This window comes from Eucyclogobius newberryi, unplaced genomic scaffold, assembly GCF_026437365.1.
Source record: "Eucyclogobius newberryi isolate DKJ021-1_F unplaced genomic scaffold, fEucNew1.0.hap1 SCAF_20, whole genome shotgun sequence".
Classification (NCBI taxonomy): domain Eukaryota; kingdom Metazoa; phylum Chordata; class Actinopteri; order Gobiiformes; family Gobiidae; genus Eucyclogobius; species Eucyclogobius newberryi.
This window is the reverse complement of record NW_027315835.1, coordinates 24761578-25049935: the sequence shown is the minus strand read 5'-3', so window position 1 is coordinate 25049935 and position 288358 is coordinate 24761578. Positions and strand designations below refer to the sequence as shown.

Here is a 288358-nt window from a genome sequence, read left to right as displayed (position 1 = left end):
TAACCCATCATGGACATAAAACGGTGTGAGACAAGGAGCATCCCCAGTTAGTGTAAACACATGGTGGGATGTAGTAATCAGATTCTGGAAAAAGTCTAGGAGTCTTGTCACTATCAGAGTTAGATTCGTGTTTGGCAGAGTAATAGCGTGTGTAATCAGGGTCAAAAGATAAGCGGGTTGTCTAGTAAGAGCAGATGCAATCAAGCGTTCTATAAGTGATCTAAGACAGCATAGCATCCAATCATAATCAATACACAGGCAATAACAATAATGGTGAAAAACAGAAACAGTGCCACCCCAAGGCCCAAAGATGTGGTATAACCAGGGAGACCACAAGGGGCAAGGGTGGTGGTAGATAATTCTGGCTGGACATGGGTGGGCTCATATTCATCATTTGGCCAGGTTGGTTTGGGGCCATTTGGTGTTGACCTCTTTGTGTTTGCCCTATGGGGCAGTCTCGAACCCAATGTCCAGTTCCAAAGCAGTTTAAGCACTGATCAGGAGTCACGCTGAACCTGTTTTGTCCTCTTCCTGCTCTTACCCCACGGCCTCTTCCACGAGAGAATGTGTTACGTTCACGTCCTTGATTGTAGATGATTTCTGAAGCAGATGTGTTGTTCTTTGGTCCTGTGGCGGATGGGACTGCCTGTGGTTGTGCCATAATGGGTTGCACTTGTCCTATGACCATTTTAACCGCCATAGCAATCTGTTGGGCACTGTCTGACACTGGATTATCTTCTGTTGCCGCAGTCATTACCTTGGCAGACTTATTTTCCTTCTTTTTATCATTCACCTCTTCTTGAAGCTTCTTGAGTTGTAATTTGATCTTTGCCATTTTCATTTTTTCCATATCCTCATTCCGTCCTTTTTTTCCCTTCAGGTACTTAGCAACGTGATGTTGGCAGTTGGCATCAAACTCTTTTTCTGTCTTTGAGGAAAGACCAACAACATCAGCCAACTGATCCTGGACACATTTAGGTAGTCCTTTCACCAGAGTAGAAAAGAACATGAGAGTGTTGCCAGTACCAGGTTGTATGGGCTCTCCAGTTGCATCATGGAACTGTGCTTTAGCTCTTTGCTTATATGTAAAGTAGTCTTCATCATTTTTCATTTCCAGAGCCAACAGTGCGTCAGGAAGGCAGGTGGGATACATTCCTTTAAGTACCTGAGTTAACTGAGGCTTTATGGTGGCAAATGATGTGGATGCTCTAACTGGAGCATGAATCTGTTTGGATACTTCAGAACGGATCCTGGCCGCCGTATTCTCATCTGTTGCTCTTATAAGAATTGCAGACACATCTCCCCAGCAAAGTGTTTCTCCTGCTGTATTCGTGGTCAATGCTCTGAGGAAGGCCGGTGCACCTTGTGTCAGTTCGGGCAGTTTTAACATCAGTCCTTCTAGATCTTTCAATGCGAATGGTTGGTACACTTCTTGGTTACTTGCAGTCATTCGGAGAGGTGCAATAAGAGGAGGAGCCTCTTCATTGCTAGAAAATTCATCCTCTTCCTCCTTGGGACCCTTGTGGACGGGGAGCGGGTGAAGTTCTCCACTCAAGATAGCGTTGTCGTATCCATGCTCATCCACCATTCCTGTGAATGCTCCCACCACATATTGATGTGGTGTTGACACAAATGGGTCTGAACCTGTTTTCTTCTGTTGTTCCACTCCTCTTTGAATGTGGAGTTTCTGCTGTACTTGCTTCTTACTTTCAGCTTCTATTAGCCCAGTTCCTAGGACTGTTTCCCCCTTTTGTCCAAGTTTTTTTCCTTTTTGTTTCCTGCGTAGATCAGCCGCCACTTCCCGTTCCTTTTCTTCCAGTAGTCGTTGTAATCTTCTTTCTTCATCTGTGTCCGAAGCCAACCCAGGTGGTGACCATGCATTGGTGGCAAGTTGTTCTTTTTGAGCCACTGTTTGCTCGAGCATGAATTTGGAGATGTGATTTTGGCTGGAAACCAATGTTGTCAGAGCTAACACCTGTTCCTTCAAATCCTGCATCTGTCTTTGTTCTTGAGTGGGTTCTGACGGGACCATAGTTAGAGTACCCGAGACTACAGCATGTTTCGTTGGCAGCAGTGGTATGGTTCTGGTTGTACCTTTTATCATAGATAAATCCATGGATGAGCCCTGCAGGGGAGGAGCCGCTGGAGTAGAAGTGTGGGGAGCTGTTTTTTCTTGTTCCGTTTCTGTCATAATTTTCTTCAGTTCTTTTGCTAGTTGTGCATATGCGCTATGATGTTCGTTTCCAGAGGAGGGGCACTGCAGTTCTCCTTTGGCCAGAGGTGGGGGGGGCGCTATAGCTGTGACGTCGACCTTGTACCCCAGTCTGCTCGCTCTCTTCCTCTGTTCTAGAGTCTTCATCTTTGTTTTTCACGCCAAAAGGGATGCGCTTATTGGCTCTGTTTTTTTGTTTCATTTTGTTTTTTCTGATTGTTTGATGCTCTTCTGGTTTCACCTGAATATTGGCCAAAAATAGTCTCTCTCTTCTGATTAAAATGTCTTTTGCCATTTTATGTAGTTTCACTGAAAATGATAATTTTTCTTCATGTTCTTTCAGTTTCTTTTTGTCAACAGTTTTTCCTTTCACTGTCCAAATTTGATGTGTTTTGTAATGCAGGACCTTAGATTGATGATATTCATGAATACAATTCCATTGTTGTTCTGTGGGAGGAGCCACAGCTTCATCACTGTGATTAATCAATTTTTTCTCAGCATATTTTTGGAAGAGGTTCTTCATTCGTGTAGTTTGCTTTTTTGCTTCCTTTGGGTTTTGTTCATTTGCACGGATTGTGTTTTCAAGATCCTTCAAAAATGTATTCATTTTGACTGGAATAAGGTTCATTTTATTTAATTTATCTGTATCTTAATTTAAAATGTTTGATTATTATTATTATTTGATAATAAAAAAGTGTGGCAGTCAGTGGTATTTCAAAAAGAAACAAAACAATACAACTAATAATAATAACTATTATTATTATAATTTGAACAATAATTATAAGAATAATAATGAAATGAAATATGTTTAGGGAAAAAATGATATTGAAATTAAAATTTAAAATTAAAGATTTAAAGTAAAAATAAAAAATCGAACAAAAAAATAATTAAATTTAAAAAATGTAAAATTTAAAATGTAAATAGAATGCAAACTTGAAAAAATAAAATTAACTAAATAAATAAAAATTCCACCTAGCCACAAAGGGTAGTTAATCTTGTCAGTAGAATGCTTTAAGCCAAGTAATAGCTTTCTTAGTTCCCTTTAGTTACCTACACGTCCCACGTTTTATTTTTATTTTTATTTATTTTTTCCGGAGTCCAACTCCCTTTTAAATCAGTCCAACTGATTGTCTAAACTAATGAGCTAACATTCACTAAATTCATACTTCACAAAATTTAGGTCTAGTTTTGGCAAATTTAGCATTTTCAATGTGCAGATTTTTGTAATAAATACAAGAGGTTTCTGCCTTACTTTTGTTGAATGTCCCAGTCACAATTGTGAGTCAAAATAAACTGGCAATCCACTCCTCTTGTCTCTCTTTCGGCTCGGTCCTTGTTCTCCCATCATTCCCAGCTGAACCGTTCCTGGACGCTCTGCGTCGTCAGCCGACATCCAGAAGGGAATCATTTAGAGCAAAATTCTGATGTTTCCTTTCCAAGCACGATGAGATGCCCGCATCCTCCACCAATTCTGTCGAAGTTTAGTGCCTATATATTATGTATGTTTCTATATTTACACATGTTTTTCCCGTTTTGTCAGTCTGGAGGATTTAGTTGGTCAGCTCAGGCCCAAGCGGCAGCCGAGTGGACGATGATGAAAGAGGCAGTGATTGAAACATAGAAAGCTGTTTTATTTGTCAAACTAATGAGAAAAAAAGAGCCTCATACGCTATAATTAATACTCTATACTAAGGCCATATAAAATAAATTGTATGTTTCCGGTAACATTGAAAAAAAATCCAGGTAGGTAGGTCGGATTTTTTAATATTTTAAAATCCATGCACAAGTTTTGCAGACAGTTTTCTTTTCTCAGAAGTGAGCGCTTCATGACAGCGTGAGAGTTGTTGTTGTAGTCCGGGGCGCACTGTGCAGTCTGATCTGATACCTCACCATGATGTTCGTTGAAAACGTTGAAAAATGTCTTACAGACTTCTACGTTCACTATTTTTCTTATTGTCACTAGATGATGTGAGCACTTTTCGACAGTCACGCCAAATACCTTCACCTCTGAAACACCGGGCGTGCATATCGCCACGGCCATCAGAAGAACGGCGATTTTCATTTCTTACACAGATCACCACAGATGATTTTTTCCTGCAGCTTTTGGATTCGCTCTCACAATTTGACATTCTCGAAACATACGGCCGGTAAATATGCGATAAAATGTTTAAGGTCGGGTTTTCTTTATTTTGAAATTCAGGTCGGTCGGCTTACACACAATTTTTTCTTTTGGCCTAATATAGCTATTGGCCTATAAAAGTGTTTTGATCTTACTGAGCCATTTGAATATTTATAACCTCTCTCCCCTGTGTGGGAGAAAGGTTATAAAGAGCAGACAGAGCAGCGCTTACTTGATGACGTCCTTGTGTCCATTTCGTGCTGCCAGGTGGAGGGGCGTGGTGGAGGCCGGCTCCGAACCGTCATGGCCGCTCTCTCCTTCCAGCAGGGTCGTCACCATGTTACTGCTGAGCAACAATTGGGCCACCTACAACACACAAAAAGGAGGAGAATTTAGAATAACTTAATCCTGTTTGTTCAACTTTCTCTCCCTCGTCCAGTTATTACTAACAGCTCATTATGACGTTCTACAATTACTTTCCATAATCAGATAGATTCACAGTCCTTTCAACTGACTCTTTGGGTTGAGTAATGCGAGATTTTAGAACCAAGACAACAAATCTACAATCCGACAGTTAAATAGCAAATCGAAGCTGAGGATTCAGACCAGTCTCAGCTCTGTTTAAACTATGGTCAGTTTAGACATGAACGTACACTAGGCCAGACCAACATCCGACTCTTCCAGCCAAAGGAACGTGTGAGAGCTCAGGATACGCTGCAGTGCTAAACAGATTCCCCGTTGCAGCTTGTTTGACTGGGCCATGTGCGGATAAACCCTGCTGTCTCATGCTGCGTAATGCTAACTGTCATCTCCTCTGTCTGGGCGTTTACACTGTCAAATGATACGCCACTTGGGTGAGGCACATATAAATATTTTTTAATGTATCAGCATTTTGTCAGAGTTTGTGGACTTAACGCTGTGGTACCTGATGTTCAAACCACAAAAGGAGGAAGTATGTATTTAAATCCATCTAACTCATTCCTATTCACTAGAGTTCACAGGCAGATATTTCTTACAAGTTTGTAATAGATTAAGGTTCCGTTCACACTTCTTGTTTGGTTCTGGTCTGAGCCAAGTTAAATTTTGATGTAGTTCTTGATTTTATCCTGTTTTGGTCCTGTTTGGCCCTGGCCTTGTCCATTTTAATATTTGAGTTAAGTCATAGTTTAGTCCTAATTTTAATGTGGTATTTGTGCAAGTGTGAACGCACCCTAAATGATGGGTTGGTACTTCAACTTTGAAGGCACTACAACAGCAGCGCATTGTAGCTAAGGCTCTGTTTCCAATGATTAGACTAGAGATGGTTAGTTAGACATACAGGTCATTTAACAACAAACCTCCAATTTTTTGTAATTAATTGGTCAATGAAGTCATCTTATTTAATCCAACCAGATAGGATCAGTAGGATAGGTCCTTGCTCTTCACAGGGGAGGCTGGGGTTCAAAGCCCCCACTTTGTCTTTAAGTTTTTTTTTCTCACTTTTGTGTTATCCACCAAACATTGAACATCCCAAGTCTGCTTGCTCATCAATAAAAGTCACCCACGTCACACAACTTTCAGAGAGAGCGAACAGTTTTGCTGTCTATTCAATGGAGCAGCTCCTCTTCCTGCGCCGCGCCGGAGCTGTGTCTCTTTTTCCCAGGAGAAAGCAACCATTCCGGGAGAGATTTTGAGAAAGACACGGAGGGGCAGGCGCACGGGTGCCAAAGTACGGGAGAACAAGAGCCGCTTCAGACCCGCGGTACCGAGGGGCGTCATGGGAAACGTGCGGTCCCTTCAAAATAAGACAGCGGAGCTGGTGACTCTCGCATGGTACGAACGGGAATACAGAGACTGTAGCATCATTTTGCTCACAGAGACCTGGCTAACCCCAGAAATCCCGATCATACTGTTGCTTTGGACCATTTTCATCTCCTGCGCGCAGACAGGACAAGGGAGAGCGGTAGGAGAAGAGGAGGAGGCCTCGCGATGTTTGTTCATGAGAGGTGGTGTCGATCAAACCACGTCACAGTCAGAACAACTGTGTAACAGAGATATTGAACTGTTAGCCGTTAGCATGAGGCCATATTATCTGCCCCGGGAGTTCTCACATGTTATTGTAATAGCAGTGTACGTAGCCCCGTCTGCTAACGCTGACAATGCCTGTGAAGCATTGTTCTCCATCACAAGCAGACTGCAAAACAAACACCCGCAGGCTCTCTTCCTCATCTCTGGTGACTTTAACGACGCTTCTCCCTCTTCTGTCCTGCCAACATACACCCAGTATGTTACCTGTCCCACCAGAGACAATAAAACATCGGATTTATTCTTTGCCAACACCAAGGAGGCTTATTCCTCCTTCCCCCTCCCTCCCCTGGGCAGCTCGGACCACAATCTTGTACATCTGCGGCCTGTGTATGAATCTATTGTGCGCAGGCAGCCTGTGGTGCCCCGTGTGGTGAGGATGTGGTCTGTTGAGAGCGAGGAGAATCTGAGGGACTGCTTCAGCACCACTGTCTGGACCGAGCTTTACAACCATGGGGAGGACATCAACACCATCACAGAGTGCATCACGGACTTAAAACATAAACTTTTGTTTTGAGAACATTGTTCCCTCCCGGACGGTGCAGTGTTTTCCAAACAACAAGCCATGGATTAACCGTGAACTGAAGGCTCTGCTGAAGGAGAAGAAGAGAGCCTTCAGGTCAGGGAACAAGGAGGAGCTGAGGACTGTGCAGAAGGAGCTGAGGAGGAAGATCAGGCAGGCGGAAGCCGGCTACAAGAAGAGGATGGAGGAGCAGCTGCAGCAAAAGAACATTCAAGGAGTGTGGAGAAGCCTGAAAACCATTTCAGGCTTCAAAATCCCCCCTGCCCAGACAGAGGGAGATCTACAGTGGGTGAATGATTTAAATACTCACTTCTTGAGATTTGATCACCCACCCCTCCCCCTGCACAGCTGCATGCTCCCTCTTCCACAGCCGGACAATGGCCCACCCCCGTTCCCCCTTCACACCTCTGCTCCGGACCATCAGCTCCCCACTTCACCTGGACTCACCCATCCCCCCAGCACACAGTCCCCCTGCCAACCACTGACTGTCTCAGCAGCACAGGTGAGGAGAGAGCTGAAGAGGATTAAAGTGAGGAAGGCAGCAGGACCTGACGGCATCAGCCCCAGGCTCCTTAAGTCCTGCGCAGATGAACTGTGTGGAGTTATGGAGCATGTCTTCAACATGAGCCTGAAGCTGAGGGTGGTACCATAGGTCTGAAGACCTCCTGTCTGGTACCTGTGCCCAAGACACCACGCGCCAAAGACCTCAACAGCTTCAGGCTGGTGGCTCTCACGTCCCATCTGATGAAGACACTGGCGCGGCTGGTCCTGGACCACCTCCGCTCCACCGTGAGCCCAGCCATGGACCCGTTGCAGTTCGCATACCGGCCTGGCATCGGACTGGAGGACGCCGTCATCTCCCTGCTGCACCGCTCTCTCTCTCACCTATAAAAGCCTGGCAGCTCTGTGAGGATCCTGTTCTTTGATCTCTCCAGCGTCTTCAACACCATCCAGCCGCTGCTTCTGAGGGACAAACTGGAGACGGCTGGTGTGGAGTATGACCTGGCAGAGTGGATCCTGGACTACCTCATAGACCGACCCCAGTTTGTGAGAGCACGGGACTGTGTGTCTGACACTCAGACCTGTAGTGTGGGGGCGCCCCAGGGCACTGTCCTCGCGCCCTTTCTCTTCACCCTTTACACTGCAGACCTCAGACACGACACGGGCAGCTGTGTCCTGCAGAAGTTCTCTGATGACTCTGCCATCATCGGACTCATCACGGACGACGATGATGCAGAGTACAGAGGACTGGCACAGGACTTTGTGGACTGCTGTCAGCGGAACCACCTCCTCATCAACGCGGGAAAGACCAAGGAGATGATGGTGGACTTCCGTAGACGCTACTCTGCTGCCCCCTCACCAGTGAACATCCAGGGATGGGACATTGAGAGAGTGGACTCATACAAGTACCTGGGTGTTCATCTGAACCACAAACTGAACTGGACTCATAACACAGACGCACTGTACAGGAAGAGCCAGTCGGCTCTACCTTCTGAGGAGACTCAGGTCTTTTGGAGTGACAGGGCCACTCCTGAAGACCTTCTACGACTGTGTGGTGGCATCAGCCCTCCTGTATGGTGTGGCCTGCTGGAGCAGCAGCATCACAGAGAGGGAGAGGAAGAGGCTGGAAAAAGTCATCAAGAAGTTTAGTTCCGTTCTGGGCTGCGCTCTGGACTCGGTGCAGGAGGTGGGGGACAGAAGGGTCCTGGCTAAATTCACATCTATGCTGGACCATGAGTGTCACCCCCTGCAGGACACTCTGTCCGCTCTGGAGAGCAGCTTCAGTGACAGACTGATCCACACTCGCTGTGTGAAGGAAAGGTTTCGCAGGTCTTTCCTTCCTGCTGCTGTCAGACTTTATAACAAACACTGCTAGCCCTGAACATGTGCAATACTGTAAATAAGAGTGTTCGATTTAGTTTTTATTCTGTTTACTAATAGTATTTACCTAGTCTTGTGCTAGCTATTTTTACATTATTTTATTCTATTATCATTATTTTATTATTATTATCTTATTCTTATCTTTATCTTTTTATTTTTTTATTTATCTATTTTATTTTATTTCCCCCCCTTCCATTCCCTATTAAGACAGGAGAGGAGCTTTTGTTAACAAACGTTTTTTGTTTTGTTGATAAGAGTTCTATTAAGTGTTTTAGAAACTTCCTATAATCTGTCCTTTCCTCCTGTTTCTACTGCGTTGTAACAACGAAATTTCCCCTTGAGTGGATATTAAAGGATTATCTTATCTTATCTTATAATCAAATTCAATTCAATTAAATGTATTTTTGTAACGCCCAAAATCACAACAGCAGTTGTCTCGGAGGGCGACAACCTCAGCTGCAAAGCAGGACAGGGCCCGGTTAGTATTAGGGAGAATTTTGGAACACCAGGTGCCACAGTGAGGCGCTAGAGGAAATTACCTTGTGTCCTTAACCCCAACACTTCACCCACATTGCCTAGTATGGATCAGGTGTGAGTCAGAAGCTGAGGGCGCAGATTGACAACTACACTTTCATCAGTGTGCCCCAGGGCTGCTGTGGCTACTATAGTAGCTAATCACTATCGAGTGTGGAGTGAATGAATAATGCTGAAGCGTCTTTGAGTAACCAAAAAAGCTATATAATTATGATTTTTTATAATTAGATCAAATCAGAATCAGAAAAGTTTTATTGCCATTGTTACTGAACACAGTCCTCAAACATTGGAACTTGTTTCGTCATGAAGGTGCAACATAAAATAAATTTAAAATAAAATAACAATCAAGCAACATCTATAGAGTCAAGTATGACATGCATAATTTAAGAATTTACTATTAAAATAAAGTAAAAAATAACTTGGTTTCAGTATGTACACAGATAGTTACACAAACATTCACATAATAATATTATGGTCAGAAATAGATCACAAAGGACCCTGTGTGAAGCAATAAACTATAAGACACGCTCACTAAAGTATATAAGATTGTGTGTTCCTTGGGTGAACTAGGTTGGCAATTTGCTGCATGTCCTTCCTTCTCTCTCAGCTCCATTTCATGCAAAGCTATTCTGTCTAAAGCCTATGGGCCAAAAAATCCTATTAAAAAAGAGGCTTCAAGACACGCTCAGATTGGAGCCACACAAACATTTAGATATATAATGGAAGAAACATTTTGTTTAAATTATACATGATTTGCTTACTTTCTGTATTGTGTCTACAGGGTGCTCTTGCAAATAATAGCTTGCTCTCAACTGTATAATTAGATTAAATAATAATCATTTTGACTCCAAGAGCTGTTTCACCAATCCAGCTTTTTTCAATTCCGGACCAATAGTGACTTGACTTTTCTCTAATCCTGTTCGCAAGCTCATCTCCTCTGCTTCTTCTCTGAGCCTCACCAAAAAACACTTGCTTAACAATTTTCCATTTTTGATGTCAAAGGTAGAGATCCGGAGGCCTCCTACGCTATTTTTAAGTCCATAAATCATCACTGGACTCATTCTGAGCATTTCTGCCTCAAATCACGTTCATTACAACAGCATGCTTACATTAACATGTCGGGCAAGCTAAGTTTGTTTATTTCCCCATGGTAATTAAATCTGCTGCCAGTAGTTTTAACACAATTCCTGATTAATGATGAGATTGCCCTACAGATAATGAAGAAATATGTGCTTTTAGTTGATATACATTATATATGTATACACAGCCCACCACTCCACCCGGACTCACCCATCCCCCCAGCACACAGTCCCCCTGCCAACGACTAACTGTCACAGCACAGGTGAGGAGAGAGCTGAAGAGGATTAAAGTGAGGAAGGCAGCAGGACCTGGGGGCATCAGCCCCAGGCTCCTTAAGTCCAGCACAGATGAAATGTGTGGAGTTATGGAGCATGTCTTCAACATGAGCCTGAAGCTGAGGGTGGTACCACAGGTCTGAAGACCTCCTGTCTGGTACCTGTGCCTAAGACACCGCGCGCCAAAGACCTCAACAGCTTCAGGCCGGTGGCGCTCACGTCCTATCTGATGAAGACACTGGAGCGGCTGGTCCTGGACCACCTCCGCTCCATCGTAAGCTCAGCCATGGACCCGTGGCAGTTTGCATATCGGCCTGGCATCGGAGTGGAGGACGCCGTCATCTCCCTGCTGCACCGCTCTCTCTCTCACCTGGAGAAGCCTGGCAGCTCTGTGAGGATCCTGTTCTTTGATCTCTCCAGCGTCTTCAACACCATCCAGCCGCTGCTCCTGAGGGACAAGCTGGAGACGGCTGGTGTGGAGTATGACCTGGCAGAGTGGATTCTGGACTACCTCACAGACCGTGGACTGGTGTCAGCGGAACCACCTCAACACGGGGAAGACCAAGGAGATGGTGGTAGACTTCCACAGACGCCACTCTACTGCCCCCTCACCAGTGAACATCCAGGGAAGGGACATTGAGAGAGTGGACTCATACAAGTACCTGGGTGTTCATCTGAACCACAAACTGGACTGGACTCATAACACAGACGCACTGTACAGGAAGAGCCAGAGTCGGCTCTACCTCCTGAGGAGACTCAGGTCTTTTGGAGTGACAGGGCCACTCCTGAAGACCTTCTATGACTCTGTGGTGGCATCAGCCCTCCTGTATGGTGTGGTCTGTGGTCTGCTCTGGAGAGCAGCTTCAGTGAGAGACTGATCCACCCTCGCTGTGTGAAGGAGAGGTTTCGCAGGTCTTCACTTCTTGCTGCTGTCAGACTAACACTGTTAGCCCTGACCACGTGTATACTGTCATACCCATGTGAAATACTGACATAATCATGTGCAATACTGACATAATCATGTGCAATACTCTGACATAATGTCAATCATATTGGTGCAATATTCTCCGTCCATATAACTGCTGTAAATAAGAGTGTTACTTTTGTTACTATTGTTTTATTTACTTTTTTATTAAGAATATAAGAGGTTTTTTTTTATAAAAGCTTTTCTATTAAGAGTGTTTTTCTATAAGTTATCTGTTCTTTTACTTCTGTACCTACTTTATGTTGCAACACTGGAATTTTCCCCATTGTGTGGACAAAAGGCTTATCTTATCTTAAATAAAGGCTAATCTTATCTTATATTAAATATTCTAAAACATGAGATGTCATAGGAAAGCTGCAGGTGCATGTTTAAAGGACAAGAAGATACTGGAAATGTGTGGAGAATAAAGTAATGCATTGCAAAATAATATTTCAGAATCAGAATCAGAAAAAGGTTTATTGCCATTGTCAATGAACAAAATTCACAAACATAGGAACTTGTCTTGGTGATTCTGTGCAACATAAAACAACGAACAATGAATAAGTCAAAAGAGAAACAATTTAAACTATGGGATAAAAATGACAATAAGCTATCCGATAAAAAATAAGAATAAAAATAGGCTTAATATGTACACAAATTTACAGATTGTACAGATATTCGTATGTAGTGCAGAAAGTGAACAGTGCAGTGAGTGATTAAATTATGGTTAAAGTGACAGTGTTTAAGAAGTGTTCATGAGTCCAACTGCAGAGGGAAAGAAACCTTTCTTGTGGCGGAAGGTTCTGGTTTGGATGGACCGTAGCCTCCTGCCTGAGGGGAGTGGCCTCCTGCCTGAGGGGAGTGGCTCAAATAGTCCATGTCCAGGGTGAGAAGTGTCAGCTGTGATCCGACCTGCTCGTCCCAGAGTCCTGGAGACGTACAGGTCCTGCAGAGATGGAAGTCTGCAGCTGATCACTTTCTCAGCAGAGTGCACAATGCGCTGTAGTCTCTGTTTGTCCCTGGCTGTGGCTCCAGCGTACCACACGGTGATGGAGGAGGTGAGGATGGACTTAACGATGGCCGTGTAGAACTGCACCATCATCTCCGCTGTCAGCTTGGCTTTCCTCAGCTGCCGCAGAAAGTACATCCTCTGCTGGGCCTTCTTGATGAGGGAGCTGATGGTGAGCTCCCACTTGAGGTCCTGGATGATGGTGGTGCAGAGAAAGCGAAGGAAGTCCACGATGGTGATGTGGGAGTCTGTGATGGTGAGGGGGGGGGGCTGGGGGGCTGCGACTTTCCTGAAGTCCACGATCATCTCCACTGTCTTCTGGGAGTTGAACTCCAGGTTGTTACCACTGCACCAGGACACCAGCCGGTCCACCTTCCTCCTGTAGCCAGACTCATCCCCGTCCGAGATGAGCCTGATGAGGGTGGTGTCGTCCGCAAACTTGATGAGTTTCACGGAGTCGTGGCTGGAGGTGCAGCATTTTGTGTACGAGGAGAAAAGCAAAAAACTACTGAACAGCTCATATCAGGGGTGTCAAACTCATTTGGGTCGCGGGCCGAACATAACGTAAAACATAAAACTATTAAAAATATAAGAAATAAATAGCTTTATATAGCCTACGCTGTTTTGAAGCAATTACTAGATCGATAAAAAAAAATTATAAAACGTTTGTTCTCATAAACTGAAATGTATTTTGAAAAACAAGTGCAATTTCACCAATACTGTGCTTCAGTTTATGTGCATTACAACTTCAGTTGATCTACAGTTCTACACAGAGATAAACATTTGACTTTATAACAAGATAAACTTCTCAAGATCTAAAAAAACTTTTAAATGTACTAACTAACATTTCCACGTCTGTGTAGTTATCTGTACACCTGAACTGACACACCACTAAACTAAGTTAAAACGTCTGGCGGGCCAGATTTGGCCAGAGTTTGACACCTATGGCTTATATGAATAAATGTTCATAGAATATGAGATGTTATAACCAATTAAAGGCTGAACCAATACATCCCATGCGACTAACCGGCGGATCTGGACCAAAGCGCAGTCTCGTCTGAACCTGAACCTCTGTGCAGCACTGTGTTAGTGATTAGGAGGTTTTAAGATGATGGTTTCAGTCTAATTTAATTTCAAATAAACAGGGAGCTTGCGTCTCTCTCTCCCTCTCACTATTTTGAACAGTCGCTTGCTCCAATGCAGTTCAGAGGGACACATGTTCTCCATTTATTAAGCTCTAAAATGAGGTGTGTTTTATAACAATCCAACACATATTCATGGAGAAACGAGTCTAACAAGGAAATGAAATAAAACGCACCTAAATGTAAAGGGGCTCATGTACTGCAGAGATGGGACACCAACCCCGAGCCTCAACTCGCTGCTATGAAATGATACATTTCTGTCCCGACCCACAGCCACGGGTCAGAGTTGCAGCGTGGCCAGAGAAAGCTTTTACAGCAAAATCCTCCAGGTTTCTCCTTTTTCCCAAAGAGGTTTGGTAGTTTTCCTGGTCGAGAAGGAGGGTGTAAGGACAGCTGGGGATGCTGGGACATTGCTAAGTCCTTGAACATTGTTTAATCTGTTTTTTCACTATAGCCCCTCGAGGCAACTGCTGTTGTGATTTTGGGCGTTACAAAAATACATTTTAAATTTTTTATTTTAAAAATTGAATTGAATTTATAAAAGAAGCGCTGCGCAGAGGGAGTTTGCTTTGCAATACTTTTCTGCTCATTAGAGCAATGAGAGGAACGAGCAGAGGCACACCACTGAATGTGTGCACTGCAGCAGGCAGCTAAATGCGCGCAACTCCAATCAGCCAATGAGGCAAGGCAAGTTTATTTGTAGAGCACATTTCATACACAAGGCAATTCAAAGTGCTTCACACAACAGGAAAAATCACAATCACAAAACAGTTTAAGAAATAAAAGAGAAGAGTGCAAGGAAAAATCCTTATGCACAGCTAAACAAAACTGTTTTCAACTTAGATTTGAACATTGTCAGAGTAGAACCTGTCTCACATCTTCAGGAAGACTGTTCCAGATTTTAGCTGCATAAAACTGAAATGCAGATTCCCCATGTTTAGTCCTGACTCTGGCACCAGCAGGAGGCCGAGCCATGTTTAGTCCTGACTCTGGCACCAGCAGGAGGCCGGTCCCTGAGGTCCTCAGAGTATGAGATGGTTCATATGGCACTAACATGCCCAATATATACTTTGGTGCTAGGCCATGGAGAGACTTGTACACAAAGCAGAGCTGCTTTAAAGTCTCTTCTCTGAGCCACAGGGAGCCAGTGCAGAGACCTGAGAACAGGACTAATGTGATGGTACTTCCTGGTTCTAGTCAGGACCCGAGCAGCAGCGTTCTGGATGTACTGCAGCTGTTTTACAGCTCGTTTGGAGAGGCCAGTGAGCAGGCCGTTACAGTAGTCTAATCTACTGGAGACAAATTCATTGATAAGTCTCTCCAAATCTGGTTTAGACACTATATTTTTGATTTTGGCAATGTTTTTTAGATGGTAAAAAGCTGCTGATGTTATTGATTTGATGTGGCTGTTAAAGTTCAAGTCTGAGTCCATTATTACCCCTAGATAATAATAAATAAGCAATAACATCGCTGCATTCAGTAAAGTTTTGAGCTGAGGAAAGTCTGCCAGAGTCCAGTGTGCAGAATCCTGCTCGTCAGCTTTATATTCTACCTCAAATTAACTTCATTTGAAAAGTAATTAAAAAACATCATTAGGCTAACTGATATAAGATAGAATAAATACGTATAATATTATTATTAGGAGCCTAGCATGTGTGCTGTGCCTTAACCACTCGACCACTGGGCAGCACTAACTTGACAAATATTTCAAAATTCAAACCCAAAATGTATTTTTAATATCATTTCTTGAACATAAACAAGACAGACCTCGGAAGTCTGAACTCCACTCCAAACCACAAGCTTTTGCTGATAATTCACTGTAGACCTCTGAATTGAAAAGAAACAAACTCAATCTCAATTCTAATTTGGCAACTGCCCTATTTTTGCTTTGGGTCGGTGCAAGTTTGGATGTGTGGTTATGCTTTTACCTTTAATCTCCCAAACTCGCAAGCTAAGTCCAGGGGTGTCTTCTTGGCCTTGTTCCGTAGACAGGGGTTGGACTGGTGCTGCAGTAACATCTCAGACTGACAGAAAAGAGAAAGCCCAGTGTAAGTAATACTCCTCATCATCATGTATAATGCACCACGCAACAGTTTTGTCTTAGAACGCACAAGAAGAACAGGAGAGCCCAGGAGTGCATTTAAGCTACTACAGTATTATCCTCACTATGGGGTCACAGCTCAGAAATGCATAAGCCACCTTTTTAATGGGTTCCCAACTGTGTCTCTACTGCCGTTACGTTAAGTAACCGTAACGGCCTGTTTAAGTAATTCAAAATGAAGCCTGTCGGTCTGGCTTGCTTTCAGCACCTGGAAAAAGTTAGGATAGTGCGAGATGATTGGAGAAAAGAGAGAACACAGGCTCAGGTGAAAATTAAATGGAGAAAAAATGAGATATAAAAGAATAATTTCTCATCAAATGCTGACTTAAGCCTGTGATAAACCTCCATATTTTAAGTGATGATGTTGAGCAGACAGACAAAGCTCGCCCATGACTCTTGTTGCACAGTTTCTGCGGTATACCGTCAAAATTCCACAAATAACCTACCGTGGCCATAAATATTTGCGGCTAATGACAAGTTACCTAAAGACTTTGCAATTTTGGGAATGACAACAGTGGAAAGACAATGGCAATTGCAGTCCTAACTTCTGGTTATACGAGCCACTGCCGGTAGGAGATATCCATTAGGCATTCCAACGATGAGACGAAAGGCCGGAATGTATGTGTATTTCGTAGTAGACAATGGCAGGTGATGGACAAAAGGTTGGGGTTTCAGTACTTTCTTTAGCCCACGGGGGGTGCAGTGTTTGTTGCGTATACGCACCACCTCGTAGTGTCCATACTGCGCGGACAGATGTAACGGGATCTGTCCATCCAGTGAAGGGGAGTTGACTGAAGCGCCTGAGCGCAGGAGCAGGAGGACGGAGTCAGCTTTCCCCTGCCACGCTGCGTAGTGGAGAGGACGCATGCCTGTAGAGAAAGCACAACACACAAAGGTTACTATGGCAGTTTGAAGCCTTGCTAAACGTTTTAGTGCCTTTAACTTTCAGTTTTAATTTCCTGAACATTAACAAACTTTCAATAACCAATTTACTCAAAAAATAGTCACTTTTCTTCTTCCAAAGTCTAAACTCGTCCCCAAAAGAAAAATGTGCTTTTACTGACAGGATTGGTAGTGGATCTCTGCTTTAAAAAGAGCTAAGCTGATCATTGACCCTAAGAAAAAAAAAATAATCTTGATCTTGATGGAAATATTATCAATTGCTTCACCCTAAGTGTACAATGGAGAAATCTTGCGTATTTATGGGACCACCTAATGACATCACGGAGTGGAAGTGCTCCACTGTGTTTACAGACCCCAGTCTAGTTTGCACTGACCAGATAACAAACCATTTAGCTGCTGTTTTTATCCTATTATGAGGTCATGACCATAATTTGGGTCATAATTGTGTAATAGATCATTTGTGAGATTGTGAGCCATAAAAAGTTTTACAATTAGATGCAGACAGCTTGCAATTGTTGGGTCAAGCTTTGACAAAAAAGACAAAATAACACCAACAGACATTGTAGTCTAAACTCCCGCCGTGCCGATTAGCAGCAGGACGTTGCGTAAGGACAAAAACTACAAAAACTCTTTGTGACAACTTTTTTATATTTTGTTTGTAATTTAGCTGAACGAGGTTAAAATAGAGCGCACTAGTTGTTCCTCTCATATCTACTGGAAGTATCAGAATAGTGTTGCCTGAGGGAGCAGAGCACTTTATATGCCTCACTTTGACTGTCACTGCCACATAACTCTAGTGCTTGTAATTAGACTGCAGAAAGAGTTTACTGGGGATGGTATCGACTACAGAGAGGTTCATACCGACTGTGTAATGCAAATTATATAAGGCAGTATTCAAATTATGTCTACTGCGACCCAATAATGAGATGATATTTGTGTAATCCATCGGAAAAGTGCTAAAACACGTTGCACAAAAAGTGAATGGGCTGTAATATGGATGACGGGCAAAAATGTCCCAGGTTCGACTCTTGGTTGTTATGGCAGTGTCCATTGAGATCAAAGAAAGGCCTTTTATGTTTTTTATTACTCGGTTTAGCTGTAGGATCTGGCAATAAAAAGTATAAAGCTCATCCTGCATTCAGATTGGAGCATTTGATTTGAACAGGTTTTGTCTACATATCTTTAAAACGTGAATCTCCACTTGACCTTAGAAAATGATCATGTTTTGGTCACTTTCCTGTCCCCGTTTCCCGTTAGTGCGACTACATCACTTTCTTACTTCTGCACAGATTGGACCCCATCCCCTTAGCTCTGAAAATGAAGATTTCTGCCCGACACTGCATGCTGCCGCTAGGACTTCAAAAGCCTGTCAAATGTATTCATACCAGCAGCATCTCATTTGAAGCTGGGAGACGCTCAAAAACTATGAATATATGAAGAATGTGCAGCACTGGTTTGACCTCGACATGATCATTTGGATGTGATGTACATTTTTAAAACAAATCTCAACCTGTGTATGTAGTATGGGGTTTAATTGGTTTGGTAGCTTAAAGGTAAATGCAGTGAAAGCAGGAATTTTCTGTTTGAAAGTTGTAAAATCTGGATATGTAGAATGTTTTGTGAGAGCTTTGAATTGACATGTATAAGAAATTAAAGGAGAATTTTTTTTCTTTTTTTCTTACTAAGGCGAGTTTTTTAATAAGTTGTTTCTCTGACTTTCCATGGCATTTTTTAAGAGGGGAGGACGGAATAAAAATAAAATTCTATTTCCACGTTATCAAATCACATTTCTACCATCCAGAAGTCGTTGAATTTAAAAATAAAATGTAATTCCTAATACATTTCTTGGATTCTTAGAATATAGGCCCTACTATCACCTCTATCACATTATTTACATATTTATAGTTATCAATGCAAGGTATTGAAAATAACCCTTATTATACTGAGCGGTGTACAAAAATGCCTTACAAAAAGAAGGCTCCAGCAAAATGTGAATGATGTAACCACTGGTGTTCAGCCTGTTCACAATATTTTTGATTAAATGTTGGCCAACTGCACAATAAAGTAGACTCCAAAAAGTGATTGCCTTAACCCTAAGCCTGGTGAATGAATGAACTTGAGTACTATGATGGCCTGTACTCATGTTTAACACCCTTACATCCTTTGTCATTTGTTTCAGAGATGGACCGCTGCCGTTGCAATGTCATAAACCAGGGGTGGCCAACCAGTCAGAGACTAAGAGCCACATTTTTTACTGTGTTACCGCAAAGAGCCACATCATACACATGGGCACACATGAACATCACCCCATCCCTTCCTCTTACACACACACCTCTGCTCAGCCAAATTATTATTATTATTAATAATATCATGTCACACACCAACTTGATAATGACAGAAATTGACTCCTACAGTACTAAGACCACAGTCATTTTCAACAACGAACATTGTGTCTCCCACACACAAACTCTCAGTTCAACAAAGTCCACAAACAAAAACATAATCATTTACATACCATAGTGAAGTTCAATATTGGTGGTTTTCTTTTAGATAGGGGCCGTCTTCCCGTATTTTGGACGGGGTATTTTGAAATGTGGACGGGCATTTTCGACTGCAAGGACGGGGTCATTTTGATTTATAAATCTTAGAAAAAAGGGAATATTATCATTAAACCGGGCCGTGACGCGTTTGATTGAAGTTCGCCTCGGCCCGCGCCATGACAGTTTACTGTTTACAAATGGAAATTTGCATGCTGCGCGCTGATTGGTCGACAAAGTTTGTGTGCTTGGCTCTGATTGGCTGCCAAGCCGTGGTCCGGAGAATGCCGAAGCTCCACTTCCGTGCGGCCTAGCAGCGCCCGCCGTGCGGAGGATCACCGTGCGGGCGCCTCCGCGCACGCAGAGCGCCGTCTGGCACAACACAAACACAAATGTTGATATGAACGTAAAAGAAACCAGGCAAAGAGCCGCATGCGGCTCGGGAGCCGCGGGTTGGCCAGGCTTGTCATAAACTAACTGTTTAAAGGTTGAATGGACAATTTTTTGGCCCAAATCTGAGTCTTATTTCCTCGTGGCGTGGACTGCGATTAGTTCTGCCACGTATCAATCATAAAACTCACCTACTGCTCAGCTGCAGCCGCGTGCGTCTCGTCCTTATGAGAGCAACACGTTTCCGCGTGTCTAAGCGCATTGATCTGTCATAATATAGTTCCCTCAGTGTACGGGACAAAATGAAGACGGAAAAAGACAGTTCGAGCTGACTCATAAGAGACATAAATCTACGGGAGACGAGAGATGCGCTCCGTCGCACTAATAAACAAACGCACGTGTGTGTTGTATCAGTCCGCACGGGGGAGTGGGCATGCGCATTTCCACCCGAGTTCTCAAATCGCCGAAAAATTGTCCATTACGCCTTTAATGGAAGGTGGAACTCACAGTGATCAGACAGAAAGTAGTCCCAGACTGACAGCTTCTCAGAAATGTAATCATCCCGTGACCAAACAAGTCTGTTTGATAAACTTTATTGAGTCTTGACAGGAACACAAAGTGTACAATGAATGAAAATGTGTTATTGAGCTAGCCTAAATTTGGCCACAGGGATTTAGTCCAACGTTGTGGCGTAGGAATCTTTCACATGCTCGAGTTGTGGACACGCAGCTCAGATCAACTCATCGAGACAAGTAGCATTCTTACAATGTCTTCAGATGAGAACGCGTGACTCCACAGAGGAGCTGGACATGTCGGCATGAGTAGGACTTGTGCTACTTGAATGGTAACGACAAAATTGTTTTGAAATAATCGGTCAAGACGCGTATTCTTCATTACCTCGTTCGAACACGACGAGTTCAATGAATGGGGAGCCAGAGCCAAAGCCATGCCCACCCCACATGGCTCGACTGGTACATTCAAGTCAATCTACCAGTCGATCTAGGAAGCCGTGGGTTGTGAGAGTTTTAAAGCTCTCTGTGTCAGAGTTGCTGGTGCAGAATACATTTTTACAGTTTTGGCCAAAATAACTGCAGAACATCCACGAAAACAGAAAATCGCTAATCTCACAACAAGTATGTGTGACACAGTTATGTGTTACACATAGTTATTGTGTTATACATAGTTATTGTGTAACACAGTTATTGTCGTGAGATTAGCGAGACGCGGCGCTCATCAAAGCCTTTCGTCGCCTCCGCTCTCCCCGTGGCTCCTCCCGCTCTCCTGGTGGCTCCTCCCGCTCAGCAGCGGGACCTTGTAAAGTCAACACAGCATCCTACATTGTGTCATGCCGTTGTTGTTGACGATCGATTGACGAGTGATTGACGAGTGATTAGTGCTTTTTAGGCGCTTTGGTTGTACAATTGAACACATATTTTTGTATCACAAAAGCTGCGATACTACAACACTTTTTTCTGACAAATGCATCGCATTTGAGAGAAATTGTGTCGCATCTTGCGATGCGATACCGCTTATTCTGAGCCCAGATAGCTATTTTTTATTTATTTTTTCATTATAACATAGATCAATAAAAACAAAACAACAATACAACAACAGAAAGAGGAAGACGAAAAAAAGCACAAAAAACACACACAAATTAGAAAATAAGGGAGAGGCATCTGATTATTAGAGCATAAAAAGTTCTGAATAATTGTCCCATTTTGTCTATTGTTTTTTAAATGTGTTTATTTTTAAGTTGAGTCCAGGGGTTATTTATTCCATTGTGCGTAAGTCTGTTATGATATTAATCCAGTCCTTAATCATTGCAGCAGTTTGAATCATCCATTTGTATTGCTATTTCAAAGTTGATTAGAGGGAGAATATAAACGCTTTTGCACTGATCAGTGTCGTCATTGTCATGAATGCAACAATGTGATTGGCTGATTGCCTTTAAAGGCCCTTTCCACCTTTTCACAGAGGAAAAGCTCAGAGGCACGTACCACACTCAAAACACACATAAAGTCCCATGTTCTCTAAATACGAGGCATTTCTGTCTCTCTGAGCGCGGGGCAAAATGTAAGAGGTGCAAGTCACAGCAGCGACGTGCTCCTCCCACCTCTCGTGTCGCTCTAAATGAGCAGAAAACCTCTGTGTTGCAAAAGCGATAAGTAGGTGCACAGATATCACGGGTCATGATTGATCTCACACACTGTAAGGGTTCTATACAGTCGTGCTGCGAGTACGCACGAGGACGGCTGCACCAGGGCAACACGGTTAAGTCTGAAGTGTGGTGTCAGAGGCTCGAGGTGGCTCGGAATGGTGGTTCGCTGCTTCCGCACAGAATGCCGTGGCTGTGGCAGCGGCTCAGGCACTGCCTCTGTAACGTGAAAGCATTCACTCCAAACATGGACGCATTTATCCAGTCTCAAAATGGATGGTGAACATAGGAACTTTCTGAGCTCTCGAGCCTCGTTATATCGTTATATTATATTTGCAGAATGCCTTTACCTTCTCTCTCCCCATTTCAAACTACAACTGTCCTGTTAAATAAAGCCAGAAACACCTTTGAAATTGTGTAAAGTGTCTTTGAACCCAAAATATTTCCTTCGAAGCTTGGATATATGATATGATTTATTACTTTTTATTTGCTTGACAAAAACACCACCCTGTTCATTGGGTAGCTTATGAGTAATGTTTTACCGTTGATGTCCTTGATGTCCACGGTGGCTTGGACGTCCAGCAGAAGCGACAGGAGCTCAGTGGTCCCCGTCAGCGCGGCGTGGTGCAGAGCGGAGAAGCTGAGGAGCACAGGAGAAGCAATCAGAAACACGGTAAAGAGCAAGTGGGCCTCAGGGACCCTAAGACCCATGTAAATGTGTGTGAGCCCATTACCCATGCCAGTCAATATCAATGGTTATCAGACATTTATGGTGCATGAAGAACTAGAACAAAGTCTTAAAAACAGCCTTGTGTCTGTAGAACTTGTCGAGATCAAAAACTCTGCGCAAAAATCCTACAACTGGCATGATAAGGGCGCTCGTGACAACTTCCTAATTAAGGTATCCTTTACCACACGTTACCCACACATTAACCACACGTTAACCACACGTTACCCACACGTTACCCACACGTTACCCACACGTTACCCACACGTTACCCACACGTTAACCACACGTTAACCACACGTTAACCACACATTAACCACACATTAACCACACATTAACCAAAAGTTAACCACTACAACTGTCCAGATTTATAGTATGGTACGGGGTCTCCTTCAAGTGCATGGTCTCCTCTGTAGCGCAAACATTTGTTGAAAATAAAGTAAATTTAATCTGCAATTTTGTCTTCTTTTGAGTTTGGCCATAGTTTAGACCTAGAATAGTCCTGTATTAGACCAGGTTTAGATCTGGTGGCACTCAGGGGGTAAAGTATTTTCTTAGGTGGTACTTGGTGTGAAAAGTTTGAAAACCACTGATCTAGATGGAACAACAACTGCTATTGCTTATCTTACAGTATTTTTAGTAAAAAGCTAAATTTGGGGTTTTAATAAAGGCTGCAGCTAACAGTGACTTGACTAACGTCTTACCTATCTGAAGCAAATACTACATCTGGGCTGCCACTGTTTGACCAAATTTATAGAGGAAAAAAAATGGTCTGGCACTTTCACTGCTCCTCTCTGAGGTCCCTTCAGCCCATGTGGAAGGCATCTGGGCAGCTTTAAATCATAAAAAAGTAATATGCAGGTGTCTACTTTACAACATAAGTAAAACCACATGTACCTAAACAGTGTGAGTGGCAAATCTGTCAACTTTATGACTTAAGGTTTGGGTTCACGGCTGTCTGTGCTTTATGATGGGAAGAACACTGAGGTCCAATATTTAGCTTAACTGACATTTTGTGCCTAATTTCCAACTCTTCCCTGCGCACTAGACCAGAAAAGTGTGAGTCCTTGTGCTGGACATTGGACATTTTTTATGATCTGAATTCAGGAGTTTCAAACAATAATAATGTGCTAATAATGACTGTAAAGTGCTTTACAACTATGGGGGACTGCAGCATTGTCTTTCCACATGGTCATGGCCTGTCCAGCAGTGTGGCCCGTCCAGCAGCCATTTTTTTGTTGTGATGATGTTGACGTATGTAATGTGGCAGGTGGGAAACAGCTTTGCAGTTTTGAGCCAGAAGTGGTTCAAAACTGTGATTTTAGGTCAATATACTTTAATATATGTTATACATTTCCAATCATTCATTCATTCATTTCCTACCGCTTGTTCCCTTTCGAGGTCGCGGGTGACTGGAGCCTGTCCCAGTGACTTTACGCCCGTCCAGGAGCATTTGGATATTTGAGAGGGACTGATGTCCATTCATCCATTTTCTACCGCTTTATCCGGGGCCGGGTCGCGGGGGCACCAGTCTAAGCAGGGACTCGAAGACTTCCTCTCCCCAGATACTTCCTCCAACTCCTCCGGGGGGATCCCGAGGCGTTCCCAGGCCAGCCGAGAGACATAGTCCCTAGGTCAATGATCGACTTTGTTGTCGTGTCATCAGACCTCCGGCCGTGTGTCTTGGACACTCGGGTGAAGAGAGGGGCAGATTTGTCAACAGATCACCACCTGGTGGTGAGTTGGATCCCCTGGTTGAGGAGGAAGCCGGACAGACTTGGCAGACCAAAGCGCATTGTGAGGGTCTGTTGGGAACGTCTTGCGGAGCCCTCTGTCAGCAGGGAATTCAACTCGCACCTCCGGGAGAGCTTCTCCCATATCCCGGGGGAGGCTGGGGACATTGAGTCGGAGTGGGCCATGTTCTCGGCCTCCATTGTTGATGCGGCTGCTCGGAGCTGTGGTCGCAAGGTCTCCGGTGCCTGTCGTGGCGGCAACCCCCGAACCCAGTGGTGGACACCGGAAGTAAGGGATGCCGTCAGACTGAAGAAGGAGGCCTATCAGGCCACTCTGGCTTGTAGTCTCTTGAGGTCATCGACAGGTATCGGCAGGCCAAGCGGTCCGCAGATTCTGCTGTTGCAGAGGCAAAAACCCGGGGCTGAGTTCGGGGAGGCCATGGAGGAGGACTATCGGTTGGCCCCAAAGAAATTCTGGCGAACCATCTGGCGCCTCAGGAGGGGGAAGCAGTGCTTCACCAACACCGTTTATAAGTACGGGTGGACACCTGCTGACCTCGACTGGGGATGTCGTCGGACGGTGGAAGGAATACTTTGAGGATCTCCTTAATCCCACCGTCACGTCTTCCAAAGAGGAAGCAGAGACCGGGGACTCAGAGGCTGACTCGTCCATCACCCAAGCTGAAGTCACTGAGGTTATTCGCAAACTCCTCGGTGGCAGGGCCCCGGGGGTGGATGAGATCCGCCCTGAGTATCTAAAGTCTCTGGATGTTGTAGGACTGTCTCGACAAACACGTCTCTGCAACATCGCGTGGCGGTCAGGGACCGTGCCTCTGGACTGGCAGACCGGGGTGGTGGTCCCTCTGTCTAAGAAGGGAGGAGGGTGTGTTCCAACTACAGAGGGATCACACTCCTCAGCCTCCCCGGTAAGGTCTATTCCAGGGTACTGGAGAGGAGAATCCGACTGATAGTCGAACCTCGGATTCAGGAGGAGCAGAGTGGTTTTCTCCCTGGTCGTGGAACACTGGACCAGCTCTATACCCTCCATCGGGTGCTCGAGGGTTCATGGGAGTTTGCCCAACCAGTCCACATGTGCTTTGTGGATCTGGAGAAGGCTTTCGACCGTGTCCCTCGGGGTGTCCTTTGGGGGGTGCTCCGGGAGTACGGGGTCCGGGGCCCTTTGCTCAGGGCTGTCCGGTCCCTGTATGACCGGAGCAGGAGCTGTGTTCGCATTGCCGCAGTAAGTCAGACCTGTTCCCAGTTCATGTTGGACTCCGCCAGGGCTGCCCTTTGTCACCGGTTCTGTTCATAGTTTTTATGGACAGAATTTCTAGGCGCAGTCAGGGATCGGAGGGTGTCCGGTTTGGGGACCACAGGATCTCATCTCTGCTGTTTACAGACGATGTTGTCCTGATGGCTCCATCAAACCCGGACCTGCAACATGCACTGGGACGGTTTGCAGCCGAGTGTGAACCAGCTGGGATGAGAATCAGCACCTCCAAATCCGAGGCCATGGTTCTCAACCAGAAAAAGGTGGCTTGCCCTCTCCAGGTGGGTGGGGAGTCCTTGCCCCAAGTGGAGGAGTTCAAGTATCTCGGGGTCTTGTTCACGAGTGAGGGAATGATGGAGCGTGAGATTGACAGGCGGATCGGTGCAGCGGCTGCAGTGATGCAGTCGCTGCATCGGACTGTTGTGGTAAAGAAGGAGGTGAGTCGAAAGTCAAAGCTCTCGATTTACCGGTCAATCTACGTTCCTACCCTCACCTATGGTCATGAGCTTTGGGTAATGACCGAAAGGACAAGATCGCGGATACAAGCGGTCAAAATGAGTTTCCTCCGCCGGGTGACTGGGCGGTCCCTTAGAGATAAGGTGAGGAGCTCGGCCACACGGGGGGAGCTCGGAGTAGAGCTGCTGCTCCTCCACGTCGAGAGGAGCCAGCTGAGGTGGTCGGGCATCTGTTCCGGATGCCTCCTGGGCGCCTCCCTCGGGAGGTGTTTCGGGCATGTCCCACCGGGAAGGGACTGATGTCTGAACTGCATTTCAGAGCGCTCTAGCAGCATTTACATGGAATAGTATTTTTGTTGTTTGATATTGCAATAATGTGAGTCTTTGCAAGCATAAATTTAACTGTACTTTTGTGTATATACTCAGACTATTATTATCTTTTACTAAATGTAATTGTTTTTTTTAATGCATGCCTTATTTGATATATCTTGCTTTTATCGTTGTTCATTGTTGTATGTTGCACCGAATCACCAAAGCAAGTTCCTATATTTGTGAATTTCAGATTTGATGTTGTGATTTGGATTGGACAGCGGCCCTGCTCTGCTCAGTGATTGCTCGTTGTCATCCTCCAGCTCTGGTGCCTGCTGCGGTCCCACAGCTTCAGGTCCCTGTTCAACACTCTGAGCCCGCGTGATTGCTTGTGTTTGGAGAGGCGCTGACAGCCCTGTGTTTGGCCCCTCTCATATATCACAAAGACGGCCTCCCCTCCGGAGCCCTTGTGTCCATTAAACCCCTGCAGAGCGCCCCCTGCAGAGCGCCCCCTGCATGCGCGCACAGGCAGCACAACTTAAACTAACTTCATAATTCACTAATGAGATTCAACTTTGAAATTCAAATGAGTTTATTTTCACACTCAGTGCTGGCCCCTGATGAATAAAAACTGACTTTGAATTCCATAATTTTTGACTACAGTGCAGCCCTAACCGTCTATTCATAAGCAGGTGACAGATAATACACATTTTACTAAATGTTAACATAAATATATTGATATTTTTGTGAAATGTATAAATTATCTTCCTAATTAGACATCAGCAGCATATAAGAGGTAAACATACCATGCCCCCTAGCAACCATAATAAGTGCCACAGCTTGGCTAATTTAAATGGATTTTTGTATCCAATATAAGCACGAACAACCACTTAATGTCTGTCAATGCTGTTCATTCACACTTTTTGCGCAGATTAAGAAAACTATGTCACATGATTATATTGGCATATTTAGAACTTTACACAGTAACTCTGCAACAGCAAATCATTTGATACTAAACCAAGCAGAGCCTTACAAGAAGTAGACACATCTAAACATAAATTATGTCGGAGTGAGATTCTATTGCTGTGCACTGTGACCCCTGAACTTTGACCAAGGCTGCCTCTATTAGCTTTTGCTAAGGATACTAACTATGCTAATGCTGTATTTCGCATGATGAGCAAAAATCATTGAATGAATTATCTTTAAAATAAGGTATGGCTGAGCTGACATTGCCTGAATAACGTTTATTTCCTCAATGGCTGCTTTGGGTTGGATCTGCCCACTTTTGTATATCGATCAAAAATAGATGAGTGGATGGTAAAACAAACACAGCAACTGGAGTCAAGCTTTCTGAGCTTTAAATACTGGATATTGCATACTGGCGAAGCTGAAGCTGGTAAAAAATGTGGCTGTGGCTGAATGGGGCCAGTTAAGTCTGCAAATCCAAACCATTCGCCCGAATCGGTTACATTTCGGGCGATGTCTCGCGAGACTCCAAGATCAATTGAATCTGCACAATGGCAAAAATAGTTACCAAACTCGGTCATACTTAAAAGGTGGTATGGACGATTGTTTTCAGCAAATTTTTGATCATATTTCCTCGTGGCGCGGATAAATCATTTGTCCTGCCACGTATCAATCATAAAACGCACCTACCACTCACCTGCAGCCGCGTGCGGTTCGTCCCCACGTTTCCGCGTGCCTAAGCGCATGGATCTATCATAATATAGTTTCCTCAGTGTACGGGGCAAAATGAAGACGGAGAAAGACAGTTCGAGCTGACGCAGAAGTGGACAGAAATCTACGGGAGACGAGAGATGCGATGCGCTCCATCGCGCTAATAAACAAACGCACGTGTGTGTTGTATCAGTCCACACGGGGGAGTGCGCATGCGCACTTCCGCCTGCGTTCTCAAATCGCCGAAAAATCGTCCATACCGCCTTTAAAACTTTAGTGGGCCAGGGACAAACATTTCTACTGATCAGATCACAGTACGGTTCAAAGAGGTTTGCCAATATCTAGCAGAGACACCAATGTCACTGAAACGTAATCAATTAATCGTATCCAGAGCATGCTGACCAATGCTGGAGTGCAAAAGAACATTTAAAGAAGACATTATGGGTTTTCTGCTATAGTTCTAATCTTTGACAGATAATCTATAAAGGCTAATCACTGTTAGGGGAGTAAGAATGATCATTTCCTCTTAAGACTTATTAAAACCTCTGTGAAAACCAAATAAACCCATAAACTACTTTAAACCAATGTATACATAAAACCCTAAAAACCACCACAAACTATGATTAAAGCCCTATCATGCTCCCCAACACATCTTCTGCCTTGGTCCAGCCGAAGAACCCTTATAAGGGAGCTCTTACAGGGACAGAGGAGTAAAACATTCTTAAAACTATTCACTAAAAACACTGTAAATCACACCAACACACACAAAAACTTAAACACTGCACAAATACTGCACTTCATATAGAGCATATCCAATTGACTTTGATAGACGGATTCAATTAAAGTGGCACTGTACTTCGAATCTAACATTGGGTAAAAGGAAAGACATTACTTCAATAAATATTCAAAATTAATGTTGTGCAACTGTCTTTTCGAAGGTGCAAATCAATGCTGTGTACAATAATGTGCCAAATGCAATTAAAGTGCAAATTCATTGTTGTATGTTGCACCCTAATGCCAAAGCAAATTACTAGTTTATGATTTCTGTTCTGATTCTGAAATAGTGAAAAGTGTTAGATTGCTACTGGTAACAAACGGGCGCTTTGTTACACTGACTCATTCATAGTTGTTCTAATTCCATGTTCTGAGAGTATGTGATAATAACTGGGAACGGCACTCATTATTGTGAGTCACTGCAAAGAAGACACAACACAAGGCGGACATTTTCATTCAACATGTCAAATCGCGACTATGGGCCCTCCATGTTCTTTTGACTCAGCTTATGTTTGGGCCAGTATGTACAAGTTTGTCCTCCCTGGCTCGCCTTACCCGTCTGCATCCTGGTAGTTGACATTGAGCCTCTTGGTGGAACCCAGCAGCTCTGAAAAACACAAAAGAAGGAAAATGTAAGAATTGGATATGTTTTATTATTAGAATGAATTTACTTCATCCATAGATTTATGTGGGGCATTGTAACTTCAAGGCCATTTCCTCCAAATGCTAAAGATCAGCCCTTAAAGTAGCACCTAATCACACACCAAACATACAAAGTATTTCTGTATTGCCCAATAGCACAAACACAAAAACACACGTCACAAAACTGTTGATTAAATAAACAAATTCAATTAGAAAATCAATCAATGAAATGGTTCCCGTTTTACATTTACCACTTCAAGCACATTTTCCACATTTCTCCTATTGTATAGTCTTTCCAATGATACTGACATCAGTTCAGCCTCGAACACTGCTATCTTATCATAGTTTTCCAGGATTTACAGTGACGAGTCCCGGGAACAAGAGCCGACATGAGCGCTCCTGACTCAGCTGTGGACAGACAAAAGCTTGTGCAATGCCTCATTTACAAGGTCTGGTGCAGGAGGAAAAGTGAAGAGATCAACCCTGCTTTTAATTCAACTACACTGACTACAAAAAATTCTGCTTTGTATACTGAAGAAAGATATTGTAATATAACTTCTCACTGGTTTAGTTCTGATGTAGACTTGGTTGGGGAAAAAAACTAATAAAACAGAACAAAAACCTTTCCTGTATATATATATTTTTAATAGGCACATTTCAACCTTGAAGCTCTTCAGTGTGTTTATTTTTAATGGCAAAGTGAGCTTCCATGCTCTTGTCTGTAATAAATAAAATCAAAAGCAGTGGTCCCCAAACTACGCATTGGGCCTTTCAATCAGGTCCGCCAAGCTTGTCCAAGTTATATTCAAATATAATAAAAAATAAAAAAAAATCCCCGTAGACTTTATTAGACAGTAGATGGAATGAGAAAGAAAGGAAGGGGAATGATGAGAGAGAAAGGAGGACATGCAGCAAATGTCGGAGTCGGGATTCAAACTCACGATACTGTGGCTGGCCGTTCATTTTACCTTTCACCTGTAATGCCCACATTTCCCCAAGAGATGGCACTGTTTTAGGGAATCGGAAAGGAGGAAGTGAAGTCAATGCCCGTGACGACATGGCGGGAGCCGGGCGGAAGTAAACGGTAAACCCTAACCCTAACCCTAACCCTGGTTTACCACGGTGGTCGACCGTGGTAAACATGGCGAACGGTCCCGCTAATTCTGCTGATCCATCAATAATTTTCACTCTTGGGTCCAAACCTGAAGTTTACGATGCATTTGATGTGTACAAGGACCAAACAATGAGTTCCTGGCGGTGTTGTATTGCTGAGAAACAATTTAAATGGGCGTGCATTGAATGTAAAACAAAGAATTGTGAAAATGTAAATCACATGAGTCTGGGTTTAACCCTAAACCCTAAACCCTAACCCCTGACCCTAACCTTAACCCTAACCCCTGACCCTAACCTTAACCCTAACCTTAACCCTAACCTTAACCCTAACCTTAACCTTAACCCTAACCCTAACCTTAACCCTAACTCTAACCTTAACCCTAACCTTAACCCTAACCCTAACCTTAACCCTAACCTTAACCTTAACCTTAACCCTTAACCCCTAAACCTAACCCTAAGTTTTAGGTTTACTTTGTTTGGCTAAAACTAGTTTATACCATGACTTTGTATTAGCAAAAGTGTAGCTAACTCATCCCAAAACAAACTAGACTGCAAAAATATTGGAATATACAGGAATCGAACCCCGAACGCTTTGCGCAAAGTCGTGTCTCTAACCATCGGGCCAGCAAAATGGTGAACCGCAAGTGATTTGGGCCGAAATAGCGCCGCCATCTTGGATTTCGTCACTTCCTTTCCAATTCCCTATATGACCTAGTTCCAACCCTGCGCAATTGAGCACTGCTCGCACTTAGTGCGCGCTCAAGAAAGTCTATGGCGCGCAGAAAAGAAAATTCACTACAAACGGCCACCGGGGGCAATCTAGCAGGAAGCGCAAGTGTTTGACACACTGAAGAAGACTCTTGTGGACAGTAGAAGCACTGTCCAGGGGACACGTCGTGTTCTCTACATTTTTAGTTTCAAAACGCTGTGTTTTATTACAATCAGAATCATATTCACTGAGAAATTAGTCTCTTAGTATTAGTCCCACAGCGCAGAGCGGACCGCGGCTCGAGGCGCAGCGCGGGGTGCGGGCACGTTCAAGAGACACTGGCGTGTCACTATTGTGTAAATGAGACTTTCTTGGCCAGACCTGACTCACGAGTCAAAAGACACATGTGCATCATTATCTGGACCATATTTCTGTGTAAATATCTCATGTCACAATGTAACACTCACTTGATGAGTACGCGCTCAGGAGCAGATGATCCAGATGTGAAGACGCAGGTAAATCAGCCACACAGAGTCATCAAGGACAGAGGGGACACTAGAGACAGAGGGGACACTAGAGACAGCTGTGATTTGTTCTATAGCGGGTCTAAAGCAGGACTAAAGCGAACCGCAGTAGTGATGCGTCTTCAAAAGACGCATCACTACTGCGTTTATTTCTGTGTAAATATCTCATGTTACAACGTGGGCACCTGCGTTTATGACAGGTGCGGCCCTGTTAGTTTCATGAATCATCCAGAAATGGTCTTGAAGTGGCACATTTTGGAGCAGTTGATGAGCATAAAGTCACAGCAAGAAGCAAACGAAGCATCAACCTGGACAAAGTGTCCAACCACTGGAGACATGAGAAGGACAGGCGTGTCAAAAATGTAAAATTAAAGTTAAACTTTTATGCTTCACTTAACGACGTTTCCAAACCTCCGGAGGACGTACAGAAGATGCTGGTCTTGTTCTGCTCGACCTGCATATGTGAGACATTCAGTGTCATGAACATGAACAAAGCCCGTCACAGATCCAGCTTCACTGACCAACACCAAAGGATCTATCCTGAGCATTGCCACAACAAAACTTACACCAGACTTTGATGCACTGGCAAAACAGTTTTCCTGCTGTGTTTATTCAACTGAAATGTGATGTAATTAAATGAATCATTTTTTAATGCATTTGGAAAATAATTTGTACATTGAGCCTTGTATTTGTTTGCTTTGTTACAAGTTACAGGTCAAATCTTGCGTGTAATTTATAGTAATTCATTCGTTCACACAAACACACCATATTTTCCTGGCCCGGCCCCTCGGTCAAATTTTAGAACCCAATGTGGCCCTCGAGTCAAAACATTTGGGGACCACTGATCTAAAGCATACCTAAAATCATACTTTTTAATCATAAGACCAAACTCAGCCATTCACAAAAATGTTTTAACATCTCTTTATGTCATGCATTTGCTTTGAATAATGTTACAAACATTATGCACTAAAAATATAATATTTTGGGTCTTGAAAAAGAGAGTACCATGCGTCAATGAACAGGAAACAGCGGATGCCAACATGTGCTAACTTTGTTTTGCTAAGCATGTGGGCTCAACATATAAGTTATCATCAGTGGAAATACAACTGTTTATCACAAAATCAAGTGGTGAGAAATGATGACTTTCTGTTTCTATCTGCTTTTTGCCATCTTGTTTTGGCCTTCGTCTGCGTTCCCTCTTAATCAATCATCTTGCTGCATTTTTAGCTCTTCCTTGGTGAATGCGGGCCATAGCCAACGAGGCCCAGACCACTTGGGACCACTTTACCCCAAGTGCAGTATACTTATGACAGACCGTACTGATTCATTCCGTAGCAGACCAATGAAAACAAGGCTTATCAGAACCACATGAGGAGATTAAAGAAAAGTATGTGTTGAAAATGCCATTCTATTGTCATTTTGGTATCAACAGCAATATTAAGCCTTTTCCTTTGTATCAAAATGAAGACATTGTAGGCCACAGCATGCAACAAGACTTAAATATGAATTCCATCTTCTTCATTCGCATTGCCACACAGTGATAGGGCTGAATATTACAGTGTGTGTAAGAGTGCAGAGCGGTAAAGGTCCACTGTCCACTGAGGCCTCCTGAATACAGAGTCGGTCGGAGCTGTAAATCTGCTGCGGTTTTGGACTTGGGTGTGGAAAATCACATGTGTCCGAGGAGCAGAGAGGGCATGATGGGGGAGCGCCGGGCAGTTTGGGACGTGAGAAAAACTACACCATTTTCAAAACGTTGAGAAATGCCATGGCAAACTCTTGCAATTGAGTACAGATATAATAGTACTATATACCTGACCGTGTAAAAGTATCTTACTTGAGTAAACGTGTTGATTCCTCTTCCCACTGTAAGTAAATCTAGCAAAAGCTTTATGTTCACGATATAAAATCATTTGAACTAGGAATGCATTTAACTACTACTTTTATAATCAAATAGTCTGGCAATTATTCTTTTGATTCATCTATTAGTTGTTTCAGACGGCGAAAAGCCAATGAATGAGATTTTTTACTCAATTTGCCCCAGATTAAGCCAAAGTAATGCAGAATGAGGACATCCTGATCCTTTTTCATCCAACACAAAATGTACATGTTTCCTGTGTCATTTTGATGCCATTACTGCACATCTTCGTCATACAACCTATTTTTTAGCACATAAAATTTTTTTGGAGTCTATGTTAAGTCCAATTAACATCACTCGATTACTAAATTAGTTAAATAGATTACCTGATTAATCGATGAACCTGTTTCAGTTGTATTTCTTCTTCTATACTCCTCCAGATATAATAAATGTGTTCTTATTTTTGTGTCTATCCTTTGATAATACCAGATTTAAAACATTATTTGATGTTTTATCCTTCAAATTATGTTTTTTTTTAGACATTTACACTTAAATATGTTCTACTTGAGTAATTTCTTTGTTCCTTTCCATGAAAAATACAGTTTTGAAGCAATAACACTTTTACTTGAACTTTGTTTTTTTTTCTCACAGTAAATTTTTATTAGACGTGGTAGATTTACCCGATATCTCCGCGTCTGAAGCACAGTCAGAAGAATTGCTGCTGCTTTCTGGGGGGGGAAAAGCACGTCCCGGGGGCACAGAAAGCCACATTGATGGTGAGTGATAGAGGGGCCGGGCGTCGCGCTAGGAACTGTCCCCGGGAGAACACAGCCTTTCAGGGGTTCCAGTTACAACATGAGCCGGCATTCCTCACATAGCACACCCACCACGCCATCCCACACTCGCTCCCTCCCTCCGGTCATGGATCTTCCACAAGTGTTGACTCCTCTCTCTGCACTAGGTCCCGCCTTCTGCTCACAGGCAGGGAAAACTGTGGCTTGATATCAGGATCTACTTTACAATGCAATCCTGTTTTTAATGCATTTTTTGTAGTAATTTGGTAAAAGATCTTGTTCTGTGTTCTCTGTGTTTTTGATACAATATAACAAAATAAATAATGGTTCAAAAATCAAACTCCTATGGGCAACTATGGGTGGACAATATTGACAATAAATTACAGTTTTGGAGTATCCCCATAGCATGTCAATCCAATGTAAATGTGTTAAAACATAATGAAGTAGAATGTAACGCTGATTTATAATGGAGTCTACGGGAATCGTTGCCTAGGTGACACGTTACTCAGTTGTCATTCTGAAACATTTCAGGATGTTTGGCTAATGATAGAGCTCAGAGTACCCTTCACATTATCTTGATATATTCTTGCCATTAAGATAATCCCATTCCTGTTAGCAAATCATAACTTCAAATAATTCTACACAAATATGTTTGTTATCCCGTGGTCAAGCAAAAATATTTAGTAGGGAAGTTTATCAACTACATAAATTATTATTGATTATTGAGGTCACAATATAATCGTAAGAACCAAAAAATAATAATCAATCAGTGACAAAAGCAATTTTTTTTATTTTTTGTTCAATATATAGCCCGAAAAAATAGACCTAAATGTAAAGAACGTTTTTTTGCCACATTTAACTTAATTTTCAGAAAATTCAGTTTCGTAAAGCCAGTCACAAACTTAGGAATAGTATAATTCTCAATAGTCGTGAATAATTATTAAATCGTGATGTTTTTTCTCATAATAATTGTAGCACTAAAATTTGACATTGTGACATCTCTAGTATAATGAGATATTTATTTTTGTCAACCTCGCCCACACCTACTGTACAATACTGCACCAAAAACATAGCGGGCCAGCTATGTTTGGCAATTACATTTCAGTTTGGGAGTTGACCATTGACTATTATTACCAAATGTAAAAAACATACTAAAAAACAGCTACTTGTCAACAAACTTTCCATCATTAAAATAGATAGGATAGAATATTTATGTCAGTGTGCATTTGTTTAAAATGCGGTACTCCTGCAAAGGTCTACCCTAAACCTATCATACTTTACAGCATAAAATGTGACTTATTAAAATAAAATGTAACATTGGAAGACTAAAATTACAAGCAACATTGTTCACACGTTTGCAAGCAGCTGTGACACATCTCCACCTTCTGCTTTTCCACACACAGAAATGACAGGGTTGGTTTCTGGCAGAGGAACTTTAGCTTCTCAGCACAAACAGACATTATCAAATGTTCCTCGTCCAGGAGGAAGCCGGCATTATTGCCATGTTTCCCAAGCAAAGCATCCTGGTCCAGTGTGGAAATGTCACGATATCAACATTTTAGTGTCAAGATTATTGCAGGGGGGAAAGAAACAAAGGCATATGATTATTTACAATTATTAACAGCCTAACAAAACAATGGTGAATACACTTTTTATTTACATTGTCTAATACCTTGAAAAACGAGATCGTCTGGCTCCTGATCTGACTTGTAACTTGACCTGGTTGAACCACCTGCTTGTCTGAATGTAAGATGTGTGTAATCCTCGGTCCGCCAAAGAAAAAAAAAACTAGATTTTGTCCAGTGGACAAGAGTAAAATGGATTTCACCCTCATCTAAGGAGCTTCCTCAGCTCTCGATGGCTTATTATCTTTAATTACCTGATTCAAGATTATGATAAAACCGTTTCATCTTGACACCCCGAGTCACATGACGTTTTGTTTGACAATTTGTTCTAATGCTGGATGATTTCCCATAATCGTTGCTTTGAAACAGTTTTGCTGTGCCGTCTGCTTCACCTTGAAGAAGAGAAGAAAGAGCAGGGGCTTTGATGTAGAGGATGGGAGTCACCTGCAGCAGAGGGAGCACCAGGGGAAGGAGGGGGAACCAGATGACGGCTTACCCCGCTCAGGTGCCGACAGAATGTGTAAAGAACAACATTTAAAGAGCTATAAAGACAGACAAAGCAGCAAAGAAGCATGAACTGCCCTCAGATGTAAAATGACTTTCGCTCATCAAACTAAAACATGCACATGACACTAAGCTAGGTACTCCTGACCAGGATCCATGATCAAGAGCCTTTAATGCGCCGGTTTTCAAATGTTCCAGACAAGTGGTCTCAGGAGCACTGGAGGATGAGTCAAATTCAAACAACAAAGTAACCAGACTTTCTCGTTTTAGTCCCCTAACCCCGCTACATTGAGGATTTCACTGTGGTTTTCTTATGTCTTATAGGTGTGAATAACTTTTACATTTTGATGTTTCTTCTTACCATTACCATGATACAAAAATTCTATAATGGTACCGCCCTAAACATACTGTGGAAAGCCATATCATCTCCATGAGAAAAGCAGAAGGCATTTCCCCCTGCAGAAATGTTACATGCTTTACTTACACAAAGATAAGTCAAATGCAGTATGATGCCACATATGAGCACAGTGTTCACAGTGTTTTAGCATGGCGACCAGCTCCGGCTGGTCACCGCCATGCTCAAAATATACCGGCAGGTATTAAGATCACGGCACGTAGGCACTCGCTCGCACGGCGCAAACGGCGCTCGCTCGCACGCCGCTCGTCCCACCGCATCCTTCAACCTCAGCCCAGCGAGAACACTGGAGCAGACCAAATCGACTCTAATCCTGATGAACACGCAGACATATTCTTAAGAGAAAACTGCCTTTAGAAGTGAGAAGTCAACCCTCCTGTGCTGACAGAATCCAGTCCTCTTGTCTCAGCAGCTTGTCCATTGCGGTTGTCAAACCTGTCTTGTTTGAAGGCATGTATGTGTGACGATGTTTGAATAATTTAGGCTGACGCCTCGCTGACACTGCACCCGGCTCCGCCTGCTGTGATGGACTGATGTTCTTGCAGTGCAAAGCTCACATTAGGGTTCTGCGTTGCTATTGGTCACAGGCTTCGATCATCACATGTTCATGTGATAACTAATCATTAATAGGGGGAAACGGCTTCCAGCGGAATGATTCTGACGTGCTGCGGCACCTCCACCTCCTCCGTGGGTTATGTCTGCGCAACGGAGCTGCACTGCATGCAATGTGAGTCCGGCGTTAGGAATCCACTGTGGCTGATACACACTCAAATATACATTGGTCAATCGATAGATCGATAGATCGATAGATCGATAGATCGATAGATCGATAGATTGATATAGATATATAGATACTATATTATAGATATAGATATTCTCCTTTTTGATGTTGTTCCATATTATGGGACAACATCAAAAAGGAGAAGACATTGAGTGACCAAGCTGAAAGACTTTGATCTACCTATTGTAAATATAAAATACACGTTTGACGGGTCAAAAGTGGCTCCAGGTCAGCTTTAGCTAAGGAGGATCGTCGCACCACAGTGTGATGATTTGATAAGAGAGACTCAGATTTCCTCTGACGCTAACTTATATGTGGAGTTCACAGCTGTTTCCTGTTCATCAATGACACTCACAAGACCCAAAATATGATATTTCCAGTGCATTATGCATCGAACATTATCCAAACCCAATGCATTACATAGAGAGATGTTTAAAATGCAGCGTAGATTTGCAGGGAAGTGAAATAATTGCAGAAAAAGCTGAGGATAAACCTGAAGTAGTTTCCTGTTTACTCTAGCTTTAGCCACGTCTCACAGCCACACAAACATGGAATTACTAATGTCTCTTTGTGAATTGCTGAGATCAGCCTTAGGATTAAAAGGTATAATTTGGGAATCATTTAGATTTAGAGCATATCTCTTTAAAAGACAATGTGGATCTCAAACTGCACACTGCCACCAAACAGGAGCACACCGAAAAGCCACCAAAGGGCTGAGGAAAAATACAGGGGAGAGCGGAGAACCTGTAATTTAGAGGTCATCATGAGTCTGAAGATATAAACAGTCAAGGGACAGGTTTATCTGTCTAACTGCTCTCATTACTGACAGTAGGTTGTGTCCACGTGACATCAAAACATTCTTAACGGCCCATAGTTCAAAACTGAACTGAGACAGGTCAAAATTATCGTGTGATGTTTGCTGTTTAGATGTCAGATTGCAGATTTGTTGACCTGCTTTATGGTTCATATCTCTGTAATTACTGGACCTATCCACATGAAATGAAAACCGGCACAAAGTTCCAAGTTTTCTCTGTCAGCATAAATGAACAAAACGATTATTTGTTCACAATAGCTTCAGAAAGTGGTGCTATTATTAAACCCCTAAGACGTGATTGTTGTTAGTTGAAAGGACTGCCATGATAAAATATGTTTGTGAAGCAAAACCCAAACAAATAATGTGTAGAAGAAATATTTGCGGATCAGAGGTTTGGCTATTTCGTCCAAAATTAGTAAATCTACTTCCAGTGGTGCACGAATTACTATGCAGTTACTTTTTTTGCTGGATTTGGGGCATTTTAACCCACATTTTTATATTTCGTTAGGTTAACCTTTGTTTATAAGTTTCCTAGCAAGAATGTAGTCCCATTTAGCCTGCTTTAGGCCTGCTTTCTGGTGCTACCCTGAATATTTATCTAGGAAGTACTCGATGTGAAAAGTTTGAGAACCAGCGAGTTATTTTAAATAAAGGAAGAGCACAGCATTGTCAGGAGATGGAATTTGTCACCAAACGTCAAAACATTCCAGAGTATATTTTTGAGCCCCAAAAGGAATTTCATACCAACTTGGAATGTTTTAAAGAAATACTTACTCTTTTCCTTTAGTTATTAGTAGGTAATCACTGACATGACTGTGTAAAGCAGTCTATATATATATATATATATATATATATATATATATATATATATATATATATATATATATATATATATATATATATATATTATATATATATTTATTATATATATATATTATATATATGTTTATTATATATATTTATTATATATATATATATATATATTATATATATATTATATTTATATATATATATATATATATATTATCCAGTTTTCATCCAGTTTTCATCATTGAAATGTCTAGTAAAACATTTGTTATTGTATAGTTTTTTGTGTCAATGATGACTGAACCTTTATAAATGCTCTGCAGATATGTCTTATATATGTAGGAATTTATTTGTCATTTTTTTCGTTGTCTTTTTTGTTGTTGTTGTGCACGGTGGCAAAGGTGGTTAGCGCTCTTGCCTCCCAAGAAGGAGATCATGGGTTTGATTCCTGGACCAGACCAACCTCACATGATCTCTCTGGGTGGAGTCTGCATGTTCTCCCCGTGTTACCGTGGGTTCCCTCCGGGTTCTCCTCCGGCTACTCCCACCGTGGCAAAATTGGTGACTCTAAATTGGCCCTAGTGAATGAATGTGAGAGTGAACTGTCTGTTATGTCTCTGTGTTGACCCTGCGACGAGTTGGCCACTGTCCAGGGTGTACCCCGCCTAAGGCCCAAAGTCACTGGGATAGGCTCCAGTCACCCGCGACCCCGAAAGGGAACAAGCGGTAGAAAATGGATGTTGTATTTTTTTTATTTAAATTTTTTCTAAATTAAAGTAAATAATTCTTAATCATTTGAGTCTTCAACATTTGCTAATAGTTTATTGTTATTGCTTGGCCTGAAATGTTCCACAGCATTAAACAAATATCTTGCATTAATTTTGTCCCGTATATTTTTATTGGTCAATACTGCTAGTGTCACGATAATAAAATATTACTCTATATATTGTGCAGCCTTATACTTTATTATATGAAGCCCAATTAACACTATTTATCAAGTAGTTTGAGAAGAGGATAATGACTTTACAACATCGCCATGACGACCCAGCTTGACCTCTTAATTGCCCAATCATGTTTGTCATTAGCGCGAACAGCTCCATGGAGAGAAAAATGTGCTCCAGAGGGAACAGTGGAAAATGAAGAACTGCCTAAGTTAAGACTTAAACAACAAACAAAAGGTTGGACTGCACTTTTCACCAAAACTAGTTAAATGGGCTTTATCCGATTTTGTTCATATAAATCTGTACTGCTCCGGTACATATGTATTGTAAAAGCATATCTGATCAGAATTGGACCTCTGTGCACCCTCTGCATCTAATTATTAGGACTGCAGTCGACTAAAAACATTCTTGGTCAACTTAAGTCATCCCATATCGACCGATAAGTCGACTAAAAGGGTGTGTGGCAAAAGCTAAGAAGACTATGAAGTCTATCTGTATGTTTAAAGCCCAAATTGCACTTAAAAAGACTACAACCACAACTTTTTGTACAGAAAATACTCGTACAAACAGTGTATTTATATGATACAGAAATATGTTAGATTAAACTGATGAGCCACACCAAAATCTTCAGCTAACTCACTCCACTTTTTGCTGTTGTCCCATAGAAATCATTTTAATCTAATTAAACTTATAAATAGAGCAATGAAAGACTAAGACTTCATCGACTTATTAATCAACAAAACAACTAAAGCATTAAAGCGTTTTAATCTCCTTGAAGCAGGAAGTGCACTGTTAGCATGCTAATGTTTGTTTTAGGTTTACGATGAAAAGCTGTTATAAACTCATCATGGTGAATAATTAGGATGCAAGGAATGTATTAAGTGAGGCAATAACTGTCATGTTCTTAAGATAATACAAATATTTTTATTTCAGATTTAACAAATAAAAAATGTTGGCTAACTAAGCTAATTTGGATTTTTATCTTGGGCTTTACTTTGTTCTTATAAAGAGATGAAAGCAGCTCTGCATGTTGGTCCTCCTTTTGTTGAAATCATGACAGGTTGGAAAGGGGCAGCAGATGTGACAGAATTAATTCCATAAACATGTTTTAAGCAGCTCCTCTAAATTGGGCCTAATGTACTAGGGATGAGACAAGATCTTGTGAAAATAATCTTGTGCGATTTCTTCTCCATGTGATTACATTTGGATTGGACAAAAAAACAAAAAGCACATGTGAGTTATATATCTTGAGACCCTATAGTTACAAAAAGCAGTGCTACAATGATAGCAAAAATATAACATAAAAAACAACTGCTTAACTGCACTTTTTTATTATAAATAATGTCAGTCACTTACAGCAGTCCACATGTATTGCTCATTTACTTAATGCCTTCTGAGCCTCCTAATTAATCACCACAATGAGTTTATGAGCGCTTTTTACAACCTGGCGGATGTTTTTTCAGCCTGGCCCTATTTTTTGGGTAGCGCGCTGCCGCATTATTAAAGGAAAAAAATAGGAACAGCCCAAGTCCTGTAAGCTTCAACTTTGTTGATGTACAACTCCAAACCAAGTGTAGTAATAATTAGAAATATATGTAAAGCAGCTGTATGCACTTAACCTCATCCTGGGACGGTGCAGCTTGTAAAGTTCTGACTGATTCTTATCAAAATGAGTTCCTGAAGTCTTGTGAGGATGGCAGAGCTCAGGTGCTTTACATAAGACTGTTTTATGCATATCCGGATTAGCCAACCCAAAGGTTTCTAACTTCTAATTCCTTTCATGTCTTCATCTACATCATCATTATCAATCCACTCAGACCAATCAGGTCGGGCTGTGTTGAATGGCAGCCGGATAAACGCATAACTGCAGCAGGTTACAGTGGTGTACAGCAAACACCCAAACCTTAAAATAAATATAATTTAATGTTACATATTATTCAAAATCGTCTCGAAAGTATTCCGTTACTTGGTCTAATCAGAGAACTGTATTCACACGACATAGAAATAAAACAGCTTTTTGTTTTACAGTTATGATAAGATAAGATCATCTTTATCACAAAGTCTGTTTATCATTTTCCTCAAAAATTCATTGCAGTTTGAAGCCTGAATTTCATGATCAAATACCAGTTTTTTCCTCTGATTTTAGAAAAGTAACCATATTCTTTATACCACTAAAAGACAGAGTAATTGTACTCATTCAGTTCCCAATACTGACTACTCAATTCAATTAATATTATTTTTGTAATGCCCAAAATCACAATATCAGTTGCCTTGGTGGGCGTTCCAGAATTGTTCATATAAAGAACAGAAAGTGAGAAAATCAAACAATAAAACAATCAAAAGCTTACCAAACAACATTCACAGGAATTTTGCAAATGGATAACTGAACCAGAAAATCCTGTCCGTAGAACCTCCATATCAAAAAATAAAGACTACAAAAAACCCTGTGGAAAAAGTAGAAACCTCGAGGAGAACCACAGTGAAGGAGAGATCCTACTCCCTCGGAATGACAGGCCGCAGATTGTCCAGGCCTGACGTGCTTCTATCTGCAGATGGGCAGTGGAACTAGAACTATTTAAAGATGGGCAACAAAGTTAATTGTAATTGTGCTTTCAAGTCGTCGTCGTCGGCGGCAGTTAGTATCCAAGTCTTAAAGGTTGAATGGACGATTTTTTGGACCCAAATCTGAGTCTTATTTCCTCGTGGCGTGGACTGCCGATTAGTCCTGCCACGTATCAATCATAAAACGCACCTACCGTTCACCTGCAGCACGTTTCCGCGTGTCTAAGCGCATTGATCTATCATAATATAGTTCCCTCAGTGTACGGGGCAAAATGAAGACTGAGAAAGACTGTTTGAGCTGACTCAGAAGAAGACGGAAATCTACGGGAGACGAAAGATGCGATGCGATCCGTCGCGCTAAGAAACAAACGCACGTGTGTGTTGTATCAGTCCGCACGGGGAGTGCACATGCGCACTTCCACCTGAGTTCTCAAATCGCCGAAAAATCGTCCATTGCGCCTTTAATATATTCAGATATTATTGATAAAAAAAGAAACTATTTTTGAAAAGAAGTACGCTCTTTTGCTGCTGCCGTCTTTTTGCCTTCACATAACCCGGAAGTGTGGCGTCACTCCGGGAGATAGCTAGCCAACACGGAGGATACTTACACTTAAGTGTGCAGCGATAGCGACCAAAATACGAGTGAATCCTCGTCAAGTGAGAGGATTTCAACGGATGACGAACAGCATCAAGTTGAAGAACAGCAACAGTTGCCTCATATATTTGAACCTGACGCCTCGTCGGAGAATGAAAATGGAGCGGATGAGAATGATGATGAGGAGATGAGAATGAGATGGCGACTGGACATCAACAGACTTTCTGAATAGTGCATGTTAAACTGGAATTTTTCCCATGAAATTATGTGAAATACAATGATGACTTCCTTACTGTATTAGTTTGAAACTCCAAATTACTAGTCAAACTGACCTGAAAACGGGAGTCGTGAATGTGCCGGTGGCTCGAGGTGGCTTCAATTTCTTTTCAAATCCATTCAACTTCCTGGTATAATTATTACAACCAGTAATATGCATAAAGTGAGCACTCTCGCCGTCACCAACAACAACACGCCATCATGCACACAGCGTCAGTCAAACAGCCGCATACGGCGGCTACGAAAGCACAGACAACTGCCTTGATGTGAAAATACACGAATATCCAAGTCGATATTTCACAAGGTTTAGGAAACTGTCTTCCGTGAAATGTCGGTAGCATAGCATTGGACCAGGCTTGCCATACGTTGTCGATTTGGGATTCCAAAACATTCTCTTGGTACGAACAAATCGTGTCCAAAGACGTCCTCAACCCTTCCGTTTGGGCCACTCAAAGAGCCCGCTTCCCTCTTGTGAGCAGTGCATTGCTACACATCTCAGTGTCATTGCAACAGCAAGATTTGTCTTATAAAACACAAAATTCCGCTCGGTTTAGCGCATGTCAGACGAGACCAGTATTCTTCCGGCTACTGCTATCTCCCGGTGTGTCGTCACTGATTTTGGGACCGCAAACCGTCCAGACTTCGTTGTGAAAAAATGAAAGCTATATTCTACTTATCAACCGACGTTGCAGACCATCTTTAAGAGGAGAGAGATTCACTGTGCTATGAAGAGTATACCGCTAATAAGGAAAAAAAATGACCACAGCTCTCTTGTAAATTTGTTGGGCTGTGTATATTTTGTGCAGTGCTCTCTTCACATGGGCTCTGTTAATGCTGCACTAAAGTTGTTTTACTTGTGTCTGCGTTTATCTCACCGGTTAGATTAACTCGCCGGATGCGGGAGTTTTTTTTTAACACAATTTATCTCCTTAAGTCGTGTATTTAGGTAAAAGTAAAATCACAGAGTACAACTCACCCCTGGACATAAAGTTTTTTTACAATCCGCTAAGGCAAAAGAACAAATATCAGCTACTCAGACACTGTGGGTCGTAAACTTAAAATGTATCAGACAGTGTTGAAAAAGCGGAGTAGAATCTCTCTTTGCGCCTGGGGGAAGTGGGTCAGAGGCATCAGTAGTGTCTGTGATGAAGCATATGATGTGTTTACTTGCACCCAAACAATGTGAACTAAAAGCACACCTGCAGGCGTCGGATTGCATAACCGGTCTGAACCCAGGGCGCCCAAGACAAAGCGCTTTACATGCCATTCAAATTCCAGCACTGCAGCCACGCCTTTTTTCCATAAAGCAACAGCTACGCCGACAGAGAGAGGGAGACCGAGAGAGAGGGGGCACTTTTGAAGTCTGTGTCTAGAGCTTCAATGTGCATCAACTTTTCAGGTTCAAACTCAATAAAAAAAAAAATGTTTGCCAATAAACCAGGCCTATTAATCTTAGGCCCATAAAGAAATCATGATTTTACATTTTGCTCATTGTAAACTGCAATATTGATCTAAAAAGGTTTAGTAACAGGTCCATTGACTTGCAGAACTGATAAGCCTCTTCATAATGCATACCTAAAAAAACAGCAGATTGTCATGATCATGTTTTTATTTTATCACACATGGCTAGGTAATATTTTGGTACCCTATGTGTCTTAATTTTTCAAATAAGCACAACTAACGAAGAAAACAGGACATTTTTGAGCACTCAATTACTCAACTTTGGTTATTGTCAGTTATTAGTGAAATGAGCTCCATGGAAATGCTCAGGGGAGGGGCTTAAGACTTTGAGAAAGTCACTTTCCTTTGGCTCACGTCAACAACAAACAGCTTTGTGAATAATAAAAACAGCGCTAACAGTTAGGATTACGTTCTGGCACTACCTGTCTCTTCCTCTTATCCTCACTTTCCTGCTCCTTCTTCATGTGCGTTCCGTGGTTCCGCTTTCGGCTCCGGCTGAGCGGCTGATTTGAGCTCCAACAAGCCGTCCTTGACGCGGCCCCTCACTCTGCTTCGTGTCAACTCGTGAATCAGCGGCATAAAACATAAAACTGTACTGGCGCTGACTGTCGCTTGCGTGGTTGACTCGCACTGGTGCGGACCTCCGTGTGTAATGGACCAGTCTTTCAGCGCGTTTATCCAGTCATGTGTACTCCAGACAGTCATTATAAACAAATAACCTAGCATAGCATGAAAAAAATGTTCATCTTGGCATCCATACCTGGCCATATCCGCTTGGCAATGCCTGATCTCATCAGCTCTCAGAAACTAAGCAGAACAGGGCCTGTTTAGTACTTGGATGGGAGACCGCTGAAACACCAGGTTCCAAAGGGGGGCAGCAAGAGGAAATGTCCTAGTGTCCTAAATGAGCGTTCACACGTCCAGTGTACATTCAAAGTCTATGTGGATACGCGTTTTGAGCGTCGGACGCTGTGCATCAGTGGCGTTTGAGCGTCAGACGCTTTGATTGCGCATCCAGAATGTCCAGAGCAGCCAGAACGGCTGATGCAGAAAAGTTGGACGAATCTGAACTTTTTTGCGGCCAACTATGCTCCAGTGACGTACCTACTCAAACCCAGCACCAATAAAAAATCATCCAACACAAATTTCGACGCAGTGGTGTGAACTCAGCTTTAGAATCAGAATCAGAGGTTTATTGCCAGAATTCACAAACATAGGAACTTGTCTTGGTGATTAGGTGCAACATAAAACAATGAACAAAGATAAAACAAACTATAAAAGTCAAAAAGAGAAACAATTTAATTCTTCTATGGGATAAAAATAACAGACTAAAAGATTTAAAAAATAAATAAGAATAAAAATAGGCTTACTATGTACACAAATTTACAGTTGAATTTACATATATAGTGCAGAGAGTGAACAGTGCAGTGAATGATTAAATTATGGTTAAAGTGACAGTGTTTAGGAAGTGTTCATGAGCCCAACGGCAGAGGGAAAGACACTTCACCCATATTGCCTCGTGGTCAGGGCCAAGCCTTCAGGGGGCCCTAAGCGAAAAAAAAATTGGGGGCCCCTCACCACGTCATCAGAATCAGTTTTATTGCCATTGTCAGTAAACAATTCACATATGGGAACTTTCTTCAACGCAAACAAAGCGCACCAAAACTCCAGGGCATCCGTTTGCCAGTTAGTTTATTCTCAACACCTCACAAGCTCAAATATTGATAACTTAAATCCCACAATGCAACTTGGTATTCCGCTGACATCACCTCTACTCCCTGTACAAATAACACACGTCCCAGATATGTTTTTGGGTGTATTTGTGGGCGTTAAGGGTCGACAGCCACATTAGCACATTAGCAGTTTAAATTAATGAACAGGGGGGGTCTGGGGGCCCTCCCCCAGAGATTTTCAGACCTTTTTTGGGTCTTCTGGTGCATTTTAATGTGGTCCAGCCGGCTAAAGTAAGAGTAAAATGTTGAGGTTGTAATGCTATAAAATGATGATGTGATGAAACTGTGCCAGGAGAAAATGATTAAAGCCAGTAATTAATACATTAGTGTACTAAATTACTCAATACAATATTGGCTATGAAAAATAATTATGATCAAATTGATTAATTTTAACTGAAAATGTAAAATTAATAGTTATCCTTACTAATTTATCTTTTACAGCTCCCAACTGTTCCTTCTTGCTAAAGTGACAAAACAAGTTATATTAAATTAAACAAATTATGCAAAGCATTGCTTGATTAACAATTAACACTGATAAAACTAGACAGTGCAAACATATTATTCCCAGAGAATGAACAGAACTAGAACTGAAGGTCCAAACCTAGCTATAGTGAAGAGACTGTGTTTCTGCAACTTTGCCACATTTATATAAAAATATATAGTATTATTCTATAACAGACGTAATCATAATATGTCTGGTTATTTTTCACTATCAATTTATTATAATTTATAACAAATAGTCTAACGATGTTTTTTAAATAAATTGAAATGTTTTATTGCTCTATTAAAAGTTAATAACAATATAAATGTTTGTTCTGATCAGAACACCACACACTGGACTCCTGCACCTTTACGTTCCTCTTATTGCACGTTAAGAAGTCAAAGTAAAACAGACATCACGAGTCACGATTGATCTCACACATGGTGATGTGAGAGAGAGGGACGCAAACTCAAACCCGCTCATCTCTAACTGAGGCTGCACAGGAGCCCGGGACAGGGGCCGCACACTGTTCACTCCAAAGTCTCACGTCAGAGGTTCTGGACGAGACAGCGCTCGTCCGGACCGGATCTCCGCCTCTTAGTGACCCGGGGCACAGACGCCCCTCACCGGCCTCACCTGCAGCTAACACTCCCGGGCTGGTGTAAATGTTAAGCTTATTATCTTTCATTCAGACACATATTATGCGCGGGGCAGAGCTCTCCTCGCCTCCAGCCTAAGCGAACTAACGTGACAGAATCGTGTTGTTTCAAACAGCAGCATTAACCGTCTCTTTGTAAGATAAGTTCAATACCTGGAGAGTGTTGTTGAGTTTGCAGTTTCTTTACATCGTCAAGAAGTTTCTTCTTTCGTTTTTCGGCATCGGGGGGATATATTCCTCTGGACATGAGGACCACGTTCTGTTGTGTTTATGTTTTGCTCTCGAGCTCCTCGCGCACAATGAAGTTGCCCAATCAGCGCAGGTTTGGTGTCTTGGTTGCCAGATTGTCATTACAAATAAATGCGGTTTGTGCGTTATATGTTACCGCTGTGTGCGCTGCCGTGCCAGCAGCGCTACTACACTAGTGGCGCACGCTGCGCTTGCACTTCGCATAAGACGGGTTGCCAGATTGGGGGCCCTATTAACGCCTCGGGGCCCTACGCGGCTGCTTAGTTCGCTTATAGGCTGGGCCGGCCCTGCTCGTGGTATATAATAACACTGTAATAATAATAATAATACTAACAATAAAAATAAAAATAATAATTCCCAATTCTGTCTTAATTCTGGGATAGTCCTATACAGAACCGGTAGCTACTAGTCAAGTAGTTTAATACTGGTTTGGTAGAGCAATTTTGGTAAAGCCTTTTGTATTTTGTTTTTCACAAAAAAAGATTTTGGCATGTTTGTAGCAGTTGTTGTTATAGTATAATCATACTGAAACAGTTGGTGAAGCGTTGTGCATCTGGCCCAGCCTTTCATTTTCAACACAAAAAAATGGTACCGATACCGGTACCGTCTTTCTGTTACTATGTAATTCTATTTCTGATAAATGTCAAGATAATTCTATAACTGTTTAGTCCATTCAAATTCTACTCAAGTTTCTTATCTTGGTTTTCACTTATTTGTCTGATTTTTGGAATATTCAAGGGAGTGTCTGCAGTGCCGCGGCGTGCAGCCGAAACTGCCATGTTATTTTTGTGCCGGCCGCGCGCCGCGGCTCCTGAAACTGCTGCGCTATTTGACGGGTTACGGTTACGGTTACGGTTACGGTTACGGTTAGGGTTAGGGTTAGGGTTAGGGTTAGGGTTAGGGTTAGGGTTAGGGTTATGGTTATGGTTATGGTTATGGTTAGGGTTAAGGTTAGGGTTAGGGTTAGCCATGAGGCTATAACGGGCTATAAGGGAAATGCCGCGGTCCCTGAAACTGCGCGGCCATTTGACCGCGCCGCGTCTCTCCAGCCACGGCCTTAAATGAAAGCTAGGTTTCATTCAAAGTGAGAATGCTCTAGTCTATGCAAACAGAAAACACGCTCTTTGTTTTCGACAGCCTATTCTCTCTGAGCTGTGATTGTTTACACCAAAGCTTCTGAATGCACTGGCCATTACGGAGCGCTGCTTTGTACACATGTCATATAATTGGGGCAAATGATACGGTGGTGCACAGCTGTTCCATCAAAGCTGAGCAGCGCACTGGTACAAAGCCGTGTTCCCAGGCAGGTGAGCTACAAAGCCAAGTGAAAAGTGTTTATGTGCATCAGCCTATTGCAAAAATGTCAATGATTGTGTTTAATGAAGTTTGACGAAAATGACTTCTGTATACGCTTCAGGGCACAGAGGAAATGAGCTAAATGTGTGGGGTTACAGAGAAGTCACGGGTCTATCAAGTCTCAAGAAAACGCATTCATTATGAACAGAACAATCCATTGCATTTAAGAATAAGGCAAGATCATTTTAGCTTTCCCTCTACATATTAAATTATTACTGATTTAGCTTTTTAAATGTTACTAAAAATATTATTATAGCTCTGTAAGAGAGCTTTCCCGTCACAGAGGAGATACACTTATGTCCTGAGGTGCTGTTACTCTCCTCCGGACCTTGCTTTAGGAATCCTCCTGTTAGGCTGCACTTTGAGTTATTCTATTATTCTATATAATTTCGACGCTCAGGTAGGGTCGCGGGCCGAACATAACGTAAAACATAAAACTATTAAAAATATAAGAAATAAATAGTATACTGGATTGATTAAAAAAAAATTTACAAAACGTTTGTTCTCATAAACTGAAAGTGAAATTTCACCAATACTGTGCTTCAGTTTATGTGCATTACAACTTCAGTTGATCTACAGTTCTACACAGAGATAAACATTTGACTTTATAACAAAATAAACTTCTCAAGATCTAAAAAAAACGTTTAAATGTACTAACTAACATTTCCACGTCTGTGTAGTTATCTGTACACCTGAACTGACAAACCACTAAACGTCTGCTCAAAAGTGCTTAAAGTGCACTTCTCCCCGGCAGCTCACACAGCAGTGCAGCAGAGCCCCGTGAGGGAGGGGCGGCCACCGGCGGCATTGTGGGACGCTTAGTTTTAGCGATAAAAACGGTTACGGATGTAACTACGGTTCTATGAATCGATTTAAAAAATAAAATAAAAATATATATATATATATATATATATATATTGTTGTTTTTTTAAACATAAATTTGAAATGTTTGGCGGGCCAGATTAAAACGTCTGGCAGGCCAGATTTGGCCCGCGAGCCAGAGTTTGACACCTATGCATTAAAGGAATAATAGAGGCTGTTTTGCCGATTTGAGAACTCAAGCAACTGTTAGTCCCTTTTTATAAAATGCACATGCACACACTCACCCCCACCCTCCTGTTCTTTCCAAGAGTCCACCTACCATCAAACCTTGTGCTGAAGCATGCAACAGCGCCGCTGCTACAGTGCGTTTGTTTATTAGCGCGACGGATCGCATCGCATCTTTCGTCTCTGCAGATTTCCGTCCCTTCTGAGCTCGAACACAGTCTTTCTCTGTCGTCATTTTGTACTGTACACTGAAGGAACTCGCTAAACACACACTGGCATATCAATCACACATGCACAGCCAGGGAAACGTGCTGCTATCATGGGAACGAGCCTGCAGGTGTGCAGTAGCATGCAGGGAATGATTGACACGTGGGAGAACTGCTCGACTGTCCACGGCAAGAGGAAATGAGACTCAGATTGCTCGCCAAAAATCCTCTATTATTCCTTTAAAGAAGACATATTATGTTTTTTTCCAGTATCCAACAATAACTTTTGTTTTTTATTTTGTTTTTTGTAGTGCTGGGCATATTAAGGCGATAATGTAATGTCACATCAAGTGCTTAATCGAGAGTGATGCTGCAGATCATTACATATGCGTGTGGAGAATGAGCGATCGATCAGCGGCAATGCACTTGTTTACTTTGAAAACAATCAAAACAAAGATGTTTTAATTCCTACAATGTATTTAGTAAGCAGTGAGTATGACCAGTACTGCACCAGGACGGTTTACAGGACTGAATCAGAACTAAACCAGGATTCTGCCAGTCCAATCAAAAAGAGACTTGTGTTAAGCCTCAAAAGGTTAAAGAACATTCTAATCCTAAGAATATCAAATTTTAATATAGATTGGCAAAAATAATATTGCGCCTATTGTTATTATTTGGACTTAAGATACAGTCTCAGATACAAAGATATAATAGCACAACACAACTTATTTAGGGTCAAATAAAAAGCAATTTATGGACCAAAAAAAGCCTCAATATAATGTTTGTCAAACTTGTGATTAATTGACGATTAAAAATGTTCAACAATTAAACCAGCATGATGTTTAGTTTTTGAGGATCCTTTGGTCTACTTCACTTTGTCAGGGAGGTCCTATTTAAGTGATTCCCTGATTGAACAGGTTGGGAAGTGATCAGGCCTGAGTGTGGCTAGAGAAATGCAACTTAAGTGTGATAAACCACAGTTAAGTTATGTTTTATAGGGCCATGTAGGTTTGGATTTTGTTTTCCCTTTCTCTTGATGATCTGAAACATTTAAGTATGACAAATGTGCAAAAAGAAAAAAGAAATCAGGAAATGTGTGTGTGTGTGTGTGTGTGTGGGGGGGGGGGGGGGCACTGAGAAGACTAATGATGAGGAAACATGACTAGAAGCTCATTAAAGTATTTACATAAAATGTTCCTTCAATTAAAGCAAGTAACATTGTATTTACCAGTAGAGATGGTCTGGTATGGATTCAGCATATATCCAATATTTGTCAAATAATATGAATATCTATTTAAATGATGGCAAGGCTGGCAAATCATACAATGTTTACTATTAATAATACTTAACTTTACCTTTTGCAATATTAAAACTAAATTAACTAAACTACTTTTTTTGAAACTGTTGTTTCTACATGCTTTTTGGTTTATCTTTAATGAGCCAAAATTAAATAAAAAATTGTGAGTGATCAAAGTGAGGAAAACCATCATGACTTAAAGGGTCACGTCACCAGGACCACTGATACATATTCACACGCATATATTATTCCAATCTTTTTGTATTTGCTTGTGATATGACAGGGTGGTTTCAAACTGCTAATTTTAAGCATGAGAAAGAAGGGAAACTGGTTCACTGGGAAACACAAATTTGAAAGATCAACATCAGAGGCAAGTGTGATGAAACATTCAGAGGGGCTCGTCTTTAAAGCACGGCGGGATAAAGAAAAACATTCTGTTCTGCTCTCGCGTTAAGACTCTGCTATTAGCTCTACTTCACACGTTACACATCCAGCTCGGGCACTGCACATACACAGAAACACGGAGGTGATTGATCTGACAGAGGAACACAATGTGGAAGATCAAACTGCCTTTCAAACAGTAAAATCTCCTCTGCTGCATTAACACCTGTCAAACATGCAATAGCAGTTCAAACACTAATCAGTTACGTCTACAATTACTCTTCTGATTTTGGTGTTGATAATCGAGTCATACATATTTTCTATGCATTTGAGCAAACGCTGGAGAAACGCTCTGTCTGTGAAATGAGATATTATCAAATGAATGTCCATGAGATATTTGAGGAATAGCTCTGAAAAAGCCAATCTCACTATTGGACGCTAAGGGCTAAAGGCTACAAGCTAAGACGCGCCGTGGAAACGCTCAAGACGGCAAATCCACATCTACCCGATTATGAATAAAGTACTCTTAAACAGTCGGTGTAAAGTTTGAACAGATAAAATATGGAGCTGATTAATCCTGTTTTCTCCACCAATGTGAAATCAAAGTGAAATAAACCATGTACGATCGATATTAGTTAATAAATAACGCAGTAATTCCGGTTTGCTAAGTCTTTGTGCAATGAATCCATTATAATTGGAGTTTTCAGCTGTTAGGCATTTAATGGCAGTTAATCGGTTAACCATGAACACTCCTGGTTCAAATCATTTTATATTGTCAACATAAAGCTTTTGTCAGTTGTAGACTTCTTCATAGTGGGAAGAAACCAACCCTTTAACATCAAGTAAGACTGAAAAGAAAACTACCCTTGATAACTACACGTTTATTAATTCTAAATGTTTATGAAGTTCCTCAAGTAAATGTAACTACCCCGCTCTGCTTTGGTTATACACGCCAAAATCACCTTGTAATGAGTGTCTGCTAATGATTGTTTGGAAACCTCAGGGATTCAGATGTTTGCACTGTTGTCTCGTGGCATGGAGCCGTAAAGAGGCACGATTAGGAGTGCGTCTAGTCCTAATTCCTCTGCTAAATTCCTGCACAGTCCCAGACAGTTCTCTTCCATCTGTCGGGTGGAGGAGGGAGGGCTCGGGATTAATGTGTGTACATCTGATACTTGTTCACACACTACTCGACCGCTCCCAGCCAAGAGTGATTAGCTCAATTAGTTGGTTAACAAACAGGTCAACCACAATGGCCTGCTACTGCTATCAAAGACAAAGGTTATGAATGACAAGCACGAGCAATACAATGCGAACAGATGAGTAACGTTGAAGCTGCGGTAAGACTTCCCGTTGCAGCCAATTATAAACAAAACTACCTGTGACTTAAGTCGGGCTAATCTGACGTGAGGACAGATGGTTTTTTTTTTACAGATTGGAGATGGGACTTAACAACCCAACTATATGGTGATGTTGTATCGTCAATAGTTACGCAATAAATTGTGGGCCGACAGAATACATCAATGTATGAATGAATTGTAAAAGCAGCTCTTAGGGTGAAAATGAGTGTAATGTACAGTGTTTTGAGTGCTGTTAGTATGTTAATGTTTGTAAGAGTTTATAAACTCATTGCAATGAATAATTAGGAAGATTACAAACTGTTTAAAATGAATTAATTCAGTTTTTTACATTTTTAAGATAGTGAAAATCAGGGCCATCGCCTTTCAATGTGTTTTTGCTCCATTTCAGTGTAGACAAAAGGTAGACATAAGCAGTTAAATACAATAACAGAAAACACAGCAACGTTTCAGAGCAGCACAACAGGAGTAAGGTAGGCTCAGCAGAAGGGTAACAGCCCTCATGACAAACGTGTGTGTAATGCAATGTGTGTGCAGCATCGTCACAGCAGTGAAAACTCTTGAAAACTCATAAAAAGGGCCATTCCATCAAAGTATTTCCTTTGGAAGGTCTACATCCATCTACCATTCTATTAGCCTCTTTAAAATATCGCAATAAATATTGTACAGTGAGATTGATTCTTATTCTGCATAAAAAACATCTATACAAACATGTTCTGAAATACATACTTTGTCAGTTCATATTCCAGTCTATTTGTCAATTCTCCTGGATGCAACTAAAATGTGAACTTTGAACAGAATCTGATTATTAACAACAAAAACACAAATGTAAACGCAATCGCAATTTTTGTCAGAAAATTTGCATTTAGATATTTTTTTCCAAATTGCAACAATAATAATATTGAAAATGAATCTATTGTTTGGGGCAATTTTTTTAAACGAAAGGAATGGCATTTTTAACTGAAATCTAAAATTATATTGTGTACATTAGGCACCAGGTTAAGCAGTAGTGAACCAACCCAAAGGTCTTTCCATAGACAAACCAGTGACTTGACCTATTTTCACTGTTTGTTTATTAGTCAAGTGCATGTCCCTGCAGGGCTTCCATCTCTTTGTTCTGAAGGTGTGAAAGTGCATTTGAGACTACTCCAGACATTTGAGAGCACAAACACTTCAAATCTGCACAAACTATCAACCATGAATATCTATCACATGATGTGGTCCTTGGATACTGCTTCAAATGATAATCTTTTCTTTCAAGCCAAGGCCAGCACACACAAACCTCTGAAACACATTTTTCTACAGTAATTTGAATACAATGATAATGACATTAAGATGACAAGCGGAAACAAACATCTTCCAATGATGAATTTGAGGCAATAATGATAAAAGTGATAAAGATATTTGCTTATGCTTTCACACCTGTTAGTCCACTTAATAGGTTTGATTAGGGGCTAAAAGTTTAAACATTGTTTCAGTTTCATTTGGAGCGGATCATGTTCTCACCACATTTCACCTCAAATTAACTGAACCAAAAGAAAATATTTGTCTATTGGCCAGAGGAATCAGCCGCCACCATCAGTCGATCGCGATCAGTAGTGTAGTGTACAAGTGCCTGTGGATAAATGCTGAATGACCAGTCCGTCACACGAGGTCGATACTAGCACGAGTGAACTGCGAGCTTCAATCAATGAAAGTTTAGATGTGGCAAAGGAAACACACCGCTGACGCCTCGCTGGAGGCCACAGCACAAGCTCCACATGCTCCTGAAGGAGGGCTTTGTGAGGGAGGAGTGAGAGGAGACAGGTAGTGCCACAGCGTCGTGATTCTCCCTGTTCTTCTCAAAGCAGTTTGAGAAGTTGACAGGCCGCGAAATAGACGGGGGCCCGGGGGCCGTAAGCAGTCAAATCTCCGGCAGGCTCTCAGTTTGAATTAGGAGGGGGTCTGTACTCAGATTATTTTGTAGACTGTGATTTTATTTATTCCTGCAGCAGAACATATAAGATCTCCTTGTGTCAAATGCTGTATACAGTATTTATTTTGTATCCAAGAAACATTATTATATTAAATTAAACAGTATTGAAAGATCATGATCTCTGGTTTATAGGAGTATTTGTGCTCTTCCTTCATGTCAAATAAAAGATAAAAGTACTTTAAATTGTTTTACATGCTAATAACGAGGTTTAAAACAACAAATTTATCTTGTTCTTATGACGCCGCGATGCCACGCGCGCTTGTGGGCCCCTAAAATTGCTGGGGGGCCCAGAGATCATGATCTTTCAATACTGTTTAATTCAATATGTTTCTTATATACAAAATAAATACTGTTCACAGCATTTGACACAAGGAGATCTTGTGGAATATATGAAATCACGTCCTACAAAATAAACTACTAACATATACATTGTACCTGTAAATACAAGTGTTCTATTTTGTTTTTATTCGGTTTACTTACCTGCTAATAGTATTACCTAGTCTTGTGCAAGCTATTTTTACTTTATTTTATTTTCATTTTATTCTATTATCATTATTTTATTATCTTATTTTTATCTTTATCGTTTTATCTTTATTTGTCTATTTTATGTCCCCCCCTCCATTCCCTATTAAGATAGGAGAGGAGTTTTTGTTAATAAGAGTTTTTTGTTTTTGTTCATAAGAGTTCTATTAAGAGTGTGTTTTTGAAACTTCCTATAATCTGTCCTTTCCTCCTGTTTCTACTGCAGTGCAACAACGAAATTTCCCCTTGTGTGACATTAAAGGATTATTTTATCTTATCTTATCTTACATTGCCCCGAAAATTAGACCGGGCATTTCCGAGGACACGTGAACGCAACACGAACGCAGCGGCCAATCAGATGCCCGCTTTCAACGATATTACATCACGGAGACCGCTCAGCCAATGAGAAGCGTGTCTGTCAAAACGAAACTTAAGCGATGAAAATGCCCCGAATATGGCCAAATTACTAGTTAAATCTTGATTTTTTTTCGAGGAGGGGCAAACCGCGGGCCCGCTGGAGATTCAACTGCTTGCGGGCCCCGGGCCCCCGTCTATTTCGCAGCCTGCAGGCAGCTTTCAGGGTGTCGGAGCAGGAGAAAGTTTACTTAAGGGGATGTGGCGGCTGCATTATCTGAGCGGCCAAACAAACCATTGTTATGGCAACTTTATTACCACTGTCCGGGATAAAAAGGCCAGACCATTATACTAGAATAAATCCATGTAAATGATGTGAGGATTTGGCACAGCGCTTTACAACCAGTGTTCACTGTGATTAGCCCTGTGATTAAACTTCACTGTTTTTTTGTGATCAGTGCCAGGAACATTGTATTTCTGTTTGATTATATAAAATTATAGGGATTCTTCATTTCCTCCTCACTCAGTCTACTTCACCCATTTTGACCGTCACACTGGGGTTTATTTTGGTTGTGCTGAGCCTGATACAGAAGCTTGTTTAGATCAACAAGTGCAAGTTTTAACTAAAAGTATCTGGTCTTTTCATATTTGAAATATTTGTTAAAATATATAAAAACATTTGTATTTTGTATGTTTTGTGTGGGATTTTCCAATTCCAAATGGTCAGTAAGAGGAGTGACATTTTAAAACTATTTTGTCAATTGCTAGCTGTATAAAATACTGAAAATGAATTACTTGCAGATCTGAATAAAATGAGTGTGAAGAACACAACAACAACAACAACAACAACAAAATTATAACATGGATGATGTGACATAAAAGCCCCGCCAACAAAGTTTCAAAAACATGTAGAAGGTAAAACCTTGCAGAGAAATAGAGCTCTGTTTCTTTCTCGGGTCGTGGGAAAGTGTAATGTAACTTTTTCCTGTTGATGAATGTATCCTTATGTTTGGGGAGATTTGCCTGATGAAGGCCTAGCTGACGAAATGTTGCCTCTTCACCTGTAAATAAAAATTAACCTTGCAAGTATGACGGTGTGATTGTCTCTTCATTTGATACAGTGTTACACGCCTTCTCCCACGCTCCTGCTGGAGAACATGATCCGTCTTCACATTGTGTGTTAGTAACAGGAATGACAAAAACAAAACTGACAGGTATAAAACAATAAATAAAAATGACTGATTTTATGTTTTATGACAGAAACATTGTGAAACAATGACAATAGCCTGGTTCACGTCATCTAGTTCTTCACATTGAATCAATTTGGGAGGTTAAAAAAATACTTCATGCTTATTGTTCAAAGCATCACAAAAGCAGAAAAAGCTGAAAATTGTGTTAAATTCAGTGTTCGGAAAAGCACAGTCCTCTTTTTCATCAACAAATATACAGTGTCATTATTGTATGTGCACGTTTTTGAAAAACAAAATAGTGCATATTTTTCCTGAAATAGGAGGAAGTACGGCCGTCGGTGCCAACATGTTTGTTTTGGTTTGGTTTTTTGACAGCCCAAACCACAATGCCACTCTGTGATTGGTTCTAGTCCCGCCTGTGTGCCCTAAATGCCATGTGTTTGGCCCGTTAAACCACTGGTGTGGACTGCAAACAAATCAGAGAGAGCCAAACAAGATGAATTCTCAAAAGTTTGTGAATTTGTGAGAAATGTGTATTATTCATGGTTTTGCCAGAAAAGTACACATGTTTCATCAGGTTTGCTTAAGACAAACAATGTCCCAAGGACAGGCCAAAAAACACATGTTTGTAGCTATGAAGTATAGATGTTAAAATAAATTGAAATTGGTTTAAAATGATTGAATATAACAAAACATAGTCTAAACAATATATGCAAAAATTCCCATTTTAAAATTTGCTGTTAAACTGTATATGATTATCAATGTCTCTGGGACGCAAAAGCATTGAGGTCACGGAATGATAAAATACTATTAAGATGTTAGAGGAACCAACACTTTTAGTAAAACGTTACCCTGTACAATATACTATTCAAGTATGGAGTTTAAAACGATTTAGACAAAATACAGGAAATGTACCGGTAACGTGACAGCTTGACCCGCTCATGATTTAGTCCAACGGGGCAAATGAGTGACGCAGCAGATGTTCTAATATGATCTTTTCTTTTGTATTTGCGTGTGTGTTTGCGTGTTTGCGTGTGTGTGTGTTTGCATGTGCGTGCGTGTGTGTGTGTATGCGTGTGTGTGTGTTTGCGTGTGTGTGTGTTTGCGTGTGTGTGTGTTTGCGTGTTTGTGTGTGTGTGTGTTTGCGTGTGTGTGTTTGTGTGTGTTTGTGTGTGCGTGTGTGTGTGTGCGTGTGTGTGTGTTTGCGTGTGTGTGTGTGTTTGTGTGTTTGTGTGTTTGCGTATGCGTGTGTGTGTTTGCATGTGTGTATGTGTTTGCGTGTGTTTGCGTGTGTGTTTGCGTGTGTGTGTTTGCGTGTGTGTGTGTGCGTGTGTGTGTGTGTGTTGGGGGGCATGCACTTGCGAGGACAAAGGACAGGGCCAGGCTGTGGGTGGAGATGAAAGCAAGCATGTGTTGGAACAAAGGCATTGTAATCATTAGGACCTTTGAAGGACCAATGACACCCATTGCTCTCTAAAAAGCTCAGAGTCTCCCACAAGTCACAGCCAGAGTCAACATAATCCACAGAAGAAATACCATCAAACACAGAAACAATACACAATGCTGACATTTTTTAACATTTGCGTTCAACTTGAAAGAATCACAAGAAACGACAATACTGTGGGCGGGGATAGGGGGTAGATGCAGGACAATACAGGATTACTCAAATGTGTATGAAAAAAATACAACTATGAGTATGCTGATGTTGAGAGAACATTAGGGCCGGTTACTGTTTTCAACAACAACCAGTGTTCTCGCTGAGGGGTTTTAGCATGGCGGCCCGCCATGCTCCGGCTGTGACCCTCCATGCTCAAAAGATACCACCAGGTATTAAGATCACGGCACGTAGGCGCTCGCTTGTGAGGGGCGCTCCCTCACGTGGTCATTTGCTTTTCCCAAAATCAAAAGCCTCACAGCTCGTGTTGTGACAACTTTATACTTTTACGCCACATTTACCTGCGTGGAGGAGGAAGAATATGGTGTATGTATATGTATGTACACTGTTTGGGAGCATGGAGGACTATATTAAAACAAGAGTTCGGTTTGTACCAACACCTCAGCTGCTGTTAAAGCAGTGCATTTATTGCTTCATTGATGCGTTTAAACATTTAAAGCCAAGGCACCGAAATTTGGCACAGAACAAAACCTTTTTCTGTTCCAGTACTTCCCGAATACTTACGGTCTGTTCCAAAGAGGAACCCAGTTTCAGTGCTCAGCATTAACCAATTATAATATGCTTATAAATGTTTAAGATGACATTTAATTTATTGCATGCAATTCATGATTAGAAAAATATTAGAAAAGGGCTGTAGTCGGTGTCGGTGTCGGTGTCAACATTTTTCTTTTCTAGGTCCCAGCCCAGACATCGGGTCAACTGACTTGCCAAGCAGAAAAAGGGCTGTGATAAATCTTGTTTGGACAAGTGAGCGAGCAAACTGGTGTCAGCAGACGGTTGATCGGACAGAAACCTCGTTCTCAGCTCTGTGTCCATCACTAATCCTCTCGGGACACCACAAACATACTCTGGCGTCAGCTCAAGGGCCATATCAGGAGAACAGGGTCATACCCAGCCCCAGTCAGAAAAAAGGGAACCAAGATTAAATAGTTCATCACATTTTAAACACTGCTAGCAATATTCACAGCTGGAAGGACATTTTTTCTGAGGAGTTATAGCCCCTGCTCTATGTCTGAAATCATATTCTAGAATATCACAATCAGCAATCTATTAAAAGACATATTATGTGTATAGCGTTTAACTCGATCTGTGACTTAGTTCGGAGAATCTTCTCTGCAAACGTCTATAAATCATCGCCAGACTCGTTCTGTCAATTTCTCCCGTCTAACCACAATCAGTACAACTGCTTGCTGGGACCAGAAAGTGAGAGGCTAGCTTGACATGAGCTGAACTCAAGGATCTATGTTTATCTTAAACTCTGTGTAATTCCTAAAACTCAGGTAGTCCCAGGGTAAAATGTAATTGTGTTTGTTTTTAAAAAAAAAAAAAAAAATCTAAAACCGAAGATAAGATAAGATAAGATATTCCTTTATTGTCCCACATGGGGAAATTGCCAAACTTAAAAGGTACAAAAGAGCATGTTTTAACAATACAAATGATGCATCATATTTGTCCTTTAAAATATCTGGATAGGGTATTACTAGTTTAAACCTGTTGAACTAGTGGCCATCCATTGGAACTGCAGCGAAAGAATTATACACATTTTGTCCCACTGAGCACAATGTAAAAACAAAATGCTCGTGTTCGGCTGACAGGGGCCTGAAGCTTTATTTATTTTGCTTTTTAATCAGTTTTTGTCTTCCAAACATTTTTGCTTTAGACTTTTTCAAGTAAACCAAGGATTTTAAGAACATTTTTCCAGTTTTAACGACATATCTAACGCCAGCGACATGTCCGGGAGAAGAAGGGAGAAAGACTGTGAACGCTGTCGGAAATATCAACAAGAAATTAATGAGCTGAAAACACGGATATTTGTTTTGGAATCTGAAAAAAGTTCTTCACCATACCATTCCTGTGTCAACCGATGGTAAGAAGAGCACACTTTTTACAAGAAAAACTGCTACTTTCAACCTAAACCGCAGTGACTCCGTCGTTTCCAAAACTGTCTAAAAACCAGAAAGACCAGGCTGTTTCTTGGAACAAACTTGGAGCAAAGCCTAAACGATACAAAGATAACGTGAAGTCACCTAAAATACAGCTCACAAACAGATTTTTACCACTTTCAGAGATGAAATTAAATGAAAAAAGGAAAGATGACGTGGCCAAAATACAGCGGGGAGGATCTGTGCCAGGAGCCAAGGTCACGCAGATTGTTTTGGTTGGGGACAGCGCGATAAGTCACGTGACGCATGAAAAGATAAACACACATTCTTTTCCAAGCGCCACTGTTTCTGAGATAACGTCACTCCTTCCAAATATTATGGCTAAGCATGGAGGAGCTAAACAACTGATTGTGCACGTGGGTGCAGTGGACATGCGGCGGGAACAGACTGAAGTTTTGAAAAAAGACTTCTTGAAGTTATTTGATGTGCTTGATAAAATGGAAATCAAAACATTCATAAGTGGACCTCTCCCAAACATCGACAGGAGGATAAACAAGTTTAGCCGGCTTCTTCAGTTGAACACATGGCTGTCCAAAGAGTGTTCCCCGAGAGGACTACACTACATTGAGAACTTCTATCTATTCTGGAAACAAGAGGACCTGTTTAAGAGAAATGGCCCCCACCTATGCAGAGGTGGAGTGAGGGTGCTGACAGAGAACCTGCTCCACGCTCTGAGGCATTGGACTGGGCCTGGACAGGGTCCTGAGCAGATAGTTAGAGAAGAGAGGAATGAGAGAAGAATTCCTGCTCCATCAGCCAGAGACCGAGCCAATGTTTCAACATCAAAAGCACCACAACCTCAGCCTCCACCAAAGGATTCATCAGCAGCTGCTCCACCACCACCAGCAAAGGATTCAGCTCCAGCTGCTCCACATTCACCTCCACCGCCTCCAGCAAAGGAACAATCTTCAAAGGCCTTGGACCCATCTGTGACAAGCCCAACAACATCCCTGTCATCGCCCTTGCCTTCACACCAGCCCTGGCTTCCCCCTGCAACATCTACTCCCACTAAAGATTCATCATTCTCCTTCTCATCTCCACTCTCACCCATGGGCCTTCCCAGCCATTTTGAAAGTCTGATCAAATCAGGCATTAAGATGGCTCCACTCACGCCCAATATAGCAAGGGCTATGTCAATACTTATCAACTCTTCCTTGCACAAGCCGATTACACCAACAAAAGCCCCACCACCCATCCCCCCTCGCCTCTCACCTGGTCCCAAACTCTCCTTGGCTACAAAAGCCCCACCACCCATCCAACCTCGCCTTTCACCTGGTATCTCCCATAGCTAGGATGCACTGGGTCTCAGCGTTGCCGGGACTTATTGTCACATTAAAAATCAAACCAACCCGGGGCCCTATGTACAGGGCCGGCCCAAGCCTTCAGGGGGCCCTAAGCGAAAAAAAATTTGGGGGCCCCTCACCATGTCATCAGAATCAGTTTTATTGCCATTGTCAGTAAACAATTCACATATGGGAACTTTCTTCAACGCAAACAAAGCGCACCAAAACCCGAGGGCATCCGTTTGCCAGTTAGTTTATTCTCAACACCTCACAAGGTCAAATATTGATAACTTAAATCCCACAATGCAACTTGGTATTCCGCTGACATCACCTCTACTCCCTGTACAAATAACACACGTCCCAGATATGTTTTTGGGTGTATTTGTGGGCGTTAAAGGTCTACAGCCACATTAGCACATTAGCAGTTTAAATTAATGAACAGGGGGGGTCTGGGGGCCCTCCCCCAGAGATTTTCAGACCTTTTTCGTGTATTCTGGTGCATTTTAATGTGGTCCAGCCGGCTAAAGTAAGAGTAAAATGTTGAGGTTGTAATGCTATAAAATGATGATGTGATGAAACTGTGCCAGGAGAAAATGATTAAAGCCAGTTATTAATACATTATGGTACTTAATTACTCAATACAATATTGGCTATGAAAATAATTATGATCAAATTGATTAATTTTAACTGAAAATGTAAAATTAATAGTTATCCTTACTAATTTATCTTTTACAGCTCCCAACTGTTCCTTCTTGCTAAAGTGACAAAACAAGTTATATTAAATTAAACAAATGGCATAAGCATTGCTTGATTAACAATTAACACTGATAAAACAGTGCAAACATGTTATTCCCAGAGAATGAACAGAACGAGAAGTGAAGGTCCAAACCTAGCTATAGTGAAGAGACTGTGTTTCTGCAACTTTGCCACATTTATATAAAAATATATAGTATTATTCTATAACAGACGTAAGTAATCATAATATGTCTGGTTATTTTTCACTATCAATTTATTATAATTTATAACAAATAGTCTAATGATGCTTTTTAAATAAATTGAAATGTTTTATTGCTCTATTAAAAGTGAATTACAATATAAATGTTTGTTCTGATCAGAACACCACACACTGGACTCCTGCATGAAACAATGCTGCGATGTGATTGGCTGATGGACCTTACGTGCATAAACCTTTACATTCCTCTCATTGCACTTTAAGAAGTAAAACAGACATCACGAGTCACGATTGATCTCACACATGGTGATGTGAGAGAGAGGGACGCAAACTCAAACCCGCTCATCTCTAACTGAGGCTGCACAGGGGCCCGGACCGGCTCTCCGCCTCTTAGTGACCCGGGGCATAGACGCCCCTCCCCGGCCTCACCTGCAGCTGACACTACCGGGCTGGTGTAAATGTGAAGCTTATTATCTTTCATTCAGACATATTATTGTGCGCGGGGCAGAGCTCTCCTCGCCTCCAGCCTAAGCGAACTAACGTGACAGACTCGTGTTGTTTCAAACAGCAGCATTAACCGTCTCTTTGTAAGAGAAGTTCAATACCTGGAGAGTGTTTTTGAGTTTGCAGTTTCTTTACATCATCAAGAAGTTTCTTCTTTCGTTTTTCGGCATCGGGGGGATATATTCCTCTGGACATGATGACCACGTTCTGTTGTGTTTATGTTTTGCTCTCGTTCTGCTCGCGCACAATGAAGTTGCCCAATCAGCGCAGGTTTGGTGTCTTGGTTGCCAGATTGTCATTACAAATAAATGCAGTTTGTGCGTTATATGTTACCGCTGTGTGCGCTGCCGCGCCAGCAGCGCTACTACACTAGTGGCGCACGCTGCGCTTGCACATCGCATAAGACGGGTTGCCAGATTGGGGGCCCTATTAACGCCTCGGGGCCCTACGCGGCTGCTTAGTTCGCTTATAGGCTGGGCCGGCCCTGCCTATGTAAAAAGAGCCCTCCCTAGTGCTATTTCTGTAGTCACATCATCACACAGATGGAAAAACAAAATGCGAGTCAGGCCCAATCTGAGAAATGTGATTCATATTCCCTGTGAAAAGATAAAGCCCAGTCCCACTGAAACTAGTCTGAAACTTGCTGTGCTAAATGTTAGATCCTTATGTAACAAATCTCTCTTAATTAATAATTTTATTTCTTCTTATAATCTTGATTTTATGTTTTTAACTGAAACATGGCTTGACAAAAACACAGGAAATGTAGTTCTGATAGAATCTGCTCCACCCAACTTTAAGTTTGAATCTGAAACACGAGAAAACAAAAAAGGGGGTGGAGTCTGTGCTGTCTTTAGAGATGAAATAATTACCCGCAGGTTGTCTTTTGGGGTGTTTTCATCATTTGAGTATGTATCCTTTAAAATGGAGATAAAACGGTCTCCATCCGTTCTCTTCATTGTTTTATACAAGCCTCCCCAGAACTGCCAAAGTTTTATTGATGATTTTACTGAGATGCTTTCAGTCGTATGCACAGACTTTGATGGTTTGGTCATTACAGGTGATTTCAATGTGCATGTTGATAATATTTGTGACAGAAACGCTAAAGAGCTTGATGCTGTCCTTGAAACCTTCGGTCTTACTCAGCATGTGAGAGGCCCCACCCACAGCAAAGGACACACTCTAGATCTCATAATTACAAAGGGGGTAAATATTTCAAATGTTAATGTGATCGATGTTGCTCTGTCTGATCATTTCTGTGTCTTCTTTGACCTGTCTGTTTCTCCCAAACCACCGGTTGGTCCTGCAGTTGTTCAGAGGAGACACATAAGTGATGGCACAGGTGCACTGTTTATGGAAATGATAAACTTTGAAAATGTCTCATGTTCTAATGTAAATGATTTGTTGAACTCTGTTACATCTAGTGTTTTGAATGTTCTGGACACCATCGCCCCTATAAAGGCTAAAATGGTTAAAAATAAGCAGAAGGCGCCGTGGAGAAATGATGATTTGGTCAGGGCACAGAAAAGGGAGTGCCGCAGGGCCGAATGGAAATGGCGCAAGTCAAAGCTCCAGGTTCAAAAAGAGATTTACAAAGAGAAGTTGAACATGTACAACCTAATCTTATGTAGAACTAGGGAAAGATATTTTTTCTGAAATAATTGGAAGCTGCAGTAACAACTCGCGTGTCCTGTTTGCCACAGTAAACAGATTAACAAACCCTCCAGCTCAGCTGCCGTTAAAACTCATTTCCACATCCAAGTGTAATGAGTTTGCATTATTCTTTAATGACAAAGTTCAGGGCATTAAAAATGCTATAAATGCCACAATGCAAAAAATTACCCTAAAACCACCAAGACACTTAGAGCTAACTCACTTTGCACCAGTAACTGACAAAACTGTCCATGAGATCATCACCAGTCTGACTTCATCTACATGCTGCCTCGATGTGTTACCCACCAGATTTCTAAAGTCTGTGCTGAACAGTTTGTTAGCACCATTCACTCACATAGTTAACATGTCGCTTCAATCTGGAACATTCCCAATGTCTTTGAAAACTGCGGTCATAAAGCCTCTCCTAAAGAAGAGCAGTCTTGATGCCGCAGTACTGAGTCATTACCGGCCCATCTCTAATCTGCCATTTTGGGGCAAAGTCTTTGAAAAGGTTGTTTACCAACAGCTCAGAGATTTCCTCTTAATAAACAACTCATTTGATGTTTTTCAGTCAGGTTTTAGACCTCATCACAGCACTGAGACTGCTCTTGTCAAGGTGACAAATGACATCCGCCTGAACACTGACACGGGCAAAGCCTCAGTCTTAATTCTGTTAGATCTGAGTGCTGCTTTTGACACTGTCAATCATGGGATCCTCTTACAGAGACTAGAGGACTGGGTGGGCATCACTGGCACGACCCTAAACTGGTTAAGGTCCTATCTGGAAGATAGGAAGTACTTTGTTGAAATTGGTAGCTGTGTCTCAGACCACATGACCCTGACCTGTGGAGTGCCCCAAGGGTCAGTCCTGGGTCCCCTTCTGTTCAACCTCTACATGCTGCCGTTAGGTCAGTTGATACGCAGTGAAAATGTGTCCTATCACAATTATGCAGACGACACTCAGATCTATGTTTCACTATCGGCAGGTGACTATGGACCAGTAGATTCACTCTGTCACTGCATCCAACAGATCAGTTTGTGGATGCAAAACAACTTTCTCCAGCTGAACTCAGACAAGACTAAAATAATCGTTTTTGGCACAGAAACAAAGAGAAAGTGTTAGTAGTCACCTCCAGAGTCTCGCTCTAAAAACTACAAACCAAATTAGAAATCTGGGGGTAATAATGGACTCAGACTTGAACTTTAATAGCCACGTCAAATCAATAACATCAGCAGCTTTTTACCATCTAAAAAACATTGCCAAAATCAAAAATATAGTGTCAAAACCAGATTTAGAGAGACTTATCCATGCGTTTGTCTCCAGTAGATTAGACTACTGTAACGACCTGCTCACTGGCTTCTCCAAACGAGCTGTAAAACAGCTGCAGTACATCCAGAACGCTGCTGCTCGGGTCCTGACTAGAACCAGGAAGTATGATCACATTAGTCCTGTTCTCAGGTCTCTGCACTGCCCCCTGTGGCTCAGAGAAGAGACTTTAAAGCAGGTCTGCTTGTGTACAAGTCTCTCCATGGCCTAGCACCAAAGTACATCTCAGACATGTTAGTGCCATATGAACCATCTCGGACTCTGAGGACCTCAGGGACCGGCCTCCTGCTGGTGCCCAGAGTCAGGACAAAACATGGGGAATCTGCATTTCAGTTTTATGCAGCTAAAATCTGGAACAGTCTTCCTGAAGATGTGAGACAGGTTCTACTCTGACAATGTTCAAATCTAAGCTAAAAACAGTTTTGTTTAGCTGCGCATATGACTGAAAGGATTTTTTCTTTGCACTCTTCTCTTTTGTTTGTGATTTTATAAGTTTAGACAATCAGTTGGATTGATAATTTTTAATTTAGTTAATTTTATTGTATTTCTGTTTCTGTAATTTCTTTGTGATTCGAATGCATTTTTCCTGCTGTGAAGCACTTTGAATTGCCTTGTGTATGAAGTGTGCTCTACAAATAAACTTGCCTTGCCTTTAACAAAGGTCACATTTTTTGGTGATTCTTGCCTATTTTCAAATCATGAAATCTTCTCAGCTCAGAATCCTTCAGATTACTAATAAATAGCTTTTTATCTTTAGTTACGGCTCGCTCTGCTCTTCTCTGCTCTAGCAACTCTCGCTACAATTGGTCAGAGTGGTCACATGGTACGTGAGCCCGCGCTCATCGCACGCGCTCCCGCGGGAGAAGAACACTACTGCTCTTGTGTGATGTAACTTCAGATGCATCAAAAGGCAACATTTTGAAGACTTTTCAAAAGATGTGATACTGTGCTATAGCGGTCTTCATTTTTCATCTGAAACGCACGGATAGAACGTTAAAATCTTTACATTGTTGACAGTTCATAAAGATAAATGAGCCAAAACAATATAAAAAGTAAAGAGCCTTGGAATAACCCGATAAGCTGCTGGGTCTCTCACTACTGTAAATACATTTATCACACTGTAGTGTCAGAATATCTTTGAGATGTGACAAGACAATCCCAATCTCTATCGAGGTAAAAAACATCTACAACATCAAGCGTATACTTTAACAATATGAAGGAGTAGTTCAGAAATCAGGCTGCGAAATAGATGGGGGCCCGTAAGCCCTCAAATCGCCAGCGGGCCCGGGGTTTGAATAAGAAGGGGGCCCGCCGTGCCCCTGTATCGAAATTCCTCGGGGAAAAAAATCAAGATTTAACTAGTAATTTGGCCATATATTTGGGGCATTTTCATTGCTGGCAAATACCACCAGATGAAGTAAAAAAACAACCTCAAGTACGTTCTGGATGAGGGAACTGCATAGTTAAAAGCTACAAAACTTTTTGAAACATAAAAAATTATGTTTCATCTAGTGATTAGTAAAGTGATTTTGCAAAGAGTCAGACCTGGTAACAAAAACAGCAGTGCATTATTGGAGTATTATATAAGCATCTCTGGCTGGTCACAACAGAAGCACGTGTGGATCAACTGCTGACCCCTGAACCCAGACCCTCTTCACCCTTAGGGCCACAGAGAGGAGAGGCTGGTGCAAGTGCAATTTGTGGCCCCTGGCTTAGAACCTGGACTGGGGAATGTGCAGCATTGTAAATCTCCCCTCTGCTTGAACTGCGCCTGATCACCATCACTGTAAACACGGTTAGTTGGACAAACATTTGACTTTAAGCTATTTTTAAGCTAGGTTTAAGCTATTTAAACACCTTTTAATACAGGTCTATCATCAAAAATCGACCGATCGATTACCGTAACAATTAAGGACCTGTAGGCCTATAGTAGACACATCATTAAGTCCTAAAACAATGTCACTCAAGAGAAGGTTTGAAGGTAAAAACAATACAAATAATGCATTATGTGTAATCCCTCTTTCGTCCTGTGTGATCAATGTATAACAGACCCCTCCCCTAACCCATCCCTGTTTCACCCTGCACTGTCCTGTCCAATCAAGTCTACAAGCCAAACAGACCTTAAAAGAACAAAACCCACAAACTAGATGCCATGATATTTCTTAGTTGTTATGACTGACTGGAAGTAGAAAGCACAGTCTGGCCTCTTTAAAAAACACCGCCTGAAGCCTTCATGAGAACAACCTTCAACTCTCCAACTGCAGTAGTCGTATTTTTTCAGTTTTTTTTATAATCAGCGCGGCTACAGTACAATTACCTCAACACAAGAGATGTCACTGTATCAAATTTTAGCGCTACAATTATTGTTCCTCAAGATTGTGACCGGATTTCCGAAATGAAACTTTACGAAAGAAAAAATAAAGTGAAACGGAACAAAAACAGCCAGACAAAATAAAGTTCTTTACATTTTGATATATAATTTAGCTTTTAAAATGATCATGACTATTATTTTTTTATTTGTACAATTATAATGTAACCTGAACAATCACAATTAACAATTACCTGATAATCGTGACATCTTTACTTAAGACTGTTAAGTTACTCATATTGTATGTTATGGCGCGTTGTGGTCAGCAGCAGACAGTTTTAAATGCTAATCCTACAGCCAAACAAGTAGCCATAAAGCCTGTATTGAGGTTAAAGGTAATATAGAGAGCGAGGCACCAGCGGCTCGGGACTATTTCAGCGTCTGGTGTTGAAAACAGGTCAGTGTTAGCCAATCCATGAGCTGTGATCGACGCTGGGCTGAGAGCGGCTCATCTGACTGCTGTGGACTGATGCTGTCAACACTAGGGCGGCAGCTATCGATTATTTAGGAATCGAGTAATCTATCAATTATTTTCTTTGATTAATCAAGTAATTTTTTTGTACATTCATAAACTATTTAAAAACATATTAAATATTTTTTTCTAATCAGACATTATAGTTTATAGTATTAAACAAATAACAAATAAGGAGTTTCGGACTAAAATAACACTTTTTATTCTTAATTTTCACCAGTCCAAACGGTTCAGTTTGTATATGACGAATATATATAAAAGGACTAATTCACTTGTCACCAGACTGTTTGTAGACAGTTACAGTAGCCTTAAAATAAGAAACTTGTTTGTAACACTTTCTGTTGAATGAGACCGGTGATCCCTGGGGTTTTGAACTGCATCACAGATTCAAGTGTTTTTAATTAAATATGTAACACACACACACACCAGGAAAAGCACCGGGCAACGCACCGGGCAACGCACCGGGCAACGCACCAGGAAACACCAGCACTCACTTTTTTTTTTTTTTTTCCCAATATCAAATCTAAAACATTTGGCAAAATGTGTTTTTTGTTTGTTTCCATTTCTACACTGTACCATTTATATATTATTCATTCTAATTTGTATTATCAAATCAACCCTTTTGATATGACCTCATTAGATGAACAGATACAACTACACTGGGTACTTGACCTTGTATAACGAAGGCGAGAAAGAAAGTGTAACTGTTTTATTTTTTTATATTTTAACATGTGACGTTAGATCACAGGAAAGTTACTACAAACTTGTCATGTAAATAAATTACATAATACATCCCATCATAAAGGATATTGTTTAAATTCTTGGAATTGATATCAAACTGGTGCATGCTCAAAGTTTTTCAGAAAAGTAGGATTTACACGGTAAGAAAATACACGGTGTGTATTTTCACAGAGTGGTTAGAGCGCTCGCCTACCGATACAGAGATCATGGGTTTGATTCCCAAGCCATCACAATTGGCTACTCTAAATTGGCCCCTGAGAGTGAATGGTGTGTTTATATTTCTGTGTTAACCCTGCGACGAGCTGGCCCCTTTCCAGGGTGGACCCCGCCAAAGGCCCAAAGTCACTGGGATAGGCTCCAGGCACCCACGACCCCATAACGGGAACAAACGGTAGACAATTAATGTCTTTTTAAATATATGATTTTTCATGTCACAGGACACACTTTGAATATAATTTTTAGATTTAAAGTAGATATAAGGATGTAGTTTTAGTAAAGAATTTATGCCAATATATTTATTAACCGTCTCTTAAATAAATAATCATAATTTATTGAGTAAATAAGAATGAGATGGCATGAGATCCAGTGGAGAGTGCACATTTTCCATGCGTTTGTCTGACAGCGCACTCTTTGTTCCAGCCGTCCTGATGAAAGCCCTCCACTGATAGTGCCACAGAAGGGAGGGACTTGGCCTTAACTTTTGCCCCGCACAGAGACGAGCCGTGGCAGTGTCATTGTGAACAAAGCCACTGTAACACCAGCACGCTTGTCGCCTCGCTGACGGGAAATCTGCAGATAAGGAGAAAGTGCCTCGGAAAAGCCATGGAGCAGTACCACAGAGAAGAAGGGGCTGCGCGCGGGAGATTAGCTCATGTTTTGGCGGACTTTGAATCCACTTAAAGCCAGAAATTGTCATGAGCCGGGCCGTTTTGAAGTTCCAAAGGAGAGGATTTCCTCCCCTATATATTTATTTTCCTGATTGGACAGGACCGCGTGAATTGGGGACGTAGAGGGTAGAGACATTCGGGAAAGACAGTAGTGGCAAGGAAACAACCCCAAAATGTCAGTTACTCAAGTTAAGCTACTTGAGTAGTTTCTTCTCTAAATACTAACAGCTTTGACATACTATTTTTTGTTAGTACGTAGGTTTTATTGGACAACCAGGCAAATTTCCAGCAAGGTCTTGTATGCAACAAAAACACCTGTAATTAAGTAAATGTGAGATAAATAAGTTTGAGCCCATATTGTGGAACATTCCAGGCATAGGAACCGTGTCCATATGGAGACAAACATATGGCGGACCTTTTGCTTCCACCAGAAAAGTTACCTAAGTGCACCTTTGTAACACCCCACCAAAGGACTCATATGTCATCATACAAGTGTTGTTCACAGTAGGTTTAAGGTGTGTTCACTCTTAAGACATAATGCTGGACCCACAGAAATGTTCACTTGGAGTTCTGTAAATGCCATGGGATTTTTTTTTTTCTTTTTTAAAGGTTTTGGGCCGTAAGCGTTATAAGTTCCTGTCTAATGAAGCGTGAAATGGAGAATGAGAGAGAAGGGAGGACTTGCAGTAAATTGTCGGAGTCGGGATTCAAACTCACGACACTGCGGCCGGAAGCTGTGCATACATGTGCTGTGCCTTAACAGCAGGGCGCTTTTTCATGCCAGAGCTCTGCTTCGCGAGCGACTGACACCACCCGAACATCAGTAAATAAAACCTAAATCGTACCTACATTATACTTTTGACCTCAGCCTTTCACAAAAAAGATGACGTCATTCCAAGTTTAAGACGCTGGGAGACGTGGCAAAAGCCAGAGTAAACAGGAAACTACTTTCAGCTCAACCTACAAACATCACTGGAAATAAGGCGGTTAATCATAAAATCAAGTCAGCGTTTGATGAGAAACAACGTTTTACAGACACTACATCAAACTGGGACAAAATTGAGACAAAACCGAGAACTAAGCCAGAAAACCCAAACCATGTCTACATCTCGATCAAACCCAGACCGAACCCGGACCAGACCCGGACCAGACCCGGACCAGACCCGGACCAGACCCAGACCAAACCCAGACCAAACCCGGACCAGACCCGGACCAAACCCGGACCAGACCCGGACCAGACCCGGACCAAACCCGGACCAAACCCGGACCAAAGCCGGACCAGACCCGGACCAAACCCGGACCAGACCCAGACCAAACCCGGACCAGACCCGGACCAGACCCAGACCAGCATGGATACAACCTAACTCATACTGGGAAGAGTTGCAAGACTGGTCTGGGATTTCTTTTCAATTACAAAATATATCAAAACACCAAAGTCAACAATATATGATCAGGATGCACACAGATGAAAGACTTTTGGACAAATGCTTAAACCCCAGTACTCACTTGCTTTGTTGCCCTTGACTTTGGCCAGCAGCTTGTGGGCCAGCAGCAGGTCTCCGCTCTTCACAGCCACCAGTAAGTCCTGCTCCTTCCCCATGATGCCTCCAGACACTCACTTGTCCAGGACCGTCTTCACTGAAGCTTCCACAAACATGAGGGAGAGAGGTCACAGCCGGCTGCTAAATCCCAGCTATGTGTCCGCATCTGGGGGCCACAAACGTCCAGAACAACGGGGCGTCAGACAACCAGCTTCTTTGGAGGTGATAGATCCATCTTCAGAAGGTAGAGAGAACACTACTGCAAGGCGGGGTGGATGGTCATAATAAGCTTCTCTCTATAAGACGAGAAAGACAGACACATTTCGTCACATTTTCGTCTCTGACAAGTTATTCCTCCAGCTGCATCATCTTCTTAATTGTCTGTAACAACTCCTCCATCAACTTTCTACCCTCATAAACCGCTTTGCAATGTCTAAAACCATGTCAATAGTTCCTGATCTTCTGACTGAAAACTCCAAACTGATGGAACTACCAGGCTTTTACGTTTCTTAGCAGCTTCTGAATAAGAAATCTTTTGATCTCTTCTCACACTGTAAACCCTTTTCTCTCCAGAGTTTGTCTTGCTCACTCATTTGCACAAACTCAATGGTTTCCACAGCAGTATATACAGTACATGTTGGGTTCAAGTGCTTCTTCCTTACACGATCCCCCACACCACCAGAGTATACAACAATACAACTTCTTCAGTTGGAACATTTAACAAGAGCCTCTGGACTTTACTCTAGTGCAGGTGATGACCAGTCAGGCTCAGGTCACCTCTGACTCTGTGTTGCCAGATAAAATGATATCCCCAACCTGCAGTTTTAGTTTGTTCACAATAAAATAAAGATTGGGCGCTATAAGTTACATGAGATACCAACACCAATATTTCAGAACCAGAACTGCCGAGCTGCTAATAATTCTTGTTACAAATGTAGTAGGGCAGCTTTTATTACTACTGTAACACTATATAATTATTTTACAACAAACCCATAAAGGAGCAGTGCAATCACATTTTGTGCCAAGCTTTCTTTCGCACCAAAGTGTCAACACAAAGCTTTAAGCCCGTTTTTTAAGCTGGTGGTCTGTTCAAACTGAATATTAGCCTGTGCTGGAGATTTACAGACAATTATTCTTACCACTTTTGCCTCTTGTTGCTACAGATTCGCACTTTTGTTGTATTGGCACTTTTGGTTGAGCAGGAATTCGGTTCACGTAAGTGTTGAACGAGGGAAAAGATGCTAAAATATTGTATAAACTAGGTTGATTTGAGTAAAATGTTCAATAATCATGTGCACCAACAAGTCAACACTGTCAACACCGCTCACAGACATCTGTTCCCACATGGTTCTCATCTGAAAAGGTATATCTGACTGGACAAAACAACGTGTACCGGGCAGTATGGGTGGTATGTTTCTGACAATATTCATTTCACAAAAAGCTGCGAAGTAAAGTGTGTGTTACCTGAACTAGAAGAGATATAAGGCAAGGCAAGTTTATTTGTAGAGCACACTTCATACACAAGGCAATTCAAAGTGCTTCACAGCAGGAAAAATGCATTCAAATCACAAAGAAATTACAGAAACAGAAATACAATAAAATTAACTAAATTAAAAATGATCAATCCAACTGATTGTCTAAACTAATAAAATCACAAACAAAAGAGAAGAGTGCAAAGAAAAAATCCTTTCAGTCATATGCGCAGCTAAACAAAACTGTTTTTAGCTTAGATTTGAACATTGTCAGAGTAGAAGCCCGTCTCACATAGATATAAGTAAGGTAAAATGCTCTTTAACATGTTTGAACTTGAGTTGAGTGTTAAAACTTGAGAGAACATGCAACATCGACGCATTTTCAGTATTCTTCAGCCTGTTTATAGTCACACAGCAGTTTTGTACGTTTTCCAGAATCAAAACCTTTGTTTAAGGATGTTTGGGAAGTTGCGTGGGGACTTTTCTTATCATGGAGTTCTGCTGCTCTGTCAGTGTTTCCACTCAGGAACCCGGCTGGGCCCCATCAGTGCCCTTCTCCGGCCTTTAAGGAAGCTCCTCGCTGCCTTGTCTACGCTCACACCGGGTTGAGAGCGGAGCCACAGCGGCGGGGGAAAGAGCAGGAGGAGGAAAGACAAACACGGCAGGGGACCACAGCAGCAGAACACATTTGAGAAAGAGACAGAGCAATCATGAAGAGAGAACGTTAAATGAAATGGCCCTGCATGTGTTTGAAGAGTAAACAGGCTTTCATTTACACCGCAGCGCTAATGGGGCTAATGCAGCAGCAGACCGAGGCAGTTTGAAAAGAAAGCTCAAATCTGTGCCTGGTGTAAATGTATCAACTATGAGACGTTGTCGTCAGCAAACCGAGAAAATGTGTTTTCGCTCGCACAAATCGGGAAATCGGGTCAAAAGCTGCTGCTCGACTTCCACACTCCACGTCACCTGCTTCGTGGAGTCGACAGCAAATCTGCTCATTTGGCAAATCCTCCTGAGTGTTTTGACTAAACGTTCAAATAAAGGGTTTATATAAAGGTTTATTGTCAGTTGTCAGATTGTGCAGAAGTAAATGTAAATTAACGATTGGCTAAGTAAAAATGAAAATTGATCTTTTACATTTTTGGAGAGAATAAGAGATATAGGGCAAGAATTTAGCGACTTCAAAATCCAGACCTTCCCTGATCAAATCATGAACGCAAACAAGCGGTTCCCCCGAGCAAAGAGCACATGAAGGCACCAACAGATGATAATAGATGCATAACAGAGTAATGAAGCCTTTTGTATTTTATTTTTGAGAGTGTCTACAGAGCCGCGGGCTCCTGAAACTGCTGGGCTATTTAACCGCGCCGGGTTAGACCGCGCCGGGTTAAGGTCAGGGTCAGGGTCAGGGTTAGGGTCAGGGTTAGGGTTAGGGTTAGGGTTAAGGTTAGGGTTAGCCATGAAGCTATATGGCCGTGCCGCGGCTCCTAAAACTGCAGGGCTATTTGACCGCGCCGGGTTAGACCGCGCCGGGTTAAGGTTAGGGTCAGGGTCATGGTCAGGGTTAAGGTTAAGGTTAGGGTTAGCCATGAAGCTATATGGCCGTGCCGCGGCTCCTAAAACTGCAGGGCTATTTGACCGCGCCGCGCCTCTGTAGCCACGGCCTTTATTTTTTTGTCTATATATTGTTTGCATGTATCATTATTTTTTATTGTGTTTTTTATTTTTATTTTGGTTTTACAGTTTGGTTTTGTTTTTCTTAAGACTGGTGGAATTGAACGGACAATATTAGAGTGCAGCACTTTGGAAACTGTTGTATACGGTGGCAGCAGTTCAGAGCTCGTCTTCTGGTCAGTGGTTCGAATCCTGCTCTGGAGCGGGGCACTCAACCCGACTCACCCAGCATATATATGTGTGTGTGTGTGTGTGTGTGTGACTGATAAAGCGCTTTGAATTCCTTGACGGTAGAAAAGCGTTATATAAATGTGACCATTTACCCAATTTTTGTTTGTTTGCAAAATGTGCTATATGTATAAAGCAGATTTGGTTATATTTCTGCACTTTGGTGGTTCATTTTATGGTCCACACACATTTTGTGATACTTGCTAAATGATAGCACATTTCTGATGCTTTCTAAAAAATATTGTCTGAATGTCGTTATCGAGAGAATACCAAAAAATATCGAGATTACAGCTGGGCAGTTATCATCTCCATGATGACAAGCAAGTGGCGTACCCTCCACCAGAAAATGTACATAGTGCATAGTTAAACCTTTATTAAGGCACTTAATGTGCATACTCAAACATACTCAGATGGAGAAGCTTGGTATCGTTGCTTTTGCGATATATTGTGCAGCTCTAGAAGTAATACAATCTGTTACTATTAAGATCCAGGGAGGTGGATTCAAGCAGCCGCTGCAGAAGATGCCAGAGAATGCTGAAGATCTAAAACTAGCCCGGCCTCGTGCCACGCGGTAAACAAGTGCAGGCTGGAACGTAAACAGCAGAAGGGAAGAACCAGAGGAGTGCGCGGTGCAGAGGGTCAACGTTTAGCTCTTAAAGGGGATATAATATGCCAAATCAAGCTTGTTATAACAGTGTTTCTTCATCATTAGTTTACTCAAAGGTGCATTTTGATCGATGTATGAATGTTTGAACCGACTCCTTCAGCTCTGGCTCCCATTCACCTTCTACTGACAGATCTGCGCCTCTTTTTCTGCTGCTCTCAGAGTAGTCATTCTGGACTTGAATGATCCTGGTGTTTCTATTTTGCTTTTGTCTTTTTTAAAATCAAGATATGAACAATTATAAGTGACCAATCAGGAGGCAACAGGTTTGATAGACCATTAGCACAGCTCGTCGTTACGCGTGGAACCAGCGGCGTGGGCAGAAAGGGGCGTGTACCTTCGCTACCTCGCTCCTGATTGGCTCTGTGGTTGGTCATGTGGTGGAACTCCAAATTAGCCGCTAAAACTGCTAGCATCAATTGGCTTAAATTGGCTGATATTTACAGTTTATGCCATGAACAAAAGGTACAATTATAATTTACTTGGGTTGCTGAACAATAGTAAATCATAAATATAGCCGCAAGCGGCAATGATCGGCCCTCGCTATGCCGCCGCTGAAATTCTTGCTACAGTTTGCGGCTTCGCCGCACAGAGACCGTGACAGGTATCAATGTAATTTGGATAACTTTTGATGTCCCACTCCTCAGTAGCATTTTCACCAAATTTCAGCTTTTTAGGGCCAACGCCCTGGGAGGAGTTCGTAAAAGTACGACGTTTGGAAAAACTCCGAAGTCATGTTTAGCCATTTTTGAAGCAATATGGTCGACATTTGGTTGGGCGGACGGCGTTGCCGTAATAATATTTTTTACTTCTCTTGTCACCATCTACCTCTGCGCCAAATTTCATGATTCTACGATCAGATTTTTTTTGGGTCATTTCCCATCTCTCAATGCATTTTTGGTACATTTGGGGGCGCTGACGCGCCAATTTTTTTTATTTTAGAAAAGGGAAATAGCCAGAATGTAGAGAGGCATGATTTTTAGAGGTGTGCAAATTTTTGTGACTTTTCGTCAATGTTCACTGGGTGAAAAATAGGGGGGTTGGTCCCGAGAAGAAGAAAGAAAGAAAGAATAATATTCCGATACGAAAACAATGTTTCCCATTTTCCAAATATCATAAACTATACATTTTCGGAAAGCGCTCGCGCTTTCCTACCTCATGGTGTGGGTCCCTGGTCACTGACGGGTACTTTCGTTAATTTTGGGTGGGCTCCGCCCACTTTGTGTTTTTGGCCCTCTATACAGTAATAATGTTCATTTTTGCATTACATGCTTATATGCACGGAACATGCACGGAACATGCAAATGAGTGCTTTATATGGGGATGACGACCGCTTCGCGGTCGTCATCTCAATGTAAAGTGCTCGTTTAGTGCGCACTTTTGCACGGGCTTCGCCCGTTTACAACGGTAATGTTCCATTTTCCTACTACTAATTAGTATGCACGGGGCGTGCATGAGTGAAGGAGTGCGTTAGTGAGTGTTTGGAAGTGGGCGAGCGCTTCGCGCTCGATTTCGTGCGCACTACGTGCGCACTTTCGCAGCCGTGCTTCGCACGGCCTTACGAGATTAATAGGCCTCTCGCCAGCTTGTGGCGCTCGGGCCTAATTATACAAAAGGGCAGGGCGATATGACAAATAAACTCATGATATGGCTCCAAATCTTAATTTCATGATGAACATTCATTAAAAAACATACTGCACCACTACTACAACTTTTGAAGTACAGTAGTGGTGGAATGTTGGATGTGTGAAGAGTTTAGATTACTACCACTGCGCGATATACAGTATCACAAAAGTATTGATATCACAATATTGGCAAACACATTTATTCTTGGTTTACGCCGCAGTTAATATATAAGTAGTAATATAAGTAGTATAAAATATCACAATAAAATCAATGTCACAGTACTTAACAGCTATATCATTTCCAATAGCATGCAGCCCTGCACCAGTAAATATGCTCTAAATATCTTTCTAAATATCTTGTAGTTTTTACAGCAGCTTCTACGATGTTACTACTACTGTACATATACTACTACTACAACTTTTGAAGTACAGTGACATGGTAATGTGAAAGGTTTGATGTAAACAACAGAGTTTGCACTATCATTAATTATTCTGCTTATTACACTACTACTACTACTACTACTACTACTACTACTACTACTACTACTACTACTACTACTACTACTACTACTACTACTACTACTACTACTACTACTACTACTACTACTTTTGAGTACATTGTTAAAACTGCTATAACTAACTGTTCTACACATTTTACTTCCACTAAAACTACTTTAAGGTAAAGTGACTTGGCAATGTGAAAGTTTGGATGAGTACAGTAGAGTTAAACAACTAATTATTACTTATTCTACAACTACTAATATTACTATTACAAACAAGGCTACACCAGCAACAAAACTCCTACTACTTCTGTTACTACAAACTTATAGTTACAACCACAAATGTAATGCAACGTCCAAAAATAAAAAACAATTCGACAACAGTGATATTGATTTTAGATCATAATTTCATCATATTGAAAATGTTTCTTTAGAATAGTCATTTTCAGGTCAAACCAGTTCTAAAGGACAAAATTAGAGGACTAAACCAAGACTAAAAGATTAAAGACTCCACTCAAATTTAGGATGCGTTCGGACCAAGGACCAAACCAGGATAAAAGCAGGTCTATATCCGGACTACAATGGGCTCAATCCAGGAACAAATCAGGATAAGTGTGAACGAACATTAAACTACTGTAGAGCTAAACTGGACTAGAAACGGAGGAATATTCCAGTAGAAGACAAATACAAAGTAGACACAAACAGCCTTACCGCTTACAAGTCCCAACAGAATATCAGTCACTTGTCACACGCGGCAGACGGGAGGAAAATACGTGTCCACGGTCCACTGTCTCCCGGCGCGGGACAAGTCCAAAAACCCGCTGTAAAGTTGACGTGTTGGTTTTAAAGTTGCGTGAGTGCGCGGGGCGGTTTGTAGAGACGGCGGAGCGTCAGGTGGAGACGCGACGTACGAGAGGAGACGAGACGCACACGCCGCCCGCAGACACGGCACTGGAGCGAGAGCGAGAGCACACGGCGTCAAGACCACGCGTCAATACCACGCGTCAACGGAAGCGAGGCAAAAGTACGGATCCGGGAGACGCCTTCAAAATAAGGCTACTTTACACCCACACGTTTAACCAGTACTACTACTTCTACTATAACCACTGCAACTCCTACAACGTTTCACCCCCCTTTTCAGAGTCAGTGGGTTTGTCAGATAACCAATGATTTACATTTTTGATGTTCAAGGGTGTCCCAGGCATCGCCCCCAACAACACAGATTTGAGATTTAAAGTCTGGATAACAAAAGGTAGAAACGTCACACAAAAATAATAATAATAATAATAATAGTAGAAAAAGCTTCAGTTGTAGTCATCTGGACTCAGTTAGAAAAAATAGACGTTTCGACTCTCATCCAAGAGTCATTGTCAATAAAAGAATTTAGGTCGGGAACTCCGATATTTATACTCTTCTGTGGTAAGACCCGCCCATTGGGCGGAGCCTTCCTGAAGTAGAAAGAGTTGTTTGTTTCAACAGAAACTCCCCCCTTGTATCTACCGAGCTAGCCTATTCAGAATCTCAATGGGCTATTAGAATCCTCTTTGTCTTTGTGAGACCCTGGCTCAACCACCCTGAGTACCTGATTAGCATCTGAATGTCCTTTACCTTTCCAGGGGTTCAGAATCCCATTATAAATAACAGGAAGATGAAACCTAAGCCCTCCATTTCTGTTTAAAGAAGGTCTTTCTTTTTTAACAAAAATAGCTTCCTTGACTCCTCTTTCAAACCATCTTTTCTCCCTGCTTAAAACCTTCACCTCACCGTCTTCAAACGAGTGATTAGAGGCTTCAAGATGGAGATGCACGGCACTCTGTGGTCCTGAACTTGTATTTCTTCTGTGCTGATAAAGCCTCTTGTGTAGAGGCTGTTTAGTCTCACCTATGTAACGTTCTTTACAACTTTCTTCACTGCATTGGATCGAATAAACTACATTGCTCTGTTTTTGAGTCAGCAACTTGTCCTTAGGATGAACCAGTTTTTGTCTTAAAGTGTTTCCTGGTTTAAAATAAACAGGGACTGAAGTCCCTTGGAATGGAGGGCTAAGATTCAATCTTCCTGGTATCTATAATGGTATACTGAACCCTTGGAAAGGTAGAGGACCAGGACCAGGACATCTAGATGCTAATCAGGTACTCAGGGTGGTTGAGCCAGGGTCTCACAAAGACAAAGAGGATTCTAATAGCCCATTAAGATTCTGAATAGGCTAGCTCGGTAGATACAAGGGGGGAGTTTCTGTTGAAACAAACAACTCTTTCTACTTCAGGAAGGCTCCGCCCAATGGGCTGGTCTTACCACAGAAGAGTATAAATATCGGAGTTCCCGACCTAAATTCTTTTATTGACAATGACTCTTGGATGAGAGTCGAAACGTCTATTTTTTCTAACTGAGTCCAGATGACTACAACTGAAGCTTTTTCTACAATGGAACACGCCTGGACGAATGAGGGATTACACCGACAATAATACTAATAATAATAATAATAATAATAACTTTTATTTATATAGCGCTTTTCAGTGACCCAATGATGCTGAACATATATAAAAAAGGGGGGGGGTATTTACAGACAGGGGGGGACAGCACGTACAATACACAATAATATACAGATAAAATGAACAAGACAGAAGAAGTAGAAAGAAAAAGATGGGGATGTAACAGGGTGTAGAAGAGTAGGCAATGGGGTAGAGGAGGCTAGGGGTAGACAAAAAGATTTGATGTGTTGAAAGGATCCTTTGGCTTAGTGAAACAGGACATTTGTAGGTATTTACAAAAAAGGAGTTATTATAACCAAGATATTAAACAAAGTAATGACCATTATAACCCTCTGAATGAATCTTACTTTATTAGACAAAGAGTGGGAAAATGTGTTTTCGTACATCTCTGTGGAGAACCACAAAATCATATGTCTGGAGGGAATTTTGCTGGAAAAACTCTATGCTAACTGTTGGAGCATCTGTGGCAGCCAGGAGGCAAACCACTCATGTGTTCTGGGACTGTCCTGTTTTTAATATTGCCATCCCACTAAATTTTAGCACTATGTACTTGGGCCTCAAAACTTCCAACATGGACACTATAAATGGATAACTTTGCAGCCATTACAAAGAAATGGATATACAAACCTGACCAACGATCAAAGACTGGACTGATATAGTAACAGACGATTACTACGATTCAAATTATTATTAGTTTTGGTCTTGTTTGGTTAAGATTACATTAACTCTGCCTGCGTCATATTTTTCTTTTATGTATTTCAGCTTGTTATTTTCTAAATTTCTGGGCTATTAATTTGGACAATTTTGATCTATTCTCGTTTGATAAAGAACATTTTCTTAACTATTTCATGTGAGGTTTGATCATTAATTTCTCCTCTTATATTTTTTATTTCCTGTAGCACTTGAGGAATCCCCTCCTTGGCATAATTGCAGATAATTTAGCTTTTTCTCCATTTGTTTATTTTGCTGCTGAGGCAATGACTATCATTTTTCCTCTCAAAATCGCTTTCACAGCATCTCAGACAATGGGCGGGAAGTTCAAGTTTAAATATCGATCAGTTTAAATATCATTTGAATTTTTTTCTTAAACAAAGGGTCATTAAGTAGGCTATTTTGAGTTTTTCCTCTAAGTGTACAGTGATGTAGATAGGAGCATATCCCTCCAGATATTATCAATCCTATACTCTTCATTAATTGAGTTGACACGTCTAATGTAGGTTGTACACAAAGATTCCAATCACAGATTAGGGTTCCCTCAGCGTGGTTGGCTATCAAGTCCTAAATATTAGTATAGAAGGTGATCTTGCTCCCTAACGTAAAAAACTTCCCATTAATAGTTCCTTTAACCAGTACATATCTGCCATCTTTGTCTTTACATTCCAAATTCTGTTCAAAAACGATTTGGTTTGAAATAAGCATTGCAACGCCCCCTCCTTTGTCCCTGTATGGTGAATAGTACACACAACAAAATCTGGTAAGTTTTTAATGTTCTATATTGCTTTAATCGGTTTCTAATTTTTGTTAATATTTTTGATTGGGATCAATATGCCGTTGAAATTAAAGGATGCTACTCGTAATGCCTTTGGGTTAATAGTATTGAGTTTACTAGTATTAAACATACTACATTACAAATGCTACAAAACTCCCTGGTCGACCACAACTTTATACACAAGAACTACAGAAACATGGAACAGAAGGTTTTGTGCTGCCTGTTTGTGCTACCCTTATTTGACAGTTTACCACATCACTTTTTTCTTTTTTTTCTTCTTTTTTTTTAAATGAGCTCGTTTTGCAGCATTTTACTATGAACAATACATTGGTGTAATCCCTCATTCTTCCAGGAGTGTTCCATTATAGACTACAATATAAACAATATAATCGATACTTAAATTTTGCACATCTTCAAAACTGCATTCACAATAGTATTTAAAATATTATATATTTGTTCACACCTATTGGAGCACTTTTAAACTTTGCCTTAGGTTAAGAGTTGCCTGCCTAGATTGTTTAATTGTACAGTACCTTCTAATCCTTATATCACAGTGCTCTCTAGTGGTGAATAATTGTTACTGCAGCTCTGCACTTGTCCATATTGAAGGAACTGTATGGAATATTTCCATTTCAGATTTAATAAACATCTCTGTGGTCCAAGATACCAGGTAACATGTTCAAATCAAATATAACTATAATGTTGATTTATTTTTCATTGCACAAACATGGGACATGATGGGCATTTATATATGTTTTGGTTCAAGAGGATTCACCAATCAGAGAGCAGAATGATCTTCAAACGCGTCTTCTATATGGGTTGGTTTCAAAGCTGAAATTCAGTGTGTTTAAACCAGCGGTGTCCAAACTATAGCTCAAGGCCAAATGTATCCCTCAGTTTTATTGGCCCTTAAATTCAGTCTTCTGGACTGTCCCAAATGATAATAGACAGTACTTGTTACTATAAAAGTACTTCAACCATAACCGTAATCTAAAAAAACAACAACATGGCAAACACTGTATTACAGACTTAATATTGATGTTCCAAGCCTTATTCAAGGTACAGTAACTCACTTAAGGCTGTTAAATGCCCCCCTCTGAATTATCCCTTTTGTGAACAATCGGTCTGTGACCATGCTCATTTCAAATATATTTCAATCTGTATTTCCTCTGCTCTGAATGGCCTGATTGGCCTTGCACCTGCACCAATCATAAATCAGTACTAGTTTGTGCCCCGCATCTCAGTGAACCTGGAATTCTGGATAAGGAGCTGAAATGAGTCATGGCCTGAACACAAACCTTATTATTTTATAATTTTATTTATTATTATTATTATTATTATTATAAACATTTGACATAAGAATAACACACAATACAGAGTTAAACACATCCTGTTAGTGTCAACACAATTTTGTTAAATCATACAGGAGCAAGAATTAGGATTATAAACAATTCAATGCAGTGGTATAAATACCAGATTCATTATTTTGTATTAAGGCCTATCCTTACTGTTTATATTGGCTAATATAAAGCAAATCACATGTTAAATTTATGTTTTTTACTAAATAAAAAAATAAATATGGAGCTATAATGCATTACATATGTAGCATGGCCAGTTGTACTTTGACCATACACATACTGATGTATTGTCAATGTGATACATACCAAGTAAAATGGTAAAATGGCTAAATTTACCGGTATATAGCACTTTTCTACCATCAAGGCACTCAAAGTGCAATCACCCTTTCACACACACGATCACACATCAGTTATTCGCACGCACTGGGGGCGAAAGTGTCTTGCCCAAGGACACAACGGTAGTGTTCCACTGAGGGAGCTGCAATCGCAATTGGATTAGAATCCAATATTCCAGAGTCTGTATCAATTGAAATTAAAGAATAAAAAACAATCCTCTGAGAAATTTCAGATTTCTCTTGTGGCGTAAACAATTAATACTTCTGGTGCTGCATGCTGGGTAAAAAACAAAACAGTTCTCGCAGTCGCGTTAACTCTTGCGTCATCATTAGTGGACCACAACCACACCGCCGCAGCCACATCTGATCCATTTGAACTCCTTATCAGTGAAGTATGTGTGAAATATCCTCGCATGTTTCCTCTGTAACATTGCAGGAGTTTTAGCAGCTGTGTCTCTGATCATGGCGGAGACTGGAGCCGAGGAAGTGCCCCGGGGCTCGGGCTTCCAGTTCGCCGAGCGTCAGATGCTTCGCCACGGCTGGGAGCACGGTAAGGGCCTGAAGGGACTGCACTCTCAGCAGTGGACTAGCCTTTTACTATGAAGAGTGGACACATGCACATAGGGTGACCAGTGACATTAAAATAGTAACAGTGGGACAAGTTTTGGCCATGTGGTGGGACTGACATCGTGCCTTTCAGATGAAAACTGCTATAAAACAGCATGATTTTCAACTTTATATCTTATAACACGTTTGGGAGTACTGTACCAATTAATCACATTGAAAGAGAGGACCCCGATAAAGTGAGGAATGTTATTAATGTTATGACAAATATACACACAGTTTTATACATGTGTGACATCAGTGAAAAGGTGAAACATCCCTAAATAATGTGGGACGGAGTACAGGGGCAGTCGCTGTGCAAGACAACTAAAAAAGCTGAAAATCATGATCATACTTCCTCTGGTGTGCTTTGTCCTGCTGCAATGATCTGATTGTAATCTGATGAACTGATTGTATTCACGGCGAGAATATGACTATATATGTATAACTATGGCAGATGAACTCTTTTTAGGAGAAATATTTAAACATGATCCACAAATGTTTTATTATCATCAGTGAGAAAATGTTGAACTTTGTTTCAATATTTTTTCATGTGGATGGGCCAAGTAATTAAAGATAAAAAATAAAGCAGGTCTAATTTGCAATTTTGACAATTCAACAGTGAATTCTACCTGAGAATTCCAAAATGTCATGTGAACCAAACTTATTATTTATTTATTTTGTACTTGTTTTTAGATTCAGCACAGAAAAAACAACATCGAGAAAAGACGGACATCCAAATAAAATTAAGGCACATTTAGGCCAAAGTAAATTTGGACCACAGGCTGTTAAATGTATACAGTTTAAAATTAAGTCTGAATGTGATATTTTTATGCCAACTATAATGTGAGAGTCAGATCTCTCCTTCACTCTGGAACTCCTCCAGGTTTTTACTTTTCCCAAGGAGGTTTTTTTGTAGTTTTTCCTGGCCGAGAAGGAGGGTCTAAGGACAGAGGACTCTGGGACATTGTTCCTCACCACCACAGACATTGTCTGACTCCATCGCCACCACAGACATTGTTACTTCATTTCTCCCTGTGGCCTTCAGAGGCAGCTGTTGTTGTGAATTTGGGCCTTACAAAAAGTAATTGATTTGATTTAATGTCAGTCCCGTACTTTTTTTTTTTTTTTTTGCATTGGTCATTTAACTTTTCAGTCGCCTCCATTACAAAACTTCATATCCATGCATAGTTGTACATACTGAATAGTATATTATTACAATCTGTCATCTCATCTGTTATTATCCTATATTTGATTTTTATTTGCACACATGAAGTAGCGTTATTACAATGACATAGTTATGATTATTTGTTATTATCTCATATAATTAACAGTATTTTCTATTTATTAAAACTGCCTTCTTTGTGTGTGCATCTGTATTTTTATAGGTAAAGGGCTTGGGCGAGATGAAAACGGTATTCAAAGTGCCATCAAAGTGAAAGTCAAATGTGACAAAGGCGGCATCGGGCACAAGGAGGGAGACCAGTTCAAGTTTCACTGGTGGGATCACGTTTTCAACCAGACCTCTGCGAGCCTTCAGGTGGAGTCTGATCACACTGGCCCCAAACTTCACAAGAACAGTAGCGAAAATGACGGCGCCATCTCCAACAAGAGACCCCTGAAGTACAGCAGGGCTAAAGACAAACTGTATGGGGCCTTTGTCAAATCGGCCACACTCGTTTCCGGCCTGGAGCGCGCTGTGGAGAACGCTTCCAGCGACAGCAGCAGCAGTTCAGATGAAGACGAGTTGAAGCTGGATTTGTCCTCGACCACCAAGCTTTCCGACGCAGAGCTGGTGAAAGCGTGTGGCGGACGGACGGCCCACAAAGGAGCCAGGCACGGACTGAAGATGAGTGCCAAGCTTGCCCGTTTGGAGCAGCAAGAAGCAGAGTTCATGGCAAAGTACGGGAAAAAGACGACGCAGCCAGAAAAAGAGAACAACGTGATCGGAGCGAGCGAGGGAAATGACGTGAAGATAAAAAAGAAGAGTAAAGACTGTGAAGCGGCAGAAAGTGCAACCTGTTTGGATGCAGGGGAAAGTGGACAAGCAGAGGAGGTAAAAAGTAAGAAAAAGAAGAAGAAAAAGAGGGATTGTGTGGAGGAGATTCAAATCCAGCAAAACGATGATGCCCAAGAGAGCCCACCACCACCGAAGAAGAAGAAGAAAAAGGATTCCATGGAGTAATGCATCATCAGAGACATTTATCTTGTCATAGAGGTCAATGAAATGAAATGACTGACTGGCTTTTACATAGACATATGAAATTGATAAGCAGCAGGTCTGAACTGGTCTTGAGTTCTATGAATGATTAATAGGGGGCAACAATTTTACTCATTAAAAAACGTGTACTTTAATGTTTGTTTTTATTAAAATATTTTCACCCGTGCAAAATTATACAGTAACAGTTTATCTTATTCAGGTGTAACTTAAAAAATACAGTGAGGAATATAAGTACCGTACTTTTCGGGCTGTACAGCTCTCCTGAATAAAAGCTGCACTCATGAGATTTATGAAGAAAATAGAAATTGTACAGATATGGGCCGCACCTGTCAATAAACTGCAGGTACCCCTGGACATAAATGTACCATTTAACAGTCAATTTTTTTCCTCCAACGTCTGCTCTAAACTACATGCATTTGCTGATTTGGGATTAGTAAACCTGTATACAGCTGCATTCAAATATTACACAATTGCCAACCATGAGGGTAAAAATAAGCAAATGATTATATTGGAGTGCTAATAAACTTTGATTTTTATTTCTGTCACGAAATGCAATTAGTATTGAGGCTCCCCCCCTAACTGTAATAATCCTGCTGAATGTGAAGGCCTCCTGCAGCCCCTCTAACGCTCAACCTCTAATCAGATTTCTGAATGTTCAGACCTGTGCAGGTTTTGGTAAAGAAAAGTGTGCAAAAAAAACAACCACTAATATGGTAAAGGCAAAAATTAAAGGAAATAAAAATCAAGATAGAAATTAAATTAAATTCCTTGTGTTTTGTCTTTCAAATACAACAGTTTACTCTAAAAATTCATTGATTATCTATCCGGTCTAATAATTGAGTTCTGATCATTTAGATTTTTGGCCCAGAAATATCCAAGGTATGATAAACAAATGTTGAACCTCATTATTTTGACATCTCATGTAGGGTTGAATAATGACGCCCACTTGATAGACCCATGACAGGCCCAATAATAGTACGAAATACAAATACTAACCATTAGCTGACCATTACCAGATCCAAAATCTGACAAAGATGATTTTAGCTATAATTGACTATGCCATATTTGGTGCTACTTTATTCTTAAATAAAACTACCGTCATATACAGACATATATAGTTTATTATTACACGCATGCATCTAATTAATGATAACGAATGACGACACTACTGCGCTAGGTAGACAAATCTCCCACTGTTATTGTCCCGTGAACGCACCATGCTAACGCTACTAGCTTCAAGAGTTAACGTTAATTCTGCTGTTTGTGCTGCTATTCCTGCATAAACGATGCAACGGACAATTTGTATTTTATTTTAACTGCATATGGTGCATAAAGCTTTTCAACATAAGTCGTGAAATAACATTAGCAGTGACGTAAGCTTGTGCTGGGCTCGTGCGTGCGTAGTGGGAGCGTGCCATGGATGTTATCAGCTAGCATTGACGTTAGCTTGAGCCGGGCTCGTGCGCGCACACCCACGTCCTGGATTCAAACGTTTGGCTCCGGCAGAACTGACCATCTGCTGCTCCCCGTTCAACTTGGAGACGCTGCTGCCCAGTGAGGTACACCCGTTTACTTGTGCTCTCAAGCTCCCGTTACCCATGGCAGTATCCGGTTATGTTGTCAATACACGGTCAACCTTTCCCCATCTTGTCTAACGCATTAAGACGTAACTTCATGGACGTGAATGCCACGCACAGGTAAAGTGCGGTGTCCACATGTGTGTTGGGCTGATCAGAACAATCAAAGCAACAGTATGTCACTTTCTGGAGGAGGAAACAGAAAGTTATCCTACAAGCCAGACTGTGGAATGTCGCCAGCGTTTTGTCTCCATGGAGATGTATGCCGCTGCTTCGGGTATGGGATTGTTAAATGTGACATCACGGGTCCAAAATGTCCAGAGTTTCACAGACAATCAGCTAAATGAGGGAGTTTGTCTGAGCCTCGTGGTGAGTTAATTCATCATATTAGGGATGATATTAGGGAACAGAAAAAAGTCTGTGGGTTTAACTATTTTTGGCACAGATTTTGAAAGACCAGGCTTCCCTGATTATGTTTTAAAACCTTTTAGTTAAAAACCCTAAAGCAACTTAAAATCACCAAACTGCCATTAAACTGAACAGACTGGAGAGTGATTTGTATTTTTATTTGTGTTTGATCCTCATCAGTTATTACGAATCAATAACTACCGTATTTTTCCTGGGGTCGACACAAAACAACACAAAGAATTACACTTAAATGTAGATTCCACAATCATAAACACGTATCTTTTGTTAGTGAATACGTTTTACAAACAATGTCAGACCCACAAAACCTGTCACCTGTTCTAAAAGTTTTAATAATATCTAGTTTACATACAAAAATGTCATCTTCTTTACTTCAACAATAACTCACCTTTAATGTCAACTTCCATCCATCCATTTTCTCCCGCTTATCCGGGGCCGGGTCGTGGGGGCAGCAGTCTAAGTAGGGACTCCCAGACTTCCTTTTCCCCAGACACTTCCCCCAACTCCTCCGGGGGGATCCCGAGGCGTTCCCAGGCCAGCCGAGAGACATAGTCTCTCCAGCGTGTCCTGGGTCTTCCCCGGGGCCTCTTCCCGGTGGGACATGCCCGGAACACCTCCCCAGGGAGGCGCCCAGGAGGCATCCGGAACAGATGCCCGAGCCACCTCAGCTGGCTCCTCTCGACGTGGAGGAGCAGCAGCTCTACTCCGAGCTCCCCCCGTGTGGCCGAGCTCCTCACCTTATCTCTAAGGGAGCGCCCAGCCACACGGCGGAGGAAACTCATTTCGACCGCTTGTGTCCGCGATCTTGTTCTTTCGGTCATTACCCAAAGCTCATGACCATAGATGAGGGAGGAACGTAGACCGACCGGTAAATAGAGAGCTTTGCCTTTCGACTCAGCTTCTTCTTTACCACAACGGTCCAATGCAGCGACTGCATCACTGCAGCCGCTGCACCGATCCGCCTGCCATCCTTCCCTCACTCTTTAATGTCAACTTCTTTATTAAATATAGATTGCTTTAATTTCATGTTAAACCATAGTAAGTACCACAGTACCTGTAGTAAATATGGAGGCAAATTATTTCACACTGAAATAGCTCTGTATGATACAGGTTTTTTGAAAGCATTTGCTTTAGGTAATGGGAGGGAGGAGTGCATTAGAGCGGAGTGTCTGGTTTGGTTCCCATGTGTGCTAAGATTTTAGCTTGGAAGCCGATGCCCAAACTATTGGACAATAGTCTAAATAGTCGAATTACATCATTACTTAACAATCCCATATTATTCCAAAGTATGTTTTTTAGAAGTTTGGTGGATGACCTCACAGAATTCTTAAGAGCGCAAAATAACTAAATTGTGGACAAACTGATTGAACCTAATATCAAATGTAAAAGTCTACAACTTTGGTAAATATTATCTGTTAGAAGTAAATCTATACAATAATTGTATAAAAGCAGATAAACAACAGAACACTGCAGCTACACTCGCATGTCTCTGATGAAGACTTTAGGATCACACTCATTAACTTTCTCTCCTTGAATAAGATGTTTTGAGTCAGTTTGTTGAAGAAATGAAATGTTATGCAGCAGTAGAAGTGTCCTAAATCTGCAACATTTTTCCCTGTTAAGAGGAGAGGGAGCAGGGGACTAGTATAAGGGTGAGTGAGCAGGGGACTGAAATAATTGTCTCCCCCTGAATCCAAAGTTACACCCTTGTATTAAACTAGACACTTGTTTGAAGTATAGATAGAAATAAATCCCACCAACTTGACCGAGTGTGATCTTTCCTGAACAGTTTTAGAACAATCTTGAGCTTTATCAGAACTAGTATCAGACCACAGGACACTTCAAAAAAAAAAGAAAGTTACTATTATATATATATTATATCATTTTGATTTGTAAAGTACAGCCTTTGATCTTGAACATGTATTTTGTTTCTGTTTCTTATTGTGGTATTCAAATATGTATCAAGCCTGTTCCCCTCCTTCAGCCTTAATCATTTACATGTGAGTTTTAGCCCATTTTGATATGTTTCACTATCATCCTCCAAATAGCATCAATCAGATTCAGACAGAATATTTGCCTGTTTTCAATCAAGTATAATCCACTTGTAAATTCTACTTCAATTTGCCTGCCTCTAATGATGAGAGGAAAAATGTGACGACACGTTCTTGTTTATTTGTAATTAAACTGTCCATAGACACCTCAAAATCATTGCTATTATTTTTATTTTGTGAACCAAATATAGTTTTACAGTTTGAGTACTACAGCAGTGTTTGAGCAAGTCAGAAAATGTCACGTATTAACATAAATTTACTCTAAACTAAAAATCTAATTCTAGATTCGGTTTTGTCTTCCCAGTATACATGGTCATCTACTTCTCATGAAATGCATGTCCTCTTATCAGCTGTGCCTGTAGGTGTCATGTGACTGGGCTGGTTGCTGTTGGAGACGCAGGCTTTACTTTCACTTTCCATTCTGCCGCTCCTAACGCAGAATGAAACCCAAGGAAATGGTGTGAGGGAGGGGCCGGCCCTTTAAAGCCTCTCACCCCTGCCCCTGTGTCCAGAGACCACAAGACAACGCCAGCACTCAACGCAAGCACTTAACACTCTTTTACAACAGGTAAGACCGGGATTTAAAACTCCATAAGAATGCTAATGGTTTTGTCAGAGTGTGTAAACATCTGCTTCCTTCCTGCTTTGAATGTGTACATGTATTTGAATGTATGCGTGACTTGTTTTTTACTGTCAAAGCCTTTGGAATAACAAGCAAGAAAAAGTACTGAAAATATATATTGATTTGTCCATTTGTAAAGCATCATCATCGTAGCTATCGTTTTCACAGAAGTGGAAACTTAACAAGCAATACAGTGTTGCCTTTACGATTCCTTTATTATCTTTACTCAAATGAATCATCTTTTAAACAATATTTTTAATAAAAACAAATAAGTACTATTTTGGAATTTGACTCAGAAATTAAATTCAAATGTGTAATCTTTCTAGGGTACATTTATACAATAATATCAGTAGTGCTTATTGCTTTTACTTAAACCGAACTGTGGCATTTTAGCCTGCTGAAAAGTACTCTTTACTGCAAACCAGGCCTGGGTCATGAATCATGATCTACTGCCATTTACTTTTGGGGCAATATGAAATTTTGAATATTGTGATATATTTGCATACACTACAGCTGATCAAAGGGAGGCAGACAGAGACTGCAACTAACTGCGAATGCCAACATCTAGATACACACCAACTCTGGAAGCTCTGCAGAGTCTAAAAACACTAATGAGGAGCTGAAGCAGAAATATTATATATTATAGCTGTATTTGGTCTAGCGTCTAGTTACAGTATATCGTGAATTATGGAATAAATTAATCTTAAATGATAAAAATGTCAAGCCATAATGCCCATTTCTACTGCAAATTTTGAAAGCTTCTACTGTCATGACCTAAATAACAAACATTGTGACGTGATCAAGACCTAACATTCCAAGTCTTATGAAAGGTGTGATTGCTCAGTCAGGCTTACATCACATGTCTGTTGTTCTCCGCTTCATGTTTTATGTTGTCCTCCCCGCCCATGGCCTAGATGGATTGTTCCACAGTATGGCTTTAAACTCTTTTATTTAATTCTTGTGTTTTATAAAAAACAAAAAACAAAAGACATAATAATAATAATAATAGACCAGTGCCATCATTCACTTGTCTCTAGAGATAGATATGTTCAATGCCATACTGTGGAACATTCCAGGCAAACCAATAACATCTGCATAGAGACAATTGGGAACTTCCGCCACCATGTTCCATAGTGTATCTTTAAATAGCTGAGGAAGTCACATAATACTGGGGGCTAGTTCTCTTTTTATTTCATTAACTGATTAAATGTACAATGTTATTACAATGTTATTACAATGTTATTACAATGGAGACATTTCAAAGATACCACTGTATTATATAATATTCACCTTTGCCTTTCTCCAGTGCATTGGACAGCGTTTGGACAGTCATGGAGGAGGACTTGGTGCAAATGGTGAGGCAGTATCCTGGTGGCCTCCCTGTGAAAACGCTGAGCCAGAGCTTCCAGCAGACCTACCGCCGCAACCTGTGCGTGGCGGATCTGGGCTACGACTCCATAGCCAGCCTTGTGGACAGCCTGGACGAAGAGCTGGTCGTTGAAGCCGGCAAAGTATTCCACCGGGAGTCCACCGGGAAAAGCCTTGTGAAGCCGCCAAACACAGCATCAGCGACATCCAAGGAAAAGAAAATGGATATGAGGGAAGTTATCGACAACATTCAAACCATGATGAAAGAGCACCCAAAGGGATGTCGGCTGAAGACTTTGAGCTCTGTATATACTCATAAGTACAAGAAAGACATGCCTTTAACACAGCTTGGTTTCACAACTTTAGAAGAGCTGGTGGACTCTCTAAGCGAGCATCTCTTTGTAAAAGGAAAGCGGGTGATCCATGTCATGTACAAGATGCAACAAGAATCCTCAAACTCTCCAGAGCCCAGTATGACTGCCACAGCCCAGCCCTCTGCCAGCTCCACACCGGCCGGTTTGCCCAAATCTATGTTCTCCTTCCTGGGCCCTCCAATGTATACCACGGGCCCTGTGTTCGGCACACCCAGTCTGCCCACGGCTGTACCCAGCACAACACCCAGGCAGGCAGAAAAGCTGACTCAGGATCAGCTCTTAAAGCGGGTCATGGAGGTGAGCCAGACATACCAGTTATTACTCATTGGAATTAGGGTGGTAAAACAATCAGACAGTGAATACTAAAGCTAGAGAGATACTCATTTGAGTAAGTACAAAATATTACAACAAAATGTGACCTTTCCTGAACAATTTTAGAACAATCTTGAGCTTTATCATAACTCACGGCTCAGGCCGCAGCTTCAAATTTGGCTCTCGACTGCGTGTCCTCAGTTCCCCATTTAAAAAATAAATATAAATACATATTTTATGAAAATCTGTAGCGTATTGGGCCTCCTCCGTATTATAACAACACTAGATAATGCAGTGTTTCCCCGAGGATTTCAGAAGGGCGTAGTAGGATTTAAAAAAAGGGCAAACTTCCCTACAAAAAGGGCACATTCGGGGACATCCGGTTCCTAAGGTCTGTTTTAACTGTTAAGAGCAGTCCAGGGCTCAAATGAAGGATTTTCTCTTGTATAGCAGTGCTGCTAAATAATCCGTAATTTGTTTCAAATTTGTATAGCAATCTGATAAGTTGCAGAGCAGAACACACTGTGCTTTTGTGAAACACTTTGTGACTTCTGTCTGTGAAAGGTGCTATACAAATAAAATTGACTTACTTACTTACAAATATGACTAACAATCAATATTTTCCATTGATGTAACAAGATTATTTATTTCAAATGTATTTGTAAATATTCTTTTTTTTTTTTTAAAAAACTCTTAACAAATTAACTTTTAAACACTTAAAACAGAAAACTTGCAAATAAAGTAGGGAGTGTCAACAGAGCCGTGGCGTGCGGCCGAAACTGCTGCGCTATTTGACCGCGCCATTTTAGACCGCGCCGGGTTAGGGTCAGGGTTAGGGTCAGAGTCAGGGTTAGGGTCAGGGTTAGGGTCAGGGTTAGGATTAGGGTTAGGGTTAGGGTTAGGGTTAGTGTCAGAGTCAGGGTCAGGGTTAGGGTCAGGGTTAGGATTAGGGTTAGGGTTAGTGTCAGAGTCAGGGTCAGGGTTAGGGTCAGGGTTAGGGTCAGAGTCAGGGTCAGGGTTAGGGTCAGGGTTAGGATTAGGGTTAGGGTTAAGGTTAGCCATGAGGCTATATGGCAGTGCCGCGGTTCCTGAAACTGCTGGGGCATTTGACCGCGCCGCGGCTCTGCAGCCACGGCCAATAAAATTAGTTTTTGATCAAATTAATCAACACTAAGTCAGATGGTCTTATTTACAACTTTCTTCCATATCATCATCCATCAGATGACTTTTTGCATGAGTCTCATTTACATATTAATTGTCTTTACACTCACAAGTTACATATCACCACCAGACTCGTCATGACGATGAGCTGTTTTTATCAAAATGACTTAAGATAAGATAAGCCTTTATTTGTCCCACAATGGGGAAATCCCAGTGTTGCAACACAAAGTAGTCATAGAAGTAAACAATGAAAAATAAAAAAAACTTATAAAAAACATTCTTATAGAAAAAAACTCTTATAAAAAAACCATAACAATAGTGACACTCTTATTATTATTATTATTATTACTCTCTTACAGCTGTTATATGGACAGAGAATATTGAAAAAACAATATTGCACATGAATATGAAGATCAGTGACACATGTTCAGGGCTAACAGTGTTAGTCTGACAGCAGCAGAAGGAAAGACCTGCGAAACCTTTCCTTCACACAGCGAGGGTGGATCAGTCTGTCACTGAAGCTGCTCTCCAGAGTGGACATAGTGTCCTGCAGGGGGTGGGACTCATGGTCAAGCATAGACGTGAGTTTAGTCAAGACCCTTCTGTCCCCCACCTCCTGCACCGAGTCCAGAGCACAGCCCAGGACGGAGCTGGACTTCTTGATGACTTTGTCCAGCTTCCTCCTCTCCCTCTCTGTGATGCTGCTGCTCCAGCAGACCACACCGTACAGGAGGGCTGATGCCACCACAGAGTCATAGAAGGTCTTCAGGAGTGGCCCTGTCACTCCAAAAGACCTGAGTCTCCTCAGGAGGTAGAGCCGACTCTGGCTCTTCCTGTACAGTCTGTGTTGTGAGTCCAGTCCAGTTTGTGGTTCAGATGAACACCCAGGTACTTGTATGAGTCCACTCTCTCAATGTCCCTTCGACTTCTCTTACTTTGATTGATTCAGGATAAGGGGCTTATTGGCCCGCTATGCTAAATAGGGCTGGTGGGAAACACTGTAATGATACAAGGCAAATCATACTCTACAGTAATAATCTATATATTAGCTTTAACTTAGCTTATAGCATATAAGGGCTATTGACTTTTATTAATTTACCAGCTTTACATTTAACTCCAGTCCCTGGTTAGGCCTTTCTACTCAAATACAAAAGATGAGCATATTTTTACCTTGCTGTGGTTTGGATAAATAAATGTACCAAATAGTTAAAGAGAAAAACAGATTTTAAAAAAAAGAAGATTTATTGTGCTTTTATCTGGAACTTAAACTACATTATTACTTTTTGTAAAATGCTTTGTTAATCCATTGTTTGTCCATTGACTTCCTCTTCAAAACTTCATTTTTCATATTTTTGTATTTGAAAAATGTTGTAACATGTCCCCTTTAACCTTCCCCGTGTTGCAGGTCATGAGGAAGTACAACCTTGATAACCCACCAATGGGCAAGCTTCAAAGCTGCTATTTGGAACACTTTGGAACGGAGCTTCCCTTTGGCCAATATCTGTCCCTGTATGACAACTTGGAGGCATCAGCGATGTCCCCAACAACCCCGGTAATGCAACACTCGGATGCCAACCGCCATAAGACAACAACAACAACAACAACAACCCCTAGCAACCCTTGGAAACAGAAAGCGCCACAAGAAAAACCAGATGACACAGTCAGACATGCAGCCCATCAGCCAGGTGTGTTTAACATACATGAGACAGTATATCCATCACAAACGGTATACTTTCTCCTAAACTTTGCTTCTATGTTCCATATTTACATTAAAGTGCCTATATTATGCTCATTTTGTTGTTATGTTATAATGCCCAGGTCACTATTAGGTGCACTCTGGAAACCAAGCGCCGTCTGGTTCAGACCCAAACCTCTGACATGAAGCTTAAGTACAAAGCCCCCGTTTGTTAAAGCTGAGTGGGCTTTAAGAAATTGTTTCAAATGGACTGGGAGTTTGCCTCTTTCCTTCGCATCCTCTCACTATTGTCCTCTCTCGCGCGTCCCCTTTCTCTCTCTCTGTCCCCTCTCTCTGTCCCCTCTCGCTCTCTATCCTCTCTCTCTCTCCTCTCTCTCACGCGTCCCCTCTCTCTCTCACGCGTCCCCTCTCTCTCTCTCGCGCGTCCCCTCTCTCTCTCTCGCGCGTCCCCTCTCGTGCGTCCCCTCTCTCTCTCGCGCGTCCCCTCTCTCTCTCTCTCGCGCGTCCCCTCTCTTTCTCTCGCGCGCATCCCCTCTCTCTCTCACGCGTCCCCTCTCTCTCTCTCGCGTGTCCCCTCTCTCTCTCTCGCGCGTCCCCTCTCTCTCTCTCGCGCGTCCCCTCTCGTGCGTCCCCTCTCTCTCTCGCGCGTCCCCTCTCTCTCTCTCTCGCGCGTCCCCTCTCTTTCTCTCGCGCGCATCCCCTCTCTCTCTCGCGCGTCCCCTCTCTCTCTCGCGCGTCCCCTCTCGCGCGTCCCCTCTCGCGCGTCCCCTCTCGCGCGTCCCCTCTCTCATGTCCATTGGCCAGCAGGGGCGCAATTAATGCCTTCACTTCCTCTTCCTCTTTTATTATGATGGGACATTTCCTCTCGTGCCGCAGTATTAGCATTAGCGGCGGGTCTCTAGGCTTTATTCTTTAGGCTTTATTCTTTAGCCGTTAGACTTTATTCTTTAGACTATATTCTTTCTGCCACAACTCGGGTATTTTTGACCCCTTGAACATCAATGAAAAGTCACGGGTCATTGAGGCTCTCTCTTTTTCTCCCTGCTCAGGTCTGCGTTCAGCACAATCTTGCAATTTGTCAAAAGGACAAACTACTATTTGATTCGCAAACTACGCAATCCTCAACGGTGAATTACTGAGCGTTATTTGGCAGAAAACATGGACGTGCGGGAAGGCGGTCGTGCGGGAAGGCGGTCTCGCAGGTGGCGAGAGCCATCATCGCCGCTACCGCTACATTTGACATGATTTGTTTATTCAATAGGAGATTATGACACTTTTTGATAAAGGCAAAATCCTGTTTTCAGGTTTTACTGGATAAATTATACAATATATACGGAAATTATAGTATAAATATAAAAAAAAATTACAAAATGTGTAGCTATATTACAATTTTAAAGGCGCAATGGACGATTCTTCGGCGATTTGAGAACGCAGGCGGAAGTGCGCATGCGCACTCCCCCGTGCGGACTGATACAACACACACGTGCGTATGTTTATTAGTGCAACGGAGCGCATTGCATCTCTCGTCTCCCGTAGATTTCTGTCCACTTCTGCGTCAGCTCGAACTGTCTTTCTCCGTCTTCATTTTGCCCCGTACACTGAGGGAACTATATTATGATAGATCCATGCGCTTAGGCACGCGGAAACGTGGGGACGAGCCTGACGCGGCTGCAGGTGAGCGGTAGGTGCGTTTTATGATTGATACGTGGCAGGACAAATGATTTATCCACGCCACGAGGAAATATGATTAAAAAATTGCTGAAAAAAATTGTCCATTCAGGCTAGAAATAATTATTTTTTTAAGTAAATTTACTATTTCTACCCTGGAAATACACAATCACCTTCACTCTGGATTTTTGAACATTCTGATGGTGTGGCATTTTAAGGGTTTATAATATAAAATACAAAAACACTATTCAACTCTAAATGGTTGTTGCACTTTTATTCATTTTGACATATTTCTGTATCATTCAGTTGCATTGAAAAGTCTTCAAGAACCAACCGTGAAAGCGTCCTCATCAAGCCTCCTCTCTGACAACGACTTCCCTGCGCTGGGAGCAAAAGTACCCAAAGAGCAGAACGCCGGGGTGAATGCGAGCGCACCAAAAGCCAAGAGTAGCAGCATGTTCACAGAGGGCTACCACAGGCAGCTGAGGGAGGTGCACGGGGCCAACATGAGGGCGGTGGAGGCCATGGAGCAGGACACAGGAGGAGGAGGAGGAAGGAGCTGGAACAAGAGGCTGGACCCGGAGAATGTCCATGACCTCATGAAAGGTGTGATACGAGACATTGCCACAGAGGGAGAGCTCGTCACCAAAGAAAGGGTGAGCTATGCCAATGTCACGTACAGATATTTTACTTTTTCCAATTGTCTTTCTTTTAATAAAACACAAGACATAAAGAGCAAAAAAAAACAAAAATGAAAACCATCAGCATGAAAAACGAAGCTGTGCAAATAGCAATTATATATTGACGTCTGGGACGAGAGACTCTGGCTGGGGATCTGTCTCGGCAATCTGCCCAGCCGGTTCGGGACCCCCCCTCTTAGAAGACTGAATGCTGAAAGAAAGCATATTCCAAGGGGAGGGAGAGTCAAACGGTGCCTGAGGCGTTAGGCTGGTATAAGAAGGCTTCTGGGTAATAGAGGTGTGGTCCGAAGACAGAGGTGGAGGCGTCCTGCTCACGAACTTCAGTTGACAGGAGATTTTCCCAATGAAAATGTTAAATTTTTTGTTTGAAATTGGCAACAGTTATCCATTTTCAAATTATCTTTCAGTCCAGTTCTTGATAGTCTGCTCCATCTCTGTCATCCATTTTCTTATTACTTTTTGCGGTAGCCAAAAATACATTTCCAGGTATCCAACATCCATCATCAGTATCCATCAGTATCAGTATCCATCAGTATCCATCATTTGTTGTGCTTCGTTCATCTCAGTCCAGGGCGGACCAAAAACACATGTTTGTGATGAGCAGACCGTATTTCCCTGTGAATAATGTGCACTTTGACATTGTTATAAAACAGAGTGAAACATGTTTCCAACTGAATTCTCTCATGAGTGTTCTTTATCCTTTGGGATCTGCTTAAATGTTACCATTCTTCAGCAATTAATGTACATATATTTTAATCTTTTTTTTTTTTAAGTCACTCTTCATATATTTATACCCAGGTGATTTCCAGAACGTGCCAGCTGCTGCAGATCTCTTCTTTGGAATCGGCCCGAATCAAACCGTGGCAAATCCAGGCACTCAAAGACCTGCAGTACACCATCAGAGAGGTCAACATGTACCTAGAGGTGAGGTTGATATTTGCGTTTCTTTTTACATGAATCCTAAATTCACCTTTCCAAATGGCGGTCCAGGCCACAGAGACGGTGTCGTGCGTATGTACGCTGTATGAGCTGAGCCAGGCGCTGGCGGCGCTCAAAAACAAGAAGCATTACGAGGAGCTGAGCCTGGGCCCGCTGTGCAAACTGCCCCTGGTGCATCGCATGTTCAAGATCGACAGCAACACCAAAGATGACGATGTCCCCCAGATCGAAACTGTGGACATACTGAAGGTCAGGCACACGCTTCACAATCCTGTCACTTTGATCCAGTTTTATTGTTATGATACTAAATATGTGACTAGATGTTTTGTCAACTAATAAAAGGTGATGATAAAATCCAAGCACCAAATAAACTGGTTTGGTATAGAAATTTGTGATCATAAAACAAAAATCAAAATACAAATTTGGTCCTTTGCTCATATGGATGACAAGTCATGAAGCAGAGCAGCAAGATTTGAATTGGGAAAATGTAATGTACAATGTAGTGAGAGTGCGTTTATATGACTTAAATTACATAAAATACTACAAATCAGCCACTAGCAAACCAAACAAATTTACTTGGAGGGTGAAGCTAACTGCTCTGCCTGAAGCCCTGTTACACAAGTCAGATTTTAATTAATAACTTAATTTAATTCATACTGACCATAAAAGACTGATTTATGTGAAACTACATCAGCTGATTCGTGCTTTTAAACAAGTCCAACGGATTGATCACAACCGCCTGACGTTAACGTTTGCATCACCATGGTAACGTATGCAGTTTTCCCCAGTTTGATCACTGCAAAGTATCAATTTATAACATGACGCTATAGATGTCTAATAGGTGGAAGAGAAATTAAAAATCTGCTTTGAAGAATGTAGTACCGGTAAATGTATAAAACTAAAACACGTCATAATTTTCTAATATTGTATGTATTTTTCTTTTTTTTAGCAACTTCGCAATTTTCGAAGGATGAATACCAAAATAATAAAAATCGACCTGGCAGATTTCATGAAATACCTGGCTGATCAGTACAAGTGTGACTCTCCATATGAGCTGGGCATCCGCATCCACAGTGTGGGCCTTCCTATTTCAGTATGTATCCATCTGTAGCTCTAATGTGCAAAAGTGCTGGTCTTGGTCTTGTATACACTCATGCACAAAGAATGTGCTAATGCTTCTTCAGAATGTAATCACAACCATTATATTGCAATATCTGTGGTGTCACAATAATGTCACAGACTCTCAGAAGATCTTAAATGGCAAGATCCTGTGTCTGAATACAATTTTGTACAATCAGCACACTCAAACATGAACTACATGGACCATATACCCCTTCTCAGTGCAGCTAACATGAAGAAATTGCAGGAGTGTTCCATCATAGAAAAAGATTGAATGGAGTGGATGGTTAGAGTCAAAGTGTGTAGGTTTTCTGTAAACTTCTATCTGGAGTTTCCCATCCTCTCCTCCAATAGTGGAACAATCAAGAAAGACAAAGCGGTTCTCCTTAGCATCTTCTCTTATAAACCTGATACTCGGGACCACCGCATTGATCTGCTCCAAGAACGCTTCTAGCTCTTGTGCGTTAATGTTTCACATTTAACACGAAAAGTGCATGGGATCAACGCGGGAAGGAAACGACTGCACACAAATTCTTTAGAGCCGTCCGAAGCGTTTAGAAGTTTAAAACTAAGACTCAAAAAGAGGAGGGAGGAGACAAGCGCGAAGGGAACCAGGACATAAGCGCACAGAGAGACCGAGGAGGGAGCGCATATTGTGCAAGAGGCCAAACCATGACTCGTTCTAAACCCACTGTAAAATGTGTGTGGGGCACAGAAGCAGGCTGACCCACTCCTCCAGTGCTCTCTTGTATTTAGAGATTAACCATGTGTTTGCACTGCTTAATGAACTCGCGTCTTGTGCGCCCCCCTGGCACGCCTCTGCGTCCCCCCCAAACGTACGCGCTCCCCACTTTTAGAAGCTCTGCTTTAGCACCTTTGAGCTTAAGCCTGTTTTGTCGATGAATGATATTCAAATTAACTTTCTTGTAAACTTTCTCTGGTGTAACTTGCTCACTAAGTGTCCACTCCACATCAACGCTGTGCCTGTGTTTCATTTATACACAATTTCTTATTTAATTTAATATGATCGTGATTATGATTTACAGTTATTTTTGTTTTGTTTTTTCTTGAAATGATCCAATAACACTAAGAATTGAAGTTATTGAATTGTGAATTAATCTTCTTGACCGGTGTTGTGGTGGTGCTTTCAGACTCTGTCAAAGGTGTCTCGCTGTGAGCATGTCCTACTGGAGAAGGCCCGGGAGCAGATCCAGAAGGAGCTGGAGGATGAGGCTTTGGAGCGGCTGAGGAAAGTAAAGAGGAGTGTGTTGGACACATTCCCGGCTCCTGCAGCCGGAGCCAATGCAGAGCTGAGGAAGAAGTTTGCCAGCCTGACCGCAGCAGAGGTGGTGCTCGCCGTCTTTAAACAAGCAGAGGGAGTGTTCAGCCCCAAGATGACCAAGGCAAGTCGCAAGGGTTTGAAAGTGCTGAGAACTAATAGTTTATCGACCACAGCTCTTTTAATTCAGAGCACATCTGAATACTTGTTTATGACTCCTGACCAGTAATGTCTGTTTTGACATGAACAGACCATGCAGAGACAAAGAGAGACAAAAAAGCAAGCCAATAGATGGCAAAAGCTTATCTATTGTTAATTAAATATTTCTACCTATAATTCAACTGAAGTGCATTTGCATTATAGTTCTATCCACTTTGCTCTAAGGCACAGTACCTCATTGTGCTCTTCAACATTAAATACAAATTCGTAGACGAACTAATAACAAAAGCAAAACTAACAACACGTCATGCTTTCCCTGTCCTATCAGTACAAATTCAACCAAATAATTCATCATTGTTTCAGCATCTTTATCACACATACTGTAATGCAATTCTGAGAGGCAATGGCCTTGAGTGGAAGGACTTTATTTTTTTTCCATTGGGAGCATTTGTGAGGACACACAAATGTTTATATTACATTATGACATTGTATTTGATGAATGTGATGTTGTGTTCAGCATGTGCAGGCTTTCCTGCTACAGGTCTCTGGGGACCGTCTGGCCACAGCTCTGTTCCAGTTGTCCATCTGTGGAGGCTCTTTGGCAGCACCGCAGGACCTGGTGCTTAAGGACAAGAGCGCCAAAGCCCAAGAGCAGGCCAAACCTGAGGAGAAGGCCTCTACTCCAAGGCCCAGTGAAGGTAGACCAGCCTATTATTCTGTAGTGGAGTGGATATAGGGTAGGGACATAGACAATCTGTATTAAATCCATCTTGCCATCTTGCTGTGTAATAGACTCAACTATCATAAAGTAAAATGATTGTGCACATACACAAGTTAATTAGCTTATTTATGTTTCCTGTGTAGACTCTAATTCAGCACAGTTTCGTGATGAGAGTTGTTTTTCAGGTGTGGTGCAGCAGTTTGTGAAGGACAATCTGTCCTCTCAGACCTCTGCCATCACTCTGTCCCACATGGCTGCACTGGAGAAGAAACTCACCAAGCACTTCCACCTCCCAAACTTCCTATCTTTGGAGATGGGCTCCTTCTTAGACTTCCTTGTGAAACACGTGCAGGTGAGTCAGATGGGAGAAACATGTATATAATACTGTGTCTGTGAAGCAGCTGCTTAATGTGGTGTCCTCTGCAGCTTCTCCAGGAGTGCCTTGGCTCAGCTCTGTTCCTCAGCAGCAGCAGTGCAGCGCAGCTGGGGGACGGTGGTTTCAAGCCCACCCGTCAGGACGTGTTTGAGTTCATCAAACAGTGTGGAGACCTGAACCACACAGACCCAGAGCAGGTATGGCTTCTCACAGCTAGCTCAATTCTTGTTTTGTGTTGTTGGAATCTAAACCAGTCTCCAATCTCTCCTGGCACAGCTCTCGTTCATAGAGGCGGCTCTCTGCTCTCAATACAAGCTGAGGGACAGCAGGGACCTGGGCTTTGGGGCTCTGCACAGACTGGCCGCTCTGGTCCAGCAGCAGAAGCAGCTGTCCGGAGGAGGACTGAGCCCTGTCTACTACGAGGTGGCGCTGTTGGCTAAACATAACTCATGGTGGGCTTGCTCGCTCTGCATAATATGTATGAAAGCTCAAGTACAGGAAGTTATTAGTGTTATTGCTTCTTTCCTGCTGTGTGGCAGTATGGTGGCGTAGAGACACTCAATGACAACTGGTTTGCAAATCCAATGACACTAGACAGTCTAAGGTGCAGTGAGCAGGGTGTGAACAGAAATTGCTTTCTGCAGGCACAGCTCTTCCAATAGTGGTTTTCAGACAGTAGGAACCTTTGGCAGTTCTTGATACTTTTCACACAAAGTAGGAACTATGGAATAGCTTCTCTGGGGCTGGTACTTTCCAGACAGAACAGGAAGTATGCACAGGATGGACCGTATTTTCCGGACTATAAGTCTTATTTTAAGTGTTATTTTCACACTTGCAACTGCATTTCATTTTTTTTTTTTTTTTTAAATCCGGAAAATACGGTACATACTTCATTCATTTAATTAATTCTCAAACATAGACAAACTTAACAGATCCACAAGAGAAATGACTAAATACATTTTATAATTACTATTCTGAATAACTAAGGTAGGTGGTAATTGAGTTTAGTTGTCCATGTATCGTATTTTTCTTTTTTAATGCATCACAGTTTTATCACAGTGCTCAATGGAAGTAGGATGAAGGGGAGAAAAGCCAGTTAGACCAATTTTCAGCCACTGTCGCTGATGAACACGAGTAAGGGGGACTGGGTGGCTCTTCTGACTAAATATTGACTGGGGGATCGGAGCACTGAGTTCTTGGTACTGTTTTGTGTACCTATTAAATGTACTCAATGTGAAGAGTTCCTTATTAACTGACTAGTACTCACCAGACCCACATAACCCCAGTGTTGGAGCGTTGTTCCTGCGGTGGATTATTAGGTCAACAGCTCTGTGGTGCTGTTATGGTCACCGGCTTTGAACGTGCACTTGCGACCACATGCTCATGTGATAACAATAATAACGGTAAAAGGTTTGCATTGTGCTCCAGCCTCGGCATTGATTTCAATCCAACAAAAAGAATCCGGAGCGCCCCTGCACCTCCGCCAGCACCACCGCACTGCACGGTGTTTAATCTGAGCTCTTCTTGTACTTTTAATGCAATGGAAAAGCTGCAATTATGAAAAAGGAGAAGACACAAACATTATTCATAACTCGAAATTGTCATCACGTAAATGTGGCACGTGTATTCACAATAGCTGAAACTTCTTTATTCATAATTGGCTAATAACTGCACTAGGCCTGGGATATAAATAGAATTATTAAAACGAATTTGCATCTTCAATAAGATACGATAAGATAAGATAGTCCTTTATTGTCCACACATGGGGAAATTTCATTGTTACATCAGTAAATGGAGGGCACCTTTGCTGTGAGCGGACAACATCAACTGTTTTCACACTTCCCCCACGTGCGGCCGGCATTGTGAGTTTGAATCCCAGCTCTGAGGACCCTTAAGTAGTTTATTCTGTGAAAGTTACAAGTTTATTGTTCCTTCTCAGATGACCCAGAGTGCCGCTTTTGCCTCGCAAAGATTTTCACGAAGAGTCAACTGAACAATCTAGCATCTTTTTGACAAGAGCCGCATGTGCTTTGAGACTGAACACAACCTACCTACTTCTGGGTAGTTTTGCGTTAATTTTTTCCCCCGACTTGCTCTGGCGTTACGAGTTAAAAGCTAGTGAAATCCTGATCCGGAATCAACCAGCTGGAGCAGTTGCCATAACTCCTGTGCTATTATAATTATAATTGTAATTCAAATGTATTTATAAATAAATAAATAAATAAATAAATAAATATATATATATATATATATATATATATATATATATATATATATATAAACACATTTTAATTAAACCAATTTACAATAAACTAAAGATAAGATAAGATATTCCTTTATTGTCCCACATGGGGAAATTTCATTGGTGCAACGCAGGTAGATACAGAGGTAGATACAGAAGAACAGATCACTTATAGGAAGTCTGAAAAACACTTTCAGTAGAAGACTAAAGGCTCATAGGCATTATGCTTGATAAATAGCAGGCATATTAAGATATTATGAGCTTCCCTAAAGAGCAGCAGTGACAGTGACTTTGATTAAAAGCAATTAAAATTGTAGTCATCCAAAGTTTTATAAGTTTTATGTTTTGGCCATATTGCCCAGCCCTAAACTGTATAAGAAAATACAATGATCTAGCTCCAGATTTCTGTAAAGTTCAGGTATTAACCAGCAAAATACCCATATCTCTCTGTATTTCACTCCTGTGTGCTCTACAGTTCTGAAGAGTGTGAGTTGGTGGGGCGCCTGGGGGAGATGTCCAAGGACCAGGCCCTGTCTAGTCTACTGTCTTGCCCCCTGTTGGAGGACTTAGGCCAGTGGAGCCAATGGGACCTCGTGTTCAAACCTCTCTACGGGTCTTTGAAAGACTTTATTGAAAGAAATGCAGGTAATTCTGACATTTAGACTTAAGCATGTTCCCTGGCCTATGCTCCAATGTTCATTTTTGAAACCAAAATGTTTTAAGTTTTAGGCCCAATCCCAATTCTAGCCCTTCGCCTCAGCCCTAGCTCTTCATTTAGCATGTTCATGAGAGATGAAGGGGTATCCCATTTGTCTTTAGCAGTGAGGGGTAGTTGTAAACCCTTTCAAATGAAGATAATTTAGATGCACAGTCCAGACCAAGGGCGAGGAGGAGTTTCAGTAAAACACGGAAGTACTCTGGTGAAATAAACTCAGAACCAACTAATATGCACTTTGATGCCATTATAATTTACAAGTTATAAGATTGTTCTTTTGAGTTTTGCAATGTGCCACTGCACTCTGCTGAAAGTGGAACAATTGGTTCTACTGGGATGCTAATTTTGTTAATTGATAAGTTTCATGTGATGTCATCAACATTAGCTGAGGGTATGACGCAAACTACTCTGTCTGAAGCTCTGTGACTCAAATTAAACTTTAATCTGAGTTTAGTTTGTTCATCCAGCAGACTAGGAACCTCACTCCCTCCTGTAAGGGAGAAATGAGTATTGCACTAATGAGTCCTAGGCCCTTTCCCAGACGGTGTCCAAATCCTCTACTACTCCCTCTGCAATATTCACAAGTCGGTGTAATCCCTCACTCATCCAGGAGTGTGCCATTGTAGAAAAATATTCTGTTGTATTCATCTGGACTATAAGTGCGCGACACGATATCACCTGCAGCGGTAGTAAAGCCCTCAAACTTACTGCGAGGGCTCTTGCACCAAATCAAAAGTGGTTAGTGCATAGGGTCAGGGAGTAGACATGGATTTGGAAAGGACCCTAGAGTTGTGCAGAGAGGCAGGAGATTCTGGATGTCTGAGGCATGAGAAGTTTATTATAATTCTGGGACCTGACGACTTGAATAATCATCACACTAGTATTGGCTATTCAAGGCAGAATATGCTTAGACACAAGGAGATTTATATAGGAGCTAAAAAGCCAACAAGAGACAAGCTTTCCAAGATCTAGTGAGAAGTGGCATAGCATGCCAAACGGATAATGATAGAAAAGGATACATTTTGTAACAGTTGGATGACGCCCATCATAGAGAGCGGGGGGAGGACGGGAGGGAGAGAGGAAGAGCTTGTGGACTTTTGAATTAAGGGGTGTCTGGGGGCCATTTGGAACAAATGGATCACATTTCCTTTAATCTGGGGTATCAACAAATGCATTCCCAGTAAAACTCCAGCCTCTGTTGCCTCCCAGCGCTCCTGGGGCCTCTTCCCCCTCCAGTGGACAAAAATATTCAAGCCTGAAACATTTGTCTGGACAACTGGCCTTGTGGTTATGTTAAACTCATCCATGTAGCTTTTTCAGTTCTGGCACATTATAGACTGGCTTAAATATCTGTCTGAACGAGTGAACTACACTGAAACTAATACATGATAGGGTTTGCATATGATCATTATCCAGCAAAAAACATCAGCAAAATGTACAATGGCACACACTTATTCGTCCTGCGTCCGCTCCAGGCACCAGCGGTCTCTCTGCTCTGGAGGTGTCTCCTGGTCTGCTGCTCAGGACCACCTCGCTCACAGGAGACCAGGACTTCAATGCTGCCGCTGAGAGCCTTGACCCGGTGGGCACCGCGGGTCACCTGGTGTCCATGGTGGTAGCGTATGGAGTGGCCAACGCTCCACTGGCTCTGCTGGCCAATCACTTGCAGAGCTCACTGGCAGCGGCTGTGGCTAGAGAAGGTACATTTTAAATGTGTAAAAAAAAAAGGTGTAATTATTAGAATGTAAAAGAACCGGAAGCAAAAGTTAGGCTCATAACACATTTTCTATGAATAACTGACATCACAATTTCTCTATTACAAAAATACTCTTTTGTAGCTTCAAAAAAAGTATAATGTTTGATGAGGGATGTTGCTAAAAACATTCATGACATTCTGAGGTTAATCCCTGTTTCTCCATTAAAATCACATTATGTTCCACTTCACTAAATGTTGTAATATTTTGTCAGATTTGTCACAGGCTCATGAAGACGTGTCATGCTACAGAAAAGTGGCAGAGTTTCTTTTGAACTGTTTAGCACGAATTCCCACCAGAACCTGCCGGACTCTGATGCAGCAGGTGAGCTCCTCCTCTGAATTCATTAAGTTATTGCATTGAACTTCTGAATTTATTAAATTACAGGTGTTTCATATTTAGTGTTGGGAAATAATTAAATACATGTATCAAAAATACTTTTTGCAGTGCTAATTTGGAGTAACTGTATACCGGTATAAACTGTATAATCCTGTTAATGTTGACAAGTTGGATTTTCTGTGTCAGGTGTTCCTGGAGCCCTTTGCCAAAGTTCTGGGTCAGACACGATCTAAGGAGGTTTTGATATGCATAGCCCAGTCCAGCCCACAGCACCTGAACTGCCTGCACCGCCTGGGCATCCTGCTGGGCATCACAGACTGGATCAAGGACTACCACAGGAAGCTGAGACCACCTCTGCTGCCGGAGAGGCCCACGCAGCCCACAGCAGTGAAGGCAGTGGTGAGCCTGCTCTTCCTTATGCACTCCAGTGCTGGAGTCTGTGTACTTCTACTTAGGCTGACATGACCAAAAGACTGATATTCATTTTGAAGCTCAAATCAAGTCACTATTATTCACTATGAGCATGAAAACATTAACCATCATACTATGTGCCGCGTATGTGTTATATATCACCTTAATTTGTGCTTTTCAGAGGTAGTTATTATTAATTAAAGTTTGTTTGTATGGCGTCTTCAAAAAGCCTAAATGGTGCAAAAGGTGCTTCAAACGTAAGCACATACTGTACAGTTTAGGAGCTCGGTGCCAATGGTTAGTCTGAATCAGTGTGGAAGTGTGGAAATTGACAGTTAAAACCACACTTCTGATCATTTTTCATGGAGATGGATAAGTTTAATATCATATTGTGGAATATTATTTAATTAATATTGTTATGTAAACAAGGCCAAGTCCAAGTCAGGTTTGTGGAGATGTAAGCCCACTCGGTGAACAGGTTTTGATACGTTTTAGTGCAATAAAAACATCTAAATTAAAAACAAAACATGCTATTTTTTGGCTTCAAGTTGAATCTAACATTTTTTAACACTCTTTTTGAAAGACAAATGCAACAGAATGTGCATAATGTACAATAATATAAGTGCTGTATTCTTTACATGTAATAAAAATGGACTAAAAATAATAATATAAGGGAAATTAAATCAGAGCTATGTTCCGCACTAACGGTATCTAGCGCCGGTGCCAAAAAAATATAGAAATTTACCCAAATATATTATTGGAGGATTGTGTTATTTGCCAGCATGTTCTGGACATAAACTCACAACATACATTTTATATTTCAGCCTAACGACATACAGTCAGAGAACAGCAGTGAATCAGATTTGAGTGACGATGAGGACGCTGATGTTTTAGACAGCAGCTTCACTTCCTCCTCTCTAAACCTACAAGGTAACCTCAAATTACGCAGAAGATATAACACAGAGATGCAAGTACAGCTGGGTAATGTTGCATCTCTTTAAATGCAGTGAATGGGGAAATGGACGTCAATGTGGAGGAAGAGGAGGAGGATGAGGAAGAGGACGACGAGGAGCTGTATGAGCTGGCCGGTGATTCTAATAAAGAGGTTCCAGACCAGAGCAGTGAGGCTAATCCAAGCTCAGAGGAAGACAACACAGACCCAGAGGAGCTGGCCTCAGTCAGCGAGGAGAGAGAGGGAGTGTGTTCTGAACAAGCCCTCATCCAAGATATCAGGTTTGGAAGAGATTTTTATATTTTATACTTTGGTTTCGGAGCTCTTGACTAACTTTGTTCACTAGTGTCACTGGTGCAACCTCCGTGCAACCTGTCTTTTAAGTTAGTTGCACTGACTTTTGCACACATTTCCACATACAATTAATGTAGCAGCACATATTTAGGCTTGTGTGCCAGTTCAAACGATTGCGATGCACCAATGAGAGTGCAATTATGCAACCTCCCATTCAATTGCATTGGAACGCAGTGAAACACGTGTTGTACTGTTTTCCATTGAGCGACACAAGTCTCAGAGCTGCTCCTGTCACAGCGGAGCCCTTTCTGTCGCCAAATATAATAGTTATAATATTTGATTTTGACGCTTAGTTCCAGACAGAAGTTGCGCTTCTCACTCCACTCCTTTGTGTGGAGTGCGGACAGAACTATTCTCTCACACGGGGGACTGCATTATGGCTGACCACTTGGGAATGCACTATGAAAGCTACAGCAGAGGGGGCAGAGCCACAGGACGGACGGAGCACGACCCCACGTCTACAATTCAGCTATGCATTTTTTTACTCCCAGACTTTTTTTTAACTACTAGCAGTACAGTTCTAATATTTGCTTAGTTATCAGTTTTATACACTTTTTGGTCCTCCCTTGCAATCTTATGGTTGTAATCACTGTAGCAATTATGTAGTCTAGTGAGGTTCAAATCTTGCACAAAATGTGAATGGACAAAAAAAATTAGGCCGTGGCTGCAGAACCGCGGCGCGGTCAAATGGCCCAGCAGTTTCAGGAACCGCGGCACTGCCATATAGCCTCATGGCTAACCCTAACCTTAACCTTAACCCTGACCCTAACCTTAACCCGGCGCGGTCTAAAACGGCGCGGTCAAATAGCGCAGCACTTTCAGGAGCCGTGGCACAAAATAACATGGCAGTTTCGGCCGCACGCCGCGGCTCTGTAGACACTCCCAAAAAATTAACCACAAAAGAGTAGAAATATAATTCAACATCCCCTGTCCCCAAGAAGAAGGCCCTGACCACTGGTCTTGTCCCACCTCATGTCCATGTTGTCCCCCTTCCTGGACCCCCTGCAGTTCTCCTACAGAACTAACAGATCTGTGGATGACGCCAACAACCTGACCTCCACTTCATCCTGCAGCATCTGCAGCTCTCAGCACTGTCCTCCCTGCTCTGCTCCAGGACAAGCTCTCTCAGCTCAGCACCGCCCTCCCTGCTCTGCTCCAGGACAAGCTCTCTCAGCCCACACTGTCCTCGCTGCTCTGCTCCAGGACAAGCTCTTTCAGCCCAACACTGTCCTCGCTGCTCTCCTCCAAGACAAGCTCTTTCAGCTCTTTCAGCTCAACACCGTCCTCCCTGCTCTGCTCCAGGACAAGAGCTCTCAGCTCAGCACCGTCCTCCCTGCCCTGTCAGATCAACACTCCTTTTTGTATTATTTTTAATAGTTCTCCCTAATTTATTTTTACAGGGTTAGCCTTGATGTTCCTCTGCATGGTGAAAGGAGAATTTCTCACGTGTATTGTGCTTGCTGATTGCAGAAAGAGTGAGTTTGGTGTGGGGGTGGAGCTGACGGCTGAGGGGCAGAAGCTAATGCTGGTGCACCAGGAGCGCCTGGGACGGAGCCTGGACCGTCTGTCCACAGAGCTCTACAGCAAAGACACACACTTTGTCCTGGAACTCATTCAGGTGACACTGCACACTATGAGGAGGGCCGACCACGTGTTTTATTCAAAGGAAAAACACATGGGCTCCCACATAATTATATATAATTATTAACTATTATTATTAGTTATTGTTTTGCATCAAATTTGTCTTTTTGAACAGACAATGAGTAAGAGCAATTAGGCTAAAAAATAAGCTTGCATGTTTACACAATACTGCAACTAATAATATTACATCCCAGATAAACACAATTTTTTTTGATCAAGTGAATTTATGATCTTTACTTCAACTTAGATATCTTCAATATAGATATCCGTATTGGCAAATATTGGTTATCGGTCAAGTCAGCAAGCCAGATATCGATTATCAGCTCCCCACCTACACTGTGTATTGTATTGTGTGTTTGCAGAATGCAGATGATAACAGTTATGCGTTGGAGAATGGCGTGACCCCTGCCCTGGCTTTCATGGTGGAAAAGGACTGCATCACTGTCCTCAACAACGAGACGGGATTTCAGGTAAAAACAAATGCAAAGTAAAGGCAAACTCATTCTCCATAAGCAAGAAGTTTCTTCATGTTCTCTTGGTAGAAAGTTTTTTCTTCTTCTGTGATACCTAACAAATAATTCTGCCGAACCACCTGTTCTGTTATTTGCCCCTGTATGGAAATATTGTAAAACTAGTTCTTAAGATGAAAATGTGTGTTGCATCTAATTATAGAGCGTTTTAGCATGCTAAAGTTTGTTAGGTAAGCAATACAAACTGTTTTAAATGAACTGTATTCTGTTCTATAGCTCTGTAATAGCCCAACAACACAACAAATAGTAGTATTAAAGCTGTGAGGAGGAAAGTTGTCATTAGACCACTTTGAGAATCCAGCCAATCACAACATTGTTGTCAGACAGCCCAGCCTGAGCTAATGTGCTGAGAAGAAGTTGGGAGAACTGCCGAAATGTTTTTTATAAGCCCTTTATGTTTATTGAAAAAAAATGCTTGTGACGTTTGAATTGTCCTTTAATCTAAACCTTTAAAAGTACTGTGTGTATTTACATCATTAACTGTATCTCCAGGAGAAAAACATTCGAGCGATCTGTGATGTGGGCCGCAGCACCAAGGGCAAGCACACATACGGATACATAGGTTGGTCAAATATGCAATGTTGTCAGTAGATAGAGAAGAGAGTGTCATCCTTTTGGTCCATGGAATGAGTTAACTCCCAGAAGGATCTGTTCTCCAAAATAATACAAACAAATTCCAAATTACATTTAGAGTAACTAAAATGCAAGTTTGCAAGTCTTTTTGGTAGGTTTCAGTATTTTTGTGTCATACACTCATGATGGGTTTTCTATTTTCTGCTGCCCCCTTCACAGGACAAAAAGGGATTGGGTTTAAGTCTGTGTTCAAGGTGACAGACTGTCCTGAGATCCACTCCAACGGCTTCCACCTGCGCTTTGACAAGAACTGTGGGCCCATGGGCTACATCCTACCCCACTGGACAGAGGACCAGAGGGAGGTGAGCGCCCGGCTGGAGAACATTGGTCAGCGCAGGTACTCTATTTAACCTCTCATATTTATCTGTAGTATTTCTTCTTTTTTTTATTGAGAGTCTTTGATTTGTCAGCTGGACCACAAAGATCTGCCTGCCCCTGCGTTCTGAGAGCCACCAGACCAAAAACCTATTCCATGACGTGCACCCGTCCCTGCTGCTGTTCCTGCACCGCCTGCGCTCTATAACCATCTACAACCAGGTCACTCTTTACTACATGACAAGTGTTAGCTGCTCTTTAGCATGATTTGTGATACTAGCTGAATATCATCATGCCCCGCTGGCATTAAACCATGTCCCAACATTGTTCCTCATCAAAAATGATGAATGAATAAGTCCTCTCCCTCTGTGACTCAGAAAACACTTTTGTGATGTCATAGATTAAGTTCTGAGATCTTCTGTGCCATCACCAGACTTCTGAGCATTTTTCTCGTCATATTGCATTCGTCACAGCTGCATGCTAATAATGCATTTATTTTTCAAGACTATCACTGTCAATGCATCCCCAACTAATACTGCATTCCATTTGTCCTCAAAGGTCAGATTTTCCGTGTGCTGAAAAATGTTCACATCTCGGAAGTCTCGGAGTTTATCCGAGTTAGCCAATCCAACATGGCTGAGCCCCGACTTTAGATCAAGTTATTTTCTCTTTAGTTACTCTCTACTGTCCAGCAGCTGTCCCTGAAACTGCTTCTGTGCTGCCGTTGAGCCTCTAAAATGTTGATTAATAAGGCTGCAACAAATAAATTGTATGTTTGCTGTAACCTGACCCAACATTTTTCAAGTGGGTCGGTAGGTAGGTAAATTCTTATATTTTGTTTACTTTGAAGGCAAAAAAAAAATATCCAAATTATCGCCATTTTTTGACTCGCAGTGTGACCGCCAGGGGTCAGGCTTCAACAGTCAATGACCGAAAATGTCTCGATCAACCCGATTTTAAGATATTTCAATCAACCTTTTGTACGCCGTTATCCTTTATTTTGGTAGCGAAGGCGAGCGGGGGGAACATGCCGAACATGTGGGGGACTCGCGCCACCATGTTTGTTTTGATTACGCCGCTGGGCGTGTTTCTGTCCCAGCATGCAAAGCGCGAAAGTGCGCATGTCAAATTCAATATGAAATCGACACCATGATGCAGAACGACGTGAGCGGTGGCAAGAGCAGTGGCGCAGACAGAGGCAAGCCAACAAAAAAAAGGATATACAGGTTAACTCCTGCATGATCTGTTCAATACAGAAGCATATGGGGGACCGAAAATGAAAACGGATTTGTGTCATGCAATGCGTTATCTCCCCTCTGGGATGAAGGATAAATTGACCAGCGCTATAAAATTATTAAACACGGCGCTTCTGAAAAGGGGAAATATAAGAAAAATAAAAGAATTTGGCATCATTTTGACAAAATGCTGATATTTTTTTTTTTTCAGTTGGCTAGTTTTATACTGGGCGGTCAGGTTACGGCAAATAGACATATTTTTTTGCTCAGCCTAACTTAAAGATGTGGTGACGATAAATTCACTCAATTGGATCCATGTTTGGTTTGATTTGAACATCTTATTGATTGATTTGAGTTCTTACAGTCCATACAGTCGTCAATCTATTTTGGAAGCAGTTTTTGAATGTATAGGTCTGGCTTTAGATACGTTATGGCTTTGTTGTCCACATTTTTCCTAAAAAATACTACAGCTGGCAGTATTTATGCGTGCAAAATATAATATAGAAACAAAATCAAGTGAATCTTTAAAGTGATTCTTTAGTCTTTTGCTTTCCGCAGGTGGAGAATCGACTTGTCACCATGTCACGCAAAGACCTGAGCCATAATGTTCTGGAGGTGGAGCACACTGAGGGCACGGAGCGCTGGCTGGTCATCAAAAGCATGCTTACCCCACGGAAGGTAAGGCTCGCCCCCCTGCCCTGAGACCACATGTCCTGCATGTGCGCGTTTGTACATTCAGGCCTGTGTGCCGTGCAGATCAAAGATGGCGTGGAGGCGACAGAGCTGGCCCTGGCCTTCCAGCTGAGCGCCAAAGAGACAGGAAGTGAGGTCACGGGGCAACCACAAAAACAGCCCGTGTTCGCGTACCTGCCCCTGCGCAGCTTCGGCTTCCGCTTCATCATCCAGGGTGAGATGCATAACTGGTGTATGGTGTAAAATAGAAAAAACTTTTTTTTTTTTAATAACACAACAAACAACATCCAAACACACTCATCTCTCCACTAAATTGTTCTGTAATTTGGCTTTGTGGTGTCTGCTTGTTACCATAGAGATACATAATTTTAACACCATACTGTGGAACATTTACAGGTAAAGCAGGCCTGTCATGTTTGATATGCGCGTGTTGACCAGCCCTATAAAAACCTTTGCTCTGGTTCCATGAGCTTACACCATGTTGATTCTACAGGTGACTTTGACATCCCTTCATCTCGAGAGGACGTGGACCGAGACAGCTCCTGGAACCAGTGGCTCCGCTCGGAAATCCCTCAGCTCTTCCTGCAGGCCATGGAGGTGTTCGATGTAAGCACACCAGACTCTGCTGTATCAGAGCGCTTTTGGCTTACTATAGACTATGTATGGTTCATCACGGTGTAACTATTTTTTGTAATCTCAGTGGGACTTTCCTGGTTAAATTTAAAAAAATTAGGAGGTCACGTAAATGGCTTATAAAACACCATAAGAAAGCTGTAATTCTCATATTACTGCACAAATCTTACATTCTGAGGTGCACCATCAATACTGTATAAACAAAATACATAAATAGATAAAAATAAATGTATGCATTCCAGGAAAGATGGATATCTCCTCAATTCAGGTTTGATGTTTTCATTGTAATCAAAAAGTCCCCATCGCTTCCCTAAAGTGACCACTGTTCCGTATCTCTGTAACTGTGTGTTTGGTCCTCCTGCAGACCCACCCAGACTTCAGACGGCTCAAAGGCCTGTGCCACTTCCTCCAGTTCATCCCCCTGCCTGATGAGATCCTGGACTTCTTCAAACCTGTGTCACTGCAGATCATCCAGCTGCTCAAGGGGAGAGCCTTTCTGCCTACGCTTAGCACAGGTAATAATGCCATTCTACTGTTCAGTTAGGAGAGATTATGATGACTTTCTATGTGTTCCCATCTCTACTGGAGTACAGGAATGCAGTATGTTATGTGCATTTGTTAAAATATACAACAAATGAATACCTTTGATATTAAAACTAGTGTCTAATGTAGATACTCATTTGAACAATTATCAGTATGGATTTAAGTCGTATGGCAAAATTTCACCTTTCCTGAACAGTTTTAGTATGGTATTCATTTACATCAGAATTTGCATGAGATCACGTGGCAACATTAAATAAACTACTAATATTTGTATTGAAAATTATAGTTTATTGTCAAAATGTTTACATTCCATAAGTTGCATTCTTTATGGACATATATCTAAATTGGTTTGTGTCCAACCTTTTCTTGGGATTATTGGTAGTTCTTGTTGCAAACCGCAAATATGTCCTGAGACTTCCTGGTTATTGAATGTTGTTGTTGTTGTTGTTGTTGTTGTGATTTTTGGCTTGAAGACTTTATTAGAGAGGAGGGTGCAGCATGCGATGGGGATAAGTACTGATGACTTGGGAAGGCCATGAATCAAATTATCTGACCTGGAACTCACAACACTGGCCTTCTCACATGGCATGCCTGTGTTCTATCCACTCGACCGCTGAGGCCATGAATGTTGTGTTTTCTTTTTTTTGCGCCCTCAGATGGTAAAGTGGTGCACAAGCTGCCCTCGCAGGTGGCCGTGTGTCAGGACCCTGTGATCCGCGAGGTGATTGGAGGAGAGGAGCTAGAAAAGCACCTGAGTTTGTCCTACCTGCACCCCGGCCTTAGCCCCGCCCCGCCACCCTCCCTGCTGCGAGAGCTGGGGGTCCGCTACCTCAGGGGGCCGGACGTCACCACGGTAACCTCCGCCATGGCCAAGGAGCTCATGAAGCTGGAGGGCATACACTCAGGTTTGGGACACTCACTGACAAACCTTTGCAGATGCTGATGTCTCACCCCCTGTTGAAAATTAATGCATATTACATATATACATATTATACATACATATTATTTTTTTTCCCTTATTTGCTCTCAGGCGTCTGTCTGCACTTGTATCCTTAATGAATATGACGTGAAATGAATTAAATTATAGATTCAATAGCCAGAAAAGTGATATTTTATTTGATATTTAATTTTTGGGATTTTTTTTTTCACACCAATGATCGCGGGCCGGCCCTCCGCTACTTGCCTGGATTCGAATATGGCCCTCGGAGAAAAATAATTGCCCACCCCTGCACTAGATCTACAGTGTGTCAAACGCTTGCTCTTCCTGCTAGATTGTCCCCGGTGGCCGTGTGTGGTAAATTTGATTTTCTACGCGCCATAGATTTTCTTGCACGCACTATGTGCAAGGAGTGCGCAATTGTGCAGGCGCGCAGCTTAGAGGGAACAGTGACTGCAGGTGTAGGAAAATGTCTTAAATTTAGATTTTAGATACATACATATACATATATACATATTCTGTGATTTCTTAATTCCTTTATGTAATAAACTGTTCAATTTGCAGAGAGTGGGCTCCGTAAACTGGCCAAGCTGCTGGTGTGTAACTTCCGTGCTCTGGAGCACGGATATGGAGAGGCAGACTCCATCCTGCAGACTCTCAGAGACTTACCCATAATCCCCCTGTCCGACGGCCGCGTGGTGGCCCTCAGCGGCGAGGGAGTCTTCTTCCCCTTGGAGGAGGCCGGCAGCAAGAAGAAGAATAAGAAGGCTCAGGATCCCAACACTGGTGAAGCCTGCAGAATATAACTGAGGCAGCTCATTGGCAGTGTCTTTCATATAGAGTTCATAAACCATCATTAAAGTTCTGAACTCAAAATGGCATTTGACGGCAGTGATCTGTTAGCCTGCCGGTTTCCTACTAAAAGGAAAGCAGCATTCACAACAACAACTACTGTTCTTGCAGTTGGGACCAGTTTTTTAGATGTCACTCCAGAGGTTTTGCTAGACATAATACCAGTCCCAAAAATACATCCATGAACTTTTACTGTGGGGTTCTTAAAGGCAAAAAAACGAATCACGCTCTTGCTATAAAGTATTTCTTTGTTAGAGACCTGCAGCCCTCGCTACATCCTATATGCTTGAGATTTTGCTAATGAAAATAAATTCAATTGTGTTGTGACCATGTGCTAGGCCCCATGAGTGCGCTGTACCAGGACGTGTGCGTGGTCCACCCCACTCTGCTCGGCTGCATGGAGCCCCTGGAGGGTCAGCAGGTGCGGGAGCTGCTCAGGAGGCTGGGCGTGCACGAGCTGGAGCCTGAGGAGCTGCTCCAACAACACATCTACCCCACCATACACAGCGCCAAGTGGAAGGTAACGCGGGAACTCGACACAGAACATGTCACTCTTTACATTATAGTATTTTTTTTTTTGAATATTGCAAATAGTACTGTACTGTTCCACTGTGAGGTCAAATATATGGTTTTGAAATGTATTTCTTTAGCATATCAACACCTGTAATTGAACAAATGCCAGAACTTTTAATACAGTACTGTGGACAATTTCAGAAAAAAAACAATAACATCTCCTTGGAGACAATCAAGTCGCGGACTCCTCACCAAAAGAGTTACATTGTAGACCTTTAAAACAAATGCAAGAGCATTAAATCCCATAAAATTTAGAACAGGAGTGGGCAACCTTTTTTGGATCTACTTTTCGTTTTTATCAAGGCCATATGTAGTGATTTCAGATTTAAAATAAGCACTAAAGGAATAAATTGGTAAAAGAATATTTGTTAAACAGTTGGTTTGAATTTGATGTAATCAGGCATATTTGATATTTAATTTGTTTGACTTTGAAATAATGATTTGACAGTGATGGACTTTTATAAGACCCAGGAGCTGATTTATATTAGGCCTATAATCCCTGTTTTTAAAAAAAAATCATATTGTCTCTAAAATATGACACCAGCCTATCGGTGCCACTGACTCTACTCTCTGCAGCAATTTTACATAATTTTAACCATTTTAGGATCTCCATGGTAATGCGCGGGGAGGGGCTTGACAAACTGACTCAGTTGTTCTGAAGTTGGGACTGACAAAAACAAAAATAGTGGCACCTATCTCCTCCTGCTCTGTGATCCTCCTCCTCTCTCTCTCCTCCTGCTCTGTGATCCTCCTCCTCTCTCTCTCCTCCTGCTCTGTGAACCTCCTCTCTCTCTCCTCCTGCTCTGTGATCCTCCTCCTCTCTCTCCTCCTGCTCTGTGATCCTCCTCCTCTCTCTCCTCCTGCTCTGTGATCCTCCTCCTCTCTCTCCTCCTGCTCTGTGATCCTCCTCCTCTCTCTCTCCTCCTGCTCTGTGATCCTCCTCCTCTCTCTCCCCAAGCTCTGTGACCCTCCTCTCTCTCTCTCTCCTGCTCTGTGAACCTCCTCTCTCTCTCCTCCTGCTCTGTGATCCTCCTCCTCTCTTCCTCCTGCTCTGTGAACAGTATTACATTAATTAGGTAATTGGTTAAAAATGATTTAGGCAACATATTAGGTCATTATTACATTATGACTATTTAATAGTTCTTGGTCAGAATACTGAGCCGTTGTGCACTATTGGGATGAGAAAGGGGAAAGCGTGGCGAGTCACAGAGTCCTAATCGCCTAATTTATGTTCGGGTTTAGCTTTGAATTCGCGTTTTTGTTCTTGTGCGTGATTATTTTAGTGTGCAAAAACTCTGCTTGTCCAAGATGATAGCTGATCTAATTCAGCTTCTTAAATCTATATTTAATGTCACAAAATTAAATAACAACGGGGCTGTTTTACCTTTAAACAATTCCTCCACCTGTCGTCTCTGCTCTTCTCCTGTCACATGTATGCCGCGGGGCACAGGGTGAGGGCAATGTGCTGCATAGAAGCCATGTGGTTGCAAAGTAAACAAAAATAATTACTTGACTAGCAAATGCACCAGTGTTTTAAAAGCAGATAATGACAAATTATGATTGGGGAATGGACTTGTGTTGTATTTTCACTTGGCCACCCTAGAGAGAGCAGAGCACTTGCCCAGGCAAGTTTAAATGCCCCGGGCAAGCGGACAACCGTTAATGTTGAGCCCAGTAAGTAGTAGTTCTGTTTCTCATGCTTTTAAGTGAAATCTGACTGAAAAGGCGCTGTGCTTTTTAAGTTTTTATTTTTGGATTTCAAAGAGGACTTATTTTATTATTTATCACCACTAGTCTCACTGTTTTCCTCAGCAACATTGTTTTATTCATGTAATATTGAATAGGTTAGAACAGTTTCTCTTTTGTTGCAGTCAAAGCCTGAGGCCGTGGTGGTGAGTTACCTGCTGTTCATCAAACAGCACTCCTCTTCCTCCTCTCAGCTGGAGCTGTCAGACATTGCAGTCCCTGTTCTCACCAGCAGGGGGCTGCTCTGCCCCAAACACAGCAAAGTCTACTTCTCTGAGGACTACGGCAACATTAACCTCAGCAGCAGACTGCCCGGTATGTCCACACGCTCATGCACCACCACATGCTAAAGACACTAGACGTCCTCTGAGGATCGGCCTCTGAGATCCTTTAAAACTCTAAAAAAGGTCTCTTTTGTCCCTGCCACTACATCTGACTTCACCAGCAGCCTGATGTCAATATGACATGTGCAGTGTAAAACTTTGTGCTGTTGGTTCTGCCCTGTGGATCCTCCAGGTCATGAGTGGGTGCTGCTGAGCCCCTGTTATGTAAAGGCAGACTCTGACGTCGCTGGTTGGAGAGAACTCTTCACCAAACTGGGAGTGAGAGACGGCTTCATCATCAGAAAGGACAGGAGGACACTCACCCCAAAGGAACTGGTGAGGAACATGCTGTGTTCACCAGTCTGCCCTTGTGCCCTCTGGCAAGACACTTCTCTCTCCTCTGCCTCACCACCATATAAACAAATTATTATAATACATAATTGCTCTTCAGTCAGTTAATCAGTCGGCAGTGTCTTAGTCAACTTAATTATTTTATTGGAATTATAAGCATTTGGTAGTACATTGCAAATTTTTTTTTTACATATGGATACCTAGTTTATTTTACAAATGGTTAATTTTGCATGAAATGCTGTGATCTTGTGGAAGCAGTTTGTAGATTCATCATGCCAAGATTCACACACTTTGAATGCTAATGCCTTGCTGCACTAAAAAAATCTATGCCTTGAATATTTTGTGAATTTTTCCTTTTAAAGGTTTAATCTGAGAAAAACGCATGGAAATTGAATACTGCAACCAGAGGGTTTGCTAGACATACAGTTGTTCAGTCCGTGATTATGACGGACATGGTCCCATTAAATCTGTCATGAGCTATTTCTAGTAATTTTTATATTTTGATTGCACGTGTGTGACAGGTGGTACATGTAGGGCATCTGGGACTTTTTAAAGGCAAAAAACAAATTACTCTCCCACTATAGAGTCATGTTTTTGTTCTAGAAGTAAAATTGGGTAATTCAACTGTTAAACTCAGTGGTTGCAGCTCAGAATCGAGACTTCATCTCCCTCATGTCCGCAGAGCACAACAACATATGCATGTGTCCGTCTCCTCCTCTCCTCTGCTGCCACACTTCTCTGTACTTCCTCTTGTATAAACTAATGGTTAAGTAACCTAACGCAATTACAAAAAACAGGACAAAAGCACTTAAACCCAGGCAATACAAACCCAGTGTTTACCAGAAACTTGACACGACGAGTGCAAAGCAGACGTATGACAAGACCAGGTTTAAACCAAGACAAAACAAACCATATCTACAAGAAAAACCTGGTTAAACTATAAAGCGGGTATAGAACTGGATTAAAGCGGGACTAATGCAGGACTAAAGCAGGACAAAAGCGGGACAAAAGCGGGACAAAAGCGGGACTAAAACAGGACTAAAACGGGATTAAAGCAGGACTAAAACTAGACTAAAGCGAGACTAAAATGGGATTAAAGCAGGACTAAAACCAGACTAAAGCGGGACTAAAGCCTCGTACAAACCGCTGCGGCCGAATCGCGCCCGACGCAGAATTTGAGTGCGCGTACATTAAAAGACAAACGCACCGGACGCACGTTCTCGACGCGCCGGACTCATGTAGAATACACTCAGCAGCAGACGTGCGTCCGAGTCGTCCTGCACATGCTCAGTGGAGGAGTTGTGCTGTGCTGCTTTTCTCGTGGTGTAAATGGAGTTTAATGTTGGACCATGGCTTTGGTTATTTAACTTTACAAAGTCCAAAAGCGGAGGTGATGGGCCCCGGGGCCCGTCTGGGACCCGCATATACTTCAGAGCTGAGCAGAGTTTAGTCAATATCATTATTTGCTCCTAGAGCTGCGTTTCTGAACATACAAATCTGAACATGTCGCGCCAGCCGCTTTGGCCGCCTCGGTCGCCTCATACGTGCGCTTAAAGCGTCGAGAGCGTAAGAAAACGCACCAATCGCACCGCAAAAATGAATAAATCGCGCCGCGGATAACGCACTATGTGCTCGACACGCGTTTACATAGACTTTGAATGTAAACTGGACCCTTCGGCCGCCGCCGTGTGGAAGCCCCTTAAAACGGGACTAAAGCGGGACTAAAGCGGGACTAAAGCGGGACTAAAGCGGGACTAAAGCGGGACTAAAGCGGGACTAAAGCGGGACAAAAGCGGGACAAAAGCGGGACAAAAGCGGGACAAAAGCGGGACAAAAGCGGGACAAAAGCGGGACAAAAGCGGGACTAAAGCGGGACTAAAGCGGGACTAAAGCGGGACTAAAGCGGGACTAAAGCGGGACTAAAGCGGGACTAAAGCGGGACTAAAACAGGTATAAAGCAGGACTATTAAAAAAAAAAAATGTCATTTGAAGATTTGGTTTGAATTATCTTAAAAACAGTAGCTGTCAAAAAAAAAGTTCACTTTGCTATTTAGTGCATAAGAACAAACGCAGCCGTCACTAGGCCACATGCACATTATCATGCATGTTTTTGTCGCCTTATGCTCCACGGCATCTATTTTTTCAACCCACTTCACGTTTATATAAATAAAATAGCCCATACTGAGCATTGAAATATATGCATCGTAATGAAATGGCCAAAGTGGAAAATTCCTGAAAAGCACTAGCCGCTTATTGGAGGCCTACATGAAGAATATGTACACCTCTAAAATGTCATAATGATGCATTTCATATTGATCAATAACATATAGATTTTCTTCATGAAAAGCAGTTGTGTAAGGAAGGTGACAATATTGACTGGTTGCATGGACACCAAAAGCCTGGTGTCTCTTGCTGTTGCAGTGTGCATCACATACAAAGCCAGGGTCATTGTTGTGGGCTCAGGAGGATTATGGGACAGAACCAGGAGATTTACAGGCCCAGGGAACTTACAGCATGGGAACATTCTCTGCTCATACGTCTATTGTTAGCATATAGTTAACACGCTGACTGTGGTCGTTTGAACTGTGGCGTGAAGTTGAAACTCCACTTTCAATTATCAGTGTCAATCATTACAGTCAAAATTAAAGCTGCAACTAACCATTATTTTAGTAATTGACTAATCAAAGTATTTTCTTTTTTTTAAAGATTTTTTGGCTTGTAGGCTTTATTAGACAGGAGAGTACTGTAGGGCTGCAGCTATCGATTAATTTAGTAATCAAGTAATCTATCAGTTATTTTCTTCGATTAATCAGTTAATAATAATTTTTAATTCCGTAAACTATTTTTAAAGGCATATATAGTAATAGTAATAAATAAACAACAATTAAGCAGTTTCGGCTTCAAATACCACATTTTATGCTTGATTTTATGCTCCCCAAAATTAGCAACATTTCACTTCACCAGTCCAAATTGTTCTGTTCGAATATATATATATATATATATATATATAAAGAAATGACTAATTAACTTAAGTTACAGTTAGATATGAATTAATTTGCGTTTTATGTCACATCACTTAAAATAAGAAACCTATTTTTAAAACCTTATGTTAGCTCGGCCAGTGATCCCTGGTGTTTTGAGCTTTAACTCTGGAGTCATTTTGCAGCATTAGCTCCGTGTCCTGTTTAAAACACGCCGCTCTCTCCTCTGTTGTGCTTTAGTTGCTGCAGATCTGTGTGGAACAAGCTCATTGTGAAACGAAAGCGTCACAACTCGTTCTGTGAGCTCCGCGCGCCACAGATTCATATGGTTTCTATTAAATATGTAAATTTAATGAATTGTTGGGGCATTCAAATAATAATCAACGATTTTTTGTATACAATTCACTCGATTTACTGGATTAATAGTTTCAGCCCTAGAGTCTGCATTGTCCTGTCTAATGGGGATGAGACTGGGGAAGGACATTGCAGCAAACTGTCGCTCACACAGAGAACACACGTGCAATCCACTCCACCACCAAGCGGCACATAATATATATATATTTTTACTTAATAATGTCAGCTCTCTTTGTTATTAAAATATCTTTGTGGGTTTTAGAGGTTGTATTGCACAGCTAAGGATGATCAAAATAGGACTACTATTTTGTAAGTTGACAAGTAAAATACATTTAAAATTATAAAATTATAAAATTAAAATTATTTTTGTTAAGCCCAAAATCACAAAAGCAGTTGCCTCGATAGGTGACAATGAAATAGAGAAGCAGACTAAACAATGTTCACAGGAATTTAGTGAAGGAGAGATCCTTCTCCCAAGGACGGACAGGCAGTAGATGTTAATTTACAGATAAGAGTTCATCCAGGCGGTTGAGGAGCTTGTGAGATGGAGCATCTAAGGGGCAGTTGTTACTGGAGCAAAATCAGCAGTGTCTGAAACAAGACAAGAAGGAGAAAAACATATGAACAGCAATGAATAGACGCAGGTGAACTATAAAATTAAATATTGTTGAAAGGCAAAGTAGTCTTTAGTAGAGGATAGTGCTCAAGCTGCCATGCTTCCCCCTGCATAGTTGCTCCAGGACAGCGTAGCTGGGAAACTGTAGGTTTTTATTTCTGTTCATAACTGGCCTGACCATAAGCGATTACAAAGAGGAACATTAAGCCTGTTCTTAAATGAAGAGACTGTGTCGGCCTCTTTAACATGGACAGGGAGTTGATTCCATAACATAGCCGCTTGGTAGCTAAATGCTACCAAGCGGCTAGAGCGCACCGGCGTAATGTGCTCTATTATCTTGACTATTTTTTTGCTCAAAAATTGCAAAATTGTTCTAAAAATCACAAAAGTTCATAAAGCTCTAAAATCTTAAAAGCTCATTTACCTTCAAAGTTAAATGTCACTTGTGAATAAAGTAGAGTTTATTTTGTTCCTTTGGTCTACATGCATTTGTAACAGTGTTCTCCGCTTCCTCTGGCCGCAGGCATCCAGTCCGTGGTCTGTGGAAAGTTCTCTGTGGTCCCAGAGACCGTCCGAGGGCTGTGTCATCGATGATTACCCCTGTGAGGAGTTTTACAGCCTGGCAACGGCTCAGCTCAACGACCCCCTCCTCCTTCAGCAGAGAGCTGCTCTGCTGGAGCTGCTGGCGAACAACTGGGACTCTGGGTACGACAAACTCAGCGCTCCACACATACACGGGCGTGGTTACACTTTAGTTATAAGCAATGTTCCCTCAATTTTTTCATGTGTCTGGGCAAACACAAGCACCCTGGGCACATGGAGGACCACTGTGAGCAACATCAGATGTGCCCCCTGTGGCCACACATCAGTATCACACGGCACGCCTGTTCAAAACCTTGCATCATAGCAAGTTACATTAAAAGAATCAAATTACAGCAGCAATTTGCATGAGTTTACTTCTATTACAAGCAATTTGGCCCACTTAAAATGAAAGATACAAAAATCATGTTGTTCATGAGATGTATACTAGTTATTTGTGAGAGTCCTGCTTTGGCCTGGCTGCGGTCCAGTTGTGGCCTGGCTGAGGGTCCTTTTCTGGAACAAATGAGACATATACACCTTTCAGACATAACATTTTGTTCACATTAAAACATCCATGTGCTGTAGCTTTTGATACAGTGTCAATTCCTGTAACTCTTTGTCTGTAAATTCTAATTACAGTTTTTTTATTAGCATTTCTTCTACCCATAAATGATCTAGTAGTAACAACATGTAATGATTAATATCCATAAATACAAATCTTATAATAAAATAAAAATAAATGTCACTAGAATATGCACAAATTTTGACTTTAATTTTACCTTTTTTTCACATCTGTCCTTCTCACTTCTCCAATGGTTGGACACGTTGTCCAGGTTGATGGCTTCATCTGCTTCTTGCTTTGACTTTATGCCACCAGCTGCTCCAAATGTGCCACTTCAAGACCATTTCTGATGCTGTTTTGATATGATTCATTAAACTAACAGGGCCGCACCTGTCATAAACCGCTGATGCCCACGTTGTAACATGAGATATTTACACAAAAATAAACGCAGTAGTGATGCGCGCGTCTTTTGAACCGGTGGTCTCACAGAGCAGGCGGCGGCGCACCCTCTTCAGTCTTGCTTTAGACCCGCTTTAGAACAAATCACAGCTGTCCACTATGTCCCCTCTGTCCTTGATGACTCTGTGTGAGCTGATTTACCTGCGTCTTCACATCTGGTTAATCTACTCCTGAGCTCGTGCTTATCGAGTGAGTGTTACGTTGTAACATGAGATATTTACACAGAAATATGGTCCAGAGGAATGATGCCCATTTTGTCTTTTGACTCGTGAGTCTGGCCAAGAAAGTTTAATTTACACAATACGTGACACGCCAGTTGTCTTTGGAACACGCCCGCGGTCCGCGCTGCGCTGCGGGACTAATTAGACACATTTCTCCGTGAATATGATTGTGATTGTAATAAAACTAAAAAAAATAGAGAACACAACGTGTCCCCTGGACAGTGCTTCTACTGTCCTCTAGATCTACAGTCTGTCAAACGCTTGCTCTTCCTCCTAGATGGCCGTTTGTGGTCAATTTTATTTTCTGCGCTCCATAGATTTTCTTTATAACTATGTGCGAGGACTGTGCAATTGCGCAGGCGCGCAGCTTAGAGGGGACAGTGGTTATAAGATAAGAGAACCTGTCCGACAGGGACAGGGAAGTTGCAAAGTACAACAACCACATGAGAAAGAATTCAAAAATAGCATTAAAAATGTTTTATTAGGAGTAAAAAAAAACAATGCTTTCTCCTGATCAAGTGAGCACTAACTCCTCTTCAGTACCCCGCACCGTTACTGCCACTGCCACAGATCATAGACCTGTCCATTAAAATGCACCAACGTTTTATTCTTTAGTCACCAAAGTTTTGATCTATCAACCTTGTGATTTTTGGCATAGCCTTATATAAGATACGTTTATTTCCATATTGTGGAGCATTTCAGCAAAAACATCATTTTCATGGAGCCCACAAGAAAAGTGACATAGTGCACCATTATTTCACATGTACACTCTTTGTTCTCCCCAGACACCACTACTCTCAGTACCTGACTGCCCAGGTTGTTGACAGCGATGGCCGGCCAATCAGAAGCACCCGGTCCTCCTTTTACTACCACCTGTGCCGTCTGCAGTGGGTCCCAGCACAGCGCCCCCTGCAGAACGGGCGCGAGCAGAGCAGCTTCATGTGCCCCAGCTCCGTTTACCTGACATCGCTGGAGATCAGAGCGCTGCTGGGGACACACGTGTGGTATGTGGACATCCAGCCCAGCGACTTCACCAGAGCACTAGGTAAAGCGCGTCTTTTCGATAAACTTTGCTTATGCTCTCAAATTTAAAAAAAGTTAATTTTACGGAAGGAAGGAAGTTCAACATTTAAGGATTTTCTGTTGAGAGATTTCTTTACAAACAAAACTGTGGGTTGCCCTCAGAGAAATTCAGGCTCTTCCTCTCCATGTGAAATGATGATCACATTCTAGAACTTGGCCAAACAAAGTCCCTTGTACTTTTATCACTCGTTCTGTGTGCAGGCATGAGGAACACTGTGACTGTGGAGTCACTGATCTCATACCTGAAGGAGTGGTGTGTGGGGCCGCTACCTGAGGGAGAGGAGCCCGAGGGGTTGGAGTTCACCTCCACAGTGGAGCACATCCATAATGTGTACTCGTACCTGTACAAGAACTGCTCCCAGAGTGTGCTGAAAGAGCTGTTTCAACACACGCCCGCCGTCTTTGTGCTGCTACAAAGGTATGAACGCAACTCCACAACTCATCAAACATCATTATTATGTTACAAAATGTTATTCTGATACCTTTTTAACTCCATCTGGCCTGGCTCTCACTGTCACAATTGAACCTGAACCACAAGTGATTCACACCAATCACAGGGCAACAGTTTGGGCAGAGCCAAATGTGAAACACTCAAACCAAAACAATAATGGCAATGTACTTTGGCCTTTCTAGCAGAAATACAGACTAACTCAACTCAATTTAAGAAATGTTAAATTTCTCTGCTTGTTCTGAGGTTGTGACACTTTGACCAATGAGTGTGAAGTATTTGTCTGCGCTCAAAGCGTCGAGAGCGTAAAAAAACGCACCAATCACGCCGCAAAAACGAAGAAATCGCGCCGCGGTGTGGAAGCCCCTTGAGCCTTTCCAGATTATAAACGTGTACAATTCTGAGCGAATTAATATAGTGTGAGCCAGTTTGGCATATTACTATAAAAATAGGTTATAAAAATATAACCTAAAATAAAAAAAACATTTTAGAATGGTAGAATATGTACATGAGATACTATAAATATAACAAAGGGTTTACGTTAAATTTGTCATTAAAAGGTTTGCTTGAGTTTTTGAGTAGATATTTACTCTCAAAACAAGGCTGCGGGAACTGGATGTTGGTTACTCTAGGTCAGGGGTCCGCATCCGGCCCCCCAGACGTTTTAATCCAGCCCACAGTGTGGGATGTTGGACTTTTTCTTTCTTTATTCTATTTTGTCCACTATTTTATAAAACTGAGCTCTCAAGCTGCTTGATATGCTGTACATAAAAATAAAGCTGTAACCCTTTTATTTCCAGTCAAACCAATAATTCTGGGAAACATCAGGGTCAGTTTGTACTCCAAAGCCACAAGTAGAATATTTCCATAAAATGAAAAATTAATAGGACTTTTATATTGCTTTCGCCTGGACATTTTTGCTTTTTTAGTGTATTTACCGTAAGTCCATATTCCTGCTCCTACTGCTGATGCATGAAAATAGACTTTCAACTGCAGCAGATTTGTGCAACATATCTCTAATTTTTCCTCATTATTTTGAGCAACACAAGTTTATCTCTGGCAGGACAACAAGTTGGGTAAACAGAAACGTGGCTAATATAACTCCTTCCACTGGTTGGTGTGTACAGACACAGTGAAGAGTGGTGCTCGGGCCGCTTCTACCACCTGAAGGATGTGTGCTGGAGCGACCCCACCTTCATGTTCCTCCGCTACAAAGGCTGGAGCCAGAGCCCCACCAGCTCCACACAGGACCCCCGAGTGTTGGCCCCCTTCTACACCAGCCTGGATGGCATGAAGGACTTCTTCACCAGGGTACACACTTTCTAAAAACTTTCTTCCTCCATGCACATATTGGGCTCTAGAACCATATCCCTTAGTCAAGAGTCAAAATGTTAAATGTCTAAATGAGGGAAGAATGTGACATTTACAGGCGCATCGCTGCTCTAATACTCATCATATGATCATAAGCTCTGGCTCATGCCCAGTGAAACCCGTCTAACAGAACACTCAGGAGTCAAAGGTAAAGTTTTAAGACTTTTGTTCTAGTTCCTCTTCTCTTAGCTTCCCTCCAGTTGTCCTCATATGGACCAAATAAACCTTTGCCGTTCCCGGAAGGAGTCACAAATAGCCTTGTCCAATTTAAACTGTTTTTCAAAATGCATGGAAGTGTCTTCATGGAGGTGTCTTGATTAGAGTTTCAAAGATCCACCTAACACATGTGGAGTTGAAGTTTGTGTGGCAGAGTGGCTAGCGCTCTTGCCTCACAGCAAGAAGGACTCCCGGGCCCTGGTGCGCATGTTTCGAAAATCCTCCAACTAAAGTCCTAACCAAGACCAGTCCAGTCCAAGATCTGGAGTGCAGTGCAGTGCCTGGGGACCATCCCCAGGCACTGCACTCCTGACAGGACGAGTCAAATGCAGAGGACAAATTTCCCTACGGAGACAATTAAAGCTAATCTAATCCTATCTAATCAAACACACAAGCACAAACACATCAACAAAAAGCCTGAGGAGGGCTGCGGCATCTGGTGAAAATAGACTCACAATGGAATGAATTCTGAGCTCTGTGGCATCTCCGCTGCCTCCTTTATGTGCATTTTTCCTCTTTTTGAATGTGTACCAGAAAGTCCGAAGCCTGAACAGAATAAACACAAATGATTTCCACTCAGTTCCAGAGGAGGATGCACTCTGTGTGAATTCAATGATTGAAAATGAATTTTCAATGAAATGCATTTTTTGTATTCTGTTCCCTGTAACATGATTTGTGTAGTCAATTATTTTCTGATTTATCCTTGTTTGCGAGTATGAGTTAAAGGCCTGGGAACATCGTGAGAGGACATTATTTGTTTGATGCAATACTGGGAAATCTGTCTGCTTGTTGTTGTTGTTGTTGTGTTTTGTGTCTTATAAGCCCATTTGGACACAAAAAAGTAAATAAGCTTAAAAAAAAGAAAGAAAAGAAACTGTGACAGCAATAGTATGAGGTGGTATTTTTTTGTGCCTAGCTCCTGAATGTGGACCTGAGCCCGAACATTAAGCAGTATGTGATCTTATTGGAGGCGGTGTGCTCCTCGTGTCCCATACCCACCAGTGAGGTCCTGCAGGACGTGTCTGTGCTATACGCCACTCTGGGTAAAGCCGCTTCCACTGCATGTTTGTATCTGCTTTCGTGAGGATCTATAATTACTCTTGTTTCAACAGCTCACAAGTGCAAAACGCAAACAACTCTAGAGCAGGAGGAGAGCAGCCAACCCAAACTCAACGCTGGATACAGCTCTACTCTCAAAGGTATTTTCATTCTGATATAACGGGGGTGGCTCATTGCCTCAAATCAGATTTGATGAATATGACCCTGAAAGATTACTGTAGCCACAAACTCTCTTTTTCTCTCTGGAGCTTTTTATTGGTCTTTTGGGGGAATCTGTCTCATATTCATGGAGAAAAAATCTGAAATAAAACTTAAAAATGCAATAATATGAAATGTGATGCTATGTGCTTTCATTGCAATGTGTAAATCTTCAAACTACTCATTCTAGCTTTTGTTACTGCTTGATTGCAACATCCTGACGAGAGTTTGTGCAGCAGAAGTGTTTTCTCTGCTCCGGACAGTCCATTCATGATGGCTTATAGACGCAATCTGTTGGGGCCCCAACAGAGAGCGGGTCCAAACTTTGGGATTAAGAATCATTTTAAAACATGCCTCAGTTGTTTTTTAGTCATTTTAATATGTTTATAGCATGTGCAGAAATAAAAACATCAAATTGATTTAAATTGTTTCTTATGTTAATAAGAATATTACGGTACATCAAAAAAACAGCAATACAGCAAATTGTATTGTAAAATACAGCAAATTGTATATGACTCATTAAAATTTTCCTGGGGGTTAGACAAACTTCTATCTCTGTGTTGTGAATTATAAAAATTAAAAACCGGTAATAGAATAATTTCTCCCGCTCCCTGGTGTTGGCAGTGTTGGGGCTCTTAACATTATTGAACACATTTAGTGATATAAGAGGCTGCAGTCTTATGACTTTAATTCCTCATATATTGTAGTGTGACAACAATCAATCATGTTGTGAACACCAGGCTTAAAGGTGTTATGGACGATTTTTTTCAGCAATTTTTTTTTATCATATTGCCTCGTGGCGTGGATAAATCATTAGTCCTGCCACGTACCAATCATAAAACGCACCTACCGCTCACCTGCAGCCGCGTCAGGCTCGTCCCCACGTTTCCGCGTGCCTAAGCGCATGGATCTATCATAATATAGTTCCCTCAGTGTACGGGGCAAAATGAAGACGGAGAAAGACAGTTCGAGCTGACGCAGAAGTGGACAGAAATCTACGGGAGACGAGCGATGTGATGCGCTCCGTTGCGCTAATAAACAAACGCACGTGTGTGTTGTGTCAGTCCACACGGGGGAGTGCGCATGCGCACTTCCGCCTGCGTTCTCAAATCGCCGAAAAATCGTCCATACCGCCTTTAATGAAACAAATAAACTAAACTAATGAAAACCCTTTTGACTGTATTGGTTTTGTCTTCGCCCTTTTAGGAATGGTGTCTGACTTGAGAGTGTTCCCCACGAAAGACAACATGTGGGTGAGTATGTCCCGCAGGCCCATGGTCAGCGACAGCAGGGAGCTGGAAAAGGTCTTCAAAGCCCACAAGGAGGTGTGCCTGCTCAACCTGCCTCCAGCGGAGAAGACCACAGCCAAGAAGGGCAAGACCTCCAGGCCTGGTACACCAGTGTATTTCTTGCAATTTGGTTTTCTATGTGGCATATAAAGTATAGTATATTTGATTGTTTGATTTGATAGAGTCCTACAGAACTGAAAAGGAAATATGCGAGAGTTTTAAGAAAATCAGGAAAAAGTATAAATATAACAATATCCAAATCTCTCGACAAACAGAATTGTAGATATGCTTCTTTTTCCTTTTGAAATGCTTCAACAAGACTTCGGTATGAGTAATTACTGTCATATTCCAAAGACGTAAAATATCACAATAATTATAAAAAACGACCACAGACTTCAAAATAATTGTAGTTTCTTCTAATACTGTGAGGTTTTATATTTGTTCTGATTTGGCTCAAGACCATTCTCAAGCTGTTCAGAAAAGATCCAATTTGGTCTTTTTTCGGTTTTGCTACTTAAATAAATCAAATCGTTCACACCAATATCTAGTTGACCTACCAAGTTGTACAAGAATTGAATATTACATTTGTTTGATCAGGTCCAAGTGCTGATCGTCCTGCATTCAGAGATGAAGACAGGGCTTTGTTCCTGGAGATTTGTGGTATCAAACAACTGTCGGCCTGTGTGACAAGCGAGGCCCAGACAGAGAACCTGCGGTCGTGCCCCAGCATGCAAGAGATGGTGCGCTCTATGGTGCCCTATATCCAGAGGTTCTTCTACCACCGAGAGGACATGGCAGACGTCTATACTGAGCTGCAGGACAACAACATCGCACACAAGATAAAGAAAATCTACTTTGGACAGGTTTGAAGGCACTTGGTAATCTAGTGTAATGTGTAACATCTCCCATCACACATTCACCTCAAATTTGTTATGTACAAAAAAATTATAAATTACCAAATATGTTTTAATTAACAATTTATTTATTTTTTTTGCTCCCATTTTTGGGACTCAAATATATAAAATGTTTTCTAAATGCACAAAACACCAATTCATCTCGAATATTGTTTAAAATCTGAATCTGTGTGAGGGTGCGTTTCGCCTTTGCAGAGATGATCTCACCTCATAGGTGTGGCATAGCAAGATTCTGATTAAACAGCATGAATATTCCACTGGTGTGCCTTAGGCTAGCCACTAAAAAAGGCGTGGCGTGGGTGAACAGTTTGCTGACTTCAACGTTGTGAATCAAGAGGCCTATGGTGGCGGTGAGATGCTCTGGATCGGCGTGTACTATTATTTTTTAAAATTGGTCGGGATAGTGCTTGTTAACACACCGGATTGTAGCCATGGGTTTATTTCCTTTTATTGTTTTGTATTTACTCTCACAAACTCACAAACAAACTCTCATTCATCCACCAGCATCTTTGACACTGGAGGCAGGGTGGGTAAAGTGTCTTGGCCAAAGACACAATGGCAAAAACACCATCGCCTCACAAACCAGGCCCGTCCCTGCATAGTTTTCGATCTTATCGGGCATTGACAAGCTGTTATGTGTTCCACTTCCTGCCAATATCCCGGCCCTACAGTCCACAAGCTACAATCAACAACCTGATCAGCTCAATGGGATGGAGATGTGTTGCACTGTTTTAGGCATATTATGGTTTATTGTGGCCAGCCTAAGGCACACCTGTGCAATAGGCATGCTGTCTGATCAATCTTGACATGGCACACCTGAGAGGTGAGATGTATTATCTCAGCAAAGGAGAAGTGAACAGATTTGTGAACAATATTTGAGAGATATGGCTCTTTTGTGTATATATCCCTGCTGCCCGCCGTGCGCTGTCATCCGGGAACCTTAGTTACATATGTAATCTTGGTTTTATATCTTCTGAGTTCAGCTCATGAAAAATGGGAGCAAAAACAAAATTGTTGCGTTATTTTTGTTCGGTATATAAATATATGTAACTGTCCCATTTGAAAGGCTATTCTTTAGATCAATCAGAATAAATTTTTCTCAGGAAATAAAGTTGTTTCAAACTGGCACATGTTCAAAGTTTTACATAAAAGAAGGTTTTTACAAAAATAAGAATGTAACATTCATTATTTTGAAGTGTTAAACCCCCTCAGCCCAGAGCTTCAACTATCACTACAACGGTGTCCAAATTGATAAAACTGCAAAAAGCCCAAATCCACCATCATCCAGTTTATTGGAGGTTTTGATGGCTGTGTGTTGGCTGTGTGGGGTAGGTGGGGAAGCTGTATCGCCGTTACCAGCTGGACATCCCAGATTCTGACAGCATTGTGGAGGTGGAGGACGTCATCTGTCTGCTCAAAGACAACAAGGAGCTGTACATCCAGAAGGACCACCTCGGGGCCAAGCTCGACATCTGCAGGTCTGACGCTTCTTCATGACATGTCATTCTTTACTCACAAACTTTAATGAAATACAGATTAGTTAACACAGGGCACAGCTTTTTGGAGAGCTGTAACCTCAGGGCCCAATAGATGCACATGTGAATACTGTGGACTTACTCACAGTTGGGAGAGGAACTCCTTTGATACACAGCGGTCAAGAGAATTGGCTAATTCTTTTTTTTTTTTTTTTACTCAATTCAATTCAATTTATTTTTGTAACGCCCAAAATCACAACAACAGTTGCCTCTGAGGGCGACAGTGAAAATCAAACAATGTCTGTGGTGGCGATGGACGATGTCCCAGAGTCCTCTGTTACTGAGGCTAAAAATTCAAATGTCACGTTTTTGTTGCTGAATGATTGACCTGTCCCTGTGGGTGGTGGTTTTGTGTTGTTTTGCAGGGAGCTGGTGAAGCTGTTCTGCTCTGAGGCAGCCCAGAGGAAGGAACTCATGCACTTCCTGAGCGGCCTCATCACCTCGCTGCTGGTGAGTCTGAAACACTCTTGGGGTGCACGAGAAAGTAAAAAAAGAAAGCTCATAGGTAACATTTCAGCCCTTTTATACAGGACACACAATGGATCTCTTCTCCTTCTCTGTGCAGTACACACACAACTGTACACAAGAGGAGCGTGTCCGTGTGCCGGGAACCGGGATATTTCAATATTAAATGGAAAATGGAGTATTTAACATTCATTGCAATCTCTTTGAAATTCTGGGTCACTGGGCTTGTTATATAATCCCACAGGCAAAGAGCTAAGTCATTAGAATCTTCATTCGTGTAAATAAAAATGAATCACTCTCTCTATGATTAATATTTCATATCTGCCATCTGCAACATCCATTTGCGCCTGCTCTGATATAGAGGCTTAGCTATATTTTGCTTCTACACTGGTATTTCTGCCTCGATTGCACCAGATGGACCTCAAGTTAGAGTACTTTGAAATAATATTAATCAAGTACAAAGTAATAGTCCAACAAATTAAGTATGAATTTGAGTAACCTACTAAAAAACTGTCTGGATCTTATTTATAATTGGAAGTTCGGTATTTTCTAAGGATAGACACTAAAATGAGATAAACGAATCATATCTAAAGCAGCAGTGCAAGAAACACACATGTTCAAACTATTTCATATTGTCAATATTAAAGCTGGAACTAATGATTATTTTAGTAGTTGACAAATCAAACAATTATTTCTATTGTACACTGAGAATTTAGAAATACATTTTTAACAAATTAAAGATTGATATATGACGACAGAGGGCTTCTAGACAGAACATTTCCGAATAAATACGTTCTACTTTTTTGAGATTTTGATTTTATAACGCCACCGTCTTTGTTATAAATGATCTTTTCATATGTGTTGACCCTTATCAAAATACAACTAGTACTTTTCATAGTCGACTAGTCACAATCAGCCGATTAATCGTTTCCCTTGTCAACATAAAGCTTAAGTAAGTTTGTAAATCTTTTGTGGACTTACAAATTAGGCAGCAACATTCAGTGTGTTAGCTTTAAAGGTGCCATAACATGAGGGGGGAGGGTGACGCGTGCTTGCCCTTATGACGCGGTCTTGCACCCACCCCTCGTCAGTTTGGAGATTCGAGGGAAGGAGATAGTCTGTAATATAGCTAAAAACTGCGGGAATCAATCAAAAAAACACTCTGGGTACAAATATGAAGCACAAATAGCAATGTAAGAAGGTTAAAAGCTCTGAAAAGTTGATTTTGCATGTTATGGGACCTTTAATATAAGGTGCTCAGGATTCTCTTCCAACTCTCTCTGCCGGTATTAACGTATGTTTAAGATTTCATGGTATTGAAAGTGAAAGTTGTCATATTGTTGCAAAGGGATCAAACTTTCCATTATCTCATGTACTTTCTGGTATGACTGTTTCTCCAGGAGCCCGCGGCGTTGAAGAGGTATCTGCAGAAGGAGGACATACGAGAGCTGCCTGAAGAAGAGGAGCCGTGGGAAGTGCCCCAGCCCCCTAAGCCCCCCCAGCCTGAGCCCAGCCTGGACAGAGGTACGCGCGCGCTCTCGCACTGGCGCGCGCTCTCGCACTCGCGCTCGCGCTCAGTAATTGCAAGAGGAAGAATCATATAAAAATTGTAAAAACAAGTGTGTTTTTGGCTATTTTTGAATGTGGTAATGAACTCATTCTTAGCTCTGAATAGAGTGAATTCTGTGAACTTTTAACAAACTGAAGACGAGCTATGAGAGATTTACAATACCAAAACACTGAGAATTACACTAATCCAGCCTTGACGAGACAATATAGGATTACTTTGCGCTCATTGGGTGACAGAAAACTTCAGCTTTTGCAATGTTTGGAAGATGTAAAAAACGAGTCAAAGCAACACAAGCATTGTCAAAGGAAACACTAAGATTATGTGTGATTATGAATAATGGATGATTGGTTATTGTCATGTCGCAGGGTTTCTCCATGGATTTGGCCTATATTTGGTATATTTCACATTTTTTTCTACACAATATGCAAAAAAATATAATATCCCAATGTTCTTAGAGGTGATGTGTACACTGCATCTAACATTACGTTGATTCTGAGAGTTCTTATGTGAATATAATTGTGTAATGCGGATCATGTAATACGAGATGTGTTTCCCTCTCCTTCTGCAGCGTTGTCCCGGTGCTCCCTGTCAGATGAGCCGCCTCGTCCCTCACAGGACCCCGGAGCACAGACCCTCGTGTGCTGGCCCCCACGCGCCTCCATCACCAACACAGGAGCCGCTCGCAAAGGTACAACACATGCAGTACTCTAAATGTGCAAACCGAAATATTGTTGGAGAAAATGTCACAATAAACGATGATAATGAAACTACTTAATGCCATGGATACAATAACTCAAAAACAATTTCTATTAATTTCTAATAATCTTTATTTATTACAGCTCTTTTTTAACTGGGATTATATTATAATCCCAGTTAAAAAAGAGCTGTAATAAATAAAGAGCAGAATGAAACACTGTTAATATAATAATATAATATAATGATTTTAACCAAAAAATAACATTAAAGAAAAAATCCTTAAATTAAATATGCACATGATAAACATTGAACGCCAAAAAATGTGGTTCCAGCTATTATTTTTTGATGAATCCTATGTATTTATTGAGAAAATCAAATCCTTTTTTCCATTTTTATTTAGCTTATTCTGAATTACATGTAAACTACATCACATGGAGTTGCTTCATGAGTTACAATAATTAACAATCAAATATCAATATTGAAACATATTCAAATTTTTCCTTTTGGGAATCAGAAGTGCCTAAAACTGGACTAAATATCAGTTTGAATCCATTGTCTTCCTTTTGATTGTTTAGACAAGAAGTAAGTTTTTTATTGTACGATTAGCCTCATTGTAAATCAATCTTCAACTATTTCAACAATCAAATAAAGGAATAATTGAATGAAATCATGACGTATGCTGTGTGTTTGACAATGTGCTACACTTGTTTCCTTTCAGCTGGAGACGGTGGTGTGGTAGAGAATGTGAACAAGATGTGGCCCCCGCCCGCTCCTCCCAAAGACGGGCAGTATGATGGCCCCACAGAGCCAAGGGACCAGGCCCCTGTGGTCAGCCCGGAGAACCAGCCCCGAGGCCCGACATCTCAGCTGCAGCGGGGCCACAGCCACAGTGAACAGCCCTCTGCACCTCCTGACACCACAAGCACCCGACCTGCAGGTCAGCATCACACAAATGTATAGGGGAGGCCTGATGCCTCTGCCTCTCCACAGATCTGACCTGTAAACCTGCTGTTTCATCTGCTTTTCTCCATGAAAAGTCCCATCGTAAACTTTTAAAGTAGCAGTATTGCATTGGATTCTTGTCACCACAGTGCACATCTCTCACAACCTCTCACACTGACACATTCTGGTCCTTCTGTCTCTTCCCCCGCAGAGCCCCCAGCGCCCCGCAACAGAGCCCGGCCTGTCACAGAGCGTGGAGATGAGGCCCCCGGAGCACCCAAACCTCCCCACACTCCTGAACACCCCACTGCCATAATTGCTGCTGATCCTGCCGACAGCTCCAACCACTTCACGTCATCTCCGACTGCGGCAGACAAACAGTACGAAGAACACACTCAAATGTACAAGGAGGTTAACAGTGGAAAAAAGTACTTTACATTTAGTTTTTTAGTTTTAGTTTTGTTTTTAACATTACATCCTTGATTAAAAGATGCACATTTAAATTTAAGTTCCAGTCAAAACATGGCTTTACTCTCAGTTGGAAGAGGAGCCAAAACTTTTACTCAAGTAAGAGTACTGTACAATATATTACTCACAAGAAGTATGAAGAAGTATGGTGTTTAAAAACGATTCTGAAAGTTAATGTTTTTTCTAAAAGTCATTCCCCACCTCTGTGTGTCTGTCTGTTTGTCTGTGTCTGTCTGTCTCTGTCTGTCTCTGTCTGTCTCTGTCTGTCTGTCTCTCTGTCTGTCTGTCTGTCTTTGTCTGTCTTTGTCTGTCTTTGTCTGTCTGTCTCTGTCTGTCTCTGTCTGTCTTTGTCTGTCTTTGTCTGTCTTTGTCTGTCTCTGTCTGTCTCTGTCTGTCTCTGTCTCTCTCTGTCTGTCTCTGTCTGTCTCTGTCTGTCTCTATCTGTCTCTGTCTGTCTCTGTGTCTGTCCGTCCGTCCGTCCGTTCGTTCGTGTGTCCGTTCGTGTGTCCGTTCGTGTGTCCGTTCGTGTGTCTGTTCGTATGTCTGTTCATGTGTCCGTCCGTCTGTCCGTCCGTCTGTCCGTGTGTCTGTGTGTGCGCGTGTGCGCGTGCAGAGCTCCAGGTCCAGATGCGGTGCTGGTGTCCAGTCTGTTCCAGGGCACGGTGGCTGCTGCAGACCTCCTGCGGCCCCCTCTGCACATGGACTTTCCCCAGTGGAGTGGGGACAAGTGTCTGGAGGACATGGTGATCGCCTGTGAGAAGCCCTCCACAGTAAGTGTGCTGGCATTTCCACGCATTGATCTAAATGAGCGTTTTGGAGATTTTAACTGTGCCAAAACAATGGAGCCCGGGGATACAGCGAGTGTTTCACTGCTCTCTCGTTTCGGTTTCAAATGACCATGTACACATCACATTAAGACTGCATTACTCCATTTTCAAACCGTGAAAAGAGAAGTGTGTGTGTGTAAATCTATCTAAATAGTTCCCAGCTCTTACAAACCCTTTGGCACATTGTTGAAGGAGGCATCTGCAAAATGTACTTTTAACTGTGTTCTAACATTGTCCCCTCATCAAAAACAAACATGAAGTTGTTTTAACCATCATTCATATTTGATATTTAGTAAATCCTCTCCCTCTAAACATCAGGAAAAAAAACAGTTCTGCAGTGTTCTCGCTGGGCTGAGGTTGAAGGATGGCGGTGGAACAAACCGTGCGGGTGCTCGCAAAAAGCATGGTCGACTGCTGTAGGCGGCGTGAGGGAAAAGTACTTTAAGATCCCCGTGCGAGCGCCGTGGTGCTTTTCGCTCGCGCCGCCTGCGGTATCTTAGAGCATGCCCGCCATGCCAAAACCCCTCAGTGAGAACACTGGTTCTGTAATTCCAGTTCTCCTGTGCTGTTTTAAAGTCCATGAATCATTACCAGACTCGTTCTGAGCATTTCTGCCTCAAATCACATTCCTTACAACTGTTTGTACATTAGCATGTCGGGACAAGCTAGCTTTCTTTTATTTCCCCATGGTAATTCCATCTGCTGATGGAGTGCTACCAAAAAAATCAGATGAAGAAGCCTAAAATTCCTTCAAATTCAACAGTCTAAAGTCAGAGCGAGACAAGTGAATCTTCACTGTGAAATGTTGTATTGCAAATTTTACACTCTGAATTTAGACTGCTGAATTTGAGGGCTTGAAAATACATGCATCTAAAAGGTGAATTTAAACTATTTAAACAACAAAGTATACTGTAAAATTCAGCCACTGACATTTAGAACAAAAATAATTTAAAAAAATCCCTAGTATTTAAAATCTTTATTTGATGCAACAAATTATTTTCCATACAATTGTATCCGACTTTTATTGTGACCAAAATCATGTCAGTCCCAACCTCCCTGACTCCATCTTTCTCCCAGGTGTTCTTGTCCGACCAAAAGGACCTGACGGCGATCGGCGAGTGGGGCGAGCGGCTGGTGCACTCCTTCCTTCTCCACTGGAGGGACAGCTCAGACCCGGCTCGCCCCGCCTCCGTCACCTGGTGCAACGAGCACGCGGAGAGTGGCCAGCCCTACGACTTCCAGCTCACCTTTGCCCAGCCAGATACGGCCCTGGTCTACATCGAGGTCAAGTCCACTGTCAAAACCGAGAAAGCCTTTATCCACATGTCGGCCAACGAGCTGGACTTTGCCCTCAAGAAGAAGGAGGACTACCACATTTTCAGAGTCTACAGCGCTGGGGATGCACAAAATGTTCGCTTGTGCCGCATCCAGAACCTTGCACAGCACCTCCACACCAAAAACCTCGAGTTGTACCTTTTTGTATAACGGTATTTATCCTTCTATACACTTAAACATTACAAACTGCACTGATTTTAGTTGTTTTTAATGTGCCTCTAAAATTTGAACTTGAACATTCCCTGTCTTGTATTTGAAGTTGACTTTTAGTGTTTTTATAGTTTGTTCAAGTGGAGTTTTCACCTTTGTTTTATTCTCTTTAATAAAGTTATGTCCCAGCAACTCAGTGTTTGAATGTGAGCTGTGAAGTGACTGTCACCTCTATGGTCCAGCATGTGAAATTATATCTGCCCTCGGACCAACACAGACTGCTTTATATGGGCAAGTACGAGTCAGGTTTGTGGAGCTGCAAGCCCATTCACAATAAGGAGGGGGGGGCTAAAAAGTTAAGAACTATGGTACAATATCCATTTTCAAAACTGAACACCCATCAAATGTATTGGGTAATTGCTTGATAGTGTGCTTTATGGGGATGAGGTTAGGAATGGATGTGGTTATGGATAAGGTTTAGGTACGGAAAATGGTTTAAGTTAGTTAATGTGTTAGCAGCAGTTTACTTAAAGGCGTAATGGACGATTTTTTGGCGCCAAATCTGAGTCTCAGTTCCTCGTGGCGTGGACTGCCGATTAGTCCTGCCACGTATCAATCATAGAACGCACCTACTGCTCACCTGCCGTCTCGTCGGCTCGTCCCCAGGAGAGCAGCATGTTTCCATGTGTCTAAGCTCATGGATCTATCATAATATAGTTCCCTCAGTGTACAGGACAAAATTAAGACAGAGAAAGTCAGTTCGAGCAGGCTCAGAAGAGACGGAAATCTATGGAGACGAGAGATGCGACGTGATCCGTCTTTTCTCTGCTTCTGCACGGGGTGAGTGCACATGCACACTTCCACTTGAGTTCTCAAATCAGTGAAAAATCATCCATTACGCCTTAATAAAGATCCCCATTAGTGTCTGAATAATCAGTCACTATTCTTTATGATAATACTCAATGCACAAATACACGCACTTCCAATTACAAGAAATTAAAGCCCAATTGTAAAGGGAAAGAACCCTTTCTATAGAAATTATTTATCTAGAACTGGAATTTACCTTTTTATTTTTTGTCCATCTGCAATATGATAATCAAACAACATAGTTTATGCATTGAATTCATCAACATTATTTTCTTCCTTCCATGCATAATTACCATAATGCTAGAACAACTTAATCAATTAATCGTAACTAAATGATAAAATAATTGTCAACTAATTTTGTAATACTCTGCTTGAGAAGTAATTACATGCAAATAACACAAGAAGAAGGTTTCTGAGGAAACAAGCTTGTTTTTGTAAACACCCACTCCACCAGGATGTCCTCAAGCAGCTTCAGCTTTATCTGGGTCAAATTTGGTGGAAAGCGTATTCATAGGTCTTTCCCATTATAAACAACTAATTGATTAGTCAAGAGAATAATAATAATAATCGTTGCACCCTAACAAAGATATAACTTGATTTTGTGATCATGGTTCTGGTTGTTGCCGTCTACTTCACTTACATATCTATTCACTGAGCCACAAGAAGACAGTGTAGACAAAATATAAACAACTAAACAACATTTCAGGTTATGAAAATATGTACTATAAATTGTTGACAGTCTTTACATTCATGTTTCCATAGTCCTTCACAGGCAGAGCATTCAGAACCACAGCCCTATGGTGAACACAACGGGCCCGGCTGTTCCCACGTGTCATTTGATGCTGTTTGTGGAGAAGAGGCCTGAGTGACCTGTGACGCAACCACCCTGCAACCAGAGGGTGTTTGCTCAAGACACCGTCCATATCTCCAAAACCAGCCACAACAACATCAGGAGTTGGTCTTATAAATCTTATGAAGGGGTGGCCGTGATGTTCTCGCTTATATAACTGAACACTGAAGTTCAGTGTTGTTGAAGAAGGAGATTATAAAATGTCCTCCACCACAACAGCACAATTGTCGGATAAGGACATTAGCTGCGGGTTGGTCCAAAGATAGAGTTGTGAAGAATAGTGTTACCATTATCAACTCAGAAGTGTTTTCACAGTTTATGCAAATGGTTGTTCTACTTTGAGGGTTATTCAGGCTTTATGCTGGTGTCCTAGTGCAGTGGGTTAGGGACCCTCGAGGGGTCGCAGTGCATGAGCAGGGGCTGCGAAATTATTTCAAGATGTACATTTAAAATTATGACACTGTATTAAATTTACTCTTTGTGTGTTTTATTGCAATTTTGTGAGATAACACAATAAACTACTAAAATAAAGACAAACCTAATTTAAAAGGTTTACAAATTGAAATGATTAAAGATGTCTAATTCATTTTCTGTGAGTCCCGACTCACAGAAAGTGATTCGGGAACGTCTTAGTGCGTTTACAGGTGCACTGAAGGCATGTTTCCACTGCTTTGCTTTAGAGCGGATGGTCCGGTCTGAAGTGAACTGTGCCGGCCCGTTTAAGTGAGCCAAAGCAGACCCAGTAGCTCCAACCTCCCAAAGCGCTCTGGCTCTCTTCAACTGAGGCTGGCTTTAGCTAAGCACATCCAGATGATTGGATAAGAGAGTTAGTGTGCCTTAGTTTAAGCTCCATGTATTCTATCGTGATTTTCTTTTGTCTGCTGTTTTCTCTGGTCTTTATTTTTTTTAGGAAAAATGAATATATGTATATATAATATATAAGTCTTAAAAAATATAATGAATGAACGCTAGGTTTAGTATTTAGCATCTAAACCATGGGTGAGCAATTATTTTCCTCCGAGGGCCATATTCGAATCCAGGCAAGTAGCGATCATTGGTGTGAAAAAAAACTATTGAATCTATTATTTAATTCATTTCACGTCATATTTATTAAGGATACAAGTGCAGACAGATGCCTGAGGGCAAAAAAGGAAAAAAAATTAAAGAAGCTTGGCGGGCCAGATTGAAAGGCCGGGCGGGCCGGATCCTGCCCGCTGGCCGTAGTTTGCCCACCCCTGATCTAAACCCTCCATAGAACTTTAGGCTAATTGAAAGTTCTATGAGATTATTGCTCATGGAATCCTCTATAAAATGTGGATACAGTTTACAGAGGCGATCCAGGAACAAGAATAAACAAATGAATGTTTTGGGGGGACGCAATGAAGTCTGGAACAAACCTATTCTTTATTCTGTTCTTAGACCCAGCAGCAGCAGCGCTTGTGCCTCGATGTGTGTAGGTTCTATAAATGTCTAGTGCAGAATCTGTCAGTGTTGTTGCTGCAGGTCAGGACTGGACCATGACAGTCCTGACGGCGGCTCCGTGATGTTGCTCTCCGAGTCTGTACGGAGACAGCGCGCCGGCTCCTCTCCTCTCTGATTGGCTGTCACAAGTCTGAAGGGGCGTTCCCGTCTCTCCCCTGCGTTCTGTGATTGGCCCGGGCCTCCTTTCGCCTCGCCCCGCCCAGTCCTCAGAGCGGCGCAGTAGGACGGACTCAGCAGGACGCGGAGGGGACGGGGGATGCGCTTCTCCGCACTACCCCGCTCTTCCCCGCTCTTCGCCGCCACTGTCGCTCGGGACGTCTCCACTGCAGCACGGTTCTTGTCCCCGGCTCCTGGCGCGCGCTGGGGCCGCAGTGAGGCTCCAGGGCCCGGACCACTGCAGCAGCAGAAACACATGGACTGGATGGTGAGTGCAGCGGTTTGACTCGCGCTCCTCTCCCGCCGCAGCGCTGTCAATAATGTGCTTTTTCACCGGCGTTAGGTCGTATTTTCTTGTCATTGACATTTTCAGCGCTGCCCCGACCAACGTAAATAATGAACATGGTGCGTTTTTTTTTCGTGTTCTGTATTGTTTTCCTCTCCACCCGTGGTATTTGATGATGTCTTTTGGCTGGTGCAGTGCATGTGTCAGTGCGATGAGGACACAGGTGATGTGACGTAGGTCTTGTTTGCACCCTAAGGCGCTAAAGACTGAGCACACAACGTGGAACTGTGCTGAAGTGGGCCAAAGGTTCGAATCTAAAGTCTTTCTGCTGTAGATTTAAGGTGAGACCCTGCAGGGAAATAGGGAAAATCTTAAAGGTCCCATATGACTCAAAATCGTGAGCATTCAGCCATATTAGAATGGAAATCAAAAACATACATGTTTGATTTCATTCTCACATGTTTGAGGAATCCTGCATTATTAGGGCATCTACATATCCAAAGCTGAAAATGCTGTTTCGCCTTGTGATGTCATTAGATGTTGACAGGTTTTTCTAGCCTCAATTGAACTTCTCTTTACTTTAAAATAAACCTGAAATTATTGCCCAAATTAGATTGTTTTAATGTTTTGTGATGTTAAAAAGTGATTCAAATGATACTAGTCTTCGTGTGGTGTTTGAAACTACAGTGGAGCTGAGAGAAGAGCATGTACATTAAACAACACAAAACTCCAGGTGGAGATACAGCTATCAATTTGAAACGTCTTCTGTAGTTTACTCATATATCTAAATGTAATAATCTATTTGTTTTCTCTCACCGTTTTCATCATGTAATCTTTTCATTTAAATAAGGGTAAAATGACAATTAAATTTCCTATAAGTGATCTGTTCTTCTGGATCTATCTCTGTATCTACCTGCGTTGCACCAATGAAATTTCCCCATGTGGGACAATAAAGGAATATCTTATCTTATCTTATCTTAAAGTTGCGATAGCGGCGATGATGGCTCTCGCCTCCCGCGCGACCGCCTTCCCGCGCCTCCATGTTTTCTGCTGCGTTTTGCTGCATACCAAACGAAGCTCAGTAATTCACCGTTGATGATTGCATAGTTTGCGATTCAAATAATTGTTTGTCCAGACAAAATGCAAGATCGTGCTGAATGCAGACCTGAGCAGGGAGAAAGAGAGAGCGCCTCAGTGACTTTTCATCGATGTTCAAGGGGTCAAAAATACCCAAGTTGTGGCAAAAAGAATAAAGTCTAAAGAATAAAGCCTAAATAATAAAGTCTAAAGAATAAAGCCTAAATAATAAAGTCTAAAGAATAAAGCCTAAATAATAAAGTCTAAAGCATAAAGCCTAAAGACTTTATTCCCCTCCTCCCTGTGCCTCCATCACCTAGGAACAGAGACCCGCCGCTAATGCTGATACTAACGCTAATGCTAAGACCACGGCACGAGAGGAAATGTTCCATCAAAATAAAAGAGGAAGAGGAAGTGAAGGCATTCATTGCGCCTCTGCTGGCCAATTGTGAAAATACACAATATCTGTAATGCACTTTTTTCATGGCGTCTCGAGGAGAATATAAACCATGAGTTTCAAACTAATCAGACAATGTTGAGTTTTTCACACAATGGGTAGGGGGCGCTATAGAGTAAATTTGTTACATGGTATTAATTATTTCCAATCAGATCATAAAAAAATATTAGTGAGTGAAATATGAGCTCTGTAGATCAATTCCATTAGGCGTGACTTGTCCTTGAAAAAACAGGAAATTGAACCTTTTTTGGGGGGGCTAGATTGCTTAATACAGCGTCGATATCCCAGGCTGCTGTTGATACATCACCATGAGCATTTTTTGTACATTTCACGAGTTGTGGCAGTTCCACAATTTCATTGCTTATTTAGAGAAAGTAAATATTCGATAAGTGTGCATGTAGTGGTTTAATAAAGAATACAAATGTAAACATTTAATAAACAGTGAAATATCACAGAATGTCATGATGGACCTGTAACTACCATGTAATACCCTTCAGGACTACACCGGCTCAAACGTTAAAATAGGATTAAGCCAGACCTTACACCAAACTCACAAATAATCATAATGATTACTGAAATCATAACTGAAGTCAGAAATGTTCATATGATTATTTTCTTAGAGAGAAGGCGGGGCATCAGCGCCTAAAAAGAAGAGAACAAACAGATGAAATAAAGATAAGATAAGATAAGATATTCCTTTATTGTCCCACATGGGGAAATTTCATTGTTGCAACGCAGGTAGATACAGAGGTAGATACAGAAGAACAGATCACTTATAGGAAGTCTGAAAAACACTTTCAGTAGAAGATCTCCTATAAATAAAAACTAAAAGAAGTGACATATGCTACTAGTGCAGTAGGACTATACTAGTACTACAGTAGGACTATACCAGTGCAACAGTAGGACTATACCAGTGCAACAGTAGGACTATACTAGTACTACAGTAGGACTATACCAGTGCAACAGTAGGACTATACCAGTGCAACAGTAGGACTATACTAGTACTACAGTAGGACTATACCAGTGCAACAGTAGGACTATACCAGTGCTACAGTAGGACTATACCAGTGCAACAGTAGGACTATACTAGTACTACAGTAGGACTATACCAGTGCAACAGTAGGACTATACTAGTACTACAGTAGGACTATACCAGTGCAACAGTAGGACTATACCAGTGCAACAGTAGGACTATACTAGTACTACAGTAGGACTATACCAGTGCAACAGTAGGACTATACCAGTGCAACAGTAGGACTATACTAGTACTACAGTAGGACTATACCAGTGCAACAGTAGGACTATACCAGTGCAACAGTAGGACTATACTAGTACTACAGTAGGACTATACCAGTGCAACAGTAGGACTATACCAGTGCAACAGTAGGACTATACCAGTACTACAGTAGGACTATACCAGTGCAACAGTAGGACTATACCAGTGCAACAGTAGGACTATACCAGTGCAACAGTAGGACTATACCAGTACTACAGTAGGACTATACCAGTGCAACAGTAGGACTATACCAGTGCAACAGTAGGACTATACTAGTACTACAGTAGGACTATACCAGTGCTACAGTAGGACTATACCAGTGCAACAGTAGGACTATACTAGTACTACAGTAGGACTATACCAGTGCAACAGTAGGACTATACTAGTACTACAGTAGGACTATACCAGTGCAACAGTAGGACTATACCAGTGCTACAGTAGGACTATACCAGTGCTACAGTAGGACTATACCAGTACTACAGTAGGACTATACCAGTGCAACAGTAGGACTATACCAGTACTACAGTAGGACTATACCAGTGCAACAGTAGGACTATACCAGTACTACAGTAGGACTATACCAGTGCAACAGTAGGACTATACCAGTGCTACAGTAGGACTATACCAGTACTACAGTAGGATTATACCAGTGCAACAGTAGGACTATACCAGTGCAACAGTAGGACTATACCTGTGACCACTGCTCCTGACAGATTTAACCCCAGCGACATTGAAGGGTCAACTGCAGAGGACAAATCTCCCTACCGTGTCAACATGTGTAATCTTAAACCAGTTCTAACAGGAATAAACTAAGATAGAACTAAGACTGCAGTAGGTCTTTCCCTTTTCTAAACCAGGTTTACAGTTGGAAGTCCTGATCTATGGTATAAGAACTTCAGGTGGACTGCAGCAGGTCTATACCATGATCATGTCTAAACCAGATCTACAGCAGTACTATACCTGATCTAACCCAGGATTAAAGCAGGACTATAGTCAGGCTAAAGGTGCTTTCATGTGGTGTCATCTTAACCATATATACAAGTTTCGGATCGGATGTTGCACATGAACACTGCCACAATCAATCTTTTCAAAAACAAAATACGAATGTCAAATGTTAAAATACATTGATAATGAATATTAAAGGCGGTATGGACGATTTTTCGTCGATTTGAGAACGCAGGTGGAAGTGCGCATGTGCACTCCCCCGTGCGGACTGATACAACACACACGTGCGTTTGTTTATTAGCGCAACGGAGCGCATCGCATCGCTCGTCTCCCGTAGATTTCTGTCCACTTCTGCGTCAGCTCGAACTGTCTTTCTCCGTCTTCATTTTGCCCCGTACACTGAGGGAACTATATTATGATAGATCCATGCGCTTAGGCACGCGGAAACGTGGGGACGAGCCTGACGCGGCTGCAGGTGAGCGATAGGTGCGTTTTATGTTCGATACGTGGCAGGACAAATGATTTATCCACGCCACGAGGAAATATGATCAAAAATTTGCTGAAAAAAATCGTCCATACCACCTTTAAGAAAACATGTCATGCGTTTGTGAACTAGACTAGCATGAGCAGGGGGTCGCGAGAGGATTTCTAGATGTAAATTGTTTTATTTTTTGTTCCCGTAGGCTTTATTAGACAGGACAGCTGAGCGTGAAATGGGGCTGAGAGCGAAGGGAGGACATGCACTAAAATTGTCAGAGCTGGGATTCAAACGGGCGCCTGGCATGTGTGCTGCCACCTTAACCACTCCACCACCGGGCTGCACTCTAGATGGATATTTAAAGTTATGACTGTATTCAATCTCTTTGTTTAATTCATTTAAAAAGGTTTACAACTTGAAATGATTACAGACATCTGTTTCATTTTACTGTGGGGGTCCCAAGTTGGTTACATGGTTGTTTTGGGGGTCCCGGCCTGAAAAGTTTGGTAACCCCTGAACTAGGAGTCCAGAACCAGTCGAAACGAACGTGAAGACAAAACAGGAATACATTACGACTACACAGATTTAAACCAAGATTCAACCAGAACTAGAGTAGGCCTATACCAGATCTCAACTAGGACAACAATTAGACCAAACCATGTCCACCGCACAAGTACATCATGGCTGAACCACCAGGATTAAACAAACCAGGACTAAACCATGTAACACCCGTTTTGTCCACGCTGCCTGTACGATGATGACATATTTTGACAGTTTGCACACTGAAGACTTGGCGCCAAAATCCAGACTGGCTCAGATCAAAGCTGGTCTAAGCTCTGGTGACATTCAGGGACATCCACATGGGCCTGTGTGCTGCTGACTCACAGGGGAGCAGAATGTAGGTCGGACTACAACACCTATGGGACCTCTACTCAGGCTTTGTGTTTGTGGAGTGATTTCGACCGATCATTACAATTTAGGCTGCACGATTTGAGGACGAATGAACATGAGCGTGCAGTGGGTGCAGAGTTTCCAGAAGAGATTGAAAATTCAAGATGGATCAGACATTTTCAAATAAATGTATAAAGAAAGGCGCGTTTGTTGTAAAGGTTGCAGTCCATTTATGTGTTCGGTTGATTCATTTTGAATGATGTTCACCATAAAGAGGCACATTATTTGTTCTGCACTGTTTTAAAAAAAAAGTACTCGGACTCGTATCGGTTTGGGAAGAAGTGGTATCGGTGCATCCCTCCCCTAAACCAGTGAGAAACCTGTGTTTCTCAAACTGATTAAGGGAAAGACTGGGGTCATTGCTTGGACTTGGTCGGACCCTTGTCGACTTGGGACTAGTCACAATATCAATTGTGGCATTGTTGGCATTATGACCTTGAAAGAGGTTTCGAAAGAGGTTAAACACTTAATTTGCAAGTCTGATGAAATACCACACCTCACCTCAAACTCTCTAAATGAAAAGTAATCATATTGCCACACAGCCAGATAAAAAAGTACTTAACACAATTTGACTTTTTTTTTGCATCCTCGATTCAGAGCTCCATGAGTGCTTGTCCCTGCATCTTGCACCCTGCAGTTATGTGTGGGATGGGCCCCTTTGCACAGCCTACACCTTGGGTCTTGTCTGGTGTGGTAGATCTGGGCCTCTATTGATCTGGTGTTCAGGGCCTGCTCCTGTGCTGCCATGATCAGGGCCTCTGTGCTGTCCTTCTGACTGTCTCTTTCTAGCCATTGGTAGGATTTCATGATATCAGCCACATCAGTTATGTTCCGGTGGTACATCCCATTCCGGGGCTTGTCCTCCCATGATCTGATGATACACACTATATTGTGTTTTGTACATTTCCAAAACAATCCCTCAGCCCTAATCCCCCTGTCCTGGTGTGATACATCACATTTGTGTGAGAATGACTCACTGCGCTCTCCTCTCCTCCCTCTGCCGTCCCTCCTCTGTCTGCAGTGCTGTCTGTCTGAAGTTGCCTCCTCACATTTGCACATCTCCAGAATGATGCACATGTGTTGTGTTTGTGGAGTCAGAGAAGTGATGGTTACACAAGTCAGACGGTCCCAGTTCAGAACCACTAAATGCATTCATGGAGGAGTCATTATGGGCTTGTATTTTATTAGAGCTGCAACTAACCACGAGTTAAAATGATTATTTCTGTATTTTTAACTATATAAGGATTGAAATATTGTGACTGAAGGCTTTGATGTATTTACAAATACATAAGGCCTGTCTCTGTAGTTACTATATATCGACTGAGTGAAAAAATAATGAGTGAAGGAACAATATTTTCTAGGATCAATATTTATCGTTGATACTTTTTCTTTGCGTTTTTATTTTTATTAAAAAAATTTGTTGAACGTTAAGATTTGCGATGTAGAGGGTGAGATAAGTAACTTTACTAGTCATAATAGATACAAATGAAGATACATAGATGTTTTGTTTTGTTCTGCTGTTTATGTGAGTCAGCACATGTATTGAAACAATATTGTACATTCAGAAAAGAAAATCAGTGTGTTTTTTGATTCAGGGTTCAGTCAGTTTGAATATTGTTGTTCATTGTGACATTTTCTGTCTCTAATATACTGTTATATTGTTAACAATCTTTCTTGTTGTGACAGGCCTAGATAACGTCTATTACAATAAAAAAGCAGATCTTTGATTAATATGCAGAAGTTTTATTGAATTGAAAACGCCTCAGTGACAAATATTTAAATATTACAAAGTTACATGATAAATTTCAAACAAATGATAATCAAAACATTGGAAAACTTTTCTATTTTGTCTGCCCGGATCTGGACCGAGTGAATAGTAAATTGCTCTTCTACTTCCATTTTTACTCATTTACTCATTCTAGACTTAACAAATGTATCAAAAATCAGGTACTAATCAATTTTAAAATGACTAGTGTCAAAACTAGATACTGACCTTTCCTGAACAGTTTTACAATGAGCTTGTGCTTTATCAGAAAGTATAAGACCACATGGAAACATAAAAAAAAAAAAACATTATTTGTTGATGCAAATAGTATTTTTTTTTTTATCTAGTATCAAAATCAAATTTTAGTATCCTGACAACATTAGGCTGGTCAAAAAGAAAGGAAAAATATTGGGACCAAATATCAGCTAACTTTTCAATATCGGACCAAAACCAATATCTGTGTAGAGAAAACCTTCCATTATCACCGAATATCGGAACCGAAACCTCACCCATCACTGGTTGTGTCCTTGGGATGGTGGTTAGAGAAGCCGGTCTTAGAAATAGGCAACATTCTCCTCCGCGTCGTCTGCTACATTTCTCTTTCAAAGTTCACCCTTAAATGTCAGACGATGGCCTGAGGTGCAGGGGTCTTTTTGAAACCCAAAGCGCTGCTCCTTCTCTGGCCGTTACATCACCAGCCTGTGCCTCTCTCCATCCTCTCATGATCCCATCCCCCTCGCAGAGCATTTTAGAGGTCATCTGTGAGAAGAACGCCGCTGCAGTCGTCGCCGCTGAGAGAAGAGACGTGTGTGTGCTTCCTTGTCCCTCCAGGCTCCACAGTTTCCCTCACACAACCTTTCACCAGCTGACATTCTAACCACTCCAGCAAATCATGGACAAAAGAAGGGAGTTTTGGTCACGCTGCTCCGCCAAAGTAGGGCTGGACTAAAAATAGTATCCTGATAGTGATATTCAATCCAATGAATCAGTGCAACGTGCAGAAATTTCCCCATATACTCTTATTTCAATGCTTAGAATATCACTTTTTTCATATTTTTCAGTTAAATTTCAGTTATAATCAGTTCATTTTGTAGCAACTGCTTTACTCAACATCATCAAAACAATATTCACCATACATTTGCATGAAGTGTGATTTGAACTTTTTATTTCTATGGAATCAGAGAGGTGACTTTCCACCTACCAGAAAGTTACACACTTTGCCTTTACATATTTACAATCTTTGTTCATTGTGTGACAACTGAAAATTTGATTTTGATTGATTTATGTTTCTGCTCTAGTTTGGAGTGCTGTGTATATATCTATATCTATATATATTTGTCCATAAAAGACACACAAGACAGCCAACAACAATACAAACAACGTGCCCCGAGTTAGTCCTGGGTCAGACCTGCTTTAGCTTTAGAGGTACTCAGAAAGCCAAATGTTTTGTTGGTAGTACTTGGTAGGAAAACGTTGAGATACTAAACAGTAACAACACCATATGATTTAAGTTTTTATCAAGATTGCAATAGCAACATATTGTAACCCTGAAGCTAGTACTCCTAAAAAGTGTGTATTTATTTGTGAGAAAAAAAATGTTTTCTGTGTAAATCTCACTTTCTATACATATCGTGTGGCCCCTCCCCTCGGGCTCCGCAGAAGGTGAGCTTAACCCGCCCTGTCCTTGTCTTTGCAGTGATCTGAGCGTGTAGCCCTCACAGCTCTAGTCCTGCTCTCTTCTGCGTCCTCCGCCCGGCCCCACCATGAGCTCCTCTCCGCTGGGGTCCCGGGACCGCATGGACATCCTGGAGGAGCTGCAGCTGATGGCCGCGCAGAACCTGGAGCGCCTGGAGGTCAACAAGTACTACGAGGTGATCGGAGAGCTGGGCAAAGGCACGTATGGCCGCGTGGACCTGGTCATCCACAAGATCCGAGGTGAGGGGCCACGCACACGCTTCCAAAAGGGCGGCACTCATCATTCTACTTCATTAGGAAATGGGACACTAGAGGCTATATAACAGTAAAACAATTTGAGGAAAATCATAATAACACAAAGTATAAGTGCATTTTTTCAAATAAAGTAACACAAATGTTGTTTTCTTCCCCCTGTTCATTTTACAGTCTATTTTATTTGTGTGCAATACTTGAAACTTAATCAAGACATTTACAAGTAGGGTTGACAACAACAACAAAAAATCTTTATTTTAGTGTGCCAAGTAGTTGTGGATCAAAGTTGGGTTATCTATTATTGATAATTAATACAAAAGACATGAAAACTGAGAAACATGTGACTTTTTAAAAATGTGTTGTATGCTCCTGCCGCGGTGCAGATCATCTTTTCTTTTGTAAGATGAATGAGCGTTTACATTTCAGTCAGGCCAGTGTTTGTTGTCATACCTTCTCTCTCACACACTCCATCCACATTCACACACGGTGCTCTGACTTTGCCCAGGCACAAAAATGGCCCTCAAGTTCCTGAAGAAAAAGAGCACAAAGCTGCGGTCGTTCCTGCGCGAGTACAGCATCTCTCTGTACCTGTCGCCCTGCCCCTTCATCATCAACATGTTCGGAATCGCCTTCCAGACTGACGACGCCTACGTGTTTGCTCAGGAGTACGCCGTGGCCGGGGACCTGTTCGACATCATCCCCCCTCAGGTACAGGGGGTGCATGCACTTTTAAAACATTTTTAAAACGTGTTTGCTCGTCAGACATGTGAGGGTTTGTGAAAAATTAGATAAGTAATAATTTAATGATAATGATCATCACCTCAAGAGTTTGTGCAACTTCCTCACACTGTGTGGTACGGGACTAGTTTGTGTATCAAGAACTGCGCTGTCCTTCTCGGATTTTGCTGTTTTTCCTAAGTAAGAGAGTAAAAGCACAAACAAATTGAATAAATCAGTTTGCATCCCTCCACAGAACGAAAATGAAGGCCAATTTTGATATAAAACCTTACAAGTAAAACAAAAAATCCTGGCTTTGATCAAATATTAAAGGTGGTATGGACGATTTTTTTCAGCAAATTTTTTGATCATATTTCCTCGTGGCGTGGATAAATCATTTGTCCTGCCACGTATCAATCATAAAACGCACCTATCGCTCACCTGCAGCCGCGTCAGGCTCGTCCCCACGTTTCCGCGTGCCTAAGCGCATGGATCTATCATAATATAGTTCCCTCAGTGTACGGGGCAAAATGAAGACGGAGAAAGACAGTTCGAGCTGATGCAGAAGTGGACAGAAATCTACGGGAGACGAGCGATGCGATGCGCTCCGTTGCGCTAATAAACAAACGCACGTGTGTGTTGTATCAGTCCACACGGGGGAGTGCACATGCGCACTTCCACCTGCGTTCTCAAATCGACGAAAAATCGTCCATACCGCCTTTAAGTTTTTATATTCATATTATTCTAGAAACATAGTTGCATCAATAATAAACACAAATAAAATGTGAAGTTATTTATTGGCAGCCATAGCACATAGAATGTGGCGTGAACCTCTGTGGATGTGGTAGTACTAAAACATACCACTAGATGTCACTGGAGAGGTGTTTCCTACTGTGTTTTGAAGTCTCAAAACATTTGCTTCAAATGCTTCGCCATTTCATGAGGCTTCACTAGTCAGTACTTGGCTCTCAAACGTTTTTGTGTTCCAGTTTACAAGTTGGAAAAAAAACAAAGTGAAATATAGTTTATGTACAGTAATTATTCAGAAATGTAAAGTGCTCAAATTAGTTATAACTCAGATCCTTCATTCATTTTCTACCGCTTGTTCCCGTTATGGGTCCCGGGTGACTGTGGGCCTTAGATGGGGCACATCCTGGACAGGGGCCAGCTCATCGCAATCAAAACATTCTGATCCATTTAAGTTAATGTATTGACATTGTTTTATGTTTCTAAAGTAATGTTTAAGAGTCAATTAGCAGCATTAGCATAACAGCGCATTTACAAGGCTGCGCTGGAGCAGGTTCACACTATGTGTTCCAAATGGGAAGTGAGCCTGGCCATGACGTGGCTCCTTCAGGTCCAGCTTCTGTTCATGTTCTATTGAAAGTGCGGCTCTTTCTCATTCATGGCTTGTCATTTAAATATTCATTTTAAAAATGTGTACATGATACTGGTGTGGGAAGTTGGGTGGTATATTCAACAACCTCCCTCCTGATTGGCTCTGTGGTTGCCATGAAACATGCACTTCCAAATATGGCAATCCACATTAGCTGCTAGCTGTTAGCCAGGATTGGCTTAATTTGCCCAAACTGTATGGCACCACCATCTAGTTCTATAATCATGGGGTTCAGTACCGGTTATGCTTTTAAAATGTATATTTTGTTTTAAAATGTTAAATGCTGTGGCAACTTTTCCTAACGTGCGTGTGTCTGTTTCAGATTGGTTTGCCTGAGGCAGTGGCCAAGCGATGTGTGCACCAGGTTACCATGGCGCTGGACTACCTGCACTGTAAGAAACTGGTGCACAGGGACATCAAGCCCGAGAACATCCTCATCTTCGACCGAGAGTGCAGGAAGGTCAAGCTGTCTGACTTCGGCATGACGAGGCGCGCTGGCTCTCCGGTCAAACGGGTCAGTGCAATAAAAGCTCTTTTCATTCTGCTGCTGTGGATCTTTGGCCATCTCATATTGGGTTTACTGTCCAATCACATTCATGTGTTCAATGGAAAGGGTAAAGTTAAGGACAAAACAATACTCTTCACATAAGCCTGAATCTGAAAGTAAGCTGTCCCTGCTCTTTCCAGGTGAGCGGCACCATCCCGTACACGGCCCCGGAGCTGTGCGACGCGTCCCGCCACGAGGGCTTCTGTGTGGACTACAGCACAGACGTGTGGGCCTTCGGCGTGCTGCTCTTCTGCATGCTCACAGGGAACTTCCCCTGGGAGAAGGCCCTGCTGGGGGACACCTTCTACCAGGAGTTTGTGCGCTGGCAGAGGAGGAGGAGCGTGGCCGTGCCCTCTCAGTGGAGGAGGTTCACGGAGCAGGCCCTGCGCATGTTTCGCCGTCTCCTGTCTGTGGAGCAGGAGCGCCGCTGCTCTGTCAAAGAGGTGTTTGTCTACTTCAGTCACACGTGGATGCTGGATACTGAAAACAACAACAACAATGGCAACGCCAACAGCAACACCGTCAACAACGGAGCCAACCAAAACCATGTGTCATCTTCATTTTCCGCTGAGGAGGAGGAGGAGCTGCTGGTGGAGAGAATGAAGCAGCAGACGCTCTCCCCAATGTCCCCCATGTCCCCCATGTCCCCTGTAGTGGTGGACAGAAGTGCAGGCAGTGGTGGAGCTAAAGGAGCCATGATGGATCCACCCGCAGGCGGACATTTTGTGTCGGTTTCCACAAACAGCTCGGTGTCCTCCACCACCAGCTACGAGAGGGTTCCCAGAGAGGGCGGGTCTCCGGGCGGACACATGCTTGTGGCCACGCCCATCGAGATCTGTGTCTGAGTGCATGCAGTGGGGAAGGGGAGGAGCTGGACAAAGTGACACTTTAACAGTTTGGGCTGCACTAAAACAGAATGTCTGTTCTGTGACTTTTCCATCGTCTGGAAAATCAAATAACCACATGATTCATATTTTGCGCCCTGTGGATTCTAGCCCTGAAACAGTTCCACCACAAACGTATACCTCTGATCCGTCTCAAACTAAGAAGCTAAAGACCAGGAACATCTTCAAATGGCCTGTGGTCGGACTAATGACTAATGACAAAATATCATTCAAAGCCTATGGAATAATAACCAATGCTTCCAGTGGCGTTCAACCGTGAAAAGAAGACCAAAATTGTTCCTTGTTTTTCCTAAAGCAATACTTCAAGCAAAAAATAATGGTTGACTGAAACTGACACAGCCTTTTGAGTTTAAGCCAAGGGATGAAAACAAGATGTTTCTCATTTTGATCAGTGCAACTTATGCTTTATCCAAATGTTTTAATGGTCTCTGAGTTTTGTTGTGTGTTTTAAGGTTTTTACTTCTAAACACTAATTAACACAGTATTTTGTATTTTCATTTTTAATATGTTTCTGATTTATTTTGTTTTTCATTCAACAAACATATCTATTTTCTAACAAACGTAACAATTTATTTGCCATCTCATCTTTGTCTGAAAATGGATTTGCACTTTTAGAAGATAAAACATTTAAATACAAAATAATAATAATAAAATTGCATGAAAGTTAAATCTAAATTGAGTGAAATCCTTGAAATTTGGCCCTAAGTATTAGCAGTAGTGAAGTGTCGTCGTTGCCGTAGCACCGCCCTCCTGCACCATGTTCCCTACTGACCATTGCTCTCGAGCCAGAAAACGCTTTGGTCCGGCTGCACCACCAGGTTTTATGGGACAGAATTCAGCTGTAAAAATGTGCAGCCAAATGTTCGATAATAGAACGTCTGTGACTGCTGTAATGAGTAGCCCCGCCCACTGTCCTCAGGATTCTTATCCAACGTGTCAAATTGATTGGAGGAAATAGTCTATTCCTTGCAATTGTTTAAGTAATTAAGTACACAAACAGTCTGCAAATGTACTATTTTGTAGTACAATCAGGGGCGTTTCTAGTTTGGCCACTACAGCTGCTGAAGCAGTATATTGGGGTAAATACATTTTGCACCAAGTAATAACAAAAAATAGATTTTTAGATATATTTATAATTCTTATTGTGTAATTTAACCACAAAAGTGTTAAATTCTGGTGCTATGGTCCAGATGTACTGCTCACTTTCCTAATGCTTTCTCAGCCTTGTAATTATTCACCAACTACTACTTTTCACAACTTTATGTGCAAGGTTGTTTTTTTTTACATCACCTTGCATGCTAACAGTGCACTTCCTGCTTCGCGGAGAATAAAAGTCTCCATAACTTGACCTATAACACATTTTCACCCTCAAAGATTATTTTATTTATTCTTTATCTGTACTGGAGCAAAACTGATTTAACTTTATTACATGATAAAAATTTGACTTGGGGCCCCCCCCCCTGGGCTTTCCCATCGAAGTCTGGACACGCCCCTGAGTATCTTCTCTCTGTTGTAATAACTCTATCCCGGTGTAACAAAATCATGATAAAACAGTTTGTCTTGCGCCTGATACAGCTGACATGTGCTGACAGATAAACACCATGTAAACCTGGTCGGTGCAGCCGGGCTGAACTTCCCCTCCATCGTAAAGTGTTTGTGTCGTGAACATTTCAGTCCAGGCCACAAGCATGACCACAAACGTTTGTCCTTTTAGAGAGCTGACCAAACCGCTCCAAACTGCCACGTTTAGCCCAGCAGTGTTTCTTTCAGAGCAGAGGAAGTTGACCAAATTAACAAAAAAAGAAAAAAGATAACTTAATAGGTTCATGTGTTCACGTGATGATACGGTTCAAAAGGGTTTCAAACTGCAGTGGAGGGCAGGTACAATTCTGTGGTGGGATTGGCCTATTGATGTTTTGTTTTGTTTAATATTTAGGCTTCACGTGGATAAGCAAAGGTATCACAAAGGTCACAAAATACTCTCTGTTTGCACAAATAAACAAAGATGTACATTTTTAGTCCCAATTTTCTTCAAAAATGGATGGGCTTGTCTCAGTGGAGATGTTTTCGCTTGGCCCGGAATGTTCCACTGTATGGTTTTAAAGTTAAACATATTCCTCTTGCAGTAAAATAGGTCATCGGGACGCCGTTTAGAATCGAGACGTTTCAGTTAGATTATAGTAAACATCCGTATGGCGGTCGAAAACAAAAAAATGCCTTTAAGGAGATAAATGTATTTAATTTCATACAGGCAAAGCAATAACAGCTATATGGAGACAAGCAAGAGAAAAGTGACACTGTATTTAGTCAAGTTTTTGTTTTTTAGGGCCTGACACAGCAGGTCAACAGGAAAAACATCTTAAATGTAGTAATTTCAAACTTCTTCTGTAGTTTATTATTCAAATATAAGAAAAATGTATGGCAGAGTTTTGTCAGGTAATTATTTTAATATAATTAAGGCATTTTATGTTAAAAAAATTGCCAAAATTGCACATATTTGAGGACATACAAATACACATTGAGGACAACAGACAGAGCCAGGTTCAAATGTCTTGTTCCATTTTGTTGACATATTAGATACAAAAAATGTACAGAGAGGATTTTAGATAACTAGATCTTACTAATTGATTACTAATTACTAATCCCAATTTGACCTTTTCGGTGTTAGAATTAGATATGAACAAATCCTTCTGTACAATCCATCGAGCTCTTAAGTACGAGGTTGTCGTGTGTAGGTGCGACTCTGTCAGGGCTGATCTTGCATGCATTTGGAGGAAATTGCTGTTGAAGTTACAATGTCCCATATAAATAATATAAAAGATCAGAAGGTGCTGATTGTTGTGCAGACAGTTTTGTTGTGTCTGTGTTAAAGCCTGACCAGAGTTTTGCCTTAAGTTAAATATTTGAAAAGAAGATAGAAAGCATCATGTCCCTGCCCTCAATGTGGAACCCTGACGTGAACCGAGCCTTTAGTTCCCGCCGGTTCCCATCTGCATGCTCTCGCATGTATGCAGCTCTTGTGTAGTGTCCCTTCTAGGCCTCTGTAGCTGCTGGTCGCTGGGCTGTCCACCACGCGCTGGGTCAGGCGGTGGGTCAATGAGCTGGTGGTGCCATGCTCTTAGCTCATGTGCCCATTGTAAACAAACAATGCCTCACATGTCCACGGGGAGGACGCCCTGATGTCTTTCGATGTGTCATCGACCGTGTGGCCCGTCTCAAACCGACCAGTGTGTCATAACCATCAGAAATAACGTGAATTCAAAATATCACACGCGAGTAGTTTGCTAGGTTTGACATGTTTGTGTTTCACTTCATTAAAGATGTACTGTAACTTTTCGAGTGCATATGCCACCAGCTTGTCTCCATGGAGATGTTATTTTGCCTAGAATGTTCCACAGGTGTTTTTTCAATAAATAAAAGCTAAACCATACCTGAATTACACTTTTGAATCATTAGGCTGTCGGCCGATCTCAGCAATTCACAAAACATTTAGTGAATAGGAAACTACTTTGGGCTTTTTTCTGCTCTCCTCTACGTCTTTTGATTGAACGCATTGGGTTTGGATAATGTTGCACTTTGCACTGTGCTGTGCGTTGATAAACCGGAAACAGATGCTAACAATCTTTAGCTTTGTTTTGCTAAGCATGTGGGATCAACATATAAGTTAGCATGAGTGGAAATATGGTGGTTTAACACATCAAGTCAGAGATTGGTGAGAAATTATTATTTTCTGTTTAGAACCGCTTTTTTTCCATTTAGTTTTGACCAGGTCTGCGTTCTCTCTTATCTAGTCAACTCAAGCTGAAGTGACCACTTTGGAAACTCTCAGGCCCAGATTAAGTCACTTCAATCGACTGGTGCAGTTCACTTAAGATGCTAAAGACAATTTTGGACCGTCCCAATTTGCTCCAAAGTGAACCAGTGGAAACATGGCTTTACTTTAGTAATAGAGCTAGGGATGAAATGTGAAAAAAACACTTTGATTACGATGGAAATCCACCATGTTTGTTGCTGGTGCCAAATGTGCAGCTATACATACAAGTTTAAAAAAGCCATGGAACAACCAGATATTCCGCTGCTTATCAATCTACAGCTTTAATGTTCATTCAAAACTATTCCTGGTTTAGTCCTTCGCATCTTAAAATATCCCTTGGTTTAACATCTGGCCTGCTGAAAATTGCATGATGTGTGATGTCAGTCCTGAGCTCAAGAAAAGGAGAAATGGGAGCGGTGAAACTTGCACAAGAAAAGTTACATAGTGCACCTTTACATAAGAGGACAACACAGCTTTAGTGCCTATAGTACCTACATACAGTACCATAGTAAGTATGTGTCCTGTACCCCGACTCATGGACCTGTGGACATGGTGTGGACAGTCCCAGCAATGACCCTGGTGCACAGTCTTCCTGTCAATAAAATCACTTTTTCAATGTTATGTCTTTTTTCTATTGTGTCCAGAATCTGCAAACATTACACAGAATTAACTTTCCATGGAGTGTAACGCATATTATGACAAAATGAAGTAGACCATGACAGACTTTTAATGATTCATTCAAATCACATGTATCTGCTAATGATTTGAAGTCTTAAAAACAAATAAGCAACAATTACAAAATTCCAGTTCTTTCCTTACAAACCAACACAAAATACAAACTATTTGAGGGTACACAAGTATCTGAGCATCACTAAAGATTTTTTTTTTGGTAAAGTGTGTAATATCTGTTGATCACATGAAAAACACACATGAAAAAAATAGTAGTATATCCAATAGAAGGGAAAAAAGTGTAAAATTATGTTTAAACTGATAAAACATCACTTTCAATCATACTTATTAATACTTTTTGAACAATTTTCTAAATGTACTACTTATAGACCCAACTTGAGTGATATAATAAACAATACAGATTTTTCTCGTGGAACAAAATCTTTTATTCCGCTTCAACAAAAGCAAACAAAAACAGATGCCCTTTCTGAGACCCAGACACAACAGCACACAAATATGAAACATGTGGGAATGAACATTTTGGATTGGAAATATTAACGCTGCTACAAGTCTCCAGTTTATACAAAAATAATGCACACATATTAAAGACGTAAAAAAAAAAAAAAACAGCCCTGAGAAAACAGCTGTATTTGGTACGAGAAGACAAAGTCCAGGGGGAAAGGTCCATTACAATGTGGTGGTGGATGGCACGGCGGTTGCTGGTGGTTTGGTGTATTGGCCTCAAGCTGCCTTTTAAATACAAACTTCTGGCACAGTGCTTCCCCTGCAGGCGAGGTGGAAAACAGCAAATGGTATTAATAGGTTGTGTTTGAGCTTATATTTAAGTGCGTATGACAGGTTTTCATGTTTTTGATCAGTGGGATAGAATCAGTGGTCATATGGATCAGTAGGGCGTGTTTGAGAAGACCTGTGGAGGTGGTGAAAAGTCCAAAAATGCAGTAGTGCAAGGTTCTAAAGCATGACGTGGGAAGCGATTCCACTCAGGCAGAACAGAATCCAATCCAACAGTTCAAAACCTGTACATGAACTGAAAGAATTACATTTTTCTGTCATGTATTTTTACTAGTCAACTAAAATGGTGAACACGATACACTAGGATATAAATCAATATGGTTTCTAGGTAAATGTGAAATAACCTCTATGTCACATCTGCAGCACATTTTAATTATATTTATTATTTCTTAGTATTACTGAAATGGGTAGTCATTAAGGGAGATATAGTTTGAGTTTTTCAGGTAATTAGTATTGACCTTTAACATAAGTAGATCACCATTATACAATTTGTTCATTGTAAACCGCAATATGGATCTAAAACATACTTAGTAATAGAAATAGGTTAATTTACTTTCTGTTCAACATTGTAGAACTGATAAGTGACATTTCACTGTAAAAAGAAGTAGACTGTCATTTAAGTTGTTTAAATTAACTACATTTTAGAACTCTACAAGAACGATCGCTTACATGTCTGACATGGTCAGATAATGGCTAATGATGAATTCTGGGATGTGGGCGGCGATAAGGGGTAGGTGAAAACAGGAATTTTCAGAGGACTCGAGCCAGGACAATACAGGATAACTTAAACATTCAGTAATTCATCCAAATACAACTAACAAAATAAAAAAGGTGACTGTGCTTAATTGTTGATTTTGCACAAGTCCCCTTTAAGATCAAAATTATAATAAAAAATGATTGTGAATACAGTGTCTATTAAAAGAAAGTAAAAAATATATATATATTCAACAACAGAAGAAGAGCAATTATGAGTGACGTAAAATAGTTATGATTAGAAGGATTTGGTGGAAAACTGGTATAATCACCTTTTATAGACATTACTGATGTTTCTGCATCAGGCACATTAAGAAACTGAATAAACATTTTTAAATAAATGGGTTATTTGTTGGTGTCTAATGATTAGACACTAACAAATAACCCATTTATTTTGTATTAGACTCTAACCTGTCATAGGCACTTTAACTATATGGGGGATTGAAGAACCTTGTGGTTTAAAGTAAGTCTTTTAAACGAACAACAAACCTGCCACTGCTTTTCAATACTAGAGTGAACAAAACGACTTCCTTCATTTGTGTCAACAGAAGAGGTTTGTTCCAGTTTTTGTTTCATTACATGGATACAAAACATAAAGCTGCACACACTGACAGTTCAACATAGAATTCTGACCCGTCTCAGCTCAATTTCAAACTACAGTGTTGTTAAGGCCAAAGGTCAAAAGCGCCACTTGAAGAGATGTATAAAAAGTGGCAGATTTGTCAAATACCAGCACGAATAGCGCTTGCCAATGTAAACTTAAGTCTTAACACTGAAGATGCAAACGAATTCTTTCATTCAGGCAAAGTGTGGCTTATGGCGCAAAGTCATGTCAAGTTTATTAAAGTGAGAGAAGCAAAAACATCATAAGGCATCTGTCTGAACACGAATTGTAGAATTTATAACTATTAGAGCGCTCAAATCAAATTGTACATTTGAAAAGTAACAAAATATTTTCATCCAGTTAGATATGAAAAAGGAGAAATGTGTCTAGCCCAGGGACACAATGGCAGTGAGTAATGTAGGTAGCAGGGATCAGACTAGCAACGGAGCCACTACAACCCAAGTACCAGGATGAAAAAGTGTCATTCTTTGGCTTTGGGTTCAGTGTCTTGCTCACTGGGTCTGGCAGCCGGGGTTAATGGGCGAGCAGGTGTGCACCATTTTAAATGTTACTCACAATTTAAACATTTTTGATAGATTTAGATTTGAGATTTTTTCATGCCATTTAAAAAATAGAATATTGTCTTCTCTCACTTTAATCGAAGGAATCACTGTGAACACAAACATTTGGAGGCCCAAAATGGCAGACAAAAAGTGCTTAGATCAGAATCAACATCAATGCTTCTACAGGTTCTTCAAAATGTAAACTTTGAAAAAAATAAAATCATAATCTTACATTTTATAAAACCAAAAGTGGATCCAGGACCAAAGTGCTTCCAGCGAAACGAAAATGCTAAAAATGTCAGAATTACATTCAAGCAATGAAAAATGAAAGCTTTTATGATCCAAATGTATCCAATATGTTTTTGTCCATCAGATTTTTAAATGATGTACCATTTATATCCTTTTCAAAAGTAAATAACTTAAAAAGTTATAACTTAAAAACACATTAAGAATTCCGGAAAATAAATACAAAAGTAATCATACAAAATTGATATAAAATTAAATATATTTGATTGTTATTTAATCCAAAAAGGTTGATATGGTATAAATAAGTAAAACTGAGTGAAGTCGGGGGTCCCTGCAAAGAGGGAACTTAAGGTGAAAGGTGCTAGTTGTCACGTCGCCATGGTTACCACTACAGAGTGGAGGGGGCAGAATCTGAAAAAGGAGACAAAAAATAATGAAATGAGACATTTCAGGCAAATTTGACAAGTAAAATAGAAGGATTCAAGTCTCTGTGAACATGATGTACTTCTCTTTATAGAATGTAAGGCACGATACTGGCACTGGCACCACGAGCCGCTGAAGTGACCGCTGTCCCAGAGCTTTACATGTTTTGATCCACACTTCAGTGAGTGAGGAGCGATGCGCATCTCAGGAAAGTGCATTCCCCACAATGCATTTCACTGTTTTCAATCGCGCAGCACATCCGTCTTTGCAACTTAGCAGCAAGAGCCAACGGGAGAGGAATGTCTTAGCAGTTAAACTTATTCCGTATATTTTAAATATGTTTGCGGACTGTCCAGCAACAACAGTAAAAACGTTAGGCCCGTTTTTATTTGTTGTGGCCAATTCAACCAATGATCAGATCTAAACTGGGCTGTGGCTTTGATTCATTCAACTTCTGTTTAACATCACTGACAACTCTTTACGCTGCGGTTTTTCTTTACTGCATTCACAACTCAACGCCCTGGTGCATTTTCAGAAAGTGTGTAGTGAGTATTAGGACAGGGCCTCATTTTCAAAATGCTGTTTAATTTTACTGTGTGGTCTTACTATTCAGTAATGTTTTAAAGTTTAAAATGAGGAGTTTCTATTTTAAGTGTTATTTTATAATATTGGGTGTTTTCTAACTGCCCTACTCAGCCCTACTTGGCCTGGTTAGTTTCCATTACTCTTTAGAATCTGGGACCGTATCCATGGAAACGGCCCACAACAAATCAATATCCACAGAAAGTGTTGTCCCTAGAGTTTAAAATGTTTCTATGGCGACAACAGTCCTCCACATGCAGGAAAAGGAACCTCACGGAGCCTGAGCACTCAGTTTCTCCTTCTCAGTTTGTGGGCAATTCTTTCGATGATTCATTGGTTTTAATCCACGTTGATTTGAAACACGAAAGGTAAGAGAATGAGATTTTGATTTGACGATGTTTTAGAGTCAGACAACAATTATTCGATTACCAAAATAGTTGATCATCGTTTCACCCCAATGTACTTCCCTTTTAAACCAGGAAGAGCACAGGATTCATACTCCTCCTAACTTTTCTTTACTTCATTTTTCTCATTATAAAAGTGTACATATGTGGAAAAATGGTACATGAAACGTTTCACATTAGATTTGTTACATATGAAATGAAAACTTTACATAGAAATGTGTGGTCTGTATGAAACTCTGAACTTTTAGCATCAGCGCTTTTAGAGACGCAGAAATCTGTGCTCAGAGACATGAAGATTGTGTTTAGTCCCTCTGTACAGAATTCCACGTAAAGTTATAAAGTTATAAATACAAGCCCATGCCTGTATTGCTCATCTTCATTTAAGCCCTTTCCCACGACCCCTCCAGCACAGTACGTACCCAGGAGAGCCCTCTGCAGTGTCACCTGGGCTCCACACGGCTGCTCGGAGGGGCATTGATGGACTTGTTCTGGACAATACATGTTACAAGGTTAAATCCAGTGTTGGAGAATCAGACTGGTCAGGGTATAACGTGTAGCTCACCTTGTGCCTTCTACACTTCATGGAGAAGTTGTCCTCCTCGAGAACACAGTCTGTAAGGACACACAGACAGATGGTTGTGGAGGTGCTTCTAACATGCCTTGTATGACTCGCCTTCTCTGTGCATCAGGCTTTTCCCAATTCAATTTCAGTCAATGTAAACTTAAGTCTTAACACTGAAGATGCAAACAAAGGACTGTCTCCAATTCTTTCATTCAGGCAAATGATGGCTTATGGAGCAAAGTCATGTCTGATGGAGGGCAGGGGCCTCGCACAGAGAAAGAATTTAACTTTGTGCCAGTTTTTGTTTCATGTGAGTAGTCCCAGTAATTACAACCATAAACCAGGTCACCAAATCTATGTTCTGAAGACAAAAGGTGAAGAATTGTGAGCCACCGCCACCCCTTGATATGAGTGACGTGTGCATCATCTCACCTGAGTGCAGGGCACACCTGTAGTGGTACTTGATGGGACAGCCTTTAAACAGACAGCCCAGAGAGGCCCCTCGGTCCCCACAGGACAGGCATTTCTGCAACACACAGAGCAGAGGAGTCTAACTACTCACAGTAACAATGCATGTGCATCACAGCAGGCTGGAAACGCTTCCATACACCTCCAAATTTCCCACATTTTGTCACGACTACTAAATAATTGTACTTACATTTGTGAAAGAGCAACACAAAGTGGCACATAATTGTGAAGTGGAAGGGAAATTATACATGATTTCCCAATGTAAAAAAATATGTTTAAAAAACAGCAGCTTGCGAAAGTATTCAGCCTGCCCGAGTGGAAAAGCTTTCATTCCAATTACAGCTTTAAGTCTTTGGGGTTTGTCTCTAGCAGCTTTACACACCTGACATTTTCACCCATTCTTCTTTGATAGTTTTTGTGAACAGCAGTTTTCAGATCTTACCACAGATTCTCAACTGGATTTAGGTCTGGACTTCAACTGGGCCATTCTAACACATGAATGTTTTGGTTTAGTTAGTTAACTTATTGAGACAGGGTTTAGGGTCCTCGTTCTGCTGAAGGTGAAGCGCTGCCCCAGTCTCAAGTCTTTTGCCGACGCCAACAGGTTTTCTTCAAAGGTTGCCATGTATTTGGCTCCATCCATCTTCCCATCAGCTCTGAGCAGCTTCCTTGTCCCTGACGAGGAAAAGCAGCTTCCCACAGCATGATGGTTCCCACAGCATGATGCTTCCCACAGCATGATGCTTCCCACAGCATGATGGTTCCCACAGCATGATGGTTCCCACAGCATGATGGTTCCCACAGCATGATGCTTCCCACAGCATGATGCTTCCCACAGCATGATGCTTCCCACAGCATGATGGTTCCCACAGCATGATGGTTCCCACAGCATGATGCTTCCCACAGCATGATGCTTCCCACAGCATGATGCTTCCCACAGCATGATGGTTCCCACAGCATGATGCTTCCCACAGCATGATGGTTCCCACAGCATGATGCTTCCCACAGCATGATGGTTCCCACAGCATGATGGTTCCCACAGCATGATGCTTCCCACAGCATGATGCTTCCCACAGCATGATGCTTCCCACAGCATGATGCTTCCCACAGCATGATGCTTCCCACAGCATGATGCTTCCCACAGCATGATGCTTCCCACAGCATGATGCTTCCCACAGCATGATGCTTCCCACAGCATGATGCTTCCCACAGCATGATGGTTCCCACAGCATGATGGTTCCCACAGCATGATGCTTCCCACAGCATGATGCTTCCCACAGCATGATGGTTCCCACAGCATGATGGTTCCCACAGCATGATGGTTCCCACAGCATGATGCTTCCCACAGCATGATGCTTCCCACAGCATGATGCTTCCCACAGCATGATGGTTCCCACAGCATGATGCTTCCCACAGCATGATGGTTCCCACAGCATGATGGTTCCCACAGCATGATGGTTCCCACAGCATGATGGTTCCCACAGCATGATGGTTCCCACAGCATGATGGTTCCCACAGCATGATGCTTCCCACAGCATGATGGTTCCCACAGCATGATGCTTCCCACAGCATGATGGTTCCCACAGCATGATGGTTCCCACAGCATGATGGTTCCCACAGCATGATGGTTCCCACAGCATGATGGTTCCCACAGCATGATGGTTCCCACAGCATGATGGTTCCCACAGCATGATGGTTCCCACAGCATGATGCTTCCCACAGCATGATGCTTCCCACAGCATGATGGTTCCCACAGCATGATGCTTCCCACAGCATGATGGTTCCCACAGCATGATGGTTCCCACAGCATGATGGTTCCCACAGCATGATGCTTCCCACAGCATGATGGTTCCCACAGCATGATGGTTCCCACAGCATGATGCTGCACGGCCACAGTGACGATGGTGTGTTCAGTCACACATAGCGCTTTGCTTTTAGGCCAAAAAGTAAACTTTTGGTCTCATCAGACCAGAGCACCTTGTGTCCCCCAAATGGTCGTTTTTTCATAAATTCTTGTCACTCTTCCATAAAAGCCAGTGCACTGTACTAAAGGTTGTCCTGTCCTGTCCCTGTCCACCTGAGCTGTGGATCTCTGCTCCTCCAGAGTTACTATGGACTTCTTGGCTGAATCTCTGAACCTAACCTTGTTTTAAACTGCTCCACAACTTCATCCCGCACCATCCCGTTTGGTGCGTTCTTAGGACTTCATGACGCAGTTTGCTAAACAACATTCTCTTAACTTCTGTGGCCTTCACAGAACAGAGATTAGATTACACACAGGTGGATTCTGTTTAATCGTACCAAAATTAAATCTTTCAGCAATCTTCAGGCAACTTCTGACAGGAAGTGGTTTCACACAATGTATACTTTTGCAAGCTGGATTTGTCCATTTTATTTTTTCATGCTTGTTCCACTCCAAAATATTGTTCTGCTTTGTGTTGCTCTTTCACAATAAAACGGCAATACAACTTTGTGATGTGAAAAAATGTAGAAAGTTCCAGGTGTACGAACAAAAAAGCATCTGTAACCCATGTAATGCTTTCATTAAGTAAGTTGAGAGAGAGACACACACACACACACACACACACACACACACACACACACCTTGATACTTTGTTAATTAACATTCTTTAACTGAATCCTGTTCCCAGCGGACGGACAGCTCAAAGCGAGCAACCTGCCCTGCCTCAGGAGCAGGCACAGCTGCCCTTCACTACTGAGAACAATGTAAGAATTTTCAATGGATGGGAGACCACCAAGTGCCACATGGGAGCGGTAGTGCATACAGTCTTTGAGTCCTTGGGCAAGACACTTCACCCACTTTGCCTCCAGTGTCCATAAACTGTATGTCGGTGTATGAATGACTGTTTGTGAGAGTGAATGCGGGACCACGGATGGAAATTAGCCGATGGCAGAAATTCCGCGTGTTGACAAGTCAACAAATAATTAAACTTAAACATTTGGAAACACCTTTATAACCGGAGGGTATGAAAAAAAGTGAAAAAAAATCTAAGAAAAATATCATTGAAAATATGGTGGCGGGTGTGTCACCTGCTTGTCACCATGGAGATAGATGTTTTTTAGGGGCTGCAACGATTAATCAACTGTGATTATTGTAACCACAAGAGATATAGTCGTAATAGGTTTTATCAGACAGGTAGTTTTAGCACTAATTTGGGATGAGAAAAAGGAAGACGGTGCTAGCCTCACTGTAGCATTAGCCCATAGCTACCCTTTTCATTCTTGGAAATTCATACAAATTAGTGACATTTGACTGCTTTATTCTTCCCCAATATTTGTGTCTTTATTTGGTCCAATAGAACTGTTAAATTCTGTATTTGCTATTATAGTTGTTGAAAGGGGGAATAGCAAAGCTCTTTTACATTAAAATAAATGGTTTGCTTTCCCCAAGTGGGTGTTTGCCTACAGTATATACACTCCTAGACTGGCTCTGAAGTGCTCCATGAGAGAAAATGTAGGAGTGATAGAGAACAGTCATTTGACCTGTAAACTGGAATCGTTTTTAAGGACGCGTTCTCTGTCCAAGAGCCTTTCTGCCTTTACAATCCACCGACTTTGACTAAAGAGCCACATGGATCTCAGACCAGAGCGTCAGCTCCAACACACCATTACTACACCACTACACCACTACAAATGTTCTAAACTAAGATCTGTATTACAGATGAAATCCATATGAAATACAAATTTAAACAAGCTTTACTTAATATCACATTAAAAATTGCTTTATTATTAAAATATAATCATGTGGTTGCCTTTTGAATTGAAACATTTTAGAATTTTTTTTTACACACAATGAAGATTTTTTAAATGGGATTAATATTATTTGTTTGTACTTTACTATAACAAAATGTATATGCATGAAATTAACTATTAATTATTGGCTGATGAGGGCACTTGGAGATATGGGCCACTTTTCCACCTGGACTTGTTATAAATCACAAATTTAGCTTCACTAGAATTGAATCATTTCATCCAATGATAGATTAATCCCCTAATATTTCTCACAGCTCATTACCTCTGCAGTAGTTTGGTTGTGTGTCAGATGCTGAATGCAGCTCCAGAGTGACACTCCTGTTTGTGTGCTCTCTGACCACTTATGGCTCTGAGGCTTTTTTTATACTCAAAGTGTCAGTGTGAAGAGAGAAGATTCTGGACAGCTTGCTGCTACTGCTGGACATGGACTATTTGAGCCACTCCCCTCAGGCAGGAGGCCACTCCCCTCAGGCAGGAGGCCACTCCCCTCAGGCAGGAGGCCACTCCCCTCAGGCAGGAGGCCACTCCCCTCAGGCAGGACGCTACGGACCATCCGGACCAGAACCTCCTGCCACAAGAACAGTTTCTTTCCCTCTGCCATTGGACTCATGAACACTTCTTAAACACAGTCACTTTAACCATAATTTAATCACTCACTGCACTGTTCACTTTCTGCACTACATCTGTACATTTCTGGACATATTAAGCCTATTTTTTCTCTTTTTCTGATAGCTTACTGATATTTTTATCCCATAGTAGATATACATTGTTTCTCTTTTGACTTACTCATTGTTCATCGTTTTATGTTGCACCGAATCACCAAGACAAGTTCCTATGTTTGTGAATTCTGTTCATTGATAATGACAATACACCTTTTCTGATTCTGTTGTCAACAACAACATGCTGGAAGACCATATACTCACAACAGACACATCGTTTGAAGAGTTGGGATCTAAGGTCACCTGTCTGATCGGTGAGTGCTTAAATGCCCATTTTTATGCTACGTGAAGTGCTAGCACAACATTGTAAACATTGCCACTGACATAAATGAGTGATGAAAAGAGGTGTTAGTAGTCGGAATTTAGGCACATGCATTATCCAGACTCACCACAGGCTTGTGAATTCACTTCAATAGTCGAAGTCTATCAAAAAGAATGTTGTGCAAACATACTGAGGAAGAATAACAGTAAATGTTGTAAATAAACCTGATTTAAAACAAATATAGCCTGACACTTCTATAAATCTGCTGCCTATTAAACAATTTTACATTACTACATATATTGGCCTCGTAACGGTCCCCCAAAATCCATTTCGGTCGGGTCCTAATATATATTATATCAGGACCCTTAAGTCACCATATTTCAGCCTATATTTAGTTTTAAAAAGTACATAAAAAGTCTTGTCAACTAATCGAAAAGACTGACTTACGACAACTAAAATAATCATTAATTGCAGCGCTATTGGGTATAGTGCCATAATGTGGAACAATTCAGGCAAAACAACATCTCCATAGAGAATAGCAGGTTTCGGAGCATCCTCCAGAAACACACACCAAACTTAACATCCTTTCTAAAGACTTCCTTAAACTGCTGTGTTTGTGTGTGGCTTTACCGTACTCTGTGCGGCTCTCACGGCCTCCTCCAGTCCATAGACCCTGCCCCGGACCAGGAACACTCCGGCAGACCACACCCCGCAGTCCTCGTGGAACCAGTACTCGCAGGGACCCAGGGGCACCACAGGAGGGCTGTACCAGTCCTCCACGTCAGTCCGGGCACGCTTTGCTGCCAGACTCCGTCCCGCCCACTTTCTACCCCCATTATAAGACGAGGAATCCGAATCGCTGGACTCCTCTTCCCCCTTCAGTCCTTTTCCCTTCGACCCTTTCGACGGAGGTTGGTGTCCTTCTGAATAGTAGGGTCCATGGAGATCTCCTAGGTCCATAGCGTTGGCCGACCGACCGCACAGGCAGCAGATGAGCGCCCTCTGCTGGTTGCCTTGCATGGACGCTCGCCCCAGCCGCAGACAGGATGTAGTGGGCATGACACCGGACACGTATGCGGCAGACGCTCCCTGCTGTTGGTTGCTTTTTCCTGGCGTTTTGAACTCTTCGGGATAGTTGACCACAGTGCACAGCGACGGCACATGCTCCTTTCGTTGCAACCTGATAAACGGTGAAAAACTATCTGTTTTGAAGTTTCGTTTCTCCTCTTTGTAGTTTAAGTATTTCAGCCTTATTTCTGGCTCCTTGGGGGAAAACATACTACAGGTATTACCAATCTTATTTTTTTGCCGTTTCTTCCTGAGGGTGGATTTTGATTTTACTATTGGGAGAGCTTTGTTTGCAGACACCTCATTATTAGTTTTGCTAGACCTTTTCAATTGCGATTCTGGCAAATCTAAAATTGAGGAAACACTGCAAACAGTAATGCCTTTAGTGCGATCCATCAGAGACAAAGATTCTTGAGAGTTTTCTGATGGGGGAGTTTGATCCAAAGAAGATTTCAGTTTTAATTTCACTGCACTGCCATGTAGTGCTTTGCTATTATTATTTGCGGTGCTTTGGCGGTGCAAACCTGAGGTAGTTTTTTTGCAACTTGGCGCACTTGCTTTTTTGTGACCCTTTTTAGGAGAGACTTCCATTTTGTCTTTTTTATCATCCCATTTCTTGCTTCCCGAAAGCCTATTGCTCTTACGCGGTTTTACCTTATTCTCATCATTCATTTGGGGACTTTTCTTACCAGCTCGTATACATCCAGACACATTATACCGACTTGAATTAATGTTCATAACAATAGATTCTAGCCGCATTCCTCTGCCAGAGCGGGCAGGCAGTTTTCTTTTGCTCGTCGTCTTTTGTAGTGCTTTAGTGTTACCATTAAGGACTTTGGTGTTCTTGAGATTTTGCTCCAAAACATCGTCGGTCAAGCCGATAAGTTGTTCCGAAACGGACTTCTTTATATTACTCGAGCAGTCGTTTATGTCATTCGAAAGGAAGCTGGTTGCGCTGTCCTCAGAACCGGGCTGGATGGCTTCTTGGGTACTCGAAAGATCTTCTGTTATCTCGATTAACGAATTGTGTGCGCTTGGCAAACTGGAAGCTTCTGGTACTATGAAGAAATGGTTAATTTCGTCCAATGAGGTAGTAAAAGGGGACACCAGGTCCTCCAGAGGGCTTATGATGTCTCCAAGCTGTGTAGTCACGGTCTTATGAGGTGTAGATGATATACAATCGACCTCTTGACCTCCGTTCATAACATTCTCTTTGTCTTTTAGAAAGGAGTCAGAACAGTTTCCAGTTTCTTGGCACTCTTGTGAGGAGTCATGACACTCTCCCAAAGGTGCAGGGGATGAAGTTTTGGGTAATTTTTCTAGAGCTTCAAGGCCCTCCTTCCACAACAGTTGCAAAGACCCATGCAAAGATTCTGGACCTTCTTTCCTACTATTAAACGATAATATAGGATTTTCCTGTAAAGAATCAGAACATTGTACAGATTGAAGGAATTCTGTTGTGACTGTGGGACGATTTTGTATGAAACTTTGGTCTCCGAAATGTTCCGTCTTTTTGCTTGAATCTGAAACCTCGGATTCTTGTAAGGCTGCAGGGCACTGGGGTGAGGACGTGGAAACAACTTGGAAGGATTCATTTAACCAAATGTTCTCCCCATTATGTAAATGTTCACAGTTATTAGCCTTGTGTTGCTCTGAAGTGTCCAACTGTGACTCATGAGTCTGTTTCAAATTTGTCTCCATGTCAAGGTCCAGCTGCACCTGAGCGAGTGACTGGAGAAGATCTGTGTGCGCAGCAAGATCATTAGGTTCATCCGTGTTCTCTAGATAAGGCTGATCTAATGCTATGCTCGTCTCGCCTAGCTCACACGAAGACTGGAGAGAGTATTTGCTGAATGTGGGGATGCCATACACAGAGCAGTTTCCAGACAGGGAGTCCTGAGCGGAGAAGACATGAGACCGGCTCACATAGGACAGGGTGACTGTGGTGTGGGAGAAGGCGTTGTTGGGCAGGGTCTGGGCTCCTGATGGGGCAATGCAAGGGGAAGTGTCTGGGAATGGGATTGGACTGCTGCTCTGGTCAACATTCTGGTACCAACTAGGGTTGCTCCTGACCGTGGCACATTGTTCTCCTGTCCTGGTCAGGTCCACCACAACCGGCAGGTCCTGTGGAGTCTGGAGGTTGTCTGCTGTCCCAGGGGGCTGCTCCATAACAACTGCAGAGGACAAGCAAAACAAGGGTTTGATGGGTTTCCAGGGAAGCAGCAGTCATCATAGACAAGATAGACAGAAGGTTATATGTAAAAAGGGATTTGACTTTTTGTTCAATAACTAATCTTTTGCAGTCCTGTCCCCATATTTGCTATATAAAATCATAGTTAATATTTTTTATTTGTGGGGATATTTTTTGTTTATTTTGTATTAGGATCAGACCTGAGCTGAAGAGGATTGAATAAGTGAATAATACGTACTAAAGCGTTTCATTCTGCCATTTATTTATTGGAGCTAAAGGTTTTTAGCAATGTTATACATTTAGAAAGAGTTTACTGGGATTTGGACTCTTGTGTGGCAATCACAGTGCTTCTCAAACCTGTTCTGGAGCAGCCCCCATAAGCGATAACAGGCTGAGAAATAGACTTTCAAAGTTAGGGGCAAATATGGCCAAATTACTAGTTAGATCTTGATTTTTTTTGAGGAATTTAGATACAGGGGCACTAAGGGCCCCCTCTTAATTCAAACCCCGGGCCCGCCAGAGATTTGACTGCTTACGGGCCCCCGTCTATTTCGCGGCCTGGATAACATGTTTCATCCATGCCCCCCAGCCTTTTCCCTCTCCGCATCCTCCTCCCTTCCCTTCTCCGCGTCCTCCTCCCTTCCCTTCTCCCTCTCCCCTCTATGCGTACTCTTATCTCACTTTTCTCCTCTCCTCTTACCCGTCCTTGTCCTCCTCTCACCTAACGTCCTTGTCCTCCTCTCACCTAACGTCCTTGTCCTCCTCTCACCTACTCTCAGCTGCAGACAGTCGTGTGCGTTTACATGCCAAGGAAAAAAAAGTTTTTTATCAAATTCGGTTTTGAGGTCTTGGACAAGCTCTGTCCTTGTCCAAGTATACATGCAGACGAGGCAGATGAGAAAGTCAAATTACTGACAAGAACGTGTCGTCCTAACACTAGGTGGCGATATGCGTCGTTTCGGCAGACTAATACAACCTCCCATTCCTCATATAAACAACTATCATGCGCATTTTCGAACAGCAGCAGCAGTCGTACAGCTTTGTTCATCTCGTATGTAATGTTTGCGTTAGTTATTGTGCAGAGAAAGTGCAGTGTGAGTGAATGCAGTTGTGTTATTCCTTGTAAGCGACCGGCTTCCATGTATGGTTTTGTTCCGGGGTCATACGTCAACGTCCGGGGTCATGCGCACAAGCCTTGTGTTACTTTCTTCCCCTGCCCAGTAGACTCCTAACCGTGGTACAGAGGCTGAGCAGGCATAATACTCGTTGCAACACGATTTTATTTGGGATTCAGGAAACAGAATGCAGGACGAACGGAGCAGCGCCGAGAACACACACAGAAAAACAGCATCACACTTCCGGTTACCCACAATGCCCCCTTCTCTCTTTCTTAAAAGGCTGGCTGCCAGACTGGTAACACTTGTCTAGTCTCAGTCCGATTACGGAATCGCATAATCTGGGTGTCTCAATCGGAGATTTTGAACGCCGATTTCAAATCGGAGTGAGAGTGTTACCTGTCTGCAGTGGGACAGTGGAAAACTGGTGCTTTATGTCATCTGTGATAAATGAAGCATTTCATGGAGAAGACACTGCTGTTACTTCTGTGGATCACTTCTACATCCGCTGCTCCTTCGCATCACAGACTGACTAAAGGCTGCTTCTTCTTTGGTGTTTTGTATCCAAGTGTGACATTATCACCATCCACTGTAGTTGTATTATTCTTTAGACGTTATTCTTTAGACTACTTTATTCTTTAGACTTTATTGTGACTGAAGGCTAGAAGTTCCACACACCTCTTTGACATAACCATGTGACTGTTATTGTGACAGGCCTAGGTAAAGCTAATATAGCACATCATATGATTTTAAAGTCTGAGGAATAAAGTCTGGCGGTAATGCAACAATTGGATGCCAACCACCATAAAACAACAACAACAACATTATAATAGATGCAACAATTTTTTTTTAAACCAATACAATATCATAATTATGTTTGATTTGTGTATTTTCAGTCACTCAGAATAATTTCTAATTTTCTATATTTATGCTTGGTACATTATAAACTGTATTTTGTTGATATTTAATTATGAATGAAATATAGGCATAGCTAAACTCAGGTGTGTGTGTGTGTGTGTGTGTGTACACACACGCACGCACCTGAACTTTATTAAAATATAAGCTTAAAACAGACATTTTCTTTGCGGGGAGCCGCCAGATTCAGTGACAAGAGTGGTTGACATCAGGGCTAACAGTTAGCTTAGCTAGGCCTCAGCTAGCTCCGGTGACGGCCGTCTCATGTCAAACCCCGTATACATTCACTCAACATTAGGACCTTTTAATATTGAGGCCAAATTAGGCATTCCCGATCCAGTACTCACCATCAAGTCAGACAGATGGCGGAAAATCTTGAATTCGGTTTGTATAAATACACCAATAAGTCCGCTTTACAATATATAAATAGATTTCATTTCAAATCATCGGTTAGCGCTGCAAACTACCCCGAGCAACTTTGTAAAACCACCAACGGCTGGAACGGGCTCTAGATGACTAGAATTATATGTAGTGTTTGTTTTAAACATGTCCCGGATTGAAAAATGCAAAGAATCAGATCTACAGTTTCACTTTTATCACGGACAAGTTTGGGTCAGCAGACTAGAGTCACAATTGCGCTGAATTAAACTTTTTGCTAATGAAGTGTAGCAGTGACACGTTCTGTGTCCCAGTGAGCGGCGGCAGGGCCAGGCCCGGTGTAAGCGTGAGACAAAGGCAGAGGTAAACTTACCCGGACGCGCACACGGAGCCGTTGTGGATCCGTTTTTAACCAGTCAAGACTTCATCTCTCACAACAACACTGCTCCTTATCCTCTAAATCCACAGAAAAGTCCAAACCGAGACCGCTGCGATTAATTAAAAGCAGAACACTTTACAGGAACACGTTCATCAACTGCGGCGGCATCAAGAGCAGATTTTAAGTCGAACACTTCTGGTTTAGCCTTCAAAGTAAAAGCGTTACGTCGCCATCTACGGCGTACTTCCTGTTAAGTGTCAAACGAAAGGGCGCATTCAGTTGTTATAACTTAAAGGGTGTCCAAACATTCTGAACCGTTTACAGAGCAGAGGGCCACAAACAATCTAACAAAGTCAAATTTGTTGAATGACAAAGTGAATCATTCGAAATTTTGCATTTGACATTGTAGCAGGAAGCCAGAGGGGTGCATTTGGCCCCCGGGCTGTAGTTTGGACATGCCTGACCTAGGGCAATGTCGGCTTATGAGTCAAAAGTGATGACACTTGTAGGGTTTCCCATTGGTTTAAAAAACAAAGTCCTATGAAAGTAGGCCTATTGGAGACGCACAACTTACAAACTTAGTCCAGTAGAATTCTATGGCGATGCTGACATTTCAGGACAAATCCAGTCATTAAACAGAAATATTTCATACCCCGATTCTGTAAACCTAATAAATACATCTCATTATTCGCAAATGATACAGTACATGCAGAGTATTTGCATTAATACTGACTGAATGAAATGCAACAAAAATAAATACAACAAACAAGTCAAAGGGTGCAAAAATATTTATTGCTAATAAACCTGTTGTCAGTTGGTGTATATTTGCTTTTATATTTACAAAAAGAGTACAGAGGATTGGGAGTGTGAATATCCCAACCATTTAAATAAATATAAAGGGACTGCCACTGAAGACAAACTGCAATGATTGTAGAGGGAAAATCTATATAAAAGTGTCTATGTACTCAAAGTTTCATTCATATGCTTCAGCTTTTAAGAAAAAAACATGTGTGAAGTTAGTTAAAGGCAACGCAGCCATCTAGGTTTTTGTTCTGTAGTGCTGTGGAGAACTTGTGCTTTTAGCGAGCAGGAATGATAAAAGAGGAAGTGAATACAAAAGAACATGCACACTATTCATTCATAAATATTTGTTACGCAAGTAATACTCGCTCATCAAATTGGAGCTGTTAGGTACGGAACACCGAGAAGGACAAACTAATTCACAAAGTAAGAAACAAACCAGGACATTTCTATTTTTCCAAATAGTGCCTTTTACTAATGTCTAAATCCTTGATTGCTGGGGAACATTAGTGGGCCTTGGGGATATTGCCAGGTGTTCCATGAAAAAAATTCCAATTTGAGTCAACCCAAGGATTTAATTGAATAATTTATCATTTTAGAGTGTCCTGAACATTCTTCTGTACCAAAAAAGAAAGCTTAACGTTCACCACAGCCAAATTTAAAGAACCAGATAGTGGCAAAGACAATATTTGAAACATTATAAATACCAATTTTTTTTTTTAACTAAACGGTTTGATTCAGTAATGTTTTAGTAGGTGATGAGGTCATGGTATATTTTCAACCAAAAGTGTGCCACGCCTCAAAAATGGTCGAAAGCCCGGGTGTCGTGTACAATTTACTATGAAAATGTAGGAATGCAAAGCGGATGGAACCAAAAAAAATAGGAAAGAAGATAAATCACTGCACTTACTAGAGAAGGTGGTTGCAACCTGCCTTTAGAAATTAGTTGTTCTTGAAATTATATTAACATATTTGTAACAGAACATATTTGGAAATTAAAATACATTATTTCGCTGAAATATGTTAAAAACATTTAAAATATCTAGAAAAATACCAATTCTATTTCAAAATTCTTTCATGTAATGTAAATTGGCTTTGACCTTCTCGAAATACCGTAGTTTAGCCATTCACTGTCACATTTGTGGCTAGCAACAGTCTGGAGAGTTAAAACAGTAGCTTACACACAGTTTTTTTTAGTGTTGACGGATGTTCATTATTAAAAACAGTATTTACAGTAAGACATGATAGCAAAAAAAAAAAAAAAAAAGAATATACAAAAAAGTCACAGTTAACTGAAGTGCAGGGAATGCCGACTCTACAAACTCAAACTTCATACCATATTGAGAATAACATAGGAAGGGTGCGTGGCCAGTGTAGTGTGGTACGATAGGAGCTAAAATGTAGTGGGAGTTTGTTTGAACATGCAGCGCTCAGAACTCTTTAGGGTCCTTGTTGTCGAACAGGTGGAGGCGCTGTTCTGCGGTCAGGCCCTCCTTTAGACTCTGGAACAAACAAACCACAACACTGCTCTTAGGAAAAGGAAATAGGAAAAGTAGTTCAGCAGAAATCATGTGATCACCGGAGCCCAGAGTGAAATATTAAGCCTATGCCTATCTCAGACAGCACAAATGTATGGACCACCTGGATGGATCTGTGGCTCACAGGACACATTTAATGCAAGAGATCCTTTAAAGGTTTGTATTGCACTGCATTCAACGAAACTGGAATCAGCCACAGAATATGAAAAATGTAGATCATTTTGACAATTCAAAACTACTCAAATAAAGCAGCTTTCTTTGATAGAGCCTTCATATCCCGTAGTAGTTTCGTGGTGAAACTCTGCCACATTGAGTATTTTTTCTCCTCCATGTTGACTCTGGATATGCAGTTCTCCTGTTCATTGCTCCATCAAAGAAGCAAATGTTTAATTTTCATTGTTTGTGGCTATGTCTTTGTGCTGTCTGTGAGAGAAACCCCGTATTAGTGTGGTCCCATAGAGCAGAGTCTGTTTGGAGGTTGGTTTGGGAGCCGGTGCATGCGTGGGTTTACCTCCAGAGGAGAGAGGAGGCTGTGCTGCTGCCCTAACTGTCCCAGGGCATGTCTCGACTCACAGACTGAGGAAACACACAAGCAAGGGCTGTGTGTTAGACTAATGCTACAGTCCAAGTCACACATCACAGCTAACACACTACACACTGCACAGCATGCTCACGACCAGCAGAGGGCACTGCTGCCTTTGGGAATGGAGCCAGAGTAAGTGAGCAGGCATTTTTCACTGATAACAATGTCCTGTGATCACTATTATGGTCACTTATAAAATTGACATAATTTAGTTCCATTGACACAGTTTCCAGTGAGTTGGATAAACCAGGTCAGTATGTTTAGAACGAACATCAACAATCATGTGTTTGGTTTAGACTTATCTAATGTCTAAATACAATCATTTATATTTCCCTTCAAGTACTTTCATGCTTCTGACTGTGCAAGAGTGTACATAATTTAATAAGTTAATGGGTTTAACAAATATCAATGGAATTTTTTGCAATCCATCAGAAATAGGCTGATACGTCTTGGTTGAGATTCCAGTTTCACACACTAATGAATGGAAAGTGAATGAACTGTTAAGGAGCATTCACACTGCAGCGTCAAATTGTCCAGTTCAAATTCAAAGTCTATGTGGATGCGCGTCCAGGGCAGCCAGCGTTTTTGCGACACATTTTGAGTGCCTGAGCAGGCCAAATCCTGCATTTTGAGCGTTTGACACGGCACATTTTGGGCATTCCTTCGACTTCTGCGTCGGCCGCGTTGAACAAAGCTAAACTTATGCCTGCCGACGCAGCATCCGCTCCAGTGACATACGTAAGCATTTTATTATCCGGAAGAAGGACCAAAACAAATCCTGCTTTGGTAAAAAAAAAAAAACTCCTGTTGCAGCTCTTGGAGCAAATGATGATAGAAATGAATAGAAACTCCTCCTGCACTGCACATGTACATCGGACGCATTGGATGCTGGTGAGTTTATTTTTCAGACGCGCCCAAAGCGCATAAAGGTGTCCAACTGGGGCGTCTGAATTTGGACGCTGCAGTCTGAACGATCCTTTAAAGTAACCTCTAAAGTTTAGAAAATTTGGAGTCAAAAGTAGCATTTTGAAATATTACACAAGTTTACTTATTTTATCAACTCTTATGGTAGCACTTCTTGTGATGATAAATTGCCCATCGCACCTGTCGTCCATGTAATTATTGCTTAAAGTATTTGTTGGGGGGTGAATGAAAAGGCCACACTGACTTTGTCTTTAATTTGCTCAGGAAAATAAAAATGTAACAGTCTATGATCCTGTTCATCACGTCGAACCCTCCAGTACATGCACAGCACTCACCTTTGATCTCATGGTGCGCTCCGAGCGCTTGGCAGCAGCGGCGGCCATCTTGAGAATGTCTGGATTGCTTTTTGACTTCATGATGTCTGAAAGCATAATGTTCAGGTGAGTAAGTCTGAGTTTACTAAGGAACCCTTGTACAGAAAGGAAGAAGTCTCAGATTTTATTTTTGCTCGGTGATTGTTGCATTTGGCATAGTTTCGATGAGCCTCCACACCTTTAATAGACTTAGAACATTAATATTAGGTTGGTATAACATCAAAATGTTTGAATTTTTCCAATTTTACAGTAAAAATAACCAACTAAATTGGTCGCACAAAGGCTGCATCTATTCAAGTAATACAAATAATAATACCTTGGTGTTCTAGTCACATTGCATTATTCATCTCCTCCACACTTGGTGGTGATAAGCTAAATGGTTAAAGCAGGTACACACAACAGGACTTTAGAGTATATGCCGCAGTGTTGAGAGTTCGAATCCTGACTCCGACAATTTACTGCATGTAAATGTCTCTCTCATCCCCATTTCACGCTATCCTTTCCTGGCTAATAAAAAATAAAGGCCGTGGCTGGAGAGCCGCGGCGCGGTCAAATTGCAGCGCAGTTTCAGGGACCGCGGCATTTCCCTTATAGCCCGTTATAGCCTCATGGCTAATCCTAACCCTAACCCTAACCTTAACCCGGCGCAGTCTAAAACGGCGCTAAACTGCGGTCAAATAGCGGCGCAGTTTCAGGAGCCGCGGCGCGCGGCCGGCACAAAAATAACATGGCTTTTTTGGCCGCGCGCCGCGGCACTGCAGACACTCCCAAAAATAAAATAATTGACATTAGTATTTGCACTGCATTCAAAGTCTATCAAGATGTCTGTATATAGTAAAAATATTTGAAATATTTGAACGTGCTATGCCACAACTTCATCAAAAGAACATAACTTCACCAAAACACTGCCTCTGGACTCTCCACCACTCACTGCACTGGAGTGAGTGGTGCATTGACAGTGACACACACAAACATGCACACACAGCACACAGAGTGAAACACACACACAGAGCGGGAGACTTACGTGTGGTCGGGGTGAGACAGAAATGGCCCAAATTTTAATCACTTTGTTCCATGGTTTGTGCAGAGTAGGTGTTGATAGCAGCGGAGGAATGATAATGTGCTAACTGAACCTACGACTTGTCAGAGTTAAATTGATGAGTGTTAATTTGACAATGACTGGTCCATGCAAAACTGCCACATAGGCTAATCCATATATATTTGTATTTATAATTGTGTAATTGTGCACAAATGTACCCAAAAGTGCCAACTGCAAGAACACATGTCAAATGAAGTTTAAAATGTTCAAGTCATTCTACAAAGAAATAAATGCAAGAATTGATCTTGCAAGGTTACAGAAATATCAATGAATCCAGTCTTATGTTGTTAGAAAATTTGTTTTCTGCTTATTTTATATCAAAAATTGAATTTTTTTTTTAACAATTATAACATTTTCATTTTAAGAGTATGTATGTATTTGAATCACGCGTCGCTGTCATTAGTGGTGATGTTTTATGGTTACGATCTGACAAGATCGTAACCAGATTACGAGATTTTAATTTCAGAAATTTTAGATTCAAAGATTCTCACAAGGATCCTAATCCTACTTGTATGATGTATTAGTTTACATAGGGCTGCTGGTCTCGAGAGAAAATAAGTTCTATACAGACTAAAAAGGGAATCAGTGCATTGTTGACTTGTTGGTCACATGAACATTGGAAATTTAAAACAAATCAATCTACTTATAATAATATAATTATAATAATTATTTTAGCAGTGAGACTTTCCCCTCATTCTCCAATTAAAGGCGTAATGGACGATTTTTCGCCGATTTGAGAACTCTAGCGGAAGTGCGCATGCGCACTCCCCCCGTGCATACGCGCACTCCCCCCGTGCGTACGCGCACTCCCCCCGTGCGTACGCGCACTCCCCCCGTGCGTACTCGCACTCCCCCCCGTGCGTACGCGTACTCCCCCCGTGCGTACGCGCACTCCCCCCGTGCGTACGCGCACTCCCCCCTGTGCGTACGCGCACTCCCCCCCGTGCGTACGCGTACTCCCCCCGTGCGTACGCGTACTCCCCCCGTGCGTACGCGTACTCCCCCCGTGCGTACGCGCACTCCCCCCCGTGCGTACGCGTACTCCCCCCGTGCGTACGCGTACTCCCCCCGTGCGTACGCGCACTCCCCCCCGTGCGTACGCGTACGCCCCCCGTGCGTACGCGCACCCCCCTGTGCGTACGCACACAACAGCCTCACTTCTACACATGCGTTTGTTTATTAGCACGACGGATCGCATCTCTCGTCTCCCGTAGATTTCCGTCTCTTCTGAGTCAGCTCGAACTGTCTTTGTCTTAATTTTGTTCTGTACACTGAGGGAACTATATGATGATAGATCCATGCGCTTAGACACATGGAAACATGCTGCTCTCCTGGGGACGAGCCGACGCGGCTGCAGGTGAGCAGTTGGTGCGTTCTATGATTGATACGTGGCAGGACTAATCGGCAGTCCACGCCACGAGGAAAAAAGACTCAGATTTGGGCCAAAAAAACGTCCATTACGCCTTTAAGTAAACAGAGTTCCTGCTCAACAAGAAGTGCAATTACAATGAAAGTGCCAATCTGTGGCAATCTGTAGTTTGGCCCAATTTCAGTTGGCCAATTCCATTGGTCCATTAAATAAAATGTGGGTTATCTAACTTGTTGTGAACTTTGTTTTATGTGACATTGACATGTTTAAAAGCAAGTGGAAACAATAACAGCAGCACATTAGCTGTATGTTAGCATTGCTTCATGCAATTAGCTGCAGGACAAACCTAATGAAGACAATAAACCCACACTGCTCTGTCCTCTACGTGGATACAGCATTAGTTTTGGAGAGCTGTAGAGCATTTTGGACTAAATTTGTCTTTCAAATTATAACATAATAATTTTATACATAACGTATAAAATTATTTGTTACATAGATCTTATATTACAACTTAAACTAAAGAAAATGAGTCTCAAACTTATGCTGGCATGGATGTGGGATGCCTAGCACCCTGTTGCATCTGTTATGGTTTTGTCCAGAAGTTAAGAAACTTTGGAAGAATGTTGAAGAATTCATATGTGAATAATTGACATTTTCACATTTAAATGTGAAATTATCACCACAGATATGTATATTAGGGAATAAAATATAGGAAGTCAAAACAAAGGATCTACATTACTTGATACACTTGTATTGTCTTTCAGTAAAGCACATTATTGTAATGAACTGGAAAACCAAATTCAAGCGACAACTGGGTTAAGCAATGGAGCATGCAGAATCCTTTCTTTGTGATGCAGAGCACAAACACACAAACTTAATGGACTTGACTAGAGCAGCCTTTGCTAAATAATGTACACTGGTCAAAATATATAAACTTAAAAAAATAAATTAAAAAAAGGCATTGTTATTGTAATGAGCACAGAAATAGGTTTGAAATGACGATTCTAACATCTACATCATCCCATGTGTGCGTGTGTATATGTGTGTCTGTGTATATATATGTATATGTGTGCGTGTGTGTATGTGTATATGTGTGTGTGTGTGTATATATGTGCATGTGTGTATATGTATATGTGTGCATGTGTGTATATGTGTGTGTATGTGTATATGTGTGTGTGTGTATATGTGTGCATGCGTATATATGTATATGTGTGCATGTGTGTATATGTGTGTGCATGTGTGTATATGTGTGTATGTGTGTGTGTGTGTATATGTGTGCATGCGTATATATGTATATGTGTGCATGTGTATATGTGTGTATGTATGGATGTGTGTGCATGTGTATATTTGTGTATGGATGTATGGATGTGTATATGTGTGTCTCTGTATATATGTATACGTATATGTATATGGTATTTATTTTATCTTTATTATTTTTCACCTCCATCCCTTGTTGGGAAATGGGAGGATTTGTCTATACGAGTTTTTGTTTGTAAGAGATCTTCTACTGAGAGTGTTTTTCAAACTTTCTATACGTTATCTGTTCTTTTCCTCTGTATCTACCTCTGTATCCACCTGCGTTGCAACAATGAAATTTCCCCATGTGTGGACAATAAAGGATTATCTTATCTTATATGTGTGCATGTGTATATGTGTGTATGTATGTATGGATGTGTATATGTGTGCGCAAGTGTATATGTGTGTCTCTGTATATATGTATACGTGTAGATGTGTGCATGTGTATATATGTATATGTGTGTGCATGTGTGTCTGTGTATATGTATAAATGTATATGTGTGCATGTGCATGTGTGTCTGTGTATATATGTATACGTGTATATGTGTGCATGTGTATGTGTGTATGTATGTATATGTGTGTATGTGTATGTGTGCATGTGTCTGTAATTTATTTTCAGTGTCTTTGTGTGTGACTTGTTTATTAATTATGAATTTAAAAAAATCTATGTACCGGTAATAAAAAAAAAAAAAAAAACACATATATCCGATATACAATCCCCATATTAACCTGCTAACCCTGTAGTTTTGAAATGCCTTGGGTTTTTCAGTATTTGTAGTCTTCTCTCAAACATCAGTGCTCCTGAATGTTTATAATGTGCAAATTGCTAGTAAAGTTTGTCAGAAAAGGGAGTTATAAATGTTTCTATAGAGTGGGCATGTACCATATCCCCCCGAACGTTCCACATCCTCCAGCTCTGCCTCCCCCAGCGCCTCGTGAGCCAGCTGTAACTGTTCCCTGAGACGGCCCAGGTCTCGCTCGGCTTTGGCCTTCACGATGCTCAGCTCTGTGTAGATGTCCTTGTACTTGTCCGTGGAGTACTTCTTGTCCTAAAACACACACACAACAAAACAAGAAGGCGTTGAGAGAGGAAGTGCGCTGAAAAGGAGGGAAGAGGACTTGAACAGGAGGGTCACATACTCGCTGTGCTGACTGGAGCTCATCTTTCAGAGAGTTGATCTCCTGTTTGAGGTACTGCACTTCAGACTCCTTCACCCTCAGCATCACCTGAACAGGAAGGAAAAAAGTTATGATCAGTTCAATGATGAGAAATGGTGCAGTGAAAACATTATTGAATACAAATGCAAATATCAAATAAGGAAAATTTGACTGAAACCTCTTTTTCAAGGGTGACCTGGCTTAAAAGTAGACTGCAGCACACGTCATAAAACATTACATATTTGCAATAAAGTAGATTGAAAAAAAAAAAAAAGATTCTCGTGGAACCCCAAAAAGAAACCAGCTCACATATTTTCAGTTTGAAAAGTGTTCCAAGCTGAGGGAACAGCATATCAAAGGCTTACTTCCCTAAATCAGTTGCACTCGAGGGACAAACAAATAATGAATGTCCCGTGTGTGCAGGGCATAGTGAGTAAGTCTCCCACAACCTGTCACAAATAATTAATGTGCAATGACAACCAGCATTTAAAGAATATAGACATTTTGTTGTTGCAATGACATAAAGAAAATCCCCATAATTCAAAAAGGTTTCCATAAGGTAAAAAAGAGCATACACAAGACATTTGTGGGCTTGAAATTAAAACAGGATTTGTCACAAAAATAAATGAGCCTTAAAAGAGAGCTTAAGTATAAAGTCATGGTACTTAAAATTTGTGAGGTGGGATTAGCAGGGAAAGTTAGAGGTGGAGGGAAACATCTGGTTAGTGATGGAAGAAGTCAAAGTAAGTTAATTTTGTTACTTCAGTAAAAGTACAGATAAATAATGTACCATTTAAAATGGGTAAATCCTCTTCAAAAGTATTTCACACAAATTTTGAGAACTGAAGCATTAAATATTGCAATTTTGTTCAAGTCAGGACATGAACTTAAAACCTTTAGGCAGAATGTCATCATGAACGTGCTAAAATAAACCCTCAAATCATATGAAATGTACTTTCTACTTTTCAGTCAAGTTTAAATATATAGTGGAGTCAAAAGTATAAATACCTGCTCTCAAATGTAGTGAAGTAAACGTATACACTGTAAAATGTACTTAAGTAAAGTGCAGATGCCTAAAAATGTCACTTAGTACTTTTATACGTTGTTACTTTCCACCACCACTGCATCTGGTAACCTACATCTATACATCTCAATTTTTTTATGACAATAATAGTTCAGTTAAAATTTAAACCCCTACGTGCAAGGGGTGTTGGCCATTATGTGCAATATCCACACAAATAAGAAGGCAGTAACTATTATTTACTAGTCTGTAAGGGTTTGCATGTCTGTAGTCTCACCTCTAACTCATAGAGCTCTTTGCCCTGTATCATGGTGCCTTCCCCGGAGCAGTCCTCTGTCACCATGGAGCGCATCCTGGTGATCTCTGCAGCCAGCCTGTTGTTCAGCTCCTGCACACGCACACACACACACACACACACACACACGTTGGCTTTCCATGTATTTTGATGGGCAACACTTTCATTTCTTGGAAACTGATCCTAACCTTTAACATAATTAATCCATATCTAATCTAATGTTGAGGGATTTTCTTTATGGACCTCTTATTTCAGTCCCCACCGTGTGGGCGTACTGGCACTTCAGCAAATTTTAACAAGTGCACAGTTTTTTTTTTTTTTACCTGGTTATGTGCGTTGAGCTCTTGGTTCTCACGCTGGCACTGCCTCAGAGCTTGCCTCTCAGCCTCCAGGGCCTGGGCCAGGTGAGCATTCTCCAGACACTTCTGAGAGTACTGCTCCGACAGCACCTCGATCTCCCTCTGAAACGAACACAGCTCCTCTCTGCAACACACCACACACAATGCACTCACTCTTATAAAACACAATGTTAAAACTACTACTGGAATCATGTTCAGTTAACTTAATATCAAAGTTTAAAAAATAATCTATGCAATTCCAATATGGTAGGGCAGTATTTTAGTAGTGGACTAGACTCCGATTAGGTAATCGGAAATATTTCTATTGTATAGTGAAACTTGTTGAATACATTTTTAACCAAATGACAGTTGAAATATGGTGACTGAAGTCTTCTAGATAGAGAGTAGTTACATATTACGGTAAGTGTATTGATGAGCATCATAGTTATAAATATTTTTGGGACTTTTTGATTTAATAATTTAAAAACAGTTCAAACAGGATCTTTAAGTTTGTACAGTCCAGATAATGATTTGATTATCTGGAGATGAAGATTATCAAAATACAATTGCAATTATTTGTTTTACTCAACTACAATATGGTATAGGATATATGACAGCTAATGGCGTCCAAGCATCAGTATTGGCTATTGGGGTTGCTGCTTTGAAACCAGTAGGAGAGTGTGGTACATACGACTATTACATATAAATAAGGAGTCCATAAGCTCAAAGCAGCGTTGAAAGCCTGGGGCTCCAGTTGACATTAGACTGGATGAACATCTGCAGCTAGGGGCTGAAAACAGCAGGTGAGACGTGTGGACATGACGGCACAGGTCTGTGAGGCTGGCTTACGCATGTGGGACTGGAATGCCAAATGACATGTTGTTGGAGGGAAGCACTTACATGTGTTATCAACTGTGCTTCAACACAAAGGGATTTTCTCTTCTGACACCGGCCTTCTCCACAACTACGTATATGTTTAATAATGGCCTCTTCAAATGAGCTGTAAAGCAGCTGCAGTACATCCAGAACGCTGCTGCCTAATGAATTGAATACATTAACTTCATATCAGGGATATGTATGTGCAGCTTAGCAGTAGTTTATTGTATAAATGAAAAGGAAAGTTTAAATGTAAAGTATGTGCAATAAACTTAAGGGACAAGTGGAGTGTAAAAGCCCACTTGTCTCACTTTGATATGTATGAATCCTTTGTCTTCGAGAAACCGGATTTTATCTGTATTTACAAATAGGAAGTCATTATAGCCAAGAAATTAAACAAAGCAATGACCACTATAACTGACTGACTGAAATTGTATTAAACAGAATAATTAATTCCCATTTTGGAGTGGTCTTTTGGGTTATTTGGAGGATATTTGAAAGGAAAGGTGGTGGACATTTGAGACTTGTGCTACAAATAAGTAGTTTATCAAACAAAATTATGGTATGAATATCTATGAATAGGGAGATGGTAACCTGGCTGCTGATTACTACATACTAAATCCCATCAGACTGGTGCATACGTACTCGTGCTGCCTGCGCATCTCCTCTATGTCAGCGTTCTCCACATTGTTGTTTGCTTTTCGAGCTTTGTCCAGCTCCTTCTCCAGCTCAGTCCGGTGAGCGTTCTTCATTGCTTCAATAGCTAGAGAAAAATACATTAAGTTGTGTCAAACTTGGATACGCTGAAAGACTTAAGTAGCAATCACAGTACCTTGTAGTGTTTTCATTAAATCACATTGGTCTTAGATCAGGCAGTAGTTGCAACAGTAGTGTGGGCCCTTATCTGAGGAAACCCCAAATCAATAGTATCTAAGAGCTATAGTTTTACCCGCTATAGTGGCTGCCGTCTCCTCCGCCAGCAACCGCTCCTTCTCCTCCTGCAGGTTCTCGAGCTCTCTCTGATGTTTCTTCTGCAGCTCGTCGATCACCTTCTGATGGGACTCCTCCATGGCAGCGAAGCCCCGCTCACACGTAGCCTAGGATGGTAGCACGGGACACAGTCAGAGATGCACTGAAACACAGGCTCAAAAGTCACATTTACAGCAAGCTACGGTCGGTTAGCATCGAGCCAGTCCAGCCTGTGTGAGTATAAAAGGGTTAAAGAGGGACCAACGAATACGAAGGAAGACAGGACAAACAGTAACAGGCAGAGGAAAGAGCCGGCTCAGAAGTATGATTGACCTTAAGTGTCCCTCTTTTTGACTTTTTAGATATTGTGTGATTTTGAATGTCATCTGATAGAATGTACAATTCCACAATATGCTAATCTTTTATTTTTTATTATTGGGCACTATTACATTTTCATCTAGTTTGTATTAAGAATGTTAACAAACTTTAACATTTCATATAAACTCCGAGCACACTCTTCACTGCCATTGGTTGCGTCCACCAATCACTCACTCACAAAGGATGACAAAGGCATGTTGATGGGAAGTAGATGTCGAGCATGGAGCTACATTGAGGGGACTGACCATTGACTGTATGACTGTAGCTAGCCCGTTAGCCGCAGTGTTCCAAATAGAAAGTGAGCATGGCGGCAAAATCGCTTCTTCGGGCTCTAGCTCCCATTCACTTTCTATGCTGCTGTGAAACTCGTCATTCTGGACTTTTTATTTTGCTATGGTCTTTGTAGCAGCTCGGGTTACAAACAGGATCTTTCTACTATTGTATCTGTATGTCCCAAAAGATCTTTATTTTTTCATAATTCAAAACAACGTTGACACTCTTGTTGCAGAACAAAGAAAATTGTTTGGATGTCATGTGACCTATCCCCCCGTGAGGAAGAAACACCGCCTTCATAATACTTCTATGATAAGAACACAGAGGATAACTAACCCTCACAAAAGGACTGGACTCCTGTGGTTAAGTGGAATCGTCCCACTGTAGCCAAAATCTCTGTGTTATGCTGGATGGAAAAGTTTCTCAAAGAAAGTCCTTAAATGGCTACATTTCACATTTAAACAATCTAAATCTGTAACTGAAATATTTGTTAAATAAGATGCCTTAAGAACTATGTTTGGAAATGTTTCTGCCATATTTGCCATAATGTACATTTGCTCATTATCTGCTAAAGGTATGTGTTCATTGACATTATTGTAACATTTTTTTATGGTTACATATCTCGTTGTGCTGTTTAAGTTAAAATTGTCCAAATTAGTTGATTGAGAGTAAAGCAGTCTTCAGGAAGTCTTTGTCGTGCTCCCTCTCACAGAAAAGAGCAGCAGATAGAGGCTACACAGCTCCTTAACTTAATTTAATTTAACTTAATTATTCCATTCTTTTAGGCTTCTTATTGAAATGAGAGTGGCTAGAGTTTGTTTCAGTGACAGGCAAAAATCGTTTGCTTTCTTTGATTACACCATTTTACCAAGAACTATTGACCTTATTCCGCCCAGTGGAAACTCCATTGGTTTGAATGGAGAACGAGGGTAAAGTCTCGCCGCTAAAATATGCAATAAAGTAGATTGATTTGTGTAAAATATCCAATGTTCATGTGACCAAGAATTCACCTATTTCAACTATGCACCAATTCTCTGTCTAGAACTTATTTTCTCTCAAGGTCGAGAGCCCCATGTTAACCAATACAACCGGAAGAAGGATTAAGTCGTATGGCCGCGCTCAGACCGGCTTCCGGAATAAAGTGAATAGCTTCTTCAACAAAAGCTTTTTGAATCACGGACTAACTAATACACAGACTCTAAAGAAGGATTCCCTCCTAATAATAAGGAGAAGTCTGGTGATAAAGTCTAAAGAATAAAGTCTGAAGTCTAAAGCAGTCTAAAGTCTAAGACGTACAACTACAGTAGATGGCAGTATTGTGGACACTTGGATACCAACCGCCATAAAACACTGAAGAAGAAGAAGAGTAAGTTGGCCACTTGTTTTGGATAACAAATATGAAACAGTTTATTACTGTTATTATACATAGATAATCTTGCTTGCTGTGCTTGTGTTGTGCTGACACCGTGAAGGGGGAGTGACTTAGAGTGACATAGTCACATTAGAAGGGGGAATCAGAGCATCAAAAAAGGATATAAATATGTTTTTTTCGGGAAATATAGCAATTTCCTTTTTTTTTTGGCCCATAGGATTTATTTGACAGGGCAGCTTAGTTTGAAATGGAGATCAGAGCGAAGGGAAGACATGCAGTAAGTTGTCAGAGCCTTGATTCTAAATCACGACACTGTGGCCGGAGACTGGCATGTGTGCTGCCACCTTAACAACTGCGCAGCACAAATATAGTCATTTCAAGCCAACAAAAGGTAACATGGTGATCTATATATGCTATGTGTTAACAATGTGTAGTGGAATACCCTCTCTTTAAATCTAAAAAAAATGAATGCCATAATCCAAAACCTGTGTGACATGAAAAATCACTTTTTAGACCAGAAGGAGCTCATCTGTCATTTATGCCCCAGGACAATTCAGGGGTTTAGGGTTTAAGCTACATGTTCAAATACATCTTTATTTATTCTTTACTTTTGTAACATCCTATTTTTCAACAACAAAACGTTGTGCCAGTTTGATGTCCTGTGGTGTGACAGCTTTATTAACTGTGAAAAATGAAATTCTAATTGTTAAATATAATTTATGTTACATACTGTAATTATTTAACTACCACTATAGCCATATTAGGTAATTTATGAAAATTGTAAGGACATTTTGTGAATGTGTGCTGTGGTGGAAGATGTCACACACCACAGTATATCTAAAATATAAAAGGTGTTACACTATCAAACATCAGGTACCCATAAAACAGAAAAGTCTTAGTTGGAAAATTTACAAAGCAGGATCACATTATGATTCCATGTACTGTAGCACCCCTATCTCCCAATATTAGTTTAAACCATGAAGGGAGCGATAGAGAGAGGAGGCCAAGAGCTATATTGGAACTTGCGTAGCCCATATAATATATAACACTTGTGAACAGTGCAGAAGCTGGTGCTGCTTCATTGATCTATTCTATTAGGAGGCCTTCATATGAAAGTAATGCTGTGGCCAGGCCCAGCACTCTCTGTAACAGTGGAACGAGAGTAAAACAGAGGAAGTGTTTTCACAGGGATCAGGGCCTGAGAGTGCAGCTAATGTAAACTTCCTGCACTGACTCACAGTCAGCCATGCCCGCTCTCAAAGATGTCCGACTGTGTAGCTGCTGTGGAAATGCTCCACTTACACTCAGAAAACTGGTATAACAAACTATAGGCTATAATTAAGAATTAAGCAAACTTTGTAGATCCTGCACAAAGGTCTTGTCTGTGTAGTTAATACTTTAAGCTTACTTCTAAGGAGGTCACAATATAACGTTTTAATTATCTAGAGATTAAACAATTATTCACAATTATTGATTAATCCAAAATGTTCTTTCAGTCCCATAGTCTCCTCAAGTATGTGGGCAGCTTTATGAAATCAAACTTTCGGAATAGATAAGTAAAGTTAATGTGACATAAACAGACTTTACCGTTACCTTATTTTTGGGAGCCTAGGTGGAACTGAAATGAATAATTCTAACTGGTCACAATTATTCTTGTTATTATTATGATAGTTTTGATTATATTGTGACCTGAACGATCACATTTATACATTAACCGAATGGTCTTGATGTTCCTACTTAATACTAGTTTAAATTGATTACATTAATTAACATGAAAAATTGCCTATGTACCATAAATACTTATTTCATGTGTAACCTAATCCATTCCGCTTTATTTGCTTGTATTTTACATGTTTGCTTTATATATAGCTAGTTGCAAAAATAAAAAGCAGCAAGTAAACTGACTTTGCTGGGATCATCAAATAATGACAGTGAGGTGGTCGCAGAGAGTAGTACTCTTTGATCCAATAAATTTGCCATTAGCCACAACGCCCGTGATCCTGAAAATTAAGAGACATCTATAGCATCTATGTGCTAAAAAAATGAATTCAATCACAATAATAATACAAACATTCCACGATACACTATTAGGAATCTGGACTAATACGTGAAATCAAGAGGAACACATTTTACTTGAAAACCTGAAGCTTGGTCCAGCATAACCTCACCAGAATTGCATATTTCTTATAAATATGATAAGAAAATGGGCTCCTTTTCAACAGTGGTTGGTGGAACATTTGCCCTTCGAGGCAATTGCTGTTGTGATTTTAGGCGTTACAAAATAAATGGAATTGAATTGAAGTGGTTAACCTGAGGGAGTTAGTTTTCATGCAACACTGAAGGGTCTAGCAACAGGAGGGTGAGCCGGGTTAGGGGGCACACAGAGGGATGGGTGAGGATGGGGTGGGGGGTGAGAGGAGGAAGGGGGTTCTGGGTATGCCACAAAGGAACACAAGGCATCACAGACGAGGAACGGCAAGGACAAGTAGCGCTTCCACCTTCAGGTTCTCCAGCTCCTGCTCGTATAGCCGCCGCAGCGTGGTGGGCTCGTCCTGCTCCACGCGCCGTCTCTTCTCCTCGCTCATGACTGACACTTGGTGGACCAAGTCTTGGATGTGCTCTTTAAGCGTTTGGGGAGTATAATCCATATGGTCAACAGACTTCGCTTGATTGACTAAACTCCAAAGCTCCTTTATCTCCCGATCAAACTTCTCCGTGATGAGCTTCTGCTCTGCTTCTTGCTTTGCCTGGAGGTTCTCCATGCAGTTGGTCAAAGAGTCAATCTCTTTGACATTTTCCTCTGAACGGAGGTGTAACGCCTCGTTGACCTTTGCCAAATCCAGCTGTAACTTCTGATTTTCCTGCTCATAGATTTCTTTACGCTCTCTTAGCTCTTTTTTGTGCTTTGCCAACATGTCCTGAAGTTCTATCGTCTTATCCAATGAATCTATAGCCTTTCCTTCAATCTGTATCTTCAGATCGACCTCAGACATTTGACTTTGTAGATAGTCAACTCTCAATTGGAGATTACTTGTCAACTCTTTTAATATTAAGCAGTTCGTACACTCTAGATTACCAGACCAACTCTCCAACTGCTTTTTTTCATGCTCAACATTCATTCTTGTTGTCACATACGCCAAGCAAGCCTCCTTAAAAGCATCTCGCAGATAATCTGATGCATGCTTCCGTTGTAGCTCTAATGTTATGCTGGGTTGAACCAAAGACATAAGCCTCTCATCTCTACGCTTTGAAGCTGAGATCATTACCGTTGCCTTTTCTAGCAAGGCATTTCGCAACTCTTGAAGAACTAAACTGTAAGCGTCATTGTCAAGCCAACTGTACACTGTTGCAAAATCTTCCAGGAGTTCATCACTTTTTGCCTTTTGACATAGCCTATGTATTTTTAAATTAGCTTGTTCTTGAACAATTATTTCTTCGACCAAACTTGTAACCTGTATGCTAGATCTATCCACATCTTGATGTACTTTACCCATTTGGCTCCAGAATTCCCCTTCCACAGCTACTATCCTGTCTGCTTGGCTAATCATCAAAGGTCCATCTTGTGGTGCCTCGAATAAAGTACTTCTCAGATCTAACAACATCCTTTCTACATTAACTTCTACCTGAGCTACCATGTCTAAAACCTGCCTAACAGCCTTTGACTTCCTTTCAAACACTTCTACCACTTGTTCTCCTTTATCAGCAACCTCCACATCCACTGTCTGAACATACTCGGGCTTTTCTAATCTATTCGGTGTTTCCAACTTGTCTGGTAGCATCTGGAGCTCTTCTTCTGCTAACCTCTCCTTTAAAACTGATTTTGACTCATGGTTTAGTCTTGTAAGTGCTTCGTTCCTAACCTCAAGTTCTTTACATCTCTGTTCTGATGACTCTAGCTGTGCTTTGGTCTCATGCAGTTTGGCATTGGAAGCTTCAAGGAGCTCATGGAGATGGTATTTGTCAGGTTGTAAGTCTTCATCTTCCATGTCCAAAGAGAAGCCCAAACCTTTTAAAGTGGCTTCCTTCAGCTGGAGTTTCTTTTCAGTGTCTTTGAGAGTAGTCCCAAGCTCTTCCAGGGTAACTAGAGCTTCATGGAGCCTTAAAGACTTTTCATTGAGCTCCCTCTCATAGTACTCTCTGTCGATGGCATTAGCTTGATTCTCAGCCAGCTCGGCTTTTAAAATCTTGAGCTCCTCCATGACAAGATGATGCTGCTTGCCGCCTTGCTGGCAGATCAACTCTGCTTTTAGACGGTCGATTTCTCGGTCAGCTTCAGTCAGCTGGTTGACGATCTCCTGACATCGCTGTTTCAAGGCCCCGTTCTCACAGGTCAACAGTTCCATCTTCTGGGAAAGCATTCCGATGGTCATCTCACTTGTCTCAGAGTGATTCTCAAACTTGGGGCAAGAACTGAAAGGGTGTTTGAGCCCTTCAAAGCTTTGCTTCTGGACTTTCCAAACTGCTTCCTCCATGGTTAAAAGACGTGCCTCATACTCTCGAATGCTTTCTCCTGCCTTGGCTAAACTCTTCCTTATAGTCTCATTTGTGATCTCCTGTTGGCATTTCCAGCTTTCTAAAATCTTTTGGAGTTGTAGTCTATCAGGTATATCACGATTGCAGCTATGTGATTTGAGCAAGGAAGACAGCTCCTTGGTGGTGAAAGTTTTGTCAGTTATAATGTCTTCTAGCTCCTGAATTGCCTCGGAGCTGTCGTGAAGCAAGAAGCTAACAGTTTTTAGAACGGGTTCAGGGGGTGGTGTGTCAGAAAAGTAAGCGTCTTTAATGGGCAGGTGAGAAAGCGTGAGGCCAAGCTGTGCTTGCATACTGCGCTTTTTCAGCTCTTGCAGCTTCAGGAGTTCTTTGGTCTCCTGGTACTTCCTGGCCAAGCTCTGTGCCTGAGAACTAACCAGCTCGCTCTTCTTCATCTGGGCCGTCACATCGGCCTCCAGACCCAAAGGGGGCTCCAGCTTGGAAAAGGGGACCAGACAGTTGGTTAACACACAGCAGGGGACACACAAGCTTGCTAATCATTATCTGTTTAAACTAGCAATCATTTACTGCTACTTCTAACAAAAAAGGTGACATTACTGTTAGCATTCACACATCATCTTAAATAAAAAAAATCTGAGATAAAATAGTGATTCATAGGACGGGAGAGAGCAGTATTCTGTAAAATATTATCAATGAGACACTCCATCAGGCAACTGCCTTAGCTCTTCTAGTTTGGAGACAAATTAAATGTAACTTAACTTTTAGCAAACAAACAGGTATCGTAGGGAGACTTGTGCCACGTTTTGACTGGCCCTGCCCCTCCAGTTTGGTTTACTTTGGAGCACTTGGAACGATTCTGTTAATGGTGGAGTGCATTTCCATGATAAGGGCCTGGCTCCACATTGCTGGACCGAGCTCTGCTATGTAAGCCACTGACCTCGTTCAAATAGTAAGTTTTTTTTTAATATATAAAAACTAAATTGTACCTGAAAATACTTTTTAAACACAAGGCCGATCCAAACAATTCACAAAAAGACGTTTAGTAATTCCAAGTTGGTGGCACTGTAAGACGTGGCTAAAGCTAGAGTAAACAAGTAACCACTTCTGGTTCATACTCTCCATTTATTTCACTTCTCTCAGTTTTAACGTCTCTATATAATGCACTGGACTAATGAGCACTATGCACTGAAAATATAATATATTCATTCGTAATTCGCGTATTGTGTGTTGATAAACAGGAAATACCCAGTTCTAGATTGGATTTGCAAAGCATGGGGACTCAACATATAAAGTTACAGGCAGTGTTTGGTGACAAATTATTATTTTCATTTCAAAGCCTGTTTTTGGTACTTTTTACGCTCCGCTTGTGTCACGTAATTCTACTGGTGTGGTTCACTTAATCATGATAATAATGTGCAATACTGTGATATGTCAATCGTTCCTGTGTAATATTTTCTTCCCATACAACAGCTATAAGTTATTATTAAGAAGATTATGAGTGTTATTTCTAAATGATCTGTTTTTATTATTATACTTCTGTTCCTAATCTGTTTTTGTACCTAGTCTGTGTTGCAACATTGGAATTTCCCCATTGTGGGACAATAAAGATTATCTTATCTTAAAATAGTTGAGACACTTGTGGACGTCTCATAAGCTCCAAAGTAAACCAGTGGAAACGTGGCTGTGGAATCTAAATGCACACAATGGAACACTACAGAGAACTGCTTTCCAAACTAGAAGATTGCTTATAAGTCCCTTGTATGAATTTTGGTATTCACATTTTTTTATGTATCCAATTGATCCACAATCAAAAAACACTCATCTCTCCCGTTAATGATGTGATGTGAAAGCAAAGAGTTAAATGGCCAGTTGTTAGTGAATCAAAACAGAACATGCACATTAGATGGTTATACATTGGAGTAAATTATGTAATATTAGTTTCAGCTGCATGGGTTCTTTAGGATGGAAGGAAAACACACTTATCTGTGTCACGTCTTCAACCTGACCATTCCCTGAACTCTGAGCTGAGATGGTCAACAGACAATATATCTACCCTTTCATTTTAGGTCACACATCAACCAACCAATAAAAGTGTTACATATAAAAATGACAAAACAGAAGTACAGCATTTCATTAAAGAGCTTATAAAATATATAAGGTACACTTGATGGTCTTACAGAAGTTAAAAGATGTAAAAAGCGAATGATGTTCATGCACATAATTAGAAGTCAAGCGTATATACTATCTATTTATGCATAGAAGATCAGACTTAGCAAATGTGAATAGCAATAACTGTAGAGTAAAATATTCATGTTGAATGGGCAAGAAGATAAACTGATATTATATTATTGGAAAAATGTGTGTAAAGGTTGCAAAAATAAAATAATGGAATTATACAAAAATAGAGGTACATTCCAATGTAACCAAAGGCAGCCTTATTGCATATATATTTATGTATATTAGCTTTTCTTTTTTGAACCTGTGAAGGGAATCTTTATTGCAATTAATCCACTATTTAGAATTGTAATGAACAAATGTTTGAGGAAATTGCTAAGGCTAGCATGCTAAGTATCTTCTAGCATGAGTTCAGATCTATAACAAGTTAAACAGTTAAAGCCGATGTAGTACAAGGATTTTAATATTTCAAACATGCACTGAATTCATACTCATACTCAGTTACATATTTTTACATGAAACATGACATGCAGCGAATGTTATGAGAGGGATGGCAGAGGCATGGTATGAGACAGTAGAGCAGAGTAGAACTCACAGGAGAGATGTAACCGGTGCGGACGTCCTGCTCCCTCCCAAGAGAACTCCTTAGCTGCTGCTCCAGCTGCTCCTTGTGCCTGTTGGACTCCAGGAGCTGCTGGTGACAGCTCTCCAGCTGGGATTTCAGCTCCTCCATCTAACAGCATCAACAATGGTAAATGGTCACATTCATTTCGCGCTTTTCTACCTTCAAGCCACTGAAATGGGTTCCTTTACATCAAGGAACCCATTCATACACACACAGCCGACCTTCAGATCAGAAATCGAGCACTCTGTGCTAATGACCCACCAATACACCAAGGCTTTAATTTTGAGGAATCATTGTAAAACAACAACATGTACCACTGACTTACCTACTATAAAGCCTACAACTGAAGCTTTTTCTACTACTATAAAGCATGTACTTCCAATTACGGTAATAAATTTGATTGATTTGTAATTTTAATAACTGACGATGGCAAAAAGTATGAAATTGTCATGGAACATCTTTTCACACCTCTCACTCGCAACTGCTCAATGAAAGAAAAAATCAATACCTAGTGCTGCAGCAACTTTCCTCAATATACTTCATTGAATATTTTTGAATAGCAAAAATGTTGCTAAAATTATTGTTTCAGCATTTAATGTAACTGTGTGAAATCTTATTTTAAAACCTATTTGTATGACATCTGTTCAGGTGTAACTCAAAACTATTGTGTAAATCAGTTAAGTTTCACTTTTGATTTGTCTGAATATGTATCAAAAGGCAGCATGCTTTAAATTCACATTTACGCTTTAACAACGTGACCTGACGGAAGAGGACGGCTTTGGCGAAGCTTGGATAATATTTTAGTTTTTCCAGCAACTTCATGCGGACCCCGGCCACATCTTTACACAGATGCGGATATCTAAAGCCAAGGAACATCAAGTTAGCACAGAAAGAACTTTATTATTTTAGTTCTTTGTACTTCTTTGACATTTTTGGTAGGTTCCTACTTGGAACCGAATAATGGTGCCCAGCCCTAGGGAACAGCAATCATCGCACTGATGACTTTGATTAAAACAGTGGGAATCAAAAAATGTTTTTGGGGCCATAATGCCCAGCCCTACGGGCAGAGCAGCACAGGTTTCCCCTGACATCTTAAAGTGTGTCTAAAACTTACCCCTTGTTTGTAGGTGTCCAGCAGTTGCTCTAGCTCCGAGGCCTGTTGGAGCTGCTGTGCTGGGGCCAGGGGCACCCTCCTCTCCTCTCTGATAGGTGTCTTCTCAACTTGTCTCCAGTGTTGTTCAATCACCTCTTCCACTCTCTGCTGCCTCTCCACAGAGCCGGGCCCTCCGCTTTCCCCAGTGCTCTCCGCCTCAATCCTTCCTTCCTCTGCGGGCTCCACTGCCGAGCTACTCATGGACTCGTACCTCTTGCGTCTCTCCTCCCTGCGGCGGCTCTTCTCCAGCTCTGCCAGGTCGGTTGTACGACTCTCAGCCTCCTGAGCCCTCTGCTGGGCCAGGGCCTGGGCGATGGGTCTGAACTCTGCCCAGTCGAATGTCTTGGATCGACCCTCTCGCCTGCGCTCCCTGGCCCTGCTCTTGGCCACAGAGGGCGAGTCCACGGAGGACGTCTCGGAGGAAGGAGAGTCTTGGGTCACATCTGGTCGCACCAAACCTTCCAGAGGAGAGAATGAGCAGTGGTCCTCAGTGGAGCTGGAACACAAACATTCTTTTTTTAGCTTCAGATGGATAGAAATGCTGCATTACTTGGTAGAGACTAGCTGCATGTCATATCATAATATACCTATATCGACTGGTCCTGAACGCCCAGATTGGTTCACTTTAGAGCACGTTGGAACAGTTCTGTTAACGGTAGCGTGTCTCCATGCTCAGGGCCTGGCTTTGAGTCCAGATGCAGAGCTCTGCTATCAGAGCAACTGACCAAATATAACTAATGCTTTATTAATAAATCAAATCAAAATCCTTCCAAAATGATACTTTTTACAACTGAGGCTGAAAAAAAAGACGTAAAGTAATTCCAAGTTTGTTTGTGTGGAGTCAACAGGAAACTACTTCTTGTTCGTACGCCACTTTTTCTGCATTTTTTTTGTACTTTTCTGCAGCACGTTTTAACATATCTTTACGTAAAGCATCGGGTTTGGCTAATTTCTGGTGTATTATGCACTGGAAATATAGCAGTTTGGGTCTTGACTTGAGTGATGGAACAGGAAACAGCTGATACTAACGTGCACTAGCCTTGTTTTTGCTTTGCCATCTAGTCTCTTCTACATTCTACATTCTCTCTTGTGCCATCATCTTGCGCTAAAACATTCAGGGAGCCAAAAGAGATCTTTATGGACTCAATATCTCTGTACATTCTCCCTAAAAACAACATTAAAACTGCAAGTAGTGATAAAGGGCCCTAGCATCCTTTGCAAACACAGAAGGGCACGCTTCAGTGGAAAGGCTGCCCTTCAACCTTGACCTTGCATACTGTTCAAAATTGCAGGTGCCACGTGTGAGATAAAGGTTTCTGTCCCATTAGAACTTTGCAAGGGGCGTTGGAGAGCCATTCTACTTCACATATCATTATGTCCAGGTCATCAAAATACACAAACACCTCATTATGTCCAGATCCACTGACATTTTCAAAAGTTACAAGGATCTTCCTGCTTTCAAAATGGCTGCTTCATCAAGAACTTGTTAAGACCACACCCTAAGACGTACGCAAATTATTTAACATAATTTGATCCCATACTTGTCCTGATGCTGCCTCAATTTGGAGTGCGTTGGATAAAACCCTAGGATAAGTTAAAATACTGGGATAGGATTTTGGACGTCTCAAAATTTCAACTAAAATTGCAGACGAGGGCGTGGCCAAAATATAATTTTAATCTGTCTTGAGATGATCTTGAGATGTGTGCCAAGTTTTGTCCATCTACAATGAAGAAATAGGCTCCACCCCCTCCTATCTCTTAATGTATTTTGATGGTCCAGATGGTGCTACTGAGCAAGTGGAACTTCAAAAGCAAACTATGTGATTAAAGCGTGTAAATTTGAGTGGAGAAGTTTAAGTTTAAAAAAATGTATATATAATTAAATATGGCCGCAAGGGGCGATGATTGGCCCTCGCCACGCTGCCGGAACAGGAGGGGGCGCTAACGCGCCCAAATTTACCTTTTATTACACCTACAGCTGAATCCGTGATGCTGTCGCATCTTCTTCCCTTTGCTTTACATATGAAGGGAAAAGTTTGCAGCTCCGCCGCACTAAGTCCGTAGCTCTTAGAATCAAAATTTGAACTTTTGATGGCCCACTCCTGAAGATGAGTCTCACAACATTTTAGGTTAATTGGGCTAAAGCCCTTGGAGTTCGTAAAAGTGTAAAATGTCAGCAATGTTCACATTTCAGAGATCTGGTGATTTCCCAAATGGAATAACATGGAAGATTTCTGTCACCGCTACGGCAAAGCAGTAACAAATATTTTTTTGATCGGGATGCCAAAATTTAATTTTGTGCCAAATTTCGTAAACTAAACATTTTACCCTCCATATACAATTTTATTTCACTCTGCAGGGGGCGCTTTTGCGCCAAATTATTATTTTTTTTACTTCAAGTAGGTTTAGCGCAAAGAGTTTAACAACTGATTTTAATTTGATGCAATTCGGACTTTATCTGCGCAAACGGGAAATTTCCTAAATTCTAGCAAGTTTGCGGCTTTGCAGCACAGACCATAATTTGAATAACGTTTAATGTCCCACTCCATTTTCATAAAATTTCAGCTTTTTAGGGGCAACACCCTGGGAGGAGTTCGTAAAAGTACGACATTTGGGAAAACTCCCTAGTCATGCTTAGCCATTTTTGAACCAATATGGCTGACATTTGGTTGGGCGGACGGTGTTGCGTAATATTTTTTACTTCTCTTGTTATTTACTTCTCTCATCTACCTCTGCGCCAAATTTCATGATTCTACGATCAGATTTATTTTGGGTCATTTCCTATCACTCAATGCAATTTTGGTACATTTGGGGGCGCTGAGGTGCCGATTTTTTTTAATTTTAGAAGGCGATAGCCAGAATGTAGAGAGGCATGATTTTTAGAGGTGTGCACATTTTTGTGTCAATGTTCACTGGGTGAAAAATAGGGGGGTTGGTCCCAAGAAGAAAGAAAGAAAGAATTAAAGCCGCGGTAGCGGCGATGATGGCTCTTGCGACCGCCTTCCTAGCCCGACCGCCTTCCTAGCCCGACCGCCTTCCTAGCCCGACCGCCTTCCTAGCCACACCGCGCGACCGTGTTTTGATCACGATTGCCCTGACACTGCATTCTCTTAGACTTTAGTCTTTAGACCGTACCACCTTCTCCCTGTACCTCCGTCACCTAGCAAAAGAGACCCGCCGCTAATGCTGATGCTAACGCTAAGACCACGGCACGAGAGGAAATAAAATACAATAATAAAAACAAAAGAAGAAGAGGAAGTGAAGGCATTAATTGCGCCCCCTTCTGGCCAGTTGTGAAAATACACAATTTCTGCAATGCGCTTTTTTTCCATGGTGTCTCGAGGAGAATATAACCCATGAGTTTCAAACAAATCAGACAATGTTGTGTTTTTCACACAATGGATAGGGGGCGCTATAGAGTAAATTTGTTATATTATTATTATTTCCAATCAGACCATAAAACCCCATTAGTGAGTGAAATATGAGCTCCGTAGATTCCATTAGGCGTGACAGGAAAATAAGCCTTTTTTAAAGGCGTGCTACGAGGAGAACGTAAGGACTATCAAAAATGTTTTCAATATTTATAAAATTTCAATGTCTTTAGATGCAAAAAGAGTTATTTTGAGCTCAATCGGACAAAAAACCTAGGACAAGTACAATTTTGGGGGAAAAAAGTCAAACATGGCGGCGCCACTTCGATTCAACATGGCTGACTTCCTGTTTATCATACAGCGATGCTGCCAGGTGTGTTTTACTCGTCAAAGATAGCTCTATCAATGTTCCAAGTTTCATGTGCTTAGGCCAAAGATTAAGAGTTTCATATTTTTTCTTTTTTGAACTAGTTGGCACTGTTGCGACGGATGTTCTCGCGCTTTCCTACCTCATGGTGTGGGTTCCTGGTCACTGACGGGTACTTTTGTTAATTTTGAGTTTGTGTTTTTGGCCCTCTATACAGTAATAATGTTCAATTTTTGCATTACATGTTTATATGCACGGAACGTGCAAGAGATGGGGAACGTATTCGTGAGCTACTTAGCGCAAACGAGTGCTTTACATGGGGACCCCATGTAAAGCACTCGCGGTGGTCATCCCCATGTAAAACACTTGTTTAGTGCGCACTTTTGCACGGGCTTCGCCCGTTTACAGCAGTAATGTTTCATTTTCCTACTACTAATTAGTATGCACGGGACGCGCATGAGTGGTGGAGTGAGTTAGTGAGTGTTTAATTAGTGAGTGTTAGATTTCGTGCGCACTATGTGCTGCGCACGGCCTTACGGAACTAGTAGGCCTCTTGCCAGCTTGTGGTGCTCGGGCCTAATAATCATAATAATAATCTTTGAATGTTGCACATGTTTTAACTCTTAAATGGTAAAAGTTAGAATTATGTGACAGATTTGATATATATAATAATATACATATAATACAAGTTCATGTCAAACAGATTGCCTTTTATGATTTTTTAATACAATTTGAAGGGAGAGATAGATAGGACCTTAATTGGAATATCTGTACATCCAGCTCATAAATGTGCTAATACATTCCATTGGGTTCGTTCAAATTCAATAATGTTTGTAAATTATGTTTCCCCCCCAGAAAATTTACATTTTGTGTAAAGGTCACCATGACTACACCTAATGTTATATTCAAAATCTAATTTATATCTTCATTGCACATGGATTTTGACAAAGTTTGAAATGTTTTCGTTGAGAAGCGTGAGAGGAAATGTAAAGAGAATATGGTGCGACTAAATTCCTGGGGTTAGGGTTCATCACTGAACTGTTATTTTTGATACCATTTACTTTCATATTTCACACTAGTCCAGTATACAATGGAACCAAACCTTGCTACATCGGGGGCAGTGGAGGGTCTGACGTTCTTCATGACCGCCTGGATCCAGTTCCTACGAATCCCTGCCGTCATGGCAGACAGAGTGTGAACCCCATCCTGCGTCTGATAAGGAGAGCAAACAGCAATGTTTAATCGTCTTTGTGAGAGCCAACAAACTATTTTCATTAAAGCTCCTTCCCTTACATGAATTTGAAAACCGTAGTTGCGTTGGGCCTGATATTCTGTTACATTGTTGCAAGAGGAAAGATCAATCTCGCCGTCCAGGTCAGAAGCCTGATGAGAACAACAACTTGATGAGACTGAGAAAGACATACAGACACAGACAGTGAGAAGGTCTACCCACCTCTTCAGCGATGGAGTCCTTGTAGTATCGCAGACTGTGGTCCGTCAGCACAAACCAGTACTTTTTCCACTGCAGAGCACACAGTCAGTGTAAAACAGGATACACAGCCCTTTCCCTGTTCCCTTATCAAGACTACAATAAAGTACGGCCACAGGATTGGATTGGAGTTCAAATCCAAAAACTTTTTATTATTTTTTTTTAATACAAAGCAAAACACTTTGTGAGTCAATCTTGATTTTCATTGCTTTAAAATATACCATACTTGTCTGACTGCTTACGTCTGAATAGCACATCACAAATGTTACAACGGAACACTCAATCGCACAAGCTCAGGAGCAGATCGAACCAGATGTCAATGAAGACACAGACACAGGTAAATCAGCTCACAGAGAGTAATCAAGGACCGAGGAGACAGTAGGGACAGCTGTGATGTGTTTTCTATTTGTTAAAATTCAAAATTGTGTGTGTTATATTACAATTAAACTCATAGTCACGGAAAATGTTGTATAATTAGACCTGCGCCGCAGCGGACCGCGAGACCCCTGGTTAAAAAGACAACCGTGTGTAACCCGTGTGTAAATATCTCATGTTACAAATGTCTCATGTTATTGACAGGTGAAGCCTGTATATGTACAATTGCTTGTTTCTTTGTAAATTTGGTTGGAGCGGCTTTGATTCAGGAGCACTGTATAGCCTGAAATGTACGGTAAATGTATAGGCCTGCCCTATGAAGCAGAATTACAACTGAAAAATTACCTGGCCTTGTTCGTCAAGCTTCACCATCCAGCCTTTCTTGAAATTCAGTAGGTCAGGCTGGAATAAGACATTATATGCGTATTAGAAAACAGAAAAAATAACAGCTGCCTTAATAGTTTCTGCATTGCCATGCAGCACAGACTGCTGTTAGCTGTTGTATTATTTAGCTTGGCAGCAGGTATATCCACTTTGAGTGTAGGTGAAGAAGCCAACATGCCCACTCTGAATGAAGCTGGCCTGAACTCTGTAGAATGGAGCGGATTGTATTGGAGTGACAGAGCACAGAGTCAGGTCAGCTCCTCTGCACTGTGGTGACCGTGGCTGCATCTCAGTTGTTCAATCATACCTTCTCAAAGCCTTAACTCCTCCTCCTGCCAGAGAAGAGGAGCCCCCCGTCAGGCTGGGAGTGGCTAAAATCAGCTGAGTGGAGCTGAGGCTTTGATGAGGTCGGACTGGGAAGCAGAGATGCAGTATGCGTCCTGCAGGTGCTCATACTCACTCAGTAACTGTTTGTGACTTGCATTTAGCAACATTTAACAGTGCGCTCAACACAAGCACAACAAAAGTTAACCTTTTCGCAGAGGTAGAGGGGGAACTACTGCCCTCAGCAGCGTGGAGAACTGGTCAACAACATTCACACCAAGAAACACAGTCGCTGAATCCTGTGTCCAATGATACAACATTTGTGCTCAATCATATGATGAGGATGTAGTTTACATGTGTTTGAAAAAGAAATTGAAAACATATTGTATGTACGGCGTATCAGCAACTCTTCCTGCTCTCTTTAGCAATCAAAGGCCTTTTTATCTTAATGTGAGAGCATGTTTAGGACTCAAATGTGGAAAGTTAGTAAAATCCAATTATTTCTTATATAATCTTATATGTTAGGTAACAGAGGCCTCTGTTCACCATTAATTCCCTTTAAGTGTGTTACCAAACCACATCCAGCACTCAACAAGGTGTCTTTTGGACTTTTGGAGTACTTAGACCAGGGGTGTCAAACATGCAGCCAGAGGTTTTAAATTGGCCCGCAAATATATATTATATTTATTAATTTCTGATCGATATAACTTCATGTCCCACAATCCTTACCAGTGCCCACCCCTTCCCCGCTCTCCTCAGCACTGCTGTGCTGCTGGAGCGTCATATTTTACATTTGACTTGAGCAGAGGGTTTGGGGCGGGGAAAGAGACGTGTAGCTTTGGGAAACACGTGTAAGAAAGAAAGATGGTTTGTGGACGTTAGAGTTGTGCTAATGTGTAACTAACAACAAGAAAACAATATTTTGTGATAACAGCTCTGTGAGGAAAAAATCCAAACCACTGCTGTAAATACTATTGTAACTTGCAATATTTTTTCAAGCTATGGAACTTGTGTCCTCACCTATGGTCCTAATAAAGATGAAATAAAAATAAATAATAAAGCATTAACATTAGTGAGTGAATCTGCTGTGAGCTCTGACAGTGTTCCATACTAATGTGACTGAAGAGCTGGACACTGAGGCGGTCTGTTTGCCTTAACCCGACCGACTTGGTAAAAAAAATAGCCAACTGAAAAAAAAAATACCAGCAACTTTGTCAAAGTGATGCCAATTTTATTTTTTTTGTCTTATATCTCGCCGACTCACCGACCGTTTTTCAAAAAAGCGCTGTGTTGAATAATTTTTTATCACTGGAACTCGCTAGAAATATTTTAAAGCCGAAAATGTCGCGACAACCGTCGAGAAATGTCACCAACACAAACGGAGAATGTCTCATTGAATGTTGAATTAGAATCACGATGCCTGGCGGCCACTGCGGGTCACTGGCAGTTAAAAAAGCGACAACATGTGTGTTCAGTGTGTCAGTGACTGATCGGTCGATGCGAGGAAAAAGAGTGAGAATTAAGAATAAGTTGATGGTTTTAAGACAGACTGATACGTGGCGTGATGTGCTAACCGAGCATCCGAGAATTCAATCTTATCTTAAACCAACAGATACTGGTCGCAACAGGATTTGACAGGGGCTTGAAATATGCAGACATGCATCATGTCATGTATGATGACCAAGACGTCGAGAATGAGGATTCTACTACAGAGGCGAATGCCATGACGTTGATAATGCAAGCTGCACACGTTAAAACTCTCCCTGACAAAATTCCAGCCACATCAAAAAGGTTTACAGGTATTTTTCATCCAAAAAATCAATCAATATTTAATTTATTAACATCCACACTTGTCGTTGTCACTTTATTTTCAAAAGACGTTATTTAAATGTTTTTGTGAAATTATCAGCTCATATTGAGTTTGAGCATCATATCATAAGTCCATATTCCTGTTCCTGCTGCTGATGCATGAGTATGGACTCACCCGCTTCAGATTTGTGCAACAGTGTCTAAAATAACTATTACTAGCAATATAAAGCTATTTAATTTGAATTGCTTTATTTTTGATGGTATGTTCGGCCCGCGACCCAAAATTAGTTTGACACCCCTGACTTTGGCATTTGATTCAGTTAGAACTGATCCTGTGAGGAAAAACCTAACCTGCAGTTGCTAATTTTCACAAAGTTTCTAGATTCTAGGTTTTAGTTTTTAGAACAGCCAATAGAAGAGTCGTGTCTTACAGTCATGACGGACTCTGTGGTCCTTCTGTCCAGGGACTTGGCTCTCCTCAGCGGGGGCAGAGTGGAGGGGAAGTCTTGCCCTTGCTCCTAGAATGGAAACAGAACACATTTCACACACCACCAAAAATTATTCCTCACCATTTTGCAAACTCGTCAAACAATTGACTTTCTAAATATTTATAAGAGTCCTCTCAAATAAAGGAGACATATAATACTTTTTTGGGTACCGGTACTTAGTATTAAACTATAACACATAATGATCATTAAAAAATGCAATTGATCTAAAACACATTCATAATAGAAATAGGTCCATTGACTGACGGACTTTCCCTTTCTTTCTCTCTGCCGTTGGACTCAAGAACACTTCTTAAACACCTGTCACTTTAACTATAATTTAATCAATCAATCACCATCTGCACTGCACCTGTAAATTCAACTTTATTAAATTTTGTGAGCAATCAAGCCTCAGTTGCTGGAAAATACTGAAATACGCAAACATGCAAGAATCAATCTACATGTAAATACCACTTTAGAGTACACTCGCAGTGAGGAAACACCGCTCATTGAAGTTGATTTAACATAATACAGAATTCCCCCTAAAATATTTACTGTGGTGTGAATATTGGTTTAAAAAAAAATCCCAATATTTGCAAAGTGTGAGGCAGCTGGTGGGAAAAGGAAGTGTGTAGCCCTACGGAAATACCACCACAGAAGGGAAACTGGATCTGAACACGGCTCATGCAGACGACCTCTGACCTCTGACCTCTTGCACTAAAAAAGCATGATGGAGGGAACTGAAAGGGCTGAAAGAGAGAGGCAGAGAAGAGGGAAGTGAGAGTACCTCTGGATGAACTCTCCGGTGCTCGCTGCGGCCTTGTCTCCCCTCGCTCCTCCCCTCGCTCCTCCCCTCGCTCCTCCCTTCACTTTTTCCGAACTCCTCCACCTCCATCTTCTCTTGGTTCTCCAGGTCCAGGGCCTCCAGCTTCTCGATCACACCGGAGCGACTGCAACACAACAGGACACATTTACATTAGTATACAAACACAGCCAACACATTAAGGGAAAAAACAAAAAAGGACATCTAAAAAGGCCATAAAAATGTACTGGTTACAGCCACACACTCCTGTATGCAACTACATTTTCTTTCTAGGTAATACACAAACATGAACATGTGTTAGAGGACAACATCGTAGAGGTGGAGACATAATGCAAATCTGATATTGCAACTGTTGTTTTGGAGCTCTCAAATCGCCGAAAAATTGTCCATTGCGCCTTTAATGTATGTAAAATAGCACAATGTGTGTAAATCAGCACGTGTATGTAAAATAGCACAATAAAACAAAAAAATATCATTGATGTTAGCCTTTTTAATTCAGAAATGATTTGATTAAATCGGTTTCACGGGCAGAAAACTGTTTCATTTCACAGAAACAGCTCATGTTAACAACCACTTGAGGGCAAATTACAGATATTGAATATGAGGAGAAAATTCTTATTTTCCATCATAAACAAGTCCAAATCAATCTTGTATAATATCTGAGAATACATTAGTTCCTATGGCAGAATGCTCAAGTGTCCTGTCCTGGCATGGGGGTGGTTCTGAAGGAAGGCGGTAGCGGTATCTACGTTGAGAACTATGAATTATGTTAAACTACACACCATGAAATGGGCATGATCCTTTCTCTTCCTCTTTTTAACCGTAAGCCTTTGGAGCGCAATTATGATTTCATAACATGCACAGACTATGACATGTTTACACCCCTGTTTATACATTGGTTCCTCTCACAGCAAACCAGTCTGCACTGATAAGTGGAGTGAATGTGAATTCTACAGGTGTGCTGACTGTGTGTGATAGTGTTTTGATAGTGAGACTCTATTAAAAGAGACTTCTTGTTTTATTTTGAACAAACTGCTCAATCAGTACAATGTTCTGCTGAAGTGTAGACTTGCATATCGTGACTTGGACACGAGACAGACTTGAGCCACTATTTTTGACTTCAGACATGACTTGATCAAATGGACTCGACTTGGGACTGGACAACTTGTTTTTCAAGGTATCGACAACAGTATTCCCTTTACAGTGGATAGATGTTTCTGTGAAATGAAACGCTGAAAGTATACAAGTCCCTTCCGTCTCTCTATTTGTGACCAAGATTTTAAAGTAGGATAATTTACAAAAGTTCTATGAATTGCCAAAATACAAACTGTATTCTGTAATTTTGTGTAATGACTTGAAAAGACTTGAAATTCAAACCATAGTACTTTGACTTTCTAATACTTGACTTGGGACTTGAGGCAACACAAGCATCTAACAGCAACCTGTCCAGAGACTGCAGGTGGAAAGAAATTGGAACATGACATGTTCAGACCACAGAATGCTACAAGCTATTTTGTATCTGCATATACAATATGGTTAATATGTGTGCATTGTCCCATATCAAATGCATCAATTAAAAAATCCGAATCCGAGTTTGTGTCTGTGTTTGGGATGTCTTGCCATGTGGGGTCAGGGGGTTGTGAGGGTGGTTGGGTCAGGTATGGGCATGTGGGATTGTTTTTAATGCATGACTTTGTGTTACATTTTTTTGTATGAAATGCACTTTATAAATAAAGTTTGATTGATTGAAAAAATACCTACGAATTCTGATCTCTGCTCCAAACATCGTGTTTTTATGGACACAGAACTAGCTGTGGATCTATCAATTTAAATAATCGATTGACTATTAGAAATGAATGAACCTCGATAAATTAAAATGAGATTACTTGCCCAACTCCTAACAATGAACTCTTGTTTCCCTAACCATCTCTATATTATAATCATTATTGTATTTTAACAAAGAATAATTGGTTTTGTGTTTTTTTCACCATGTGGTCTAATCTAGTTTCAATAATACTTAAAGGTTGAATGGACGTTTTTTTTGTGCAAATCTGAGTCTCATTTCCTCGTGGCGTGGACTGCCAATTAGTCCTGCCACGTATCAACCATAAAACACACCTACTGCTCACCTGCAGCCGCGTGCGGCTCGTCCCCATGAGAGCAGCACTTTCCGCGTGTCTAAGCGCATTGATCTATCATAATATAGTTCCCTCAGTGTACGGGACAAAATGAAGACAGAGAAAGACAGTTCGAGCTGACTCAGAAGAAGTCTACGGGAGACGAGAGATGCGATGCGATCCGTCGCGCTAATAAACAAACATATATGTGTGTTGTATCAGTCCGCACGGGGGAGTGCGCATGCGCACTTCCGCTTGAGTTCTCAAATCGCCCATTACCCCTTTAATATAATCAAAAAGTTTAGAATTGTCATTGACCTTTTTTGACAACCATACTCCGCAATAACAACACAACAGTCTGTCCGTGGCCCGATGGCTCAAACTACAGTTCTCTGTTCTATGTAGTGAATATAAACTCTGTTTATTAAATCTGTGTCTGTTCCCCTGGAGTGACACCAAACACCGGCCCACACAGGCCTTATGTTCAAGCACAGAAGAGCAGCAACGCGCGGAGGAAGCACATAGCACAGGCAAATATTACATTACTGTGGCCCAAACCCTAGCCTTATTTGGGGAGCGTTCAGCCAAAGCCACGCTCCTTAAAAGGGAACAGTGGATAGGAGAGAGAGTAGTGTGAGGGGTCAGAGATGGGAATCAAAGCAGCATCAACACCATAGACGCAGAAAAGATAGGTGGGTTCTTACAGGAATGAATTAGAAAGTAACATTATTGAAAATAAAAAAGACCAGTGTTTCCTCTGGCCACAGAGGCTTGGCGCGGCAGTGTTGATAGGTGAATAGCATGTGACTGGGGGAGCTTTTTATTTTATTATACTCAAATAATGAATTACTAATTGTTATCTAGTTCCCATTACTGCAGTTAATGCTCATTAAACTTAAAACAGTAGCAAAGAGAGAAATAATAACATTCTCTATTGAATTTAATACCCCATTTACAAAGAATGGGGCTCTGGCCCTCCGACAACTCAATGCTGTTCTAGTGCATTAGCTTTCCTCCACTGCAAACAACAAGGCAAACCTAACCACGGTGTAAAGTGATTGGATTAACTAATATCCCGTTCATCTCTCCTTCGCCTCATCATAGTCTCATTTATGCATCCTGCTCTCTGTGTCAGAGCCATGTGCGCGCTCTGTGGCGGCTTCTCCGCTTGAAAACGTTAAAAAACAACAGTGCTAATAAAAATGAATAAAAATGCTGCCTAATTGGGCAATAAAGCTGGTTTAATGCTACACATAGGCAAGGTCAGGTCATTTTAAAGGGGCATTTTACTGTAGTGACCAGACCACACACAAACACAATACAGCAGAAACATTAAGAAGACAATGTTTCCCCTTGGTATTTAGTGATTAACAAGATCACATGCAGACCATTATTTTACAATAAACCACAATATTGCAGCTAGGACTGGGCAATTAATACATGTTTTGTAAAGTATATTTTTTTTTCTAAAATAAGTATCAAATCTGTTTTCAAATGTATAGAATCAGTTTGAACACAAAATACCCTTCTCTTGGGAAAAAGAGACTGCGAGATTCATTCTTTCATTGGCAGAGAGCAAAATCGGCAGACTGGTATCAGTGCTTTAAGCCAATTTCAATGTTACATGAATATCAGCTGATACAGATACTGGAATCGGTACATCCTTACATTTTTCCTGTTATCGATCTCACATAGGAGTTTGTTTTGATCCTGAGCTTCTCAGAGTGGCTCATTTCATGGTTCCTGGTTTTGTTCCACTTCCGATTCGTTTCCATTCACAATTGATTGCGCCAGAGTTCAATTAATCGGACCGAGACCCACCTTTCTTACCAGACCATAGTTTGCTTCTTTGGTCCAGATCAGAATTCAATTGTGCGCTCACAATTACCCAAACAAACCGAACCAGCCGGGCAAATTAATTCAAATCAAAAGTGTATTGTGAATGCACCCTCAGAAATCCTTTCCTTTTTACAATTGAGCCTGCAGTGGCCAGTTTCCATGCACTTGTAGTAACATGTTTATGGGCCATCCCATGGTGGTCAAGGGGCCCAGAGCTTCCTGTGAAGGGAAAGAGATGACCCCTCTTCACCCATCCACCCACTTGAAAATGAGGGAGTAAAGCCAAATTAGTCAATGGAAACTCGGTGGTTTGTATTTAAACAGCCTCTGCTTACAGTGGCTCTGGGAACTGATACAAAAGCAGTGGAGATTATTAGCAATTCAAACTGTTTGGAGAAGTGTGCGTCACGGGATAGTGTCCTGATAGTGGCCATGCCTTTAAAAGGAAATGGCGGCTGGAGGGTTTCTGGACCAACGTGTGTCGGAGAGTGGTCAACATTCCAAGACAAATGGGGATCAAACTTTCTTCATCAGGCTTATTCAGACAAGGGAAAAAAACATTACCCTGGTGTTATTATCCTGGTGTTATTAGTAGGGCCTAGGGCTGAGCAATATGGCCATAAAAAAAAAACTAAAATTAGCACAATTTAGAAGATCACAATTCACCGGTGAAGGCTGCCCTTTAAAACTCAACTCTAAGCACAAATCATTTTAATGTGTCCTTTAGGCTACAAAGTAATGAGCTTTTTATGGTCTTTAGGGTTTTTTATTGTAGTGATTTAGTAGGCTACAAGCTTTTTACTTCATCATCTTTTTAATTTAACATCTTAATTCTATTCAATTTATTTGTGTAACGCACAACAGCAGTTGCTTCTAGGGGCGAATTCCAAAGTTTTGTCTTTCTTATAATCCTCTATAGGCCTAACTGTTTTCTCAATCCATTTCATGCCAAATTCCCTCTACAATCTGCACAATGAGATCTGCTCAGTCAGAAGCAATGTTCCCTCTTCTTGTGTCTGAGCAAACACACAGACTCCATGACCACTGTGAGTAACATCAGACGTGCGCACTGTGGTCACGCCAGACACATCTGTCCAAGTTAGATGCTGTGTTAAAATAATCAAATTACAGCAGCAATTTCTGTTAGATCAACTTTAATGACTTCACTAATCACTTACAATGAAAAATATCTAAATCTTGTTCATGAGGAGGGGCAGACTGGGGGGAAAAAGTGACCCGGGAGTTGAAGGAGGAGCGGCCCACTATGACACCATAAAATTACAGTAATATTTACTCCTTGAAGTCCTTCATTTATTAGGACAGCATGTAACCAAATAGACAATAAAAACTCATTTAACTAGATAAATGAAAGATAGAGTTTATGGCATACTGTGGAACCTTCCAGGCAAAGCAAGAACAATGTTAGAGAATCAGATGAAGGACTCTCGACTACCTGCACCTTTGAACATCAAACTGCCTCATTTCATATAGTCTACTCTCCGTTTGAGAACCACTGCTTTAAACCAATTTTAACATACTAATTCCAGAGCGCAAAAGATTACATTTTCTCCCCAACTGAATCATATAGGTTATAGGTCACATTAAAAGATGGAAAAGTTTTGAAATGATTTATCTTAAGTCTCATGTTTTTATATAGCAAAACCTGGCATTTTAACAGGTGGGTAGACTTACTTATACCCACTGTATATTTATTACTTTGACTACTTTTGAAAACTTTCTTGGGTAATGCTAAAATAACCTATAAGATTTGTTTACTACTGAAAGGACACTGCAGATTTGGGCTTATTTGAATGTGTGTTAAGCAACACCTTATACACTTGAGGCAAGTGCTTGAGTATTTTCAACATGAAGCTGAACATGTTTGATTATTGAACCTATTAAGTGCACTTATGGATAATAACTTATGGTTAAAACCTATGTTTGATCACTTTGATCAAACATACTGCTTGCTATAGTTTGCTACAGTAATTTTGATTTACTGAAGAATCAACGTCTTAATTAAAGGCGGAATGGACGATTTTTCGGCGATTTGAGAACGCAGGCGGAAGTGCGCATGCCACTCCGCCGTGTGGACTGATACAACACACACGTGCGTTTGTTTATTAGCGCGGCGGATTGCATCGCATCTCTCGTCTCCCGTAGATTTCAGTCTCTTATGAGTCAGCTCGAACAGTCTAATTTTGTCCCGTACACTGAGGGAACTATATTATGATAGATCAATGCGCTTAGACACGCGGAAACGTGCTGCTCTCGGGGGACGAGCCACACGCGGCTGCAGGTGAGCGGTAGGTGCGTTTTATGATTGATACGTGGCAGGACTAATTGGCAGTCCACGCGACAAGGAAATAATAATAACTCAGATTTGGGCCAAAGAAATCGTCCATTCAACCTTTAATTGAACTCTTGAGTCTTTATGAATGTATTCACTTAGTATTTAATTCAGGTAATTCCATTTTGGCAATTCTTTCATGTATGTTATACATACATTCAAGTTAATTATGTTTGGTTACTTATTTTGAACAAGATAATTATTAGTGTTCTTAGCCTTTTAGGTCAGGTTTCTTTTATAGATGAGATCCACCCAAAATTAACTTTAACCTAAACTCAACAACTCGACACCAGATGGCAAGCTAACCAACATTATGGTAGGACAAACTGTTTTTCAGGGTCCATTATTGCGACATTTCTTGAACTGTGGACTATTCCATGTATTTAAACTAGATTTCCCAGATCCGGAATTGGAAATACGTTGTTCTTGAATTGTTTTGTTACATTTCCCAGAGGAAACACCACTCTTAGACTCCAGAGGATTAAAACAGTAAAAGCACAAACTATATACACACTGCCTTAGAAGAAATTGTAGTGTTTGATATGTTGTGTTGCATAAAATCAAGAAACAAAAGGTGATCTGTTTGAAAAGTGTAAAAACAAGCTGTGTGTGATAGGACTGGGTATTGCCAAGACCCTCTCAATACGATATGTATCCCGATACTTGTATATTCCGATACAATTCCCTCATTACGATACGTATCCCGATCCCCACGACGAGGAGCGCAGCACAAACAGCATATCAAAAGAACTATTCCACCTCGTTTAAAGCCTACAGGCCACAAAAATCTTAAGAATTTTATTTTGTTTATTTTTATAATTTAAAAAAAAAAATAGATGTATTGAACACAACCCTAGTGTGTGAAAAAACAGACCTCCTCTCGGGGCTGACAACCGCCTCCCTGTCCTTTCTCTCGGGACTCCTGTAGCGGCTCCTCTTCTCAGCCTTGCGAGCCTCGGCCTCCAGCCTGCGGGCCCTGGGGGTGTCATGGTGTTGGCCCCTGTGCACCACCTGGCCATGGCACTCTCCACTGGTCACCGTGCTGCCGCTGGCATCCGAGTCCAGGGAGCTGAGCGAGCCGCTGATGTGGGAGCCATTGGACAGCAGGGAGCTCCCCGAGGGGAATGGGTCACTGGGGGCCGGTGATAGGCAGCGGGGCACCCCTCCCAGGCTGGAGCAGGAGCCTGTGGGGGAAAGCGGGTCGCTGGCGGGCTGGGGCACGGAGGCGTGGAGGATGTGGCTGCTGCTGCTGCTGCGGTCTACTTCATCGCCATTCAGAGAGCCGAGGTCTGAGGCCACTGCAATGTCACCTGGAGTAAACAGAGAAGCAGCCTTTAGGAGAAACTGCAATTTAAGTTACATTAGACTTATTTAATTGCTTCATTTTGTTGTGAGGATTAAGATAACAGAAAGTTATTAAGCTAAAAATAAATATGGAGTTTACAAAACAAAGCTGTGGCATGTTATTGCTGTCTTTTAAAAGATTTAGTCTTAAAAACTTTAAAAACAGAACTAGTTTATTTTATTGTTTGCAGCAGTTTAATTTATTGCTCATTTATTTATGTGCACAGAATAAAATACTCTATATTTAGATGCAGCACACAGCTGCCGCATTTTCAGCCTAAAGGCTGCTTTTAGAATATTTCTGTACCTTGGCAAGACAGATTTCACTTTATTATGTGGAAGAAAAAAAATCAGGTACTATGGCACCAGTCATCAAAGATTACATAAAAGATTGTCAAGTGAGATAAGTTGTGGCATAGTTTTTCTCGTCTTTTAATGTGTAACCACTGGGCCCTTGTTAAAGGAATGATATGTAAGATTTGTATTTAAAACATTCATAAATGTGATCCATCTGTGTCCCCAGACACAAGGTTGAAATTCTGAAATCAAACAGTTTTTACTGAAAACAATAGTCATACTGATTTATTCTTAGTTACATAAACATTGGACATGGAGTTTTTTATGTTATAATTTCCTTCAAGTAAGCATAAAACGTGCCCCAAATCAGAAACACCTGCTAGGAAATATTAGGCTTGCCTAGTTTCATTATCGGAAGAAAATATTACTGATTTAATTCTCATTAAAAGGCAAAATGATTATAGTGAATATGTACAAAAAAATCCAACTTCTTTTGGTTGTATGTCTTTTGCCTTGTTAGCCCTTAAACCATCGAGGTTGCATTATTTTCTTTAGGAGAGTTCATAGTGTCCCTCCAGACCTTTGGATGGCAGGTCAGCAGAGCCCCACAGCACAGTTCCCTCGGGCTCCCTCTGGCTCAGCTCCTCCTGCCAGATGATGGAGCTGGAGTCTGGTTCCTTTTCCGTCTCTGGAATCCCCGAGCCGGTCACTGCCACCTTCGCTGGACCTGGCTCCTAAACAGATTCAACAAATATTATGCATTATTACGCTTGAGCGCCACAAGCTGGCGAGAGGCCTATTAGTTCTGTAAGGTGTGCGCACAAAGCCCACAAAATCAAGTGTGAAGTGTTTGACTGCTTCCAAACACCCACTAACACCCTCTTCCACTCATGCGCGTCCCGAGCATACTAATTAGTAATAGGAAAACCGGACATTATCATCATAAATGAGCAAAGCCAGTCCAAAGCCAGTGCAAAGCCAGTGCACATTTGTAAAGCGCTCGTTTGCACTAAGTAGCTCACTCATGCGTTCCCCAACACTACGGTGCCTATTACAGTTAAGTACAATCTACTAGGGCTGGGTATCATGGCCAATTTCCTAAATCGATTTGATTTTGATTCATAACGTCCTGAATCGATTAATCACGATTCGATACAATTCAATCTGCTCTTAAATAATGAAAATGGCTCAATTGTGTTACAAAATACAAATGTACTTTATTTTTTCTTTTCACCATAAACAAGTTTTAAGTGCAAACTTGTAAATTGGACAGTTTAAACTTCAGCTGTAAACAAAACTGTCTCAAGTCTCAAAAGTACAATTTTGAAATATAAAGTAGTTTTTAGACCTGCTTGTGAGGCTCAGTTCAGTGTGACGTGCACCAGCTGCATTATCTTTACTGCACCAACCATTATTTGCAGCGTTGTCCGTCACGACTGCTGGGTCTTTGCTGGTCACACTCCTGTGTGGCCCCCCACTCCTGTGGCCCCCGTCAACATATTAGCTATATTATTAGCGGTGTGGCTCGTCAGGTCACTGTCTGGTACGACTGCGTTGACCGTGATGTCCAGGTGTCACAAGTTATGCAGACTCTCTCTGCAGACAGCATTGTCATTAGGATGGCGTCTTTCACACACACGTGTACATCATGGGGAGAACTTTCTGTCAGATGTTTACGTTGCATCATAACGTAGTGTGGATCTAGCGCGTGAACAAGCCAAGCCGCTTGAAGCGTTCGTTTTGCACTACCGAGTACGGGCGTAAATCTTTGCAGACAAAAGTTGCGATGGCCTCTGTTATCTTTATGACCCGCGGAGAATCGGTTGGTAATGTTAGTAATTCCCGCAGTTTCATTTTGTTTTTCTCCGGACGGCTTGTAGTCGGAAGCTAACGTTAGCGTAGTGTGATACCTTGTCAAGTGGTTTCTGAGGTTTGTAGTATTTCTACAATAACTGACCTCCACATCGCAGATTTTGCAAACCACTTTGGTTTTATCCGGCTCTTTGTTCTTTGTTGTTTTAAATCCGAAATGGTTCCAGACGTCAGACTTGAGTTGGGATGGCTCGCAGAGCCGAGTTTTACCTGCGTCTTGCACGCTTGACAAGCGGTCGTAAACGCACCACTGCTGCGCCACGCACAAGACTACTGGGGTTAACTTCATGGGGGAAAATCGATCTCATGCCTTATGAATCGATACTGCAAAGTTTTGATTACATTGATCCAAAATCGATTAAATCGATTTTTTTACCCAGCCCTACAATCTACAATCTACATCTACAGTATTTATTGTTTTGGATTACATATAGTCAGCTGTTTGTTGTCGTTTGTTCAATTGTTTGCATGTCTGTGGGTTTATTTATCCCAAGCTACATTTAGCAGGCTAATAGCTGGTTATTACCAACATACATGAATAGCAGAATACATTTTGGATCCCTCAATCAAACATGTGGAGCCTGATCAAATATTTAGATACTCTATTGTCGTAATTTACTAAATTCCCCCATGTGTGGACAATAAAGGAATATCTTATCTTAAAAACATTGGTCACTTCTATGAGTGCGCGTCTGTGTCTGGCACAGACATTATTTCATTTATTTAAACAGACCCTTGACAAGAAGCTGTCTGTTAGAGAATTTGGGTCTCGGTCAGGTTCTGACTAGGGATGTCCAGATCAGGTTGTTTTGGCCCCGATCCGATTTAGAGTCATCTGATTTTGAGTATCTGCCGATACCGAGTCCCGATCCGATACTTTTGTAACGCATTTAAAAAATGCACAAATGCAACATAAACAGGTTGTCCCCAATTTTATTTTATTTTTTAACACTTTAACAGTGCACCTTTCTTTGAGGTAGCTTGAATAAGAAATATTAGTGCAAAATTTGAATAAAATAAAAATAGCAGCTCAACTTAAAATACCCAGCAGGCATGTAAACAAATAAGCAAAGTACGTATTAAATGAAAGTGCAACAGTGTCATAAAGTAAGGCCAGTAATGTGCTTTTCAGAACTGCACACTTAATACTCTTCTGGCTTAAATAATAAAATCTATGTTTTTCTTGATGAAATCCATCTGAATGTCTTTGAGTCGAGAGTAAGCCAGGGGCGAGTGTCTTTCCTCGCGGTAGCCAGGGTCACGCTGCTTTGGGAAAGCAAGCCCTCATGTATGCAAAGTTTACAAGAGTGCCCCAAACAGCCCACACTCCGCACCCCCGTGTCTGTGCTCCGGAATGGCGATGACGCCCTCGCCCTTACCTCACGTTATCTCACCCATAGCTTTCTTCATATTAGCAGCGTTATCGTGCAAAATTACATCGACCCGTTGCTTGTCGATGCTCCAGTTGTTGAGCATTTTTTTCTTAATCTGCTTGATGCGCTCTGCTGTGTGGGATCCGCGAAATTCCTTGGGCATGCAGGATTGCACGGCGTAAAACATAACCAGAGTTTACTGCCGTAAAGTGTGGGCTTTACAGCAATAAAATGTCGTGATCCATTCATGTATTATACAGAGGTGAGAGACTAATAATAAGCTTGAAATGTATAGCGCTGATCAAACTAATAAGTGTAAAATTTATATCTGATCACTAGGGATGTGTACCGCTACGACGGACCGGATCTGGACTTGTAAAAACGTTCAGGTCCAAAAAAAACGAAACCCCGGTGATTTGGTTCTGGACTCATATAAAATATAGCACTGACATACTATATCCTTTTTGTTATAGAATCTAGACCATCTTAAACCTTCCATTGATCGCGAAATTCGGGCTGGAAAAGACGTAAACACTGCCATGCGCCGCCGTCAATAGCTCACACGGACCCTAATTAGCGACGCACGCGTCTTCCGGGCATAAGTGAAGCCGGCGAAATAAGTTTAAATCATGGATCTATTATAATGGTTTAAAGATGCGAGAGACAGGAGCGCCTCGTACGTGTCGCGCTGCGCGGAACCGTGTATCCACATGCGGACAATGAAGCGGCAGCCGGTAAGATCGCTGGCTTCTTTTAACTGTTTTAAGCTGTGGCCGCCGCGTGCGAGGTTGTGATCGTTAATATGCTGCGTGCGTCCTCGCGTGTTAAAGGGGCGGGGTCAGCGTGGTCTTGTTTGGGTCTTTGTGTAAATATGAATGAAATAACTTAAGTGATATGTTGTGGTGTGATGTATTTAGGCATTAAGTAAATACAAAGTAAATTCAAAGTAATATTGCTTAAAGTAATATTGCTTAAAGTCAAAGTAATAAGTAGAGACCGGGGACTCGGAGGCTGGCTCATCCATCACCCAAGCTGAAGTCACTGAGGTTGTTCGCAAACTCCTCGGTGGCAGGGCTCCGGGGGTGGATGAGATCCGCCCTGAGTACCTAAAGTATCTGGATGTCGTAGGACTGTCTTGGTTGACACGTCTCTGCAACATCGAGTGGCGTTCGGGGACCGTGCCTCTGGACTGGCAGACCGGGGTGGTGGTCCCTCTGTTCAAGAAGGGGGACGGGAGGGTGTGTTCCAACTACAGAGGGATCACACTCCTCAGCCTCCCAGGTAAGGTCTATTCCAAGGTACTGGAGAGGAGAATCCGACCGATAGTCGAACCTCGGATTCAGGAGGAGCAGAGTGGTTTTCGTCCCGGTCGTGGAACACTGGACCAGCTCTATACCCTCCATCGGGTGCTCGAGGGTTCATGGGAGTTTGCCCAACCAGTCCACATGTGCTTTGTGGATCTGGAGAAGGCTTTCGACCGTGTCCCTCGGGGTGTCCTTTGGGGGGTGCTTCGGGAGTACGGGGTCCGGGGCCCTTTGCTCAGGGCTGTCCGGTCCCTGTATGACCGGAGCAGGAGCTGTGTTCGCATTGCCGGCAGTAAGTCAGACCTGTTCCCAGTGCATGTTGGACTCCGCCAGGGCTGCCCTTTGTCACCGGTTCTGTCCATAATTTTTATGGACAGAATTTCTAGGCGCAGTCGGGGGTCGGAGGGTGTCCGGTTTGGGGACCACAGGATCTCATCTCTGCTGTTTGCAGACGATGTTGTCCTGATGGCTCCATCAAACCCGGACCTGCAACATGCACTGGGACGGTTTGCAGCCGAGTGTGAAGCGGCTGGGATGAGAATCAGCACCTCCAAATCCGAGGCCATGGTTCTCGACCGGAAAAAGGTGGCTTGCCCTCTCCAGGTGGGTGGGGTGTCCTTGCCCCAAGTGGAGGAGTTCAAGTATCTCGGGGTCTTGTTCACGAGTGAGGGAAGGATGGAGCGTGAGATCGACAGGCGGATCGGTGCAGCGGCTGCAGTCGCTGCATCGGACCGTTGTGGTGAAGAGGGAGCTGAGCCGAAAGGCAAAGCTCTCTATTTACCGGTCGGTCTACGTTCCTACCCTCACCTATGGTCATGAGCTTTGGGTAGTGACCGAAAGAACAAGATCGCGGATACAAGCGGTCGAAATGAGTTTCCTCCGCCGTGTGGCTGGGCGCTCCCTTAGAGATAAGGTGAGGAGCTCGGCCACACGGGGGGAGCTCGGAGTAGAGCCGCTGCTCCTCCACGTCGAGAGGAGCCAGCTGAGGTGGCTCGGGCATCTGTTCCGGATGCCTCCTGGGCGCCTCCCTCGGGAGGTGTTTCAGGCATGTCCCACCGGGAAGAGGCCCCGGGGAAGACCCAGGACACGCTGGCCTGGGAACGCCTCGGGATCCCCCCGGAGGAGTTAGAGGAAGTGTCTGGGGAGAAGGAAGTCTGGGAGTCCCTGCTCAGACTGCTGCCCCCGCGACCCGGCCCCGGATAAAGCGGCAGAAGATGGATGGATGGATGGATATTGCTTAATTGCTGCATTCATTAATTGGCGTTCATATTTTGTGATTGTATTTTGTATTTGTATTCTACAGTTGTTAAATATGGTCTGGTGTTTAATGCTGCTAATATGATGTATTATTTTGATGTGTTGTGTAAAATATTCTACTTTTGAAACGTTGAATTGCTTTATAGTGATTCTAGTTGACTTTTATGCTAGTCTTTGTAACTCTGTTATTTTACACTGTGACTTAATTATTTACACTGGTGTATTGTCTGTTTGAAGTTTTTACCTGACTTTTGATGCCAATGGATCTGCCAAATTAAAGAGTGGAAATGTATCTAAAGGCAAAACATTGTATCAGATGAAACAGCTGCTTTGACCCTTGACCCAGACTGACCCTGTCAACAATACTCAAGATACTCTTGTTGTTGAGTTGAGTCTTGAGTTGTTCCTCAAGTAATGTGTGTTAACTATTAAGCTATAGTTTAGCAGCTAGCTCGTAGCTTGTGATTTGTAAGTTGTAACGTGGTTCTGATGCCGTTCTCAATATTTTAAGACTAAAAGGAGAGAAGATCTGTCAATTTCTATCTGCCACCATTGAATTAAATGGAATTTTTTCACCCAGAAGTGGGCGGGACTCAGTGGGTGGGAGTCAATGCAAGTGCCTTTTTGACCAGCTATCATCATCTGCACTAAATATATCTGTATTTATATGACATTTGGACTGGTGAAGTGAAATGTTGCAATTTTGTGGACATACATATGAAATGAAGCAGAAACTCATTCGCTGAGTTTCTCAATTACTATGCACTATAAAGTTTACTTTAAAAAAAAATATATAATATGCTTTTAGTAATTGATCATAACATTTTGTATAGATTACTCAATTAACTGAAGAAATGAACCGACAAATTACACAATTAATAAAATAATTGATAACTACAGCCCTAATCACCCAAGGTAGGCTTTGCTGAACTTTGTTGAAGTTCTGCTTCAACAAAATGACATTACATATGCATACTGAATAAAGTTTGAACATGAAAAAGAGAGGTAATTGGGGCTTACCTGTGAGGTTGTGGGCTCCACTTTGCGTTTCTTCTTCTGGTTCTGTTTGTTGGTACGAGGATACACTGACAGCTGTTCGCTCCACCTACAATAATCCAACAAGAGAAAACTTAACCCACTTAAGCGCAACAATCATCATTATGGCTGAAACCCTGAGGAATTAAACTTAAAATGTAAAATCACCCTCACTGTAGGGGTTTTGAGCAGTCAGACTTTGGAGGAAATTACAATAAATGGGTGGTAATTGACACAGATAAATAATCTAATTTCTAAAAGCCATTTTTACTTTGCTTTTGGAAAGACCTAATAAAATAAAATAAAAATCGATCAAATTATGAGGAAAAAAATCTTGATTTCTTTATTTATTGTCATATCGGCCAGCCCCAACTCACTATCTAGTAGGGCTGTTCAATTATAGAAAATATTCATTAATTCATTTTCTACCGCTTGTTTCCGTAAAGCAGGGGTGTCAAACTCATTTTGGGTCGCGGGCCGAATTTAGACGTTCAGGCCACACATAATGGAAAAAATAAAACAATAACAAATATTAGAAATAAAAAGCTTTATATACCCTGGTAATAGTTATAGGTGGACACTTTTTCACAAATCTGCAGCAGGTGAAAGAGTTCATATTCATGCATCAGCAGCAGGAACAGGGATATGGACTTGTCTGTTATTGTAACTTCATTTCAGAAATAATATCACAAGTTGATATCGCTGCACAAATTCAATATGAGCTCACCACCACCAAGCTTAGCGAAGCTTTAGTGACAAATTATTCATGTAGTGAATCAAATGAGTTCTAACAGCAGATTTACTCTGTAATGTTAATACTTGATTACCTGTGTTTTCACCTGTTGCCCCTGACCTGTCCAGGTTTTGCACTGGTTTGGCTGTTTTCCTTACAGAGCTGTCATCACAGAAGTTTGTTTTCTTGTTGTTAGCTCCACATTAACACCGCTTTTGGCACATCTCTAACATCCACAAAACCGCCTCCTTTGTTTATTCCACATGTTTCCCAAAACCACAGGTCTTTTCCACTCCCTCACCTGCTCCTCTCAAGTCTGTAAAGTGCGCAACGCAACGCCACTGGGAGCCTATCCCCGTGGACATTAGGCGGGATAAAAAATAAAATGACCCCTATATTTCCCCCCACATAGGCTAAACAATAAAGCAGAGGATTACGGAAAGTTTTGAAAGAAGCTAATGCGGCGTCGGGGCTTGCGCTACCGTGTCCATTGACTGAATAATCGCGCCGGTTTCTGGAAACTTGAATGTGAACAAAGGCAGAACACACAGCAGCAGCAGTGATCTCTCCTGCAGCCATCCCCTCTGCGAGAGAAGGAGGCAGAGGCGTTGTCAGTGCAGTAGTTCGGTTGTGTCTGAGATACCGTAGTGCAGCTGAATGCAGCTCCAGAGTGACGCTCCTGTTTGTATGCTCCCTGACCATTCATGGCTCTGACTGAGGCAGTGCTGGATTTAAATAGTCTGAACTCAGCTAGTAACTCAAGAAGTGTCAATTTGGAGAAGAGAGAAGATTCTATACAGCTAGCACTTTCGCTGGTACTGCTGTTGTCAACAACAACATATGAACAACATAAGAATTATTTGCAGTCAGGATTAAAATGTATCTTATTTGTGAAGAGTTGGGAGCTAAGGTCACCTGTCTGAGGGATGAGTGTTGTAAATATGTCCACTCCGATGCTTAATTTCTTTCATTCACTTTAGTTAGGGCTTAGCACATGCTTTTAACTAGAGGCCCGTCTTCCAGTATTTTGACATATAGACGGGGATTTTCGAGTGCAAGGACGAGGTCATTTTTATTAATCTTTTTTAGAAAAGGGAATATTATCATTAAATCGGGCCGGGAAGCATTTGACGATAGTCTGCCATGGTCCGCGCCAGGACAAATTTGTGTGCTTGGCTCTGATTGGCTGCCGAGCCCTGGTCTGGAGTATTCCGAAGCTACGCGTTCTTTTGCGCACTTTGACAGAATTTCATCGAAACCTTATTAAATTGATGAAGATCGCCGAAACTAGGTAAGAGGTTATTTTCATCTGTCAATTGACAGTAACGTTGACGACTTCCATTCTGGTCCCAAATGTTTATTTGGCACCTGTTCACCAGATCACCGTCCGTGCACATTTTCAAAGTTCTTTTTGGGACAAAATTATTTGGACGGGGTGTTTTTCAATCCTATCTAAAAGCCTGGCTTAGCACCACAACATTGTACACATTGCTGCTGTTCTGATGTAAAGGAGTCGTGAAAAAGGGCATTGACGCTTGTAATTTACACATATTTACTGCGACGAGCACATATTAATCAGGCTCAGCGCAGGCTTGTAGAGGCTTGTAGATTCCAATTAAAAAAAACTGAAAAACAGTAAATATTGCCTTAATAAAGCCAATTTAAAATGAATTGAGCCTGACAGACTTTTTATAATCAGCTGCCTATAAACTATTTTACATTAATAAATACAGTCAGCTGTTATATCAGCTATCGGGAAGGGTCAAGCGGTCAAGAGCATGTTGAGTATTGTTGACAGAGTCAGTCTGGGTCAAGGCAGCCGTTTCATCTGATAAAATGTTTTGCCTTTAGATACATTTCCACTCTTTAATTTGATTCAAACAGACAATACATCAGTATCACCAAATCATTAAGTAACAGTGTACAATAACAGTGTTACAAAAACTAGCATAAAAGTCAACTAGAACCACTATAAAGCATCAACTTAGCAGTATCAAAAGTAGAATATGAAAATATTTTTCACAACACATCAAAATAATACATCATATTAGCAGCATTAAACAGCAGACCATATTTAACAACTGTAGAATACAAATACAAAATACTATTACAAAACATAAACTCCAATATATGAATGCAGCAATTAAGCAATATTACTTTGACTTAGTATTTACTTAATGCCAAATACATCAAACCACAACATAACACTTAAGCTATTTCATTCATTTTTACACCGACGCCAAAGCACAACCCAGACAACAAACCACGCTGAACCCGCCCCCTTTAACAAGCGGCGACGCATGCAGCACATTTTAACAATCACAATCAACGCACGTGGCGGCCACAGCTTAAAACAGTTCAAATGAAGCCAGATTTTACCGGCTGCCGCTTTAATGTCCGCATGTGGATACACGTTTTGCGCAGCTCAACACGTACAAGGCGCTCCTGTCTCTCGCATCTTTAAACTAATTTCGCTGGCTTCAACTTCGGGGAAGACGCGTGCATCGCTAATTAGGGTCCAGGTGCGCCATTGACAGCGATGCATGGCAGTGTTTACGTATTTTCCAGCGCGATCTATGGAAGGTTAAAGATGGTCTAGATCAGTGGTCCCCAAACTTTGACTCGAGGGCCACATTGGATTCTAAAATTTGGCCGAGGGGCCGGGCCAGGAAAATATGGTGTGTTTGTCTGAACTAATGAATTAATAAAAATTACACGCAAGATTTGACCTGTAACTTGTAACAAAGCAACAAATGCAAGGCTCAATGTACAAATTATTTTCCAAATGCATTAAATAATGACTAATTATCTACTGTCTTCTACTTCCACAAGAGTCTTCTTCAGTGTGTCAAAAACGTGCGCTTCCTGCTTGATTGGCCCCGGTGACCGTTTGTGGTGAATTTTATTTTCTGCGCGCCATAGATTTTCTTGTGCGCGCACTAAGTGCGAGCAGTGCACTAAGTGCGAGCAGTGCACTATGTGCGAGCAGTGCACTATGTGCGAGCAGTGCACTATGTGCGAGTAGTGCACTATGTGCGAGCAGTGCACTATGTGCGAGCAGTGCACTATGTGCGAGCAGTGCGCAGCTGCGCAGGCGTGCCGCTTAGAGGGAACAGTGGCCATCTCTTGGGGAAATGTGGGCATTACAGGCGAAAGGTAAAATGAACGGCCAGCCACAGTATCGTAAGTTTGAATCCCGACTCTGACATTTGCTGCATATCCTCCTTTCTCTCTCATCATTCCCCTTCCTTTCTTTCTCATTCCATCTACCGTCTAATAAAGCCTACGGCAAAAACAAACATATATATATATATATTTCTTTTTTAAAACATTTTTAATATAACTTGGACAAGCTTGGCGGGCCAGATTGAAAGGCCCAGCGGGCCGGATGTGGCCCGCGGGCCGTAGTTTGGGGACCACTGGTCTAGATTCTAGAACGAAAAGGATATAGTATGCGAGTGCTAGAGTCCAGGACCAAATCACCAGGGTTTCGTTTTTTTTGGACCTGAACCGAAAAGTTTTTACAAGTCCAGATCCAGTCTATCGTACCGGTACGCATCCCTAGTTTGCAGTATTATTTAATGACAAGGTTCATGACATTAAAAATGCAACAAATTCCACAAACTCACTTTGCACCTGTAACAGACAAAATTGTCCAGGAAATCATCACCAGTCTGAGTTCATCTACATGTCTGTGCGCAGCAGTCACATTTATCTGGAATATTCCCAAGGACCTTGAAAACTGAAGTCATTAAGCTTCTCCTAAAAAAGAGCAGTCTTGATGCTGCAGTACTGAACAATAACGTTTCAACCTTTTCAAGTCCTTGAAAAGGTTGTTTACCAACAGCTCACTAACTGAAGTCAGGTTTTAGACCCCATCACAGCACTGACAAATTAAATCTGCCTGAACACTGAGGCTGGCAAGATCAGTCTTAATCCTGTTATATCTCAGAGCTGCTTTTGACATGGTCGATCACGCAATCCTTTTACAGAGCGTAAAGGACAGGGTGGACATTACTGGCACTGCCCTAAATTTGTTAAAGTGACATCTAGAATACAAAAAATTCTCAGATGACATGGCCTGTGGGGTGCCCCAAGGGTCAATTCTGGGACCCCTTCTGTTCAACATGTACATACAGCAGTTAGGTATAATCTATTAATCTGTCCCAACTCAACTATGCAGGCGACACTCCGATCTGTATGACACCAAAAAGCTCTATCACAGACTGCGCTGCGTTGAGCCTCATTCATAAAGTGTCACCAGCATTGATCTACTCAGTTAAAAGTGTCCAGTGATAAAAGGCTCATCTTATCATTTTATCGGCATTCTTAATTTTAAGTAAATTTGATAATGATTACTGTTTTTATCCATTTGTATTGTGATTTTAATGCATTTTTTCTGTTACAGTATGTGAAGCACTTTTAATTACATTTGATGATGACAACAGCAACAACAATAATATATTATTATTATTATTATATTATTATTATAATTATTATATTATCATGATCATCATCATCATCATCATCATCATCATCATCATCATCATCATCATCATCATCAAAATACATTAATATATATTAAATACATGGGTGAAAACACTGACTATTCAGAGAAAATGCAATATGTTCTCTCTTTAAAGACATTTCCATGTGAATTTTTATGTATTTTAAACAACAAATTCAAGGTGAGGTGATATAAAGGAATAGAAATGACAAAAATTTAGTAATTCCATTACATTTTGCTTCTATTATTTCAAGTGATTTGACTAAAACTGGAATTGCTCCTCCGTTCTCTATTGGCTCTGCTTCATGAAGCTACTAAGCACTTAAAAATTAGGATATTATTGTATGCTAAAAAAAAAAGCCTACAAGAAGATTTTTTTGGGGTTATGTGTACATACCCGTTGATGATCTCCTTGTTTTCCCCTCGGATGAAGTACTCCTGTTCAGGGGTGATGATGCACAGAGAGTTCTTCTGGCCGGTCTTGGGCTCGGCATCGATCACGTCTGTGCACAAGTTCATGTTCACTGTGCCCTGGGGCAGCGTGCTCGGCTGTACACAACAAACACAACATGGACACATTAGAGGTAGTTCAAAATTTTCAAGGTATGCCGGTATTAAAATAATACCGGCCTATCTAACATCCCAGCTGTCCCTACTGTCCCCTAAATAACTAACCCAAATATAATGATAACTGTCAACAAATAAAAAGAAACATAAATTGAAAATTATATGCAATTCATAAACTTGCTGATATATTACTAAGAGGAATGTTGTGCTTTTAGACAGTGAGATTTTTTAAGTGACCTTAAGATTTCACTGTTGTTTGGTCATGGAGTGAATAATCGTTAATAATCATGTAAGTCAAAGATAATTTTTCCTCACTCATGAATATGACAATGTCCTAATCTGTTATACAATAGAGATTGGACTTCCTGTAAGTTAAGAGAGAGAAGAGTGGGTGCACATACAACATAGGTGAGTTTAATAGTGTTGTACATGTTTTAAGGCTCAGGAGAGAAGCCAGAGTCCGTGTTAATGCAGTTCACCTACAGAGCCAACAGGTCTGTAGATGACGCTATCAATGTCCTAGCACTCCATTTCATCTTGCAACATCTGGATTCCCCAGGAACCTATGCCAGGATCCTGATTGTGGACTTCAGCTCTGCATTCAACACCATCCTCCCTGCTCTGCTCCAGGACAAGCTCTCCCAGCTCAAGGTATCTGACTCCACCTGCAGGTTTATCACTGACTTCCTGACGGATCGGAGGCAGTACGTGTGGCTGGGGAAGAATGTCTAAGCCACTCGAACTACCAGCACTGGATCTCCACAGGGAAGGTTTCTCCTCTGATCTTCTCCCTGTACACAAACTGCTGTACCATAAAACGAGTGTGCGGACAACACCACCCTCATTGGGCTCATCTCGGACGGGGATGAGTCTGCCAACAGGAGGGAGGTGGACCAGCTGATGTAAACGCTCTCTTTTTTCTCACACTTGCTGTGAGACACTGTGCTTTATGTCCTATATTTTGTAAATATAGTTAGTATATTTTTTCTATTTTACTGTACGATAGGGACACGCGCTGGAATCGTCTTTAATTCAACTGTTTTTGACTTTTTTCGGCTGGATTTGAGCGTTTTTCGTCGTGTTGTTGTGATGTGAGCTAGCTCCGAGCGAGCCCACCAGCCCCCCCCCCCGCGCCCTCCGGCCGCCGCTAAAGTACAGTGTGTCGTCGGTACACGTTTATATACACGTTTATATGAAAGAGGAACTTCACGAACGATCGGGACACGCACTGGAATCGCTTTAAATTAACTTGTTTTGACTTTATTCGGCTGGATTGAGTGTTTTTGTCGTGTCGTCGCGATGTGTCTTGGCTCTGAGTCCCCCGGCTCCGGCCCCGCCCCCCGGCCGGCGCCGTACCGCGTTTACACAAAGGAGGAACTAATGAAACTGCGGAGAACAGTCGTCTTACCCGGAGATCGTCACGTTATCCCGGCGGACATCCTAAGGAAAACGCAACGAGACAGACGGGCTGGACGTAAACTCCGAGAGAAGAGAGGAGGAAACAGGAAGTCGGTTCCCGCCGTAGTCATGGGTAACGTGAGGTCCCTTCAAAATAAAATGACGGAAATAGCGAGCCTCATGCGGTCCCAGAGGATTTATAGGGACAGCAGTGTCTTGATTTTCACAGAGACCTGGTTAACAGCAGAAATGCCAGACTCTATTGTAGGTTTGGACAATTTTCATCTGCTGCGGGCGGACAGAACGAGAGAATGCGGGAAGAAAAGAGGTGGAGGTCTGGCGGTGTAGGTGAACACGAGCTGGTCCAAACCCGAACACTGCACAGTGAAGGAGCAGCTATGTAACAGGGATATTGAACTATTGGCTATTGGCATGAGGCCATATTATCTTCCCCGGGAGTTCTCACATGTGATTTTGATCGCAGTCTATGTGGCCCCGTCTGCCAATGCTGAAAATGCTTGTGAAGCACTGCTCTCCTGCACTTGTAGGCTGCAAACACAGCACCAACAGGCTCTCTTCCTCGTCTCTGGTGACTTTAACCACGCTTCTCCCTCTTCTGTTCTACCAACATACACCCAGTATGTTACCTGCCCCACCAGGAACAATAGAACATTGGACTTGTTTTTTGCCAACACCAAGGAGGCTTATTCCTCTTCCCCCCTCCCTCCCCTGGGCAGCTCGGACCACAACCTTGTACATCTGAGGCCTGTGTATGAACCCATTGTGCGCAGGCAGCCTGTGGTGTCCCGTGAGGTGAGGATGTGGTCTGCTGAGAGCGAGGAGGCTCTGAGGGACTGCTTCAGCACCACTGTCTGGACTGAGCTTTATGACCCACATCAACACCATCACAGAGTGCATCACGGACTACATCAACTTCTGTTTTGAGAACATTGTTCCCTCCCGGAAGGTGCGGTGTTTTCCAAACAACAAGCCATGGATTAACCGTGAACTGAAGGCTCTGCTGAAGGAGAAGAAGAGAGCCTTCAGGTCAGGGAACAAGGAGGAGCTGAGGACTGTGCAGAAGGAGCTGAGGAGGAAGATCAGGCAGGCTGAGGCCGGCTACAAGAGGAGGATGGAGGGGCAGCTGCAGCAGAAGAACATTCAGGGAGTGTGGAGGAGCCTGAAAACCATCTCGGGCTTCAAAATCCCCCCTGCCCAGACAGAGGGGGATCTACAGTGGGTGAATGATTGAAATGCTCACTTCTTGAGGTTTGATCGGTCACCTCCCCCTGCACAGCTGCATGCTCCCTCTTCCACAGCTGGGCAATGCCCTGCATCTGTTCCTCTTCGCTTATCTGCCCCGGACCATCAGCTCCCCACTTCGCCTGGACTCACCCATCCCCCCAGCACACAGTCCCCCTGCCAACCACTGACTGTCACAGCAGCACAGGTGAGGAGTGAGCTGAAGAGGATTAAAGTGAGGAAGGCAGCAGGACCTGACGGCATCAGCCCCAGGCCCCTTAAGTCCTGCGCAGATGAGCTGTGTGGAGTTATGGAGCATGTCTTCAACATGAGCCTGAAGCTGAGGGTGGTACCACAGGTCTGGAAGACCTCCTGTCTGGTACCTGTGCCTAAGACACCGCGCCCCAAAGACCTCAACAGCTTCAGGCCAGTGGCTCTCACGTCCCACCTGATGAAGACACTGGAGCGGCTAGTCCTGGACCACCTCCGCTCCACCGTGAGCTCAGCCATGGACCCGCTGCAGTTTGCATATCGGCCTGGCATCGGAGTGGAGGACGCCGTCATCTCCCTGCTGCACCGCTCTCTCTCTCACCTGGAAAAGCCTGGCAGCTCTGTGAGAATTCTGTTCTTCGATCTTTCCAGCGCCTTCAACACCATCCAGCCGCTGCTCCTGAGGGACAAGCTGGAGACGGCTGGTGTGGAGTATGACCTGGCAGAGTGGATCCTGGACTACCTCACAGACCGACCCCAGTTTGTGAGAGCCCGGAACTGTGTGTCTGACACTCGGACCTGCAGTGTGGGGGCGCCCCAGGGCACTGTCATCGCGCCCTTTCTCTTCACCCTTTACACTGCAGACTTCAGACATGACACGGACAGCTGTGTCCTGCAGAAGTTCTCTGATGACTCTGCCATCATCAGACTCATCACATACGACGATGACGCGGAGTACAGAGGACTGGCGCAGGACTTTGTGGACTGGTGTCAGCGGAACCACCTCCTAATCAACGCGGGGAAGACCAAGGAGATGGTGGTGGATTTCCGCAGACGCCACCCCACTGCCCCCTCACCAGTGAACATCCAGGGACGGGACATTGAGAGAGTGGACTCATACAAGTACCTGGGTGTTCATCTGAACCACAAACTTGACTGGACTCATAACACAGACGCACTGTACAGGAAGAGCCAGAGTCGGCTCTACCTCCTGAGGAGACTCAGGTCTTTTGGAGTGACAGGGCCACTCCTGAAGACCTTCTACGACTCTGTGGTGGCATCAGCCCTCCTGTACGGTGTGGCCTGCTGGAGCAGCAGCATCACAGAGAGGGAGAGAAAGAGGCTGGACAGAGTCATCAAGAAGTCCAGCTCCGTCCTGGGCTGTGCTCTGGACTCGGTGTAGGAGGTGGGGGACAGGAGGGTCCTGGCTAGATTCACATCTATGCTGGACCATGATTGTCACCCCATGCAGGACACTCTGTCCGCTCTGGAGAGCAGCTTCAGTGAGAGACTGATTGATCCACCCTCGCTGTGTGAAGGAAAGGTTTCGCAGGTCTTTCCTTCCTGCTGCTGTCAGACTTTATAACAAACACTGTTAGTACTGAACACTCGCAATACTGACCTAACCATGTGCAATTCTGTCATATGTGCAATTGCTGTTGGAATTCATGTGCAATTCATGTGCAATTACTGTGAAATTCATGTGCAATATATGAGCTGTCGTGACACATATTCATGTGCAATTACTGTCGTGATCACATGCAATGGTATTTATGTATTTATTTATTTGTCTATGGGAGTTTTTTATTCATTTATAGGAGATCTTCTACTGAAAGTGTTTTTCAGACTTCCTATAAGTGATCTGTTCTTCTGTATCTACCTCTGTATCTACCTGTGTTGCACCAATGAAATTTCCCCATGTGGGACAATAAAGGAATATCTTATCTTATGTCCTGGTGCAGCAGTAACAACCTGAAGTTAAATGCCGAGAAGACAACGGAGATGATCGTGGACTTTAGGAAAGTCACAGCCCCCCTTCACCATGACAGACTGTCCCATCACCACCGTGGACTCCTTCTATTTCCTAAGCATCACCATCTACTACATTTTCCCAGAGGTTTTTTGTAGTTTTTCCTGGCTGAGAAGGAGGGTCTAAGCCAGGACAGGGGACCATGGGACATCGCCCTAAGTCCCTATAGACATTGTTTAATCAGTTTTTCACTGTCGCCCTCCGAGACAACCGCTGTAGTGATTTGGGGCGTTACAAAAATAAATTTAATTGAACCATCACCCAGGACCTCAAGTGGGAGCCCACCATCCGCTCTCTTATCAAAAAGGCCAAGCAGAGGATGTATTTCCTGCAGCAGCTGAGGAAAGCCAAGCTTTCCATCCATCCAATCCATAACTAATCTGGACAACAACCATACTAAATATATTAAAACTAAATGGGAAAGAGAAGGTACTGTACATTTCGGGCTATACAGCGCTCCTGAATAAAAGCCGCCCCAACGAAATGTACAAAGAATTTACAAAGAAGTACACGATTGTCTTTTGAACTGAGGGTCTCGCTGCGCCGCAGGTCTAATTAGACTAATTTCTCAGTGAATATGATTTGGATTGTAATAAAACACACAACATTTTGAAGCTTAACAAAAAGAAAACACATCCCAGCTGTCCCTACTGTCCCCTCTGTTCTTGATTACTTTGTGTGAGCTGATTTACCTGTTTGTGTCTTCACATCTGGTTCATCTACTCCTGAGATTGTGCTTAACGAGTGAGTGTTATGTAGTAACAGGAGATATTTACATATTTAAGCCTCATATCTGCTGCAGGGTCTAAACGTTAGACCGCCGTATATCTCATGTCCGCGCTCCATGAGTGTCTTTGTGTTTTGCCGCATCTAGATTCACTTCCTCATTAGACTAATATCTCTGTGAATGAGTCTGATGGTAATAAAACACACAGCGTTTTTAAAATACAGTGACCACTCTCCACCGAAGTCTTCTTCTACAGTGTGTCAAATGCTTGCGCTTCCTGCTAGATTGCCCCCCGGTGGCTGTTAGCCAGTAAAATGTATAAATTAACCACACCATCGCAATGACGAAAAGTCTGAGGAATAAAGTCTGGCGGTAATGCAACAATTGGATGCCAACCGCCATAAAACAACAACAACAACAACAATGACAGCAGGGTTCAAAGCGAGGGAAAAAAGTAGCAGCTTAAAGTTCAAAAAAGTATGACAAACTTGTTTTAACAGACTAGGAGTGGGAAAATGTGTGTACATCTCAGTGGAGGACCACAAAATCACATGTCAAGAGGGAATTTTGCTGTAAAAAATTGTTTTTTCCTGGCACCATGTCAAAGTGCTCATTACTCACAGAGAAATGCCAATTGTAGGAGAAACTGTAGAAGTCAGGAGTAAAAACACTATCACATGTTTTGGGACTGCCCTGTCACTCCGGAATATTGAAATGAAGTTCACAATGCACTGCAGACTGTTTTTGACGTTGTCATTCCTCTGAACTTTGGAACTGTGTACTTGAGCTTCAGGACTCCTGCCATGTACACGGTGAATGGATAACTTTGGAATGTACATTTGGCAGCAGGAAAAAAGGCCATCACAAAAAATGTATGACACAAACATCACCGGCGATCAAGGACTGGACCGACATTGTAAACGAACATCATAAAAATAGACACAATAACATTTGGACTGAATTTGGAAATGGACCCAATTTTACCCGACTCTGGACTCAATGGGAGTCTTATCTTAATGTATCTGTGTCATGATTGTGTTTTTGTTTTCTAGTAGATGTCCATTTGTAATTTTATTTTGAATGTAGGTCTGCAGTCCTGTTTTGTGTCCGTTCTATATTTTAAACTTTAAAAAAAAAACAAAAAAAAGAAAAGAGAAAACTCCTCAGAGAAGTATAATTGTATCAAAAAGGTAACTTAAATTAGGTTATCTTTGTTAAAGACCATATAAAATCAGGTGTTTTTGCTAATTTATTAACTGTGTATAGCACCAATGGAGAGATTCTGACCAAGGCAAACACTTAAATCTAGCACAATTCCATATCCTCCCATTGTTTGCTTTCCACTGCCAAGCTATTTATAGTTGAGTTCTGGGATATTATTAAAACCAACTACTTTCTCACATGACTCTGCTTTGCTTCTTGCTTCTATGAGACAAGAAGTGTCTGTATGTGTGGAGTTTGCATGTCACTCCTCTCTTCCCCCATCAACCCAAGACATGCACAATAGGTAAAATCCTCCAGCGAAGATAGTCCTAGAAGGTAATAGGTTCAAGATCTGGAGATGGGTCCCCAATCACTGCTCCTTATGAGATGCCCCAGCGGTATTGAAGGATGGGTTGAATGCAGAGGACACATTTTCTCACGGGGACATTAAAGACGTCTAAATACCCCATGTATGAATCTTTACTGTTAATATAGTACAAAGTCTTATTAAATCATGTAACAAAATAAAGCAGCATGAAAGAAACAGCAGCCAACTGCCTTAACAAAGCTTGTTTTATAAGCTACGGATACGGACTACATGAAATAAAACATTTTAAAAGTCTCCATATATCATGTACTATTCAAGCATTTTGAACAACATTCATCTTTTTTATTTTCGAGATATTTTTTTCCTACAGTGAGCAGGGTTAACTGAACAGTGTCATCAAACATGACTTTCACATCTCATGTCACATAAAGCCAAATCTTGACTGGCCTGGAAGACTTTAGGGATGTTTCCATTGGAGCAGTGCTGTCCGTAGTGTTTCCACTGCGCAAAAGTGATCCGTACCGCCCCGTTTGAGGGGTCCAAAGGGGGCCATGAGAGGTACTAGCTTACAGGGGGTGCTGGCTCACTTTAGGTCCGCGGAGAAGTTTAACACAAGATGACTGGAAAAGAGAGACCAAACGCTGACTTGATCTGGTGACAAACTGCCGTATTTCCAGTAATGATAACTTTAAAAATTCATGTGCAATTACTATGAAATTCATGTGCAATCTATGTGCTGTCGTGAGACATATTCATGTGCAATTACTGTCGTGATCACATGCAATGGTATTTATGTATTTATTTATTCATTTGTCTATGGGAGTTTTTATTTATTTATAGGAGATCTTCTACTGAAAGTGTTTTTCAGACTTCCTATAAGTGATCTGTTCTGTTCTTCTGCATCTACCTCTGTATCTACCTGCGTTGCACCAATGAAATATCCCCATGTGGGACAATAAAGGAATATCTTATCTTATCTTATCTTTATTGAGTCGATAGACAAAATAGGCAAAACAAAGCAACCACATATTAGCATCATCTGTTTCTTGTTTAAGGCAAGACACTTAAGCAGTAGTTCATGTCAATACCCATAATGCTTCTACTGCTATCCAAATTCAACCCATTAGATAAAGAGAAAGACATGCATGTGTTAGGTAAAAATTGGCAACTCTAAATTGGCCCTATGGACAGGTGTTGAAAATTAGCATATTCTGCTATAACACTTAAAACTTTGCATCTGGTTCGTCCAATGTAGTAAATGCTATGTCCATATTAAAATAAATAAATACATTAAAAAAAAATATATATATGAAAACGCGGTGTAAAATAGTAGTAATTAGTAAATCCAAGTTAGTGGTGCTGTGAGACGTGGCTAAAGCTAGAGAAAACGGGATACTTGTGGTTTATCCTCAACTTTTTCTGTATTTATTTTACTTTGCAGCATCATCACGTTTAATCTCTCTTTATGTACGGCATTGGGCTTGGATAATGTTAGATGCTTTATGCACTGGAAATCTAATACTTTGGATCTTGACACGTCATGCATGGATAAACAGGAAACAGCTGATGCTAACATGTGCAAGCTTTGTTTTGCCAACTCTGGCGGCTCACCATATGAAATAGGGCAGTTTATCACAAGTTCAAGCCAGGGATTGGTGAGAAATTATTATTTTCTGTTAATCTCTGCTTTTTGCCGCACTGTTTTCTGCGTTCTCTCTTGTCTAATCATCTGAATTGGACCTCTAATATTGGAAGCCAAAAGCAAGCCAGACACTCTTGGAAGCTAGCACTTCTAAGGATTGGACTTGTTAAACGGCCCAGAATTGTTCACTTAAAAGGTGCAATGGACGAGTTTTCGGCAATTTGAGAACTCAGGTGGAAGTGCGCATGCGCACTCCGCCGTGCAGACTGATACAACACACACGTGTGTTTGTTTATTAGCGCGACGGATCGCATCGCATCTCTCGTCTCCCGTAGATTTCTGTCTCTTCATGAGCCAGCTCGAACTGTCTTTCTCCGTCTTCATTTTGTCCCGTACACTGAGGGAACTATATTATGATAGATCAATGCGCTGAGACACGCGGAAACATGCTGCTCTCTGGGGACGAGCCAGATGCAGCTGCAGGTGAGCGGTAGGTGCGTTCTATGATTGATACGTGGCAGGACTAATAGGCCGTCCACACCACGAGGAAAAATCAGATTTGGGCCAAAAAAATCGTTCATTCAACCTTTAAGGCAGTGTAGAGACTTTTGAAACACCTCAATCTGCTCCAAAGCGAACCAGGGGAAACAAGCCAATAGCAAAGTCAAAATGGTAATTAAATTGTCTAGTATAGATTACCCTTGGGAAATTGAATGGAATATGTCTGACTTCTTTGAAATCACTGATGTAAAAGTTAATAAATGGTAATCCCCAGAGTTATATTTAGGACCTTGGTGATGCTGTGGCACAGTGGTGGTAGTGGAGTCCGTGTGTTTAAGGCCATGGCCTTTTATTCCTACTTCCATGGTGGTCTCCCTATCCATCACTCTTCCTGTAACCGTACTTCCCGTTTCTCCATCTCTTTTTAATTAGTGTAGCCTTAAACCTCCATTACTGCTGTAGTACTGTGTTGAATTGTGCGATCAATTAACAGTCAGCATAAGTAGCTCTAGTTGTCTCAGGAATGTCTGGCTCCATGGAGTTTTTGTTGTTTTTGGGGAGGAATTGAGCTTGGTTCTGCGAGTCCATGTGGTGCAGAGTCTTATGGTGCTGCAGGTCACCAAATAAGGGCATGTGGATGGGCTTTCCCTCATGGCTGCTGCTGAATAGTTGTGCATTACGAGGTTTCTACAGCGGACAGATAGCACACCGATGTCTCGCAGAAAGGAGATGACGTCAGTCTTGTAACATAATTTCATAAGCATCGACATAAATAACTTTATTTCCCAAATCAGTGTGTGTGTGTGTGTGTGTGTGTGTGTAATAAATTCTGTTGAGATCAAATTGTCACATGGTTTTGATTGTCCAACTTCCTGACTTGACCAATTTTTTTCTTTACTTTTTTTACTTCTTTGAGCTTTTAACCATGTTAAAATTATGTATACTCTGAAAGTTCCACGATGGCTAAGGAGTAGCCCAGTCACATTGCTTTGCTTTTGCTCTAAAATCTCCATTTCACCCACAAAGATGCTTTGTGGATGACTAATCTGAGGGCACCCCAGTTGGACGCCTGTTATTATCCTTAGTCATGTTCCATGTTTTATGTTTTAAATTAAAAAATAGAAAAAAAATGTTTGTTTGTTTGTTTAGACATGAAGAGGGGGTCAGACAGAGCAGGGGATTCAAAGGAGAGACCCAGGCTGAGCAGAAAACGTAGAGGAGAGGGTCAAATGGAGCGGTGGGTGCAGAGGAGAGGGTCAGAAGAGCAGAAAACACAGAGAAGAGGGTCAGATGGAGCAGGAAACTGGGAGGAGAAGGTCAGATGAAGCAGAACATGCAGAGGAGAAGGTCAGGTGGAGAAGAACATGCAGAGGAGAAGGTCAGGTGGAGCAGAACATGCAGAGGATAAGGTCAAGTGGAGCATAACATGCAGAGGAGAAGGTCAGGTGGAGCAGAACATGCAGAGGAGAAGGTCAGGTGGAGAAGAACATGCAGAGGAGAAGGTCAGGTGGAGCAGAACATGCAGAGGAGAAGGTCAGGTGGAGCAGAACATGCAGAGGAGAAGGTCAGGTGGAGCAGAAAATGGAGAGGACAGGTTCAGACGGTGCAGGGGACTCAGAGGAAAGGGTCGAACGATGCAGGAGACGCAGAGGAGAGGGTCAGGTGGTGCCGGAGACGCAGAGGAGAGGGTCAGATGGCGCAAGGGACACAGAGGAGAGGGTTAAACGGTGCAGGGGATGCAGAGGAGATGGTCAGATGTTGCAGAACACAGAAAAAAACACAGAGTAGAAGACAACGCAGAGAAGGAAAGGGTCCGACGGAGTGGAGGATGCAGAGGGGCTAAGAGTGAGCAAAAAATGCAGGTCAGATGAAGCATACAAAAGGGGGTAAGATGGAGCAGAAAACGCAAAGGAGTGTGTCAGACAGAGAGGAGGATGCCGAGGACAGGGTCAGTGGAGCAGAGGATGCAGAGAGAGAGTCTGATGAAGCACCACTATATTGCATCGCTTACCCACAGGAGCTACTCAAAATGGGGCAGCCAGCTGCCGGTAGCTTGCGCACTATAGATTGGAGATGCCTGAACTAGAGTGAGTAAATGATACTGAAATCAGTATTATTGCCTACTGGCAATTTGTGGTTGACAAAATGCAAGTGAACCCTAGCAGTCGAGATGAAGCTGTTAGCATTAATAAGATTGAGTTGTGCCTGGGATAATGTAAACCAGTGAGTGGCTGAAAAGTGCATTTTATTGCATCAGTGTTTAAGAAGAAAATTTCAGCAGAAAATAATTAATTCATGAATGTCTTTTCATTGAGTACTTAAGTTTGATTCATGCACATAAGGCTTGAAAATAAAACAAAATATATTAAATATGAAATGAAAAAAACTACTTACAAATGCCCAGACCCCCCCAACATATGTTCATTAACCATTTTTATAGACATTTAATCACCTTAAAAAGCATTAAATAATGTAGACATTTAAACATAACAATGCAAATAATATTATTCACATCTATGAACCTGCATGTCTACATTGTTCCTTTACAGCACGTGTAAGGTCGACCATGTGCATGTACGCGGCCAAACTCCCCTGCCAAACCAGTAAACATAGGCAAGGGGAAACATTGGGCAGTAATAATCTGGAGTGAATGGGTTCCTGCACATACATAAATGCTCATAAACAGCGGCACGCCCGTGCTGCTGTAATCTGTGCAAAAAAAATGAGTGTTGTGGGGTGAGTGCAGTTCCTCTCCTGAGGCTTCTTTCCCTGACCCACTTCTCCTTTGCTCAGCTGCACATGAAAGACTGGAGCGCACAATGAGGCGGCCCGTTTTGGAAGCAGGCTCACAATGAGAGGAAAGCCGGCAGAGGGTGTCACTGGAAACACAGCCTGGTGGAAATACACGCGCGCACACACATATGCAATTCACACACTGGGCCTCCTCCTATTGTTCTTGGGGACACTAGAGATTGACTTCAAACAGCTGGCACGGGCAAACTTGCACAGGCTGGAGCTCCTCGCAGGGCTTTTGAACACTACTTGTTGATGATTACTATCAGGAACAAAAAGAAGAGAGCACATTACGCCAGTGCTGAAGTCTCTTCACTGGCTCCCCGTCGAGTTTAGAATCAAATTTAAAATTCTACTCTTGACCTACAAAGCCATAAATGACATGGCCCCATCCTACCTCAAAGATGCTATAGAACCAGAGCCCTTCGCTCTCAGAATGCTGGCCTTCTGGTGGTGCCAAGAGTCTCTAAAAGTACTGTAGGAGGTAGAGCGTTTAGCTACCAAGCTCCTGTGTTATGGAATCAGCTCCCGACCCATGTTAAATAATGCTGACACAGTCTCTTCATTTAAGTCCAGGCTTAAAACGTTCCTCTTCGAAATCGCTTATGGTCAGACTAGTTAGGAACAGAAACATAAATCCACAGATTTAGCTACGCTGCCCTAGGTATGACAGCTTGAGCACTATCCTCTTCTTCTGACTACTTATGCTATCAAACAATATTTATTTTTTAATTCCACTTGCAAACTGTTCACCGCCTTCTTTTTCTTTCTCTCACTCCTGAGGACCTGTGGACCCAGATGTCCCTCTCCTGGTGAAGTGGTCCCTGCCCTGTGTGGACGGTCCCTCATCTGCCTGAGGAGTGGGTCCAGCTCGCCTCCGACGGTCCCTCATCTGCCTGAGGAGTGGGTCCAGCTCGCCTCCGTCGGTCCCTCATCTGCCTGAGGAGTGGGTCCAGCTCGCCTCCGACGGTCCCTCATCTGCCTGAGGAGTGGGTCCAGCTCGCCTCCGACGGTCCCTCATCTTCCTGAAGAGTGGGTCCAGCTTGCCTCCGACGGTCCCTCATCTGCCTGAAGAGTGGGTCCAGTTCCAGTCTCCCTCGTGTCCGTCTGTGAGAGTAGGATCTCTCCTTCACTGGAACTCCTCCAGGTTTCTACGCTTTTTTTTTGTAGTTTTTCCTGGCCGAGAAGGAGAGTCTAAGGACAGAGGACCCTGGGACATCGTCCCTCGCCACCACAGACATTGTTGATTCATTTCTCCCTGTGGCCCTCAGAGGCAACTGTTGTTGTGATTTTGGGCCTTACAAAAATAAATTGATTTGATTTGATTTGACAAATGTATACTTCTTTCTACATACAAAGGAGCATATGCTCTAATATTTCGTAGGACCGCCTTTAGCGTTGATTACATCACACATTCGCTGTGACATAGTTTCAATAACCTTCTGTCATATTAAAAGATCTATTTCCATCCAGTGTTGCATTATTTTTCACCAATTTATCTTGTATTGATAAGAGGAGAGGGACCACTGCACAAAGCCTTTTCCAACTCATCCCAAAGATTCTCAATGGGGTTCAGATCTGTAATAGATCAGATTCTGCTTGTCCTTAGATGTTTTCTCTGCTTGATGCCAATGATTTGACCCTTCTCAAACACTTTTTTCCACATTTCAGATATGAGAAGCCACTTACTGCATCAGTTGGGTTTATATACCATGTAAGCAATCACCCATACAGCACTTATCCAGTAGGAGGCTCGTATCTACTGTATTTGCTTTTGTTTTCAACAGGCAGTGAATGTTAAAGAAATGTACCCAATTTTGAACAACCAGTGAAGAACATCTTTAGGTCACTCATGGTAAGAGTATAACGGTTCAAACAGTCAACTGGTTATTAATCAACAAAATGCCCTTTGAAATACATAGACGTCATCCTTCAGTCTATAATAGTTGCGTTTCAAAACTGTTCAGACTATTTGCAGCCGTTTGTACAGGCCATTGTGACTTAATATTAGAACTCCAGAAGTCCCATTTTGACTTTTTACTCTGCGTGGGTAGATTTTTGGTGTTCATCACGTTTTGACTTTTACTGTAGCTGTATACGTATGTATACATGTATGTATACATGTTATGAATTTGAGAACATTTTCCAATTTAAATTATATTTGAGAAATTCTACCTCCATTCATTTCAATGTAAATTTTAAATATAAGTTTTCCATTGCCAAGGTATTGTTGTATTTTATCTATTTTTTGGCCCATATACTTTATCAGAAGGGAATGTTTAGTGCGAAATAGGGATGAGAGAAAAGGGAGGACATGCAGTAAATTGTCCGAGCCGGGATTCAAACTCACGTCACTGCGGCCGGCTGCACGTGGAGTCTGGCATATGTGCTGCCACCTTAACCACATGTGCTGCCACCTTAACCACATGTGCTGCCACCATAACCACTGGGTAGCACGGCAACAAGCATTCTATGGCAGGTACTCCCCTCAGAATTCCATGAATGGGAGTTGTAGTAGTTTCAAGACTCTGGGAGTCCTAGTGTTAAGCTTTTTTTAATGGACGTGTAAAGAGACTTACCGATTCATCCAGGGCAAAACGTAGACAGCCATGTTCGTAGAGCACAAAGAATCTCCTCTGCCATTTCTGCAAGACACATTGACAGGTATCAGGCTGGACCCAATCAAAAGTTGTGAAGAGAGGCGTTAATGGTCAGCATTTACGCATATTACTGCAGAGCACACCTATTAATTAGGCTAACCGTTCTTTTAGCCGTGTGAATTCATTTCAATAGTAGATGTCCATCCATCATTAAAGAATGTTATGCAAACATATTTTCTGCCTTTACAATTCACAGCAAAGAGGCAGAATAACAGTAAATGCTGCCTTAATAAACCTCACTAAGTATATTAGCAGTTATATATCCAACCTCTTTATATGTCTGTATCGTATTTGCCCCAAATCCATATTGGTCAGGCCCTAATCCAGACCATATGCTGAACAACATGTGAACAACAATCTTTTATCCCTGTAAATTATGCTATATCCATTTGAATTGTGATTATACAGTATGTGTCCTTACCCGAGATCTTTGCATGGGATTGTCGAAGTCTGTTCCCTCGGGAGCCAGGCACAGCCATCCTCCATAAATGGGTTTGGCCTGTGAAAGAATGAGGAGCTGGGTTAGGCAGTGATTATGGGGTGGGGGAGGGGAGTAGATACCGCTCCAGATGTTCCAGTGTTTTTGTGTTCAAACCAGTGCCAGCCTTATAAACGGCTGTGATGACATGGCATGCAGAGGGGCCATGTGCTGACGGACAACTACAACAAACTGCTTAGGTGAGACCGGATAGACATGGTCACTGAAAATAGTAAAGGCAGGGTAATCTCATTGTGAGCAGCACAAAAACTAGGTCTATATGTCACACAGATTTAGTACAATAAAAACAGGATCAACAACGAACAATGTGATGAATGAACATGACCTCTAAATTGGATAGATATACTACTTGCAAAAATATATAATTCATACTGCTACTGATGTTAAGCAGCATACCTGTTAAGAACAGGTATATAAATTTAAATAAACAGAAAAGACTATTCAAAGCAGCCTTCCTCAGCTACCCGGGATGAGCTTGGAGTTGCTGGTCCTCCACGTGAAGAGGACCCAACTAAAGCCGCGTACAGACCGATGCGGCCTATTCGCGCCCGACGCAGAATTTGAGCGTGTGTACATTAGAAAGGTTTACGCACCGGACGCGCGTTCTCGATGCCCCGGGCACATAAACAGGCGCGCGTACGGCGCGCTCGAGCTGTCTGCGCACATGCGCAGTAGAGGTGTTGTCGCATGAGCAGTGGAGTTGTTGTCGGTGTGGCCTTTCATTGTGTAAAATGGCGGATATCGAGAGTGTTGTTTTCACGTTTTTGGTTTTCAAAACCCTCACACGGAGGCGCCGGGCTCGGCGGCGAAGAAGGAAGAAGTGGCTCTTCTTGGAGGATTCCACGGGGAATACCGGAAATGCGAGGGGAAATACGTACGTACGTACGTCACTGGAGCGTCAGCTCTGATTGGCTGCTGCGGCGGCTGCGGCGGCTGCGGCGCATCTGCTGCAGAGACCTGAACATATCTGAACACGCCTCGGCCGCCTCATACGCGCGCTCAAAGCGTTGAGAGCGTAAGAAAACGCACCAATCGCACCGCAAAAACTAAGAAATTGCGCCGCGGGAAACGCACTACGCGCTCGACGCGCGTTTACTATAGACTTTGAATGTAAACTGGACGCTTCGGCCGCGGCGGTGTGGACGGGCCTTAAGGTGACTCATGGCATGGTCCTTCTGGTGTTCCCATTCTGCGACAGGGGTCAGCAAATATTGAGTCATCACACTCTGTATTTGTTCTGGTATAAAATAACCTCACACAAATGCAATTCTGGTGCTTTATGGTGCCATCTTGCTGACTGAGGTGGCCAGCACTCAGTTACATTTACTTGAGTAACTTTTCGAAGCAACTGTAGTTCTTGAAGTAGTTTTCGGACTGTATACTTTTACTCCTACTTGAGTAACAGTTAGTTTGAAGTAAAAGTGTTGATTCCTCTTCACACTGTGAGTAAATCTACAAGTGACAAAAGCTTTAGGTTGACAATATTAAATTATTTGAACCTGTGTTTCTTGCATCAGACATGATTTTTGAACATTAATCTTTTTCGTCCTTAACTTAAAATTATAAATTTGATATTACATTCATACATTTTTTACTCTTGAGTAATTTCTTGGACCACTACCTTACGTTTACTTGAGAATAATACTATTTTGAAGTAACATTACTCTTATTTGAGAAAATGTTTTGGTTAACCACCTTTGCTTGCTGATATTTTATTTTCTCAGCAGCAGGTTTACTTCTCATAATGTATTCCTCAATTCCTTTTTCAGCTGAGTCTTTACCTCTGCTTCTTCCGGTCATTGTACTTGGCGTTAATGCTGTGTCGCTCTCTGGCCATTGTCTGGGAGTCCCTGCTTGGACAGCTTACTCTAATGGTTCCCAACATTTCTCCGAGTGAAAGACCCCTACAGTTGCCTACAACTTATACAGTATGAAGTCATACATAGATCTCACATCACTCAAAGTCAAAATGTTTAAAATGGGCTCCACCAACACCGATATTTGTTCACAATGCACTTTAGGTAGCAAAGACGATTATCTACACGCCATGTGGCTCTGTCAACCAGTCTACTCCTTCTGGATCACAATCACTGAGGCACTCTCTACCATCCTGGACTCCAGAATCCCTTTATCTCCAGCACTCTGTCTCCTTAATGACGTCTCTACAATCCACATCACGCAACACTTCAAAAAACCCTTGCTCATCTCTCTAACTGTCGCTAAGAAAGTCGTCATCAACCACAAGAAAAACATAATCACAGAATATATTACAATAGAAAAACATCATGCACATAGAGAGAAGCAAATGTTAGCCTTTGAAAAAACCTGGTCCCCTTTTCTATCATTTCTAAACCCAACAAAAACATAATCAACCACCCCCCCTTTCCTGGCCCCCCTTTCTGTTTTATTTATTTACTTATTTGAATATGTTAACTAATTATTTATATAATCACTTATTTATTTTTTTCCTTTACCCCCTACATTTACTATTCTACATATAGACACACACACATCAGCAACATCCAAACAGAACGTCACCAAAGCCCTTTCCCATAACCCGTCATCGTCCTGTCTCTCTGTCTGTCTGTTTGTCTGTCTGTCTTCCGTCTCACTCATCTATCTGTTTCATGTGGTTGAGGTAGGACAATTGTATATCTGTAAAATCGCTTTATTAAAAATAAAGTTGTCCTCCTGAAGAGGGGGGATGGTGGTGGGCAAAACAATAAAAATAAAGAAAGACCCCTGTGACCCAAACAACCTTTTCAAACTGAAAGGTTTCAGTCTTACAAAGAACATTTTAATTTTTGAATTGCTAATAGAGATTATATAGAAAAGTCCTACTTAGCTGGAAGTATAATGAAGGGATTGTACTGCAATTGCAATCCCTTCATTATTATTCCAGCTATCTACTTTGGACTAGGGATGCAGTATATATTCATATCCAAATATCTTAGTACAATATTCTCAGATAGGATACGTTTTCCTTTCAAAATGCCTTGACAAGACAAATCAATACAGCCATATTCCATACACAATACTACTGTACGTCTCCAGGGCTCTGGGATGAACAGGTCGAATTACAGCCGACCCTTCTCACCCTGGCCATGGACTATTTGAGCCACTCCCTTCAGGCAGGAGGCTACAGTCCATCCGGATCAGAACCTGCCACAAGAATAGTTTATTTCACTCATGAACACTGTCACTTTAACCATAATTTATCCACCCACTGTACAGTTCACTTTCTGCACTATATGTCAATTCAACTGTAAATTCTGTTTATATAGTCAGCCTTTTTTTTTTTTATTAATCATCTTATAGCCTATTTCTATCTTTATCCTATAGCAGATTTGAATCGTTTTTCTTTTTGACATATAAGATAAGAACATCCTTTATTGTCCACACATGGGGAAATTTCATTGTTGCAACACAGGTAGATACAGAGAAAAAAAGAACTCTTATAAACAAAAACTCCTATAGACAAAACCTCCCATTTCCCAACAAGGGATGGAGGGGAAAAATTAGGATGTCCGCCGGGATAACGTGACGATCTCCGGGTAAGACGATGGTTTCCCCCTCAGTTTCATGAGTTCCTCCTTTGGAACAGGAAGTATAGTTCCTGAACTGGGGTGACGGTCTCGCCACAACCGCATGTTTCTTTGAACATACACAATACTACTGTACGTCTCCAGGGCTCTGGGACGAACAGATATATAGGTCGTTTTATCATTTATCATTTATCAATCATTTATCATCAAAATCATTTATCATTTTATCAATATATAGGTCGTTCTATCATTTATCATTTATCAATCATTTATCATCAAAATTATTTATCATTTTACCAATATATAGGTCATTTTATCATTGTTCGTAGTTTTATGTTGCACCTTATCACCAAAGCAAGTTCCTATGTTTGTGAAATCTGTTCTTTAATAATGGCAATAACCTTTTTCTGATTCAAATTCTGATTCTGACTGCCGTACTTACAGGTAAATCAGGTCACTTTGTTCGTTAAACTTCAAAACACTGTTTTATTACAATACAACTCATATTCTTGTATATAAAACTCTTTAATTAAGTTATGTCATCATGTTGTCTGCACTGAAATAGTAGTAAATAAATAGAGTAAAGGATTATGGTCTATATAGTTCCCTCTGCTTTTTAGCCGTTGCCGCAAGCTTTATTTTGCCATGAAGTCCCTTCAGATTAAATCTCTTTTGTGGGAGATGGCTAAAATGTTCCTCGGAATTACCAACAGTAAAACTGTGCATTTAAGCTAGGGTCCTTAGAGATTTGATATACAGTGATCCCTCGTTTATCGCGGGGGTTACGTTCCAAGAAGAACCCGCGGGAGTCGAAATCCGCAAAGTAGAAACCTTTATTTTTTTTTACAGTTATTATACAATTAAATACTCCATAAAACATTGAAGCTCACGCGTGCCGCTCTCACCGGCCTCTCCCGCAGCTCACGCGTGCCGCTCTCACGGCTCTCTCCACTCTCTCCCGCAGCTCACACGCGCGCTCTCACTGGCCTCTCCCGGAGCTCACACGCGTGCTCTCACCGGCCTCGCAAACTTCAATTTGGCAAGCGGCTTTACGTACGTGTACATATTAATCCATAAAGTTATTGACACACAGGTAGAGAAGACGTGGAGAGACTGTTTAGCCAATCAGAATGCAGAACACAATGCATGATGAAAATCCGCGAAGCAGCGAGTCCTCGAAAAGTGAACCGCGATATAGCGAGGGATCACTGTACATTGTGAGAGCCTATGATATTATTGCGGGACATTTTGATGACACAATATTGCAATATTTCAGTTATTCTTGTGTAAAAAAAAGTCTGGAGTTTCTTTGTTACTGTTGTAGCACAATAAGATTTGATCTGTAGAGGGTTTTGTACCTCATCATTTTAGATACTAAATAAGTACTTTTAATGATTCAATATTTATTTATTGAAGCATATGGTTTGTTTGTTATGATATTGTACGTTTAGAAAGGGTTTTCTGTGAAATGTTTTATTGTGACAGGCCACCAGTTTGTACATACAAAACGGGTTTGTCCCAACTTCACCAGTCGAAACAGACATGTTTTTTTCTTGCTGTGCTGTTGGCCTTTTAAACCTTTTCCCTCTTTACTCTCAAGTATTGCTAAGCATTAGCCCTCCACAGAAAGATAAATGTCGTCATGTTTGTTCTAATACAATGTTCGCCTAATATGGGCCCTGCGCCAGTCCATGTCGCTGCACGCCTCCCAGAATTCTATACGCACCGTGCTTTAACTTGCTTGGCATGTCTATGTACACAGAGGACGACACACTTTTAAAGGTTAGCGTCAATGGTAGCATCTATGATTGATGATTCATCCATCAAATAGATCAGCCGAAGGAAATATGACAGAATTGTGAGATATACAGTTCATAAATTTCATGTTTGTAGAGGTCGAAACTTCAGGTACAGGATATTTTGTTCTATACAGTGGACATTCTACTGCCTAATGCCTCGTGCACAAAGACTTGGGACCAGCACGGATTACTTACAGACAAAATGTCACACAGATTCACATGGTTTCGTGCTAGAACAGTCGTCCAGTGACCTTGAAGCCACACCAGACGGCAGCGGTCTTCGGCAAGGATTGACTTTTAGCGGGTTCTTCTGCAGGTCGTGAACCACATCCACAATTATAAAGTATGATGAAAATTGCAAATATATCATTGCATATTAGCCTTAAATAACAGTAATAATTAGAGCTTCTAATGTAATTTACAGACTGTGGCGGTCTTTCTTTGGTTTGTGCACAAAGACGCAAAATAAAAGCAAAAGCTGTGACTCTTCCCCTGCTCTCGTGTATTTAAAGATTAACCCCGTGGTTGGAATGGTGCCCAAGACCAGTTCACTTTGGAGCGTCCCGCACAGCTTCTGTTGATTGCGGATTGTGTATTCTTGACAAGGGCCCAGCTCAAAGGGCTCTACTACGCGAGCAGCTGACATCACCAAAACATAAGCAAAGTTTTCTAAATCTAGATCATAACTGAATAATTGTTTACTTTAAATCTAGAGTAAAAAAGACAAATCTTGAGGTTTCTTCTCAGTTTTTTCTGCACTATTTTTGCGGTTTTGTTTCTATAGTTTCCCCGAGTCTGCATATCATCTTGGTTAGACCGCTCAGTGGGCTTAAAGCAAACCAGCACCCCCTGGAAGTTAGTACCATTGACAGCTCCCATCGGGACAGTACAGATCACTGTTGCCCAGTGGAAATACCACCACCCTGTAATGCTGCAATAGAAAAGTCCTTAAATTGTGCAACCCTCGGTAAAAAACATTTTTGGACAATAAAATTAATTTTATTGACTTAATAAATGTATCTTGTATAATAAATGTTAAATTAATAGTGCGGGTCGGGGGCTTCCAGTTATGGCTCTGGTGTAGAGGGTTGCACTACAGTCTCTCCCATTTGCCACTCTGTTTCCAAAATGTCAAAAGGAATCCCTTCAATATTTAGGTGTGGTCCTCCATTAAGAACTATCAATAATCTCAAAGCAAAACTACTCCTCTTTTCTCCATTATAAAGAAAGAGCTTGAAAAATTGTCTCTTATCTCATACAGGCGATTTTTCGGCGATTTGAGAACTCAGGCGGAAGTGCGCATGCCCACTCCCCAGTGCGGACTGATACAACAACGGGATCGCATGGCATCTCTCGTCTCCCGTAGATTTCTGTCTTCTTCTGAGTCAGCTCAAACAGTCTTTCTCCGTCTTCATTTTGTCCCGTACACTGAAGGAACTATATTATGATAGATCAATGCGCTTAGACACGCGGAAACGTGCTGCTCTCGGAGGACGAGCCGCACGAGGCTGCAGGTGAGCAGTAGGTGCGTTTTATGGTTGATACGTGGCAGGACTAATCGGCCGTCCACGTCACGAGGAAATGCATCACTGCATGATTACTGCCACCTGCATCACTGCATAATTACTGCCACCTGCATCACTGCATAATTACTGCCACCTGTATCACTGCATGATTACTGCCACCTGCATCACTGCATGATTACTGCCACCTGCATCACTGCATGATTACTGCCACCTGCATCACTGCATGATTACTGCCACCTGCATCACTGCATAATTACTGCCACCTGCATCACTGCATAATTACTGCCACCTGTATCACTGCATGATTACTGCCACCTGCATCACTGCATGATTACTGCCACCTGCATCACTGCATGATTACTGCCACCTGCATTACTGCATGATTACTGCCACCTGCATCACTGCATGATTACTGCCACCTGCATCACTGCATGATTACTGCCACCTGCATCACTGCATGATTACTGCCACCTGCATCACTGCATGATTACTGCCACCTGTATCACTGCATGATTACTGCCACCTGCATCACTGCATGATTACTGCCACCTGCATCACTGCATGATTACTGCCACCTGCATCACTGCATGATTACTGCCACCTGCATCACTGCATGATTACTGCCACCTGCATCACTGCATGATTACTGCCACCTGCATTACTGCATGATTACTGCCACCTGCATCACTGCATGATTACTGCCACCTGCATTACTGCATGATTACTGCCACCTGTATCACTGCATGATTACTGCCACCTGAATCACTGCATGATTACTGCCACCTGCATCACTGCATGATTACTGCCACCTGCATCACTGCATGATTACTGCCACCTGCATCACTGCATGATTACTGCCACCTGCATTACTGCATGATTACTGCCACCTGCATCACTGCATGATTACTGCCACCTGCATCACTGCATGATTACTGCCACCTGCATTACTGCATGATTACTGCCACCTGCATTACTGCATGATTACTGCCACCTGCATCACTGCATGATTACTGCCACCTGCATCACTGCATGATTACTGCCACCTGCATCACTGCATAATTACTGCCACCTGCATTACTGCATGATTACTGCCACCTGTATCACTGCATGATTACTGCCACCTGCATCACTGCATGATTACTGCCACCTGCATCACTGCATGATTACTGCCACCTGCATCACTGCATAATTACTGCCACCTGTATCACTGCATGATTACTGCCACCTGCATCACTGCATGATTACTGCCACCTGCATCACTGCATGATTACTGCCACCTGCATTACTGCATGATTACTGCCACCTGTATCACTGCATGATTACTGCCACCTGCATCACTGCATGATTACTGCCACCTGCATTACTGCATGATTACTGCCACCTGCATCACTGCATAATTACTGCCACCTGCATTACTGCATGATTACTGCCACCTGTATCACTGCATGATTACTGCCACCTGAATCACTGCATGATTACTGCCACCTGCATCACTGCATGATTACTGCCACCTGCATCACTGCATGATTACTGCCACCTGTATCACTGCATGATTACTGCCACCTGCATCACTGCATGATTACTGCCACCTGCATCACTGCATGATTACTGCCACCTGCATCACTGCATGATTACTGCCACCTGCATCACTGCATGATTACTGCCACCTGCATCACTGCATGATTACTGCCACCTGCATTACTGCATGATTACTGCCACCTGCATCACTGCATGATTACTGCCACCTGCATTACTGCATGATTACTGCCACCTGTATCACTGCATGATTACTGCCACCTGAATCACTGCATGATTACTGCCACCTGCATCACTGCATGATTACTGCCACCTGCATCACTGCATGATTACTGCCACCTGCATCACTGCATGATTACTGCCACCTGCATTACTGCATGATTACTGCCACCTGCATCACTGCATGATTACTGCCACCTGCATCACTGCATGATTACTGCCACCTGCATTACTGCATGATTACTGCCACCTGCATTACTGCATGATTACTGCCACCTGCATCACTGCATGATTACTGCCACCTGCATCACTGCATGATTACTGCCACCTGCATCACTGCATAATTACTGCCACCTGCATTACTGCATGATTACTGCCACCTGTATCACTGCATGATTACTGCCACCTGCATCACTGCATGATTACTGCCACCTGCATCACTGCATGATTACTGCCACCTGCATCACTGCATAATTACTGCCACCTGTATCACTGCATGATTACTGCCACCTGCATCACTGCATGATTACTGCCACCTGCATCACTGCATGATTACTGCCACCTGCATTACTGCATGATTACTGCCACCTGTATCACTGCATGATTACTGCCACCTGCATCACTGCATGATTACTGCCACCTGCATTACTGCATGATTACTGCCACCTGCATCACTGCATAATTACTGCCACCTGCATTACTGCATGATTACTGCCACCTGTATCACTGCATGATTACTGCCACCTGAATCACTGCATGATTACTGCCACCTGCATCACTGCATGATTACTGCCACCTGCATCACTGCATGATTACTGCCACCTGCATCACTGCATGATTACTGCCACCTGCATCACTGCATGATTACTGCCACCTGCATTACTGCATGATTACTGCCACCTGCATCACTGCATGATTACTGCCACCTGCATTACTGCATGATTACTGCCACCTGCATCACTGCATGATTACTGCCACCTGCATCACTGCATGATTACTGCCACCTGCATTACTGCATGATTACTGCCACCTGCATCACTGCATGATTACTGCCACCTGCATCACTGCATGATTACTGCCACCTGCATCACTGCATGATTACTGCCACCTGCATCACTGCATAATTACTGCCACCTGCATTACTGCATGATTACTGCCACCTGTATCACTGCATGATTACTGCCACCTGCATCACTGCATGATTACTGCCACCTGCATCACTGCATGATTACTGCCACCTGCATCACTGCATAATTACTGCCACCTGCATTACTGCATGATTACTGCCACCTGCATCACTGCATGATTACTGCCACCTGCATCACTGCATGATTACTGCCACCTGTATCACTGCATGATTACTGCCACCTGCATCACTGCATGATTACTGCCACCTGCATCACTGCATGATTACTGCCACCTGCATTACTGCATGATTACTGCCACCTGTATCACTGCATGATTACTGCCACCTGCATCACTGCATGATTACTGCCACCTGCATCACTGCATGATTACTGCCACCTGCATCACTGCATAATTACTGCCACCTGCATCACTGCATGATTACTGCCACCTGTATCACTGCATAATTACTGCCACCTGCATTACTGCATGATTACTGCCACCTGTATCACTGCATGATTACTGCCACCTGCATCACTGCATGATTACTGCCATCTGCATCACTGCATGATTACTGCCACCTGCATCACTGCATGATTACTGCCACCTGCATTACTGCATGATTACTGCCACCTGCATCACTGCATGATTACTGCCACCTGCATCACTGCATGATTACTGCCACCTGCATTACTGCATGATGGAAAATTAAAACCAAACTTTGGACAATTCTACATGGCAACCAGCAGGTGAGAGATCCTCTATCAGAAATGTTTGTGGTGGAAGAAGTCCCTTCACAGCAAGAATGTATGTTTTTCAAGCTTTTCTAGTACAAAAAAAAAAATAAACATCTGTAATTGCGCCATTGGCTTTAAGTCTATTTTTAGTTGAAATCTTACAAGGTAAAATCTCTGTCTCCTATGGGACGTCGCATATTGTTGGCATCACAGAGGGATTCCATCTTAGAACCCAGCAATACCTGTATATTTAAACACTTATTTTTCAAATTTTCATACATAAAACTATGGTATGGCCGTTTTTTCTTTGACATAGACTAAAAAGCATTCCGTACTGTAAAGTTCATATCTGAAAGACTTCTACAGCCTTCTAATCCTGAACCCTAGATTGGCATACATGCCTCCGCACAGCGTACCAAAACAATGCATTGTTTACACTAGACACTTTCCTGCCCCTTCACTTCAATATCAATTCCATGCAGGCCTTTTGTCGTTACAGATGCATTCCTCACTTGCTCCACCCTTTCTATTCTAGGTGCTTTATTTCAAACTCTAATTCCCTTAACCTCTTTGCAGTATTTTAACAGCATTACTATCCACCTTCCATTCAGAAGAGTATTATCTACTTAAAGTGGTGCCAGATCAGGCAGGAGCAAGACTGGAAAAACACTCACTCACCTTGTGCTTGTTAACCAGTGCTATGAAGCTAGCACTGTATATAATGAGTAACCAGACACTTCAGAGGTGAGCAGAGTTTAGTGAATATTACCATTTGCTCCAAAAGCTGCATCTGGATTATGTTTTACAGTGCAGGATTTGTTTTGGTCTTTCTTACGGATAATGAAATGCGTGAGTCACTGGCGTTTAATCTCTGATTGGTTGCTGCGGCATGTCAGCCACCATACAGTTCAAGATTGTCCAACTTCAGCAACGCTTAAATGCTGCAATGCTCAAAACGCAAGATTTGCACCGCTCGAATTCTCAAAGCGCACAGTTTGTATGTAAACTGGATGCTTTGACGCTGCAGTGTTAACCTTTCTTTAGGCTCCTGCGGATTTTTTTGCAGTCCGGAAAAGTGGTTTAACAAGCCAATCACATGTGATTTAGGGCCCGCAGGCAGGACTGGAACAAATACCAGCATTGTGTTAGTCAAAACAACCGACTTCGTACTTCGGCCCATTTTAGGAGAAATTCAAACTATTGTGTTTTGTGGGGGGGTTTCAGCATGAAGTATTTTTTTTAAAGGTCCTGGCAGTTTTCAGCAAGAGACTTTCCAGATTGATTCATGTGAAGAATTAAATTCAGAATGAGACACAGATCAATCTGGCATGAGCCAGGTTAGGGTAGAGTAGGGCTGGTATAAAGCGGCTTAAAAAACCTGCTTGTGCGACGAAGCTCCCTGCTGGCACAGCACTGATGGATAGGAAGCGGGGGATGCTAGGAAGGCAAACAACAGCAAAAGTAGGGCTGGGTATTGCCAAGACCCTCGTGACCCTCGTGACCCTTCGTGACCATATACCGCCATATCAATATTTTGAACAAACCCCTAAGCAAAAGGCGGGCGTGCTCAACTTCAATGAGGCAGAGTAGAGGTCATCTTCATCTTCTTCTAGTATTAGGAGGAGAAAAGATGTGAAAAGTGATATTTTGTAACTTTTTGACAGCTGGACATGGACCCTGGCAGGCGCCTTAACCACTAGACCACCGGGCAAGCCCACCTATTTCCATTTGAAAACATTTAAGTCATCAACACATAATATTTATATTCTTTTGTTTCCCCTCACACCAGGAAAGCACCAAATCACTTTATGTGCAATAGCAGAACCTAAAACAAGACATGCACAATTCTGATGGCAAAAAATATTTAAAAATTCAATTTAGTCAATATCAGCCACTAGGGCCAAAAAAATTCAAAAGACTAGAATTGCAAATATTTTATCTTGTAATTGACACTCAAGTGGACACCAGGATTGAAGCTTCTATCCTGTCATAAGCTACTTCTGCAACAACAGCAAGTGTGTGTTCCAGGTCAGCACTGGATTAGAGGAAGTGATGTAACTGCCCGCAGCCTGTCCTGACTGAGGGCTCTGGTCAGGGAAGGGTTAACCTGCAGTTAACTCGGCACAAAGTCATCAGGCTATGTCCAAGTGTTATGAGTTCATTTCACACTATTCTCTCCTGTCTAATAAAGCTTAAAGGGCCACAAAATATTTTTAAAAAAATTGAACTGTCCTTTTATGAGTGGGCGATAATCACAAAAATGAATCTCCGTGTTTGTTTTATATTTTCAGGTGATACTTTAACATAAAGCATCAGGAATGTGCTCAAATGTATCTGAATGTATTGGGTGAGGTTGAAGTATTGCAAAAAACATGAATAGACCATAAAATTAACCACAAATTTAAAATGTACCTCTCTACCTTGTAGGGCTGGTCAATAAAAGACGGTCAAAAAGGAGAAGGCCTGAAGTGAGTTAACTGGAGTTTTTGGAGTGACAGAACAGTTTAATCTGCCTTTTCACTTAAGATTATGCTTACTCATATACTTCTCTGTTAACAAAGTGAGAGACATAGTTTTGTGTTGACTACAGCTCTGCATTTAAATGTTTCCCTCTCCAACATACCTATTGGCTGATGACTGGATCATTGGGATAATAATTCTCAACTGATTTAGTAATCAAATAATGGTTAACTGGACTATACACAGACTCATGTCATGTGCTAAGAAAATAGTTTTAAGTTCAGACAAGCCTCCAAATAACAAACATGTGTTACAAGAATATGCAAACAGTATAACTTTAGCTTTATCTGGGTTAAATTTGGTAAAACGGTTCATTCACAGGCCTTTTGCAATCTTAACTAATCATCAATTAATATTAAAAAGCTTACATACATATCAAATGTAGTGCTTGTGTAGTAAATGTGACAAACCCCCATTACACAGTAGTAAATCAAATGTAAGAGGGAATTAAAACATGACTAAGATTATTTTTATAATTTGTTTATTTGGTGGGGACAGTGCATGTTTATGAACATAACGCACTTTTCGGGCTATACATTCATTCATTCATTTTCTACTGCTTTTTCCCGTTAGGGGTAACTGGAGCTTATCCCAGTGACTTTGGCCCTTAGGCGGGGTACACCCTGGACAGTGGCCAACTTGTCGCAGAGCCAACAGACATAGACACACCGATACCCATTCACAATTCACTCTCACATTCATTCACTAGGGCCAATTTAAAGTTTCCAATTTTGTCAAACACATGCATGTCTTTGGACAGTGGGTGGAAGCCGGAGAACCCGGAGAGAACCCACGGTAACACGGGGAGAACATACAGACTCCACCCAGAGAGATCATGTGAGGTTGGTCTGGCCCGGGAATCGAACCAATGATCTCCTTCTTGGGAAGCTCTGCCACAGGGCAGCCCGGGCTATGCAGCGCTCCTGAATATTGCACCTGACAATAAACCGCAGGTGCCCACGTTGTAACATGGGATATGTACACATAAATAAACACGGTAGTGGTGCGTCTTTTGAACCGGGGGTCCTGAGGCCGTGTGACTAATTAGACTAATTTCTGAATATGAGTTGGATTGTAATAAAACACACAACATGTTGAAGCTTAACAAACACATCACAGCAGTCCCTACTGTCCCCTCTGTCCTTGATAACTCTGTGTGAGCTGATATACCTGTGCCTGTGTCTTCACATCAGGTTCATCTGCTCCTGAGCTCGTAGTTATCGAGTGAGTGTTGCGTTGTAACATGAGATATTGGTCCATGGTAGTGATGCACATGTTGTCTTTTGACCCATGAGTCAGGTTCGGCCAAGAAAGTTTAATTTCAATGCGGCAGATTGCCGTATATCGCATGTCCGTGCTCCGTGTCTTTGTATTCTGCCGCGTCTACATTCACTTCCTCATTCAACTAATTTCCCTGTGAATATGAGTCCGATTGTAATAAAACACACAGCGTTTGGAAGCTTAAACAATAGAAAACACTACGTGTCCCTTCGACAGTGCTTCCACTAACGTGGTCTTCTACGGCGTGTCAATTGCTTGCGCTTTCCCGATAGATTGCTGCCTGGTGACCGTTTGCCAGTAAAAATCTATAAATTAGCACTGTTAAGCTGCATTCAGACCGTGGCGTCCAAATTCGCACCGGACGCCGGAGTTGGACACCTGTTCATTTGAAAGCTGATGCCTTGGACGCGCGTCTAATAAATAAACTCCCCAGCAGACTCATGTCCGAGGCGTCCAGCGCACATGCGCAGTGGAGGAGTAGTTGTGTTACCCAGTGTTGCTGTTCTCTTGGTGCGATGGCAGAGCAGGAGGAGAAAGTGGCTTTGTTGTCATTACTTTACAAAGTCCAAAAACAGAGGCGATCGGCTCGGGGGCTTGTCGGGGATACTTCAGAGGTGAGCAGAGTTTATTGAATATCATTATTTGCTCCAAGAGCTGAGTCTTAAAGATTTTTTTTTTAGTTGCAGGGTTTGCTTTGGGCCTTCTTCTGGGTGTTTTAAACGGTGTGTGACTGGGAAGAGTTTTGTTGTGTGAAAGAGCACTGTGTTTTGAGCTGTGTTTATAGCTAGTATATTTCTTGTATTAAAAAAATACAAGTGTTTAAAATAACCATAACATTATTTAGAAAATATCGGCCTAATATCGGTTGTGGGTCAAAGCTTTTCCCATAACTTCGGTATTGACCCAAAATTTCCATATTGATGCACCACTAACTGAAATGCATGTGATTCTTATATCAATTTAGTTTACAGCCTATTTTAGTCTCTGGTTGGTTGTTATTATTAAATTTAAATAAAATACAGAATGGAATCTTCCTACCTGGCAGGTTCTACAACCAACAATTATTATTACTAATAATTACTATGTATTATAAATACATTTTAACCAAATAAATGGTTATAACATGGTGACTGAAGATAGTAGAAAGATTCTAGATAAGTCTTAAAGGTGCCATATCATGCTTTTTTTACGTTTCGTAGTCTATCCTAAGTGTATATTTGATAATAATAAGGGTTGTGCAACACCCTTAACATAACAGTTAAGAAATATCACCCAGACCTTGGACCCCCTCACCAACCCCGGAAATGCAGACGGCTTGGTTTGATATTCACCCCCACCCTTGCAAAGAGCAATCTGGCTCCCCCGCCCAACCCGTGACGTAGTCTCAGCGAGAGCGTGTGTGCCCCGCCCACCCGTGACATGGTCTCAGAGAGAGTGTGTGTGCCCCGCCCACCCCGGAGACGGTGGGGGTGTAAACAGAGGCAGAGGTGACAGCGTGGACACAGCCGCTCGCGAGGGTGAGGGGGGATGGTGACGCGTGCCTGGGGTTATGACGTGGTCTTGCAACCACCCCCCGTCAGTTTGCAGATCCGAGGAAAGGATATAGTCTGTTCTGTAGCTAAAAACTGCGGGAATCAATCAAAAAAACACTCTGGGTACATATATGAAGCACAAATAGCAACGTAAGAAGGTTAAAAGCTCTGAAAAGTCGATTTTGCATTTTCTGGGACCTTTAAGGCCCGTTCAGACCAGGGCATCCAAAGCGCCCAGTTTACATTCGATGTCTATGTGGACGCGCATCTTGGGCATCCTTTTTGCGGCGCGTTTTGAGTGTCAGACGCGGCGCGTCGGATGTTTTGGACAAGTGTTCATAGTGTCCAAAGTGTTGAGCTTTGTTCAACTTTTCTGCGGCAGACGCAGCGCAGCAGCCAATCAGAGATTACGCTACAGGGATGTGCTACGCACTACCCGGAAGAAGACCCAAAACAAGCCCAGCCACAATTTTTTTTAAATCCTCACGACGCAACTCTTGGAGCAAATAATGATATTGACTAAACTCTGCTCACCTTTGAAGTATCTGCGGGTCCCAGACAAGCCTGGAGCCCATAGGAGGGAAACACAACAACCCCTCCACTGCGCATGTGCGCTGGACGCCTCAGACACGCTTCATTAGTGAGTTTATGGATTTATGTTATGGTTTATGAACGAGCGTCCGAGGCGTCCAGGACGAGCGTCCGAGGCGTCCAGGACGAGCGTCCGAGGCGTCCAGGACGAGCGTCCGAGGCGTCCAGGACGAGCGTCCGAGGCGTCTGCCTTCAAATGTACTGGCATCAAACTCCTGCGTCGGGTGCGAATTGGGGTGTGAACGCGGCTTAAGGTCTTTTTGCATGTGTTTTAAAGTCTGTGTCCAGATTAGGGCCTGAATGATATATCAACTGGCTGAAATTATCGGCCGATATGGACATTTGGGTTAAAATTTAGATTCTAATCCTAGAATACAACCATTTCATCAAATTTATTGACAGATCAATGCCCCAATATTTGTGTCAGCTCAATTTTTCGGTGCAGTAGTTTGGTTTTGTATTATAGTACAGCTGAATGCAGCTCCAGAGTGACGCTGCTGTTTGTGTGCACTCTGACCATTCATGGCTCTGAGGCAGCGCTGGACTTACTATGAACTCAACCAACTCAAGAATTAATGTTAATTTCAGCACAGATCACACCAGTGAAAAAGATTCTGGACAGCTAGCACATACACTGCTACTGCTGTTGTTGACATACTGGATTATATGCACAGCGGACAATCGTTTGAAGTCAGGATTAAAAGAAATCTTATGTGTGAAGAGTTAAGATCTAAAGTCATCCGAGTGTTGCAAATGTCCATTTTGATGCTTCGTCTCTTTCATTCACTTTAGTTAGAGCTTAGCACCACAGCATTTTAAACATTGCCTATTGTAATATTGATTATGGCTGTATCTGTGTTTACTGGACTAACATTGACATGTGAATGAGGTGTAAAAAGAGGCCTTTACACATTTTAATTACCACGGTAATCATTCATTAATTAGGATAACCACACCTTTAGGCTGATGAATTCGCTTCAATAGTAGAAGTCTATGAAAAAGAGTATCGGTATTACTCAAACACACTTGCCTTTAAAATGCAATTTTAATGAGGCAGATTAATGGTAAATGCTTCCTTAATAACCCCAATTTAAAGCACGTTTTGATAATCAGCTGCCTAAAAACATTGTTATTACTTTACATTACTGTATATCAGTAGTTGCATTGCCCCTTTAGAAATCTTTCCCTTTAAAAGACACAAATCACAATCAAATAAAAATCACAATTGGATTTGCTGCTTGTTGCAGGTGCAATAAGTGAAGTTTAAAACATTCAACAGAATCCAACTATTAAAACACAAATTGCAAGTGTAATCAGTCTTCGACCCATAGACTGTATTTGACAGAAACAACGCAATTGCGTACATTGCCAAAATCGTTATGTCCTACTTTAAATCACAATGTCGTAATCAAGATGCAATGGCTGTCTCGCTCTAACCGAACATGGATGATAATTACAACTCGTTCACATCGTAACCAAGAGCGGGGTCATTACCTGGTTGAGATCCTGGTCCGTGAGGAGATGCAGTTCTCGCGGCTTGAAGCAGTTCTGACACTTGCTCTTGTTGAAGAAATTGGCCTGGAATTTGCGACATGGATTCTCCTTTGCGTTAGACATGTCCCCGCTTTGTTTGTGCTTTGGACCCGCGCGGAGCAGCACTTTTCCCCGCTGCAGAGATGATGCGACCCCGCTGGTGCAGCTTGTTTCCTGCGCCGCTCCGACCACTATCCCAACTTCGCAACCTCTCGCTGCATATTATTACACCAAAAGAGTCTGAAAAGCAACGTATATTTGAATCAATTCAGCGATAACACTGTCCAATAAATTATTAGCTGCCATTTAACCAGCCTTCCATGGCCTGCTGCTGCGACCACAAAGCGGAAAAGTGGCTAATATCCTGCTAGCTGCTCCTCCACCGGCAGTAGTGGGCTTCAGTCCTTCCCAAATCAATAACGATTTAAAGGCTTAAAAACAACATATGTACGCTTTTAAAGGCTTCCAGACCCACATCAAGTAACAACAGACTCCCGCGTGTGTGTGCAGGGACTGAGTCCAAAAGGAGCGAGCTTTGGGACAAAACAAGCCGTGAAACAACGTTTTATCACCGCGGTTCAACCCATGCGAAGTTCATCCACAGTGGTGCTGCTGCTGCTGCTGCTGCTACCCAGTGCTAGGCTACGGTTAGCACGCACAGTTAGCAAGCCCCGTAAGTAGTTAGCTAAAGGTGAAAAAGGCTCTCCAACGTTTTTTAAAAGCACAAAAATCCCGTAAGGTCCCGTGTATTGTGTTGTTCCCCGGAGTGAGGAGTAGCGCATGCAGGGGAAGCACTCGTGGCTGGCTCAATGTCCCGCAGAAGAGTCAGTGTTTGGGCTGTGCTTCCATAACTAGCCCCGTTAGCAGCAGCGGTGGTGGAGGGGTTTATTTTCTTCTCTCCATACGGAGCCGAAGGAGAGGACAGTGGGGAGAGGACAGGGAGGAGGGAGCGCTGCCCCAGGCGACTCTGCTCCAGCTCTGTGGCGCCTTCCTCGGGTAGACTGCGCATACTGCAAGCACACACGCGCACACACACACGCGCGCGCGCGCGCACACACACACACACGCGCGCCCGCGCACACACACGCGCACACACACGTACACGTACACGTCAACATATCATGCAGAATCGACTTCAGAGCTTTTAACCTTATAGTGCTGTGGGTTCTTTGATAGCCTGACAAGCCAGTCCTTCCTACATTCTGTTCAAATGCAGAAGGATCTGGAATCGGACGATTGGGGGGCGTCAAAAAAACTCTCCAAGCATGGACGGTCCAACCACCGCCGCTAATTTGCGTCACATGTCCCTCAAATATTTTCTGAACATTCAGAACAAAATATATAACTTAATTTACCTCAGATTTACAGAGTTTAATGCATCGTTTGTTGACAGGAGTCATTAACATTTCTCAGTCTGTTATTTTAATTTTTTCCTCTTAAGCTACCATGTTTGTTTGGACACGGACAATGCGTTTGTCTTATAAGATAAGATAAGATATTCCTTTATTGTCCACACATGGGGAAATTTCATTGGTGCAACGCAGGTAGATACAGAGGTAGATACAGAAGAAAAGAACAGATCACTTATAGGAAGTTTGAAAAACACTCTCAGTAGAAGATCTCCTATAAACAAAAACTCCCATTTCCCAATAAGGGATGGAGGGGAAAAATAATAAAGATAAAAATAAATAAATACATAAATACCATTGCATGTGATCACGACAGTAATTGCACATGAATATGTTTCACGACGGCACATGGATTGCAGATGAATTTCACAGTAATTGCACATGAATCACGACAGTAATTGCACATATGACGGAATTGCACATGGTTAGGTCAGTATTGCGAGTGTTCAGGACTAACAGTGTTTGTTATAAAGTCTGACAGCAGCACTTCTGCGAAAACCTTTCCTTCACACAGCGAGGGTGGATCAGTCTCTCACTGAAGCTGCTCTCCAGAGTGGACAGAGTGTCCTGCAGGGGGTGAGACTCATGGTCCAGCATAGATGTGAATCTAGCCAGGACCCTTCTGTCCTCCCTCCAGAGCGCAGCCCAGGACGGAGCTGGACTTCTTGATCACTTTATCCAGCCTCTTCCTCTCCCTCTCTGTGATGCTGCTGCTCCAGCAGGCCACACCGTACAGGAGGGCTGATTGGGCTGATTGGTTAATACGCCTGTCAATCACTCCCTTTGGAAATTGGAGCGACTGGGTTGGATTCCAGATCAAAACTTCTTAGTAAATTATTTTCAAAGCGTGTGGTCTTGGCTGGTCAGGCAAGGTTTTGCAAAGTCCCCGAAAATGTTGCTTCCAATGGCTCACAGATTTCCTCTTAATAAACAACTCATTTGATGTTTTCCAGTCAGGTTTTATACCTCATCAAAGCACTGAGACTGCTGTCAAGGTGACAAATGACATCCGCCTGAACACTGACACAGGCAAAGCCTCAGTCTTAATTCTGTTAGATCTGAGTGCTGCTTTTTACACTGTCGATCATGGGATCCTCTTACAGAGACTAGAGGACTGGGTGGGCATCACTGGCACGACCCTAAATTAGTTAAAGTCCTCCTCTGTCCTAGACAGGAAGAACTTTGTTAAAATTGGTAACTATGTCTCAGACCACATTCCCCTGACCTGTGGGGTGCCTCAAGGGTCAATTCTGGGACCCCTTCTGTTCAACCTCTACATGCTGCCATTAGGTCAGTTAATACGATTCTCAGATCTATGTTTCACTATCGGCAGGTGAATATGGACCAGTGGATTCACTCTGTCACTGCATCCAACAGATCAGTGTGTGGCTGCAAAACAACTTTCACCAGCTGAACTCAGACAAGACTGAAATCATCGTCTTGATTATTAAAATGTTAGCAGTCACCTCCAGAATCTCGCCCTAAAACCTACAAATCAAGTTAGAAATCTGGGGAGAATTATGAACTCAGAATTGAATTTTAACAGCCACATCAAATCAACAACATCAGCAACTTTTTATCATCTAAACAACATTGCCAAAATCAAAATATAGTGTCTAAACCAGACTTGGAGAGACTTATCCGTGTGTTTGTCTCCAGTAGATTAGACTGTAACGACCTGCTCACTGGCCTCTCCAAACGAGCTGTAAAACAGCTGCAGTTCATCCAGAACGCTGCTGCTCAGGTCCTGACCAGAATCAGGAAGTACCATCACATTAGTCCTGTTCTCAGGTCTCTGCACTGCCCCCTGTGGCTCAGAGAAGAGACTTTAAAGCAGCTCTGCCTGTGTACAAGTCTCTCCATGGCCAGTGACATATGAACCATCTTCAAGTCTAAGGACCTCAGGAACCGGTCTCCTACTGGTGCCCAGGACTAAAAATGGGGAATCTGCGTTTCAGTTTTATGCAGCTAAAATCTGGAACAGTCTTCCTGAAGCTGTGAGACAGACCTCTACTCTGACAATGGTGTTTGGCTATGCATATGACTGAAATGATTTAATTTCTCTTCTATGTTAAACTATACTTAAACTATTTTGTGATTTCTGTCACGTCTTTGTTTTTAGCACTTTGAATTGCCTTATATTGTGCTCTACAAAAAACTTGCCTTGCCTTTTCCTCTTTTTATTGGAAAATAGAATGCATGGAAACAAATGGAAACATACCATTTGTTTCCATTCCCAGGCGCAGCTCCACACAGCTGCTCCAAGGATTTTTCATTTACCTATATTAAACAGTTTTCTTGAAGAATTATAACAATTTATAAAATGATTATATTAATATTACCAATAAAATAGTTGTAATGATACAACTTAATAATACTCTGAATCAGTAATAAACTGGACAGAATATTAGCTGACTATTCTTTCCCCCCATTTGAACCACATTTCCTCTTCACAGCAGTGACACTACCCTCCAGCCCACCCGCATTAACTGCTGACTCTGCTCTGTCTATTCTGGGCCCAGGTTCCAGCCTCCTCCTCCTCCTCCTCCTCCTCCTCCTCCTCCTCCTCCTCCTCCTCCTCCTCCTCCTCCTCTCCTTCCACCGCAGCAGCAGTGGGTCAGAGCGTCTGGACAGTGCATACACAGCACTGGGAGCAGGTGAATGGACCCGGGCCCTGTTACCTAACCACAGCCGTGGATAGAACCGCAGTGCTCCCGGAGGATTAGCCCCTCTGCACGCGCTTGTAAGTCCCCAACAATAACGCTTCAAAACTTTCAAAATATAATTATTCAAATGATTTTGGTTGATTCTTGCTTGTTTTGATGTTGAAGTATTTGGTGTCATACCCTTGACCCTGAAGGTGTCTTGTGACAGTATTCTTAAGTGCAGTGGTATATTTAGCTTGTTCTGAATAAAGCCAGCCCTTACATGGTGTCACAAAGAACTTAAAGACAGAGCCGAGTAATAAGTAAGTTACTAGGTAACGCTTTAGAGAAACAATATTTTCACTACTACTCAAAGCCAGCTTATTATTACTTTTCCTAGAATCAGAGTTGGGTAGAATAGCCACCATTTTTACCCAAATCAGAGTATCGTCACATTAAAATATTGTTACTTCTGTGCTGCCGGGTGATCGAGTGGTTAAGGCACAGCACACGTATGTCAGGCTCTGGGTGCAGCTGGCCACAGTGTTGTGAGTTTGAATTCTGACTCTTTGTTGCATGTCCTCCCCTCGCTCTCATCTCCCATTTCACACTCTCCTCTCCTGTTTGATAAAGCATACGAGCAACAAACACAAATGTTAGAATACTTACATATTTACTCAAAGTGAAAGAGGAACCAACACTTTTACTCAAGTGAGCAACTGTTAGGCAAGGCAAGGCAAGGCAAGTTTATTTGTAGAGCACATTTCATACACAAGCCAATTCAAAGTGCTTCACACAGCAGGAAAAATGCATTCAAATCACAAAGAAATTACAGAAACAGAAATACAATAAAATTAACTAAATTAAAAATTATCAATCCAACTGATTTTCTAAACTAATAAAATCACAATTACACTGTATAAGATATATTAATCTCAATTAGGAGCAAAAAGTTCAATTTCTTAAGTTCTTAAGAGCACTTTTGGCTGCCGCGGAAAAGGCAGTAACTAAGAAAAGGATGACGAGACCTTAGTCTTTGAATGACTGGACAAATACAAAATAGAAAAACTTATTTTTACATTGACAAGACAAGAGATAAAAGGGACATGTGCCGGACTAACATTTGATCTTCTGTATTTTCTCTTTGATTTTGCCTTTCACTATCTGGTTTTCTTCTGCCTGTTTGTGTTTGAGTTTTAAAATGTAAAAAAAAGTCTGTCTTAGTGCAGTGGACATTGGTAGACACTGAACAGGCCACACTTTGCTGCAGATGTAAAGATAAGATAAGATGAGATAATCCTTTACTGTCCACACTTAGGGAAATTTCATTGTTGCAACGCAGGTAGATACAGAGGAAAAGGACAGATAAGAAGACAGGAAGTTTGAAAAACACTCTTAATAGAATAACTCTTATAAACAAAACTCATATAAACAAAACCTCCTATAGACAAAAACCTCTCATATCTTAATAGGGAATGGAGGGGAAAAATAAAGATAAAATAAAATAAAAACAGTGCAAGACAAGATACTACTACTAATAATAATAATAATAATAATAATAATAATGGTAAAATAAACACTATTTACATCAGTTATATGCACATGAATGTGACATTATTGCATGTGAGTACAACAGTAATTGCACATGAATATGACAATATTGCACCATGAAACATGATCTGCTGCTGGAACCAGGTCAGAAGGTCTGGGTTTGGAGCATCTATAGCAAACTCTCTCTCTCTCGTCCCCCCAGACCATGCTTCCGTTCATGGTGCTCCTGCCCGTGCTCATCGTGGTGGCCGCCGGTGTCTACTACGTCTACAATGAGTTCCTCCTGTACATGTCCAACGCACAAGTCCGGAACAAAGTGGTGGTACTCACTGACGCTGTGTCCGGAGTGGGCTCTGGTAAAGATCAGCCTGCCCGCTCTCTCAATTACAACGTTTTCCTCTGCTTTCTTTCTTTCCTACTTTAACTCATTCTTTCTTTATCTCTTTTTGTTTCGTCAGCTCCTTTTCTCTCTCTCTCACTACTTCTTTCATCATCTGTCTGTCTTTCTTTATTTCGCTCTCACCATCTCCCTTTCTTTCTTTATCCTTCTCTTTTTTATCTTTGTCTTTCTTATTCTTCTCTCATCATCCCCCTCTTTCATTCTGTCGCTTTCTGTTTTTTATGTCTTTCTTTCTTGCACTCCCCTTCTACTTTTCCCTCGCTCTATTCTCTCCTTCTTTGTTTGGTTCTTTAGCCTTGTATTGGTCCTGGCTCATAGATAAATACAATGGTGTTTCAGTCTAACTCAAAATTTGAAATATTGTTGGTGATCACAAGATTATACATTTGACATGATATGATATTCAATATCTGTCCTGAGATAATTAAAATAGGACAAACAAAGGAAATGACCAATAGATTAAATAATGAATTGGAATTATTAGAATAAACAATTGAGATCCAGCTGTTTCAATTTGTGATGTTGTTTATGTCTATAAATTAAGATTGAAAGCAATATTTGTTTTTAATAAAAATGCAAGTCAAAATGAAAATGATGAAGACACAAGACCTTTTTGGCTTGATTGTAAACCAGGTTTAGTTGTAGAAGCTCAAATTGAGGAGTACATTCTACTTATGGTCAGCTAATTGGTTTGACATTATCATGAATAAAGCCTATGAATGTCTATTTGCCTTATACAGTATAACTATATGGTTCATTATACAGAGTTGTCCCGGCTCTTCCATCGGGGCGGGGCACGTCTGATCCTGTGTGGGACCAGCTGGGACAAACTGGAATCTCTGTATGACACACTGAGCACAGACGCTGACCCACGAGAGGTGAGACCAGACAGCTATTCAATCTATCTACCACCTGAGCTTGTGTACTGCAGGGGAAAGTACAAAGTAGTGGTCCAAAAAATATAGGGTAAAAATTGTGGAAACAATTATGTCAATCATCCCTGGTGCAGCCACTTACTGTAAATAAGAGTGTGTATTTTTTCTATTATTTTGATTTATTATTTATTGATTTATTTATACGGATTTAAATATATTTTTAAGGACGTTTTTTATTATTTAAAGGTGCCATAACATGCTTTTTTCACGTTTCGTAGTCTATCCTAAGTGTATACTTGATAATAATAAGGGGGAGGGGGAGGGGGGATGATGACGCGTGCCTGGGGTTATGACGCGGTCTTGCACCCACCCCCCGTCAGTTTGGAGATTTGCGGAAAGGATATAGTCTGTTCTGTAGCTAAAAACTGCGGGAATCAATCAAAAAAAACACTCTGGGTACATATATGAAGCACAAATAGCAATGTAAGAAGGTTAAAAGCTCTGAAAAGTCGATTTTGCATGTTATGGGACCTTTAACTTCTGTTTCTAATCTGTGTTTCTGTGCCTAATCTGTGTTGCAACCCTAGAATTTCCCCACTGTGGGACTAATAAAGGTTCTCTTGTCTAATCTTATCTTATTTGCCCAATGTGGGACAGTGTGATCTAACTTTGGTTTGTAAATACCCAGGTAAAAATGTTATATCAACGGTTTTCCCCTCCACCCTCTGATATCTTTTGGCTTTTTTACGTTTTGCATTTTGTTTGTTCTATTGTGTTCGGTTTTTGTGGTTCCTATGTTTGTGTTTTCTGTTCGACCAGAGGGCAGTGTAGCAGTGGTAGATTTACAAGAATAATTTCAACATGATTTGTACAATGGCATCTGAAAATTTACGACTAGCAATTCATGTTAATAGAATATTGGGTCCAATTAAGCGGTCGAAGATATTGAAAAAAAATTGAAAAGAAAGACTCGATTCACAGATTGAGAATGAAACATTTTGTTTTTCAGAGTCCAGATGACTTGAACTGAATTTTTTTCTACAATAGAACGCTCCTGGACGAATGAGGGATTACACCGACATCATTTTATATATTTACAAGAAACCCATTTAAACAACTTAGGACATCAAAGAATGACTACATTTGTTTAGAGACTATTCCTCATACAGGGGAAAACATAAGAGGGGTGTGGCCATATTGATCTCAATCAGAATAGAATTTGAACAGAGTTTTGAACACAAAGATAAAGATGGCAGATTTGTACTGGTCAAAGAAACTATTAATGGAAGTGTGTTTACTTTGATGAATCTATATACTCCACCAGGAAGCGAACTCTCTCTCTGTAATGAAGTTGTGGCAGAGACAAGAACTTACATGTTCAGCCAACAGTGGATGTCACAAACTCAAAAAATGGTAAATCTATAAATAATACGTTTCGTAATGAATACATAATAAAGGGTTGATCGATATCTGGGGAGAGATTAATCCAAATCTTTGCCAATTTACATATTTTACCCGCATAAAATAGGGATTTTATATCGGTTCCCGCTCCCGCTCTCTCCTGGTAGAGCGGTGAGATCCACTGGCCCCCAGGTTGGCTAACCCTGCCTCAGGTGAATACTGCTGTTGTGTCCTTGGGCAAGACACTTAACCCAACGCGGCCCCAGTGTCTGCAAACATCTGGTGTGTGATTGTGTGCAAAGCGCTTTATAAATGTAACCATTTACCGTTTAAAAAAAATAAGATCTATACTAGAATAGACTACTTTTTATTTCCAACAAAGATAGGTCAAAATTACAGAGACAGATATGGGTGGAATAGATTTAAGTGATCATGTCCCTATTTACATCACTGTATATCTGGAACGGAAACAACAAAAAACACACATTGGAGATTTATTGCTAGTCTACTCAATGACCCACAATTTGTAAAACCGATGACAAAGGACACTGATGTAGAGGAAATAACAATGGTGACGTTTCTCTACCCATTCTCTGGGATGCGCAAAGGCTGTTTTGAGGGTCAGGGTAGTTGCTGTCGCCCCGGTTAAAAAGAAACAAAGGCAGAAAAAAATGATTGATTTACAGAGCAAATTAAAGCTGTTGGAAACTAAACATGCCGAAAATAAGGATACTCAAATACTACAGGAAATTAAAAGGATAAGGGGTGAGATATATATATATATATATATATATATATATATATATATATATATATATATATATATATATATATATTTATATATATATATATATATATATATTTATATATATATATATATATATATATATATATATATATATATATATATATATATATAATTGTGCACGCTTGTACACTCTGCCCTCTCTGGCCCTCAGACTTTTGCTCCTAAAGTGGTGCTGGTGGACTTTAGTGACTCGGACAGCCTGGACGAGGTGGTGGCTGAGGTGGTGGACTGCTACGGCTACGTAGATGTGCTCATCTGTAACAGCAGCATCAAGGTGAAGGGCCCCGTACAGAGCATCTCCTTGGAGGTGGACCGCAACATCATGGACATCAACTACTTCGGCCCCTGCACGCTTGCCAAAGGTGTGTGCTGACTTTATCTTACGTTATATCCATTAATACTCAAATAGAGGTAACTGGTAGTTCACTAGCAAGGACTACACCACAATAATTGAGAGAATGTTTATTGATAATTGTGATGATGTAGATGATAGAACGATTAGAGTTGGGTGTGTAGAGATGGGAGCTCTGTCTCAGGTAATCAGCCCAGACGATTTTAGAACACCTCCTTCATAAGATGGTGATGTGTTAAGGTGAAGATGATAGAGACATGGGGCTGGAGGGCGGGGTCGAGAGAGCAGAGACAACCAGAGATGCTGGGATAGGCCTGTATAAATAGGACTTTTGGGTCATTAGAGGTGTGGTTAAAGAGTGGAGGAGTGGTTGTGTAAGGAGGAGGAGTAGAAGGTTGAACCTGAACTTTAGTCAATGATTAACAATCATCAACTACATCAAAAGGGAAATGGAACAGACTGTCTTAAAATATGAAAGATCGAAGTAATTTTAGCTATAGAAAATCACTGTGAGTCAAATTCATTTTCATTTTTAAATGAGGCAAGATCTTGATTTTTAGGTTTTACAAGACATGTGGTACATAAAGATGGTATTTATTTATTTATTTGTCTATGGGAGTTTTTATTTATTTATAGGAGATCTTCTACTGAAAGTGTTTTTCAGACTTCCTATAAGTGATCTGTTCTTCTGTATCTACCTCTGTATCTACCTGCGTTGCACCAATGAAATTTCCCCATGTGGGACAATAAAGGAATATCTTATCTTATCTTATCTTATCTTATGATGTATTTTCCTACAAATCATTCTTTTTGGGTAGCTAATATCTTTTTTTTTTTTTTAATGCAATTTTACTGAGCACATGAAGTGCTATTACCATTTTTATTTTTATTTTTAAATAAGGGCTCTTTCTTGTTTGTAAGTCACGCTCCCGTATTTGTAAGTGGCTCTCCCACATTTGTAACTTGCGCCCTCGTGATTGTAACTCACACACGCACAAGTTGCTACATAATTTAAAATTAATAAAATATCTATTTGTTTGTAACTCTGTTTGTAAAAATGTTAGAAATAAAACAAAAGGAGCAAAAAAAATTAGTGACCACTGGCCAGACCGTTTATCTACATCAGGGCTATTCAACTTAAGTTTCCCGAGGGCTCGATTTTTTTGGAGGGCCAAGGCCTCCGGAGGTGCACAACACGCAAATTAGGGGTTAGTTAATTATGGATTTTTGTGAGAACTCCAACCAAACCAGGTCTAAACAAGTAATAACCCAGAATTAAACCAGTAAACAAGATTATAATTGTTTTTTATTTTAAAAATGTTCTTGTGTCCGCTGGATCAGTCTCTGCACAAGATGTATTGCCAGGTGCCACTTTTCCTGTCACACCAGGCTGACACCAGTCCTGTGCCAGTGCCACTATAATTACTCCATTAAACAAATGCACACATTCAACCGTATGTGTGGGACCGTAATGTAAGATAAGATAAGATAAGATATTCCTTTATTGTCCCACATGGGGAAATTTCATTGGTGCAACGCAGGTAAATACAGAGGTAGATACAGAAGAAAAGAACAGATCACTTATAGGAAGTTTGAAAAAAGATAAAAATAAATAAATAAATAAATACCATTGCATGTGATCACGACAGTAATTGCACATGAATATGTGTCACGACGGCACATGGATTGCACATGAATCACGACAGTAATTGCACATATGACGGAATGTCCCACATTTGCTGCTCTGTCTGCTCAGCATTGACCTAAAGCCACCTTAATCACTAATGTGGGTGTGTTTTGGGCAAATGTTAGCGTAAAAAAGTGTGGGCGAATCCCCGCATCTGTGCCAAGCTGGAGATCAAAAACATAATGTGAGAAGATGTAAATGTAAAAATGTAAATATCCAATATTTCTCCAAACCAAAAGATTCTGTCAACATATCAAAGCTTTTCATGTGATTATCTTTTACAATCTGGTGAAAAACTTTTATACCTTTAGTAATCAAGACCCTGAATCTCAGGTCAGTTCTATTTGGTACACAACCTTGGTCATAGGCCAACTAGTTAAAGATTTTAACATTTTTGTGTAGTTTGTATTTTCTGATTAGCTCCTTTCATGTTGTAAACACAGATTTTACCCAGTAGTTCTCAACTTCCTCCAAATGACTCAACCAAATGTCATCTGCCAGTAAAGGCTGTACAGGAACCCCCGACACAACACCAATCTCAATATTTTTCCATTGAGCTTCATATTCTGGATCACACCAGTTCAGCAACACTCTGATTTGAGCTGAAATAAAATACATTAATACAAGGTAAACCCAAGCCTCTTTTTTCTTTTGATAACTGTAGAGTTTTAAATTGGATTTGAGGTTTTTTGCCTTGCCACACAAGTCTTGGGATTGTTTTATTCCACAAATTAAACAGTCGAACTTCCTCTACATACGTCCCAATGTCCCCTGCCCCGGTAATTTTGGACCTATATTTGTTAAACATAAAAAGTAGTCTATTCTAGTATAAATCTTTTGTGGGTCCGCCTAGGCCGCGGCTATTTTAGCATCCATTGCCTTTGTAATCTTGTCTGTAATCTCACGCAAAGCCGCCATTATCACCGAGTCTATCTCCACCGCCGTGTCCAACCCAGAGCTGAAGCTGGAGCCAGAGCGAAAGATGGCTGAAGCAACGGCAGAGCCTGAGCCGGATCCTGTGCCTGGACGCGCGGGGGCCTGTGCCAGCGAGGAGCCAGCAAGCTTGATTGTAGCCTTGCTAACCTGATTCTCTATGTGGTTTTTCATCTTAGACATGTTCAGGCCCTTCATAAGTCTGCTCCCACGTAGAAATATTGGGGCTCCCCAGTTTAACTCATAATAAAGACAAATTATTTCCATTAATAGTTGGGAAGCTCCTGGCTCCTGTTCTCACAAACTGGATACAGCACCTCCCCAGTCCACCACGCCCCCCAGCCGCCCAGCCAAAAACAAACAAATCTCATCATTATCATCAGTCTCTACCGATATTATATCTTCGATATTATATAATACATCCATGGTCTCTACACATCAACTGAAATGTATTACCATTTGACCACAACCTAAAATCACATAGTGGCGCCATCTCTTTTCGCTGTTCAGTTTTGTGTTTTGCATTTTCCTTAGGCGCACCTCTGCCTCTCCTGGTGTTATGAGCATGTGTTATTTACCTTCAAAAGTCACCAGAAGAGTTGCTGGAAAAGAGAACCCATGTCTCAGTTTTCTCTTGTTGAGTTCCTTACAGGTGTGAGACGTTTCTCTTTGTTTACGAACCTTGTATGGGATTTCTGGAGCAAAGAAAACATGCTTGTACTGGAGGACTCCTTAAACTTTTGCAGCCTTCATAACACGTTCCTTCACACAATTGTTGAGAAACCTCAATAAAACTGTATGCAAGTAGGCTAGCGTTTATTAGCATTGCCACACAATCATACGTAAACTAGCGTCAGCCAGTTGCAAACTACCTGAAAAAAAAGAGCTCAACGGGTTCCATTGTAGAAAAATATTCAGTTGAAGTCTTCTGGACCCTGTTTTTGGAAAAAACGAAACATTTCGACTCGCATCCAGGAGTCATTCTCAATCTGCAAACCGAGTCTGGGAACTCAGATATTTATCCTACTCTGAGTAGGACCTGCCCACCCGGCGGGACCTCCTGATAAAGGGAGTTTTTGGTTTCACTTTAGACTAACCTCTTTGTTTTACGAATAGCCCTGTAATGGGCTATCAACATCCTATTGTAAACTGACCTTCTGCTCCCTCCTCACCGAGTACCTAATTAGCGTCAGAATGCCCTGGGCGTCTCCCGCTCCAGTGTTACAAGACACTATTATATACGAGCGGAAGGTTGAATCTTAAACCTCCATTTCTGTTAAGGGACGGATTCTCCTCTAACAAAGATTGCCTCTTTAACTCCTCATTCGAACAATCTTTTCTCCCTGCCTAGAATCTTCACCTCACTGTCTTCGATAGAGTGGTTTGTGGCTTTAAGATGAAGATGCACAGCGCTCTGTGGAGATTCTGTTTTAGAACTCAGTTCTATTTCCTGTAATTTGTATTTTTTAGATTTTTCTTTAAAATTATGATAAATACTTAGATCATATCTTATATAAGTCATACTTGGAAAAACATGAGAACCTGTGATATGCACTTTTAGCCTTATTGCACTTGTCTGCCGGTAGTTAAGTGTTTAATGCGACAATTTACATGGAATGAATATAGTTTGAATATATCACAATACACGTCCCTGCATTTATATGCGTATAGCCAAGAAGTCCATCATAATGTATTGCTATATCATGTTTTGAGTACAGCCCTAGCTTATTGAAAAAGAAACACATTTTTTTGGCTAGTGTTGCCTCCATTCCAGAACTGAGAAAGCGTCTATGTGGATTTCTATTTTGGGTATCTCTTTAAAAAAAAAACTTAAACTCCCAAAGAGTTACTACATAGGCCTCACCCTCCATTTGAGAATATGACATGAGCTCAACCTATTAGAGAAACACGATTCAGTGAATTAATTAAGGAAACATGTCCTGTCAGGTGTCCTTCCATCCATGATGTCCAGAAGAGGTGGGCAGATTGTGCTAGTCAACAGTATCCACGGCAAACTGGCAGTTCCTTTTAGAAGCTCATGTGAGTAAACTGACTTTACAATCCTTTTAAATGTACATAATTGTCAATGGATTTGTTTCTCAGAGGAAGATTCTACTCATGGCGTCATGGGAGATTGTAAAAAATGATTAATTGCAATGTTTGTGCCGCGGGCCATAGTTTAAACATGTGTGGTGTAGTAGAGTGCCATTCCTGTCAGCAAAGGACTCAGATATTGATGTCGGTGTTTTGTCATTTGCGAGAGTTCCTGTTTGACTCTCGGATCAGAAACTGTCCTGTGCTGGGTGCTCAAGGATTGGGCGGACAAGCTGGCCAAAGTTTTCACCACAATCTTCAAGTTTTCCCCCTTCATGTCGTGTTTTGAAGCTGCCAAGATCATTCCTGTTCCAATGTCACATGCCTCAATGATTACTGACGGGAAAGACATGAGTCCATCAATTGCAGGGTTACAATCTTCCCCAAAAGGGGCTGTGCTGATTACAGTATTTATACATAGGTCTTCATGTCAAACAGGAAAGGTTGTGCCAAGTGCAGAGTCAATAAAACCAGTAATGCAACCAATGTAATGCATGGGTTTTGGACAATGTTAGATACATTATGCTTAGGAAATATAATATTTTAGGTCTTGACATTAGGGCTGTGTGCCAATAAACAGGAAATAACTGATGCTACCCTGCACTAGCTTTGTTTTGCTACGCATGTGGGCTCAACAAATAAGTTAACATAGCTGAAAATATGATAGTTTAACGCAAGAGCAAGTCAGTGTTTGCTGAAGCAAGTCAGACCACTTTGGAAGGTTCACCTCAGACCCCTTAAAAGGGCCGGTACAGTTCACGTAAGAGAGTGGAGACACTATCGGACTGTACCAATCTGCTCCAACGCAAAGTGGAAACAAGCCAAATGGGAATGGCAAGCTATTAGACAATCTAAATAAAAGTGAATGAAGGATTACACTGGTCTGCATGGTGTCAATATTGGTAAATAATGTGTTATTTCCTCCTTACACTCATTTCAAAACTAAAATGTGATATTGGGACATTCCTGACTTCCCAGATGCTGCTTCTAAACATGCAGCACAGGCTTTCTTTGACTGCCTGCGTGCCGAAGTGGAGGAGTACGGCATCGCGGTGAGCACTATCAGTCACACATTCATCAACGCCTCTGAGCCACCTGCTGCCGACAAGCCTGGCCCCCAGCGCAGCCGCCTCTGGGCATGTGAGTACAAAGCATGGATCTATTAAAATATCTGAATATGGACTAGTGGCCAGTCCATTGGAATTGCAACGAAAAAAATCCACAGTCCAAAAAGCGTTTTTCCCATAGAGCTCAATGTAAAAACAAACTGCTTGTGTACAGCTGACAGGCACCTTCAACTTTTTCTCAGTTGAAATTTCCTTAATTTTTCTTATTCTTTTTTTTCTTTAAATATTATTTTCAATTTTATTAACAAATAGATTAGACAGAACACAAATAGAACAAAACAACCAGAGAGTACAAATAACAGAAAACCACAAGTGGACATCAACTAAAATGGATGGATTGATGAATCCATCCATTTTCTACCGCTTGTTCCCTTTCGGGGTCGCGGGTGACTGGAGCCTATCCCAGTGACTTCGGGCCTTAGGCGGGGTACACCCTGGACAGTGGCCAACTTGTCGCAGGGCCAACACCAACTAAACATAATTATAAATATTGAAATTAAAATAAGAGTCCCATTTGGTCCATTTCCAAATTTAGTCTGAATGTAATTTTTCCATTTGTCTGATTTCGGTCACTATTGGATGGAGCGTTGTTTACCGGCGGGGAGCGGGGTCAGCAGCTGCATCGGGCCTGTTAGTCATGTTAGCCATGTTAGCCTCGTCAGTTTGTGAGACGGGCTGTTTTCGACCGGAGCCGTGGACCATCAGCTTTGTTTGTTCAGTTCCTGTAATGCCAACAGGCTTGTGTCGTCCGGGATTGCTCTTCTCTTGCTCCTTGTTTCAGAATCAGATAAGGTTTATTGCCATTGTCAATGAACAAAATTCACAAACATAGGAACTTGCTTTGGTGATTTGGTGCAACATGCAATGATGAACAATGGTAAAAACAAGATATATAGAATCAAAAAGGGCATTCATTAAAGAAAAACAATTCAAATTTCCTATAATAGGCTTACTATGTACACAAAATGTACAGTTTTATTTAGAGATGTAGTGCAGAAAGTGAACAGTGAGTGATTGATTAAATTGTAGTTAAAGTGGCAGGTGCTTAGAAGTGTTCATAAGTCTAACGGCAGAGGGAAAGAAACTGTTCTGAGGTTCTGATCTGGACAGACTGTAACCTCCTGCCTGAGGGGAGTGGCTCAAATAGTCCGCATTCTTGGGATTAGCGGCAGAGCGAACGTGCAAAAGTCAAATTTTTCTTTTTCACGATGCTCCAGCCATTATGCTTATGTTTTGGCGAGTGTGGTTTTTATGAATGAATGGTTCCGTTATTAGTGAGTGTAGCGTTTTTAAGTGCATATGGTTGGACAGTTTTTGACGGCGCTAAGACATGTGGCTCTTTTGTTCTGAATCAAGTTATTGTGTCCAACAAAGTTTATCAATCAAACTCTATGGGAATGCATGCTTCAATTCTAAACACTCCTTTGTCACTATACAAGATCCATCCATCTTCTGCCGCTTTATCCGGGGCCGGGTCGCGGGGGCAGCAGTCTAAGTAGGGACTCCCAGACTTCCTACTCCCCAGACACTTCCTCCAACTCCTCAGGGGGATCCCGAGGCGTTCCCAGGCCAGCCGAGAGACATAGTCTCTCCAGCGTGTCCTGGGTCTTCCCCGGGGCCTCTTCCCGGTGGGACATGCCCGAAACCCCTCCCGAGGGAGGCGCCCAGGAGGCATCCGGAACAGATGCCCGAGCCACCTCAGCTGGCTCCTCTCGACGTGGAGGAGCAGCAGCTCTACTCCGAGCTCCCCCCGTGTGACCGAGCTCCTCACCTTATCTCTAAGGGAGCGCCCAGCCACACGGCGGAGGAAACTCATTTCGACCGCTTGTATCCACAAATCTTGTTCTTTCGGTCATTACCCAAAGCTCATGACCATTGGTGAGGGAGGAACGTAGACCGACCGGTAAATAGAGAGCTTTGCCTTTCGCCTCAGCTCCCTCTTTACCACAACGGTCCAATGCAGCGACTGCATCACTGCAGCCGCTGCACCGATCCGCCTGTCGATCTCACGCTCCATCCTTCCCTCACTCGTGAACAAGACCCCGAGATACTTGAACTCCTCCACTTGGGGCAAGGACTCCCCACACACGTGGAGAGGGCAAGCCACCTTTTTCCGGTCGAGAACCATGGCCTCGGATTTGGAGGTGCTGATTCTCATCCCAGCTGGTTCACACTCGGCTGCAAACCGTCCCAGTGCATGTTGCAGGTCCGGGTTTGATGGAGCCATCAGGACAACATCGTCTGCAAACAGCAGAGATGGAATCCTGTGGTCCCCAAACCGGACACCCTCCGACCCCTGACTGCGCCTAGATATTCTGTCCATAAAAGTTATGAACAGAACCCACTATACAAGATGATATTGAAATTTTGAAGCAATACAAAATTAGATTATCAGGTATATATAGGCTTAATCCCCCTGGATGGAGCTGTGTTTTGTCCTGAAGGCTGTTAAACGCAAAAAGTAGAGTTTCACAGTATGACATTATCATTAAGTCTCTGAAAAGTCTGTCTTAAATTACCCCAATTCAGATGAATAGTGAGGAGATTTTTTATTCTAAACGCCTCAAAAAAATGTCTGAAGTCAGAAACAAACTAAAACTTAATCAATGTGTTGTTAAGGGCTAATACAACATGACATTTCAGTAAGGAGTTTATTAATAGGAAAGTGTTAGTAAATGTCTAATTAGCATTAGAAGAACATACAGAATAAGACCATTAATAAGGACAGAATAATACAAATTAATCAAAACCACTTGCATATTAGAAGCTAGTTAGATGCAGTGTAGCCTAAAATAAAGTGTTACCAAATGGTAGCGCTTGGCTTGCTCTGTGTCTCAAAGCTAATCTAACTTTTATAAAAAGTTAAAAGTTAAAATAAACAACCAAATGTTTTTAAAGTAGGCTACTACCCGAATGTTTTTATGTATATTGTTTCCTTTTGTGCCGTTATTTAAAAATTTAATGTATCAGCATTAGCATTGACTTACCCTTTATCAAATCAAATCAAATCAATTTATTTTTGTAAGGCCCAAAATCACAACAACAGTTGCCTCTGAGGGCCACAGGGAGAAATGAATCAACAATGTCTGTGGTGGCGATGAAGTCAGACAATGTCTGTGGTGGCGATGAAGTCAGACAATGTCCGTGGTGGCGAGGGACGATGTCCCAGGGTCCTCTGTCCTTAGACTCTCCTTCTCGGCCAGGAAAAACTACAAAAAAACCTCTTTGGGAAAAAAGCGTAGAAACCTGGAGGAGTTCCAGTGAAGGAGAGATCCGACTCTCACAGACGGACAGACGGACAACAGACGGACAGACGGACAAAATATAAACATAAAAGTGTCCTCCAGTGAACAAGCTTGCTGCTTGACCCTCAAGTATTTGTTTATTTTAGTATGACTTGATAAAAAGCCATTAGAGATATAATTGGACAGGAAGTACTGAGGCTAGCGATGGGCTTGCTGAATGGTGTTGTGCACGCAGTGTTAATTGCGTCCCATGTGTGTGCAGACATCTCCAGTCAGTTGAGCCACGGCATCCAACCCTCTGCGCTGGCCCATGAGGTGCTCCAGACGGTGAACCGGAAGAAGAGGGAGGTGCTGCTGTCCCACCCGCTGCCCAGAGCCGCCCTGTACCTGCGCTCTCTGCTGCCCCCTGTGCTCTTCTCTGTGCTTTCTGCAGGAGTACGGGACTCCGCCTTCACCGAGCAAATCCAATAGACCCACCCTCCGATTCCACTGTGTTCAGGATTTGAATCTAACATTAGCCCAACACTGTTACACAATTAAGTTGCAGTTCACTGGTCACTTTTCAAACCTGGAGCATTAACATTTGAGTGAAGATCAAATCTAAACGTCTAAATTAATCCAAGAATCTTATGCATTTCAGTTTGTTAACTACTGGGTTAGCAGTTTTTATGTAAAATCTTATAGACCCTGAGACATAGTTCTCTGTATTGACTAATGCTTTAATCAGTGTGGAGAACACTACACTTAAGGAATTGCTTTGAAAAAGTTACTTAATGTCATAATTTGCCATTTTGGAGTGCCCTGAGTAATATTCTGAACCAGAAAAGCCATTATTTACACCTCTTTTAACTAATTGGTGTCAGTTAATAATGATGATATTGTTTTAGTGCTGACTCCGACAATTACATTTTATGTCCTCCCTTCTCTCTCATCCCCCATTTCTCCCTCATCTGTCCTGTCTATAAATAAAGCCTGGGGCAAAAAATCTATTAAAAAAAAAATATATATAATGATAATATTTTAGTGGATGAATGGTGTGCCGTCTTTTCAACAAAAATGTGTGCCATTATTCATCAAAGGTTGAAAAACATTGGTCTTTTCAACTTAAGACCCAGGCCCATTTTCCATTTATTGTTTTTGTTTTTTTGAGTTTTTTTGTTTTATTTAGGTTTAGTCCTTGTTTAGGCCTAATTTAATTTTAGGTTGATCTTTGTTCAGACCTGGTTGGTACTAGAGTAGTTTTAGTTTAATTCTGGTTCAGAACTGGATTGGGAATTTGGCAGAGCACTTTTGCTAAGCCAGTATTAAAACAGATCTAATACTGGGGAGATTTTGTGTGATAAAAATGCATTAAAAATCTTGGCGCATGAGAAGCGAAAATCTGGCCTTCAAGAAAATGTTGTTGAATAGACCTGGACTACAGCTCTAGCAATTTACCACCTTTGAAATTATTTTTCAATTGCACCTCACACTTTTCAAACCTAGAGGTGTTATTGTTTTTTTTTTTTTTTAAATAAAACATCTGTTTTATGGTTAAAATGTTTGTAATAAGTATAAATGGGAATTTTATCCTACAAAAATCCCAGTCCAATGAGGTTAATTTCTTCCACTGATTCAGATGTTTCTGTGATGTTTCTTGACAGGTTTTGGCGCCATCTGCAATCTGACTTCTTCAGCACAATATTAGGAGTCTGAACAAGACTGAAAAAAACAAAACAACAGGACTATAAACTGGGACATGGAGTCTATTCAACTACTTTCTACGAAATTTCACACTTCCCAAAGAAGAAGGACTGCAGATGGTGCTGCCTCTACCAGTGAAGACACAGCCATAACCTGTGTAAATGGATATAAATCAGCTGGTAAGACACCTAACCTCTCTGAAGAAAACTGAGCAGTCAAAAGTGTCGGATAGGAAAATAAAGTCTGGTCTGAAATTGTTTTTATTTTAAGACAAAATGACAAAATACTGTTCAGCTTCTTAGTGTTTTTCTTAAATAACCTTTGTATTTTTATAATAATGTCCAATCTGTGCCTAAATATGTATTTTTTCCAATGAATTCACGTTGTAACTTCAAAGGCCGTTTTCTCCATAATTCCCTCTCCCATAGAGACAAAGACCAGCCTTTAAAGTATTACTTACACACAGACAGACTGTACAGAAGGATTTTTTGATATTCTATTCCCGTTTCTTCATGTTTTAATAAAAAAGAGCAATTCATCTCAACATTAAATAAGATTTCTAAAATCCCCTGTGTATATTCTTTTTTTCTATTTAAACCTGGATCTGTCCTTTTTTAGATTTATACGTCTCAAATATGTGGAATGTTACACATAAACTGCCTTATTGTTTATGTGAAAACGTTTCATGATTGTGTAATTTCTGTCTTACATCTAGATCAGTAAACTACAAGAAAAGATTCAAAAGAAAAATAATTACATATCTCTAAATCCAATCCTATTCACCCGTTGTCTTGCTGTTGTGTGTCCATATGATGCCCACCAGAGAGCAGCACTATTGCACCACATGTTCATTAGGCCGTTAGGCTCCCCATGGTACAATGAAGATCTGCTTCACATAAACAAAGAGTTAGAAAATTAGAAAGACCATTTTGTCGCTCCCACACGGAAGAATCCCTAAAAGCATGGCAAAGCATGGAAAAGGATGGAAAAGCTGCCTACTGTCCTATAAGCAGGCTCTGCATAAGGCCCAAACTAGATACTATTCAAATCTAACAGAAGTCAACAAAAATAACACTAGATTTCTTTTCAGCACTGTGGCCAGGCTAACAAACTGTCACAGTAGAGCCCTCAATCCCAGCTTCTCTCAGCTCTAATGATTTCCTCCTATTTTTTAACAATAAAATAAAAACAATCAGAGATAAATCAGATTATATTACTCCCACTATTAGCCCTGAACAAGGTCAAGCTATAACACTGTGTCCCATATAAATCCAAAAGTAACTCTAGAAGAGATAACTTCAGCCATTATGTCCTCTAAAAGCTCAACTTGTGTCCTAGACCCCATTCCAAGCAGACTCCTCAAAGACATGCAGTCATTGACCTATTGGTAAGCAGACCGATTTAAAATCTTCCCTTTGTCTCTAAAATCCTTGAAAGAGTTGTAGTTAAAGCATTTTCGCCATCTACGGGAAAATAACTTATTTGAAGTTTTCCAGTCAGGGTTCAGAGCCCACCACAGCACTGAAACTGCACTGGTTCTGTTGGACCTGAGCGCAGCGTTTGACACCATCGACCACAACATTCTACTGCAGAGGTTAGAATGTGATGTAGGTGTTGGAGGAACAGCCCTCAGCTGGTTTAAATCCTATTTATCTGATAGGTTCCAATTTGTTAATGTAAACCAGAGCTCCTCACCATGCTCTAAAATAACTTACCGTGTCAAATCAAATCAAATCAATTTATTTTTGTAAGGCCCAAAATCACAACAACAGTTGCCTCTGAGGGCCATAGGGAGAAATGAATCAACAATGTCTGTGGTGGCGATGAAGTCAGACAATGTCTGTGGTGGCGAGGGAGTCAGACAATGTCTGTGGTGGCGAGGGACGATGTCCCAGGGTCCTCTGTCCTTAGACTCTCCTTCTTGGCCAGGAAAAACTACAAAAAAACCTCTTTGGGAAAAAAGCGTAGAAACCTGGAGGAGTTCCAGTGAAGGAGAGATCCGACTCTCACAGACGGACAGACGGACACGAGGAGACTGGAGCTGGACCCACTCTTCAGGCAGATGAGGGGCCGACGGAGTCGAGCTGGACCCACTCTTCAGGCAGATGAGGGACCGACGGAGTCGAGCTGGACCCACTCTTCAGGCAGATGAGGGACCGACTGAGGCGAACTGGAGCCACTCTTCAGGCAGATGAGGGACCGTCGGGGGCGAGCTGGACCCTGTGCCACGGGGTACTCTAATTCTGTTTACTCTTTATATGCTGTCGTTAGGTAACATTATCAGAAAGCATGGCATTAACTTTCACTGCTATGCAGATGACTCATTACAGTATTTATGTAATGAAACCTGATCAAGTAGACAGACTTAGTGCTTGTGTGAAGGATATAAAAACCTGGATGACACTTAATTATCTGCTTTCCGGGCAGATAGTCACACTGGACAATGTCAGTGTAGCCTCCAGTTCTACTGTAAGAAACCTTGGAGTCTTATTTGACCAGGAGCTCTCATTTAAAGCGCATATTAATGAA

General features: G+C 41.8%; 7 protein-coding genes across 12 annotated transcripts in view; 4 read left to right on the top strand and 3 right to left on the bottom strand.

Moving 5' to 3' along the window:
* Positions 1-80498, bottom strand: part of LOC140368854 (caskin-2-like) — a 115577-nt gene extending 35079 nt beyond the window's left edge. For 2 of the 3 annotated variants that reach the window (XM_072455995.1, XM_072455996.1), the window contains exons 1-7: positions 80280-80497; positions 73371-73701; positions 29390-29441; positions 22432-22529; positions 16628-16773; positions 15732-15827; positions 4564-4697 (exon numbers count right to left, since the gene is read on the bottom strand). In XM_072455995.1, coding sequence (XP_072312096.1) covers positions 4564-4697; positions 15732-15827; positions 16628-16773; positions 22432-22529; positions 29390-29441; positions 73371-73464 — 620 coding nt within the window. In that variant the 5' untranslated portion in view covers positions 73465-73701; positions 80280-80497. Of the gene's footprint in view, positions 1-4563; positions 4698-15731; positions 15828-16627; positions 16774-22431; positions 22530-29389; positions 29442-73370; positions 73702-80279 lie in introns of all 3 variants that reach the window. The other variant, XM_072455994.1, reaches the window with a different exon arrangement.
* Positions 80499-85578: 5080 nt separating this feature from the next.
* On the top strand, positions 85579-88103 carry gpatch4 (G patch domain containing 4). The gene is made up of 2 exons (XM_072456347.1): positions 85579-85792; positions 87234-88103. The coding sequence occupies exons 1-2, from the start codon at positions 85705-85707 to the stop codon at positions 88028-88030; spliced, it is 885 nt and encodes a 294-aa protein (XP_072312448.1). The 5' UTR covers positions 85579-85704; the 3' UTR covers positions 88031-88103.
* A 5948-nt stretch (positions 88104-94051) lies between these two features.
* On the top strand, positions 94052-142900 carry LOC140369379 (uncharacterized). Its single transcript, XM_072456707.1, has 47 exons — positions 94052-94781; positions 97363-97597; positions 99655-99977; positions 100821-100946; positions 101013-101210; positions 101911-102054; positions 103232-103483; positions 104036-104216; positions 104425-104591; positions 104666-104812; positions 104892-105067; positions 107333-107502; positions 109048-109272; positions 109541-109650; positions 109852-110064; positions 110901-111006; positions 111084-111309; positions 112853-113000; positions 113386-113493; positions 114046-114115; positions 114346-114523; positions 114597-114723; positions 116295-116414; positions 116493-116643; positions 116923-117035; positions 117427-117577; positions 118262-118510; positions 119107-119328; positions 119733-119914; positions 121839-122028; positions 122230-122372; positions 126862-127043; positions 128948-129207; positions 129447-129663; positions 130821-131004; positions 132197-132323; positions 132393-132479; positions 133744-133929; positions 134424-134689; positions 136073-136218; positions 136641-136725; positions 138141-138264; positions 138879-138998; positions 139725-139943; positions 140160-140328; positions 141030-141186; positions 142321-142900. Exons 1-47 carry the CDS (start codon positions 94074-94076, stop codon positions 142726-142728), a joined length of 8796 nt encoding a protein of 2931 aa, XP_072312808.1. The 5' UTR covers positions 94052-94073; the 3' UTR covers positions 142729-142900.
* Positions 142901-155014: 12114 nt separating this feature from the next.
* On the top strand, positions 155015-159363 carry bsk146 (brain specific kinase 146). The gene is made up of 4 exons (XM_072456447.1): positions 155015-155253; positions 155771-155973; positions 157701-157892; positions 158066-159363. The coding sequence occupies exons 1-4, from the start codon at positions 155082-155084 to the stop codon at positions 158768-158770; spliced, it is 1272 nt and encodes a 423-aa protein (XP_072312548.1). The 5' UTR covers positions 155015-155081; the 3' UTR covers positions 158771-159363.
* Positions 159364-165087: 5724 nt separating this feature from the next.
* LOC140369200 (uncharacterized) lies at positions 165088-179703 on the bottom strand. The gene is made up of 6 exons (XM_072456471.1): positions 179527-179703; positions 174117-176728; positions 168696-168789; positions 168264-168313; positions 168121-168189; positions 165088-166703 (listed from the first exon to the last, which is right to left on the bottom strand). Exons 2-5 carry the CDS (start codon positions 176721-176723, stop codon positions 168142-168144), a joined length of 2799 nt encoding a protein of 932 aa, XP_072312572.1. The 5' UTR covers positions 176724-176728; positions 179527-179703; the 3' UTR covers positions 165088-166703; positions 168121-168141.
* Positions 179704-180304: 601 nt separating this feature from the next.
* mprip (myosin phosphatase Rho interacting protein) lies at positions 180305-266081 on the bottom strand. 4 transcript variants are annotated; one of them, XM_072455999.1, is made up of 25 exons: positions 265581-266081; positions 247598-247675; positions 247096-247161; positions 232493-232644; positions 226841-226925; positions 220595-220748; positions 219248-219683; positions 212032-212194; positions 211191-211277; positions 208588-208644; positions 207832-207900; positions 207672-207761; positions 207481-207590; positions 202602-203136; positions 201458-201595; positions 199104-199163; positions 192154-192301; positions 191850-191967; positions 190314-190473; positions 189973-190083; positions 188657-188743; positions 188400-188565; positions 183714-183799; positions 182383-182447; positions 180305-181835 (listed from the first exon to the last, which is right to left on the bottom strand). In XM_072455999.1, the coding sequence occupies exons 1-24, from the start codon at positions 265701-265703 to the stop codon at positions 182415-182417; spliced, it is 3312 nt and encodes a 1103-aa protein (XP_072312100.1). In that variant the 5' UTR covers positions 265704-266081; the 3' UTR covers positions 180305-181835; positions 182383-182414. The 4 variants fall into 4 exon arrangements, with proteins under 4 accessions (XP_072312100.1, XP_072312099.1, XP_072312098.1 ...); XM_072455998.1 differs by lacking the exon at positions 182383-182447 and having other exon boundaries at positions 212032-212089; positions 212126-212194; XM_072455997.1 differs by lacking the exon at positions 182383-182447.
* A 3515-nt stretch (positions 266082-269596) lies between these two features.
* Positions 269597-286394, top strand: dhrs7cb (dehydrogenase/reductase (SDR family) member 7Cb). Its single transcript, XM_072456463.1, has 7 exons — positions 269597-269771; positions 271427-271580; positions 272390-272502; positions 274860-275070; positions 279628-279720; positions 280753-280914; positions 284409-286394. The coding sequence occupies exons 2-7, from the start codon at positions 271430-271432 to the stop codon at positions 284615-284617; spliced, it is 939 nt and encodes a 312-aa protein (XP_072312564.1). The 5' UTR covers positions 269597-269771; positions 271427-271429; the 3' UTR covers positions 284618-286394.
* The last annotated feature ends 1964 nt before the right edge of the window (positions 286395-288358 follow it).

Bases quoted from the DNA above. Each gene is read 5' to 3' on its own strand.
- LOC140369200 (XM_072456471.1), bottom strand. From the start codon at position 176,723: ATGGAGCAGCCCCCTGGGACAGCAGACAACCTCCAGACTCCACAGGAC. The intron at 168,790-174,116 runs GTAAAGCCACAC...TGTGTGTTGCAG, and splicing joins TGAGAGCCGCACAGAGTACG to AAATGCCTGTCCTGTGGGGA. The intron at 168,190-168,263 runs GTGAGCTACACG...TGTATTGTCCAG, and splicing joins TGAAGTGTAGAAGGCACAAG to AACAAGTCCATCAATGCCCC.
- bsk146 (XM_072456447.1), top strand. From the start codon at position 155,082: ATGAGCTCCTCTCCGCTGGGGTCCCGGGACCGCATGGACATCCTGGAG. The intron at 155,254-155,770 runs GTGAGGGGCCAC...GACTTTGCCCAG, and splicing joins GGTCATCCACAAGATCCGAG to GCACAAAAATGGCCCTCAAG. The intron at 155,974-157,700 runs GTACAGGGGGTG...TGTCTGTTTCAG, and splicing joins TCGACATCATCCCCCCTCAG to ATTGGTTTGCCTGAGGCAGT.
- LOC140369379 (XM_072456707.1), top strand. From the start codon at position 94,074: ATGGAGGAGGACTTGGTGCAAATGGTGAGGCAGTATCCTGGTGGCCTC. The intron at 94,782-97,362 runs GTGAGCCAGACA...CCCGTGTTGCAG, and splicing joins TCTTAAAGCGGGTCATGGAG to GTCATGAGGAAGTACAACCT. The intron at 140,329-141,029 runs GTACGAAGAACA...GTGCGCGTGCAG, and splicing joins CCGACTGCGGCAGACAAACA to AGCTCCAGGTCCAGATGCGG.
- mprip (XM_072455997.1), bottom strand. From the start codon at position 265,703: ATGTCTAACGCAAAGGAGAATCCATGTCGCAAATTCCAGGCCAATTTC. The intron at 247,162-247,597 runs GTAAGGACACAT...TGTGTCTTGCAG, and splicing joins ATCCCATGCAAAGATCTCGG to AAATGGCAGAGGAGATTCTT. The intron at 201,596-202,601 runs GTAAGTTTTAGA...TGATGCTGTTAG, and splicing joins TGGACACCTACAAACAAGGG to ATGGAGGAGCTGAAATCCCA.
- dhrs7cb (XM_072456463.1), top strand. From the start codon at position 271,430: ATGCTTCCGTTCATGGTGCTCCTGCCCGTGCTCATCGTGGTGGCCGCC. The intron at 271,581-272,389 runs GTAAAGATCAGC...TTCATTATACAG, and splicing joins TGTGTCCGGAGTGGGCTCTG to AGTTGTCCCGGCTCTTCCAT. The intron at 280,915-284,408 runs GTGAGTACAAAG...ATGTGTGTGCAG, and splicing joins GCGCAGCCGCCTCTGGGCAT to ACATCTCCAGTCAGTTGAGC.
- gpatch4 (XM_072456347.1), top strand. From the start codon at position 85,705: ATGGCGGAGACTGGAGCCGAGGAAGTGCCCCGGGGCTCGGGCTTCCAG. The intron at 85,793-87,233 runs GTAAGGGCCTGA...GTATTTTTATAG, and splicing joins TCGCCACGGCTGGGAGCACG to GTAAAGGGCTTGGGCGAGAT.